Source organism: Oncorhynchus masou, chromosome 13 (assembly GCF_036934945.1).
Source record: "Oncorhynchus masou masou isolate Uvic2021 chromosome 13, UVic_Omas_1.1, whole genome shotgun sequence".
Taxonomy (NCBI): Eukaryota; Metazoa; Chordata; class Actinopteri; order Salmoniformes; family Salmonidae; genus Oncorhynchus; species Oncorhynchus masou.
This window is the reverse complement of record NC_088224.1, coordinates 18,190,084-18,478,441: the sequence shown is the minus strand read 5'-3', so window position 1 is coordinate 18,478,441 and position 288,358 is coordinate 18,190,084. Positions and strand designations below refer to the sequence as shown.

The 288,358-nt window shown below is 46.8% G+C and overlaps 4 protein-coding genes across 5 annotated transcripts in view; 2 read left to right on the top strand and 2 right to left on the bottom strand.

The window, feature by feature from the left end:
* The window catches only part of LOC135551852 (inactive phospholipase C-like protein 2), a 38,564-nt gene extending 23,423 nt beyond the window's left edge, over nt 1–15,141 (top strand). The window contains 3 exon segments of the mRNA XM_064983111.1: nt 3,461–3,536; nt 13,746–13,855; nt 13,972–15,141. Coding sequence (XP_064839183.1) covers nt 3,461–3,536; nt 13,746–13,855; nt 13,972–14,154 — 369 coding nt within the window. The 3' untranslated portion in view covers nt 14,155–15,141.
* Nucleotides 15,142–18,956: 3,815 nt separating this feature from the next.
* On the bottom strand, nt 18,957–47,003 carry LOC135551853 (TBC1 domain family member 5-like). Of its 2 annotated transcripts, none has more exons than XM_064983112.1 (22): nt 46,922–47,003; nt 36,849–36,907; nt 35,612–35,733; nt 34,858–34,921; nt 34,575–34,683; nt 33,824–33,913; nt 33,674–33,748; nt 32,862–32,929; nt 32,578–32,680; nt 32,159–32,247; nt 31,990–32,040; nt 31,786–31,855; nt 31,449–31,621; nt 31,226–31,368; nt 30,565–30,671; nt 29,938–30,023; nt 29,537–29,820; nt 27,469–27,680; nt 27,247–27,346; nt 23,693–23,772; nt 21,679–21,930; nt 18,957–21,437 (listed from the first exon to the last, which is right to left on the bottom strand). In XM_064983112.1, exons 3-22 carry the CDS (start codon nt 35,712–35,714, stop codon nt 21,156–21,158), a joined length of 2,541 nt encoding a protein of 846 aa, XP_064839184.1. In that variant the 5' UTR covers nt 35,715–35,733; nt 36,849–36,907; nt 46,922–47,003; the 3' UTR covers nt 18,957–21,155. The 2 variants fall into 2 exon arrangements, with proteins under 2 accessions (XP_064839184.1, XP_064839185.1); XM_064983113.1 differs by having other exon boundaries at nt 36,849–36,903; nt 46,922–46,993.
* Nucleotides 47,004–71,231: 24,228 nt separating this feature from the next.
* On the bottom strand, nt 71,232–93,107 carry LOC135551851 (DNA-binding protein SATB1-like). Its single transcript, XM_064983110.1, has 11 exons — nt 92,879–93,107; nt 90,570–90,755; nt 90,276–90,402; nt 89,420–89,543; nt 82,476–82,587; nt 81,775–82,319; nt 75,997–76,206; nt 75,837–75,908; nt 75,083–75,238; nt 72,321–72,518; nt 71,232–72,148 (listed from the first exon to the last, which is right to left on the bottom strand). The coding sequence occupies exons 1-11, from the start codon at nt 93,105–93,107 to the stop codon at nt 71,432–71,434; spliced, it is 2,676 nt and encodes an 891-aa protein (XP_064839182.1). The 3' UTR covers nt 71,232–71,431.
* A 29,656-nt stretch (nt 93,108–122,763) lies between these two features.
* LOC135553279 (potassium voltage-gated channel subfamily H member 8-like) lies at nt 122,764–230,105 on the top strand. Its single transcript, XM_064985449.1, has 16 exons — nt 122,764–122,839; nt 142,732–142,971; nt 149,074–149,205; nt 169,272–169,414; nt 170,879–171,113; nt 172,144–172,301; nt 192,817–193,021; nt 200,275–200,487; nt 201,435–201,634; nt 212,339–212,588; nt 213,994–214,208; nt 214,619–214,657; nt 219,070–219,371; nt 219,594–219,703; nt 221,233–221,312; nt 229,509–230,105. Exons 1-16 carry the CDS (start codon nt 122,764–122,766, stop codon nt 230,103–230,105), a joined length of 3,195 nt encoding a protein of 1,064 aa, XP_064841521.1.
* The last annotated feature ends 58,253 nt before the right edge of the window (nt 230,106–288,358 follow it).

The following is a 288,358-nucleotide window of genomic DNA, read 5'->3' as shown; positions in this document are numbered from 1 at the left end:
TTCACATTAGATTTTTTTCTAGGGCTTTGGGTGATTAATACAAATTAAATTATGTTGATTGTTTCTTTCTGATTCTTTGATGTTTTTAACTACTCTTTCTCTATGGCCCTCTCCTCTATCTCCCTTCCCCCTCTCTCACTCTCCCTTCCCCCTCTCTCGCTCTCGCTCTCCCTTCCCCCGCTCTCTCGCTCTCGCTCTCCCTTCCCCCGCTCTCTCGCTCTCCCATCCCCGCTCTCTCGCTCTCCCATCCCCGCTCTCTCGCTCTCCCTCACTCTCTCTTTCTTTCTCCATCGCTCTCTCTTCCCCTCTCTCTTTCCCTTCCCCCTCTCCCTCGCTCTCCCTTCCCTCGCTCCCCCTTCCCCCTCTCTCTCTCGCTCGCTCTCCCTTCCCCCACTCTCCCTTCCCCCTCCCTCCCTCTCTCACTCTCTATCTCCCTGCCTCCCTCTCTGTCTCTCTCTTTGCCAGCACCCCCCTTCTCTCTCTTTCTCCCATACCTCGAAGTAGTGTAATTGATAATGGATGCTTGGCCCGTCAGATAGCTTTTTAAAAAATTGAACCATCCACTGGGCAGATAGCTGTGCTTTTAATTGAACAATCCACTGGTCAGATTATGTCTGGGGTCATCTGTCTACAGATATAGGATCTTCATTTGAGCCAGTTTAATACAGCAGGAAAACAATCCTGCAGCAAAAGGAAATGTGAATTATTATGTGGATAAAATGAATGGACATTTTTGTAGCCATTTTTCATAAAGGAAAAATCATGTCAGAAATTTCAAAGGGAAAATTACACACTTCAGAAGCATTTAAAACCTCAAATACACTACAAGTTTTACATTTCCTGTATAGCGGGAATGTTCTCCTGCAACAGGGTGATCAAATTAAGATCCGACACCTGTAGGTCATAATGTAAGTAGTTTTGTTATGTAAGATGTCTGATATCTGATGACAATATGTCTCTGTTCTGTTCCCTCTGGTTTATAGAGGTATCTTTATAGCTTTCACCTTTAGCTGTGTCCCAGAGTAAAGCCAGAGAGATTTTAAATTGATTAATGATTGACTAAAAAGTGCTTACTTTCGCAAACTCCCCCGAACGAGTTGAAGTAGACTGTCGTGTGTGTGTGTGTGTGAGTGTGTGTGTGTGTGTAATTTCCCATGACACACAATCACTTACACTTTGCTTTAGTGGAACAGCCAGGAAAGGGTTCGCAGGAGATAACTTTGCCTCTTTTCATTTTGAATAATGATTAAATCTCAAAATGGAAAAATGTAACATTTTCATTTTGTGTAATTTTTCAATGTTAAACAACTGCAGAGCTTTCCAGGTGAGAAATGTGTGTTTGTGCGAGTGCGCGTCTGTGTGTGTGCGCGTCTGTGTGTGTGTGCGCGTCTGAGTGTGTGCGCGTCTGTGTGTGCGCGCGCGTCTGTGTGCGCGCGCGTCTGTGTGCGTGCGTGTCTGTGTGCGTGCGTGTCTGTGTGCGTGCGTGCGTGTCTGTGTGCGTGCGTGTCTGTGTGTGTGCGCGCATGCATTATTTACTATCCTTTTGCATTTAAAAGTCCTCACAAGGATAGTAAAACAAGGAACATTTCACAAGTGCAGTTTTAGGCTTAAGGGTTAAGTTTAGGATCAGGGTTCAAATTAGTGTTAGATTAGAATAAGGGTTAAGGTTAGGTTTAGGGTTTGGGGTTAAGGTCAGGGTTAGGTGGTTACTGGTCTAGGGTTAAAGGTTAGGGAAAGAGGAATTTGAATGGGAATAATTATTTTGGTCCCACATAGATAGTAAACCCAACGTGTGTGTGTGTGTGCATGTGTGTGTGTGCGTGTGTGTGTGCTTGTACGTGTGCGCGTGCGTGCGTGCTTTGAGTGAGAATGCATCCTCATCCCTGATGGATCAGAGTGAGAAACGCTCACCCTGGCCCTAAATATTATTAGCATAAATGTCAATCTCATTCCGCTAAGTGGCTCTCACGCATTGACTTGGATGCCTGCCTGGGGGAGAAATAAATGGGAGGAAGCAGTGCGTGTCTGTGTGATGGACAGACCCTTAGGAGCAGCAGTGTGTGTCTGTGTGGTGGACAGACCCTTAGGAGCAGCAGTGTGTGTCTGTGTGGTGGACAGACCCTTAGGAGCAGCAGTGTGTGTCTGTGTGGTGGACAGACCCTTAGGAGCAGCAGTGTGTGTCTGTGCGGTGGACAGACCCTTAGGAGCAGCAGTGTGTGTCTGTGTGGTGGACAGACCCTTAGGAGCAGCAGTGTGTGTCTGTGTGATGGACAGACCCTTAGGAGCAGCAGTGTGTGTCTGTGTGGTGGACAGACCCTTAGGAGCAGCAGTGTGTGTCTGTGCGGTGGACAGACCCTTAGGAGCAGCAGTGTGTGTCTGTGTGATGGACAGACCCTTAGGAGCAGCAGTGTGTGTCTGTGTGGTGGACAGACCCTTAGGAGCAGCAGTGTGTGTCTGTGTGATGGACAGACCCTTAGGAGCAGCAGTGTGTGTCTGTGTGGTGGACAGACCCTTAGGAGCAGCAGTGTGTGTCTGTGTGATGGACAGACCCTTAGGAGCAGCAGTGTGTGTCTGTGTGGTGGACAGACCCTTAGGAGCAGCAGTGTGTGTCTGTGTGATGGACAGACCCTTAGGAGCAGCAGTGTGTGTCTGTGTGGTGGACAGACCCTTAGGAGCAGCAGTGTGTGTCTGTGTGGTGGACAGACCCTTAGGAGCAGCAGTGTGTGTCTGTGTGATGGACAGACCCTTAGGAGCAGCAGTGTGTGTCTGTGCGGTGGACAGACCCTTAGGAGCAGCAGTGTGTGTCTGTGCGGTGGACAGACCCTTAGGAGCAGCAGTGTGTGTCTGTGTGATGGACAGACCCTTAGGAGCAGCAGTGTGTGTCTGTGTGGTGGACAGACCCTTAGGAGCAGCACTGTGTGTCTGTGTGGTGGACAGACCCTTAGGAGCAGCAGTGTGTGTCTGTGTGGTGGACAGACCCTTAGGAGCAGCAGTGTGTGTCTGTGTGATGGACAGACCCTTAGGAGCAGCAGTGTGTGTCTGTGTGGTGGACAGACCCTTAGGAGCAGCAGTGTGTGTCTGTGTGATGGACAGACCCTTAGGAGCAGCAGTGTGTGTCTGTGTGGTGGACAGACCCTTAGGAGCAGCAGTGTGTGTCTGTGTGGTGGACAGACCCTTAGGAGCAGCAGTGTGTGTCTGTGTGGTGGACAGACCCTTAGGAGCAGCAGTGTGTGTCTGTGTGGTGGACAGACCCTTAGGAGCAGCAGTGTTTATCTTCATTTGTCAAACACCAGACTCACAAAGTGGAGTCATGTCCCAGAAGGAATTGCACTAAGTGTTTAGTTAATCAGGCTTTTGGTCTTAATCTCTCTGGGGTTATTCATGAAATGTAACAATGAACTGATACATATGTTTTGTGTGTCTCTAAGTAATGAACTGATCTTGTGTACTCTGTCTACAGATGATCCAGGCGAGTAGAGCGGTGATCGAGCTGTCAGACGGAGTCTACGACAGGATCCTACAGATACAGACAACAGGTGAGAAAGAAGGAAAGGGAGGGGAGAGAGAATATACTGTACATAGAGAGAAAGAAGGAACGTTGTGTTGGCTAGTTCGGTGGTTCGAGAGCAGGCAGGATGTTCTTCTTCAGTCAACAGCCCAGTAGCTGTGAGAAAGCCTTGCCAACAGACTCTCCCGCTGAGACAACGTCAACAACACCCTGAAGCCTGTAGTCTCCTGAGACTTCCATGGTACCGTCCCAAATGGCACCCTATTCCCTATATAGTGCACTACTTTTGACCAGAACCCTATGGGCCATTTGGGACCCACATCATCTCGCTCCCTCACCAATCACAGGAGCTATTTTCATCCTGGCTCTGATGCAGATCTGTCAATATGTTACTATTAGATGAGTTTGTTTATTGACTGAGCTCTTGATTTGTGTGGGCGATCTGTAGTTTGTGTTGGCATAAGCTCTGGGTACAGGTCAAGATGGCCTTAGGCACACATCTAGCATCACTGTATCCTCCCCAAATCCTATCCTTAACCAATAGAGGTGGAAATGCAAAACATACCTTAGATCAGTCTCTAGGGGTAACTAGGCAGAGCAAGGTTTGTTTACCCCGCGGCGACTCTGGTTGCTGGGCATCATGGGTAGGCTGACAGAACTTGGCAAGACAGTCATCGCCATGGTGATAAACAGTGAGCATTCCGTGGTTGCCAGGAGAAGGTGATTGATTCGCAGATGAAAAGGTAGTCTGTGAGGAGAGGATGTTGGTTTGAGATGCGTTGGAAGTCTGGATAGAAAGGCTCAATAACTATATATAGTTATTTGGCCGGGATAAGCAGACTTTGGCCGGGATTCAATGCAAGACACGTTAAAACGCAGTGCACTATAACATACTTTTAAAGGTAATTTACGCTTGAACCAACATGTGCAGGATTTACCATGAATGTGATCTCCACAAATGTTGGGGAAAATAACTTTAAAAGGCTCATTGTTGGCTGTATAGGCCTAGCAGACCTCATAGAGCTCTGGTTAAAGATAGTATACTATATAGGAAACAGGCTCCCATTTGTAACACAGACTTTTTAATAAACCGTCATAAAGACAGTTATGATAATTGTGCTGCAGGGTTTTTGTGAGGCCCTAGGAGTCAGAGGAGAGCTGAGGAGAGGGGATGAGAGGTCAGCATATATATTGTGCTGCAGGGTTTTTGTGAGGCCCTAGGAGTCAGAGGAGAGCTGAGGAGAGGGGATGAGAGGTCAGCATATATATTGTGCTGCAGGGTTTTTGTGAGGCCCTAGGAGTCAGAGGAGAGCTGAGGAGAGGGGATGAGAGGTCAGCATATATATTGTGCTGCAGGGTTTTTGTGAGGCCTTAGGAGTCAGAGGAGAGCTGAGGAGAGGGGATGAGAGGTCAGCATATATATTGCGGTGCAGGGTTTTTGTGAGGCCCTAGGAGTCAGAGGAGAGCTGAGGAGAGGGGATGAGAGGTCAGCATATATATTGTGCTGCAGGGTTTTTGTGAGGCCTTAGGAGTCAGAGGAGAGCTGAGGAGAGGGGATGAGAGGTCAGCATATATATTGCGGTGCAGGGTTTTTGTGAGGCCCTAGGAGTCAGAGGAGAGCTGAGGAGAGGGGATGAGAGGTCAGCATATATATTGCGGTGCAGGGTTTTTGTGAGGCCCTAGGAGTCAGAGGAGAGCTGAGGAGAGGGGATGAGAGGTCAGCATATATATTGTGCTGCAGGGTTTTTGTGAGGCCCTAGGAGTCAGAGGAGAGCTGAGGAGAGGGGATGAGAGGTCAGCATATATATTGTGGTGCAGGGTTTTTGTGAGGCCCTAGGAGTCAGAGGAGAGCTGAGGAGAGGGGATGAGAGGTCAGCATATATATTGTGGTGCAGGGTTTTTGTGAGGCCCTAGGAGTCAGAGGAGAGCTGAGGAGAGGGGATGAGAGGTCAGCATATATATTGTGGTGCAGGGTTTTTGTGAGGCCCTAGGAGTCAGAGGAGAGCTGAGGAGAGGGGATGAGAGGTCAGCATATATATTGTGGTGCAGGGTTTTTGTGAGGCCCTAGGAGTCAGAGGAGAGCTGATGAGAGGTCAGCATATATATTGTGGTGCAGGGTTTTTGTGAGGCCCTAGGAGTCAGAGGAGAGCTGAGGAGAGGGGATGAGAGGTCAGCATATATATTGTGGTGCAGGGTTTTTGTGAGGCCCTAGGAGTCAGAGGAGAGCTGAGGAGAGGGGATGAGAGGTCAGCATATATATTGCGGTGCAGGGTTTTTGTGAGGCCCTAGGAGTCAGAGGAGAGCTGAGGAGAGGGGATGAGAGGTCAGCATATATATTGTGCTGCAGGGTTTTTGTGAGGCCCTAGGAGTCAGAGGAGAGCTGAGGAGAGGGGATGAGAGGTCAGCATATATATTGTGGTGCAGGGTTTTTGTGAGGCCCTAGGAGTCAGAGGAGAGCTGAGGAGAGGGGATGAGAGGTCAGCATATATATTGTGGTGCAGGGTTTTTGTGAGGCCCCAGGAGTCGGAGGGGAAGTAGAGTTCTGGCCCGTGCTGATCTCTCTCTGTTCTGTCGGTTCCGCTCGGCTACACAGGGAAATAGAACGTTTCTCACATGCACACACAACGGAATGCCCTGGCACTCAAGCCAAGCGTCGCCTAGCAACTGCACTGGCAGGCAGGCAGGCAACGTGATGCGTGTAAGTGTGTGTGTTTGTTTGTGTGTGAAGGGGAGGGTGGATTTAGTCAGTGTATACGATTTGATGTGTAATTGTGTATAAGTGAGTGTAGCAGTTAGTGGGTTGTTTTCAGGTGTATGTTAGACGGAGGGAGGGAAAGGCTGGGAGGGAGGGAGGGAGGGAGGGAGGGAGGGAGGGAGGGAAAGGCTGAGGGAGAGCATTAAACAGTAATATCTACTGAGTTGCATTCAGGTCTGCGTTGCGTTGTGTTGGTTGTGTGGTGTTGCTCAGGATGCTGTGTTTAAAAGTTCCCTCACATTATCGCTCCTAGCAGTGTGTGACCGGTGTTAACCCACTTCCTTGTCTCCATGGAGATGGTGATAAAGTGTGACAGTGTCCTGGGGCGGACAGAGAAAGCCAGGCAGAATTTACACACTGCACCACACGCTCAATCTGACCAGAGGGACGTGAGGATGAGGAGTTTGCCCTCTCTCTCTCTCTCTCTCTCTCTCTTTAATTCAGGCCAGGATTAAACCAAAGGCACATTGTCAACAAGCTCATTCCACTGTGGACAATGCACATTATGAAGAAAATATTTCCAACGTTTGCGGAGATTCACTGTAAACATTGAGGATGTTGGCTCAACCATAAATGACCTTTAAAAGTCGAAAGCAATGCGCAGTCCCCACTCCCGGTCTCAACCTCTTTATTCTTGTATTCAGATATCTCTTAACCTTTCTCTCAGGTGCGTGGGTAAAATCACTGGGAAAGCCAAGCCCCCCCCCAAACAACCTATGTGTTGTGATAATTGTGTTGTTTGCTCTATAACCTGTTAGTGCCTTGACACTGTGATATACAGGGTTAAGGCCAAGGCAATAAGAAGACACAGTGGCAGAATAAATTCAGCTACACCTTTGTTTCATCACAAAACCGGAGAGCAACATCTGTCCAGTGAAGTCCACAAAACATACAGTGCATTCGGAAACTATTCAGGCCCCTTTTCCACATTTTGTTACAATACAGCCTTATTCTAAAATGGATATAATTCCCCCCCTACCCCATCAATCTACACACAATGCCCCATAATGAGAAAGCGAAAACAGGTTTTTAGACATTTTTGCGAATGTATTAAAAGTAAAAGACTGAAAGAACTTATGTAAATAAGTAGTCAGACCTTTCGCTATGAGACTTGAAATTGAGCTCAGGTGCATCCTGTTTCCATTGATCACCATTGAGATGTTTATACATCTCGATTGGAGTCCACCTGTGGTAAATTCAATTGATTGGACATGATTTGGAAAGGCACACACCTGCCTATATAAGGTCCCACAGTGCACGTCAGAGCAAAAACCAAGCCATGAGGTCGAAGGAATTGTCTGTAGAGCTCCGAGACAGGATTGTGTCGAGGCACAGATCTGGGGAAAGGTACCAAAAAATGTCTGCAGCATTGAAGGTCCTTAAGAACACTGTGGCCTCCATCATTCTTAAATGGAAGAAGTTTAGAACCACCGAGACTCTTCCTAGAGCTGGCTGCCCGGCCAAACTGAGCGATAAGGAGAGAAGGGCCTTGGTCAGGGAGCTGACCAAGAACCTGATGGTCACTTTGACAGAGCTCCAGAGTTCCTCTGTGGAGATGGGAGAACCTTCCAGAAGGACAACCATCTCTGGAGCACTCCACCAATCAGGCCTTTATGGTAGCGTGGCCAGACGGAAGCCACTCCTCAGTAAAAGGCACATGACAGCCCGCTTGGAGTTTGCAAAAGGCACCTAAAGACTCCCAGACCATGAGAAACAAAATGTTCTGGTCTGATGAAACCAAGATTGAACTCTTTGGCCTGAATGCCAAGCTTCACGTCTGGAGGAAACCAGGAAACATGGTGGAGCATGGTGGAGGCAGAATCATGCTGTGGGGATGTTTTTCAGCGGCAGGGACTGGGAGACTAGTCAGGATCGAGGGAAAGATGAATGGAGCAAATTACAGAGACTTCCTTGACAAAAACCTGCTCCAGAGCACTCAGGACCTCAGACTAGGGCGAAGGTTCACCTTCCAATAGGACAATGACCCTAAGCACACAGCAAAGACAATGCAGGAGTGGCTTCGGGACAAGTCTCTTAATGTTTTTGAGCCCGGTCTTGAATCCGATTGAACATCTCTGGAGAGACCTGAAAATAGCCGTGCAGCGACACTCCCCATCCACCCTGACAGAGCTTGAGAGGGTCTGCTGAAAAGAATGGGAGAAGTTCCCCAAATAAATGTTATTTGTCACATGCGCCGAATACAACAGTTACAGTGAAATACTTACTTACAAACCCTTAACCAACAATGCATTTCAAGAAATACAGTTAAGAAAATATTTACTAAATAACAAAGTAAAAAAATAAAAAATAAAAAAGTAACACACTAAAATTACCTAACAATAACGAGGCTATGTATAGGGGGTACCGGTACCGAGTCAGTGTGCGGGGGTACAGGATAGTCGAGGTCATTTGTACATTTAGGTAGGGGTAAAGTGACTATGCATAGATAATAAACAGCGAGTAGCAGCTGTGTAAAAACAAAGGGGGGTGCCAATGTAAATAGTCCGGGTGGCCATTTGATTAATTGTTCAGCAGTCTTATAGCTTGGATGTAGAAGCCGTTAAAGAGCCTTTTGGACCTAGACTTGGCACTCCGGTACCGCTTGCCATGCGGTAGCAGAGAAAACAGTTTATGACTTGGGTAACTGGAGTCTGACCATTTTTTGGGCCTTCCTCTGACACCGCCTGGTATATAAACTCAGCAACAAAAAAAAAACGTCTCTTTTTCAGGACCCTGTCTTTCAAAGATAATTCGTAAAAATCCAAATAATTTCACAGATCTTCATTGTAAAGGGTTTAAACACGATTTCCCATGCTTGTTCAATGAACCATACAATTAATGAACATGCACCCGTGGAACGGTCGTCAAGACACTAACAGCTTACAGACAGTAGGCAATTAAGGTCACAGTTATGAAAACATAGGACACTAAAGAGGCTTTTCTACTGACTCTGAAAAACACCAAAAGATGCCCAGGGTTCCTGCTCATCTGCATGAGCGTGCCTTAGGCATGTTGCAAGGAGGCTTGAGGACTGCAGATGTGGCCAGGGCAATAAATTGCAATGTCTGTACTGTGAGACTCCAAAGACAGCGCTGCAGGGAGACAGGACGGACAACTGATCGTCCTCGCAGTGGCAGTGTAACAACACCTGCACAGGATCGGTACATCCGGACATCACACCTGCGGGACAGGTACAGGATGGCAACAACAACTGCCAGAGTTACACCAGGAACGCACAATCCTTCCATCAGTGCTCAGACTGTCCGCAATAGGCTGAGAGAGGCTGGACTGAGGGCTTGTAGGCCTGTTGTAAGGCAGGTCCTCACCGGCAACAACATCGCCTATGGGCACAAACCCACCGTCGCTGGACCAGACAGGACTGGCAAAAAGTGCTCTTCACTGACGAGTCGCTGTTGTCTCACCAAGGTGATGGTCGGATTCGCGTTTATCGTCGAAGGAATGAGCTTAACACCGAGGCCTGCACTCTGTAGTGGGGTCGATTTGGAGGTGGAGGGTCCGTCATGGTCTGGGGCGGTGTGTCACAGCATCATCGGACTGAGCTTGTTGTCATTGCAGGCAATCTCAGTGCTGTGTGTTACAGGGAAGATATCCTCCTCCCTCATGTGGTACCCTTCCTGCAGGCTCATCCTGACATAACCCTCCAGCATGACAATGACACCAGCCATACTGATTGTTCTGTGCTTGATTTCCTGCAAGGCAAGAATATCAGTGTTCTGCCATGGCCAGCAAAGAGCCCGGATCTCAATCCCATTGAGCACGTCTGGGACATGTTGGATCGGAGGGTGAGGGCTAGGGTCATTCTCCCCAGAAATTATAATGTGCCCCCCCCTTTGTTCAGGGACACATTATTCGACTTCTGTTAGTCATTTGTCTGTGGAACCTGTTCAGTTTATGTCTGTTGAATCTTGTTAGTTTGCCATGAGCGTCAGAGCCGGTGCAGTAGGATTCAATCTTCATCCTGTATTGACGCTTTCCCTGTTTGATGGTTCATTTTAGGGCGAAGCAGGATTTCTTATAAGCATCCTGATTAAGTTTCCCGCTCCTTGAAAGCGTCAGCTAGCTTTCTTCGTGCTAATGAAGGGGATTTTGGCCTGTTCTCCGGAAAGCACTATATCCTTTGCGTCAGACTCATTAAAGAAAAATCTTTCTCCAGTTCAAAGTGAGTAATCAATGTTCTGATGTCCAGAAACTCTTTTCGGTCATACGAGATGGTAGCAGCAACTTTATGTACAAAATAATTGAAAAAACTACCAAAATAGCACAATTGGTTAGGAGCCCGTAAAACGGCAGCCATCCCCTCTGGCGCCATCATTCATAAAATACAGGTGTGCCAAGCTTATAGCGTCATACCCAAGAAGACCCGAGGCTGTAATCGCTGCCAAAGGTGCTTCAACAATGTACTGAGTAAAGGGTCTGAATACTTATGTAAATGTATTTTTGCAAAGATGTCAAAAACTGTTTTTGCTTTGTCATTATAGAGTACTGGGTGTAGATTGATGAGGGGAAAAAACAATTGACATTTTTTTAGGACAAGGCTGTAACGTAACAAAATGTAGAAAAAGTCAAGTGGTCTGAATGTAACGTACTGCATGTAACAAACAGTTACATGACCAACAGCATGGCCAAGCAAGGTAAGGTTTCCAACTCTTCCGGACTAAACAACTATAAACACCGGAGAGTTACCGCAAGTCGCAAAGAAAACAGGAGCTGCCTCCACTAGTCTAGCACCATTTCAACTTCAACATCATCTAATCACCTATGCTTATTCTAATAAAATTACATTTTATTGGTCACATAAACCTGTTTTTAGCAGATGTTATTGCGGGTGTAGCAAAATGCTTGTGAGTTTAGCTCCAACAGTGCAATAATATCGAACATCCACAACATTACACACAAAAGTAAAATATTGGAATTAAGGAATATATAAATATTAGGAATATATAAATATTAGGATGAGCAATGTCAGAGTAGCCTTAAATAATAGTTATTAACACAGTGACAACTAAAAGATACCAAAAACAATTTTGTCCAATAAACGCCAGCTAAATACTCTATTATGTGGCTGTCCATGGTACTAATTTCTGTGTGTGCGTGTTGACTCATCCAATGCCATCCTCCTCTTTCATGTTGCCTAAATGGTCTATGATTTTGATTATTTTGTTGTGTTAGGCTACCTGGCTAAAATGCTTGCTCGCTAGCCTAACTTCCTTTCATGGGCAACGATGCGCCAGGCCAGCTTCTTGAACTTCCATCCTTTCAGGCAAGGGACACAATGTATGAATTTATGGTTACATCAGAATCACTGTTATCATCATTGGCCCATACGGAGAATTAAGTAAAACCACAAGTCCAAATCCCTATCTCCAGCCATGGCTAATTTTAGCTGGCTAGCTAGCCACCGGAAGACAATGACCCAACGAGATGCAAAAATGTATGTTTTGTTTTGTCAGTGACGTTTGGCTTCTGATGTGATTGGTCTGAAGCCAAATACAATCTGGTTTCCCTTAGCACTTTTTTTTGGTGCGCCAGAACCATTCACAGCTGAGCTCACTCAGTTTAGATCAACGCTGATTGTCTATTATTTAATATTTTTTGTCAAGGTAGGCCACATGCTCGCTGGCTTCCCTTGCATTCAATGCAAGCAGCAACAAGGTCATACTTTTTTTGACCAGACCGCATCCAATCGATTCACTACACGTACAGAGACAGAGGGGGCGCTGTTTCGCTCGCTTAGATGCATTCAATTTTATTAAACATAGAGGCAAAAGATATTCTGGCTTCCCTTGGCATCCATGAATACACACCACTGTTTCTCTCTGTGGTGTAATAAACTGGTCAAGACTTTTGATTGAATCCCAAATACCAGACACCACCAAACCACTGAACTGTGCCAGTCTTGGGCCTTGGTTAAGACACAGAGAGGTTGAGCCAGCCTTGGGCCTTGGTTAAGACACGGAGAGGTTGAGCCAGTCTTGGGCCTTGGTTAATACGTGAAGATGTTGAAGCAGCCTTGGGCCTTGGTTAATACGTGAAGATGTTGAAGCAGCCTTGGGCCTTGGTTAATACGTGAAGAGGTTGAGCCAGCCTTTGGGCCTTGGTTAATACGTGAAGAGGTTGAGCCAGCCTTTGGGCCTTGGTTAATACGTGAAGAGGTTGAGCCAGCCTTGGGCCTTGGTTAATACGTGAAGATGTTGAAGCAGTCTTGGGCCTTGGTTAATACGTGGGGAGGTTGAGGCAGTCTTGGGCCTTGGTTAATACGTGAAGAGGTTGAGCCAGCCTTGGGCCTTGGTTAATACGTGAAGATGTTGAAGCAGTCTTGGGCCTTGGTTAATACGTGGAGAGGTTGAGGCAGTCTTGGGCCTTGGTTAATACGTGGGGAGGTTGAGGCAGCCTTGGGCCTTGGTTAATACGTTGGGAGGTTGAGGCAGTCTTGGGCCTTGGTTAATGTTACGTTCCCCAGTTTATGTGTTGTAGTTTGTATGTTTGCATGTGTTTATTTCAGGAAATGGCTTCCTGAAATCCATCAAGCAGCTGATTGGTCGACTCCAGGGCTAATTGGAGAGCTGACCCCGCCCCCTCGTCAAGACGCAGCTGTCTCCAATTACCTATACCAGAAGCTATATAAAAGCCAGTGTTCTGTGCAGGAGGAGAAAATTTTGCTAGAGGTAGATTTGCTAGAGGAATTTTGCTGGAAGTAGATTTGCTAGAGGAATTTTGCTGGAAGTAGATTTGCTAGAGAGTTTTGCTGGGAGGTCATTGCAGATATTTTGCTAGAGATTTTGCTGGGAGTTCATTGCTGAGAGTTGGTATGTTTAGTGAGTTTGTTGCTCAGATAGAGCTCATTTGACATCCTTTGTTTCTTAGTTTGTTTGCGAAAATTGTTTAATATTCTGTTTCATTTGTTCCCAGGGGGAAGGGGAAGGCACCTAGGGAGTGCTTAGGCAAGAGGCCCGCGGGCATACATATACCCGTAGCATATTCGCTGTCTAGGCACACTAGGTAAGACCTGGGCGGACCACCCACTTGTATTTTGGTTAGGGCACCAGGTGGTGCTAAATTAGGTAAGTAGTGGGTAGGCAGGTAAGATAGGAGAGGGGGGGCTTTGAGATTTACTTTCTTTGCTTTGGTTCCGTCCAGCCCCTTTTCCCCATATTACCGTGTGAAGGAATAAAGTCCTGGTAAACGGTACCACATTCTGCCTGTTGTCATTCTTTCTTGCACTTACAGTCCATACCTTTTTCACTTCACGGAGAGTTTAGTTGTAGCAGGGTGTTGCGTTCCCTCTTCATAGAGGCGTGCGTAACAGTTAATACACAGAGAGGTTGAGCCAGTCTTGGGGCTTGGTTAATACACAGAGGTTGAGCCAGTCTTGGGGCTTGGTTAAGATCTGGTGAGGTTGACAAAGAGGAAAAGGTTCAAGATAGTAATATTGTGTGTGTATGTGTGTCTGTGGTCACCTAGCCATGGAGTTCCATGAGAAGTTAAAGCCCATGGCAGTGAAGGAGGGGCTTAAAGGTCGTAAGGTCACCAGAGCTGTGGAGAGTTTCAGCTGGAACATCACAATACTGAAGGTGAATATATACACACACACACACACACACCACAGAATATTGCCAGTCTGTTTCCACATTGGCCAACCCAGACCAACTCCTCTCTCTCTTCCTATCCTTCCCCTTCTCTCTCTCAGGGGCAGGCAGACCTGCTGAAACGGGCTAAGACGGAGGTACTGGAGAACATAAAGCAGGTCCACTACGCTGCCCTGACCTCTAACCTCAGTAAGGGCGGGACAGGAGAGACAACCCACACCCGGCGCAGCCTGAAAGCCCTTCCTTCAATGTCGGGTACAGCTCCGGCAAGAAGTTTCCCTTAGTCACAGACAGGTCTAGGAACTGTTTACCTGTCTAAAATTATATATTGAACCATAAGGGGAAAATGTAAAAACTGACCGTAGTTCCATTTCTAAGGGCACAATCGTCCTATTCTGAGGATTGTCAGGGTGATAAGAAGTTGCTACATACGTTCTATAGTGATAGGCTCCTTCTGCATCTCACCCGGGGGCTGCTGGAGATTAGTCTGCCATTTTCTCCAGACAACGATGAGGAAGAAGGAGGATGGACTCAGTTGAAGAGAGAAACTCCTGTTATAGCACTGCCAAGAGGGAGGAGTAATGTCGAAGACACTGGAGACAGGAATGTAGAGAGGAATGAAGGAATGAGGTCTGAGAGAAAGAGAGAGACAGACTGCCCTGTCCCCTACTTTGTATGCAGCTATAAATAAGAAATGTTTAATCCTGCTCTCTATGGGGCCGATTCAGACCCGGCTTATGCACTTGTAAATGGAACTTAATTCCCTTTTTATGCGCTTTTCTTTAAAACGTATTCTGACCTTGAATTTTAAAAACGTTTCAGCCAGCTATTCTTTCAGGGTGGAGATCAGAGAAATTAATAAATAAATAAAAAACTGAAATATCACATTTACATAAGTATTCAGACCCTTTACTCGGTACTTTTTGAAGCATCTTTGGCAGTGATTCCAGCTGCAAGTCTTCTTGGGTATGACGCGACAAGCTCAGCACACCTGTATTTGGGGAGTTTTTCCCATTCTTCTCTGCAGATCCTCACAAGCTCTGTCAGGTTGGATGGGGAGCGTCATTGCACAGCTATTTTTAGGTCTCTCCAGAGATGTTCAATTCGATTCAAGTCCGGGCTCTGGCTGGGCCACTCAAGGACATTGAGACTTGTCCTGAAGCCACTCCTGCATTGTCTTGGCTGTGTGCTTAGGGTCGTTGTCCTGTTGGAAGGGGAACCTTCACCCCAGTCTGAGGTCCTGAGCGCTCTGGAGCGGGTTTTCATCAAGGATCTCTGTGTGGCTCAGTCGGTAGAGCATGGCGCTTGCAACGCCAAGCGTCGTGGGTTCGATTCCCGCTGGGACCACCCATATGTAAAAGTAGTGGCCCCAGCCGACTTGTAAGTCGCTTTGGACAAAAGCGTCTGCTAAATGGGCTATATATAAGGATCTCTCCATTCATCTTTCCCTCGATCCTGACGAGTCTCCCAGTCCCTGCTGCTGATTAACATACCCACAGCATGATGCTGCCACCACCGTGCTTCACCGTAGGGATGGGGGCAGGTTTCCTCCAGACGTGAAGCTTGGCATTCAGGCCAAAGAGTTCAATCTTGGTTTCATCAGACCAGAGAATCGTTTTTCTCATGGTCTGAGAGCCTTTAGATGCCTTTTGGCAAACTCCAAGTGGGCTGTCATATGTCTTGCACTGAGGAGTGGGCACTCTACCATAAAGGCCTGATTGGTGGAGTGCTGCAGAGATGTTTGTCCTTCTGGAAGGTTCTCCCATCTCCTCAGAAGAAGTCTTGAGCTCTATCAGATTGACCATCAGGTTCTTGGTCACCTCCCTGACCAAGGCCCATCTCCCCCGATTGCTCAGTTTGGCCGGGCAGCCAGCTCTAGGAAGAGTCTCGGTGGTTCTAAACTTCTTCCATTTAAGAATGATGGAGGCCACAGTGTTCTTGGGGACCTTCAATGCTGCAGACATTTTTTGGTACCTTGCCTCGACACAATCCATTCTTGGAACTCTACGGGCAATTCCTTTGATCTCATGGCTTGGTTTTTGCTCTGACATGTGCTGTCAACTGTGGGACCTTATATATATATATACACACAGGTGTGTGCCTTTCCAAATCATGACCAATCAATTGAATTTACCACAAGTGGACTTCAATCAAGTTGTAGAAACATATAATGGATGATCAATGGAAACAGACTCCACCTGAGCTCAATTTCGAGTCTCATAGCAAAGGGTCTGAATACTTATGTAAATAAGGTTGTTTTTTTTATACATTTGCAAAAATGTCTAAAAACCTGTTCGCTTTATCATTGTGAGGTATTGTGTGTAGTTTGCTGAAGATCTTTATTTAATCCATTTTAGTATAAGGCTGTAATGTAACTAAATGTGGAAGAAGTCAAGGGGTCTGAATACTTTGCGAAGGCACTGTGTGCTGTATTCTTACCTTAATTCCACCACCGTTACGTGCGAGGAAAGGATGGGTAAGGTCGAGCAACCTGTCGGTTCCAGGTGGAACAACATCTACTTCATTCTTTCCTGATACAAATAACACCATTCTCCACACACTGTAATTTACACATTGATAAGAAATATTGATTTGGTCTGGGTAAATGAGTAAACCATTTGGATAAGGGGATCGTAAATATAAATTACAATTGTTTAGAACTATTTTACCTTGATGATCGTTCCAGATGAATGTGAAACCAGTCATATGTCAGTAAATTGAAGCATATCAACATGTCAACTTTTCCACTGTGAATTTGATGAAATGCTGGCCTTAACTTGCAGGGATGAAATGTGGAGACTCAAGCTGGAGGTTTCTGTAGCCATGCGTAAATAGTGTAGCGCCTAACCTACCGAGTTGATTTATAGAATGTTTTAATTATATGCCCCGACTTCTCACCGTATTGTTTTTTACAATTTGTATTCTGTTAAATATCAGCCACTATCGGGTAGCCACCGCCCATTTTACCCACATACATTTATAACCACTATTTTTGATTCACCAATATATTTTGTGCATAAAAACCATCCAAATGTACTTTTTTCATTTTTCAGAAAAACTTTCCTAACCCTAAAAAATATACAATGATTTGAGTATTTTTAAATCTACCAATTGGTGCTGAAAAGGAGACGTGTATTTACATGGCTTTCTTTCATTAATCCCTAATATTCTGAACAGTTCTTTCCATATATTGTCTGCCGAGAAAATTCTAATTAAAAGGTACGCAAAATTTTAAGGGGTGGCTTTAGATAAATGTACTGAAAACTCCACAAGAAAATCTTTTGGTCAGCCAGTGGGAAGATTTTCAGCTGTGTAATTACATTTTTCCGCTCGCACAAGGGAACCACACCTGCAAAGCCAATTACACACCTACATAAGGTGAGTCTGAATACCAACTACTGACAAGTGAGTAGGAAAGGGGTGTGTAGGAAAAGCGTATATTTCCTAAGTCAGAATCGGGCCCTATGTGCAATGTTTGTTACTCTTGGTTTGTGTTTATTTTGGGGGGAGTGAAGAGTGTTTTCAGGGTCATGAAACTATACAGTCCCTTCAGAAAGTACTCACACCCCTTGATTTTTTAAACATTGTTGCGTTACAGCCTCTACTTAAAATTGATTCAATTTAGGACACTACCCATCCTGATAACTTGGCCCTGAAGCTTTTGGAAGTTTAATTTCTGTACCTTTATTGTGAAATGTGTAGCTTCCAGAAGCTTTAAAATGAGGCCAGATTGTCAGGATGGGTAGTGTACTGTATGAGTACACATTAATTACAACTAAGCACCCTTCAAGATACACAGGATTTAGCTCGTTAAAATGAAGTGTAACAACTAGTAATTACATTGTACTTAGTTAAACATTACATGTACTGTGTTTTTCCACATCTGGGATGCCACCAGATGTCAAGTCATTGAGTTTGACCTACTGATCTGTTTTTACCTGATCAAGTTAACCCAGATGCTGCACTTTATTTTGGGGTCAAGTGCCAGCAACAACACTGAGCGGAGATATAGTTTGAACAGTGCACATTCAAGGCTAAGTAATTACAGCCTATTGAGCATAAGCTATAATCTCTCAGATACCCAGCACATCCGCGACTGATCACAACCTGTGAGACAGTTGTTACTGTATGCAGCTGAGAAGAGGCGAAACACTAAGCTGGTGAATTTAGTGGAAACCCGCCCATTTGTAACACCCTTGTATTTACACACTGTTGCTAGTTAACCACAGTACTTATTACAGTGTAACAAGGACCCCTTCAAACTAAGTGTTACTGGAAAAAGGGGCGTGAATATGTTTTGAAGGCCTGTAGCACAAAGTGAATCTGATTGACAGAAGTGTGTGTTTCAGGAGGCTGATACAGAATGTGTGAATGCTACTGATATCTAATAATGAAATGCCATTTAGCAGACACTTTTATCCAAAGCAACTTACAGCAGTACGTACACTTTCATATTGGGTTAGGGTCCGTTTCAGACTAGCTGGGCTGTCAATGGGATGCTGGTCAGAAAAGGCACTTAGCAATGTGACTGCTATGAGAATAAGCTATGGTCAGAAGGTCCACGAATGTTCTACTCATCCTAATTCTATGGATGTCTGTTGGTGGCATAGGGTTAATTTAACTCAACCAGACAGTGTTAATGATTCAACCTTCAGAAACAGTGTAATAGTATTTCAAGTTCTCCTTCCATGGCACTTAGACCACTGTTCTGTTATGGTGTTGTCACATTACGCTATTTTAATATCTGGTTTTATCCTCATTGAATAAAATATTACTGCATTTTTACAAAATGGTAATTTTCAATCATTGGCCTTTTGTCTTAAGTCAGTGTGACAAATCTGCCTGCACTGAGGGATGAGCGTTGCCTAGATGCCACCTGTCGGAAGACAATGGTTGGCATCTTGAAAACCTTTATTATTCACCTGATGTTATAAGACAAGTTGTCTCAATAAATTGACATCAATATCTCTTCCAAACCATATCCATTAGATGTATTACCACACCCAAACTAGGTCGCAGTTGTAAATGAGAACTTGTTCTCAACTGGCTTACCTGGATAAAAAAAACTATATGCAAATAAACCAGCTAATTTATAATCTGTCTGTGTCTTTATTACCATAAAACAGTGCTCTCAAAAATCACACAGCTTTGACCCTGGACTCTTGATAGCCACACATGCAATCAGAGAGACAACTAGGGCCTGACATCAAAGAGAAGCCACAAAGTATTGAACTGGCATTTTCAAATGTCACACACACACATCAGTCTGGTGATCACTGACCGACAACACTCAAACACACTAAGGGGTCAGGCTCTATTCAATTTGTACGGCTGAAGAGTTAAGTTGTACTCACAATTCAGCATGTTGCTACAGACTACAATGTCCTGTTGAAAAGCAGTACAAAGCCACAACGACACAGGCATACTTTAGCAAGAGCAATGCTTTTATTGGTCTAGTTAATCTGGGTTATAGGGACATCCCTTATGTGCAATGCTTTTATTGGTCTAGTTAATCTGGGTTATAGGGACATCCCTTATGTGCAATGCTTTTATTGGTCTAGTTAATCTGGGTTATAGGGACATCCCTTATGTGCAATGCTTTTATTGGTCTAGTTAATCTGGGTTATAGGGACATCCCTTATGTGCAATGCTTTACTTGGTCTAGTTAATCTGGGTTATAGGGACATCCCTTATGTGCAATGCTTTTATTGGTCTAGTTAATCTGGGTTATAGGGACATCCCTTATGTGCAATGCTTTTATTGGTCTAGTTAATCTGGGTTATAGGGACATCCCTTATGTGCAATGCTTTTATTGGTCTAGTTAATCTGGGTTATAGGGACATCCCTTATGTGCAATGCTTTTATTGGTCTAGTTAATCTGGGTTATAGGGACATCCCTTATGTGCAATGCTTTTATTGGTCTAGTTAATCTGGGTTATAGGGACATCCCTTATGTGCAATGCTTTTATTGGTCTAGTTAATCTGGGTTATAGGGACATCCCTTATGTGCAATGCTTTTATTGGTCTAGTTAATCTGGGTTATAGGGACATCTCTTATGTGCAATGCTTTTATTGGTCTAGTTAATCTGGGTTATAGGGTCATCCCTTATGTGCAATGCTTTTATTGGTCTAGTTAATCTGGGTTATAGGGACATCCCTTATGTGCAATGCTTTTATTGGTCTAGTTAATCTGGGTTATAGGGACATCCCTTATGTGCAATGCTTTTATTGGTCTAGTTAATCTGGGTTATAGGGACATCCCTTATGTGCAATGCTTTACTTGGCTACCACAGGAAGCAAGAGAACTAAATACAGGGACACCGGAAATAAATGAAACCTGTTATTATTCCATAGATAAATTTGAATTAATTTCTTAAAAAAACAAAAACTTTCACCTTGTAATGCAGTGCAGGTTAAAATAGCTTCTAACAACGTCAAGGAGAAAGAGGGAGTCAGGTAATCTGCCAATGATTTTACAGGCACTGGTTAGAAGTTGTCCCTAACAACCGATACAGAATCAGATATTTTAAAATCCCCCTAATGGTAGGTGAAGGACTAGCGATTGGGAGTCTGATCCTAGATCTGTTAGGAGCAACTTCTCTTGAACAGTTAAAGACCAATCAAAGAAGAGATGAACGGCGGTAAGACAAGTCATCTTTAGACACAGGCATTAGATGGACAGACAGCTCCCCTACCTGGAGAAACAGGGTACTACCCTACCCTTCAATTACTGCTACATACAGAGAGAAGGGAAAGGATTCCCCACACTGATAAATGCAGTATGAATTCCAGCTCCTGAGGGTAGCCTGTAGTGAACTGTCCTAGTGGTGCCATCTTGTGGCAAAATGGGTATTATTAAAGTCACTTGTCTTGAAGTCAGAGGTGGGGTTGGATAACTGCTAAGACCCAAGCATACAGGAGGGCAGGCAATAGGCATAGGAGAGATCTATAGTATTCAAGGAATACAGATCAGGTTAGAGAGGGTAATGTGTCAGACATGAGGACAGACAGAGGAAATTATAAAGTATTGGCGACTGCCTGACAGTAGGTTGGCTGTCATAGCCCAGTCCACATGTGCAAGTTTCATCCAGCAGTGGCACATTGGTTTGTCCCTATGAAACAGCATATCCTCCAGGTTGGGATGAAGTAACCCCCTAAAGACTGATCTACGGTCAGTTTTGCATTTCTCCCCCTAATGGTTAAGGTGGGGATAAGGGGATTGATAAACTGATCCTACATCTCTGGTTAGGGGTAACTCCCACCCAGATCAGTACAGTATAGTCCCTCACAGGTCCTGGGGGTTGACGATGGTGAAGTCATAGTCTTTGCTGTGAGTGCTGCCCTCGTCTGGGCTGGAGGAGCCAGACGCTGCACCCATTAGGGGGTCCTGGAACACCCCCACGCCCTCTGGCTCCACCCTGAGCGAGCCACGGAGCAGTCTGATTGGAGGGGTCCTCTCGGCCCCTCCCTCGGTGGGCTGCAGCTCTCCGTCCTGCGAGACCAGGATGTAGTCGTCCCAGTTCTTCCCCTCAGAACCCACAGACAGAGATGACTCTGGGGGAGACGCCTGCATGGGGAGACAAGGGGCTTGTTCAACACTGCTGCTGACACGCTGATCTACAAATCACCTTGTATCATAAATAAAGTCACCATTTACCCACAATGCATCAAAACATTTGATGTATAGGGGATGTAAACGAAGTGGTGAGATATCGGAACGGGTGTGAATGGTCTCTATTTGCAAGTACCAAAGTATGCAAGGGTACACTGCAAAGAGTATGTATGAATATAACCATGTGTGTGTTCACCTGTTGCTCTGACTCCGTGTGCTCATGCTCTTCCTCCTCTCTGTCCTTCTGTTCTCCATCACCGTCGCCACGCTGCGGTGTGGCCTGGAAGGGGTGTTTGTCATGGTGACGGTTGGCGAGCTGTTCTACGATGGCTGCAGCGGCATTGGAGGCGTGGTCATAGTGGTCGTCAGCGATGGTGATCTCCTCGTTCTCCTCAGCCTCCAGCAGGCTCTGGTTGAAACGCAGCGCTCCCTTCAGGATGTCCTTGATCTGAAGGATTCATTCACAAATACACAGAGCAAGTCATGATGAACACACAGAGAGAGTACAAAGAACACACGAACTGACAACACATATGGTTAAATGCCAATATTTACAAGCGCCGGAAGAAATGGCTGCCGTTTTACGGTCTCCTAACCAATTGTGCCATTGTGTGTTTTTTGCATTAATTGTAACTTATTTTGTACATAATGTTTCTGCCACCGTCTCTGATGACCAAAAAGAGCTTCTATACATCAGGACAGCAGTTACTCACCTCGTTCTGGAAGAATAAGCAGACCACCGTAGTCCCTGTGCCCAAGAACACCAAGGTAACATGCCTAAATGATTACCGACCCGTAGCACTCATGTCTGTAGCCATGAAGTGCTTTGAAAGGCTGGTCATGGCTCACAACACCATTATCCCAGAAACCCTAGACCCACTCCAATTTGTATACCGCCCCAACAGATCCACAGATGATGCAATCTCTACTGCCCTTTCCCACCTGGACAAAAGGAACACGTATGTGAGAATGCTATTCATTGACTACAGCTCAGCGTTCAACACCATAGTGCCAACAAAGCTCATCATTAAGCTAAGAATCCTGGGACTAAACACCTCCCTCTGCAACTGGATCCTGGACTTCCACAGGCCGCCCCCAGGTGGTAAGGGTAGGTAGCAACACATCTGCCACGCTGATCCTCAACACGGGGGCTCCTTGGGTGGCTGCTCAGTCCCCTACTGTACTCCCTGTTCACTCATGACTGCATGGTCAGGCATGACTCCAACACCATCATTAAGTTTGCCAACAACACAACAGGGGTGGGCCTGATCACCAACAACAAGACAGCCTATAGGGAGGTCAGAAACCTGGCCGTGTAGTGCCAGGACAACAACCTCTCCCTCAACGTGATCAAGACAAAGGAGATGATTGTGGACCACAGGAAAAGGAGAACCGAGCACGCCCCCATTCTCATTGATGGGGCTGCAGTGGAACAGGTAGAGAGCTTCAAGTTCATTGGCCTCCAAATCACCAACAAACTAACATGGTCAAACACACCAAGATAGTCGTGAAGATGCCACGACTAAACCTATTCCCCCTCAGGAGACTGAAAAGATTTGGCATGGGTCCTCAGATGTTCAAAAGGTTCTACAGCTGCACCATCGAGAGCATCCTGACTGGTTGCATCACTGCCTGGTATGACAACTGCTCAGCCTCTGACCACAAAGCACTAAAGAGGGTAGTGCGTACGGCCCAGTACATCACCGAGGCCAAGCTTCCTGCCATCCAGGACCTCTATACCAGGCGGTGTCAGAGGAAGGCCCTAAAAATTGTTTTGTCAGACTCCAGCCACCCTAGTCTTAGACTGTTCTCTCTGCTACTGCAGGGCAAGCTGTACCAGAGTGCCAAGTCTAGGTCCAAGAGGCTTCTAAACAGCTTCTAACCCCAAGCCATAAGACTCCTGAACATCTAGTCAAATAGCTACACAGACTATGTGCTTTGTCTCCTCCCCTATTTTACGCTGCTGCTACTCCCTGCGTATTATCTACGCAGTCACTAATGATACCTACATATTACCTCGACTAACCTGTGCCCCTGCACCGGTACCCCCTGTATATAGCCCCGCTACTGTTATTTTACTGCTGCGCTTTAATTATTTATTTGTATTTTTTAACTCACTCGTTTTTCTTAAAAATGCATTGTTGGTTAAGGGTTTGTAAGTAAGCATGACTGTAAAATGTGATTTGTCATGCACAAATGCATACACACACCTGTTTGAGTCCAGCCAGTGACACCAACACCTCGTCTTCTTTCTCCAGGTGCTCCTGTAGGATCACCTCCTGGATCTTACCTGAGACAGACATCAGATCACAGATATAGCAGTAACACACAGCCAACCAGTTAACCAAATAAAGCCCGTTTTAACCACACAACTGAGTACATGTGTATACTGATTTAAAATCACTAGATTGCTCAAAACATCACTGTGGTTATAGCTTAACTCAGCGATTCTCAACTGGTGGGTCATGACTGTCTGTTTTTAGTCAATGTTTCTCTGAAGAAGAAAAAAACTCCAGTCTTAACATAAATCAACTAAAACTATGTAGATATGGAATGCCGTTTGGGTCTTTGCGTGTCAAAAAATGTGAAATAAGCTTTTAATTTGACCCGTCAAATAACAACTATATTAGAGAATGATGTGCTCGCTGAATTTGCATGTGCAAGCCAAGCACCACCACTATGATCAGCAGCACTGTTAAAGCTGAAGAAACGAAGACCTCCATAAACAAGCACACACCGGCCACAATGTGTTTTCAATAGCACTTTGGTAATAATACCTTTTCCCATTCGGTCGAACAAATAAACGTCTGCAAACATTTGAAATAAGATGCAGATCAACAAGCAGGATAAAACAAACGTAAGCAAGGTAGTCCAACATTCTCCCAGACGTGCAACATTCTCCCAGACGTGCAACATTCTCCCAGACGTGCAACATTCTCCCAGACGTGCAACATTCTCCCAGACGTGCAACATTCTCCCAGACGTGCAACATTCTCCCAGACGTGCAACATTCTCCCAGACGTGCAACATTCTCCCAGACGTGCAACATTCTCCCAGACGTGCAACATTCTCCCAGACGTGCAACAATCCCAGAGGCTGGGGGGGACGGATGGGGATCCTGCTGCTTCGAGTCCCTACCACTTCTGCCTGCCAGCCACATCCCAAGCAATTGTACCTGATTCAACCAAGCTAGTCAAAATTAAATACAGAACAATAATGACGCATTTTGTTAACATTGATAACAGTTTGGAAATTGGAGCCAGGCTGTCACCCTACTATGTTGACTTTGGTTTACAGTATGATAAAGTCACTCATATATTTGATACAGATTTTATCAGCAACTTCTGGGATTGCTAGCTGGCTTTAGCTTGGACCAATGCAACCACCCTGAAAATGTTGACCAGAAACTGCAACCATTTTCAATATTCTTAGCAATGATTTAGGAATCCATGTGACTAAGCATTACCCAGGCAGCCACTTGTTCTCCTACTCTAAATCAAACTTCTGTTCATTAAAATAACTAGCTAGATAGATAAGGAAATAAACAAGCTAGCCAGCTACCTAGCCCCGTTACCCCCAAACTAATGTAATAAGACTGGACCCGACACTTATGTGAAGTAGAATTTGCAATCTAAATAAAAAGATCCCTCTTTGAAAGTAATGCAAATGGATACAAATCGTGGAATTATGCAATATTTGAACTAGATAATACTGAACAAGGTTGAAATGTTATGTAAATTCAACAAACGACAATTAGTTAATTTGACAAAACAAATATGTTGAAATCGCACTGTTGATGTATTAGACTTCTGTATGCATTGGGGCATACTTGTATTTCACTGTAAAGCCTTACCTATGGATTGTGGATCAATGAAATTGGCCATCAGTCTACTCAGTGACACCCACAGAACACAACTCTAAAGAGTCCACACATTTTTGCAGCGTAGCTCTTGCAGGACTGACTATGGGAAATCACCTCCCCAGTCTGCCTATTGTGGGTATTGACATTCCTATTGCACTGTACAGCCTTACCTAAGAATACAGTATGCCCCCAATGCAATTCTAAAGCCTTATATATCCAGAGTGATTTGAAATGATTTGTCAAATTAACTAAATTGGCTTTCGTTGCATTTATATAACATTCCAACCTTGTTAAGCGCCAACTATGGCATGATTCTCTATTTGCATCACTTTCAATGAGGGACTCTTATTTTGTTGGCAAACCACAAGCTTCACATAGGTGGGTCCGACCATCATCAACCAAATACTAAAACGGTCTTGTAAATTATGGGTATAAGTAAATAAAAGGATGTTACCCCATTTTCCCCAATTTTGTGATATCCAACTGCAATCTTGTCTTTTTATTTATTTTACCTTTATTTTACTAGGCAAGTCAGTTAAGAACAAATTCTTATTTTCAATGACAGCCTAGGAACAGTGGGTTAACTGCCTGTTCAGGGGCAGAACGACAGATTTGTACCTTGTCAGCTCGGGGATTTGAACTTGCAACCTTCCGGTTACTAGGCCAACGCTCTAACCACCAGGCTACCCTGCCGCCCCGTCTCATCGCTGCAACTCCCTAACGGGCTCGGGAGAGGCAAAGGTTGAGTCACGTGTCCGAAACATGACCCGCCAAACCACTCTTCTTAACACCCGCCCACTTAATCCGGAAGCCAGCCACACCAATGTGTCGGAGGAAACACGGTCTACCTGACGACCAAAGTCAGCCTGCAGGCTACCTGCCCGCCACAAGGAGTCGCTAGAGCGTGATGAGCCAAGTAAAGCAAACCTAGCCAAACCCTCCCTAACCCAGACGACGCTGGGCTAATTGTGCACCGCCCTATAGGACTCCCGGTCACGGCTGGTTGTGACACAGCCTGGGATCGAACCCGGGTCTGTAGTGATGCCTCAAGCACCACTCGGGAGGCCAAATTATGGGTATTTTACATTATGAAACCTAGGTAGATAGCTAACTATAGCTACTGAAACAGATTGTTGTTTTGCTATGTTTTTTGGGGAGAACATTGTTTGCATCCATCAGCAAGCTTTTTTTGTTTCTGACCAGCACTGTCCCCGAGCTTGGGGAGGTGTGTGTCTGCCTCATGCGGCAGCGTCAGGTGTGCGACACCAAACTTGACCAGCATCATAGCATAAGTATCGGTGAATGGCTATAAAATACGAGTGAGTGCTAAATTATTAAATTAAGTGTTAAATTATGTGACGTGCAGTCATATTCAGGTCCTGATTGGTCAACAATCTTATTTGTCGGGCTAAGTGTTGAGGTGTATGTGTGTAGAAATTATAATGGACCTAATATTTTTAAACAACTTAACCTCTGAACTATCTCAAAGTATTTACAATAGAGTTATTAGAAGCACTATTTGGCAGAGTTGGTTGATTGTGTGCAATGCTGTCAAGGCAAAGGGTGGCTACTTTGAAGAATTTCAAATAACCCTCTGAATCAGAGGTGTGGGTATCTGCCTTAAATCACCGTCCATGTCATCGGCGCCCGGGGAGCAGTTGCTGTTTTTTAAATTTAACCTTTGTTATTTAACTTGGCAAGCCAGTGGGTTAACTGCCTTGTTCAGAGCCGAACAACAGATTTTTATCTTGTCAGCTCAGGGATTTGATCCAACAACCTTTCGGTTACTGCCCCAACGGTCTAACCACTAGGCCACCTGCCGCCCCTGTTTGTTAGGGGTTAACTGCTAAAGGGCAGAACAGCAGATTTTTCCACTATTGTATTGGTAGTAGGTAGACTTACCAATATGTGTGTTCATCATCTTGGCACAGTACTTGCTCATAGCCTCCAGGTCGTTGATCTGACCCTGCAGGAAGGACACCTGGGCCTCCAACTCCTCCTCCTGACACAACACAGAGGGGACAGAGTTAGAGAGAGTGTGGATCCTTAGAGGGAGATCGAGGAGAGAAATAGGAGATAGGTGAGAGACTTGCAGAGACAGGGAGACAGAGCTCGTGAACTCACAGCCTCTTTCTTGCCCATCATGGTCTTGCTGTGGGAGCGAGAGCGAGTGATGTTGAAGAAGGAATCCTTCTTGGTGGCCGAGAGGGGCGGAGACGACGTGCTGGTGTCACTTTCCCTGGTGACAGGAAGGGGTGGGGATGCAGTGGTGTGACCCCGCCCTCCAGAGAGGCTCTCTATGCTGGGTGAGGAGCTAGCTGTCCTGGAGATTTGGCCTGAAAGAGAGAAAGACACGTGGGCTGTGAGTAGCAGAGAGAGAGAGGAGATGGACCAGTCCAGTTGTGGACAACCTTGGTCCTGGAGAGCCTGTACCAGGGAGAACTTCCAGGTAGATACAACATGCAGAGTGGGTGGCAAATGAATAAGTTCAATATTTCAACTAAAAACCTTGTGTTTGGGACAAATTATTCACTAAATCCTAAACCTCAACTAAATTATGTGGAAATTGACCAAGTAGAGGTGACTAAACTGCTTGGAGTAACCCTGGATTGTAAACTGTCATGGTCAAAACATGTTGATACAACAGTAGTTAAGATGGGTAGAAGTCTGTCCAAAATAAAGCGCTGCTCTACCTTCTTAACACCATCAACAAGGTTTATCACACCTGGAAAACTGTTCAGTCATGTGCCACAAAAAGGGACTTAAAGTAAAATTGCAATTGGGTCAGAACAGGGCAGCACAGCTGGCCCTTGGATGTACACAGAGAGCTAATATTAATAATATGCATGTCAATCTCTCCTGGCTCAAAGTGTAGGATAGATTGACTTCCTCACTAGTTGTATATATGAGAGGTATTGGCATGTTGAATGCACCGAGCTGTCCGTTTAAACAACTAGCACACAGCTCAGACACCGATGCCTACCCCACAAGACATGCCACCAGAGGTCTCTTCACAGTCCCCAAGTCCAGAACAGACTATGGAACTCTATTCCACAGTACTACATAGAGCCAGTACATGGAACTCTATTCCACAGTACTACATAGAGCCAGTACATGGAACTCTATTCCACAGTACTACATAGAGCCAGTACATGGAACTCTATTCCAGAGTACTACATAGAGCCAGTACATGGAACTCTATTCCAGAGTACTACATAGAGCCAGTACATGGAACTCTATTCCACAGTACTACATAGAGCCAGTACATGGAACTCTATTCCACAGTACTACATAGAGCCAGTACATGGAACTCTATTCCACAGTACTACATAGAGCCAGTACATGGAACTCTATTCCACAGTACTACATAGAGCCAGTACATGGAACTCATCAAGTAACTGATGCAAGCAGTAAAATAGATTTTAAAAAGATAAAAATACACCTTAAGGAACAGTGAGGATTGTGAAGCAACAAACACACACGATAACATATGCACTATACACACTTACACATGGATCTAGTACTGTAGATGTGTTGTAGTGGTGGAGTAGGGGAAATCTGTGAATTATTGTAATGTTATTTAAATTTGATACATTTCATTAAATTTGCTGGACCCCAGGACGAGTAGCTGCTGCCTTGGCAGGAACTAATGGGGATCCATAAATACAAAACTCTGGACTGCCACAGTACTGCTGGCTTGTAGCGTTCAGTGATTGATTAAGACAAGGGTGAATGGGTGTTTGAACAATACGGCTGATCAATAATGCTATTTATTGGTTGATTAAGTAACCAGGAGGAAAAGAGTACAGAAAGCCAGCAGTACTGTGACAGTCAGAGGTCAGGGTTGAAACTAACTGGTCAAAGGGAATGCAAAAACATGCCAGCACATCACACACACACACACACACACACACGTAGGTGCTGTGGTAGCAGTTCCCTTTTGAGTCAGAGAAAATGTGGGCTGGGACAGGAACCTGAGAGACTCCTCCTGAAAGTACATTGAACAGACAGGAGAGTAAGGCGATCGTGTCACTCCTGGACACACACACAGTCCAGTACTGCTATCATGTGCTTATTGAGGAAACCTTCTCATGACGTAACTAAGCACTTGTATGTATGGACATGCGAGCTTCAGTGTACCTGTTCAGCGTAAATGTGTGTGTGCGCACGTGCGTGTGTTTCCGACCCTCACCTTTGCTCAGGTGGACAGGCATACTCTCAGACTTGAGTAGGCGGTGGTGCTGGGAATGGGGGGGTGTCTGCGTCTGCAGGGGTGCATGGCCAGACAACAAGGGCTCGGCCTGGGGGTGAGCACCCACAGTGACGGGGGAGGGGGCAGACAGGACCTCGCTATTAATTGGAGAGATGCCGCTGGAGCCAGCCCCTGACAGAGCAGGGGCGATGAGCTTCCTACCGAAGCTGAGCAGACTGCTGGAGACCTTGTTGATGTTGAGAGGAGCCATCTTGCCACTGGCACTGAGAGAGGAGAAAAGAGAGAAAGGCTTAGTTTAGCAGAATATTGTGAAACAACAACGTGTGTGTATTTGTTACTATGACTGTTCCTCATGCTGTACTGTGTGTGTGTCTGCTTACCGGGTGTTGTTGACCAGGTCCGCTCCTCTGGTCTTGTAGTAGTCCAGATTCTGTTGAAACTGGTAGTTGGCTGGCCGAGGATTGTTCTGAAGGAAAAGGCATCAGTGAATACAGCTCATTAAATAGTGATCAAATCAATACAAAGTGATGAAATAGAGACGGTGTGAAAAATACTGTTGGGTGGGGGCTCCCCCACATAGCCTAGTCCAGATCTGTGCTTTAGCCAACTACTCTGACTATCATGGTCATGTCCCAACCGCCTTAAATTGATAAATATCATAAAACCACGTGATTCAGCCACTTTTCCATCTTTCCCTTCTCCTCTCCACCCCTCTTTTCCCTAACCCTCATTCCACCCTCATCTCTTCCACCTCAAATGTCACCCATCTGCATCAATCCATCCCATCTCCCCCTGTACCACCCCAGAGGGAGATGGGGACGCGTCTGGACAATGCAGTCCGACCCGGGGCGGTTGTGTCACACCGGATCAGACCTGCACGTCTGTCAGGAACACCACACCATGATGGGACCAAGCAGTCACAGTTTACACGGGTCAGTGGTCAAATGGAGGAGAGTGGACAGGACAGAATGTGTGCTGGAGCCAGGACAGCTTATGTGTGTTCTTACCTTGGGATCTCTGAGGAACAGAGCCTTGTGTAGTAGGGTGTGGATGTCTCCTATAGGTGGGTAGTGCATTAGAAGGCCAAGACAGGTCTGGAAGTTACTCGCTATCACTGGGACACAGGAAAAAACAAAGCGTCAGCAAGGCTCCGTGACAGACACTAGCTAGCAGACAGACGGCTAGGCTATCAGGCAGGCTGGCTGAATAGCTGGTTGACTATGGCTGACTGTCTGAATGGCTGACAGTCTACGGCTGACTATGTCAGACGACGGCTGGCTGAACGAACGGCAACGGCTGGCTGACCACCACCAACGGCTGGCAGACAGACAATGGCTGGCTGGCTGGCAGACGACGGCTGGCTGAACGAACGGCTGGCTGACCACCACCACCACCAGCGGCTGGCAGACAGACAACGGCTGGCTGGCAATGGGTGAATGGACAAATTAATGGCCGGCCGGCAGATAATGGCCGGCTGAAGAGCCGACTACGGTTGGCTGAAGAGCCGACTACGGTTGGCTGAAGAGCCGACTACGGTTGGCTGAAGAGCCGACTACGGTTGGCTGAAGAGCCGACTACGGTTGGCTGAATACGACTGGCTGACTATGACTGGCAACCAACCATCTATGTGACTGACATGTATTGATGGGCAGTGAGGGAGGTCCTTACAGGCATCTCTGATGTAGAGCAGCATGGCTACGAAGACATAGTCCACCAGGTCTAGAGTGATGCTGTCAGCAAACAGGGCATCCCACACCACCAACAGGTCCTGCAGGGGGAACTCACGGCCAAACAGCAGACGCACCCAGCGACTAGAGACGCAAACACACGTTTAAACAGATGCAGGCAGACACACTAGAGAGACAATACACAGACAGGTGGCAGTACCCACATGCCGTATATCTGCGGGGCGATCTCCAGGCGGTTGACGTGCATGTGCAGCTCCACGTCGTGCTTCTTCACCAGCTGGTCCTGGATGCGGTTCACTTTGGTCACTATGGCAACAGACGGCCCCGAGTCCTGCGGACGGGCGAACGGCATGCTGGTCAGCATCTCGTCCTTCCCCTGAGGAGAACGTTCAGACAACATCAACAGTGTTCAGATGATGTCAACAGTGGAATAACATGAACATAAAATACAACGCTGATATACGTTAGAATAGCAGAAGCAGCAGCTACAATGGAGCTTCAGTAGCCGGTGAGTGTTACAACTTTAACAAGAGCACTGACCCTTCTGACTTCTCTCTCGAAGCTGGAGAACCAGGGTTCTGCTGTCTCCATCAGCTGGGAGAACATGGCACTGCAGAACACAGACACAGAGGAGAACGGAGTGATATGGACTGGGTCTCAACAAGAACATGTTAGAAGTCTGACCTGTCCATATGATTTCCACGTTTAGAATGTAGAAGAATGTCAAATGCATATTTCACTCACTAGGCATCATGCTCATGGAACATAGGATTCAGTAGAGACAGCATCTCCTCACTGTGGACCAAAGACAACAGCATTAGATCAACACAAACCAATTTGGAGGAATGGACAGCATAGGGTGTAACTGAAGTGTAGGAGATAGATGTGAAGTAGGGGTGCCGGTGTGACTGACCTGGGGTACGCGGTCTCGCTGGCATGCTGAAAGGCCTGATGGTCACAGTGCAGGACAAACACGATAGGAGCCAACAACTCATGCATTCCCTGCAGACAGAGAGAGTCAGCGAGGTCACAGATCCCGAGAGAGACAGAAAGAGAACATGATTCAGCATGGCCTGTGTTTCTCTCAGCGTGATGCACGAGTTGGGTTATCAGTTTTGACAGAGCATCATTAAACTTAATTAACCAGTGGCCAGCCGTATGTCACTTCCTGTTAGAACATTGACTGGGCATCCATGCTCTCCCTGTGTAGCACAATGTGGACAGTATACGGTCTAGTCTAGGAGTTGCAACAGCATGCCTGGTGGCCCTGTCATGGTGTGCAAATTTAACATTTTGTGCCTGTTCAACTTGTAACTAATGGTGTAGTGGTACCTGTTTGTACAGTAGCAGTTCGTTCTCTCGGGCGTAACAGAACAAGATGTCTGTCAGCTTGGTCCTGACAGACTCGTCTTGGAAGTAACGCATCTCAGGAAAACTACAGACAGAAAAGAGGAACAAGAGAGGATAGAGGGAGAGAAGAGAAAACATTTAAAAAGAGGGGAGAGAGAAGTGTGGGGAAAGGTAAGATGGTGTTTATATGAGAGGCATACAGTAGACCGGAGAAGGACTTTAGTGACATCATTTGATAACCAGAGATGTAAGTGTAGCAGACTCACGTTCTCATCACGTCCTGTTTGATCATCCCTCTCAGCTCTTTGTCCTGGAAGAACTTGTTCCACAGGCTCTGGACAGGAGGGAGGAGAGCACAGGGACATATGAACCAGGAAATACACCATAAACCCAGTCACCATACTTATATGTTACAATACATTATAACACAATATAGGGACATACAGGAAACTGCCAAAATAATGGAAACACTTGAGTACATTTGAGGGAAACAAAAGTATATTGAAAGCAGGTGCTTCCACACAGGTTGGGTTCCAGATTTAATTAAGCAATTAACATCTCATCATGATTCGGATCATGAATAAAAATGCTGGGCAGGCCATTATTTTGGCTACCATGGCTATGCCCTCATAGAATGACAATGCCCCATCCACAGGGCACGAGTGTTTACTGAATGGTTTGATGAGCATGAAAATGATGTAAACCACATGCTATGGCCCACTCATTCACCAGATCTCAACCCATTAAACACCTATGGGAGATTCTGGAGACAGTGCCTAAGACAGTGTTTTCAACCACCAACAAAACACTAAATTGTGGAATTTCTTGTGGAAGGTGTCGAATCTATGCCAATGTGCGTTGAAGCTGTTCTGGCTCGTGGTGGCCCAACGCCCTATTAAGGCCCTATGTTGGTGTTTCCTTTATTTTGGCAGTTAGCTGTACATCACAATAAAGGTATGATATACATTTACAACAGGGATACCCCCTTAGTCCTGTGATAGAGGGATATTTAGGACGTCCATATACCCCATTATGGATAAGGAGTTGTATTCAGAGACTCAGGCTTCACTACACTTACCCCCTCGTCCTGCGAGAGTGGATTGTTGACCACCAGGTCCTGCTGGCCTGCAGCTTTACGGGGGTTGGTGATGTGCTGAGACGAGAGGGGAGAGAGTCAGTGACTGGCACACACATACACACAGAGACACACACACACACAATAACTCACAGTCTCTTTGATCTTCTCATACTGGGCTCGCAGCTCCTTGGTCTTGTTGAGCCATTGGCTCTTATCCTCAGGAAGGACCTCCAGGTACAACTAGAGGACAACAGACATGCTAGAACTTCCTTCAGATACCATCCACCGCACAGTAGCAAATAAAACATTAAATACTATAGATAAAACACCTTTCACACAACAGTCATATCAGTGTTAACTTTTAATCCATTGTTCATCCCGAGTGGCGCAGCGTGTTACTACAGATCCTGGTTCGATACCGGGCTATGTCGCAGCCTGCCGCGACCGGGAGACCAATGAGGCGACGCACAATTGGCCAAGCGTCATCCGGGTTAGAGGAGGTTTTGGCCGGCCAGGATGTCCTTGTCCCGTAACACTAGTGACATTCATGCTGACACTGTCACCAGCTGTACAGTGTTTTCTCCGACACATTGGTGCGGCTGGCTTCCATGTTAAGCGTGCATTGTGTCAAGAAGCAGTGCGGCTTGGCAGGGTTTTGTTTCGGAGGACGCACAGCTCTCGATCTTCGCCTCTCCTTTGTCAGTACGGGAGTAGCAACTATGATACAAGACTAACTACTAATTGGATATGACAAAAATCAGGGAGAAAAGGGGTTATACATTTTTTTGATTAAAACCATTCAATCCCATTACCGAGGTTTAGATAATCAAATGAGACACAGCCATACACAGAGTATTCTGAAGAGAGAGAAACCTGAGAGCCATCTTTGTGAGTGGTTTACCTTCCAGCACACACTGCGGAATCGGCTGCTCCGCAATCGGCCGCTGATGCCTGCCTGCCGAATCCTGGCCAGATAATTACTGTTCAGGAACAAGTCATCCCATTCTTTCCTTCGGAGGGAGGTGGGTAACGGGAGAGATGAGAAGTTTTGGTGAGTTTGTGCAATTTTATTTCATCTAATGTGCAATACAGAGAATTAGATCTGCATGTGACACGGACCAAAATATAAATCACACGCACACATTAAGCATGAACACACACAGCACAGCAACATGAGTTCTTACCTGTAGGAAAGGAAGGTGGACTCAGACTCTGAGTAAGACAACCTGCTACTATCCAGAGATCCTCCTGTAAAATAAACAAAGCAGTTCACACATGCAGCCACTAGAAGGCGGCATTGACACCAATTACATGATCAGTGAGGCTCATCTTCAAAATAATGGATGTTTAAAGGCATCCTTTTCTCTGACAGATTTCAATAGGCATGTTCAATAGCATGGTTTCTACCACATTACATTTACAAATGAAATCATGTCACGGAAACAAGGACAGCGGTATGTCTCAGGGTATTTCTCAAGCGTGAGTAAGACGCAGGGAAGTCACAAACCTAAAATCATCATCATAAATAATAACTCATTTGCCCTGCAGGTTAACACACACACACTCCTGGGAGCTGTCAATCAACATTAGTTACAGAAGTGTATCATGTGACGTTGCTCTGGGGACACGCACTATGAAAATTCATTAGCTAAACACGCTAACCCATCTTTCGCCCGCAGGCTTCATCAGCTGTGTTCATAACTCACCGTTAAACAATCCACTACACACTCCATACCTTTCTCCATCAATATTTCCTTTGTCACGGTCTTTCGTTATCCCCACATTCAACTACCCCCCCCCCCCCCAACTCTCCTTCGCTCGTCATTAAATGGTGTTTGGTTATGAATATGAAGTGTTAATAACTGCTTAATTAAGCCTCAAATGGTTGCCATAAAGGGTTAACATGTAAATATAGCTTTAATGAACATGTTGCCCCACCACGGCTGTGGTTCTTGTTGAAGTTGTGGAGAGGGTCAAAGCCAGGCTCCTGCTCTCCATCAGGCTGGAGAGGGTGGTGGGTCTCGAAGTTAGGGTGCTGCATGACCACCACACAACAGAACCTGGGATGAGAACAGAAGGGGTTAAAACTACCAGTGTACCACCACAGAACAAGAGTAGGATGACTGCAGCAGTAGACACCATAGAGTAAGAACAAAACAGAACACCACAGAGCAAGAGGACTCATCTGATAAAAGATTCCTTAATAGAAAATGACTCAAGTAAAAGTCACCCAGTAAAATTCTACTTAAGTATATTTTAAACCAAAAACTTTTACTCAAGTATCAAATGTAACTACTAAAATATACTTAAGTAGCGAAAGAAAGTATAAATAATTTAAAATTAATTATATTAAGCAGATACTCAGAGGCACACTCCAACATTCTGACATCATTTACAAACGAAGCATGCATGTTTAGTGAGTCCGCCAGATCAGAGGCCGTAGAGATGACCAGGGATGTTCTGTGGACGTGTGAGGTGGACCATTTTCCTGTCCTGCTAAACATTCCAAATGTAACGAGTACTTTTGGGTGTCAAGGAAAATGTTTGGAGTAAAAGTAAATACTTTTTTCTTAATGAAGTGAAATAAAAATGGTCAAACATAAATTGTAAAGTACAGATACCCCTAAAAAACTACTTAAGCAGTATTTTAAAGTACTTTAAGTATTTTACACCACTGGGACTAAGTTTAGTAGAGCAATTAAAAACAGAACAAATATACACGTTATGTACCCAGTAGGTCACTCAGGTCCTCTGGCACTGGCCTTTTAACTATCTCAAAGCCTTGGACCAAGAGGCATGGAGAGGCAGCCTTTTAACTATCCCAAAGCCTTGGACCAAGAGGCATGGAGAGGCAGCCTCTAGTTATTTTGCCCCAGCCTCTGGAATAGCCTGCCAGGGAACTTGAGGGGGGCCTAAACAGTGGACATTTTTTTAGCTTTGCTTTTCCTTAGTGTGCTTTTTAAGTTGTTCGTTTTTATTGTTATTTGTTTTTTTATCCTCTTAAGCGTTTTGTGCAGTTTTTATTTTCATTCGTTTTTTTCCCTGTGAAGCACATCGAGTTACATTCCCTGTCTGAAATGTGCTGCATAAATAAAGTTAGATTTACTAATAATATTATCCAGTTCAGTTCCAGGCCTATGCTTTTTGTCTGTCTTTGTTCCATGTCAGTACTTACAGTCACAACGTTGTGTTCCTCCTCAGCCGAGACTCAGGAAAGATGAGGGTTTAGGCTATCTGAGAGAAACACAAGAGACATTCAGGACAAAAAGAGAAACGATAAAGGCAAAGGCTTGGCATTTTTCCTCTGTCCCTGGGTATAAATAGGATCACTTGGGGGAATTCAGCACAAGACAACAAAAGGCTACGCAGTATAGGCTAGGCTTGTGCGGTATACCGTACACAACTACTCATACAAGTTAACTATCAAAGATATGCCAAATAAACTACTCCATCTCAGGTCTCCAACTATCCACATGGTTTGCTAACCAAATGGCTAGCTTGCCAGATCAAGCTTCTTGGTTACGACAGATACAATCAATTCCTTCCTGGATCAAGATCCCTGTTGCCCAAATGGGTTTTGTGCATCAAATGTATGTTTGAAAAGTAATAGTGCCCCTTGTGTGCATTGCCAGTAATACCGAATACCACCTTCTGGTAGAGAAACGGTATGAAAGCGTGGGTACCGGCCAACCCTAGTGTAGGCTACTCAAATGTCTGTTGAGTGGCTTTGGAACGTCACTGACATAGGATACACTGATTTAATAAGACAGAATGGACAAGATTTGATTTGAAAAATAACACGTCTCAATTTACAACGGAAAACATTCTTATCACATACAGACACAGTCAAGTGGCTTGTGCATAAAAACAACCACTTCCATGGAGGAAGAGCACAGAGCAGGGATAGCCCAGGGAATTCTCACCCCATATTCACTATGGCATTTCAGACTGACAGCTCTGTGGGAGATCTGTGACAAAAGAAAGACAAAACATTGACACTACATGCTCCTACCAAAAGAAAAGAAATGACCAATCAAGACATTTCACATAACAGTACAATGACACGGACATTGAGCAGGAACTTACAGAACTAGTCGACGACATGCCGTTCATCAAAAGACGCCAATGTCTTAAAATTGTCCTCAAACCATGTTGATTTAATTAAGGTTAAACCCGTGGGCCACCCGAGGAACATAGCGGTCTAACAACTGCATCACAGTGCTAGAGGCGTCACTACAGACCCGGGTTCAATCCCAGGCTGTGTTGTAGCCGGCCACGACCAGGAGAGGCATGAGGCCGTGTGTGTATGTATATATATATATGGCATGAGGCCGTGTGTGTGTGTGTGTGTGAGATATATATATATATATATATAAAACCCCGCCACCTCTCCATTATTTATCCTGGATGGGCATCTTCAATGGTTGTGTATGCGTGTGTGTACGTACTTGGGTTATCACAATACTACAATACCTGATTTTCCATGGCAAAAGGGAAAGCAAAGACAATTCCTTGCCATGATTCCTCGGAGTATTGCAATGCTGGTATCGTGACAACCCTAGTGCGTACACATTGGCTTAGCCTACATAACACACAATTCCTTCCACTGCAGCAGCGAGAGCATTATGCATTTTCCTTTATTAATTATGGAAATCACCCAACAAAAGCATCTCCTTAAACCCATTAACGAGGCGCATGGAACCCGGCTTTGATAAATCAACCGCGCACACTATCAAAATATAAATCATTTTATATGCGTACTCTATGTTCCTGTTTGGCTCTGCAACATCTGTTCCTCACATAGACTAATGCCTTCAAGTTATCTGAGTTTTTCCCCCTTTTAAAAGACAATATCCCATTAAATAATTAAAACTAATCTCCAACAATAGCTAGAGACATGCTGAGAATAGGTCAATAATAATGCACTGCATTTCATCATGATGAAGTTGAACAGATTCTTCTCAGAGTTAAGCATGTTTCAGAAGTGTCCGAAGGGCTCGAAACTCAGAACTATAGTTGAGGATCCTTATAGAGGAGTTCTTATTTACCATAGTTTAATAGTTTCATTCATTATGCCTTTACTCCCAGAATCCAGAGGCTATTCCAACATTCTGAATTCCAGGAAGAGGAAACCTAAGGAATAACTGATTAAATCACTCAATCTTGTAATTCTGAACAGGATGTTGAGATCCTCATATAAATCACTCACCCGTCAGACTATGTAAGGGAATGTAACAGACGGACTGTACTACTGAGACGTGTTGTGTTGCATGTTCACGGCCATGTCTGGTGGAAGGTTTCACTTTCATTCTAAAAGTTATCCTCCAGAGAGTAATCTTCTGCTCTGCAACAACGGCAAACTTCTCAGCGCAAATAACACATTAGGTAATGCATAATGTACTACATATCACCAGCACATACGTCAATAATTCACTGAATACATTTTTTATGATGTAATCAAATAAATACATAATGGAAGGCATTAATAAACCAATAGGTAAATTGCTTGCACTGCTATCTACAAACTTACATTGGGATGAGAAGAGATATATATATATATATATACACACATATACACACACAAAGGTATGTGGACATCCCTCCAAATGAGTGGATTTGGCCATTTCAGCCACACCCGTTGCTGACAGGTGTATAAAAATCGAGCACACAGTCATGCAATCTCCATAGACAAAGATTGTCCTTACGAAAGCGCTCAGTGACTTTTAAAAAGTGGCACTGTCACAGATTGCCCCCTTTCCAACAATTCCGTTTTTCTAGGAGCAACAAAGGCTCAGCCGCGAAGTGGTATGCCACAAGGTCACAGAACGGGACCGCAGTGCTGAAGCAGGAGCGGGTAAAAATCATCTTTCCTCGGTTGCAACACTCACTACAGAGTTTCAAACTGCCTCTGGAAGCAAAGTCAGCACAATAACTGCTTGTCCTGGGAACGAGCAGCTGCATACAAGCCTAAGATCACCATGTGCAATGCCAAGCGCCAGCTGGAGTGGTGTAAAGTTCGCTGCCATTTGACTCTGGAGCAGCGGAAAAGCGTTGGCGTGATGCTTCACCATCTGGCAATACAACAAACTAATCTCCACATACTTTTGGTCATGTAGTGTACTTGCCTGTGATTTAGCCTACTGTAACAAGGTCCACTGAATCCCACCTCTGTGTGGAAAAAAACGGGTCCACTGGGACCAAACGGAACAAAACAGGGAGGGACCTACCTTAACTTGTCCAATAAGAAAAGCTTGTTTTCATATTAATTTGTAAAACATTTTGCTACGTGTGCAATAATGAACACAACCCAGGCATTTGAAGAATGAAGATCGTCTGTAAGCCATTAATAGAAATCATCATGACACATTTGAGTCCTCCTGCCCTGACCTGTACATGACCTCAGCCAGTAGCCTAGAAACATTATCCTATTTGATTGAAGATGAGAACACATTAAAGAAACAGAAGGCTAAATTAGACAAACACCGTAGAAAATAAAATGAGAAATGCAAGTGAAATACATTTAGCTACACCTTCATACCATCAGGGATATTAATAGAGCACCATTATCATTCACTTCCTCTTTACTATAAACAGATTGAGAACATCACTTGCTGTGAAGAGGTGAAGTTAGTTTTTGTGTGTGAGAGAGAGCGAGACGTAGGACTCGGAAGGCCCAAAACGGGTTGAAAACCAATTGGGTATAAAATGAGCTCGACAGAGGCTACGTAGCCTCTGCCCAGAGCCATAAAGCTCTTCTGCTTTCTGTGAGGCTTTGATTGTGGTGTTTTAGAACAGCAGATCAGCTGAGAGGCCCTGGGCATTCTGAGTTCTGACAACACTGGAGACAACAGCAGTACAGCAGAATATACTGAGGGAAAACCAGAAACAGAGAAGGGTACTTCAGTGCCAGTAGAGAGGACGAGCCTGACGTCTTTCATGTGACTGAGGGTCCATTTTAGTGGATGTAGTACACTATACAGATTGCTATCAAGAGGACTCCGAAACAACGAAATGGAACTTTCCTGTGCATTAATAACAAACTTGTATTCCATACGTAAATACGAATAAAATTGTCAAATTACAAGCCCAGTTGGTTTAGCAAAGGGAAAAGACAGGAACATTCCAGCTAGCCATGATTGGCTGAGATTATGGATGGGCTGGACATGCTGGGAGATGAGTTTGGATTGGTCTGCCATGCTTCTGTCTATAACATGAGCTGTTCAGCATGTATTGGCAGCCCTTTTTACTGCACCGTTTTTGAAAGATATAATGTTAACTATCGAGAATAACAAAAGTTTTGCTACTTTTCTCAACAACAACACTTTCTGCACACGCCACAGTCAGTGTGAACCGGGGTGACTTAACGCTGGCCAAATAAGATGTACCTACAAACAAAAATAGTTAAATGGTTCCAGTCTGCCATGAAGCATTCATCCATGTATGCTGGTAAGAGTCTAGCTACATTTTCAAAGATATCACTTTTTAAACTAAATTTGAAACTTTCTTTCCAAGTTAAAGCGTACTGTTAGCTAGCTAGCGAACGTTGGCATGCTAGCTAAGGTTACTCGTATGATCTGTGTAATAATATTATTCAAATCAGAAATCACTTTGCATTACTAGTTAAAGCCTAATGTTAGCTAGCTAACATTGAACCTAGTTGGTTAGCTTTAGCTACCTGCAGATTCATACTACAGCTATGACAATGTTTGTATTGGTACAGTGCCTTCAGAAAGTATTCAGACCCCTTGACATTTTCCACATTTTGTTAGGTTACAGCCATATTCTAAAATGGACTAAATAGTTTCCCCCCCTCATCTATCTACACACTATTCACTACACAGGGAGTTGTTTCTCTGAGAATGTCACCTCCGCTTGCTCTATAGAGGTTAGGCTGAGGTTTCTGATAAGAAATTTGTGACAAATGTATTGGTAAAAAAGTTCTACACTAGCCAATATCAGTCATTGTTCGGTGACTGAACAGTGAGGGGTCAAAACAACATGACACACGTCACCCGTTTCAGGAAAATAGGCGTATGTCGCGGGTCACTGCATCACAGAAGAGCCGTTTGAACGTAAACTTTTTTAAATCAAAATGCGTGTATCGCGCAGTAAAACTGCATAAGAGTTGTTCTCCACTTTCTGGAGAACCAAGTTTTGAAATCAGTGGAATTTGAGTATAAATAGCTAAGGAGATGGAGAAAACACCGGTCTCTGGATTACATCTTCAAATTTATGGCAACCATGGCATCCGTGACAGGAGACACGTCCATCTATGATGTATCCCGGGTAAGATAGTCTAGCTAGCTACATTTTCAGATATTACACATTTCGAATTTGGACAGAAAGTAGTTTCATTTCAAGTTAAAGTGTACTGTTAGCTAGCTAACATTAGCTGGCTGGCTAGCTGACGTTACATGTATGATCTTATTATTTGAATCTCAGAGCCATTTGCTTGGCTAGTTAAAGCCTAATGTTAGCTAGCTAACATTTAACCTGGTTGGATAGCTACCTGCAGATTGATGCAGGGTAGTAACGTCATGAGTTGGGATTATGGCTCATTGTTTAGCTAGCTAGCTAAATGTCTTAACAAAAGACTCCCCTATTCAAATAACCATTTCTGGTGCGTTTGTAAATTCAGTCTGACCAGCTACTCTGATTTCAGAGCACTCGTCTGAGTGTGCCAGAGCGCAGAATAACTAATGAATTTACGAACTCTCAACACCCTAGGCAGAGTACAATGGTCAGAGTTTGGGTGGGGGCTAAAGCTTAAGAGGGTGTGAATGATGCTGAATGTGTGTAGACAAAGAAGAGCTCTACAGTAGGTACCAAAACATTCCAAGGCCATTTTCTCAAAAGTGAGGTTATAAGTTCAACTTTCAAAGCAGAATTACTTTTTCATTGTTCCTCAAATGCAGTGTATGATATACAGTAGCGTGCCGTGGTTCTGGGGCTGGGCCTTCAGTGAAGTCCTACACAGTCCCATCCGAATTAATCCACCTCTTATTACCATCATTATGATGCCATGGCTCTAGACACTATACATTTAGACAGAAACGCAGTATAACCAGGCGTTGCGTCACCTTGAAATTGACATTTTTATTCCGAGAATTGCAGGGGAAGAGTACAATAGAGTACAGTTCAACTAATAGGCAAGAACATAGTCAAGTGCAACAGAGTTATATTAATATTCTTCTTCTATCCATTTCTGGTCCACAAACTTTGAGCTTTATGCCCCCCCCCCCCAAAAAAATACAATGTGTTCACTAAACAGCACATTGTCACACCCAAAGCAGTTTCACCGTGATGATAAAGACAACTATTCACTGAAAATAAAAGAAAGAAAACAAATAATTTGCAACATAGGCTATTTGCCATTTTATTTTGTTAATATATAGGCTATTTAATATTAACGAAATAAAATGCGAAACATACATACACATTTAATAAAAAATAAAATGCATTGTATGCCTACTCACCAAAGACTGATTATTTGAACACAAAATCCTTCCTCCTTTCTTTCCTCAAGAAGACTTCAATGACTGTTGTACAGTCTGTGCGTTTTAGTTCCACCAATAAGTCATTTTCTATCGACATGGAGGCTAATGTTGAAAGCTGAGTCTGTCCAGTAGCATTTCTGGAATACATTTTGATTCGCTTTAAGGCCGAGAATGACCGCTCGACAGAAGCCGTGGACACAGGGATGGTCACTGTCACACATGCCAATGTGTAAAGTTGCCCCATGTCCTCATTCAGATTTTTCTGCTTAAGGAAATAAAGGAGATCAGAGGGACTTTTCCCTTCAAAATCAGTCATAGCATACATTACAGTCAGTTCTGTTTTTAGCTTGGATAGGTGGAATAGTGTTCCGTGACTCTGTTAAGCTGGAGAAGGCTGTTTGCGGGAATTTTTTCCGGTAGGTCTGAAAGTGCTGGGGGTCCAGGAGGGAGAGAAACATAAATGTGGTCTTGAAACCTGTTTCGTATCTGGCAAAGAATGTTGTCCAGAATATTGCTGTGGAGTTGTTGGTAGTATGTGCGAGGGTCTCCTTGTGCTGGGCCTCTGCGTGCGCTGGGTGAACTTGAGATGTGCGCTGTGTCATCGTAGATTTGACTGAACCTGCGCCTCTCTCGCTCAATTGGGTCACAAAACTCGTTCACCCTTGTCAGGCAGAATTGTACATCCAAAGTTTGTTTCTGTACAATTCCAAAAAGCACATCCGAATAATTAAAAATCCCATTGAATGTTTCAAGCAAAAACCAAAACTCAAAATCATCCAAACGTGCATTAAATCCATCAGCCATAAGCACAGTAGCCCCGTCATGGTCATCATGATGTTCCAGTAAGTGGTTAAACAGCTCCTTTAGGGCAACTCTCTTTTCAAAGACTGCATTGACCAATCTAGATGTATATTGCCACCTCGTTGGTGCAACCTTAGGAAGATGACGCTTGCAGATGTCATCCAGCAGTTGCGTGCGCTTAGGGGATCGTGAGAAAAATGCTGCAAGGCCATTGAGGTTGGCAAAGAAGACCTTGAATTATTTAAGCTTTGAGGCTCCTTGAGTCAGTACTAAATTTAGTCAATGTGCATAACAGTGAATGAATAAGGCCATCGGTGCTCTCTCCTTAACTTTAGCCTGCACCCCATTGAGTCCAGATGCCATGACTGCCGCGCCATCAAAACACTGTGCCACAACTTTATCCAGACTACATTCATTTTCCTCCAAGAAACGGAAAATAAGAGCGGCAATGTCATCCGCTCGCTTGCCGCTTGTCACATCTTCAAATCGGATAAATCGCTCCTTGACTCCTGTGTCAGTCACATAACGCAGGACGAGTGAGAGCTGTGCTGCATTTCCCACATCTGTTGTCTCGTCCACCATAACAGCAACAAAGGGAGCTTTTTTAATCTCCATTTTGAGCTCTTCTCCCATCACTTCAGCAATAGCATAAATTAGGTCATTTTGTATTTTGCCTGACGTCCCAATGAACACTTTGTTAGTGGACAGGTGGTATTGTAAATGTGTGTTGCTTTCAGAAAGAAAAGAAAGAAGCTCCACGTAGTTCCCTTTGTTTGTGGAGTCAGCACTTTCATCGTGTCCCCGAAATGAAAGTTCCTGTTTTCCCAAAAACATGACACAATCAATGAGTCTTTTCAATATTTCCCTATTTTTCTTCACCTTTTAATTTTGCAGCTCCGTTGCCCTGCGCGCTTGTTCGTTGAGCTGTAGATCCACTCGGGTGTCCCCAAAAGTTTTCAAAAGCACCCTTGCTTGTAAGTGCCTAGCCGTACTTTGGTGTCTCGTTGCTGCCTTGCTTAGACAACTCAAGTTTGCAAAGCCAGTGTGGCTCCAAACACCAAATCAATCACTTGCAAATAATACTCATTCCCAGCAGTACAGTTTGCAGTGCTTCTCAGAGCCTGTGAGCCATTGATAGCGCTCGTAGTTGGAACTTTGAAAGTGGCAAACGAACCCCTTTCCCACCTGTGACAGGCTTTGTAGCGTCGGCGTCGGGCGACCTCTCCTTACAATGTCTAACTTTTCTTGAAAAGTTCGTCTTGAGAATGCCGTTATAATTATATCCTCGACCAAATCGATATCTTCTCCTCCTTCCGCCATTGTGGGTTGAAAAAACAGCTTAGTAGTACGCAAATTAATTTGTTTATCAAATTCAGTTTCCTAGTTCTAAGGTTCTGCATATACCTGCCCATAGGACCTGCCTCTCAATATTGGTAATCCAATCAAAAGACGCGCACGCACTACACCTGCTAGCTGGCTCCTGTGTAACACTGGAGCCAGCCAGCAGACGTACAATAGCCAACTCTAAAGCTGATTGGTTGACACTAAAGTTTAATTTCCATTCACTTTAAGCTACAAGCACCCACACTGTTGATTCTGAAGGCCTGAGGGCAGATTTTAGACCCCTGGAAACATGATGGCTGAATATGATTGGATAAAAGATCTAACATAAAGACCAGCCCTCCAAATCTCAACCTGGGGCTGGAAGCAGTGCAACGCTATGAAATGAAGAGTATAACTCTTACTCTGGGGAATCATTTAATACATATTTGTGGGAAAATATATATATATTCTGATGATGTTTAGGCCAGCAGAGAAAGCCTTGCTGGCCCTGACGGCCCACCACTGATGATATACCATTTTGTAGCTCTGTGACTCTGCTTTTATCCAATGTAAAATAACTATTTCAAATGTTGCTACATAAGACCGAATCAAGGCGGTTGGTCTTATATTATTGCAGTTTCTCATAAGTGGTTTGCCTCACAATACACAGATCGTTTCGTTTGAGGAGGCTATGTGCTGGCTGGCTGCTCATTTCAGTGTCTGCAGTCAGTGCACCTCGCTCAGAGATCAAAGGTTCGATACTGACAGAACGTTTCTCTTATGGTAAAGACCTCTCCTGTCTGGGCGGCCTCTGGCCAAAACAACTCTTATACAACCTATCTTTGGTACCGTCACTGCACTATGCTGGGTCACGATAGTGTTGTTGGCACCTGTATCTTGGATATAATAAAAACAGGTAGACATTGGCAAGTACTAGCTAGCCTTTGTTTAAAATAAGAAGAAACACAGCTAGCAAACAGCTTTGGGACAACATCGGGAGTCTATTGTTTGGACTCCCTGATTTGTGAATCGTTCTGGTGGTTGGAGAAGGAAAATATCCCCAACCAAAAAATAGCCGGCTACACACAAAAAAAAGATCTGTCAACAAAGGCATATTTATAATCTCTAGGAACTATATTTAACAGGCGTAAAGTGAAATTTGATCCTCGCTATAAAATAAACGCCTGAATCAACCTGCACGGTTCTTTATAGAAAGAGTGATCAGAGCAAATTCCATCGCAATGACTGTCGATGTGCAATATACTGGCATGATATAGCTAGCAACTAGCTCTACTAGTTAGATGTCCAGCATGGTGGTAGAAAAACAAAACATGTCTTTAACTAGGTAGCAACGCCATGCATATTTACAATCGCTAGAAAATACTTACGTAGCTGACGTCGAGCTAGCTATATAATCTAGTCGTCAAACTGTTCTACAAGTATTTTTCGGGTTAGCGTTCAGGCTAGCTGCACGAGCTTTCACACAGGCCTAGCGCTACACTTCCAACATACAGCTCTGGGGTTAAAGACAAATCAATATAACAACTTCATACAAACGCACGGCTTATTTCCAGTTATTAAAAATGCCATTGCATATTCCGTCGTTTAATGTGAGTGTGCATTTTACCTGTTCTGCTCATGCGGGACTCCCCATTCTGTGCTGTCTTCTGATAGTAAACAGTCGCGAGTCAAGTGTGTTGAGGCACAGCTGATAGAACATGTGACTAGGGAGATTACGTGATTTCAGCGCGTGCGCGAGATGCATAATAATCCCGGAAATAATACATCATAAAAAAGACAGAACGGGCTTGCAAAATAGTAACTTTGTGATATGTTTCATTTATATAGTCTAACGTATCCTACATCAAAACATAGCATGCATGAAATGGGCTTCACTGTATTCCCTCTGTCATGTAATGAATAGGCCCATGATGATGAGTGTGTGGTGGTGAACTAATGAATGAATCAATCCAATGTATTTATAAAGCCCTTTTTACATCAGCAGATGTCATAAAGTACTATACAGAAAACCAGCCTAAAACCCCAAACAGCAAGCAATGCAGACTAGAAGCACAGTGGCGAGGAAAAACTCCTTAGAAAGGCAGGAACATAGGAAGAAACCTAGCAAGGAACCAGTCTCGGAGGGGTGGCCAGTTTTCTCTGGTTGTCCCGGGTGGAGATTATGAGAGTATATAGCCATTAATGTCAGATTGTTCTTCAAGATGTTCAAACGTTCATAGAAGACCAGCAGGTCAGTACCTCAGGAGTAAATGTCAGTTGGCTTTTCATAGCCGAGCATTCAGAGGTCAAGACAGCAGGTGTGGTAGAGAGAGAGAGAGAGAGAGAGAGAGAGAGTTGAAAACAGCAGGTCTGGGTCAAGGTAGCGTGCAGTTGAAACTGCCAACTAGGCAGGATAAAACTCCACCCACTTTGCCAAAGCACAGCCCCCACACCACTAGAGGGATATCAACAGACCACCAATTTACACCCCTGGGCCAGACAACACTCAATCCTAGGACCTACTGAAGAGATGATTCTTCAGTAAAGTCTTGTAGGTAGAGACCGTGTCTGCGTCTCTCACATGGATTAGCAGACCATTCCATAAAAATGGAGCTCTATAGGAGAAAGCCCTGCCTCCAGATGTTTGCTTAGAAATTCTAGGGACAATAAAGAGGCCTGTGCCTTGTGCAAATCGGAGAGATACTGTAGGTAGGAGCAAACCCATGTAATGCTTTGTATGTTATCAGTAAAACCTTGAAATCAGCCCTTGCCTTAACAGGAAACCTGTGTAGAGAGGCTAGCGATGGAGTAATATGATCATATTTTGGGGTTCTAGTTAAGATTCTAGCAGCCGTGTTTAGCACTAACTGAAGTTTATTTAGTGCTTTTACCAGGTAGCCGGAGAGTAGAGCATTGCAGTAGTTTAAACTAGAAGTGACAAAAGCATGGATTAGCATTAGCATTTCTGCATCATTTTTGGACAAAACTTTTCTGATTTTTGCAATGTTACAAAAAGAGAGATCAGGGTCCAGAGTAACACTGAGGTCCTTCACAGTTTATTTGAGATGACTGTACAACCATCAAGATTAATTGTCAGATCCAACAGCAGATCTCTTTGTTCTTGGGACCCAGAACTAGCACCTCTGTTTGATCCGAGTTTAAAAGTAAAAAATTGGCCGCGATCCACTTCCTTATGTCTGAAACACAAGCTTCCAGGCTAGGCAATTGTAGGGTTTCACCATGTTTCATCGAAATGTACAGCTGTGTGTCGTCCGCATAGCAGTGAAAGTTGATATTGTATGTCCGAATGACATCACTAAGAGGTAGAAGATATAGTGAAAACAATAGTGGTCCTAAAACGAAACCTTGAGGTACGCCGAAATGTACAATTGATTTGTCAGAGGACAAATCATCCACAGAGAAATTATATCTTTCCGAACAGATAAGATCTAAACCAGGCAAGAACTTGCCCGTGTAGACCAATTAGGGTTTCTAATCTCTCCAAAAGATTGTGGTGATCGATGGTGTCAAAAGCAGCACTAAGTTCTAGGAGCATGAGAACAGATGCAGAACCTTGGTCTGACGCCATTAAAATGTAATTTACCACCTTCACAAGTGCAGTCTAATTTCGTTTACATTTTTTGTCTTCAGGAAGGCAGTGAGTTGCTCCGCAACAGTTTTTCAAAAATATTTGAGAGGAATGGGAGATTCGATATAGGCTGATAGTTAAAAAATAAATAAAATCAGGTCAAGGTTTGGCTTTTCAAGAGAGGCTTTCTTACTCCCACCTTTGGTGAGTTTGGTTCACATCCGGTAGATAGGGAGTCATTTATTATGTTCAACACAGGGGGCCTACATGCAAAGCCAATGTCTGTTGAGGATAAGATATTATAAATGGTAAAATTTGAAACAGTAAAATAACTTGCTGTTGATTATTCCCAGACAGACTGAGGAACAATGCTCACATTGTTTTACAGTTAGGGTTTGCAGCATAATAAGAGACAGACCCTGAAGGGGGGGGGGGGGGTCATGATGTTGTCTCATCATGAGCTTTCTTTAAAATACTTGATTTCAAATGACAGTGTGAGTGGCAGTGGAGGCCTGTTGATAGGGTTAGGGTTAGTTTGTCAGCCTATGGTGCAAAACTCAGGGTGTTTATTTGCAGGAAGTGAAATCAACTCTGTGAGAACTGTGTACTATGTAGGCTACATACTGTATGTACAACAATTATAACAAACAGGAAGTAGACTCCTTACTATACACAAACTCAGATAAAATGAAACAAATAATCAGTAACACAGAATGCAGAGCTCTAATTAACACAGGCATCAATCATGACAGAAAACGCAACTGTCACACCCTGATCTGTTTCACCTGTCGTGTGCCACCCCACACCAGGTGGCTCCCATTTTCCCCATTATCCATTATTATATATTTATACCTGCGTTTTTTGTTTGTCTGTTGCCAGTTCGTCTTGTTTTGTCAGGTCTTATCAGTGTGCTTCCCATTTCTCCTGTTCTCAAGTTGTAACATTCTGACCTGAGTTCTTGTGTCATGTCTTTGTTTTAGTATGGTCAGAGCGTGAGTTGGGTGGGTTGTCTATGTCAGTTTTTCTATGATTTGCTATTTCTGTGTTTGGCCTGGTATGGTTCTCAATCAGAGGCAGCTGTCAATCGTTGTCCCTGATTGAGAACCATATTTAGGTAGCCTGCTTTCTATTGTGTTTCGTGGGTGATTATTTTCTGTTTAGTGTGTTCTGGTGGAGCTGTTTTGTTTGTTCTCGTTTGTTACTTTGTATTTAGTGTTCAGGTTATTAAATGGATGAACACTTACCACGCTGCACCTTGGTCCTCCTCTCTCTCCCAACGACGAGCGTTACACAAGTTTTTGTTTTCTAGTCTTCCCAGTTCGGACCTTTCTGCTTGTCCTGACCCTGCCTGCCATTTTGTCCCTGATTGACTCTGCCTCGGATTACGAACCTCTGCCCGCGCTCCACCTGCCGCTTTGTTATAATAAATATTCTGAGAACCAAACTATCTACCCCTTGTGTCTGCGTCTGGGTCATATCCTGAGTCATTATGGCAACCTTACCCCTGTCTGGCCGCGACAGGTATGACAGAGTTTATACCTTCCATCAAGGCCTCACCTTGGAAGATAGCATTATGCACCAGTCAACCATTAGGCTAGTATACAGTGCATTTGGAAAGTATTCAGACCACTTCACTTTTTCCACATTTCGTTACGTTCCAGCCTTATCCTGACTTGGATTTCAATTTTAAACATCCTCATCAATCTACACACAATACCCCATAATGACAAAGTGAAACATATTTTTAGAGATTTTTGCAAATGGATTAAAAATTTTAAAAAATACCTTATTTACATAAGTATTCAGACCCTTCGCTATGAGACTCGAAATTGAGCTCAGGTGCATCCTGTTTCCATTGATCAACCTTTAGATGTTTCTACAACTTGATTGGAGTCAACCTTTGGGGCGGCAGGTAGCCTAGTGGTTAGTGTTGGTCTAGCAAGATCGAATCCCATAGCTGACAACCGGCTCCAGAGTGCTCAGGACCTCAGACTGGGGCAAAGGTTCACCTTCCAACAGGACAACGACCCTAAGCACACAGCCAAGTCAATGCAAGAGTGGATTTGGGACAAGTCTCTGAATGTCCTCGAGTGGCCCGGTTTTGAACCCGATCAAACTTCTCTGGAGAGACCTGAAAATAGATGTGGAGCGACGTGATGCCTGACAGAGCTTGAGAAGATCTGCAGGGAAGAATGGGAGAAATTCTCCAAATTCAGGTGTACCCAAGAAGACTCCAGGCTGTAATCTCTGCCAAAGGTGCTTCAACAAAGCACGGAGTAAAGGGTCTGAATACAAATGTAAAAGTGATATTTCTGTGTTTTTTTGTTACATAAATTTGCTAAAATTTCTAAAAACCTGTTATTGCTTTGTCATTACTGAGTCTACACAACATTAAGAACACCTTTCTAAGATTTAGTTGAACACTCAGTGTAGAATCCTGCATTAAGCAGAAGTACTCCAGAGGTAGGGTATTCATTACTCTGCTCCTTGGGATTTGCAATATGGGCATTACCCAACACCACAGGATAATTGGTGCTCCTGAACACAGCTCCAAGAGGAACAAACATTTGACCTTTTCAATTACGAGGATATACAGGTAAGTCCTAAACATTTTGCAATATGGAAATAGCGATCTCATTAGGCTAACTACGTGCACATTGTAATGGTAACTTGAATTGTGGGAGTAGGCTTGGCCTTTTACCAGATTGATCTACTCAGTAGAAAGATCTTTAAATAATCGGAAACAGACACTTACAGTTATGCTTACAGGATGCGTGACAACTTGAGGCCTTCATTTTGGAAAAGCACCCAGGTATGGATATCAAATCAAGTCAAATTGTATTTGTCACATCCGCCGAATACAACAGGTGTAGTAGACCTTACCTTGAAATGTTTACTTAGAAGCCCTTGACGCGGCAGGGTAGTCTAGTTGTTAGTGTTGGACTAGTAACTGGAAGGTTGCAAGTTCAAACCCCCCGAGCTGACAAGGTACAAATCTGTCGTTCTGCCCCTGAACAGGCAGTTAACCCACTGTTCCTAGGCTGTCATTGAAAATAAGAATTTGTTCTTAACTGACTTGCCTGGTAAAAAAAAACAACAACAAAAAATATCATACCATTTTTATACATGTTTTCCATAAATAATGTTTTTTTTGTTAATCAGTAGATTTGAATTTAACCATAACATTTGTTGTAATATTTGTTCTATCTTTTCTGGAGGATAAAACTGAAATTGTAACCAGCTTTGTATGGCTTGCTTAAGAAAGGGAGATACTTTAAACAAAATGTATTTTTCAGTTAGTCGGAAATGAGAAGTTTTTGAACTAACGATGAGCCTTTCTTAATAATCTACTGGGGAACCAGTTTGGGTTTAAGTATAATTTATGTGTGAGTGAAGCTTTTAGTGAGAGGTTTTTAAGCTTTAATATTTAATAATTTTAGCCACCCAAACTCATATTCATTATATAAATAAGCACGTTTAATTTTGTCTGGCTTAGCATCCCAAATAAAATGAAATATTTTTTGCTTATATGATTTAAAAAACGAGTCATCTAGAGTAGGCAGTGCCATTAGTAAGTAACTAAATTGTGACAGGACCAAAGAGTTTATCAATGTGATTTTTCCATAAATAGTGTCACGGATCCCTCTGGAACTTTCATTGTGCACACCTGGCCCCTACTCCCACTGATTGTATATTTATATATGTGCCCTTTGTTCACCATGTTGCTGTCGATTATTGTTACAATGTCCGTTGGTGCGTGTGGGTACCTGTGCTGTGTGTTTTGGGATTTTGTGCCTTTGTGGATTGCGCAGATGATTACTGGTCTCGTCCCGTGGGAAAATCATTGTGCACTAGTGTTATTTATTAGAGGTACTCCTCGCTCTTCTGTTTGGGTTTGTTACGTGTTTGTTTGGTCTTCGTCCCCATGCCTTTACACAGCACACCGTAATTTGGGGCTTAATATAAAAAACTATTACGCATTCCTGCGTCTGTCTGCCGAATCATACAGTGAGGGAAAAAACGTATTTGATCCCCTGCTGATTTTGTACATTTGCCCACTGACAAAGAAATGATCCGTCTATAATTTTAATGGTAGGTTTATTTGAATAGTGAGAGACAGAATAACAACAACAAAAAATCCAGACAAACATGCATATTACCAGACATGTAAAAGACAAGACAGCAACGAATTCTGTCAAGGCATCCTGATCTCTGTCCCATGTTTACGTATTTTCTTCACACGAATGACGGTGATATGTGCCTGGTTCGGAGAAGCAGTATATTCCTTGCGTCGGACTCATTAAAGAAAAAACTTTGTCCAGTTCGAGGTGAGTAATTGTTGTTCTTATAACCAGAAGCTCTTTTTGGTCATAAGAGACGGAAATAGCTACATTATGTACAAAATAAGTTACAAACCATGTGAAAAAACACAATTTTATTACCTTTTAAGAGATTCACATAACCTTTGGATGAACAGGCCTACATTTCCTCACTTCTGTTGCCAACTCACTGATAGACATAGGCCTACTGGTATCAAGTATCTGAATAGTGTGTTTAAGCAACAAATCCTCGCTGCTGGTGCTCTGAGATTCACTGAATGTTCCTCTGTAGATTAGATCAGATGGATGTAGGCCTATTTCCCTCAAGGTCACTTCTACCTCTCTTCCTTCCCCTTAGCACATTTAGATTTCAGTCATTTCAGTCAACAGGGGTGGCAGGTAGCCTAGTGGTTAGTGCTTTGGACTAGTAACTGAAAGGTTGCAAGATCAAATCCCCAAGCTGATAAGGGCATTCAGCCTGTCGTTCTGCTCCTGAACAAGACAGTTATCCCACTGTTCCTAGGCCGTCAATAAAAATAAGATTTTGTTCTTAACTGATTTGCCTAGTTAAATAAAGGTAAAATATATATATATATTTTTTAGTGAGTGCATGTATATATATTTAGTGCATACAGTATATATATTTTTTTCTACTGTGTTATTGACTTGTTTATTGTTTACTCTATGTGTAACTCTGTTGTTGTCTGCTCACACTGCTATGCTTTATCTTGGCCAGGTCACAGTTGTAAATGAGAACTTGTTCTCAACTAGCCGACCTGGTTAAATAAAGGTGAAATAAAAAATAAAAATGAAATAAATATATATTTTCTTTCATACTGGTCCCCCAGGGGAATCAAGCCCACAACCTTGGCATTGCAAGCGTCATGCAATACCAACTGAACTACATGGGACTTTCTCTCATAATGAGGGAGGAGAAGGGAAGTAGTGGCAAAGAGAGAGAAGAAGTAGACGGATTAGAGCATGAGACATAGGTTTATTGAAGTAGAGAAAGAGGTAAGAGATAAAGAGAGGAGACAAGAGACTGAGGGAGGCTGAGGTTGAGAGAGATAGAGAGATACAGAGAACAGACAGACAAGTGGATTGAGAAAAACAATTAGTGTATTAGTTGTATGCACAGGATATACATGATATACAGCTCATTCAGGAAGTATTCAGACCCCTTGACTTTTTCCACATTTTGCTATGTTAGCTTTATTCCAAAATTGCTTTTTCCTCATCAATCTACACACAATACCCCATAATGACAAAGCAAGGTTTTGAGAAATGTTGGCAAATGTAAAAAAAAAAATGAAAAAAATGAAAAAAGGTATTCAGACCATTTACTCAGCACTTTGTTGAAGCACCTTTGGCAGAGATTACAGCCTCGAGTCTTCTTGGATATGACGCTACAAGCTTGGCACACCTGTATTTGGGAAGTTTCTCCCACTCTTCTCTGCAGATCCTTTCAAGCTCGGTCAGTTTAGATAGGGAGCGTCGATGCACAGCTATTTTCAGGTCTCTCCAGAGATGTTCGATCGGGTTCACGTCCGGGCTCTGGCTGGGCCACTCAAGTACATTCAGAGACTTTTCCTGAAGCCACTCCTGCGTTGTCTTGGCTGTGTGCTTAGGGTCACGGCCCTGTTGGAAGGTGAACCTTTGCCCCAGGTCCCGAGTGCTCTGGAGCAGATTTTCATCAAGGACCTCTCTGTACTTTGCTCCATTCATTTTCCCTCAATCCTGACTAGTCTCCCAGTCCCTGCCGCTGAAAAACATCCCCACAGCATGATGCTGCCACTGTTATCTAAAATCCTACCATGGGACACTCAAAGTCAATCTTAAATGAATCATTGTTTATTATTAGAGTGCTGGAGAGCTTCCACCCAACTCAATGCACCAAGTACACCTGTCGATTAGGAGCTCTACCGGGGCAGTCTTGTTAGTTCCCTTATACTGTATATCATCAAACAAAATGCCTACTTGCAGGTTCCTTCTCAACAATGCAACAACAATAAGAAATAGCACTAAAATAAGAATACGAATATAAAGTAAATGGCAATAGAATACAATAAAGATTTTAACATCAGTATAATACAGGAAGGCACAATTTATATTATTATTGGGTAATAACTGAGTTATGACCTATATATACTGTTGGTAGGTAAAGTATACATACAGCTACGTCGCTGAGAGCCTTGTAGGGTTCTGGTGAGCACCTGAAACACTGATAGAGAAGCAGACACTGATTATTAAGAGCAGCGAGGCGGTTCTCAGAACAATCAAACTCATTAGTGCTGATTAAGATAAAGTTAACAAGATAATTAGAGACAATTGATGATAATTGTTGGAGAAGTCACTAAGAAAATATACAGTGGGGAGAACAAGTATTTGATACACTGCCGATTTTGCAGGTTTTCCTACTTACAAAGCATGTAGAGGTCTGTAATTTTTTATCGTAGGTACACTTCAACTGTGAGAGACGGAATCTAAAACAAAAATCCAGAAAATCACATTGTATAATTTTTAAGTAATTAATTTGCATTTTATTGCATGACATAAGTATTTGATCACCTACCAACCAGTAAGAATTCCGGCTCTCACAGACCTGTTCGTTTTTCTATAAGAAGCCCTCCTGTTCTCCACTCATTACCTGTATTTTAACTGCACCTGTTTGAACTCCTGCTCAAGCCAGCGCATGTCCAGGTCTGTCTGAAGTTTGCCAATGACCATCTGGATGATCCAGAGGAGGAATGGGAGAAGGTCATGTGGTCTGACGAGACAAAAATAGAACTTTTTGGTCTAAACTCCACTCGCCGTGTTTGGAGGAAGAAGAAGGATGAGTACAACCCCAAGAACACCATCCCAACCGTGAAGCATGGAGGTGGAAACATCATTCTTTGGGGATGCTTTTCTGCAAAGGGGACAGGACGACTGCACCGTATTGAGGGGAGGATGGATGGGGCCATGTATCGCGAGATCTTGGCCAACAACCTCCTTCCCTTAGTAAGAGCATTGAAGATGGGTCGTGGCTGGGTCTTCCAGCATGACAACGACCCAAAACACACAGCCAGGGCAACTAAGGAGTGGCTCCATAAGAAGCATTTCAAGGTCCTGGAGTGGCCTAGCCAGTCTCCTGACCTGAACCCAATAGAAAATATTTGGAGGGAGCTGAAAGTCCGTTTTGTCCAGCGACAGCCCCGAAACCTGAAGGTTCTGGAGGAGTTGGCCAAAATCCCTGCTGCAGTGTGTGCAAACCTGGTCAAGAACTACAGGAAATGTATGATCTCTGTAATTGCAAACAAAGGTTTCTGTACCAAATATTAAGTTCTGCTTTTCTGATGTATCAAATACTTATGTCATGCAATAAAATGCAAATTAATTACTTAAAAATCATACAATGTGATTTTCTGGAATTTGTTTTAGATTCTGTCTCTCACAGTTGAAGTGTACCTATGATAACAATTACAGATCTCCACATGCTTTGTAAGTAGGAAAACCTGCAAAATCGGCAGTGTATCAAGTACTTGTTCTCCCCACTGTATATAAAGTACAAAGTACGACGGAAGTTTATATGAGAAAAGGTGTGTGAGTGTGAGTGTGAGTGTGAGTGTGCAAGAGAGAAACCATCTGTACTGGGGTCTCTTTTTAAGATTGCTTTTGACCAGTGTTGATGATACTTCAATGCTCATGGTGCCTCATACTTCTCAGAGTTGACTTCTTGGTCACACCCAGGAAGGTCATCACAGTAAAAGGCAACAAGTTTACAGCCCCTTTCAGAACCTCAGTAATGTCTGATGGGAGAGAGGGGGAAAGAAGGGAGGGGGAGAGAGTGGGGGTATAAGGGGTCATCAACCTGTCCTGCGTTAAAGGCCCAGTGCAGTCAAAACATGATTTTCCAACTGTTGTATATTCATTTCCAAACTATGAGGTTGAAACAATACTGTGAAATTGTGAAAATTATGATTATGCTCTTTCAGTGTAAGAGCTGTTTGAAAAGAATTCCTTAAATTTCAGCCTGTTTAAGTGGGATGGAGTTTTGGCCTTCCATGGTGACATCACCATGCAGTAAATTAGTTAACAGACCAATATTAAGAAAGAGAGTTCCAAACCTCTGTGTTAATAACATCAAATTTTCATTTACCCGCTCCCCAGTCAGACCACTCCCAGAAAGTCCTCGAAAAATGATTGCTTGAGAAAGTGCTCTTAGCTAAGAAGCTATTTTTGTTTCTTTTTGAGCATTTAAATTTAAAACAATCACAGTGAGGTACTTAGTCGTTAACCAGAAATGATGTGATATTGAGATAAAAACAGATGCATTGGACCTTTAAAGAGTAATGTGGAAGGATGTTGATATGGGCGGTGGGGAGGAGGGGCAGAGTAACGAAACAACAATAATGTCTAATCATCATCATTACCATCGTCATCATAATACTCAGATGTGCTGCATTTTCAGAAACACCATTATCATTATTATCGCTAATATTACCGATGACGAGGATTCCACGGCCCCTGACTGGCCCCGGCAGAGACGTTGTCATGCTAGTAGATGACAGAATGCCACAAATCTTTATTGAATTACGCTAAAAGCCATTCACAGCAAATGGGGCTTGAACTAGAGAGAGAGAGAGAGGCCATAGCCTATGTCTGACAAGACACAGATTCACTCGGACAGATCAACTTTTTTTTGTTGTTGCATTATTACACAATACACATTATAACTAGATAAAGCCGCTAAACTGTGCATGCCACCTCTCTTCAATAAAACACCTGTTTCTATCAATGCCCTGTGTCGGAGAGTTACAGGTTGGTTGAGCATTCATTGAAATAGTTACATGTGCATGATGGGAAAACGTGTTTATCTGTTGAAATCATCCATCAACTCAACACTTCTGATCTATCTGGTCTGATCTATCAAAGTAGTCAGGCACGGTGGGAAAGTACATTGTGGTAAATCACTCAGGAAGTTGTAGTGGCTGGTATCGTCACGCCTTCCCAGCTACACTATATATATAAAAGTATATGGACATCCCTTAAAATTAGTGGATTTGGCTATTTCAGCCAAACACGTTGCTGATCGGTGTATGAAACCGAGCATACAGCCATGCAATCTCCATAGACAAACATTGGCAGTAGAATGGCCTTACTGAAGAGCTCAGTGACTTTCAACTTGCCACCGTCAAAGGATGCCACCTTTCCAACAAGTCAGTTCATCAAATGTTTGCCCTGCAAGAGCTGCCAAGGTCAACTGTAAGTGCTGTTATTGTGAAGTGGAAACGTCTAAGAGCAAAAACGACTCAGCCGTGAAGTGGTAGGCCACACAAGCTCACAGAACCGAACAGCCGAATGCTGAAGCACATAGCTTGTAAAAATAGCCTGTCTTTCGGTTGCTACACTCACTACCGAGTTCCAAACGGCCTCTGGAAGCAACGTCAGCACAGTAACTGGGACCTTCATGAAATGGGTTTCCATGGCCAAGTAGCCACACACAAGCCTAAGATCCCCATGCACAGTCCCAAGCATCGGCTGGAGTGGTGTAAAGCTCGCCGCCATTGGACTCTGGAGCAGTGGATGCGTACGCGTTCTCTGGAGTGATGAATCATGCTTCACCGGCTGACAGCCCGACGGACTAATCTGGGTTTGACGAATGCCACGAGAATGCTACCTATAACAATGCATAGTGCCAACTGTAAAGTTTGGTGGAGGAGGAATAATGGTCTGGGGCTGTTTTTCAGGGTTTGGGTTAGGCCCCTTAGTTCCAGTGAAGAGAAATCTTAACTAAGAATGCACAGAGCACTTTACTTATTCGGCAACGTTGTCTTGCTATACATTTGTGCTGCTGCTAATGTTGATCACTAGTAGGCCTACTGTATATATTTGTATTGATGGCTGTCAGACCTATGACTTGATCAACTAGCTCATTGTATTCACTATAACTGTGTGTCATTGTGATCCATATACTGTGCCTTGCGAAAGTATTCGGCCCCCTTGAACTTTGCAACCTTTTGCCACATTTCAGGCTTCAAACATAAAGATATAAAACTGTATTTTTTTGTGAAGAATCAACAACAAGTGGGATACAATCATGAAGTGGAACAACATTTATTGGATATTTCAAACTTTTTTAACAAATCAAAAACTGAAAAATTGGGCGTGAGTGTGTGAGTGGAGAACAGGAGGGCTTCTTAAAAAAAAACTAACAGGTCTGTGAGAGCCGGAATTCTTACTGGTTGGTAGGTGATCAAATACTTATGTCATGCAATAAAATGCAAATTAATGACTTAAAAATCATACAATGTGATTTTCTGTATTTTTGTTTTAGATTCCGTCTCTCACAGTTGAAGTGTACATATGATAGAAATTACAGACCTCTACATGCTTTGTAAGTGGGAAAACCTGCAAAATCGGCAGTGTATCAAATACTTGTTCTCCCCACTGTATATATATATTAAGTCAACTGTATTCTAATGTGTGACTAATGAAAGCCTTTTGATCTATGAACTGTCATGTGCCCGTGTTCTACTTCTCTCTTCTACAGCAGAGTATAAATTAAGGAATTAGAGGCAGTTTGTCTCATAGTCTCTCTGCGCACAATGCATAAATCCTGTTCCCGCATTAATATGTGAGAAATGATCTTTGAAAACAATTATTTATTTTTTGTCTTGAGAGATTTTTTTTATTTTTATAAACTAAAAATAATCTAAAGAGAGAAAATGGGCAGTTGATTAAAAAGTCCTCGCCTTGAACAACAATAAAGAATAATTAAGATGATTTCACTTCGTATGCATAGCCTGTTACTGTGTGGAGGTGCTTTTAAAAATATAAAAATAGCTTCTCTGAAGGATTTCATCTCCTTTGAATGGTGTTTATGACTTGTGTTTATGACCTGCCTTCATCATTTACAACAGTTTATGGTTAGATTACTCCTGACACTAGAGCTAACATTAATATCAAATTATAACGTTTCTGGTCACCATCTACTAATGTGTCATGTCCGCAATAGTTATGTGAGGTGACGTGTATATTTTGGGATGTGAACACTCAGTTTGTTTGTTTGACCTGACGAAGATCTGTTTGGGATGGAAACGTCGATAAATCAGTGAATTGGGAGCTTTAACAGTGTGCGGGCCTTCTTGTTCTTTACATTATCTGCTCATCAAACCAACAAGTTATCTTGTACCCCAGAATATGTGTGTCTGTGAGGGGTGGATATACAGTAGGAGTTAAACACAGAACAACATTTGATGAGACCACAGGAGGTTGGTGGCACCTTAATTGGGGAGGACGGGCTCATGGTAATGGCTGGAGCGGAGTCGGTGGAATGGTATCAAATACATGGTTTCTTTATGTTTGACGCCATTCCATTTGTTCCGTTCCAGACATTATTATGAGCCGTCTTCCCCTCAGCAGCCTCCACTGGATGAAACTGAACCTGTGTGGCTGGACTTTTTCGTGACCAAAAAGAGGTAGAACATACAAACAAAGGACAAATCAGTAAGAGATATTACATACAGTACAACACATACGAATGACATGCATACAAAATAAGATTGAAATACAGACATTTTTATATAGGTGACATTATCGTGACCAAATGATCTTGCATCATAAGGGACTCACATATTGAAAAGCAGGAAGCCACTAAATGTACTTTTGCGTTGTGAATCGTCAAAAATGTGTGTGTTGGCCGCAAGACGCATGTACACCTGACCTTCCCTGTTCAGCTGAAAGGTAGCTCCATTCGCCACTGTGTCAGCAATGTCCGCTCTACTGGAATGATCCATAGCAGTGACCATTCTTTGTCCATTTTTTTAACAAGGCACACACTATTCTCCATTCACCCCTGCATGCCTGTAGAAAGTGAAGAAGTATTCTCCTCTCACTGGTGCTGTGAATAATCCTGAACCAAGAGAGAGGGTTTATTACAACCAGAGCACATACAGTAGATTATCGTACTTCAGATGCATCAACACACACACACACACACACACACACACACACACACACACACACACACACACACACACACACACACACACACACACACACACACACACCCACCAACGCATGCTCGCATGCTCACTACACATACACACAAAAACCATTACCTCATCCAATGGCATATATCAATTGTCAATTCTAGATACTCCCATCTCAAATACAACGCCAACGAGACAGTGAGCCTCTTAGGTCATATACTACGTCAACATCAGAGGGGACATACAATGGTTCCAGACACTGCTATACTCTTCCCCAAATGGGAAAAGTAGGGAGTGACAAGCACACAGACATTGTGGAGCCAAGAGATAATTGGTTCCCCCTCAATCATCCCTTCACATGGTTTAAAAGATACGTTCACATATGAAGACAAACCTGACATTTCCCCTCTATGGGGCCCGAGTAACTTTTCCCACATAAGTATACTTATGAAAATTGACAAAACATCTTATTTATCAATGTTACCTAATTAATCACTACTCACGGGACCCTTATGATCACTCGGCTAAGCATGCCTCTCCGTAATGTCAATATGCATTGTCTATTGCTGTTCTGGTTAGTGTTTATTGGCTTATTTCACTGTAGAGCCTCTAGCCCTGCTCATTATACCTTATCCAACCTCTCAGTTCCACCACCCACACATGCGATGACATCACCTGGTTTCAATGATGTTTCTAGAGACAATATCGCTCTCATCATCACTCAATGCCTAGGTTTACTTACACTGAATTCACATCCTACCATGCATTTGTCTGTACATTATACCTTGAAGCTATTTTATTGCCCCCAGAAACCTCCTTTTACTCTCTGTTCTGGACGCCCTAGACGACCAATTCTCATAGCTTTTAGCCATACCCTTATCCTACTCCTCCTCAGTTCCTCTGGTGATGTAGAGGTGAATCCAGGCCCTGCAGTGCCTAGCTCCACTCCTATTTCCCAGGCGCTCTCTTTTGATGACTTCTGTAACCGTAATAGCCTTGCTTTCATGCATGTTAACATTAGAAGCCTCCTCCCTAAGTTTGTTTTATTCACTGCTTTAGCACACTCTGCCAATCCGGATGTCCTAGCCGTGTCTGAATCCTGGCTTAGGAAGACCACCAAAAACTCTGAAATCTCCATCCCTAACTACAACATTTTCAGACAAGATAGAACGGCCAAAGTGTTGCAATCTACTGCAGAGATAGCCTGCAGAGTTCTGTCCTACTATCCAGGTCTGTACCCAAACAATTTGAACTTCTACTTTTACAAATACAACTCACTAAAAACAAGTCTCTCACCGGTCCCGCCTGCTATAGACCACCCTCTGCCCCCAGCTGTGCTCTGGACACCATATGTGAACTGATTGCCCCCCCATCTATCTTCAGAGCTCGTGCTGCTAGATGACCTAAACTGGAACATGCTTAACAGCCCAGCCATCCTACAATCTAAACTTGATGCCCTCAATCTCACACAAATTATCAATGAACCTACCAGGTACCACCCCAAAGCCGTTAACACGGGCACCCTCATAGATATCATCCTAACCAACTTGCCCTCTAAATACACCTCTGCTGTCTTCAACCAAGATCTCAGCGATCACTGCATCATTGCCTGCATCCGTAATGGGTCAGCGGTCAAACGACCTCCACTCATCACTGTCAAACGCTCCCTGAAACACTTCAGCGAGCAGGCCTTTCTAATCGACCTGGCCCGGGTATCCTGGAAGGATATTGACCTCATCCTGTCAGTAAGGGTGCCTGGTCATTCTTTAAAAGTGCCTTCCTCGCCATCTTAAAACTTCTTATGGGCAGGTGGGACGCTACCGACCAGTCATCCTCATCCTCATTTTTTTAAATGCCTTCCTCACCATCTTAAATGAGCATGCCCCATTAAAGAAATTTAGAACCAGGAACAAATATAGCCCTTGGTTGTCTCCAGACCTGACTGCCCTCAACCAACACAAAAACATCCTATTTTGTTCTACATTAGCATTGAACAGCCCCTGTGATATGCAACTTTTCAGGGAAGTTAGAAACTAATATACACAAGCAGTTAGAAAAGCCAATGCTAGCTTTTTCAAGCAGAAATTTGTTTCCTGCAACACATACTCAAAAAAGTTCTGGGACACTGTAAAGTCCATGGAGAATAAGAACACCTCCTCCCAGCTGCCCACTGCACTGAGGAAAGGAAACTGTCACCACCGATAAATCCACTATAATTGAGAATTTCAATAAGCCTTTTTCTACGCCTGGCCATGCTTTCCACCTGGCTACCCCTACCCCGGCCAAGCCTTCCCCATTTCTCCTTCTCCCAAATCCAGTCAGCTGATGTTCTGAAAGAGCTGCAAAATCTGGACCTCTACAAATCAGTTGGGCTAGACAATCTGGACCCTTTCTTTCTAAAATGATCTGCCGAAATTGTTGCAACCCCTATTACTAGCAAACAGATTACCGACAATTTCGAATCCCACCGCACCTTCTCCGCTATGCAATCTGGTTTCAGAGCTGGTCATGGGTGCACCTCAGCCATGCTCAAGGTCCTAAACGATATCTTAACCGCCATTGATAAGAAACAATACTGTGCAGCCGTATTCATTGACCTGGCCAAGGCTTTCGACTCTGTCAATCACCACATCCTCATCGGCAGACTCGATAGCCTTGGTTTCTCAAATGATTGCCTCGCCTGGTTCACCAACTACTTCTCTGATAGAGTCCAGTGTGTCAAATCGGAGGGCCTGTTGTCCGGGCCTCTGGCAGTCTCTATGGGGGTGCCACAGGGTTCAATTCTTGGGCCGACTCTCTTCTCTGCATACATCAATGATGTCGCTCTTGCTGCTGGTAAGTCTCTGATCCACCTCTACGCAGACGACACCATTCTGTATGCTTCTGGCCCTTCTTTGGACACTGTGTTAACAACCCTCCAGACGAGCTTCAGTGCCATACAACTTCCCTTCCGTGGCCTCCAACTGCTCTTAAATACAAGTAAAACTAAATGCATGCTCTTCAACCGATCACTGCCTGCACCTGCCCGCCCGTCCAGCATCACTACTCTGGACGGTTCTGACTTAGAATATGTGGACAACTACAAATACCTAGGTGTCTGGTTAGACTGTAAACTCTCCTTCCTGACTCACATCAAACATCTCCAATCCAAAGTTAAATCTAGAATTGGCTTCCTATTTCGCAACAAAGCATCCTTCACTCATGCTGCCAAACATACCCTCGTAAAACTGACCATCCTACCGATCCTCGACTTCGGCGATGTCATTTACAAAATAGCCTCCAATACCCTACTCAATAAATTGGATGCAATCTATCACAGTGCCATCCGTTTTGTCGCCAAAGCCCCATATACTACCCACCACTGTGACATGTACGCTCTCGTTGGCTGGCCCTCGCTTCTTACTCGTCACCAAACCCACTGGCTCCAGGTCATCTACAAGACCCTGCTAGGTAAAGTCCCCGCTTATCTCAGCTCGCTGGTCACCTGTAGCACGCGCTCCAGCAGGTATATCTCTCTAGTCACCCCAAAAACCAATTCTATCTCTGGCCGCCTCTCCTTCCAGTTCTCTGCTGCCAATGAGTGGAACGAACTACAAAACTCTCATACTGGAAACACTTATCTCCCTCACTAGCTTTAAGCACCAGCTGTCAGAGCAGCTCACAGATTACTGCACCTGTACATAGTCCATCTATAATTTAGCCCAAACAACTACCTCTTCCCCTACTGTATTTATTTATTTTGCTCATTTGCACCCCATTATTTTTATTTCTACTTTGCACATTCTTCCACTGCAAATCTACCATTCCAGTGTTTTACTTGCTATATTGTATTTACTTCACCAACATGGCATTTTTTTGCCTTTACCTCTCTTATCTCACCTCATTTGCTCACATCGTATATAGATTTATTTTTCTACTGTATTATTGACTGTATGTTTGTTTTACTCCATGTGTAACTCTGTGTTGTTATATGTGTCGAACTGCTTTGCTTTTTCTTGGCCAGGTCACAATTGTAAATGAGAACTTGTTCTCATCCTGCCTGCCTGGTTAAATAAAGGTGAAAAAAATAAAATAAAACAATTCTGTTTTTATTATATCAAGTTAAAATTACAGTAACGTTTTGTCATGCTGTGAGAAATCAAGCCTCATGAAAATCTCCTCTGTTACAAAAGAACAACTACAGTATAGAACATCACTGGTATGGTAAAATACTGTACCTCTTCTCTGTACACTCAGCCTCTGCAGCATGGCGCTCTGCTTCTCTAGTGTAGCTCTCAGCTCAGACACCAGGACTCTCTCCTCTTCTAAGAGACCCTCAGCAGCTGTCAGCCTGGCCTCCAGTGATGGGGAGTCAGACACCTCCTCTACCCCCTGCACCTCAGCCTGGATGGTATTCATCCTCATCCTCTGGCACCCACTCTCTCTCTCTCTCCCACCGTCTCTCTCTTACCCCACCCCCTCGCTTTCACTATCTCTCCTCTTCTCTGACCCTCACCCCACTCCCTCTCTCCCTCTATCTGTCCTTCTCCTGTGAGGACCTGTTTCTCCATGGTATCATTAGTGAGACCCTGTGCTCCAAGCAGGCACAGAAACACTAGAGTCAGAGTTAGAGTTGCTCACTCTATTATTATTCTGTGCTGGAAGTTAAGTATTGTTTTTCTTCTGTAGGCTACAGTTAAGTCAGTCTTCTTTTTCTACTCCTCAGACCCACTGCCTTTTATACACGTTGCACTAAACCACATGTTAAATACTAGTAGCAGGTACTGATTTGGTAATGTAAATGTTGTAAAACTGTTATTAAACTAAGGTCAAAGTGTATGTTTATGGGCATAGATCGGTCTTCATTTGTCGATAACATACACTTTGACCTTGGTTTTATAACAGTTTTATAACATTTACATTACCTGCTGCTAATATTTAACATGTGGTTTACTACAACATTTATAAATCTTAATTTGTTTTCAATAGTAAAACGTGTCTGATAAATAACTCTAACTGTGCATCGTACAGTAGGTCGTTCTAACAATTTGGTGCCTTTTAAGATGTGTATATTGGTGAAGAATATTTTTGATTTCACCTCTTTTTAACATTCTGTCATAAGAACACATGTTCAACTTAATAAATAAAAAATCCCATCTCAAGAGGTTAAATAAAAAAATTACTATAGTAAGTGCCAATAAAGTAACAGGGTTGACAATTTCATCTTACAGTGCATTCGGAAAGTATTCAGACTGATTGACTTTTTCCACATTTCGTTTCATTACAGCCTTATTCTAAAATGGATTAAAAAAATAAAAAATCCTCATCAATCAACACACAATAACCCATAATGACAAAGTGAAAACAGATTTTTAGAAATGTTTTCTAATTTATTAAACCTTCAAAACAGAAATACCGTATCTGCATAGTGTAAGTAGTCAGACCCTTTGCTATGAGACTTGAAATTGAGCTCAAGTGCATCCTGTTTCCATTGATCATCCTTGAGACGTTTCTACAACTTGACCCGTGGTAAATTTGATTGATTGGACATGATTTGGAAAGGCACACACCTGTCTATATAAGGTCCCACAGTTGACAGTGCATGTCAGAGCAAAAACCAAGCCAGGAGGTCGAAGGAATTGTCTGTAGAGCTCCGAGACAGGATTGTGTCGAGTCACAAATCTGTGGAAGGGTACCAAAACATTTCTGCAGCATTAAAGGTCCCCAAGAACACATTGGCCTCCATCATTCTAAAATGGAAGAAGTTTGGAACCACCAAGACTCTTCTTAGAGCTGGCCGCCCGGCCAAACTGAGCAATCGGGGCCTTGGTCAGGGAGGTGACCAAGAACCTGATGGTCACTCTGGCAGAGCTCCAGAGTTCCTCTGTGGAGATGGGAGAATCAGAACCAGGCCTTTATGGTAGAGTGGCCAGACGGAGCCCTGTCCTCAGTGCAAGATCTATGACAGCTCGCATGGAATTTGCCAAAAGGCACCTAAAGGACTCTCGGACCATGAGAATCAAGATTCTCTGGTCTGATGAAACCAAGATTGAACTCTTTTGCCAGAATGCCAAGTGTCACGTCTGGAGGAAACTTGGCACCATCCCTACGGTGAAGCATGGTGGTGGCAGCATCAAGCTGTGGGGATGTTTTTCAGCGGCAGGGACTGGGAGACTAATCAGGATTGAGGGAAAGATGAAGGGAGCAAAGTACAGAGAGATCCTTAATGAAAACATGCTCCAGAGCACTCAGGACCTCAGACTGGAGCGAAGGTGTACCTTCAAACATGACAAAAACCCTAAGTACGTACACAGCCAAGACAACACAGGAGTGGCTTCGGGACAAGTCTCTGAATGTCCTTGAGTGGCCCAGCCAGCCCCCGGACTTGAACCCGATCAAACATCTCTGGAGAGACCTGAAAATAGCTGTGCATCGAAGCTTCCCATCCAAGATAGGCTTGAGAGGATCTGCAGAAAAGAATGGGAGGAACTCCCCAAATACTGTCCCAAGCTTGTGGTCATACACAAGAAGACTCAAGGCTTGTAATCTCTGCAAACGGTGCTTCAGCAAAGTACTGATTAAAGGATCTGAATACTTATGTAAAAGTATATTTCTGTTTTTATTTTAAATACATTTGGAAACAATTCTAAAAACCTGTTTTTGTTTTGTCTTTATGGGTATTGTGTGTAGATTGATGAGAAAAAACAATCTAATCCATTTTAGAATAAGGCTGTAACATAAGAAAAGGCGGAATGCGCTGCATATCAGCCATAAATCCCCTTGTGACAGGTGAAATGGAAGCTGGGTGCAACAGGGAGGGACAATTGAATGCAAACTTCATCCCGAAAATGTTCAATTCAAACATTCCTAGCCTGTCCATCTGTGGGTAATAGGGTTGACGTGTTGTGCTCATCCCACTCAGTTTTCCATCACAAAAATATAAAAAAATAGTAGAACCACAATTATATTACTATTAGATGTTCTATGTTCTATACTTTCACCATATTAAAATGAGAGTTCAGTCCATGTACCAGGGTTGACCTTAAAATAAGAAACAGGTTGTTGTTTTTTTACCTTAAAATTAACCACTAAACTCATAAAATAAATGATATCTTCAGAAATGACTTTGCGAAAACTTCTGGGGTTAAGTGAGTTAAAATCTTCCTGGAAGTCACAGTGGGTACACGGAAGGACATGTCAAAATGCTGAATATTGGCACATTCGCAAGTCTTTATTCATATATAAAATCTGATTTATTTAATTCTCCATGTTGTCTATATTAACGGGCACTTCATTGAATATAAAAGGCTTCAATATTGGTGCCGTTTCTACTTAAAATATCAAAATGGACGGAAAAGGCACTCATTTCTTGGAATTACCCATCTATCAATAGATTTGCTGATGCGTTATAAAATAAGGTAAAAGTGTTTTCAATAGTAAAACGTGTTTTTGTAAATCATTCTGATTAACTGTGCATGTGACCGTGTGGGTGTGTGTTTATGCGGCAAGTGTTTGTGGAAGTGTGTGACTGTACTGTATGTGAGCAGACACACACACACACACACACACACACACACACACACACACACACACACACACACACACACACACACACACACACACACACACACACACACATACCTCCAAGCATGTCTGATAAGAAGTTTTATGATTCCCTGGTATTGGAAAACTTTTGCTTGTAATTACAGTAAGCTGCAGCTGCCATTCAAGCCATTAACAATGACCCCCCACGACCTTGGATCTTACAGGTCACTAATATGTGAGATGTTATTTACCATTTCCCCATGTTACATTCATTGCGAAATGACAAGACTGACTTCTAATCAAAACAACTTTTTACAGTAGTTCATTTGTTTTGAATGGAATAATAACTGAGCAGGTGAGAACATGCCTATATACCTAGCTTAGTCTGTCTGGTAAAAGTCAAGTTGACTGATCAGGAACTTTGTGGTTCAGCATGGAGACAGGAGATTTGTGCCATATTACAGAAACACTCATCAGTAGCAGCTCCATTTTATAAGTGTTTTATGTGTGATGAAACAAATAGTAAATCACAGCTTTAATGTCATTCTGCATCCAATGCAATTGCTGTTTAAAACGACCACTTCAAATATAACTCATGCATCAATGGAATGAACTCTTAAAACAAATAATACATTTTATTTTCAGCAAAAACCGATTCAAAGATAGTAGTTCATCAGAAGATGACAAAGCAGGAATAAATTAATGCACACACAAACACACACACACACACACACACACACACACACACACACACACACACACACACACACACACACACACACACACACACACACACACACACACACACACACACACACACACACACACACACACCCTTTGCATATTTAGCCTTTTCTTCTACAATTAGGCAATTGACCTACACTACATTTGCTAGAGTGAAATCATTTGCATACAACATTTGAGTGATGTCCCTCAACTATGTTGATCAGCAAAGACTTTAAGACACTTTTACATTTTACTGTCAGTCAAAGAGACAAGTACGTGGACATTATGACAGATCGATGTAAGAAAGCATAGTTGTCAGAGTTTTGTAAAAGAGAAAGAAACCAAAACACTATACTGTATCATGTGTCTATAATACAGCTGTTGCCAGTGGATCAATATCAATATTCACATTTCAATGTCTTTTAAATCCAGAGAGGATGATCTAGGCATAGAACAGATGGGTATAGTGCCACATACAACAAGGCATTTGTTGGCATAATGTCTTTCTAATTGGATCCTCAACAGTTAAAGGTCCAATGCAGCCATTTTTATCTCAATATCAAAGAATTTCTAGGTAACAATTAAGTACCTCACTGTGGTTGTTTTTAGTTCAAATGGTCAAAAAGAAACAAAAATAGCTTATTAGCAAATAGCAATTTCTCAAGCAAAAATTTTGCTTGGACTGTCTGGGAGTGGTCTGAGTGAGGACGGGAAAACTGAAAATTTGCTGTTAATTGGCAGAGAGGTTTGGAACTCTCTTTCTTATTGGTCTATTAAATAATTTAGCGTCTGGTGATGTCACCAGGCAGGCCAAAGCTCCACCCCACCAAAACAGGCCAAAATGTTCAAACAGCTCTTACACTGAAAGGGCATTATCATACTTTTCACAATTTCACTGTTTTATTCCAACCTCAATGAGGAAATATATCCAAAACACAGGAAAATCTAGTTTTTGACTCCAGCGGGCCTTTAAACTAACTCTGCATACATGTATAACTAAATAATTTCATTTATTTTCACACTTAGTCTTTAATTGAAATGTTTCATTACAAATAAGGGAAACACCTATAACACCACATCATTCATTACTAAAGTTCTTCAGAAAAGGCTAATATTATTTTCTGCAGAGCAAGATGAGTCTATCAAATTGATGCCTTCTCATTGGGTTAAAGGGGACAACTAGTGGATGGACTCATGTTATTCATCATGTGGTTGGGCAGTCTCAGATTGGTTAGAATCATGTTGCTCCTCCTCTAGGGTGGCGACGGCGTTAGTCTGACTGCTCACATCCAACTCTTTCAAAATGGCGTCCTCCTCCCCCTTCCCCTCTATTTCCTCTTCCCGCTCCATATCCCCCCCCCCATTTGTCCAGCGAGATCTACAGTCCACCCCTCCCCTGTAGTTCTCTTAGGCTGGGTTGGGCCTGCTCCATATCCTCCCCTGTAGTTCTCTTAGGCTGGGTTGGGCCTGCTCCATATCCTCCCCTGTAGTTCTCTTAGGCTGGGTTGGGCCTGCTCCATATCCTCCCCTGTAGTTCTCTTAGGCTGGGTTGGGCCTGCTCCATATCCTCCCCTGTAGTTCTCTTAGGCTGGGTTGGGCCTGCTCCATATCCCCCCCCCATTTGTCCAGCGAGATCTACAGCCCACTCCTCCCCTGTAGTTCTCTTAGGCTGGGTTGGGCCTGCTCCATATCCTCCCCTGTAGTTCTCTTAGGCTGGGTTGGGCCTGCTCCATATCCCCCCCCCCTTAGGCATTTGTCCAGCGAGACAGTCCACTCCTCCCCCCTGTAGTCTCTTACAGTCCACTCCTCCCCTGTAGTTCTCTTAGGCTGGGTTGGGCCTGCTCCATATCCTCCCCTGTAGTTCTCTTAGGCTGGGTTGGGCCTGCTCCATATCCTCCCCTGTAGTTCTCTTAGGCTGGGTTGGGCCTGCTCCATATCCTCCCCTGTAGTTCTCTTAGGCTGGGTTGGGCCTGCTCCATATCCCCCCCCCATTTGTCCAGCGAGATCTACTGTCCACTCCTCCCCTGTAGTTCTCTTAGGCTGGGTTGGGCCTGCTCCATATCCTCCCCTGTAGTTCTCTTAGGCTGGGTTGGGCCTGCTCCATTATAGAAGAGCTGGTCCTGGTCCGTGTGGTGTTGGTTGTGATTCTTTCTGTGGTTGTGGTCCTGGCTCGGATGTTGGTTGTGTTGGATCTCACTGTAATGCTGTCTATGGTTCTGGTGAGTGTAGCTGTGGTGCTGGCTGTGGAAGAAGCTGAGGATGGTGTGTTTGGGCAGGCCCAGCTGGGCTGACAGTGTGTGGACAGCCTCCTCGTCTGGGTTCAGACCAACGTCCTGGATGAAGCTCTGCAGGATCCCCTGTGCCTCTCGGGACACCCGAAACCCCTCGCCATCACTCCCACCATCGCCCTCGCCGTTAGTCTGTCTGCCCCCCGCCCACCGTCCCTCTCCCCCTTCCTTGTCATTGTTACACACACCCCTAACCCTGCCCTGGCCCCAACCCTTACAGCCCCTGCCAGTAATATCCTCTTCCCTCCCATCACCCTGACTACTTCCCCACCAGGTCCTCAGTTGCCCCCTACCCCCCTCAGTCTCGGCCGGTGATGCTGTGGATGGTTGTCGTGGCGGCAGGCGAGACTCCGCCTGGGGCTGCAAGGGCAGCTGGGACAGAGCGGTCAGTGTTCGTTGATGGTGTTGTTGTTGCAATGGGGAGTGGCGTTGGAGCTGGTGGAGACAGATGGATGTTAAGTTACAAACAAACCAATGGGAGCTGATGATATACACATTTGAGTGTGTATATATGCATGTACATTTACACTGTAGAATTGTGTTTGTGTTGTGTGCGTGTGCTTCTATGCGTGTATGTGTGTATGTAGGCTATCCAGAGTAGACTGACCAGTGTGTTGTTGTTGACTAGCTGTGTGAGTCTGTCTGTACAGTGTTGTTGCAGAGTGTTGCTCTCCTGTTCATAGATGGCGTCTCGTTCCATCTGGGCCAGACTCAGGAAGCGCCGGATCATACACAGGTTCTCCCACAGGGTTCGGTTCTCCGGGGACGGATCCTCCTTCCAGCGCAGCAGCTCACACAGCCAGCCCTGCAGAACACACACACCCACATCAGAACCCGGTCAGAGAACACATAGAATAGAAATACAAACCTTCTCAGAACCCATTCAAGTAAGACACTAAAATATACTATCTTTTGTAAAGATACTGAAATAACTACAGTTCAAACGACTAGTAAACAGAGGAGAGGAGGAGGCAGAGAGGGAGAGGAGGAGGCAGAGAGGGAGAGGAGGAGGCAGCGAGGGAGAGGAGGAGGCAGAGAGGGAGAGGAGGAGGCAGAGAGGGAGAGGAGGAGGCAGAGAGGGAGAGGAGGAGGCAGAGGAGGAGGCAGAGAGGGAGAGGAGGAGGCAGAGAGGGAGAGGAGGAGGGAGAGGAGGAGGCAGCGAGGGAGAGGAGGAGGCAGAGGGAGAGGAGGAGGCAGAGAGGGAAAGGAGGAGGCAGAGAGGGAGAGGAGGAGGCAGAGAGGGAGAGGAGGAGGCAGAGAGGGAGAGGAGGAGGCAGAGAGGGAGAGGAGGAGGCAGAGAGGGAGAGGAGGAGGCAGAGAGGGAGAGGAGGAGGCAGAGAGGGAGAGGAGGAGGCAGAGAGGGCGAGGAGGAGGCAGCAAGGGAAAGGAGGAGGCAGAGAGGGAGAGGAGGAGGCAGAGAGGGAGAGGAGGAGGCAGAGAGGGAGAGGAGGAGGCAGAGAGGGAGAGGAGGAGGCAGCGAGGGAGAGGAGGAGGCAGAGAGGGAGAGGAGGAGGCAGAGGAGGAGGCAGAGAGGGAGAGGAGGAGGCAGCGAGGGAGAGGAGGAGGCAGAGAAAGAAAGTAGCGACAGTGCCAAGCTCTTGTCCTCTACACAATTACTTTGGCACACAAACACCTGGCCGTAGCACAGCAATAGCACACAAAGCCATGCGGACGCAGTGAGAAGATACAACAAAGAGCTCTAACATGGTGCTGCCTGCCAAACAGCCCTACACTAATGTGAGCTCCATGGTGCTGCCTGCCAAACAGCCCTACACTAACGTGAGCTGCATGGTGCTGCCTGCCAAACAGCCCTACACTAACGTGAGCTCCATGGTGCTGCCTGCCAAACAGCCCTACACTAATGTGAGCTGCATGGTGCTGCCTGCCAAACAGCCCTACACTAACGTGAGCTGCATGGTGCCGCCTGCCAAACAGCCCTACACTAACGTGAGCTGCATGGTGCTGCCTGCCAAACAGCCCTACACTAATGTGAGCTCCATGGTGCTGCCTGCCAAACAGCCCTACACTAACGTGAGCTCCATGGTGCTGCCTGCCAAACAGCCCAACGTGAGCTCCATGGTGCTGCCTGCCAAACAGCCCTACACTAATGTGAGCTCCATGGTGCTGCCTGCCAAACAGCCATACACTAACGTGAGGTCCATGGTGCTGCCTGCCAAACAGCCCTACACTAACGTGAGCTGCATGGTGCTGCCTGCCAAACAGCCCTACACTAACGTGAGGTCCATGGTGCTGCCTGCCAAACAGCCCTACACTAACGTGAGCTCCATGGTGCTGCCTGCCAAACAGCCCTACACTAACGTGAGCTCCATGGTGCTGCCTGCCAAACAGCCATACACTAACGTGAGGTCCATGGTGCTGCCTGCCAAACAGCCCTACACTAACGTGAGCTCCATGGTGCTGCCTGCCAAACAGCCCTACACTAACGTGAGCTCCATGGTGCTGCCTGCCAAACAGCCCTACACTAACGTGAGCTCCATGGTGCTGCCTGCCAAACAGCCCTACACTAACGTGAGCTCCATGGTGCTGCCTGCCAAACAGCCCTACACTAACGTGAGGTCCATGGTGCTGCCTGCCAAACAGCCCTACACTAAGGTGAGCTCCATGGTGCTGCCTGCCAAACAGCCATACACTAACGTGAGCTCCATGGTGCTGCCTGCCAAACAGGCAAGATGGGAAGCTAGAAAGAGAGTGAAAGAAAGCAGAGAGAGAAAGACAGAAATCACTCCATTCTACAGAGGGAAATTATCCCAAAACAAAAGGCAATAACAAGATTATGGTTCTGCCTGGAAAACTAGCACAATGGAACCACCAGTGTGTGTGTGTGTGTTGGCACGCATTTGATGTGTGTTCAAGTGTGTGCGTGTGTTTGTGTGTAAGTGTGTGCGCATGTGTGCGACGTGTGCGTGTTTATGGGTGTGTGCATATTCATGCAAGCGGGTGTGTGCACACTGGTGATTTATAGAACAATAACTGTCTGATGTGGTGATCAGAGCTCTCCATAGACAGCAGCTGCTCCTTGATCATATCCTACACAACCGGTTACTGCCCAACTACTTGGCTCTGTGTAAAGATGTTTTCATAAATTCATACATCACATACGAAATCTAATATTATAGGAACTTGCGGAAATGTGTGTGTGTTACACACTTACTAATATCAGTCTGTAATAAACGTTTTCTTCTGTTTCAGTGCAAGATTAGCATTGTTTCCATAGGTATCCCTCAGTCAGTGAGTACCATACTCTCTTTTCTTTGTGCTTGTGTGTTTGTTTGTGTGAGTGTCTGTGTGTGTGTGTGTGTGTGTGTGTACATGTGCTTGTGTGTGTTGTGTGTGCGTGTCTGTGTATACCTGACTCTTGGACGCGGCCATCTTGGCAAACATGGCCTGAGATACCTTGGCTCTCTTCATCTCCTGTTGGATCTCCTCATAGATAGAACTGTTGATGTTTAGAACACATCCCTCGCTCTTCACCCCTCTGTCTAGAACACATCCCATGTTCTTCACCTCTCTGTCTAGAACACATCCTTCGCTCTTCACCCCTCTGTCTAGAACACATCCCTCGCTCTTCACCCCTCTGTCTAGAACACATCCCTCGCTCTTCACCCCTCTGTCTAGAACACATCCCTCGCTCTTCACCCCTCTGTCTAGAACACATCCCAGATTCTTCACCCCTCTGTCTAGAACACATCCCTCGCTCTTCACCCCTCTATTTACTACTGCTACTGGAGACAGCCTCACCTGCAGAGGGGAGAGAGGCGTTGATGTGGTTACTAAAACAGCTGTATCGTTTGATTAGTAAAGATATTTCTGTTTCAGTTTGATTAGAAGAGAAGTTTCCATTGTCACTTTGGAGAGAGAGAGAGAGAGAGAGAGAGAGAGAGAGAGAGAGAGAGAGAGAGAGAGAGAGAGAGAGAGAGAGAGAGAGAGAGAGAGAGAGAGAGAGAGAGAGAGAGAGAGAGAGAGAGAGAGAGAGAGAGAGAGAGAGAGAGAGAGAGAGAGAGAGAGAGAGAGAGAGAGAGAGAGAGAGAGAGAGAGAGAGAGAGAGAGAGAGAGAGAGAGAGAGAGAGAGAGAGAGAGAGAGAGAGAGAGAGAGAGAGATTACTTTAGGAAATACAATGGAAACCTGGGAGGGCCAATCTTCAGCCTGAACAAAGTTTCCCTCTTCCTTTCTGGTCTGAAACATCAGAGGAATACATCTTAGACTATCATGAACAACTCACACACACACATGCACACACTCCATCTTGCTCTGTCTGTCCGACCTGTGTGTGGCGTGGTGTGGTAGTGTTGTTGGGTGAATGGTTGATAATGGTCGACGTGGTCAGACTCCTCTCTCTCTCCTCCTGGTAGATACGGTCGCGGTCACCTTCCGGTATCTGTAGGAAACTCTGCATGGACCGCAGGTTGACCAGGAGAGACTGAGACGCACTCTTAGGATCCTCCTCCTTACGCAGGATCTCAGACAGCAGGCCCTGACACACAGGATAGAAAGACACATGAAGACAAGATACACACCATGGAAATAGAATCACTACGTTGTGAAAACAGCTGCTACACTGGACATGCAACTTTTGTCAGCATGAGCAGAGCAGGAATTTGCCTGACGACTCAAACTGAATTCTTCCGCAGCTCTGTTGTTCGCTACATACTTCAGGTTGAGATTGCCATCATTGAAGTAATTTGTTGTGATGAGGGGCACTGTACAAACCAAAGCCATCAGCGATTGGTCTAATCAGAGTATCAAAGCCAATAACAATTTTTCTCTTCTGGCTCTGGCCCAACCCATCAGTTTCTGGGACCAATCAGACGGTCTAGGATGGATTTCCATTCTAGAAATCGTTGGGAGGTACTCAGATCCAAACTCATTGTGGAGAATAAACTCATGTCCATGGGCGTGTTGTAGAGTTTGGCTGGAGCAAGGAGTTTGTGTAGCCAGGCAAAGCATGAATCACTTCATCAACCTGGGTGGGGGCTCCTGGGCCAGAGAAAGATGAAGACCCCTGATTTAAATGAATGAGAGTGTGTCACACTTGGCAAGTTAGACTTCCAGGGTTGCAGTCCTGTAATGTTGACCAGGCCAAGAGAAACTTCTAGACAATGATAAAGATAAATTATTAACACCATCAAACAAAACCCCAATGGAAAGTTTTGTGCAGGTTAGCATTTTGGTCATGAATGTTATTCTGCAGGAAGCTCTGTAGAGTGGTCAATAGCTGGCACAGCCACAATGTCATAAAGTCTGATTTTAAAACTAACCCTAACCGTAACTCTAACCGTAACCACACTGCTAACCCTAATGTCTAACTCTAACATTAAAAAAGCGAATAAACGTCAACCTGCAAGTGTCATACTAAAACTGTCTGAAGGCCATTAGTCTAGACTAGGATAACCTCTGAACATAGAGACTCACACCCACCCAGACAGCACACGTCCTCACAGGTAGTGTTTTTCCCTTTACAGTGCTGGAGTCAACATGGCAGATGACCAACTCCAGACACCTTCTACAGCACTGCTAATAAACGGATTAGTCCCTTATTAAGTTGTTGTCTGTCAGCTCTGCTCGTACAGTGTCACTCACTCTTCCATACAATGGGACTCTAATAGGGGGTTGCTCTGCCCTCCCTCCCACCCAAAATATATGGCATTTTGTTAGGACTATACACCTCTAATGTAGAACCCCTCACTCCTCACACACACACACACCCTAGCTATTAAGCCTTCACCCTTCAATAAGGTCTTTACACTCCAAGCCCCATCCACTCTACTCCTTGGCACCTTGCCCAGGTGAGACGTTCCTTCCTCTGCCCCACTCCCTTCTACCTGTTCACAGAGTCCAGTTGTCACAGCGACAGAGAAATGCGGGGCAGGTGGCTATAATTGCGGCCTTTGATCATTATAATGACACCCATGATGATGCTGGTGATAATGACGGTAATAGTAACAGTGGGCTAGGTCTCTCTTGAAGCCATTAATGTGAGTGCCTTCTAACTGCAGGAGCAGACAGGATAGACAGAGGGAGGGAGGGAGGGAGGGAGGGAGGGAGGGAGGGAGGGAGGGAGGGAGGGAGGGAGGGAGGGAGGGAGGGAGGGAGGGAGAAAGATATGAAATGGGGAAAGGAGAAAGATTTAAATGAAATGAGAAAAACAAGGGATAGACCTGTCAAATGGAGACGTCATGAAGTTGGATACAGATAAATGGTGGAAATACATATAGGAAATATAAAACGAAAGGAAGATAGTAAGTGATGGACAGAGAAAAGAAGATATAGAGAGAGGTAGATGTAGAGAGATGGACAGAGAGTGATAGAGAGATGAGAAAGCATAATGGAGGGATGGAGAGAAACAGAGGGAGAGGGAGAGACTGTGGAAGTGTGATTAGAGAGGTAGAAACTCTGGGGACGTGTGATTAGAGAGGGAGAGGTAGAGACTCTCTGGGGAAGTGTGGTTAGAGATGGAGAGGTAGAGAATCTTGGGAAGTTTGAATAGAGAGGTAAAGACTCTCTGGGGAGGTGTGATTAGAGAGGGAGAGGTAGAGACTCAGGATAATTGTGATTAGAATGATAGAGACTATGAGGAAGTGTGATTAGAGAGGTAGAGGTAGAGACTCTCTTGGGAAGTGATTAGAGAGGTAAAGACTCTGGGGAATCGTGATTAGAGAGGTAGAGGTAGAGACTCTGGGGAAGTGATTAGAGAGGGAGAGGTAGGGACTCTCTGTGGATGTGTGATTAGAGAGGGAGAGGTAGAGACTCTGGGGAAGTGTGATTAGAGAGGGAGAGGTAGAGACTCTTTGGAATTGTGATTAGAGAGATAGACTCTCTGGGAAAGTGTGATTAGAGATGGAGAGACTCTCTGGGGAAGTGTGATTAGAGAGGTAGGGGTAGAGACTCTCTGGGGAAGTGTGATTAGAGAGGTAGAGGTAGAGACTCTCTGGGAAAGTGTGATTAGAGATGGAGAGACTCTCTGGGGAAGTGTGATTAGAGAGGTAGGGGTAGAGACTCTCTGGGGAAGTGTGATTAGAGAGGTAGAGGTAGAGACTCTCTGGGGAAGTGTGATTAGAGAGGTAGAGGTAGAGACTCTCTGGAAAAGTGTGATTAGAGAGGGAGAGGTAGAGCCTCTCTGGGGAAGTGTGATTATAGAGGTAAAGACTCTGGGGAATCGTGATTAGAGAGGTAGAGGTAAAGGCTCTCTTGGGAAGTGTGATTAGAGAGGTAGGGGTAGAGACTCTCTGGGGAAGTGTGATTAGAGAGGTAGAGGTAGGGACTCTCTGTGGATGTGTGATTAGAGAGGGAGAGGTGGGGACTCTCTGGGGAAGCGTGATTAGAGAGGTAGAGGTAGAGACTCTCTGGGGAAGTGTGATTAGAGAGGGAGAGGTAGAGACTCAGAAATTGAGATTCGAGAGGTGGAGACTCTCTGTGGAAGTGTGATTAGAGAGGGAGGGTTAGGGGCCCTGGGGAAGTATATTAGAGAGGAAGAGGTAGAGACTCTGGGGAGGTGTGATTAGAGGGGTAGAGGTAGATACTCTCTGGGGAAGTGTGATTAGAGAGAGAGAGGTAGAGACTCTCTGGGGAAGTGTGATTAGAGAGGGAGAGGTAGGGACTCTCTGGGGAAGTGTGATTAGAGAGGGAGAGGTAGAGACTCTCTGAGGGAGAGTGACTAGATAGGGAGAGGTAGAGACTCTCTGAGGGAGAGTGACTAGATAGGGAGAGGTAGAGACTCTCTGAGGGAGAGTGACTAGATAGGGAGAGGTAGAGACTCTCTGAGGGAGAGTGACTAGATAGGGAGAGGTAGAGACTCTCTGAGGGAGAGTGACTAGATAGGGAGAGGTAGAGACTCTCTGAGGGAGAGTGACTAGATAGGGAGAGGTAGAGACTCTCTGAGGGAGAGTGACTAGATAGGGAGAGGTAGAGACTCTCTGAGGGAGAGTGATTAGAGAGGGAGAGGTAGAGACTCTCTGAGGGAGAGTGACTAGATAGGGAGAGGTAGAGACTCTCTGAGGGAGAGTGACTAGATAGGGAGAGGTAGAGACTCTCTGAGGGAGAGTGACTAGATAGGGAGAGGTAGAGACTCTCTGAGGGAGAGTGACTAGATAGGGAGAGGTAGAGACTCTCTGAGGGAGAGTGACTAGATAGGGAGAGGTAGAGACTCTCTGAGGGAGAGTGACTAGATAGGGAGAGGTAGAGACTCTCTGAGGGAGAGTGACTAGATAGGGAGAGGTAGAGACTCTCTGAGGGAGAGTGACTAGATAGGGAGAGGTAGAGACTCTGAGGGAGAGTGACTAGATAGGGAGAGGTAGAGACTCTCTGAGGGAGAGTGATTAGATAGGGAGAGGTAGAGACTCTCTGAGGGAGAGTGACTAGATAAGGAGAGGTAGAGACTCTCTGAGGGAGAGTGACTAGATAGGGAGAGGTAGAGACTCTCTGAGGGAGAGTGACTAGATAGGGAGAGGTAGAGACTCTCTGAGGGAGAGTGACTAGATAGGGAGAGGTAGAGACTCTCTGAGGGAGAGTGACTAGATAGGGAGAGGTAGAGACTCTCTGAGGGAGAGTGACTAGATAGGGAGAGGTAGAGACTCTCTGAGGGAGAGTGATTAGATAGGGAGAGGTAGAGACTCTCTGAGGGAGAGTGATTAGATAGGGAGAGGTAGAGACTCTCTGAGGGAGAGTGACTAGATAGGGAGAGGTAGAGACTCTCTGAGGGAGAGTGACTAGATAGGGAGAGGTAGAGACTCTCTGAGGGAGAGTGACTAGATAGGGAGAGGTAGAGACTCTCTGAGGGAGAGTGACTAGATAGGGAGAGGTAGAGACTCTCTGAGGGAGAGTGACTAGATAGGGAGAGGTAGAGACTCTCTGAGGGAGAGTGACTAGATAGGGAGAGGTAGAGACTCTCTGAGGGAGAGTGACTAGATAGGGAGAGGTAGAGACTCTCTGAGGGAGAGTGACTAGATAGGGAGAGGTAGAGACTCTCTGAGGGAGAGTGATTAGATAGGGAGAGGTAGAGACTCTCTGAGGGAGAGTGATTAGATAGGGAGAGGTAGAGACTCTCTGAGGGAGAGTGACTAGATAGGGAGAGGTAGAGACTCTCTGAGGGAGAGTGACTAGATAGGGAGAGGTAGAGACTCTCTGAGGGAGAGTGACTAGATAGGGAGAGGTAGAGACTCTCTGAGGGAGAGTGACTAGATAGGGAGAGGTAGAGACTCTCTGAGGGAGAGTGATTAGATAGGGAGAGGTAGAGACTCTCTGAGGGAGAGTGACTAGATAAGGAGAGGTAGAGACTCTCTGAGGGAGAGTGACTAGATAGGGAGAGGTAGAGACTCTCTGAGGGAGAGTGACTAGATAGGGAGAGGTAGAGACTCTCTGAGGGAGAGTGACTAGATAGGGAGAGGTAGAGACTCTCTGAGGGAGAGTGACTAGATAGGGAGAGGTAGAGACTCTCTGAGGGAGAGTGACTAGATAGGGAGAGGTAGAGACTCTCTGAGGGAGAGTGATTAGATAGGGAGAGGTAGAGACTCTCTGAGGGAGAGTGATTAGATAGGGAGAGGTAGAGACTCTCTGAGGGAGAGTGACTAGCCGACCCAGCAGCTGCTTCACCGCTGGCATGAGTTCCTACTGCAGAGAAGAGCTGGCACACACACGCACACACAGACAGACAGAGCATACACACACACACATATTCACCAGCACATGTATTCACACACACACACACACACAGACAGACAGAGCACACACACGCACACACAGACAGACAGAGCACACACACGCACACACAGACAGACAGAGCACACACACACACACACATATTCACCAGCACATGTATTCACACACACACAGACACACACACAGAACAGACAATGCGGCAAAGGCCATGCCAAGAGCTAATCACCATGCACATGCGCACACACTCAATCCGATAACACCAGCACACAGTTTACACACACCACAACACTCTGTCCTTCACTACCCCCACCCCTAATTAATCCCTAACCCTTAGTTTACAGCACAGTCCCATACATACAGTACCCCTATCTCCCTGTCTGTCTCCTACCTGGGTCCTGTTGAAGGCCACGCGGGCGAACACAGCCTGGGAGATGCCTGCTCTCTTCAGCTCCTCTCTCACCCACTGGTAGATCTCACATGAGATGTCTGATGGTCCACACACCTGGCTCTGGGACCCAGACCCGGGTCCTGGTGGTCCAGCCTGGGGCGGGGGGTCGAGGCCCTTGGCTAGGGCAAGGGAGGGGGGAGGCCTCCCCACAGGGGGGTGGTTGAGGAACTTCTGGGGGGAGGTGGAAACAGATACAGACAGGCTTTGCTGGGCTAGCATATGGCTGACTGCATACTGCTGGTTGAGGAACTGGGCCATGACTATCTGTTGGGGGCTGACTAGCTGGGAGCTGAGGGGGGCGGTCACCAGCCCCGGGGGGCAGAGACTTGGGGCCAGACAACTACGCCCAGAAGTGTGGGTGGCACCCCCGTGAGGAAAGAGGAGGGGTGAGGAGCAGACCAGCTCGGCCCTGCTGCCTGGGAATGATTGTTTGGTTGATGGGTGTGTGGAGCTCGTTTGGGATTGGTCAGAGAAGCTGTCAATCTCTGAAGTGAGGAAAAGAATAGTGGAGAGAGGGATGAAGGAAGAGAAACAGAAATGAGAGGGGGAGTAAATATCAATAGTCAAAGCTACTATTTGCTAACATTAGCATTGAGGATCACTATAAGTGAACTACCCCTTTAAGCCCCCTGTAGTCTTACCCATGATGCCTTTGGTATTCATGAAGTGCTTATACCAATGGCCAAACTCGTGGCACTTGGAGGCCGACACATTTGCATAGTAGGTGCTGTTAACAATGGAGGAGATCATACTCTGAGAGAGAGGGAGAAAAGACACAAAAAATAGAAGAAGATGGAGTCGTAACAGTGGCAGGGAAAAGCATTATGAATACTAAACCACAGCAGATCAATGCAACATATAGTACTATTAAATAGAATTTATGTTATATACTGTACATACACTAGCCTGAGGCCCAGTCTATTAAATAGAATGCATGTTATATACTGTACATACGCTAGCCTGAGGCCCAGTCTATTAAATAGAATGCATGTTATATACTGTACATACGCTAGCCTGAGGCCCAGTCTATTAAATAGAATGCATGTTATATACTGTACATACGCTAGCCTAAGGCCCAGTCTATTAAATAGAATGCATGTTATATACTGTACATACGCTAGCCTGAGGCCCAGTCTATTAAATAGAATGCATGTTATGTACTGTACATACGCTAGCCTAAGGCCCAGCCTATTAAATAGAATGCATGTTATATACTGTACATACGCTAGCCTGAGGCCCAGTCTATTAAATAGAATGCATGTTATATACTGTACATACGCTAGCCTGAGGCCCAGTCTATTAAATAGAATGCATGTTATATACTGTACATACGCTACCCTGAGGCCCAGTCTATTAAATAGAATGCATGTTATATACTGTACATACACTAGCCTGAGGCCCAGTCTAGTAAATAGAATGCATGTTATATACTGTACATACGCTAGCCTGAGGCCCAGTCTATTAAATAGAATGCATGTTATATACTGTACATACGCTAGCCTGAGGCCCAGTCTATTAAATAGAATGCATGTTATATACTGTACATACGCTAGCCTGAGGCCCAGTCTATTAAATAGAATGTATGTTATGTACTGTACATACGCTAGCCTGAGGCCCAGTCTATTAAATAGAATGCATGTTATATACTGTACATACGCTAGCCTGAGGCCCAGTCTATTAAATAGAATGCATGTTATATACTGTACATACGCTAGCCTGAGGCCCAGTCTATTAAATAGAATGTATGTTATGTACTGTACATACGCTAGCCTGAGGCCCAGTCTATTAAATAGAATGCATGTTATATACTGTACATACGCTAGCCTGAGGCCCAGTCTATTAAATAGAATGTATGTTATGTACTGTACATACGCTAGCCTGAGGCCCAGTCTATTAAATAGAATGCATGTTATATACTGTACATACGCTAGCCTGAGGCCCAGTCTATTAAATAGAATGCATGTTATATACTGTACATACGCTAGCCTGAGGCCCAGTCTATTAAATAGAATGCATGTTATATACTGTACATACGCTAGCCTGAGGCCCAGTCTATTAAATAGAATGCATGTTATATACTGTACATACGCTAGCCTGAGGCCCAGTCTATTAAATAGAATGCATGTTATATACTGTACATACGCTAGCCTGAGGCCCAGTCTATTAAATAGAATGCATGTTATATACTGTACATACGCTAGCCTGAGGCCCAGTCTATTAAATAGAATGCATGTTATATACTGTACATACGCTAGCCTGAGGCCCAGTCTATTAAATAGAATGCATGTTATATACTGTACATACGCTAGCCTGAGGCCCAGTCTATTAAATAGAATGCATGTTATATACTGTACATACGCTAGCCTGAGGCCCAGTCTATTAAATAGAATGTATGTTATGTACTGTACATACGCTAGCCTGAGGCCCAGTCTATTAAATAGAATGTATGTTATGTACTGTACATATGCTAGCCTGAGGCCCAGTCTATTAAATAGAATGTATGTTATATACTGTACATACGCTAGCCTGAGGCCCAGTCTATTAAATAGAATGCATGTTATATACTGTACATACGCTAGCCTGAGGCCCAGTCTATTAAATAGAATGCATGTTATATACTGTACATACGCTAGCCTGAGGCCCAGTCTATTAAATAGAATGCATGTTATATACTGTACATACGCTAGCCTGAGGCCCAGTCTATTAAATAGAATGCATGTTATATACTGTACATACGCTAGCCTGAGGCCCAGTCTATTAAATAGAATTCATGTTATATACTGTACATACGCTAGCCTGAGGCCCAGTCTATTAAATAGAATGCATGTTATATACTGTACATACGCTAGCCTGAGGCCCAGTCTATTAAATAGAATGCATGTTATATACTGTACATACGCTAGCCTGAGGCCCAGTCTATTTTCCTCTTGGCAACAGAGCTCAAGAACTGGGCAATAATTGCACTTGAAGTCAGAAATAACTTATTATACATATACACAAAAAAAGCGAGAAATAAGTAACAATTCACATTTTAAATGATCGCTCTGTCTCTCATTTTGTCTTAGTTTTAACAGACTCCATTTCTCTCCCTGGGTGTGTGTGTGTCTCAGCTGAACATAGAATGTTTGATGATAGCGGATTCAGACCGGGGTTATTAAAACACACCCGCAGGTAAACTCTTTAATAAAGACAGATGAGTGTGTGTGTATGCTACCTCATCTAGGTGTCATCAGTCATTTAAGAAATGGATGCTGAAATTAATCCCTCAAGACAATCCTGTGTCATTTTAACATCTGATTACACCTTTAATCACTTCATATTTATTCTAATCTGAGAGAGAGAGAGAGAGAGAGAGACTGACAGAGAGAGAGAGAGACTGACAGAGAAATAGAGGGAGAGAGAGAGAGAGAGAGAGAGAGAGAGAGAGAGAGAGAGAGAGAGAGAGAGAGAGAGAGAGAGAGAGAGAGAGAGAGAGAGAGAGAGAGTGAAACTTTTCTTTATTCCACTTCCTTTGGCTATGTAAACATATGTTTCCCATGCCAATAAAGCCCATTGAATTAAGAGAGGGGGGGCAGAGTCAGAGAGAGAGAAAGAGAGAGGGAGACAGTTGGAGGGAGAGAATGAGCTAGAAAGATGGGAGGGGGAGCAAACATAAAAATAAAGAGAGAGAGAATGTCTGTTTATTAGACTGAGGCTGTAGTTGTTGCTCTCAGGGTGAGTAACAGACAGACTATTTTGATTGTTATAAATATTCACAACACACATCCATCTGTTCTCCAACAGCAGGTGCCTCTACGCTGTGTTCCTTCACTGTAACAAGTGTGTGTGTACGTGTGTGTGTGTGTGCGTGTGCGTGTGTGTGTGTGTGTGTGTGTGTGTGTGTGTGTGTGTGTGTGTGTGTGTGTGTGTGTGTGTGTGTGTGTGTGTGTGTGTGTGTGAGTGAAATGCTGTGCATGTGTGGCCGACTGGGTTCAAAGTTGGGTCACCTGCCTGCCTGTTACAAGGCTGTTTTAGCCCGCTGAGCTAAAGGCTGGGCATGCAAGTAGGAGAAACACACACAGAAAGAAAGAGAAAGACAGAGATTGACTAGGAAGAGACAGACAGTAGCAGAAGGGTACAGTGGTATAGTATGTGCCAGCAGAGCCTAAAATGATATACCCAAATCTAACTGCCTGGTAGCTCAGGCCCTGAAGCAAGGATATGCATATTCTTGGTACCATTTGAAAGGAAACACTTTGAATTTGTGGAAATTTGAATTGAATGTAGGATAATATAACACAATAGATCTGGTAGAAGAACATACAAAGAAAAAATCGACCGTTTAAAAAAAAAAAATTCTACCACCATCTTTGAAATGGTGTCCAATAGGATATACTACACTCCTAATGATATAGGTACGTCTGGTTACATTCTAGGATCTCTGAGGAATAAATTCAAATGTAATTTGACTGGTTGAAACAACATTAGGGTTAGATTTTCAGATTCCTTTCTTTGCAAATTGAACGTGTGGAAATACAAAATTGTGCTATATGGACCTTTTAGGATATGAAAAAGGATTTTATCTAACAAAACGACACTTCATGTTATCTCTGGGACCCTTTGGATGATAAATCAGAGCAAGATTTCAGAATGTAAGTACACATTTCACCTTCAGAGGTGAATTTATCAAACCTGTCGCGGTGAAAAAAGTGTTTTGTTGTTAGGAGCTCTCCTCAAACAATAGCATGGCATTTTTTTGCAGTAATAGCTAGTGTAAATTGGACAGTGCAGTTATATTAACAAGAAATTAAGCTTTCAGCCGATATAAGACACTTATATGTACCGACATTTGTTGTTTCTCTGACATCTGCGATTGTGACACACGGCGCTGCATGATTTACAACTGCCCCGTTGACGGGCCGCCTATCCCTATTAAAACATAAACATCCCTTATATCTCTCTCTGCCCGCAAACCTTATTTGTCTCAGCAATCCATGCTCGTGTATAGGCCTGTTTGTGTGTGTGTGTGTGTGTGTTTGTGTGTGTGTGTGTGTGCGTGTTTGTGCGTGCGTGAGTGTGTGTGTACGTGTTTATGTCTATCTGTGTGTGTGTTTGTTTGTGTGTGTATGTATCTGTTTATGCCTGTGTGTGTGTGTGTGTGTGTGTGTGTACGTGTTTGTGCCTGTGTGAGTGTGTGTGTGAGTATGTACGTGGTTAGGCCTGTGTGTGTGTTTGTGTTTGTGTGTACGTGTTTGTGCCTATGTGAGTGTGTGTGCGTGTATGTACGTTTTAGGCCTGTGTGACTGTGTGTGTGTGTGTTGGACAAAATTAAGTATTTTTTTGTTTTGATTGGGGAAAGTAACATTAGTAATCTCTAAAAATATACTTTAAGGAAATGTTTGTTATATATACTGCTCAAAAAAGTCAATCCAAGTCAATCACACTGTGAAATCAAACTGTCCACTGAGGAAGCAACACTGATTGACAATAAATTTCACATGCTGTTGTGCAAATGGAATAGACAACAGGTGGAAATTATAGGCAATTAGCAAGACACCCCCAATAAAGGAGTGGTTCTGCAGGTGGTGACCACAGACCCTCAGTTCAGTTCCTATGCTTCCTGGCTGATGTTTTGGTCACTTTTGAATGCTGGCGGTGCTTTCACTCTAGTGGTAGCATGAGACGGAGTCTACAACCCACACAAGTGGCTCAGGTAGTGCAGCTCATCCAGGATGGCACATCAATGCGAGCTGTGGCAAGAAGGTTTGCTGTGTCTGTCAGCGTAGTGTCCAGAGCATGGAGGCGCTACCAGGAGACAGGCCAGTACATCAGGAGACGTGGAGGAGGCCGTAGGAGGGCAACAACCCAGCAGCAGGACCGCTACCTACGCCTTTGTGCAAGGAGGAGCACTGCCAGAGCCCTGCAAAATGACCTCCAGCAGGCCACAAATGTGCATGTGTCTGCTCAAACGGTCAGAAACAGACTCCATGAGGGTGGTATGAGGGCCCGACGTCCACAGGTGGGGGTTATGCTTACAGCCCAACACCGTGCAGGACGTTTGGCATTTGCCAGAGAAAACCAAGATTGGCAAATTCGCCACTGGCGCCCTGTGCTCTTCACAGATGAAAGCAGGTTCACACTGAGCACATGTGACAGACGTGACAGAGTCTGGAGACGCCGTGGAGAACGTTCTGCTGCCTGCAACATCCTCCAGCATGACCGGTTTGGTGGTGGGTCAGTCATAGTGTGGGGTGGCATTTCTTTGGGGGGGCCGCACAGCCCTCCATGTGCTCGCCAGAGGTAGCCTGACTGCCATTAGGTACCGAGATGAGATCCTCAGACCCCTTGTGAGACCATATGCTGGTGCGGTTGGCCCTGGGTTCCTCCTAATGCAAGACAATGCTAGACCTCATGTGGCTGGAGTGTGTCAGCAGTTCCTGCAAGAAGAAGGCATTGATGCTATGGACTGGCCCGCCCGTTCCCCAGACCTGAATCCAATTGAGCACATCTGGGAAATCATGTCTCGCTCCATCCACCAACGCCACGTTGCACCACAGAATGTCCAGGAGTTGGTGGATGCTTTAGTCCAGGTCTGGGAGGAGATCCCTCAGGAGACCAACCGCCACCTCATCAGGAGCATGCCCAGGCATTGTAGGGAGGTCATACAGGCACGTGGAGGCCACACAGTTCACGCCCTGGCCTTAGTATTCTGTGTTTTCTTTATTATTTTGGTTAGGCCAGGGTGTGACATGGGTGATTTATTGTGTTTCGTCTTGTCTAGGGGTTTATTAGATTTATGGGGTTGTGTTCAGTGTAGTTGTCTAGGTAAGTCTATGGTTGCCTAGAGAGGTTCTCAATCAGAGGCAGGTGTATATCGTTGTCTCTGATTGGGAACCATATTTAGGCAGCCATATTCTTTGGGTATCTTGTGGGTGGTTGTTTCCTGTCTCTGTGTTCTCTGCACCAGTTAGGACTGTTTCGGTTTTGCCACGTTTTCTTATTTTGTATTTGTATAGTGTTTACGTTTTCGTCTTTATTAAAGATGCTTAACAATAACCATGCTGCATTTTGGTCCTCCTCTCCTTCCCAGGAAGAAAACCTTTACAACACACACTACTGAGTCTCATTTTGACTTGTTTTAAGGACATTACATCAAAGTTGGATCAGCCTGTAGTGTGGTTTTCCACTTTAATTTTGAGTGTGACTCCAAATCCAGACCTCCATGAGTTGATAAATTTGATTTCCATTGATAATTTTTGTGTGATTTTGTTGTCAGCACATTCAACTATGTAAAGAAAAAAGTATTTAATAAGAATATTTCATTCATTCAGATCTAGGATGTGTTATTTTCGTGTTCCCTTAATTTTTTTGAGCAGTGTATTTTTCATTTCTTATTTTTATGTTTAGGTCACGTAATATAATGTAAAAGTATGCATGAAGGTGTCAGTAATATAATACATTTGTCAAAAATGAGTGTAGACATTAATAAATATATTTCTGTAGCTTCCAAAATATTCGGTGGGGGAGTGCCAAGATGGCTAAGCTGTGGCTTCAACACAGCGCCCCCTATCAGTCATCTAGTGTATATATAAATCATTGGTTGTACCTGGGACAGAGGGCACTCTTTGGCCAGTGAGCTCTGGTTCATGTCTCTCAATAGCTCCTTCAGGGCGTTTCTCACTGTGGAGTGACTCCACTGTTCTGGAGGGAGGTCCTCAAACATGGGACAACTAGAGAGGGGGGGTGGATGGAGAGGTAGAGGGGACAGATAGAAGAAGAGAGGGTAGAAAAGAAGTAGATTGACAAATGAATAAAAAAGCTGTCTGAAATTGTGGGGGCCCTCGCCTGTGGAGTGGCAGATTTAGACTTTGGCTGACTGCATGTTTCTGTGCGTGTGTGTGCGTGCGTGCGTGCATGTGTGCGTGCATGTGCCTGCCGGCCTGCCTCACCTGGTGGTAGTTATTAGTTAATTACTTCACATAACACATCTGCTGTGTTTTCAGAATGGTGAGTTATTATTATATCATGAACCACAAATGCAGCCAAGCAGATTTTCACGCCAACCATTTCCTGCCACTACACACCCCCACTGAAAGCAGGTTGATAGATGTAGCATCAGAAGCTTTGTCCTGGTCTACCTAATCGCAGCAGAAATTAAACTAAACTACTCGATTAGGTTCTGGGGGTGGAGGTATGACATACGTATCTATTGCAAGTGCCAGAACCTCTTTGGTAGCTCCACCCCCCCTCTCCTGGAAGTCTATGGGCCACATGTGCCCTCCTCTTCAGAAATTCAAATAATGCAGCGCCTTGTGAAATTGTGATTCATCCAAATAACCAGTGACACAAATCCAGCGCACCGGAACAATGTTCCTTGTTAGTTGTCCCATCCCATAGTCTGCAGACAGATGTTAAGATACCGTTTATGTTACGTATGTCTGTCCACAAGAGATTCTGGGTACCTGGTGAGCTGGATCTTGAGGGTGGTCACATGGTAGAGGTCCTGCAGCATGTCAGCCACTGTGGCATCAGGAGCATCAGTCACACAGGACAGAGGGACAGGGTTCCACCTACCCACCTGGATCGAACCTACACACACAGACACAGGCTTGCGCGTGCGCACACACACACACATACACACACACACACACGCAAACACTATGTTACAAACACTGTGGGTCATGTGTGTGTGTGTGACCATGATTTATGTCTGTGTGTGTGAGTGAGTGTGTGTGTTGGTGTGCATGTGTGTGTACCTTTGGCCTGTGCTGCTGAGCTGTGAGAGTAGCCCAGGGCCAGTAAAGCCATCTCTATCAGCTGGTTAAACAGCAGGTCTCTCCTGACCAGTACAAACTCTGCATGCTCCTCTCTCCTCTCAGCCTCCACTGCCAGGACCGGGCTCTCTCTGTGCTCCACCAAACACAGCACAGGCAGCAGGCTTCCTGGGATGACGGATACACAGCACAGCCAATCATTTCACAGCATCCAGATAGAAGCAGAGGGCATTGGAAATGAAAATCTAAAGCATCATGCAAATTCCCCAGAATTCTTGAAATTTTTCAAAATTCTAGAGGTTTACTGGTACATTTGGAATTTTACCTGGAAAATTCCTCTCGTTTTACAATCCTACTATTCACCCATTCCTCCCTCTATTCACCCATCTCACCCCTCTATTCACCCATTCCTCCCTCTATTCACCCATTCCTCCCTCTATTCACCCATTCCTCCCTCTATTCACCCATTCCTCCCTCTATTCACCCATTCCTCCCTCTATTCACCCATTCCTCCCTCTATTCACCCATTCCTCCCTCTATTCACCCATTCCTCCCTCTATTCACCCATTCCTCCTTCTATTCACCCATTCCTCCCTCTATTCACCCATTCCTCCCTCTATTCACCCATCTCACCGCTCTCTTCACCCATTCCTCCCTCTATTCATCCATTCCTCCTTCAATTCACCCATTCCTCCCTCTATTCACCCATCTCACCGCTCTATTCACCCATTCCTCCTTCTATTCACCCATTCCTCCCTCTATTCACCCATTCCTCCCTCTATTCACCCATTCCTCCTTCTATTCACCCATTCCTCCTTCTATTCACCCATTCCTCCCTCTATTCACCCATTCCTCCTTCTATTCACCCATTCCTCCTTCTATTAACCCATTCCCCCCTCTATTCACCCATTCCTCCCTCTATTCACCCATCTCACCGCTCTATTCACCCATTCCTCCTTCTATTCACCCATTCCTCCCTCTATTCACCCATTCCTCCCTCTATTCACCCATTCCTCCGTCTATTCACCCATTCCTCCTTCTATTAACTTCTTGAAACTCCCCATCCCGGATCCGGGATCGTGACTAAAGCCTCAGGCTCATTAGCATAACGCAACGTTAACGATTTCTGAAAATCGCAAATAAAATTAAAATAATGCGTCTGCTCTCAAGCTTAGCCTTTTCTTAACAACACTGTCATCTCAGATTTTCAAAATATGCTTTTGAACCATAGAAATTGACTAATTTGTGTAAGAGTATGCAAAGCTAGCATAGCATTTTGTGTAGCATGTAGCACGCAACATTTTCACAAAAACCAGATAACCAAATAAATAAAATCATTTACCTTTGAAGAGCTTCTGATGTTTTCAATGAGGAGACTCTCAGTTACATAGCAAATGTTCAGTTTTTCCTGAAAGCGTCTGTGTGTAGGAGAAATCGTTCCGTTTTCTACATTGCGTCTGGCTACCGAAACGAACCAAAAATGCAGTCACCTACAACGTAAAACTTTTTCCGGATTAACTACATAATATCGACTGAAACATGGCAAACGTTGTTTGGAATCAGTCCTCAAGGTGTTTTTTCACATATCTCTTCATTGACATGCAGTTCGTGGAAGCTTGCTTTACTCTATGTATCGTATGGAAAAATACTGGCAGGTGACTTTTGCGCAACAATTTCGGCGCAGGACACCGGGCGGACACGTGGTAAATGTGGTCTGTTATGGTCAATCTTCCAATGATCTGCCTACAAATACGTCACAATGCTGCAGACACCTTGGGGAAACGACAGAAAGGGCAGACTTACTCCTCTCGCGTTCACAGCCATATAAGGAGACCATGGAAAACAGAGCCTCAAAAATCCTTGTCATTTCCTGGATGCCATCTCATCTTGGTTTTGCCTGAAGCTCACGTTATAGGGCACGCACAGAGAAGATCTTTGTATTTCTGGACACGTCAGAGTGTTTTCTTTCGAACGGTAGCAAATATATGCATAGTCGAGCATCTTTTTGTGACAAAATATCTTGTTTAAAACGGGAACGTTTTTCATCCAAAAATGAAATAGCGCCCCCAGAGCATCAACAGGTTAACCCATTCCCCCCTCTTTTCACCCATTCCTCCTTCTATTAACCCATTCCCCCCTCTTTTCACCCATTTCTCCTTCTATTAACCCATTCCCCCCTCTATTCACCCATTCCTCCTTCTATTCACCCATTTCTCCTTCTATTAACCCATTCCCCCCTCTATTCACCCATTCCTCACTCTCGCCCTGCCACTCTTATTTTTCAGTCTTACCTCTTTTATGCCAGTTCTTGGGTTGTGGTGCGGGTGGGGTGAGTTTGGGGGCCGAAGTTCTGACCCCTGGGCTCCCCTGTCTCGTCCTGCCCTGGTGTGGACCTGAGGGGCCCCTGCCACCGTTCAACTCCAGGCAGACCAGTTTGGCAGGAGGGGGCCGGTGGTCCCTATTACCAGGAGTGTGACACCCCTCTGACACATGGCCTCCATCACACTGCTGGGGGTCCATCACATGTGGGACTGAGTGATCCCCACACTAATGATGCAGCTCACAAACACCAGAGAGAGAGAGAGAGAGAGACTATTCATTAGACTTTGTTGTGGAATTGTTAGATATTACCTGATAGATATTGCTGCACTGTCAGATCTAGAAGCATAAGCATTTAGCTAAACAGCAATAACATCTGCTAATCATGTGTATGTGACCAATAACATCTGCTAACCATGTGTATGTGACCAATAACATCTGCTAACCATGTGTATGTGACCAATAACAAATCAAATCAAATGTATTTATATAGCCCTTCGTACATCAGCTGATATCTCAAAGTGCTGTACAGAAACCCAGCCTAAAACACCAAACAGCAAGCAATGCAGGTGTAGAACATCTGCTAACCATGTGTATGTGACCAATAAAATTGGATTTGATTTTATTTGAAAGAGAGTATTTGAGTTCATTAGGGAACGTTTGCAGTTGGACCTTGGACAGTGTCTATATGAAGACGATTGATGCTGCGCGCCTTGACGCACTATTCATTCCACAAAAGACGCGCGGCAACAAATCGTCCCGTCACTGACTGGGGAAAGTTTTAGAGGCAAACGTTATGTCAGTTGTCATATTTGTACGTCGTCCATGATTGACGAATTGTGAATATCAACACAAATAAACTCCCCAATCTCCATCGTATTTATCTCAGGCAGCCTACTGGTATATCCATAAAAACATATACATTTTCAATCGAAGTAAGTCAGACAGACCTGACATCCGCTGGCTGCTGGTTCCTGTTGAGATTCCGATATGCCGTAGGTAGTACAAGAATAGAGTTCCTCGTCTTGATTTATGTCCACGCTGTCTCAGTGAGTCAGAAATCACCTCATCTCTCTCTTTTATACTAGTCGTCGGTCTATTGTGTCTATATCATATCAGCTACGTAGCAACATACCCCGGCGTTCCTTGCTGGCTGCACGCGTTCGGACCTTTTCAACCAGCAACGGAATAAAACGAGTCTATCGGTGGTCTAACCGGAATATCAGTCAAAGCAATCCACAGTGACAGAGACTGTTCACGGTATTAGGCTACAGACCAGCTGGTATGCTACAAGGATTCCGTTGAAAAACTGGTGAAGCGACCAATACACAGTGAGTTCAGTTGTATGCTAGTCAATGTAGTCATCAGCCAGTTTCAACCGTGTGAAGCAGCTCGCTCTTCTGCAGTAGGCCATTGGCAGACAAAACACATGTGCTCGCTCTCTCATCTCTCTCTAACACACTGCATGGATCCAACGGCCACATACCTACAGGGCACACACTGGCTGAATCAGCGTGGTTTCCACGTCATTTCAATTAAATTAAGTTGACCCAACATGGAATAGACGTCGAATTGACGTCTGTGCCCAGTGGGTAGTTTCTCTGGGCAACATTATGCTAATACTACACATCTATAATTTACTAATACTAATATGGGAACCAAATGTAGTCTAACTGTGTGAGCATGTGGAGTGTATCCATTATTATTATGAGAAGTAAATGTGAGAACCCGAATGAGACCTGAATGTGTCCGCTCTTACAGAGTTGGTTTAGTTTGTAGGCTACACAATAATGGAATGTTACCAGAGGCACACTGCATGATTTGATGGATATTTATCTGCCCCCCAATATAATTGTTTATTTCTTTTTAACCTTCTTCAATTTCAAATCGTGATGAAACACACGCGCGCGCGAGCAAGTAGCCCATAAACAGAGGCAGTTGTATTAACATACAGTTGGTGTAATAATGAATTCACCACTACGCCCCGGTAGGTATTTAATGTGACAATTGCGCATAAATGTATTTATTATTTTCTGCGGTGCCGCTGTTATATACATGGCTTGTTTTTGTCCTGGGGATTTAATAACTCTCCATGGAAACGCTCTGGATGTGATGGGCTGTTTATCAACTTTTCTTACATATGTTTGCTGTTCAAATTATTCTCGCCCCCATCTCCATAGGAAATTACCTTCAATGTTTCCCTATTGTAGGCATTTACTTTTTTTTATGGCGGCATGTGAAGCCGATGAATTAGGGGAAATCATTTTTGAGGATCTTGATTTAGAAAGTGATGTTGTTTATAATGAATAGCCTGGATAGGACGTGTAGCCTCTTCAAACAGTGTTTAAAGGGGAAAGTGAGAGATGGCCATTTCTTTCTCTACTGTCAATAGGAGCGTAGCCTACCTGCCAAAAACATTTACATAGTTGGAGAAGCTCCTCTGAAAATATAGTAGGTTGGTTTCGCAAGCTACCAATTACTTCACACTGGAAGAAGTTAAGCTACACTAATGCTACCCTTAAGAAAAGCCTATACTAAAGTTACTTTGAAAAAGTAGTTCATTTACATCCAACCCGCCTGGGCAAAAACTGGTTGTATCAACGTTGTTTCCACGTCATTTCAACATTTAAATAAAACATTCTGATGACGTTGAGTCAACAGTTGAAAATTGATTGGATTTGCAAAAAGTCGTCAACGTAAGGAAATTTCGTATTTTTTTCACCCAACTTTTAATCTATTTTTGTTTACGTTTAGTTCACATTAGCTGACATCAATCAAATGTAAACTAGACTATGCAATGAAAACTACTTAGTGTATGATCCTATCTAAATCTGAAATTATTACAAATTGCAAGAACAGATCGCAGTCAGATGTTAACAGAATGTGTAATTTAGCCTTTTAGACTCAAAAGCTAGGCTGTTTCAAGTGTAGTTCACTACATGTAGTTCACTGCTCCCCAACATCCCCAACACTGAACATTTATATGACACAGAGGGGAAAAAAATCGTGTTTCAGCCAGATAAAAGTTTCAAAAAGACAAACTATTTGCATAGCCTAAAGTAAAGAAGAAGTAAATTCTAAAAACTAAAGCTACTAAAACTAAAGGTTTAGCCTACTGGCATACGCAATGGGGGTATTTTACTTGAAGAAAAATAATAAGAAAAAATAGTATCAGAAAAAATTGCCAAAAATAGATAATTATAATTACCTTCAATAACAGCGGAATCCGTTGAATAGTTGGATATCCATTGAGATTAAACAACGTGTCTAAGGTCCCACAGAATGTATAATTTAGAATGCGCGATAAATTCAGGTACCTACATGTATTTCAGAAAGGTCACTGCTTCGGAGCTGCAGAACTGATGTCTGTCGTGTGTGACAGTCGGACGAGTGACAGAACCTGCCGGTCAGCTTCAAGTGTCTTTCAAAGTGGCTCGTGGCGCTTTCCTCAATTAGGCTAAAGCAAAATGGGTGGCGAGAGAGAGAGAGAGAGAGAGGGGAACTGAGTAAGAGAGGGGGGAGAGAGAGAAAGGAGAGGCAGAGTGCTGTCATCCGTACGCTCGAGCCTCTCCTGGTTTTTATCTTTCATGCGTCAGAAGGGGACGCTGCAGCCTGGAAGCAAGCGCTGCCAGGTATGCGTTTGTTATCCGTGCACTTTCCATTTTATATACTCATATTAACCTCTGAAAAGAGATGAGCAAAATGAGGCCAGAATTGAGCTCCCCACACTGGAATAGAATGTACACTCCCTTACTGTGAGACAGGGACAACACAACTCACTTGACAAGTAATAGATTCATCAATGTTTTATATTAACCTTACAGGCGTAGCAAGGCAGAACAATATATATTGAACATTTTAGAAATTGGGATAGAGGATCTACGAGAAAGAGAGAGGGTGGGAGAGAGATAGAGGGCGAGAGAGAGACAAGGAGAGAGCTCCATTACCCTCTTGGTTAATTAGAAAAACAGATTTATCTATCTCACTATAGCCAGAGCAAGTCATGCCTGGTTAGACTTCATTCATTGTGACTAACTAAGAGAAAGACATATCACTCTGATGTGTGCTTTTCTCTGCCTTTATTTATCTATTTCATATGCTTAAATTCCTCGTCAATGAAGCGGACAGTAAATAATGATTAAGACCATTAAATGGTCATAGCTGACATTGTAGTACAGCTCTCTCAATCTGCTGCTGATCCAAGGGGATTCCCTAACGTTCTCCCAGTACTGTCTCTACCCATATTAGGTTATCTTCTATTGCATCTAATATGCTACGGTTATAACGTGGTTATAAATGATGAGGCCGTCAGGCTCTAATAATGCCCTTACTACTGAATAGTGTATTTTCCAGGTGCGTCGAAGTCAAAATAAGAATACTGGAAGAGATGGAGACCCGCACACTATCGAAAAAAGGAATACATCCAAAACTAAGACTTGAATGCAAAATAAAGATGTTTATTATAACATCATGGCTCCCCAAAAAATCATAACAAAGTGCATAAATAAAATGTGAAAAAAAAAGTTTTTGATGGGCATCCTCAGTGTAAAGTTGTCGGCATGCACACCTGGCTTCTATTTCCAGGATAATTGCATATGTCACATCTATAAATCTATAAATCAGTACCTAGTATAATACCTAGTAGAATGCATGATCTAGATTATATACAAAATGTACAAATGCGAACAAAGAAATATAATCAATTATCAATTGATAATGATCACTTATTTACTTATACCATGTGAAATTGTCCTCAGAATAAATAACACAGAATCGTAGACATACCACTAGATGGGGGTGTCGTACACCAATAAGAGGCAATACACCATTTACAGAAAACATTTCAATAACAATTCTTCATTCATGCGTGTTGGGTGGAGAGTTCTTAAATAGAACATCCACCTGCATTTTGTCTGGAAAAGACTCAATTCAAGATTATCACCCCCTACGTTTATCACCCCCTACGTTTATCATCCCCTACGTTTATCATCCCCTACGTTTATCATCCCCTACGTTTATCATCCCCTACGTTTATCATCCCCTACGTTTATCATCCTCTACATTTATCATCCCCTACGTTTATCGTCCCCTACGTTTATCACCCTCTACATTTATCACCCCCTACGTTTATCATCCCCTACGTTTATCATCCCCTACATTTATCATCCCCTACATTTATCATCCCCTACGTTTATCGTCCCCTACGTTTATCACCCTCTACGTTTATCATCCCCTACGTTTATCATCCCCTACGTTTATCATCCCCTACGTGGAGGTTTTATTTGCTGTATAGCACAGAAGGACATGGAGGAGACGGGGTGACCGGCCTCAGAGAAATGACATGCAATAGGGTTATTACATGGTTATACTGTTTTTGGTTGGAACGCTCACACACACACACACACACACACACACACACACACACACACACACACGCACGCACGCACACACACACACACACACACACACACACACACACACACGCACACGCACACGCTCGCACACGCACACGCTCACACACGCTCGCACACGCACACGCACACGCACACACACACACACACACACACACACACACACACACACACACACACACACACACACACACACACACACACACACACACACACACACACACACACACACACACCACCCCACATCCCACACATTGTTCATATTTTTCTTGCCATGTCCCCAAACTAGAAAACATCTCAACCCAGAAACCTGGATGCAGGGAGTGATCTTGGGTGTCCATTCAATAACCTTATCACTTCTATCATGTGATTCTCTCTCCCTCCTTGTGTTAGCCCTGATACAGGGGTCCAGATGGGACTTCTGAGACTGATAATAACGCTCCTTACGTGAATCAGGTGTTAGCTGGGACAGCCATGGCCCTAGTGGAAGGTGTATTACTGTAGCTATTGAAGAACTCCTCAGTAGAAGACATTCATAAAGGCCTATAAGCCACTGACCTCTTCGATTCCAAGGTTCTACAGATTTCAGTTCAGATAGTGCTGATTGTTCAGTACTGTATGCCATCACTGTTGGTATTAGCTGGCATGAGGATTAGGCATGCGTGTGTCTCTGTATGTGCGCATTTGTTTCTGTGTGTGTGTGTGTGTGTGTGTGTGTGTGTGTGTGTGTCTGTGTGTGGTTTAGGGTTTTAGATCAAACAGCATGCAACGTGGCCTCCTCCGCCACACATCTTGGGGTCGGTTTTGATTCTGGTTTATTTGATTCTTGATGCTTGTCTCTCCTGACAGATGTCTGTGGGCAAGCTAGTTAATAAAAATGTTGATTACAGTCTCAGTTTGTGTGGCATGGTGTTGAAGAGAGCGAAGTTGTTTGCGTCTTCATTAGAGAGAGAAAGTGTATGTGTGTGTTTCTGTCTGATTGTGTATGTGTGTGTGTGTGTTTCTGAGTGTGTGTGTTTCCTAGCTTTTGGCAGGCTCTGCCAGCATGTGGGTAAAGTCCCCATCAGTGCATCTGGAGGGCCATGCCCGCTCACTGGATGGTACCAGAGCGAATAATGTAACCTCGTCGTTACCATGGCTATGCTGGAATACTGGCACACTTAGAACCTCACCATAACTGACATGCCAAAGAGGAGAGGAGAGAGTTTGGAGCCAAACACATGGCTGGGTGCGACAGAGACATGGCCTACATGCTGTGTATAGCAGAGGAGGCTGGTGGGAGGAACTATAGGAGGACAGTTTCATTGTAATAACTGGAATGGAATCAATGGAATTGTCACACCCTGACCTCAGTTATCTATGTTTTCTTTATTAGTTTGGTTAGGTCAGGGTGTGACCAGGGTAATATGTGTGTTTATGTAGGTTTTTTTGTATATCTATGGGGTTTTGGTATTGTCTAGGTAAATGTAGGTCTATGGTGGCCTGAATTGGTTCCCAAACAGCTGTTTATCGTTGTCTCTGATTGATCCTATTTAGGTTGCCATTTCCATTTTGGTTTTGTGGGTTACTGTCTATGTGTAGTTGCCTGTCAGCACTCGTGTTATATAGCTTCACGTTAATTTTGTTTCTTTGTTAGTTTGTTTAGTGTTTTTCCTTCATTAAAAGGTTATCACGCTGCGCCTTGGTCTCCTCGTTAAGACGAAGGTGACAGAATAACCCACCGTAACAGGACCAAGCAGCGTGAAAAGGAGGAGCAGACATTATGGACTTGGGAGGAGATTTTGGACAGAAAAAGATCCTGGACATGGGAGGAAATACTAGATGGAGCAGGATCCTGGACGCAGCCTGGGGAGTATCGCCGTTCCAAGGAGGAGAAATACTGGAGAATAGAGGAACGGCGACAATATGAGGGTACACGACTAGCACGGAAGCCCGAGAGGCAGCCCCAATAATCTTTTTTGGGGAAGGCACAGGAGGAGATTGGCTGAGTCAGGTAGGAGACCTGAGCCAACTCCTCGTGCTTACCGTGGGGAGTGCTATTCTAGCCCGGTGCGCTCTATTCCAGCTCCTCACATTTGCCGGACTAGAATGGGCATCCAGCAGGACTTATTGAGCCAGCTCTATGTTCTGGATCTCCAATGCGTCTCCACTGTCCAGTGTATCCTGTGCCTCCTCCCTGCACTCGCCCTGAGGTGCGTGTCACCAGCCCAGTACCACCAGTGCCAACACCACACACCAGGCTTCCTGTGCGCCTCCAGGGCCCAGTACGCCCTGTTCCTCCTCCCCGCACTCAAATCAAATCAAATTTTATTTGTCACATACATTTACATTACATTACATTTAAGTCATTTGGCAGACGCTCTTATCCAGAGCGACTTACAAATTGGTGAATTCACCTTATGACATCCAGTGGAACAGCCACTTTACAATAGTGCATCTAAATCATTTAAGGGGGGGGTGAGAAGGATTACTTTATCCTATCCTAGGTATTCCTTAAAGAGGTGGGGTTTCAGGTGTCTCCGGAAGGTGGTGATTGACTCCGCTGTCCTGGCGTCGTGAGGGAGTTTGTTCCACCATTGGGGGCCAGAGCAGCGAACAGTTTTGACTGGGCTGAGCGGGAACTGTACTTCCTCAGTGGTAGGGAGGCGAGCAGGCCAGAGGTGGATGAACGCAGTGCCCTTGTTTGGGTGTAGGGCCTGATCAGAGCCTGGAGGTACTGCGGTGCCGTTCCCCTCACAGCTCCGTAGGCAAGCACCATGGTCTTGTAGCGGATGCGAGCTTCAACTGGAAGCCAGTGGAGAGAGCGGAGGAGCGGGATGACGTGAGAGAACTTGGGAAGGTTGAACACCAGACGGGCTGCGGCATTCTGGATGAGTTGTAGGGGTTTAATGGCACAGGCAGGGAGCCCAGCCAACAGCGAGTTGCAGTAATCCAGACGGGAGATGACAAGTGCCTGGATTAGGACCTGCGCCGCTTCCTGTGTGAGGCAGGGTCGTACTCTGCGGATGTTGTAGAGCATGAACCTACAGGAACGGGCCACCGCCTTGATGTTAGTTGAGAACGACAGGGTGTTGTCCAGGATCACGCCAAGGTTCTTAGCGCTCTGGGAGGAGGACACAATGGAGTTGTCAACCGTGATGGCGAGATCATGGAACGGGCAGTCCTTCCCCGGGAGGAAGAGCAGCTCCGTCTTGCCGAGGTTCAGCTTGAGGTGGTGATCCGTCATCCACACTGATATGTCTGCCAGACATGCAGAGATGCGATTCGCCACCTGGTCATCAGAAGGGGGAAAGGAGAAGATTAATTGTGTGTCGTCTGCATAGCAATGATAGGAGAGACCATGTGAGGTTATGACAGAGCCAAGTGACTTGGTGTATAGCGAGAATAGGAGAGGGCCTAGAACAGAGCCCTGGGGGACACCAGTGGTGAGAGCGCGTGGCGAGGAGACAGATTCTCGCCATGCCACCTGGTAGGAGCGACCTGTCAGGTAGGACGCAATCCAAGCGTGGGCCGTGCCGGAGATGCCCAACTCGGAGAGGGTGGAGAGGAGGATCTGATGGTTCACAGTATCGAAGGCAGCCGATAGGTCTAGAAGGATGAGAGCAGAGGAGAGAGAGTTAGCTTTAGCAGTGCGGAGCGCCTCCGTGATACAGAGAAGAGCAGTCTCAGTTGAATGACTAGTCTTGAAACCTGACTGATTTGGATCAAGAAGGTCATTCTGAGAGAGATAGCGGGAGAGCTGGCCAAGGACGGCACGTTCAAGAGTTTTGGAGAGAAAAGAAAGAAGGGATACTGGTCTGTAGTTGTTGACATCGGAGGGATCGAGTGTAGGTTTTTTCAGAAGGGGTGCAACTCTCGCTCTCTTGAAGACGGAAGGGACGTAGCCAGAGGTCAGGGATGAGTTGATGAGCGAGGTGAGGTAAGGGAGAAGGTCTCCGGAAATGGTCTGGAGAAGAGAGGAGGGGATAGGGTCAAGCGGGCAGGTTGTTGGGCGGCCGGCCGTCACAAGAAGCGAGATTTCATCTGGAGAGAGAGGGGAGAAAGAGGTCAGAGCACAGGGTAGGGCAGTGTGAGCAGAACCAGCGGTGTCGTTTGACTTAGCAAACGAGGATCGGATGTCGTCGACCTTCTTTTCAAAATGGTTGACGAAGTCATCTGCAGAGAGGGAGGGGGGGGGGAGGATTCAGGAGGGAGGAGAAGGTGGCAAAGAGCTTCCTAGGGTTAGAGGCAGATGCTTGGAATTTAGAGTGGTAGAAAGTGGCTTTAGCAGCAGAGACAGAGGAGGAAAATGTAGAGAGGAGGGAGTGAAAGGATGCCAGGTCCGCAGGGAGGCGAGTTTTCCTCCATTTCCGCTCGGCTGCCCGGAGCCTTGTTCTGTGAGCTCGCAATGAGTCGTCGAGCCACGGAGCGGGAGGGGAGGACCGAGCCGGCCTGGAGGATAGGGGACATAGAGAGTCAAAGGATGCAGAAAGGGAAGAGAGGAGGGTTGAGGAGGCAGAATCAGGAGATAGGTTGGAGAAGGTATGAGCAGAGGGAAGAGATGATAGGATGGAAGAGGAGAGAGTAGCGGGGAGAGAGAGCGAAGGTTGGGACGGCGCGATACCATCCGAGTAGGGGCAGTGTGGGAAGTGTTGGATGAGAGCGAGAGGGAAAAGGATATAAGGTAGTGGTCGGAGACTTGGAGGGGAGTTGCAATGAGGTTAGTGGAAGAACAGCATCTAGTAAAGATGAGGTCGAGCGTATTGCCTGCCTTGTGAGTAGGGGGAAGGTGAGAGGGTGAGGTCAAAAGAGGAGAGGAGTGGAAAGAAGGAGGCAGAGAGGAATGAGTCAAAGGTAGACGTGGGGAGGTTAAAGTCGCCCAGGACTGTGAGAGGTGAGCCGTCCTCAGGAAAGGAGCTTATCAAGGCATCAAGCTCATTGATGAACTCTCCGAGGGAACCTGGAGGGCGATAAATGATAAGGATGTTAAGCTTGAAAGGGCTGGTAACTGTGACAGCATGGAATTCAAAGGAGGCGATAGACAGATGGGTAAGGGGAGAAAGAGAGAATGACCACTTGGGAGAGATGAGGATCCCGGTGCCACCACCCCGCTGACCAGAAGCTCTCGGGGTGTGCGAGAACACGTGGGCGGACGAAGAGTGAGCAGTAGGAGTAGCAGTGTTATCTGTGGTGATCCATGTTTCCGTCAGTGCCAAGAAGTCGAGGGACTGGAGGGAGGCATAGGCTGAGATGAACTCTGCCTTGTTGGCCGCAGATCGGCAGTTCCAGAGGCTACCGGAGACCTGGAACTCCACGTGGGTCGTGCGCGCTGGGACCACCAGATTAGGGTGGCCGCGGCCACGCGGTGTGGAGCGTTTGTATGGTCTGTGCAGAGAGGAGAGAACAGGGATAGATAGACACATAGTTGACAGGCTACAGAAGAGGCTACGCTAATGCAAAGGAGATTGGAATGACAAGTGGACTACACGTCTCGAATGTTCAGAAAGTTAAGCTTACGTAGCAAGAATCTTATTGACTAAAATGATTGAAATGATACAGTACTGCTGGAGTAGGCTAGCTGGCAGTGGCTGCGTTGTTGACTTTGTAGGCTAGCTGGCAGTGGCTGCGTTGTTGACACTACACTAATCAAGTCGTTCTGTCGAGTGTAATAGTTTCTACAGTGCTGCTATTCGGGGGCTAGCTGGCTAGCTAGCAGTGTTGGTTACGTTACGTTACGTTAAAAGAACGACAATAGCTGGCTAGCTAACCTAGAAAATCGCTCTAGACTACACAATTGTCTTAGATACAAAGACGGCTATGTAGCTAGCTAGCTACGATCAAACAAATCAAACCGTTGTACTGTAATGAAGTGAAATGAAAATGTGATACTACCTGTGGAGCGAAGCGGAATGTCGACCGGGTTGTTGAAGTTCTATTCGGTAGACGTTGGCTAGCTGTTGGCTAGCTAGCTAGCAGTATCTCCTACGTTAAGGACGACAAATAGCTGGCTAGCTAACCTCGGTAAATTAAGATAATCACTCTAAGTCTACACACTCTAAACTACACAATTATCTTGGATACGAAGACAGCAAAGACAACTATGTAGCTAGCTAACACTACACTAATGGTTAGCAGATGTTCATGCGAGTGTAGAGAAATGCTTGTGCTTCTAGTTCCGACAATGCAGTAATAACCACCAAGTAATATAACCAACAATTCCAAAACTACTGTCTTACACTTGTGTGTATAAGGGGATAAAGAATATGTACATAAAGATATATGAATGAGTGATGGTACAGAGCAGCATAGGCAAGATACAGTAGATGGTATCGAGTACAGTATATACATATGAGATGAGTATGTCAACAAAGTGGCATAGTTAAAGTGGCTAGTGATACATGTATTACATAAAGATGCAGTGGATGATATAGAGTACAGTATATACGTAGACATATGAGATGAATAATGTAGGGTATGTAAACATTATATTAGGTAGCATTGTTTAAAGTGGTTTGGATTGCGTCCTACCTGACAGGTCGCTCCTACCAGGTGGCGTGGCGAGAATCTGTCTCCTCACCACGCGCTCTCACCACTGGTGTCCCCCAGGGCTCTGTTCTAGGCCCTCTCCTATTCTCGCTATACACCAAGTCACTTGGCTCTGTCATAACCTCACATGGTCTCTCCTATCATTGCTATGCAGACGACACACAATTAATCTTCTCCTTTCCCCCTTCTGATGACCAGGTGGCGAATCGCATCTCTGCATGTCTGGCAGACATATCAGTGTGGATGACGGATCACCACCTCAAGCTGAACCTCGGCAAGACGGAGCTGCTCTTCCTCCCGGGGAAGGACTGCCCGTTCCATGATCTCGCCATCACGGTTGACAACTCCATTGTGTCCTCCTCCCAGAGCGCTAAGAACCTTGGCGTGATCCTGGACAACACCCTGTCGTTCTCAACCAACATCATGGCGGTGGCCCGTTCCTGTAGGTTCATGCTCTACAACATCCGCAGAGTACGACCCTGCCTCACACAGGAAGCAGCGCAGGTCCTAATCCAGGCACTTGTCATCTCCCGTCTGGATTACTGCAACTCGCTGTTGGCTGGGCTCCCTGCCTGTGCCATTAAACCCCTACAACTCATCCAGAACGCCGCAGCCCGTCTGGTGTTCAACCTTCCCAAGTTCTCTCACGTCATCCCGCTCCTCCGCTCTCTCCACTGGCTTCCAGTTGAAGCTCGCATCCGCTACAAGACCATGGTGCTTGCCTACGGAGCTGTGAGGGGAACGGCACCGCAGTACCTCCAGGCTCTGATCAGGCCCTACACCCAAACAAGGGCACTGCGTTCATCCACCTCTGGCCTGCTCGCCTCCCTACCACTGAGGAAGTACAGTTCCCGCTCAGCCCAGTCAAAACTGTTCGCTGCTCTGGCCCCCAATGGTGGAACAAACTCCCTCACGACGCCAGGACAGCAGAGTCAATCACCACCTTCCGGAGACACCTGAAACCCCACCTCTTCAAGGAATACCTAGGATAGGATAAGTAATCCTTCTCACCCCCCCCCTTAAATGATTTAGATGCACTATTGTAAAGTGGCTTTTCCACTGGATGTCAGAAGGTGAATTCACCAATTTGTAAGTCGCTCTGGATAAGCGCGTCTGCTAAATGACTTAAATGTAATGTTAAATGTTAGTGATATATTTTACATCATTTCCCATCAATTCCCATTATTAAAGTGGCTGGAGTTGAGTCAGTGTGTTGGCAGCAGCCACTCAATGTTAGTGGTTGCTGTTTAACAGTCTGATGGCCTTGAGATAGAAGCTGTTTTTCAGTCTCTCGGTCCCAGCTTTGATGCACCTGTACTGACCTCGCCTTCTGGATGGTAGCGGGGTGAACAGGCAGTGGCTTGGGTGGTTGTTGTCCTTGATCTTTATGGCCTTCCTGTAACATCGGGTGGTGTAGGTGTACTGGAGGGCAGGTAGTTTGCCCCCGGTGATGTGTTGTGCAGACCTCACTACCCTCTGGAGAGCCTTACGGTTGTGGGCGGAGCAGTTGCCGTACCAGGCGGTGATACAGCCCGCCAGGACTGCTTTCGATTGTGCATCTGTAGAAGTTTGTGAGTGTCTTTCGTGACAAGCCAAATTTCTTCAGCCTCCTGAGGTTGAAGAGGCGCTGCTGCGCCTTCTTCACGATGCTGTCTGTGTGGGTGGACCAATTCAGTTTGTCTGTGATGTGTATGCCGAGGAACTTAAAACTTACTACCCTCTCCACTACTGTTCCATCGATGTGGATAGGGGGGTGTTCCCTCTGCTGTTTCCTGAAGTCCACAATCATGTCCTTAGTTTTGTTGACGTTGAGTGTGAGGTCATTTTCCTGACACCACACTCCGAAGGCCCTCACCTCCTCCCTGTAGGCCGTCTCGTTGTTGTTGGTAATCAAGCCTCCCACTGTTGTGTGGTCCGCAAACTTGATGATTGAGTTGGAGGCGTGCGTGGCCACGCAGTCGTGGGTGAACAGGGAGTACAGGAGAGAGCTCAGAACGCACCCTTGTGGGGCCCCAGTGTTGAGGATCAGCGGGGTGGAGATGTTGTTGCCTACCCTCACCACCTGGGGGGGCGGCCCGTCAGAAAGTCCAGTACCCAGTTGCACAGGGCGGGGTCGAGACCCAGGGTCTCGAGCTTGATGACGAGCTTGGAGGGTACTATGCCGAGCTGTAGTCGATGAACAGCATTCTCATTGGAGTGGGTCTAGGGTGTCATGTAGGGTGGAGGTGATATGGTCCTTGACTAGTCTCTCAAAGCACTTCATGATGACGGAAGTGAGTGCTACGGGGCGGTAGTCGTTTAGCTCAGTTACCTTAGCTTTCTTGGGAACAGGAACAATGGTGGCCCTCTTGAAGCATGTGGGAACAGCAGACTGAGATAGGGATTGATTGAATATGTCCGTAAACACACCAGCCAGCTGGTCTGCGCATGCTTTGAGGGCGCGGCTAGGGATGCCGTCTGGGCCTGCAGCCTTGCGAGGGTTAACACGTTTAAATGTTTTACTCACCTCGGCTGCAGTGAAGGAGAGTCCACATGTTTTCATTGCAGGCCGTGTCAGTGGCACTGTATTGTCCTCAAAGCGGGCAAAAAAGTTATTTAGTCTGCTTGGGAGCAAGACATCCTGGTCCGTGACTGGCCTGGTTTTCTTTTTGTAATCCGTGATTGACTGTAGACCCTGCCACATACCTCTTGTGTCTGAGCCGTTGAATTGAGATTCTACTTTGTCTCTATACTGACGCTTAGCTTGTTTGATTGCCTTGCGGAGGGAATAGCTGCACTGTTTGTATTCGGTCATGTTTCCAGTCACCTTGCCCTGATTAAAAGCATTGGTTCGCGCTTTCAGTTTCACGCGAATGCTGCCATCAATTCACGGTTTCTGGTTTGGGAATGTTTTAATCGTTGCTATGGGAACGACATCTTCAACGCAGGTTCTAATGAGCTCGCACACCGAATCAGCGTATTCGTCATTGCTGTTGTCTGACGCAATACGAAATATATCCCAGTCCACGTGATGGAAGCAGTCTTGGAGTGTGGAATCAGATTGGTCGGACCAGCGTTGGACAGACCTCAGCGTGGGAGCTTCTTGTTTAATTTCTGTCTGTAGGCAGGGATCAACAAAATGGAGTCGTGGTCAGCTTTTCCGAAAGGAGGGCGGGGCAGGGCCTTATATGCGTCGCGGAAGTTAGAATAACAATGATCCAAGGTTTTGCCAGCCCTGGTTGCGCAATCGATATGCTGATACAATTTAGGGAGTCTTGTTTTCAGATTAGCCTTGTTAAAATCCCCAGCTACAATGAATGCAGCCTCAGGATGTACTCAGTCCAGAGCGTCCGGCGACAGTACCCAGTCCAGAGCGTCCGGCGACAGTACCCAGTCCAGAGCGTCCGGCGACAGTAACCAGTCCAGAGCGTCCAGCGACAGTTCACAGTCTGGAACCTCCAATGACTGGCCACAGTCTGGAACCTCCAGCAATGGTCCCCAGCCCGGGGTCCCCAGCCCGGGGTCTCCAGCGACGGTCCCCAGCCCGGGGTCTCCAGCGACGGTCCCCAGTCCGGAATCTCCAGCAACGGTCCCCAGTCCAGAACATCCGGCGATGATCCACGCAGCGAGGGTTTGCAGCCCGGTGCCTACGGCGAGGATCCGCAGTCCAGAGCCTTCGACGATGATCCACGGGTCTGTGCTACAAGAGCGGACTCAGAGTAAAGAAGGGGGGCGGAGTCCAGAAACAGAGCCGCCACCAAGGTTAGATGCCCACCCAGACCCACCCATATAGGTTTAGGTTTGCGGCCGGGAGTCTGCACATTTGGGGGGGATGGGTACTTTCACGCCCTGACCTCAGTTATCTTTGTTTTCTTTATTATTTTGGTTAGGTCAGGGTGTGACGGGTGGTATGTCTGTTTTCGTCTTCTCTAGGGTTTTTTGTACATCTATGGGGTTTTGGTATTTTCTAGGTAAATGTAGGTCTATGGTGGCCTGAATTGGTTCCCAATCAGAGACAGCTGTTTATCGTTATCTCTGATTGGGGATCCTATTTAGGTTGCCATTTCCATTTTGGTTTTGTGGGTTATTGTCTATGTGTAGTTGCCTGTCAGCACTCGTGTTATATAGCTTCACTTTCGTTTTTTTGTTTAGTTTGTAGTTTGAATTTCGCGCTCTGCAATTTCACCCTGGCCATTTTGACCAAGTGGGATGCTACCGCCCGTCCCACCTGCCCATAAGAAGTTTTAAGATGGCGAGGAAGCACTTTCAAAGAATGACCAGGCATCCTCTACTGATGGGGTGAGGTCAATATCCTTCCAGGATACCTGGCCCAGGTCGATTAGAAAGGCCTGCTCGCTGAAGTGTTTTAGGGAGCGTTTGACGGTGATGAGGGGTGGTCGTTTGACCGCAGACCCATTACGGATGCATGCAATGAGGCAGTGATCGCTGAGATCTTGGTTGAAAACAGCAGAGGTGTATTTGGAGGGCAGGTTGGTTAGAATGATATCTATGAGGGTGCCCGTGTTTACCGATTTGGGGTTGTACCTGGTGGGTTCATTGATAATTTGTGTGAGATTGAGGGCATCAAGCATAGATTGTAGGTTGGCCGAGGTGTTAAGCATATCCCAGTTTAGGTCACCTAGCAGCACGAGCTCTGAAGATAGATGGAGGCCAGTCAGTTCACATATGGTGTCCAGGGCACAGCTGGGGGCAGAGGGTGGTCTATAGCAAGTGGCAATGGTGAGAGACTTGTTTCTGGAAAGGTGGATTTTTAAAGGTAGAAGCTCGAATTGTTTGGGTACGGTGCAATGTAAGACAAAACTCTGCAGGCTATCTTTGCAGTAGATTGCAACACCGCCCACTTTGGCCGTTCTATCTTGTCTGAAAATGTTATAATTAGGGGATGGAAATTTCTGGGTTTTTGTTGGTCTTCCTGAGCCAGGATTCAGACATGGCTAGGATATCCGGGTTGGCAGAGTGTGCTAGGGCAGTGAATAAAACAAACTTAGGGAGGAGGCTTTTAACATGCATGAAACCAAGGCTTTTACGGTTACAGAAGTCAACAAATGATAGCGCCTGGGGAATGGGAGTGGAGCTAGGCACTGCAGGGCCTGGATTAACCTCCACATCACCAGAGGAATAGAGATCTGCTCGTCTAGTACGTTCAGAACAGAGAGTAAAAGGAGCATATTTTTGAGCACGGTTGAGTAGATTCAAGGCATAATGTACAGACAAAGGTATGGTAGGATGTGAATACAGGTAAACCTGTGCATAGAGTGACGATGAAAGAGATATTGTCTCTAGAATATCATTTTAACCAGGTGATGTCACCATATGTGTGGTAGGTGGAAATAAGGCGTATTGAGCAAGGCTAGAGGCTCTACAGTGAAATATGGCAATAATTACTAACCAAAACAGCAATGAACAAGGCATATTGATGTTAGCGAGAGGCATGCGTAGCCGAGTGATCATAGGTTTCCAGTGAGTGGCTTTAGGGACTAGCAGGCGAGCAGAAGGGCCTTGGAGGAACGTTGCGACGGAAGAAAGTCTGTTCTGGCACTCTCGTGATATTACGTCGGCAGACGGATCAGCAGGGCTCCATGTGTTCAACCAGGCCAATTGGAAAAATAGGTATAGTGGCCAAATAATTTGTCCAATGGGCCTTTTAACCTAAGAGTCCGATGTGCTCTGGACAACTATTGGGCCATGGCTAGCAGGCTAGCGGATGGGCATTCAGGGGACGACGCGATGACGGAGCCAGTTGAGAAAACCCCCTCGGGCGAATCACGACGGTGGTCCAGTCGTGATGGGTCCAGGCCAGTTGGCAAAATAGGTACTGTAACCCAAGGAGTGGCTGATGGACCTCTTTGGCTAGCCAGGAGATGGGCCTAGCAGATGGAGCTCCAGGCTAATTGGTTCTTGCTTTGGGACAGAGACGTTAGCCAGGAGTGGCCACTCGGATAGCAGCTAGCTAGCTGCAATGAGCCAGGTCGAAAAAAAAGGTTCAGAGCTTGTGGTACAAATCCGGAGATATGGAGAAAAATAAGTCAGATTTGCTCTGGTTTGAGTCGCACTGTGCAGACTGGCGAGAGTTGTCCGTGCTAGTGGTAGCTGATGACCACTAGCAGTGGCTACCTGACTACTAGCTAATAGCTAGTTAGCTGGCTAGCTTCTGTTGCGATTCCGGTTCAGAAGATGGATAAGCAGGGCTCCGTGTGGTTAACCAGGCCAATTGGCAAACTAGGTATAGTGGCCAAAGAATTTTAAGCTAACAGTCCGATGTGCTCTAGACAGCTAGCGGGCCGCAGCTAGCTAGTAGCCATTTAGCTGGCTAGCTATTTAAAAAATATATATAATATGTTTATTATTTTCCAATACAAAAATACATTTAAAAAGACAGCAATACAAACATTGACATTCATTGTACTATTGAACGGGATGGCCAATTTAGAGAACAACACAAAACTTAACTCAGACATACACAAAATAAAAAATAAATCCTATTAGGTGGTACATGTATAAGAAGACAGCATATAGTCATTACAAGCAGTGTAGTTAAGCCAAAAATAAATATTGAGTGGAGTACAGCACAGAGTAGCAGCACATCGTCAACCCAGTTATGATGCGGGACTAGACCATTTATCCAGTATCGGCTGCCATATTTTGTAAAACAAAAAAACTTTTCCATATGTATTACATTCCCTAAATCCCGTAACCACATTTCAAAGGTCGGTACAGTCTCCAATTTCCAAAATTGCAATATGAGGCTTTTGGCTAATAGACTACAAAGAGAGACAGCCCTCCCCTCCTGGTTATTCCCATCAACTGTACCAAACAGAGTGATCAATGGGTCTGGGGCTAGAACTCTATCGAAGGCTTTAGATAAGTCATCAAAAATGAGAGCCCAGTAAGCATGTAACTTAGAGCATGTCCAAAATAAGTGGGTCAACGTCCCCTCATCCTGCTTGCACCTCTCACACAGTGGTGAGGTGTCCGGGAATATTTTATTCAGTTCCACTTTTGAGTAAAGTGACCTGTGTATCACCTTAAACTGTATAAGGTTTTGTCTGGCATTCACTGAACTGTGGTTTATATTCCTGAGAGCTTCTACCCAGTCCTCATCTGAGATTTCTGACCCAAGTTCTTGTTCCCAAGCCCTTTTAATAGTGTCTGTGGATACCTCTATGTGGGCCTGTAGCACATCATACAGTCTAGAGACCGACCCTTTTGAATGGGTTTTGACAAGGATCAGGCTATCTAATAGGATTATTTGGCTTAATGTCATACTGTGGGACATGTGTCCTTAAGAAATTCCTGATGTGGAGGTATCTGAACAAATATGTTGTTGGCATGTTGAACTTTCCCTGTAATTGTTGAAATGAAGCTAACTGACCATCTATGTATAGATTACCAATTGTTGTGAGCCCCTTCTCCCTCCACTGTGAAAACACCACATCATCCAATGCGGGGTGGAAAGCATGATTCAGGCAAATCGGGCTGTCTATGTAAACAGTGGGTATGTTAAGAAAATATCTAATCTGTCTCCAGATCCTAAGAGTATGACAAATGACTGTGTTCGAGTCATAAGTGACTTTTTTTCACATATGATGGACTATTAACAAGTGCAGGGAGTGAGGAACGTTGACAGGAGGCTCAATCAAAAGCCATGCAGGCATATCATTCTGTCGCATGTCAGGTAAACTTTCCCTCCAGAAAGACACAATGTTCAGATTAGCAGCCCAATAATACAGTTTAAAGCGAGGAAGGCCGAAGCCCCCCTCTATCTTGTACTTGCATAAATGCTACTTTGAAATTCTGGCTGCCTTGTTATCCCATAAAAATTGAATTACTATTGAATCCAGTTTCTTAAAATAGCTTTGTGGTATGAAATTGGGTAGACATTGGAAGGGGTAAAGAAACCTGGGTAGGACAACCTTTTTAATAGCGTTTATACACAAAAATCTATATTTTGTTTAAGCTGATACATTTTCATGTCCCAATTCGCTTTCGATAGCTGATCAAGGTCTCTTGTCACTACAATGCCAATGCTTGTGAACTTGTCCATCACTGTTCTAAATGGGGGTAGATTGCAGAAATTGCATATCCACAGGCCATGATATTGGCATCAATTCGCTTTTTTTGCCAGTTTATCTTGTAGCCAGAGAAGGAGCCGAATGTATTTATCAAGTTAAGTAAGGGTGGAATAGAAGTTTTAGGCTGGACAAAAACACAAGAACATTGTCTCCATATAGGGACATTTTGTGCTGCGTGTCTTTTATTTTAACAGAAGCTTTATCGGCACATGCCCGAATGCGAGTAGCAAGGGGTTCCATGGCCATAGCGAAGAGAGCAGGCGAAATAGGGCACCCCTGTCGGCACCCCTTGAACAAGCGGAATGACTGTGACATTTCTTGATTGGTTACCACGGATGCCATTGGGTGTGCATAAATAATTCTTATCCAATTAATAAAATCCTTTCCAAACCAGAAATGCTCCAGAACCGACATCATATACCTCCACTCAATCTGATCAAATGCCTTCTCTGCATCAAGAGCTATTACCACTGCCTCAACTTTATGATCGTGATACATTACGTTGAAATGGCGTCTCAAATTGTAGTATATATGTCGGCCCGGGATAAAAACCTGTCTGGTCAGGGTGTATGATGTCAAAAATATATTTTTTCAGTCGGTTTGCCAATATCTTTGTCAACACCTTGTTTTCTATGGGGAGTAACGACACGGGGCGATAAGACGACATCTCCATGGAATCTCCATCTTTTTGTAAGATCAGTGCTATTGTTGCCTCATACAGTGTTTGTGGGAGTTTGGCATTTTCTTTGGATTGTTTAAACATTCGCAACATAAGTGGAGCTAGACTGGCGCAGTACTTATTCTTGAATTCTATTACATATCCATCAGGCCCAGGTGCCTGGCTGTTTGGAAATTGTGCTATAGCTGTGTTCATTTCCCCTAAAGTTATCCCAGCATCTGTCACGCCTTGGTCTTAGTATTTTGTGTTTTAGTTAATTAGTTGGTCAGGCCAGGGTGTGACATGGGTTTATTGTTTGTTGTATTCTTAGTGGGGTTTTTTAGTTATTGGGATTGTAGCTGATTAGGGGTGTGTGTTACATAGGTTTGGCTGCCTGAGGCGGTTCTCAATCAGAGTCAGGTGATTCTCGTTGTCTCTGATTGGGAACCGTATTTAGGTAGCCTGGGTTTCGCTTTGTATTTCGTGGGTGATTGTTCCTGTCTCTGTGTTAGTGTTCACCAGTCAGGCTGTAATAGGTTTCACGTTCTGTTTTGTTGTTTTGTATTTATTAGTTATTTCATGTATAGTTTCGTTATTTGTTTCACTAATAAACATGAGTAACCAACACGCTGCATTTCGGTCCGACTCTCTTTCAACAAACGAAGAACGTCGTTACAGCATCGAGTGCAGCAGCTGCCCCCCTGTCTAGTTTAGGAAGTTCACATTCAGCGAGAAAGCGTTCCATAGTTTGTGGATCAGTAGCATCGCATTTTGATTGGTATAGCTCTGAGTAAAACTGCGCAAAGCATTTATTAATATCCTGCGGATCTGTTACTATTTTACCCTTCTTGTCTTGTATTTTGTGAATAGCTCTAGATGCCTGTACACACCTTAGCTGTCTTGCTAATAATTTATGTGGTTTGTCACCCAGTTCAAAATAACTTTGTTGTGTTCTAGCAAGTAAAGAGCCCCCCCGTTTCGAAAGGATGGTATTGTATTCATATTAGAACTTTGTGATCTTCTCAAGGACTGTATTCGAGGAATTCATCCTAAAAACGTTCTCCTGTTCCCATAACTGTCTTTCAATATCTCTCAGCCTAGTATTGGCGCGTTTCCTCCTCTCTGATGTATAAGAAACCTCTAATCACAGCCTTTAGAGATTCCCAAAGGGTGAATCATCATCCCCGTGTTGTTAGCTCCGAGGAAAAAGGCAATCTGCTCCTTCAAATACTGGCAAAAAGCCTCATCTTTCAATAGGTATGCGTCTAAGCCCAAGGTCGCCAACCTGTCGACATATTGTCGAGATTCAGCACCATGGACTGAGGAGAGTGGTCCGTAATTAGAATAGGGTGATAGGTCACCGACCCAGCTGCTGAAATGAGTTGCGAGTCCAACAAAAAATAGTCAATTCTGGAACATGATTTATGAACTGATGAAAAGAAAGAATAATCCCTATCTGTTGGGTGCGTCAGCTGACTATCTACAGTTCCAGCTGACTATCTTTATTCCACCTGGTCTACTCTGTGCTCGGTCACTATGTGGCATTTCTTATTTTAGAGCAAATTGTTGCTGTCAGAAAAAGCCCAAAAGAAAATCGTCCTGCCATGCGGGAACTTGTCATGCAACCTGTATTAATAAATGTGAACATAAAACACAGACCCCATCTCCCCTCCCGTCCCTTTACTGAGTGACTTCCCCAAACGAAGCACTCCTTGTGTCACGTCCTGACCTTAGTTCCTTTTTTATGTCTCTATTTTGGTTTGGTCAGGGCGTGAGTTGGGGTGGGCATTCTATGTTTTGTTCTATATTTTGTATTTCTGTGTTTGGCCTGGCATGGTTCCCAATCAGAGGCAGCTGTCTATCGTTGTCTCTGATTGAGAACCATACTTAGGTAGCCTGTTCCCACCTGTGTTTGTGTGTAGTTGTTTTCTGTTTTGTGTATTGCACCTTGCAGAACTGTTCGTTTATTGTTCTTGTTCAAGTGTTTGTATTTATTAAACGCATTATGAATACTTACCACGCTGCACCTTGGTCCTCTTCTCCTTCTCCCGATGACAATCATTACACCTTGACTAACACACAAACCTTAGGGTGTCGAGACATACAGGTTGAACTAACTCGTCATTTATAGATGCTCCGCATATAAACTAATATTAAATAACACTTAACTCTGACCTTAGGGGGTGAGTGGTGCTAAAACATGATAGGCTAAATAATGCTATATAAGCCACAACATCTCACCCATCATATAAGTCCCAATTTCTGATCTTCTGATAGAAAAGATATAGGCAGGAAATTCAAACACATTCCTGGCCTGTATTTGGTCATTTGGCCGGTTGACACAGCCGTTCTGTATCCTCAGCCAGGGAACTTGCTTGACAAGAACAGATCGGCCTCTTTTGGGTTGTCAAACGTATGTGTTGGTCCCTCGACTGTCACCTTAAACCGGTCTGGGAAGAGGAATCCATATCGGATGTTGGCCGCCTTGCATTTGTTGCGTACCTCATCATACTCTTTCCCTTGATTCCTCACCTCCAAGGTAAGATCTGGGTAGAAAGACACCCTGGCGCCGTTGAAGTTAAGGGGGAACTTTTGACTAGCCAGCTTGAGGATGAGATCCCTGATCTGGGGATAGTGCAGCTGTGCAATGAATCAAATCAAATGTATTTATAAAGCCCTTCTTACATCAGCTGATATATCAAAGTGCTGTATAGAAACCCAGCCTAAAACCCCAAAAAGCAAGCAATGCAGAACACGGTGGCTAGGAAAAACTCCCTAGAAAGGCCAACACCTAGGAAGAAACCTAGTGAGAAACCAGGCTATGAGGGGTGGCCAGTCCTCTTCTGGCTGTGCTGGGTGGAGATTATAACAGAACATGGCCAATATGTTAAAATGTTCATAAATGACCACCATGGTCAAATAATAATAATCACAGTAGTTGTCGAGGGTGCAACAAGTCAGCACCTCAGGAGTAAATGTCAGTTGGCTTTTCATAGCCGATCATTGAGAGTATCTCTAACGCTCCTGCTGTCTCTAGAGAGTTGAAAACAGCAGGTCTGGGACAGATAGCACGTCCGGTGAACAGGTCAGGGTTCAATAGCCGCAAGCATAACAGTTGAAACTGGAGCAGCAGCACAGCCAGGTGGACTGGGGACTGCAAGGAGTCATCATGCCAGGTAGTTCTGAGGCATGGTCCTAGGGCTCAGGTCATCAGAGAGAGGGAGAGAAAGAGAGAAAGAGAATTAGAGAGAGCATACTTAAATTCACACAGGACATCGGATAAGAAAGGAGAAATACTCCAGATATAACAGACTGACCCTAGCCCCCCGACACATAAACTACTGCAGCATAAATACTGGGGGCTGAGACAGGAGGGGTCAGGAGACACTGTGGCCCCATCCGATGATACCCCTGGACAGGGCCAAACAGGAAGGATATAACCCCACCCACTTTGCCAAAGCACAGCCCCCACACCACTAGAGAGATATCTTCAACCACCAACTTACCATCCCGAGATAAGGCCGAGTATAGCCCACAAAGATCTCCACCACGGCACAACCCAAGGGGGGCTCCAACCCAACCGACTTCCCGAATGGCCTAGGTGGCGCGCCCTTGGCCGGCTTCGTTGCCTGTGATCGGTGTGCGTGGTCGATCATTAGGGCCGTTTTGAAGTGTTCACTCCCCAGCAATGCCGTATCAGCTCCAGGACGAATTCAGTAGGTTCCCTTTTTCAGTGTCCTCCTGGATCCCAAATATTCGGATGTTCTGGAATCTTGAATGCGACTCAAGCATTTCCAATCGGGCTTTCAGGGTGTTGTTGTAATTTTTTAACGTTGCGCACTGTTTCTCTATATCCTGTAGCCTGGCCTCGTGATCGACTGTCGTCTGCTCAACCTCATGCACTCTTTCCTTAGTTGCCTTCACAGTTTCAGTCAAAGTCCCAATACTCTTTGAGATATCAGCCAACCTTATGTCCACCTTCTTGTGAGTTTATGAGTTTATGGCAGCCAGTATGTCACATTGAGTAGGATCTGTGGGGAACTCTTTGGAGCTAGCATCTTCAGCTAACTCCTCGTGGGTCGGCGATGTTGAAATTGGTTCGTTGTCTCTCATTCAAATTATCTTGTTTAGCGCCCCCTTTTTTGTTGCCTTTTCCCTTTGTCATATTGCAAGACAATGTTTGAAGTTATAGGTTGTGAGAGGTTAAGATAAATATTAATTTGTTTCAAAATAGAGCGGAGCTCTAGCAAAGCACGTCTACTCCATAGCACGCTCTCTAGCGTCCCCATCCTGGCTAGCTTTTGATGGGGGTTCCAGGTTCTTAAGTATAAAAATAGCAGATCTGTACCACATTGGGTGAGGCGGGTTGCAGGAGAGTATATTCAGTCCATAGATGGAAAGTGATATTAAAATATATATGAAAAAAACAATGTTTACACAGGACAGGAAGGGACAAGACAAAAACACACGTCCGACTGCTACACCATCTTGGAATCAAGATCAAGATCCATCATTGATGGATATAATGGATACAGAATCTCCATTAAAGGCCCAGTGCAGTCAAAAACGTGATTTATATAAATTTTCACACTATGAGGTTGGATAAATACTGTAAAATTGTGGAAATTATGATAATGCCCTTTCAGTGTAAGAGCTGTTTGAAAAGATGTTTAGGCCTTCCATGGTGACATCCCCATGCAGTAAGTAGTGAGTTAACAAACCAACAAAAAAGTGAGTTCTAAACCTCTCTGCCAATTACAGCGAGTTTCCACTTTCCCCTCCCCACTCAGCCCACTCCCAGACAGATTTAGCTAAATTCTTGCTTGAGAAATTGCCCTTTGCTAAGAATATATTTTTGTTTCTTTTTGACTATTTTAACGGAAAACAGTAAAGTATTTAATTATTAACTGGAAATAATTTGATATTGAGAAAAAAACGGCTGCATTGGATCAGTGAGCTAGTTTAGTGTCTTTACTGAGAGTACTGTCATAACTGTCCTGTGATGATCTGAAGGATCAGGTTACAGAGGGTCTGCTCTACAGCGTGCTCTCTCTCGTAGAGGGGGAGAGCGGGAAGTCGGCTGTTTTATGGTGGTTGTAAAAATACGCTGTCTCTATGCTCTGTAGTGTTCGAGGTTGGAAGGTAAAACTGTGAAACACAGAGAGACACTTGGACATCAAAAGTTTGAATAATTTTTGAGAATGTGGGAGTGGTCCCTGGACACTTAAGGGACAGTCATGTCGAGTGTGTTTAATTTGGTGATCTCATGAAGGACAGGAAACACACATTACTGTGTCTCTGGCTGTGTCCACATCTCCATTATGGGGTTTACATCTAAATGTTGTGAAACGTATATGATTACATAAGAAACTATTTGTGAAAAGATTAAATGTGGTGTTAGTCTTCTAAATGAGAGTGTTGTGTCTTTGGCTATGCCGGATTAATTGCTATGACATGCTATTCTATAAAATACATTCTCCGTAATTAATATCACCTGATTGAGCTAATCAGGTAAATGTAATTAACTAGAGAGTCGGGCACCACGAAATAATATTTATAGAGCTGTTATCTTCCGAATAAACTCTTAAAGATTTAGCAATATTTTACATCAATAGCAGTCAATATTAATCGTCATCTTACTTCAGTCTCATATTCTGAAAGTTGGAAATTCTTGGTTATCTGCAAGAATCCTGGCTAACAAGTTGAATCAGCAATACAAAACTGGGTTTAATTATTTCTTTACTAAATACCTAACTATTCACACAGAATAACATATACAAAGAATTAATTATACCGGGATAATTCTTTACTTCATAGGAAACGTCCCTAGCGAGCAGAACAGATATGACAGCTTGTTACACAAAGGAAAAGGGGCTAGGTTTGAGTGAAAGAGCGGGAAGACTGAGGAACAATGGGAAGAAGCTGTGTTATCGTAAATACAGTATCTTATGCATTCTAAATTTCCGCCCATTTGGAAAAGTAAAATGCAATAAATATTTACCCTGAGCTGCGCTTCAGTAGGTTGGTGGTAGATGGAAGGCCGTGTAGCCAAACCGAGTCCTTTGAAGAATGTATCTGGTGGTCACTTGAATAAGTTGTAGTAACGTCGTTGTGTGGTAGAACGCCGTTGTGTGGTAGATGGGATACTCTGTCTGTTCCTTCCTAACCTGCGTTTGCAGCTGCGGTCGCTAACTCAAGGGCTAGGAGGTATCACTTCTGTTGTGAATAAGAGTTCAAAGTTCATACCATTCGCAACCAAAGCTCATGCTGATGTTGGCTTCGTTCTGTAGACTTATCTGAACCATTCTGACATAGGATCGTCATCCTACCTCATCGGAACAGAAAGTTATATGGTAGTCAAGAGCTTATATAGGAAGGAAGAGGAGGTTGTGTTTGAAAAGTTTATAGTCTTTGTCCCTTCACAGGGGAGCGCCAATGATTGAGCAGCCCTATCTTATGAAAATCCAAATCTCACATTTTAGAAGCTAAAACCACATTTCATCCCATCACAAATAATTTCATATTCAAACATTTAAATTGAACAACAATTCCATGTGAATCTGATAACTCTGATGTGTAGACTTTCCACTGTAGAGTTTATGTCATCTTATCATTGATGAGAATGTCTCAGATGACAACCGAACTGACATCATATTCATTAAGTACTACTGCATATGTTCAATTGTTCGGATTACCAGAATATAGTTAATTTCCCCCCACATACTGATGTTTCCAGAATCTCTATGTTAACCAAGTTTAAAAAAAATGTAACCTCAGTAGGTTAGAGAAAAGAAAAGGGGGGGAAGAGGTATTTATGACGGTCATAAACCTATCCCCCAGGCCAACATCATGACAAGAGTATGGATTTTCATATAAAGTTTAACTAGTCAGTGGCCACGCCCCTGAGTACAGACATTTATATTGGCTTCAAGGAACGCCGCTTCTTCCACAGAGTATAAATCCACCCTTGACAAAATGTACATTTTGTGCCAAAGAGACCCACAGTAAGCCGGGTGTCTCGAATGGTTAAGAAGATGAGAAAACATGAAGCGGTAGCTACATGTTGAAATGGTTGGAAACTCTACATGAGTCAAAAATGCAAGGACGAGGTCTCCACGTTGAAAGGGCTAAGAAATCTATGAACTAAACAACAATTATTCAGACTGCAGCTGTTTAAATACTTTAGTCTGGTAAACGCTTCCGATCTAAGAACATTTCCGAATGGTACTCTGAAGTACCCATTCTAACAACCTATGAGCGGTTGTTCATGATCAAAATATTAGCAATTTCTATGTATGTAGTGAATCCACTCTGAGTTTCCCACTCTTGAACTACCCCACCCATTTCCTTTGTCTATCAAGCCATCATATCTTTCCTATCAAGATAGTAACCAATGTATGACCTATGTGTGTGTGTATGTAATTCTGTGATTGATTAAGTTAGTAAATAAATAATTGAGACAATTTGTATATCGCTGATTCATGATTCTATGCTAGGATTTGTGCAGATATCCAAGGGTTTGTGACGTTCAGTAATGAGACTGATAATGTAAAATTAATTAATAAGCAACTGTTTTGATAAGATATGAAAATATCTGAAGAGTTATATTCTGAAATTGACACTCTATAAACAACCTTTTTCCCTGGTGCCCCGACTTCCTAGTTAATTAAAGTTACATGATTAGTTTAATTGCGTAATTAAATTACACATAGAGTATTGATTTCATAATATACAGTCGTCACATTTAATTATAGTCAACGACACGACAGTACACTATAGGGCACAGGGAGCCAGTCTCTCCACTACTACTACTACTACTACTACACACACACACACACACACACACACACACACACACACACACACACACACACACACACACACACACACACACACACACACAGGCTCAGGCACAGGCACACAGGAACACACACGCACAGCCATAGTCTAAATCTGCCACTCCACAGGCGAGGGCCCCCACGATTTCAGACAGCTTTTTATTAATTTGTCAATGTGTGTGTGTGTGTGTGTGTGTGTGTGTGTGTGTGTGTGTGTGTGTGTGTTGTTTGTGTCAAGCATGTGTTTCCATGAAAATTCATGGGTTACTAAATGCCCAACGTTGCCATTCTTCAACTGCTATGTATCCGTTGCACCATTAGGGGGTGGCAGAGTCTCGTTCTAGACGATGGTGGAGGGGGGAGACAGAGAGGCGAGAGAGAGTCGGATGACAGACACTAATAACAAAACAGTCTGGTACTCGACTATCTATTACATGTGTTTGCTCAATGTGTAGCTTACTGTTCTCCCTTTTCCTGACGCTCCTTTTTCTCAGTTAGGCCCTATGTCAGAGTCAGCTGATTGGAACAAAAGACTACACTGTTCTTGTACACCTGTGCATTTATGGTAAGTTTTGTGTTCCCCTAGTCTTGTCACTAAGGCGTGTGACCTCATAGGCCCACTCAACTTGCCCTAACCTGCAGGCTTAGGCTATTATTATACTTCTTATTTATCTCTTAAACGTATAGTCTATCATTCTAAGGAGTATAGATATTTCAATCGAGAACCGGCATTCTTAATGTATTTGGGATACATTTTATAGACCACTGTTATGTTCAAGCTGTAGGCTACTTTCTTTTATTCAAAGTTGAACGTTATTTATTACTTTTCTGACGAGAACGAACATACTGCATTGACGATCGATAAAGTAGCCCAGAGAAAAACAAGAGATAGAAATAGTACGTTTTCTAGTTGGCTGCAACATATTCACCCTTTCAGACAGTTTAAATAATTAGCTTGAACACATAGTGTTGTAGTCTGTTTGATTGATCGCCTCTGTCATTGCACAGTGAGAAATGATGATCATTGAAACCATTGACATAATAATGAAACTGCTGAAAGAAAGCTCGTTCCCGCGTCTGGCTTTCTCGCGGGCGTCGCGGAGTAGCTGTTACCTGAATTGCACCTGCAGGCGTCACATCCACTTGTCACACACATACCCACATTCACACACGGTTCCAGTGAGCGCTCATCTCTCTCACACACACTCTACACTCGATAGAAATCGGATTCCATGGATGTATCGCGGAAGACTCCGGCGGATCGTTGTTAACGTGCGCGCCTCACACATATTAGGTCGGCTCACACCTTCTCTTCCGTGACTTTGATGGGGACTTGGACAACAGGGAGGGAAAATGCCTGTGATGAAAGGATTACTTGCGCCACAGAACACGTTTCTGGACACCATAGCCACACGGTTTGACGGCACGCGTAAGTTTGTTCTCTTTCTCTTTGATGCTTAATGGGACCTTAACCTATATCCTGTTAGGCTATTCGTTCAGTCCCTCCCCGTTTGTTGCACTTTCCTTCTAAGATTTAGATTTATGGATATTGCTAAATCAATTGGTAGGAAAACGGCTTTTAGTCATAATTTGTATATTTCTTCCAAACCAGCCAGTGAAATCAAATCACAAAGTAACAGTAGAGCAAGTTCATTTAGGTAGGATATATTTTGAAAAGTTATTTTTCTCTTCAAATGGAATAGCCTATGTTTAGTTGCTCATGGTGCCAAGGGCTATATGCTATATCTGTGGTCTATGCTATAGCCTAGTTAAAAGACTTGTTCAATTTGTTGGCATTTGTTGGTATAGCGCTAACCTATTGGTCGACTCGCGCTGCAAATTTCAGCACCACGGACAGCGAATCACCCTCACTAGAATTTCCCCCTTTTTACATGTTGTATTTCACCGTTATTTAACCAGGTAAGCTAGTTGAGAACAAGTTCTCATTTACAACTGCGACCTGGCCAAGATAAAGCAAAGTATTGCGACACAAACAACAACACAGAGTTACGCATGGAATAAATAGTTTCTGACGCGCACCCACTCAAGTGCTCCTAAACAACAATAATTTAAGGTTACATTTCTAAACCTAGAGAATTGTTTACTTTGTAAGCAAGTTAACAAATATCCTTGTTCCAATATGACACATTTTACCAACAGTCATTAATCCTTACACAAAAACAGTTGTGATAGTGATATATTCAGACAAACACATGAAGTAAAATGAACATTTCTTATTTCCGCTCTCTGACTGCCAAGTCCCGCGGTGAAGCTCTGACAGTAGCAGTCGCATCTATCCAAATGAATTAATTGGTCGGCGGCACCTACAGCAGGTGGGTTCGCTTCCCCAGGCAGAGGCACACGCAGGGCTCTCTTTCTCTCGAAAAGCAACTCATTTGCAGTCACGGACCAGGGTGTTGATATAACCAACCTTTGTGCAGTTTAATGTTGCTTGTTCTACTGCATTAACTCTACAGTTAGGCTGGGCTCAAGTCGCCTGATCCCAGATATGTTTCTGCTCTCTTGCCATCTCCTTATGGAATTGTCATACCATGTCATATTCGGACAAGGAGATGGCGCTCACTTTGGGTAGCCTAGACTAACAGGGTTAGGCCTATACTGTTGGCGTATTTATGATTATTTAGTGTGTCTCAGCATTGCTCATTTCAAGTCACCCTAATAATAACACTCAATCTTAACTGATTTACAATCTTCTTCAGTGGTGGCTCCCACTTTGTCTTATTGTAATCGGTCAAAACCAGACAGGCTTATATAGGTAGCCTGCCACGGCATGTCTCCTTTTCCTGGAAGGAACAAGCTGTTTTTCATTGCTCTACTTCTGCTGTGTGAGTTGATAAATTACTCTAACTCATATGGCGTTGCCGCGGACTACAATCCTCCATACCGCTTTATTCCAGACTTCATAAACAACTGGCCGGACGATTGAGTGTCACACCTTGCTGCAGATATGGAGGGTAGGATAGATTTGAAGCTGTTTCGGAGGGACAGCAGGTAACTACGTCCATGTCCCAAACGTCACCCTGTTCCTTCATGATACTGCACTATAAAGGGAATAGAGTGCCATTTGGAATGCACACAATCCCACATCTTAATGGTCCCGCTATGGAATTGAGGCTTAATAACCAATACAGTACTGCAGTGAGCTTCACTACAGCACCCCAATGAATACACCAATGTCCTTGAGCGGCAGCATCCAGGAACCTGGCATTAACAGGGGTTCGAACTGGACGGGGGAAAATGGAAGTAGTGGAGCCTGACCAGACAAATTGGGTCTGGTGGCTGGTGCCCTGGTCTGACCAGAGATGTGGGCCCAGATGAACAGGAAGAGGAAAGAACTGTCAACTGGCTGACATTGTTTGGATTGGCCCGTACTGAGGTCTTCATTGAAAATAATGGACTCAACCTTGTAACGATATGCGACAGGACAGGTGTCCCCTACAGGTTCTACTAAGTGTCCTCAGACTGTATGTAAACTGGTTTACACCTGGGGCTGCAGAAGATAATTGGTAAACATTGTTGTTTTCATGTCAAGACTTCCAGTTGACTCTAATAGTTCAAACTTCAGTTTGTTGATTTTGAGACAAAACCTGCCAACTGAGGATCTGACTCAGGATCTGAAATGACCACACGTGCATGTGTGTGTGTGAGCACACAAAATTGGACCCGAGGGACATTGAAAAGGCCATCTCATGAATAGAGCCCTCTCCATGGGTGCTAGTGCACGTCTAGCTGGTACATCATAAGAAAATATCAACTATCAAATGACATCATGATCATCATCCAGTCAAGTTTTGGGATATGTTATGTTATTTCAGTACAAGTCATTTCTCACTTTTGCATTGTGGAATAAACTGACTCACATTCAGACCTAGCTTAAACATGGGAGACCCTGTACAATAGGCCTACACACTGTGTACAATAGGCCTACACGCTGTGTACAATAGGCCTACACACTGTGTACAATATGACTACACACTGTGTACAATAGACCAACACACGGTGTACAATAGTGTCACGCCCTGACCGTAGAGAGCTTTTTATGTCTCTATTTTGGTTTGGTCAGGGTGTGATTTGGGTGGGCATTTTATGTCCTTTTTCTATGTTTTGTATTTCTTTGTTTTGGCCGGGTATGGTTCTCAATCAGGTACAGCTGTCTATCGTTGTCTCTGATTGGGAACCATACTTAGTTAGCTTTTTACCACATGGGTTTTGTGGATAGTTATTTTCTGTTTAGTCTCTGTTACCTAACAGAACTGTTCGCTTTTCGTTTTGTTACTTTTGTTTGAGTGTTTCTTTGATGAATAAAATCATGAACACTTATCACGCTGCGCTTTGGTCCACTATTCCTTACGACGACGAGCATTACAGAACTACCCACCACAAGCGGACCAAGCAGCGTGGTAGGGAGGAGCAGAGACGTCAGGACTCCTGGACATGGGAGGACATACTGGACGGACAGGGACCCTGGAGACAGGCTGGGGAATATCACCGGCCACAAGAAGAACTGGAGGCAGCTAAAGCTGAGAGGTGGCGATATGAGGCAAGGCAGCGCAGCAGGCACGAGAGGCAGCCCCAAAAAGCTTTTTTGGCGGAGTCAGGTGAAAGACCTGAGCCAACTCCCCGTGCTTACTGGAAGCAGCGTGGTACTGGTCAGGCACCGTGTTATGCGGTGAAGCGCACGGTGTCTCCAGTGCGAGCTCATTCTTTGTTTTGGCCGGGTATGGTTCTCAATCATGGACAGCCGTCTATCGTTGCCTCTGATTGGGAACCATACTTAGGTAGCTTTTTCCCACATGGGTTTTGTGGGTAGTTATTTTCTGTTTAGTATCTGTTACCTGACAGAACTGTTCGCTTTTCGTTTTGTTACTTTTGTTTGAGTGTTTCTTTGATGAATAAAATCATGAACACTTATCACGCTGCGCTTTGGTCCACTATTCCTTACGATGACGAGCGTTACAAATAGGCTTACACGCTGTGTACAATATGACTACACACTGTGTACAATATGACTACACACGGTGTACAATAGGTCTACACACTGTGTACAATATGACTACACGCTGTGTACAATCTGTCTACATACTGTAACGGGTTTCGTCTGGTGAAGGAGAAGCGGACCAAAATGCAGAGTGGTATTTTTGAGACATGTTTAATGATGAATGAAAAAACGAACTATATAAAAACAACAAACGGAACGTGAAAACCTATACAGCCTATCTGGTGACAACAAACACAGAGACAGGAACAATCACCCACGAAACACTCAAAGAATATGGCTGCCTAAATATGGTTCCCAATCAGAGACAACGATAATCACCTGCCTATGATTGAGAACCGCCTTAGGCAGCCATAGACTATGCTAGACACCCCCAAGACAAAAACACACCAAAATAAACCCATGTCACACCCCGGCCTGACCAAATAAATACAAACAAACACAATATATTTCGACCAGGGCGTGACAGAACCCCCCCCTAAGGTGCGGACTCCCGGACGCACATCAATACAATAGGGGAGGGTCCGGGTGGGCGTCTGTCCATGGTGGCGGCTCCGGCGCGGGACGTGGACCCCACTCTATCAATGTCTTAGTCCCTCCTCCTCGCGTCCTTGGATAGTCCACCCTTTCCGCCGACCATGGCCTAGTAGTCCTCACCCAGAACCCCACTGGACTGAGGGGCAGCTCGTGACTGAGGGGCAGCTCGGGACTGAGGCAGCTCGGGACTGAGGGGAAGCTCGGGACTGAGGGGAAGCTCGGGACTGAGGGGAAGCTCAGCACTGATGGGAAGCTCAGCACTGATGGGAAGCTCAGCACTGAGAGGAAGCCCAGCACTGAGAGGAAGCTAAGCACTGAGAGGAAGCTCAGCACTGAGAGGAAGCTCAGGCAGGTAGTTGGATCCGGCAGATCCTGGCTGGCTGGTGGTTCTGGCAGATCCTGGCTGACTGGCGGATCTGGAAGAGTCAAGCTGACTGACGGATCTGGAAGAGTCAGGCTGACTGACGGATCTGGAAGAGTCTGGCTGACTGGCGGATCCTGGCAGACTGACGGCTCTGGCTGCTCCATGCTGACTGGCAGCTCTGGCAGCTCCATGCTGACTGGCAGCTCTGGCTGCTCCATGCTGACTGGCGGCTCTGGCTGCTCCATGCTGACTGGCGGCTCTGGCTGCTCCATGCAGACTGGCAGCTCTGGCGGCTTCTTGCAGACTGGCAGCTCTGGCAGCTCCTTGCAGACTGGCAGCTCCTTGCAGACTGGCAGCTCCTTGCAGACTGGCAGCTCTGGCTGCTCCATGCAGACTGACAGCTCTGGCTTCTCCATGCAGACTGGCAGCTCTGGCTGCTCCATGCAGACTGACAGCTCTGGCTGCTCCATGCAGACTGGCAGCTCTGGCTGCTCCATGCAGGCTGGCAGCTCTGGCTGCGCTAAACAGGCGGGAGACTCCGGCAGCGCAGGAGAGGAGGAAGGCTCCGGCAGCGCTTGAGAGGTGAGGCGCACTGTCGGCCTGATGCGTGGTGCTGGCACTGGTGGTACTGGGCCGAGGACACGCACAGGAAGCCTGGTGCGGGGAGCTGCCACCGGAGGGCTGGTGTGTGGAGGTGGCACAGGAAGGGCTAGACCGTGAAGGCGTACTGGAGATCTTGAGAGCAGTGCTGGCACAGGACGTGCAAGGCTAGGGAAGTGCACAGGAGGCCTGGTGCGTGAGGCTGGCACCATCTTCACCAGCCGACTAACACGCACCTCAGGACGAGTATGGAGCGCTGACCCAGGTGCCATCAAATCCCTGACACGCTCCGTCGGGCGAATTCCATACTTAAAGCACCAACACAGCAACTCCCTCATTTCTCTCTCCTCCAATCTCCCCATTAACTCCTTCACAGTCTCTGCTTCGCTCACCTCCAACACCAGCTCTGGTTCTGGTCTCCACCTTGGCTCCTCACGATAAACAGGGAGAGTTGGCTCAGGTCTGACTCCTGACTCTGCCACACTCTCCCTGAGCCCCCCCCAAAGAAAGTTTTGGGGCTGACTCTCGGGCTTCCAACCGCATCGCCGTGCTGCCTCCTCATACCGGCGCCTCTCCGCTTTTACCGCCTCCAGTTTGGGGCGGCGATATTCTCCAGGCTGAGCCCAGGGTCCTTCTCCGTCCAATTCGTCCTCCAATGTCCATTCCTCTCTTTGTTGCTCCTGCTGTTGCTGTTGCCTGTTACCACGCCGCTTGGTCCTGTTGTGGTGGGTGATTCTGTAACGGCTTTCGTCTGGTGAAGGAGAAGCGGACAAAAATGCAGCGTGGTATTTTTGAGACATGTTAAATGACGAATGAAAAAACGAACTATACAAAAACAACAAATGGAACGTGAAAACCTATACAGCCTATCTGGTGACAACAAACACAGAGACAGGAACAATCACCTACGAAACACTCAAAGAATATGGCTGCCTAAATATGGTTCCCAATCAGAGACAACGATAATCACCTGCCTCTGATTGAGAACCGCCTCAGGCAGCCATAGACTATGCTAGACACCCCCAAGAAAAAAATACCACACCACAATAAACCCATGTCACACCCCGGCCTGACCAAATAAATACAGACAAACACAATATATTTTGACCAGGGCGTGACACATACTGTGTACAATATGCCTACATACTGTGTACAATATGACTACACACGGTGTACAATATGCCTACACGCTGTGTACTACACACTGCGTACAATATACCTACACGCTGTGTACAATAGGCATACATACTGTGTACAATAGGCCTACACACTGTGTACAATAGGACTACACGCTGTGTACAATAGGCCTACATACTGTGTACAATATGCCTACATACTGTGTACAATAGGACTCCAACTTAACATGTAACTTCAGTGGTTAACATTGGAGATAGTTAATTGCCTAAATTGTTTACCCAAACTCCTAGTAGAATGCTGTGTAATATTTCCCATCGTGCTCTTCTGTCACGACCGTTTTGCAGATTTTCCGCCCTCAGCAACACCAGGCAGGTAATTACATCTAAGCACTGACACGCTTTCTCATATAGATGTGTGTGTGTGTCTGTACTTTTATGTGTGGGTGTGTGTGTCTATATGTGTGTGTGTGTTAATATGTGTGTGTGTGTGTGTGTGTGTGTGTGTGTGTGTGTGTGTGTGTGTGTGTGTGTGTGTGTGTGTGTCTATATGTGTGTGTGTCTATGTGTGTGTGTGTGTGTTTGTGTGTGTGTGTGTATATGTGTGTGTCTTTACGTGTGTGTGTTATGAGAAGAGAGCAGGCAAGTCCCATCCATTGATTAACTTTTCTTTAAAGAAACTCTCTAATTGAGCCGTTGGAAGATTCGCCGGAGGATTAGAGGAGGACAGTAAATGAGTGTTTAAAGCTGGCGCAGGTCTGGCACAGGTCTGGCACAGGTCTGGCGCAGGTCTGGCGCAGGTCTGGCTCAGGTCTGGCGGTCTGGCTCAGGTCTGGCGCAGGTCGAGCGCAGGTCTGGCGCAGGTCTGGCACAGGTCTGGCTCAGGTCTGGCACAGGTCTGGCACAGGTCTGGCACAGGTCTGGCACAGGTCTGGCACAGGTCTGGCTCAGGTCTGGCACAGGTCTGGTTCAGGTCTGGCTCAGGTCTGGCACAGGTCTGGCTCAGGTCTGGCACAGGTCTGGCTCAGTTCTGGCTCATGCTTTGCGAGAAGAACGATTCCCTAATAATCCTGTTTACATGGACACATCTGAAATCAAGCTTCCTGGTGGGACTTTTGATAAAGCCATAAAATCGTCAATCAAACTAAACGTTCTACCACAGTGACCGTGTTGTTTTTGCGAAGTCTATTTTGATTGTGTGTTCTGACAGTTTGTATAAGAAAACTATTTATAAACTGCATACTTTCAGTTTTTCCAAGCTCACTTCACTCATAAAAGGGAGGCTTGCGCTAACGGTGCTGGCACATGTGCAGATCAAAGACACCATTAGAACGCCGACTAAACTTTTTCAAATGAAATGTTGTAATAATTCGAAAGATTGATCAGAATACCAAGTGTTCTAATCGGCGTATTCTTACTTCGATTTTGACCTTGTTTTGACCTTGACCGTGTTTACATGACTAATGCCATACACATCCTGCTGCCATAATCAGTTTAATATCAAATGATTAGTGTGCATGTAAACATACTCATAGAGATCACAGTGGTTCACCTCTCTGTGAAGTGGAACAGTACTGTGTGATCTCATGACGGCATCCCAAATGAAACCCTATTCCCTTTATAGTGCTCTACTTTTGACCAGAGCTGTATGGTCCCTGGTCAAAAGTAGTGCATTATATAGGGAATACGGTACCATTTGAGACACAACCTATGTCTCTAAGTATTGACCTCTGACCTCATGATGACTTTCTGAGGTAAATATGAAGTTTGAAAACTTTAAAACAATCTTCTAAGTGGTATCCTTCCAGTGGTAGCTGGTGGGAGGAGGTATAGGAGGACGGGCTCATTGTAACGGCTGGAATGGAGTAAATGTAGCAGAGTCAAACATATGGTTTCCATGTTTGATGTGTTCAATACCGTTCCATATATTCCATTCCAGCCATTAAAATGAGCCCGGCCCCCCTATAGTGCCTCCTCTGCATTCTTCCCACTTTAATGTGATTAGTTTGACCCAAGTCACACCTTGAAAGACTATGAATGAACATTATGTTGTTATTACACATTTCTTACACTTGTATTGCTTTATGTATATGAAAGACACCTAGAATGGTGACGACACAAGTGACACAAGTCAGTGCAATGGCAGTAAGAAACGACATGGCTAAAAGAAGGCTGTCAAGGAGACACCCTCAGGAGACACTGTCAGCACTCAGCCATTGGCCTCATTCTAAGGTTACAATAGAGTATGGCAACTGAACATTTAAATGGGGAGTCTCTTCTGTTTGTTCTAGGAACTTCAGGAAGTTCCATAGAAATGTGGCTTCTTCCTAGAGCTCTGGAGTCCTGTTGGTCGCCGTGGACATTCCACTTCGGTAACGAGCCTAATTAGTGCAATTCGGAATCCTAATCATCACCTCTAATGGAGTGTTGAAAATGATCATCAAATGGGGTTTCACTAACGCAAGTCTGGGCCGAGACCCACTCAGCCATTTTTAGACTTTATTAATTGTTCACGAGGGGAATAGAGAGAAGGAGAGAGAGCTGGAGAAGGGGATAATGAGAAAGACAGATAAGGGGGGAAGGAGATCATTAGAAAGACAGATAAGGGGGGAAGACAGGGAAAGAAAATGGATTCAAAATAGGGGGAATGGATTCGATAGTTAGTGAGAGCGAGGAGAGAGGGAGGTTCTGATGAGACAGAGAGGAAGTCAGATTCCTTACAAATGACAGGAATTGATCAAATGTAATGTTTCTAGTGATATGAGCCAGTGGGATTTGGTGATAGAGAGGAAAGCTACAGTATGATTAAAGCTGAGGTGTTGTCTAATGATTTGCGCTCTTCAGTTACTCAGCATGAGAGGATTCGAGTTGAAAGAGCTGTGTGTGTATGTGTGCATATTTTTGATTGTGTTATCGTATCTCCCTCAAGATAGATTTTGTACTGTGATAATGGATTAGTGGAGAGAGGATTGTGTTATCGTATCTCCCTCAAGATAGATTTTGTACTGTGATAATGGATTAGTGGAGAGAGGATTGTGTTATCGCCTCTCCCTCAAGATAGATTTTGTACTGTGATAATGGATTAGTGGAGAGAGGATTGTGTTATCGTATCTCCCTCAAGATAGAATTTGTACTGTGATAATGGATTAGTGGAGAGGATTGTGTTATCGTATCTCCCTCAAGATAGAATTTGTACTGTGATAATGGATTAGTGGAGAGGATTGTGTTATCGTATCTCCCTCAAGATAGAATTTGTACTGTGATAATGGATTAGTGGAGAGGATTGTGTTATCGTATCTCCCTCAAGATAGAATTTGTACTGTGATAATGGATTAGTAAAGATGATTGTGTTATTGTATCTCCCTCAAGATAGATGTTGTACTGTGATAATGGATTAGTGAAGAGAGGATTGAAATCATCATGCATAGAGATGATCACCTGATCAGCTGGAAATGAGTAAGCTACCCTCCAGAATGTCTGTACTAACATTGATTACCCTGATTATCTTTGATTATCATTAATATTGATTACCCTGGTTCACTTTGTGTGACTGTAATAGAATCAACAGTTGTTTCTGTTTGACTGTAGCCTTGGTTACCTTGGTGTGACTGTGAGCTTGGTTACTTTGGTTTGACTGTAGCCTTGGTTAACTGCTGGGACTGTGAGCTTGGTTACTTTGGTTTGACTGTAGCCTTGGTTAACTGGTGTGACTGTGAGCTTGGTTACTTTGGTTTGACTGTAGCCTTGGTTAACTGGTGTGACTGTGAGCTTGGTTACTTTGGTTTGACTGTAGCCTTGGTTAACTGGTGTGACTGTGAGCTTGGTTACTTTGGTTTGACTGTAGCCTTGGTTAACTGCTGTGACTGTAACCGAGGTTACTTTGGTTTGACTGTAGCCTTGGTTAACTGCTGTGACTGAGCTTGGTTACTTTGGTTTGACTGTAGCCTTGGTTAACTGCTGTGACTGTGAGCTTGGTTACTTTGGTTTGACTGTAGCCTTGGTTAACTGCTGTGACTGTGAGCTTGGTTACTTTGGTTTGACTGTAGCCTTGGTTAACTGGTGTGACTGTGAGCTTGGTTACTTTGGTTTGACTGTAGCCTTGGTTAACTGCTTTGACTGTGAGCTTGGTTACTTTGGTTTGACTGTAGCCTTGGTTAACTGGTGTGACTGTGAGCTTGGTTACTTTGGTTTGACTGTAGCCTTGGTTAACTGGTGTGACTGTGAGCTTGGTTACTTTGGTTTGACTGTAGCCTTGGTTAACTGCTGGGACTGTTGGTTACTTTGGTTTGACTTGGTTAACTGGTTGACTGGTTTGACTGTAGCCTTGGTTAACTGGTGTGACTGTGAGCTTGGTTACTTTGGTTTGACTGTAGCCTTGGTTAACTGGTGTGACTGTGAGCTTGGTTACTTTGGTTTGACTGTAGCCTTGGTTAACTGGTGTGACTGTGAGCTTGGTTACTTTGGTTTGACTGTAGCCTTGGTTAACTGGTGTGACTGTGAGCTTGGTTACTTTGGTTTGACTGTAGCCTTGGTTAACTGGTGTGACTGTGAGCTTGGTTACTTTGGTTTGACTGTAGCCTTGGTTAACTGGTGTGACTGTGAGCTTGGTTACTTTGGTTTGACTGTAGCCTTGGTTAACTGGTGTGACTGTGAGCTTGGTCACTTTGGTTTGACTGTAGCCTTGGTTAACTGGTGTGACTGTGAGCTTGGTCACTTTGGTTTGACTGTAGCCTTGGTTAACTGGTGTGACTGTGAGCTTGGTTACTTTGGTTTGACTGTAGCCTTGGTTAACTGCTGTGACTGTGAGCTTGGTCACTTTGGTTTGACTGTAGCCTTGGTTAACTGCTGTGACTGTGAGCTTGGTCACTTTGGTTTGACTGTAGCCTTGATTAACTGGTGTGACTGTGAGCTTGGTTACTTTGGTTTGACTGTAGCCTTGGTTAACTGGTGTGACTGTGAGCTTGGTTACTTTGGTTTGACTGTAGCCTTGGTTAACTGCTTTGACTGTGAGCTTGGTTACTTTGGTTTGACTGTAGCCTTGGTTAACTGGTGTGACTGTGAGCTTGGTTACTTTGGTTTGACTGTAGCCTTGGTTAACTGCTGTGACTGTGAGCTTGGTTACTTTGGTTTGACTGTAGCCTTGGTTAACTGCTGTGACTGTAACCGAGGTTACTTTGTTTGACCTCGCCTAACACCGCTAGTGTGCTCTGTCTTTTGCTCAGATGGATGAATGTGATGGAAGCCTCAAGAACATCTTCTCCTCCTCTCCTCTATTTCCACTCCCTCTGTTTAGACCTCTCTCTCCTTTCCCTCCATCTCTCCTCTTGTCCATCCATTCATCTCTCCCTACAGCTCTCTTTGTCCTTCTGTCTCTCACTGTCACTCTCTCCTTCTCTCCATTTCGCTATCTATCCCTCTCTACCCCAGACTCGTTCACCTCACAAATCACAAGCATTCTGTAAATAGCTGAGGTATTTGGTGTTCAGGATGGGATAGGGGTGTCAAGGAGGGGTGTGTGTGTGTGTATGTATCTGAGTTTCTGTGTGTGTGTTATAAAACTAAAATCTGGGGCAGAGTGGAGTAGAATGTGGTTGAGAACCCCCCCATCTTGTTCAGAAGAGTATTGGGAGCGAGGTACTGTATACCTGATGCTGTGCTTTGTAACTCAGATTCCCCTGTCCTGACCCACCTAGCAGTGAGCTGAGGAATGACTTTGGACCTGGGATATGACATGTGTGTTTGTGACTGTGTGTGTGACTGTGTGTGTGTGTGACTGTGTGTGTGACTGTGTGTGTGTGTGTCTGTATGGGGGATCTCCTTTTAGAACAAGGCAGACTGCTTGTTTCTATTTTTCTCTCTAGGAGAACATGTCCCTGAGCTCGGGTGTAGGATCAATTTAACCTGACCTCTTTCCTACGTGTGTTTTCTTGACAAATTGGACAAAATCATTGCATATTGCCATGCAAAATGTCAGAATTGCTGTAGCAAAATCAACCATTTTTGCCTGCAAATATCACACCAAATGTCACGAACGGTGTTGTAAGAATTGGACCAAAATGCAGCGTGGTTTGGGTTCATCATCTGTATTACGTGAACCGGCAAAAAACAATAAAGAACAAAACGAGCGTGAGGCTGTGCAGTGCTCAAGGCAACTATATACAAACAAGATCCCACAACCAACAGGTGGGAAAGGCTGCCTAAGCATGATCCCCAATCAAAGACAATGATAGACAGCTGCCTCTGATTGGGAACCATACCAGGCCAACCTAGAAATAAAGAACCTAGAATACCCACCCTAGTCACACCCCGACCTAACCCAAAATAGAGAATACAGGATTTCTAAGGTCAGGGCGTGACACCAAATCGCTGGGAAATCCTGCAGGGATCAGAATAAGGTGCTGTTTGAGACGCAAAATGGGTGGAGGTGATGAGGGGGTGTGGCCGCAAGCATTCAGTTGGGGATTCCTCTGTCCTCTCTTCTCTCTTCTCCTTCTAATCTATCCATCTCCACTTGGACATCTTAGACTTTCCTCTCCTTTTCCACCCCTGTTTTCATCTTTTTCCATACCTCTTTTATTTCTCTGTCAGCGTTTTAGTTCTTCTTCCCCTTCATCCTTAATTAACTTTCTCATTCTATCTCATTCTCTATTCCTCTTTTAAATCTCTTCTCTCAACTTTCCATATCCCCTTCCTCCCTCTTTTGGTCCTTCTTCTACATACTGTATTTCCTCTCCTTACCTTATTCTCCATCTTTTTCCCTCAATTCTGTCTCTGTTCCTCCCTTCGTCTCGCACTCTCTCTCTCTCCCCCTCCCTCTTACCTTCCCTGTGGGGACTCTCACTCAGCTGTCAGATAGAGTGTGATGATCTATTGGCTGTTACACTTGAGCAATTAGGCAAAGAGATCCAGAACACAGAGAGAGAGAGAGAGAGGTTAAGAGAGAAAGAGAGAGTCAGATACAGAGAGGGAGCGGAGGAAGAGAGACCGAGAACGTGGAACGGAGGATGGGAAGAGAGAGAAAGGGGGAGAGAGAGAGTGAGAGAGAGAGGGAGAGGGAGAGGATGAGAAGGTGGGGGTGGACGAATTCTGGAATCGACAGAGAAGATAGGAAAGGTGGAAAGCAGGGAGAAGAAGATGGTGGAGAGGAGGGAGGAGAAGATGGTGAAGAGGAGGGAGGAGAAGATGAAGAGGAGGGAGGAGAAGATGGTGAAGGGGGGAAACATGGAGGGATGGGAAGAGGTGAAGAGGGAAAAGGGTGAAGAGGAGGGAGGAGAAGATGGTGAAGAGGGAGGAGAGAGGAGGAGAAGATGGTGAAGAGGAGGGAGGATAAGATGGTGAAGAGGAGGGAGGAGAAGATGGAGGAGGAGACAGAAGGAGGAGAGGGAGGAGAAGATGGTGAAGAGGAGGAGGAGAAGATGGAATCGACAGGTGGTGAAGGGGAGGAGAGAAGATAGGAAAGGAGAACATGGAGGAGTGGAGGGAGAAGATGCTGAAGAGGAGGGAGATGATGGAGAAGATGGTGAAGAGGAGGAGGGAGGTGAAGAGGAGGGATGGTGAAGAGGAGGGAGGAGAAGATGGTGAAGAGGGGGAAAACATGGAGAAGAGGGAGGGAGGAGAAGATGGTGAAGAGGAGGGGGGAACACATGGTGAAGTGGAGGGAGGAGAACATGGAGAGGAGGGAGGGTGAAGAGGAGGGAGGAGAAGATGGTGAAGGGGGAGGAGGGAGAAGAGGGAGGAGAACATGGTGAAGGGGGGAGGAGGAAACATGGAGAGGAGGGAGGAGAACATGGTGAAGAGGAGGGAGGAGATGGTGAAGAGGGGGAGCAGAACATGGTGAAGAGAAGGAGGATGGTGAAGGAGGAGAGATGGTGAAGAGATGGTGAAGAGGAGGGAGGGAGGTGAAGTGGAGGGAGGATATGGTGAAGTGGAGGGAGGAGAAGATGGTGAATTGAGAAGAGGATGGTGAAGAGGAGGAGAGGAAAAGGATGGTGAAGAGGAGGGAGGAGAAGATGGTGAAGAGGAGGGAGCAGAACATGGTGAAGAGGAGGGAGGAGAACATGGAAAAGGATTCTGGGGGTTGTGAGGAGAAGATGGTGAAGAGGAGGGAGGAGAGAGATGAAGAGCAAAATGAGGAGGGAGGAAAACATGGTGAAGAGGAGGAGAGGATAATAAGAGGGAGGGATAGAAAGGTGTAAAATAGATGGTGAAGAGGAGGGAGGAAAATACAGGTGGAGAGGAGGGAGGAGAATATGGTGAATTGAGAAGGGGATGGAAGAATCCAAAGACAGGTGGAGATAGTAGACTTGAGAGGCATGAAGGATATACAGGGCTTGAGGTAAGGTAAGGGTGGAGAGAGTATAGAGAGAAAGTAGGGCCAAATGATGGAGAGATGGATGAAAGGGCAAGTGTATGACAGAAGTGGAGGGAGAGGGAAGGGGAAGTGGAGGGAATAAGAGGGATGGAGAGAGAGAAACCTATGAAGAGGGAGAGATGGAGGGATTCTGGGGGTTGTGATAGGAGGAAGAGTAATTAGACAGTGAGATCCAGAACAGTAGGAGGGAGGAAAGGAGAATACAGAACAGCTGGGAGAAGAGATGAAGAGCAAAACAGAACAGAGGCTGGAGGGAGGGAGAGGAGCGATGGAGGGGAGGAGGCTGTTAGAGGGAGGGAGAGGGAAGGGAAGTGAAAGGGGGAACCAATACACACAGAGCCTAAAGGAGGGGGGGAGAGGGGGAGAGATACAGGGGTTAGATGGAGAGAGGGAGGGATAGAAAGGGGGAACCTATGTAAAACAGAGGCTGTTAGAGATGGAGGGAGAGGGAAGGGAAGTGTGGATACAGAACAGGAGATGGAGGGGAGGGAAGGGAAGTGAAAGGGGGAACCTATGAATACAGAACAGAGGCTGTTAGAGATGGAGGGAGAGGGAAGGGAAGTGAAAGGGGGAACCTATGAATACAGAACAGAGGCTGTTAGAGATGGAGGGAGAGGGAAGGGGAGTGAAAGAACCTATGATACAGAACAGAGGCTGTTAGAGATGGAGGGAGAGGGAAGGGAAGTGAAAGGGGGAACCTATGAATACAGAACAGAGGCTGTTAGAGATGGAGGGAGAGGGAAGGGAAGTGAAAGGGGGAACCTATGGATACAGAACAGAGGCTGTTAGAGATGGAGGGAGAGGGAAGGGAAGTGAAAGGGGGAACCTATGATACAGAACAGGGCTGTTAGAGATGGAGGGAGAGGGAAGGGAAGTGAAAGGGGAACCTATGAATACAGAACAGGGCTGTTAAGATGGAGGGAGAGGGAAGGGAAGTGAAAGGGGGAACCTATGGATACAGAACAGAGGCTGTTAGAGATGGAGGGAGAGGAAAGGGGAACCTATGAATACAGAACAGAAGAGATGGAGGGAGAGGGAAGGGAAGTGAAAGGGGGAACCTATGAATACAGAACAGAGGCTGTTAGAGATGGAGGGAACCTATGGATACAGAACAGAGGCTGTTAGAGATGGAGGGAGAGGGAAGGGAAGTGAAAGGGGGAACCTATGGATACAGAACAGAGGCTGTTAGAGATGGAGGGAGAGGGAAGGGAAGTGATAGGGGGAACCTATGGATACAGAACAGAGGCTGTTAGAGATGGAGGGAGAGGGAAGGGGCTGTTAAGTGAGGGAAGGGGGAACCTATGGATACAGAACAGAGGCTGTTAGAGATGGAGGGAGAGGGAAGGGAAGAGATGGAGGGAGAGGGAAGGGAAGTACAGAAAGGGGGAACCTATGAATACAAAACAGAGGCTGAAGATGGAAAAAGATTAAAAGAGAATGAAGGAGAGGAGAGATGGATTGCTAGGAGAGAGATGGAGGGAGGGGAGTGTTGACAGGGGAGAGATGAGGTTATGGAGAACAGAGAGAGATGGAGGGAGAGGGAAGGGAAGTGAAAGGGGGAACAGTGAACAGAACAGGCTGTTAGAGATTGAATGGGTGAAAGTGTAAAGTTGGTTTGAGTGAGATTACAAGTTGCTTCTGATTATTCAAAAATGTCTGCAACCCCCACTGCCCCAAATCAGTCCCGAGCCTGGATTCAATCTGGGCCATTAGAGAGCAAGACACATCCAGGTGGGGACACCTGTGTGTCTGTGTGTGGCACGAACACATACACATACGCACACATGCACGCACACACACACACGCACGCACGCATGCACGCACACACACACACTTAAACGTCTCTTAAGGTTAAGCATCAACCTCTCCTCCTCTCAGAGGGGGACTATTGGACAGGCAGGACGGGTGGGGGGGGGGGAGTTAGGAATGTGGGGTCTGTCTCTGGTTCCTTACTCAGTGTCTGGAGGGTGTGTTTGTGGGCATGTGCATGTGTTTGTGTTTGCGCGTGCATTAGTGTGTGTGTGTGTGTGTGTCTGTTTGTGTGTGAGTGTGTGTGTTCAGTACATCCTCCTTACAGCAGTCCCAAGGTGCACTGCTCCCTGGCCTGTAACGCCCGGCACATTCTGCTGATGTGTGTGAGTGTGTGTTCAGTACATCCTCCTTACAGCAGTCCCAAGATGCACTGCTCCCTGGCCTGTAACGCCCGGCACATTCTGCTGATGTGTGTGAGTGTGTGTTCAGTACATCCTCCTTACAGCAGTCCCAAGATGCACTGCTCCCTGGCCTGTAACGCCCGGCGCATTCTGCTGATGTGTGTGAGTGTGTGTTCAGTACATCCTCCTGACAGCAGTCCCAAGATGCACTGCTCCCTGGCCTGTAATGCCCGGCGCATTCTGCTGATGACAGTAAAAACATAATAAAAGGTTCTCCTCAGACTCAAGATTCCCTTCAGTAAGTCAGAGAGGGTGGAAACAGATACAGCTCTGTGTGATTAATAGAATTATTACAATGGAACCTCTCCTCATTGAGGGACGTGAACAAACATTCTGGTTCTGAAGAGTCATATTTCAACACACAATTCCTGTTGTTTCCTTTGACAAAGGTTGACACGAGACATGAAACCATTACATTTCAAATCAATGGTGGGAAAAGAGATGGTTGAGGTAGCACATTTATTTTGGATGAAACAACATGAAAACTATGTCAGTTGTAATGACTAGCTATAGTAACCCTACTGAGGCTTAGATCAATGCCTTGGGGATCATGATTCATGTAACAGATTCACATAACACTTTAGGTCATGAGGGCACAATAGCTTAATTAATAGACCTGAAGATGAATGTTATTTTTTCTCATCCTCCTCACTCTTACCTCACCCACACACCCACCCACACACCCAACCACCCAACTTCGGTCCTCAACGTCTGTCTGCTAGTGTCTGTTCTAACTCTCAGACCAGCGTCTGTCTGCTAGTGTCTGTTCTAACTCTCTGACCAGCGTCTGTCTGCTAGTGTCTGTTCTAACTCTCAGACCAGCGTCTGTCTGCTAGTGTCTGTTCTAACTCTCAGACCAGCGTCTGTCTGTTAGTGTCTGTTCTAACTCTCAGACCAACGTCTGTCTGCTAGTGTCTGTTCTAACTCTCAGAGCAGCGTCTGTCTGCTAGTGTCTGTTCTAACTCTCAGAGCAGCGTCTGTCTGCTAGTGTCTAGTGTCTGTTCTGTTCTAACTCTCAGAGCAGCGTCTGTCTGCTAGTGTCTGTTCTAACTCTCAGACCAGCATCTGTCTGCTAGTGTCTGTTCTAACTCTCAGACCAGCATCTGTCTGCTAGTGTCTGTTCTAACTCTCAGACCAGCATCTGTCTGCTAGTGTCTGTTCTAACTCTCAGACCAGCATCTGTCTGCTAGTGTCTGTTCTAACTCTCAGAGCAGCGTCTGTCTGCTAGTGTCTGTTCTAACTCTCAGACCAGCATCTGTCTGCTAGTGTCTGTTCTAACTCTCAGACCAGCGTCTGTCTGCTAGTGTCTGTTCTAACTCTCAGACCAGCATCTGTCTGCTAGTGTCTGTTCTAACTCTCAGACCAGCGTCTGTCTGCTAGTGTCTGTTCTAACTCTCAGACCAGCGTCTGTCTGCTAGTGTCTGTTCTAACTCTCAGACCAGCGTCTGTCTGCTAGTGTCTGTTCTAACTCTCAGACCAGCGTCTGTCTGTTAGTGTCTGTTCTAACTCTCAGACCAGCATCTGTCTGCTAGTGTCTGTTCTAACTCTCAGACCAGCGTCTGTCTGCTATAGTGTCTGTTCTAACTCTCAGACCAGCGTCTGTCTGCTAGTGTCTGTTCTAACTCTCAGACCAGCGTCTGTCTGCTATAGTGTCTGTTCTAACTCTCAGACCAGCGTCTGTCTGCTAGTGTCTGTTCTAACTCTCAGAGTGTCTGTTCTAACAGCCAGCGTCTGTCTGCTAGTGTCTGTTCTAACTCTCAGACCAGCGTCTGTCTGCTAGTGTCTGTTCTAACTCTCAGACCAGCATCTGTCTGTTCTAACTCTCAGACCAGTGTCTGTTGTCTAACTCTCAGACCAGCGTCTGTCTGCTAGTGTCTGTTCTAACTCTCAGACCAGCGTCTGTCTGCTAGTGTCTGTTCTAACTCTCAGACCAGCGTCTGTCTGCTAGTGTCTGTTCTAACTCTCAGACCAGCGTCTGTCTGCTAGTGTCTGTTCTAACTCTCAGACCAGCGTCTGTCTGCTTGTCTGTTCTAACTCTCAGACCAGCGTCTGTCTGCTAGTGTCTGTTCTAACTCTCAGACCAGCGTCTGTCTGCTAGTGTCTGTTCTAACTCTCAGACCAGCGTCTGTCTGCTAGTGTCTGTTCTAACTCTCAGACCAGCGTCTGTCTGCTATAGTGTCTGTTCTAACTCTCAGACCAGCGTCTGTCTGCTATAGTGTCTGTTCTAACTCTCAGACCAGCGTCTGTCTGCTAGTGTCTGTTCTAACTCTCAGACCAGCGTCTGTCTGCTAGTGTCTGTTCTAACTCTCAGACCAGCGTCTGTCTGCTAGTGTCTGTTCTAACTCTCAGAACAGCGTCTGTCTGCTAGTGTCTGTTCTAACTCTCAGAGCAGCGTCTGTCTGCTAGTGTCTGTTCTAACTCTCAGACCAGCATCTGTCTGCTAGTGTCTGTTCTAACTCTCAGACCAGCGTCTGTCTGTTAGTGTCTGCTTTAGATTGGGGAAACAGGTGTGTCACTCTGTGAGCAATTTGTCACGTTAATGGCTCAATTAAGCTCCAAGCAACAAGAGAAAGCTACTTGGTATAGTGCACTGCTACTTTGACTAGAGTCCTATGGGTGAATAGGGTGCCATTTGGGATATAGCTGAAATCAGCACACACCCAGGCATCTGAGGACGAGAGTTGCACAACCCTAAACAACCATATCTGCTGTGTTAGTTTCTACTCTCATACACTATCCACAGTGACCTAGACCTCCATTCTCACCCTCCTAAATATTAATTACCTTGATTCCTTGTCTTGTTTTGACAAGACAACAACTTTTCCCTGCTATCGGAGTAGCCCAAATTCACATAGTTATCGGTAAAAGTGTATTTGAAATATTCCTTGTCTTACTCTTACCAGACAACAACTTTATCCTGGCCTAACTTACATCATCACTGTCTAAACCAGGGTTGTATTCACTAGAAACCAAAATGAAAGAAAACTTACCTAAATGAGGAGGGACTACCTGAACGTGCCAAAAAGTTTTGCTACGGTTTGCACTAATGAATGCAACCCTGTATTCTTTATCTTTGATTCCACCAGACAGCAACTTCATCCTGGCTAATGCCCAGGTGTCCAAGGCCCAAGGCTTCCCCATTGTCTACTGTTCAGATGGCTTCTGTGAGCTCACAGGTTTCTCCCGCACTGAAGTCATGCAGAAGAGCTGTGCCTGTAAGTTCCTGTACGGCCCAGAGAGCAGCGAGACCATCATCCTCAGCATCGACCAAGCCCTGGACGAACGCAAGGAGTTCAAGGGAGAGATCATGTTCTACAAGAAGACAGGTAAGGAAAGGTGTGTGTGTTGAAGTCTGCTACAGTTGGACTCCACTACTCATCTCCTTCTGCACTGATCTGAAGACTCAGGACAGGTAAAAACAAGAATATGCTCTCACTTGTTCAGTCCTTTCACATCAATATTTTAGAATCACTTACATACCACCATCAAGATTAGTTGCTCGGATACTTTTCAGGCAAAGGTTACTTGGACACTTATTGGACATGTGCATTAATGGTCTAATAACATTTGGAAATCTTACAGAATGGACCTTTAAGTGATGGGCAATGGGCTATTTCTGCAGTGTTCCTATTTAGACCAGTATAGATGGATGGAGGGAGGAAGGGCCCTGTGGTCATTACTTAACACACACATGAAACTTTAATAACACTCAGATCAGGTTGCAGCTCTATCTCTCTCTTTCTCTCTTTGTCTATCTATCTCTCTGTCTATCTGTCTCCCTCCCTCTCTCTCTCTTTCTCTCTCTGTCTATCTGTCTCCCTCTCTCTCTCTCTCTCTCTCTGTCTATCTGTCTCCCTCCCTCTCTCTCTCTATCTCTCTCTCTATCTGTCTCCCTCCCTCTCTCTCTCTTTGTCTCCCTCTCTCTCTGTCTCCCTCCCTATCTGTCTCCTATCTCCCTCCCTCTCTCTCTTTATCTCTCTCTTTCTCTCTCTGTCTATCTGTCTCCCTCCCTCTCTATCTGACTCCCTCCCTCTCTCTCTCTCTATCTGTCTCTCTCTCTTTCTCTCTCTGTCTATCTGTCTCCCTCCCTCTCTCCCTCTATCTGTCTCCCTCTCTCTCTCTCTCTCTCTGTCTATCTGTCTCCCTCCCTCTCTCTCTCTCTGTCTATCTGTCTCCCTCCCTCTCTCACTCTCTTTATTTCTCTCTCTCCCCTCATTACCTTCTCAGATTCTCCCCATTCTCTCGCTTACTTTCCCTCTCATTCCCTCTCTCATTCTATCTCTCATTCCCTCTAAACTGAATCATGACAGGTGGAATAGTAAATGTAGGTTTCCCTCTGTCTTTGCCTGTGAGAGGGAGTGCTGCAACTGTTCATACACAACCAGAGGCAGGGTTTTCTGTGTGTTTCATGGTGAAGATCTTTCTCTTAGGGAGAAACAGAGACAATTGTGATTGAGACATTACCAGCTGGGAGATTTAAAGGAGAGGGAGAGAGGGAGAGAGGGAGAGAGAGAGAGAGAGAGAGAGAGAGAGAGCAATCGAGCTCAGCTGGAATCTCATTTTACATACTACATACATTACATGCTATTTATATTTCATACAGGTCATTACATACTATTCATACTACATACAGTACATTACATACTATTCATATTACATACAGTACCTTGTGGGCGCTGCAGGATTTCAGTCCTTCACGGCGTAGTGCATTACATTACCAATTGTTTTCTTGGTGACTCAGGTCCCAGCTGCCTTGAGGTCATTGACAAGATCCTCCCGTGTAGTTCTGGGCTGATTCCTCACTGTTCTCATGATCATTGCAACTCCACGAGGTGAGATCTTGGATGGAGCCCCAGGCCGAGGGAGATTGACAGTTGTTTTGTGTTTCTTCTATTTGCGAATAATCACACCAACTGTTGTCACCTTCTCTACCAAGCTGCTTGGCGATGGTCTTGTAGCCCATTCCAGCCTTGTGTAGGTCTACAATCTTGTCCATGACATTAGAGAGCTCTTTGGTCTTGGCCATGGTGGAGAGTTTGGAATCTGATTGATTGATTGCTTCTGTGGACAGGTGTCTTTTATACAGGTGACAAACTGAGATTAGGAGAACTCCCTTTAAGAGTGTGCTCCTAATCTCAGCTCGTTACCTGTATAAAAGACACCTGGGAGCCAGAACTTTCTGATTGAGAGGGGGTCAAATACTTATTTCCCTCATTAAAATGCACATCAATTTATAACATTTTTGACATGCGTTTTTCTGGATTTTTGTTGTTGTTATTCTGTCTCTCACTGTTCAAATAAACCTACCATTAAAATTATAAAATGATAATTTCTTTGTCAATGGGAAAATGTACAAAATCAGCAGGGGATCAAATACTTTTTTCCCTCACTGTAAGTCTATGCTAGGTAAAGCTCCGACTTATCACAGCTCACTGGTCACGATAACAACACCCACCCGTGGCACGCGCTCCAGCAGGTATATCTCACAGGTCATCCTCAAAACCAACACCTCCTTTGGCCACCTTTCCTTCCAGTTCTCTGCTGCCAATGACTGGAACGAATTGCAAAAATTGCTGAAGCTGAAGACTTATATTTCCCTCACTAACTTTAAACATCAGCTATCTGAGCAGTTAACCTCTAGCGTCGAGCAATCCGGTATCCGGGAGCATAATCATAGCCTCAAGCTCATTAGCATAACGCAACGTTAACTATTCATGAAAATCGCAAATGAAATGAAAGAAATATATTCACTCACAAGCTTAGCCTTTTGTTAACAACACTGTCATCTCAGATTTTCAAAATATGCTTTTCAACCATCACTACACAAGCATTTGTGTAAGAGGTATTGATAGCTAGCATAGCATTAGCCTAGCATTCAGCAGGCAACATTTTCACAAAAACAAGAAAAGCATTCAAATAAAATAATTTACCTTTGAAGAACTTCGGATGTTTTCAATGAGGAGACTCTCAGTTAGATAGCAAATGTTCAGTTTTTCCAAAAAGATTATTTGTGTAGGAGAAATCGCTCCGTTTTGTTCATCACGTTTAGCTAAGAAAAACCCCCGAAAATTCAGTCATTACAACGCCAAACTTTTTTCCAAATTATCTCCATAATATCGACAGAAACATGTCAAACGTTGTTTAGAATCAATCCTCAAGGTGTTTTTCACATATCTATTCGATGATAAATCATTCATGGCAGTTGCCTTTCTCCTCTGAACCAAATGGAAAAGTGCACGCAGCTGGAGATTGCGGAATAATTTCGACGGAGGACACCAAGCGGACACCTGGTAAATGTAGTCTCTTATGGTCAATCTTCCAATGATATGCCTACAAATACGTCACAATGCTGCAGACACCTTGGGGAAACGACAGAAAGTGTAGGCTCATTCCTGGCGCATTCACAGCCATATAAGGAGGCATTGGAACACAGCGCATTCAAAATCTGGGGCACTTCCTGTATGAAATTTCATCTTGGTTTCGCCTGTAGCATTAGTTCTGTGGCACTCACAGACAATATCTTTGCAGTTTTGGAAACGTCAGAGTGTTTTCTTTCCAAAGCTGTCAATTATATGCATAGCCGAGCATCTTTTCGTGACAAAATATCTTGTTTAAACGGGAACGTTTTTTTATCCAAAAATTAAAAGAGCGCCCCCTATATCGAAGAAGTTAACCGATCACTGCAGCTGTACATAGCCCATCTGTAAATAGCCCACCCAATCTACCTACCTCATCCCCATATTGTTTTTATTTACTTTTCTGCTCTTTTGCACACCAGTATTTCTACTTGCACATTTTCATCTGTTCATCTATCACTCCAGTGTTATTTGTTAAATTGTAATTACTTCTCTACTATGGCCTATTTATTGCCTTACCTCCTCACGCCATTTGCACACACACATTGTATATAGACTTTATTTTTTTTCTATTGTGTTATTGACTGTACGCTTGTTTATTCCATGTTTAACTCTGTGTTGTTGTTTGTGTCGCACTGCTTTGCTTTATCTTGGCCAGGTCACAGTTGTAAATGAGAACTTGTTCTCAACTAGCCTACCTGGTTAAATAAAGGTGATTTTTTTAAATAAATAAGGTACATTACATACTATCCATACTACATACAGTACATTACATACTAATCATATTACATACTGTACATTACATACTATTCATACTACATACATACTATTCATACTACATACAGTACATTACATACTATTCATATTACATACTGTACATTACATACTATTCATACTACATACAGTACATTACATACTGTACATTACATACTATTCATACTACATACAGTACATTACATACTATTCATACTACATACAGTACATTACATACTGTACATTACATACTATTCATACTACATACAGTACATTACATACTATTCATATTACATACAGTACATTACATACTGTACATTACATACTATTCATACTACATACAGTACATTACATACTATTCATACTACATACAGTACATTACATACTATTCATATTACATACAGTACATTACATACTGTACATTACATACTATTCATACTACATACAGTACATTACATACTATTCATACTACATACAGTACATTACATACTGTACATTACATACTATTCATACTACATACATACAGTACATTACATACTGTACATTACATACTATTCATACTACATACAGTACATTACATACTATTCATACTACATACAGTACATTACATACTATTCATACTACATACAGTACATTACATACTATTCATACTACATACAGTACATTACATACTATTCATACTACGTACAGTACATTACATACTATTCATACTACATACAGTACATTACATACTATTCATATTACATACTGTACATTACATACTATTCATACTACATACATACTATTCATATTACATACAGTACATTACATACTATTCTTGACAGAGAGCACGTTCATAAAGTCTAAAGCACACAGACTAACATATTTTATACACTTCACACACACATATGCCCACACTTACACACTAGACTACACACATATACAATATTCACCTCAATTCTCAGATTTACCATTATTTACCAAGATTGCATCATTCTTACAGAGATCCCCTGACTTAGATATTGGAGGATGGTTGAGCTAACGTAGGCTAATACGATTAGCATGAGGTTGTAAGTAACAAGAACATTTCCCAAGACATAGACATATCTAATATTGGCAGAAATCTTAAAATCTTGTTAATCTAACTGCACTGTCCAATTTAGAGTAGCTCTTACAGTGAAATAATACCATGCTATTGTTTGAGGAGAGTGCACAGTTTTGAACATGAAAGGTTATTAATAAACAAATTTGGCACATTTGTACAGTCTTGAAACAAAATGTTGAACCGAAATACAATGGTTCATTGGATCAGGATTTGGGTATGTCATTTTAGGTGAAAATGGAAAAAAAGAGGCCAATCTTAAACGGTCCCTGGGGCATAGAGTGCCTGGGGAATAGTCTGCAAGAACACACAGATTCACCTACAGAACTCCTGCTAGGGTTTTAGGGAATGTGTGTCTGACTGCTTTCATGCAACTTTATTATGCTGTACATATCTGCATGCTTCAAAGAATAATCTGTTGTCTGTATTACATAACTTGATTTGTAATATGATTAACATGTGTTTTGATGTGTAATGTGATTATAATGTGTTTTGATGTGTAATATGATTATAATGTGTTTTAATGTGTAATGTGATTATAATGTGTTTTGATGTGTAATGTGATTATAATGTGTTTTGATTTGTAATGTGATTAAAATGTGTTTTGATGTGTAATGTGATTATAATGTGCCTTGATTTGTAATGTGATTCTAATGTGCCTTGATTTGTAATGTGATTCTAATGTGCCTTGATTTGTAATGTGATTCTAATGTGCCTTGATTTGTAATGTGATTCTAATGTGCCTTGATTTGTAATGTGATTCTAATGTGTTGTGCAGCGTATGATACAACGTTTTGAAGCTCTGAATCGGTATTTACATAAAAAGTCTTTAAAAAACTGCCAAAAACATTAGATCAACTAATCCGATGTTGAGCCTTATTTCAGATGATTGGTCACATGTACAGTAGCATGTCCATACTGTAGTGTGACTCTGGGGTGAAGTTTCCCTTAGGTACAGATCTAGGATCAGCTTCCCCCAAGCCTAACCTTTACCATTATGGGGAAAATGCTAAACTGACTCAAGATCAGCATCTAGGGGCAACTTCACCCTACTCCACTGTATGTGTATCATGTGTATAACGTGTGTGTGTGTGTGTGTGTGTGTGTGTGTGTGTGTGTGTGTGTGTGTGTGTGTGTGTGTGTGTGTGTGTGTGTGTGTGTGTGTGTGTGTGTGTGTGTGTGTGTGTGTGTGTGTGTGTGTGTGTGTGTGTCTGTGTGTGTGTGTGTGTGTACTGCAGCATCGTTGTTCTGGTGCCTGCTGGAAATTGTCCCCATTAAGAATGAGAAGGGAGACGTGGTGCTCTTCCTGGCTTCATATAAAGACATCACAGACACCAAGGCCAAGGCCATGCCAGAGGACAGGCGAGAAGGTCAGTGTGTGTGGGTGGGTGGGTGTGTGCGCACATGCATGCGTGGTGCTTGCGCTTGTGTGTGTGTGTATATCTGCAGTCAATAATGTTTTTGCTCATTCCTCATCTCCTCCCCTCACGGCTCGGTGTCTAATTACTTTCAGAACTGTACATTCCAACAAAACAACAAACAAAAACATGGTTTATTTTTATTCACATACTTTTTACACAAAGAAAGCGCCTGATGCTGCACATGTTTTAGGAGAGATAAAAGCGGGGAGTAATGGCTGGATTGTACATGTTATTCTATATTGCATCTGCATGTTCATTGTTCAACAATTAGCATTGTAAATATTGTAGGCATCAGTACTGAGATAACAGAAAACACAGCTCTGAAGAAGTGTGTGTTTTTGTCAGTATTGCAAAAGCAATACACAGATCATCTGAACACACACATTCGCACGCACACATGCAAGCGTACACACCCACTCACACACACACACACACACACACACCTTCAGGCAGATTGGATTTTGTGTGCCGAACAGGGGACCCCAATCTCTGTGTCGTCAACAACCCCACCCTCTCTTGCTCCCTTGTTCCCATCTTCGCTCCATTTGCATTCGCTCCATTTCCATTTGCACCTACCTACCTACCTACCTACCTACCTACCTACCTACCTACCTACCTACCTACCTACCTCTCTGTCCCTCTCCCCCTCCCCATATCTCTCTACCAACCTCTTTGTCCCTCCCTCCCTCCCCTCCCTCCCTCCCTCCCTCCCTCCCTCCCTCCCTCCCTCCCTCCCTCCCTCCCTCCCTCCCTCCCTCCTCCCTCCCTCCCTCCCTCCCTCCCTCCCTCCCTCCCTCCCTACCTACCTCTCTATCCCTACCTCCCCATCTCTGCCTACCTACCTCTCTGTCCCTCCCTTCCTATGTTCTCTCCCTGTTTCCCCCCTTTATCTCTCACTTTCTCTCTCTCTTTCCATCTCTACTCTTCATACTACCTCCTCTAGCATCCCTCTCACTTTCCATCTCTCCTGTCCATACCTCCTCCTCTCTCCCCATCTCTCATACCATCTCTCCTGTCCATACCTCCTCCTCTCTTCCCCTCTCTCATACCATCTATCCTGTCAGTGCCTCCTCCCCTCTCCCCCTCTCTCATACCATCTTCCCTGTCCATACCTCCTCCTCTATCCCCCTCTCTCATACCATCTCTCCTGTCCATACCTCCTCCTCTCTCGCCCTCTCTCCTGTCCATACCTCCTCCTCTCTCCCCCTCCTGTCCATACCTCCTCCTCTCTCCCTCTCTCTCATACCATCTCTCCTGTCCATACCTCCTCCTCTCTCCCCCTCTCTCATACCATCTCTCCTGTCCATACCTGCTCCTCTCTCCCCCTCTCTCATACCATCTCTCCTGTCCATACCTCCTCCTCTCTCCCCCTCTCTCATACCATCTCTTCTGTCCGTACCTCCTCCTCTCTCCCCTCTCTCATACCATCTCTCCTGTCCATACCTGCTTCTCTCTCCCCCTCTCTCATACCATCTCTCCTGTCCGTACCTCCTCCTCTCTCCCCCTCTCTCATACCATCTCTCCTGTCCATACCTCCTCCTCTCTCCCCCTCTCTCATACCATCTCTCCTGTCCATACCTCCTCCTCTCTCCCCCTCTCTCATACCATCTCTCCTGTCCATACCTCCTCCTCTCTCCCCCTCTCTCATACCATCTCTCCTGTCCATACCTGCTTCTCTCTCTACCTCTCTCATACCATCTCTCCTGTCCATACCTTCTTCTCTTTCCCCCTCTCTCATACCATCTCTTCTGTCCGTACCTGCTTCTCTCTCCCCCTCTCTCATACCATCTCTCCTGTCCATACCTCCTCCTCTGTCCCCCTCTCTCATACCATCTCTCCTGTCCATACCTCCTACTCTCTCCCCCTCTCTCATACCATCTCTCTTGTCAGTGCCTCTTCCTCTCTCCCCCTCTCTCAAACCATCTCCCCTGTCCATACCTGCTTCTCTCTCCCCCTCTCTCATACCATCTCTTCTGTCCGTACCTGCTTCTCTCTCCCCCTCTCTCATACCATCTCTCCTGTCCATACCTCTTCCTCTCTCCCCCTCTCTCATACCATCTCTCCTGTCCATACCTCCTCCTTTCTCCCCTCTCTCATACCATCTCTCCTGTCCATACCTCCTCCTCTCTCCCCCTCTCATACCATCTCTCCTGTCCATACTTGCTCCTCTCTCCCCCTCTCTCATACCATCTATTCTGTCCAAACCTCCTCCTCTCTCATACCTCTCTCCTGTCCATACCTCCTCCTCTCTCCCCTCTCTCATACCATCTCTTCTGTCCGTACCTCCTCCTCTCTCCCCCTCTCTCATACCATCTCTCCTGTCCATTCCTGCTTCTCTCTCTACCTCTCTCATACCATCTCTCCTGTCCATACCTTCTTCTCTTTCCCCCTCTCTCATACCATCTCTTCTGTCCGTACCTGCTTCTCTCTCCCCTCTCATACCATCTCTCCTGTCCATACCTCCTCCTCTGTCCCCCTCTCTCATACCATCTCTCCTGTCCATACCTCCTACTCTCTCCCCCTCTCTCATACCATCTCTCTTGTCAGTGCCTCTTCCTCTCTCCCCTCTCTCATACCATCTCCCCTGTCCATACCTCCTCCTCTATCCCCCTCTCTCGTACCATCTCTCCTTCCCATACCTACTACTCTCTCCTCCTCTCTCATACCATCTCTCCTGTCAGTGCCTCTTCCTCTCTCCCCCTCTCTCATACCATCTCTCCTTCCCATACCTCCTCCTCTCTCCCCCTCTCTCATACCATCTCTCCTGTCCATACCTCCTCCTCTCTCCCTCTCTTTCATACCATCTCTCCTGTCCATACCTCCTCCTCTCTCCCCTCTCTCATACCATCTCTTCTGTCCGTACCTCCTCCTCTCTCCCCTCTCTCATACCATCTCTCCTGTCCATACCTCCTCCTCTCTCCCCCTCTCTCATACCATCTCTCCTGTCCATACCTCCTCCTCTCTCCCCTCTCATACCATCTCTCCTTCCCATACCTCCTCCTCTCTCCCCTCTCTCATACCATCTCTCCTGTCCATTCCTGCTTCTCTCTACCTCTCTCATACCATCTCTCCTGTCCATACCTTCTTCTCTTTCCCTCTCTCATACCATCTCTTCTGTCCGTACCTGCTTCTCTCTCCCCCTCTCTCATACCATCTCTCCTGTCCATACCTCCTCCTCTGTCCCCCTCTCTCATACCATCTCTCCTGTCCATACCTCCTACTCTCTCCCCCTCTCATACCATCTCTCTTGTCAGTGCCTCTTCCTCTCTCCCCTCTCTCATACCATCTCCCTGTCCATACCTCCTCCTCTATCCCCCCTCTCTCATACCATCTCTCCTTCCCATACCTACTACTCTCTCCTCCTCTCTCATACCATCTCTCCTGTCAGTGCCTCTTCCTCTCTCCCCCTCTCTCATACCATCTCTCCTTCCCATACCTCCTCCTCTCTCCCCCTCTCTCATACCATCTCTCCTGTCCATACCTCCTCCTCTCTCCCTCTCTTTCATACCATCTCTCCTGTCCATACCTCCTCCTCCTCTCCCCCTCTCTCATACCATCTCTTCTGTCCGTACCTCCTCCTCTCCCCCTCTCATACCATCTCTCCTGTCCATACCTCCTCCTCTCTCCCCCTCTCTCATACCATCTCTCCTGTCCATACCTCCTCCTCTCTCCCCTCTCTCATACCATCTCTCCTTCCCATACCTCCTCCTCTCTCCCCCCTCTCTCATACCATCTCTCCTGTCCATACCTCCTCCTCTCTCCCCCTCTCTCATACCATCTCTCCTGTCCGTACCTTCTCCTCTCCCCCTCTCTCATACCATCTCTCCTGTCCATACCTCCTCCTCTCTCCCCTCTCTCATACCATCTCTTCTGTCCATACCTCCTCCTCTCTCCCCTCTCTCATACCATCTCTCCTGTCCATACCTCCTCCTCTCTCCCCCTCTCTCATACCATCTCTCCTTCCCATACCTCCTCCTCTCTCCCCCTCTCTCATACCATCTCTCCTGTCCATACCTCCTCCTCTCTCCCCTCTCTCATACCATCTCTCCTGTCCGTACCTCCTCCTCTCTCCCCCTCTCTCATACCATCTCTCCTGTCCATACCTCCTCCTCTCTCCCCCTCTCTCATACCATCTCTCCTGTCCATACCTCCTCCTCTCTCCCCCTCTCTCATACCATCTCTCCTGTCCATTCCTGCTTCTCTCTCTACCTCTCTCATACCATCTCTCCTGTCCATACCTTCTTCTCTTTCTCCCTCTCTCATACCATCTCTTCTGTCCGTACCTGCTTCTCTCTCCCCCTCTCATACCATCTCTCCTGTCCATACCTCCTCCTCTGTCCCCCTCTCTCATACCATCTCTCCTGTCCATACCTCCTACTCTCTCCCCCTCTCTCATACCATCTCTCTTGTCAGTGCCTCTTCCTCTCTCCCCTCTCTCATACCATCTCCCTGTCCATACCTCCTCCTCTATCCCCCTCTCTCGTACCATCTCTCCTTCCCATACCTACTACTCTCTCCTCCTCTCTCATACCATCTCTCCTGTCAGTGCCTCTTCCTCTCTCCCCTCTCTCATACCATCTCTCCTTCCCATACCTCCTCCTCTCTCCCCCTCTCTCATACCATCTCTCCTGTCCATACCTCCTCCTCTCTCCCTCTCTTTCATACCATCTCTCCTGTCCATACCTCCTCCTCTCTCCCCCTCTCTCATACCATCTCTTCTGTCCGTACCTCCTCCTCTCTCCCCCTCTCTCATACCATCTCTCCTGTCCATACCTCCTCCTCTCTCCCCCTCTCTCCTACCATCTCTCCTGTCCATACCTCCTCCTCTCCCCCCTCTCTCATACCATCTCTCCTTCCCATACCTCCTCCTCTCCCCCCTCTCTCATACCATCTCTCCTGTCCATTCCTGCTTCTCTCTCTACCTCTCTCATACCATCTCTCCTGTCCATACCTTCTTCTCTTTCCCCCTCATACCATCTCTTCTGTCCGTACCTGCTTCTCTCTCCCCCCTCTCATACCATCTCTCCTGTCCATACCTCCTCCTCTGTCCCCCTCTCTCATACCATCTCTCCTGTCCATACCTCCTACTCTCTCCCCCTCTCTCATACCATCTCTCTTGTCAGTGCCTCTTCCTCTCTCCCCCTCTCTCATACCATCTCCCCTGTCCATACCTCCTCCTCTATCCCCCTCTCTCGTACCATCTCTCCTTCCCATACCTACTACTCTCTCCTCCTCTCTCATACCATCTCTCCTGTCAGTGCCTCTTCCTCTCCCCCTCTCTCATACCATCTCTCCTTCCCATACCTCCTCCTCTCTCCCCCTCTCTCATACCATCTCTCCTGTCCATACCTCCTCCTCTCTCCCTCTCTTTCATACCATCTCTCCTGTCCATACCTCCTCCTCTCTCCCCCTCTCTCATACCATCTCTTCTGTCCGTACCTCCTCCTCTCTCCCCCTCTCTCATACCATCTCTCCTGTCCATACCTCCTCCTCTCTCCCCCTCTCTCATACCATCTCTCCTGTCCATACCTCCTCCTCTCTCCCCCTCTCTCATACCATCTCTCCTTCCCATACCTCCTCCTCTCTCCCCCTCTCTCATACCATCTCTCCTGTCCATTCCTGCTTCTCTCTCTACCTCTCTCATACCATCTCTCCTGTCCATACCTTCTTCTCTTTCCCCTCTCTCATACCATCTCTTCTGTCCGTACCTGCTTCTCTCTCCCCCTCTCTCATACCATCTCTCCTGTCCATACCTCCTCCTCTGTCCCCCTCTCTCATACCATCTCTCCTGTCCATACCTCCTACTCTCTCCCCCTCTCTCATACCATCTCTCTTGTCAGTGCCTCTTCCTCTCTCCCCCTCTCTCATACCATCTCCCCTGTCCATACCTCCTCCTCTATCCCCCTCTCTCGTACCATCTCTCCTTCCCATACCTACTACTCTCTCCTCCTCTCTCATACCATCTCTCCTGTCAGTGCCTCTTCCTCTCTCCCCTCTCTCATACCATCTCTCCTTCCCATACCTCCTCCTCTCTCCCCCTCTCTCATACCATCTCTCCTGTCCATACCTCCTCCTCTCTCCCTCTCTTTCATACCATCTCTCCTGTCCATACCTCCTCCTCTCTCCCCCTCTCTCATACCATCTCTCCTGTCCATACCTCCTCCTCTCTCCCCTCTCTCATACCATCTCTCCTGTCCATACCTCCTCCTCTCTCCCCCTCTCTCATACCATCTCTCCTTCCATACCTCCTCCTCTCCCCCCTCCTCTCTCCATACCATCCTCTCTCCCCCCTCTCTCTCCTCTCTCATACCATCTCTCCTCCATACCTCCTCCTCTCCCCCTCTCTCATACCATCTCTCCTGTCCATACCTCCTCCTCTGTCCCCCTCTCTCATACCATCTCTCCTGTCCATACCTCCTACTCTCTCCCCCTCTCTCATACCATCTCTCTTGTCCAGTGCATACCATCTCCCCTGTCCATACCATCTCTCCCTATCCCCCTCTCTCGTACCATCTCTCCTTCCCATACCTACTACTCTGTCCTCTCTCATACCATCTCTCCTGTCAGTGCCTCTTCCTCCCCCCTCTCTCATACCATCTCTCCTTCCCATACCTCCTCCTCTCTCCCCTCTCTCATACCATCTCTCCTGTCCATACCTCCTCCTCTCTCCCTCTCTTTCATACCATCTCTCCTGTCCATACCTCCTCCTCTCTCCCCCTCTCTCATACCATCTCTTCTGTCCGTACCATCCTCCTCTCTCTCATACCATCTCCCTGTCCATACCTCCTCCTCTCTCCCCTCTCTCATACCATCTCTCCTGTCCATACCTCCTCCTCTCTCCCCCTCTCTCATACCATCTCTCCTTCCCATACCTCCTCCTCTCTCCCCCCTCTCTCATACCATCTCTCCTGTCCATTCCTGCTTCTCTCTCTACCTCTCTCATACCATCTCTCCTGTCCATACCTTCTTCTCTTTCCCCCTCTCTCATACCATCTCTTCTGTCCGTACCTGCTTCTCTCTCCCCCTCTCTCATACCATCTCTCCTGTCCATACCTCCTCCTCTGTCCCCCTCTCTCATACCATCTCTCCTGTCCATACCTCCTACTCTCTCCCCCTCTCTCATACCATCTCTCTTGTCAGTGCCTCTTCCTCTCTCCCCCTCTCTCATACCATCTCCCCTGTCCATACCTCCTCCTCTATCCCCCTCTCTCGTACCATCTCTCCTTCCCATACCTACTACTCTCTCCTCCTCTCTCATACCATCTCTCCTGTCAGTGCCTCTTCCTCTCTCCCCTCTCTCATACCATCTCTCCTTCCCATACCTCCTCCTCTCTCCCCCTCTCTCATACCATCTCTCCTGTCCATACCTCCTCCTCTCTCCCTCTCTTTCATACCATCTCTCCTGTCCATACCTCCTCCTCTCTCCCCCTCTCTCATACCATCTCTTCTGTCCGTACCTCCTCCTCTCTCCCCCTCTCTCATACCATCTCTCCTGTCCATACCTCCTCCTCTCTCCCCCTCTCTCATACCATCTCTCCTGTCCATACCTCCTCCTCTCTCCCCCTCTCTCATACCATCTCTCCTTCCCATACCTCCTCCTCTCTCCCCCTCTCTCATACCATCTCTCCTGTCCATTCCTGCTTCTCTCTACCTCTCTCATACCATCTCTCCTGTCCATACCTTCTTCTCTTTCCCCCTCTCTCATACCATCTCTTCTGTCCGTACCTGCTTCTCTCTCCCCCTCTCTCATACCATCTCTCCTGTCCATACCTCCTCCTCTGTCCCCCTCTCTCATACCATCTCTCCTGTCCATACCTCCTACTCTCTCCCCTCTCTCATACCATCTCTCTTGTCAGTGCCTCTTCCTCTCTCCCCCTCTCTCATACCATCTCCCCTGTCCATACCTCCTCCTCTATCCCCCTCTCTCGTACCATCTCTCCTTCCCATACCTACTACTCTCTCCTCCTCTCTCATACCATCTCTCCTGTCAGTGCCTCTTCCTCTCCCCTCTCTCATACCATCTCTCCTTCCCATACCTCCTCCTCTCTCCCCCTCTCTCATACCATCTCTCCTGTCCATACCTCCTCCTCTCTCCCTCTCTTTCATACCATCTCTCCTGTCCATACCTCCTCCTCTCCCCCTCTCTCATACCATCTCTTCTGTCCGTACCTCCTCCTCTCTCCCCTCTCTCATACCATCTCTCCTGTCCATACCTCCTCCTCTCTCCCCCTCTCTCATACCATCTCTCCTGTCCATACCTCCTCCTCTCTCCCCCTCTCTCATACCATCTCTCCTTCCCATACCTCCTCCTCTCCCCCCCCTCTCTCATACCATCTCTCCTGTCCATACCTCCTCCTCTCTCCCCTCTCTCATACCATCTCTCCTGTCCGTCTCCTCTCTCCCCTCTCTCATACCATCTCTCCTGTCCATACCTCCTCCTCTCTCCCCCTCTCTCATACCATCTCTTCTGTCCATACCTCCTCCTCCTCTCCCCTCTCTCATACCATCTCTCCTGTCCATACCTCCTCCTCTCTCCCCCTCTCTCATACCATCTCTCCTTCCCATACCATACCATCTCTCCTGTCCATACCTCCTCCCTCCCCTCTCTACCATCTCTCCTGTCCGTACCTCCTCCCTCTCCCCCTCTCTCATACCATCTCTCCTGTCCATACCTCCTCCTCTCTCCCCCTCTCTCATACCATCTCTCCTGTCCATACCTCCTCCTCTCTCCCCTCTCTCATACCATCTCTCCTGTCCATTCCTGCTTCTCTCTCTACCTCTCTCATACCATCTCTCCTGTCCATACCTTCTTCTCTTTCCCCCTCTCTCATACCATCTCTTCTGTCCGTACCTGCTTCTCTCTCCCCTCTCTCATACCATCTCTCCTGTCCATACCTCCTCCTCTCTCCCCCTCTCTCATACCATCTCTCCTGTCAGTGCCTCTTCCTCTCTCCCCTCTCTCATACCATCTCTCCTTCCCATACCTCCTCCTCTCTCCCCCTCTCTCATACCATCTCTCCTGTCCATACCTCCTCCTCTCTCCCTCTCTTTCATACCATCTCTCCTGTCCATACCTCCTCCTCTCTCCCCCCTCTCTCATACCATCTCTTCTGTCCGTACCTCCTCCTCTCTCCCCTCTCTCATACCATCTCTCCTGTCCATACCTCCTCCTCTCTCCCCCTCTCTCATACCATCTCTCCTGTCCATACCTCCTCCTCTCTCCCCCTCTCTCATACCATCTCTCCTTCCCATACCTCCTCCTCTCTCCCCCTCTCTCATACCATCTCTCCTGTCCATTCCTGCTTCTCTCTACCTCTCTCATACCATCTCTCCTGTCCATACCTTCTTCTCTTTCCCCTCTCTCATACCATCTCTTCTGTCCGTACCTGCTTCTCTCTCCCCCTCTCTCATACCATCTCTCCTGTCCATACCTCCTCCTCTGTCCCCCTCTCTCATACCATCTCTCCTGTCCATACCTCCTACTCTCTCCCCCTCTCTCATACCATCTCTCTTGTCAGTGCCTCTTCCTCTCTCCCCTCTCTCATACCATCTCCCCTGTCCATACCTCCTCCTCTATCCCCTCTCTCGTACCATCTCTCCTTCCCATACCTACTACTCTCCCTCCTCTCTCATACCATCTCTCCTGTCAGTGCCTCTTCCTCTCTCCCCTCTCTCATACCATCTCTCCTTCCCATACCTCCTCCTCTCTCCCCCTCTCTCATACCATCTCTCCTGTCCATACCTCCTCCTCTCTCCCTCTCTTCATACCATCTCTCCTGTCCATACCTCCTCCTCTCTCCCCCTCTCTCATACCATCTCTTCTGTCCGTACCTCCTCCTCTCTCCCCTCTCTCATACCATCTCTCCTGTCCATACCTCCTCCTCTCTCCCCTCTCTCATACCATCTCTCCTGTCCATACCTCCTCCTCTCTCCCCCTCTCTCATACCATCTCTCCTTCCCATACCTCCTCCTCTCTCCCCCTCTCTCATACCATCTCTCCTGTCCATTCCTGCTTCTCTCTCTACCTCTCTCATACCATCTCTCCTGTCCATACCTTCTTCTCTTTCCCCCTCTCTCATACCATCTCTTCTGTCCGTACCTGCTTCTCTCTCCCCCTCTCATACCATCTCTCCTGTCCATACCTCCTCCTCTGTCCCCCTCTCTCATACCATCTCTCCTGTCCATACCTCCTACTCTCTCCCCTCTCTCATACCATCTCTCTTGTCAGTGCCTCTTCCTCTCTCCCCTCTCTCATACCATCTCCCCTGTCCATACCTCCTCCTCTATCCCCCTCTCTCGTACCATCTCTCCTTCCCATACCTACTACTCTCTCCTCCTCTCTCATACCATCTCTCCTGTCAGTGCCTCTTCCTCTCTCCCCCTCTCTCATACCATCTCTCCTTCCCATACCTCCTCCTCTCTCCCCCTCTCATACCATCTCTCCTGTCCATACCTCCTCCTCTCTCCCTCTCTTTCATACCATCTCTCCTGTCCATACCTCCTCCTCTCTCCCCCTCTCTCATACCATCTCTTCTGTCCGTACCTCCTCCTCTCTCTCCCCTCTCTCATACCATCTCTCCTGTCCATACCTCCTCCTCTCTCCCCTCTCTCATACCATCTCTCCTGTCCATACCTCCTCCTCTCTCCCCCTCTCTCATACCATCTCTCCTTCCCATACCTCCTCCTCTCTCCCCCTCTCTCATACCATCTCTCCTGTCCATACCTCCTCCTCTCTCCCCTCTCTCTCATACCATCTCTCCTGTCCGTACCTTCTCCTCTCTCCTCTCTCATACCATCTCTCCTGTCCATACCTCCTCCTCTCTCCCCCTCTCTCATACCATCTCTTCTGTCCATACCTCCTCCTCTCTCCCCCTCTCTCATACCATCTCTCCTGTCCATACCTCCTCCTCTCTCCCCCTCTCTCATACCATCTCTCCTTCCCATACCTCCTCTCTCCCCCTCTCTCATACCATCTCTCCTGTCCATACCTCCTCCTCTCTCCCTCTCTCATACCATCTCTCCTGTCCATACCTCCTCCTCTCTCCCCCTCTCTCATACCATCTCTCCTGTCCATACCTCCTCCTCTCTCCCCCTCTCTCATACCATCTCTCCTGTCCATACCTCCTCCTCTCTCCCCCTCTCTCATACCATCTCTCCTGTCCATTCCTGCTTCTCTCTCTACCTCTCTCATACCATCTCTCCTGTCCATACCTTCTTCTCTTTCCCCCTCTCTCATACCATCTCTTCTGTCCGTACCTGCTTCTCTCTCCCCTCTCTCATACCATCTCTCCTGTCCATACCTCCTCCTCTGTCCCCCTCTCTCATACCATCTCTCCTGTCCATACCTCCTACTCTCTCCCCCTCTCTCATACCATCTCTCTTGTCAGTGCCTGTTCCTCTCTCCCCCTCTCTCATACCATCTCCCCCTGTCCATACCTCCTCCTCTATCCCCCTCTCTCGTACCATCTCTCCTTCCCATACCTACTACTCTCTCCTCCTCTCTCATACCATCTCTCCTGTCAGTGCCTCTTCCTCTCCCCCTCTCTCATACCATCTCTCCTTCCCATACCTCCTCCTCTCTCCCCCTCTCTCTCATACCATCTCTCCTCCATACCATCCTCTCTCCCTCTCTTTCATACCATCTCTCCTGTCCATACCTCCTCCTCTCTCCCCCTCTCTCATACCATCTCTTCTGTCCGTACCTCCTCCTCTCTCCCCTCTCTCATACCATCTCTCCTGTCCATACCTCCTCCTCTCTCCCCCTCTCTCATACCATCTCTCCTGTCCATACCTCCTCCTCTCTCCCCCTCTCTCATACCATCTCTCCTTCCCATACCTCCTCCTCTCTCCCCTCTCTCATACCATCTCTCCTGTCCATTCCTGCTTCTCTCTCTACCTCTCTCATACCATCTCTCCTGTCCATACCTTCTTCTCTTTCCCCCTCTCTCATACCATCTCTTCTGTCCGTACCTGCTTCTCTCTCCCCCTCTCATACCATCTCTCCTGTCCATACCTCCTCCTCTGTCCCCTCTCTCATACCATCTCTCCTGTCCATACCTCCTACTCTCTCCCCCTCTCTCATACCATCTCTCTTGTCAGTGCCTCTTCCTCTCTCCCCCTCTCTCATACCATCTCCCCTGTCCATACCTCCTCCTCTATCCCCCTCTCTCGTACCATCTCTCCTTCCCATACCTACTACTCTCTCCTCCTCTCTCATACCATCTCTCCTGTCAGTGCCTCTTCCTCTCTCCCCTCTCTCATACCATCTCTCCTTCCCATACCTCCTCCTCTCTCCCCTCTCTCATACCATCTCTCCTGTCCATACCTCCTCCCTCTCCCTCTCTTTCATACCATCTCTCCTGTCCATACCTCCCTCTCTCCCCCCTCTCATACCATCTCTTCTGTCCGTACCTCCTCCTCTCTCCCCTCTCTCATACCATCTCTCCTGTCCATACCTCCTCCTCTCTCCCCCTCTCTCATACCATCTCTCCTGTCCATACCTCCTCCTCTCTCCCCCCTCTCATACCATCTCTCCTTCCCATACCTCCTCCTCTCTCCCCCTCTCTCATACCATCTCTCCTGTCCATACCTCCTCCTCTCTCCCCCTCTCTCATACCATCTCTCCTGTCCGTACCTTCTCCTCTCTCCCCTCTCTCATACCATCTCTCCTGTCCATACCTCCTACTCTCTCCCCCTCTCTCATACCATCTCTTCTGTCCATACCTCCTCCTCTCTCCCCCTCTCTCATACCATCTCTCCTGTCCATACCTCCTCCTCTCTCCCCCTCTCTCATACCATCTCTCCTTCCCATACCTCCTCCTCTCTCCCCCTCTCTCATACCATCTCTCCTGTCCATACCTCCTCCTCTCTCCCCCCTCTCATACCATCTCTCCTGTCCGTACCTCCTCCTCTCTCCCCCTCTCTCATACCATCTCTCCTGTCCATACCTCCTCCTCTCTCCCCCTCTCTCATACCATCTCTCCTGTCCATACCTCCTCCTCTCTCCCCCTCTCTCATACCATCTCTCCTGTCCATACCTAAAACTCTCTCCCCTCTCTCATACCATCTCTCCTGTCCATACCTGCTTCTCTCTCTACCTCTCTCATACCATCTCTCCTGTCCATACCTTCTTCTCTTTCCCCCTCTCTCATACCATCTCTTCTGTCCGTACCTGCTTCTCTCTCCCCCTCTCTCATACCATCTCTCCTGTCCATACCTCCTCCTCTGTCCCCCTCTCTCATACCATCTCTCCTGTCCATACCTCCTACTCTCTCCCCCTCTCTCATACCATCTCTCTTGTCAGTGCCTCTTCCTCTCTCCCCTCTCTCAAACCATCTCCCTGTCCATACCTGCTTCTCTCTCCCCTCTCTCATACCATCTCTTCTGTCCGTACCTGCTTCTCTCTCCCCCTCTCTCATACCATCTCTCCTGTCCATACCTCTTCCTCTCTCCCCCTCTCTCATACCATCTCTCCTGTCCATACCTCCTCCTTTCTCCCCTCTCTCATACCATCTCTCCTGTCCATACCTCCTCCTCTCTCCCCCTCTCATACCATCTCTCCTGTCCATACTTGCTCCTCTCTCCCCCTCTCTCATACCATCTATTCTGTCCAAACCTCCTCCTCTCTCATACCTCTCTCCTGTCCATACCTCCTCCTCTCTCCCCTCTCTCATACCATCTCTTCTGTCCGTACCTCCTCCTCTGTCCCCTCTCTCATACCATCTCTCCTGTCCATTCCTGCTTCTCTCTCTACCTCTCTCATACCATCTCTCCTGTCCATACCTTCTTCTCTTTCCCCCTCTCTCATACCATCTCTTCTGTCCGTACCTGCTTCTCTCTCCCCCTCTCTCATACCATCTCTCCTGTCCATACCTCCTCCTCTGTCCCCCTCTCTCATACCATCTCTCCTGTCCATACCTCCTACTCTCTCCCCTCTCTCATACCATCTCTCTTGTCAGTGCATCTTCCTCTCTCCCCTCTCTCATACCATCTCCCCTGTCCATACCTCCTCCTCTATCCCCCTCTCTCGTACCATCTCTCCTTCCCATACCTACTACTCTCTCCTCCTCTCTCATACCATCTCTCCTGTCAGTGCCTCTTCCTCTCTCCCTCTCTCATACCATCTCTCCTTCCCATACCTCTCTCCTTCCCATCTCTCCTCCTCTCTCCCCCTCTCTCATACCATCTCTCCTGTCCATACCTCCTCCTCTCTCCCTCTCTCTTCATACCATCTCTCCTGTCCATACCTCCTCCTCTCTCCCCTCTCTCATACCATCTCTTCTGTCCGTCTCCCCCTCTCTCATACCATCTCTCCTGTCCATACCTCTTCCTCTCTCCCCCTCTCTCATACCATCTCTCCTGTCCATACCTCCTCCTTTCTCCCCTCTCTCATACCATCTCTCCTGTCCATACCTCCTCCTCTCTCCCCCTCTCATACCATCTCTCCTGTCCATACTTGCTCCTCTCTCCCCCTCTCTCATACCATCTATTCTGTCCAAACCTCCTCCTCTCTCATACCTCTCTCCTGTCCATACCTCCTCCTCTCTCCCCCTCTCTCATACCATCTCTTCTGTCCGTACCTCCTCCTCTCTCCCCTCTCTCATACCATCTCTCCTGTCCATTCCTGCTTCTCTCTCTACCTCTCTCATACCATCTCTCCTGTCCATACCTTCTTCTCTTTCCCCCTCTCTCATACCATCTCTTCTGTCCGTACCTGCTTCTCTCTCCCCCTCTCTCATACCATCTCTCCTGTCCATACCTCCTCCTCTGTCCCCCTCTCTCATACCATCTCTCCTGTCCATACCTCCTACTCTCTCCCCCTCTCTCATACCATCTCTCTTGTCAGTGCCTCTTCCTCTCTCCCCCTCTCTCATACCATCTCCCCTGTCCATACCTCCTCCTCTATCCCCCTCTCTCGTACCATCTCTCCTTCCCATACCTACTACTCTCTCCTCCTCTCTCATACCATCTCTCCTGTCAGTGCCTCTTCCTCTCTCCCCCTCTCTCATACCATCTCTCCTTCCCAAACCTCCTCCTCTCTCCCCCCTCTCATACCATCTCTCCTGTCCATACCTCCTCCTCTCTCCCTCTCTTTCATACCATCTCTCCTGTCCATACCTCCTCCTCTCTCCCCCTCTCTCATACCATCTCTTCTGTCCGTACCTCCTCCTCTCTCCCCTCTCTCATACCATCTCTCCTGTCCATACCTCCTCCTCTCTCCCCCTCTCTCATACCATCTCTCCTGTCCATACCTCCTCCTCTCTCCCCCTCTCTCATACCATCTCTCCTTCCCATACCTCCTCCTCTCTCCCCCTCTCTCATACCATCTCTCCTGTCCATACCTCCTCCTCTCTCCCCCTCTCTCATACCATCTCTCCTGTCCGTACCTTCTCCTCTCTCCCCTCTCTCATACCATCTCTCCTGTCCGTACCTCCTCCTCTCCCACCTCTCTCATACCATCTCTTCTGTCCATACCTCCTCCTCTCTCCCCCTCTCTCATACCATCTCTCCTGTCCATACCTCCTCCTCTCTCCCCCTCTCTCATACCATCTCTCCTTCCCATACCTCCTCCTCTCTCCCCCTCTCTCATACCATCTCTCCTGTCCATACCTCCTCCTCTCTCCCCCTCTCTCATACCATCTCTCCTGTCCATACCTCCTCCTCTCTCCCCCTCTCTCATACCATCTCTCCTTCCCATACCTCCTCCTCTCTCCCCCTCTCTCATACCATCTCTCCTGTCCATACCTCCTCCTCTCTCCCCCTCTCTCATACCATCTCTTCTGTCCACACCTCCTCCTCTCTCCCCCTCTCTCCTGTCCATACCTCCTCTTCTCTCCCCCTCTCTCATACCATCTCTTCTGTCCGTACCTCCTCCTCTCTCCCCTCTCTCATACCATCTCTCCTGTCCACACCTGCTTCTCTCTCCCCCTCTCTCATACCATCTCTCCTGTCCATACCTCCTCCTCTCTCCCCCTCTTTCATACCATCTCTTCTGTCCGTACCTCTCTCTCCCTCTCTCATCCCATCTCTCCTGTCCATACCTCCTCCTCTCTCCCTCTCTCTCATACCATCTCTCCTGTCCATACCTCCTCCTCTCTCCCCCTCTCTCATACCATCTCTCCTGTCAGTGCCTCCTCCTCTCTCCCCCTCTCTCATACCATCTCACCTGTCCATACCTCCTCCTCTCTCCCCCACTTTCATACAATCTCTTCTGTCCGTACCTCTCTCTCTTCTGTCCCTACCTCTCTCTCTCTCTCATCCCATCTCTCCTGTCCAACACCGCCCTGTGCAACTGGGTCCTAGACTTCTTGATGGGCTGACCCCATATAATGGGCTGACCCCATATAATGGGCTGACCCCATATGCTTTCAGGCCCAGACACAAAATTGAGTTCAGGTGCATCCTGTTTCCATTGATCATCTAACACTTCTTTGGAGTCCACCTGTGATAAATTCAATTGATTGGACATGATTTGGAAAGTCACACACCTGTCTATATTTATTTTTTATTTTTTTATTTCACCTTTATTTAACCAGGTAGGCAAGTTGAGAACAAGTTCTCATTTACAATTGCGACCTGGCCAAGATAAAGCAAAGCAGTTTGACACATACAACGACACAGAGTTACACATGGAGTAAAACAAACAAACAGTCAATAATACAGTATAAACAAGTCTATATACGATGTGAGCAAATGAGGTGAGATAAGGGAGATAAAGGCAAAAAAAGGCCATGGTGGCAAAGTAAATACAATATAGCAATAAAACACTGGAATGGTAGATTTGCAATGGAAGAATGTGCGAAGAAGAGATAAAAATAATGGGGTGCAAAGGAGCAGAATAAAAAATTAAATTAAATACAGTAGGGAAAGAGGTAGTTGTTTGGGCTAAATTATAGGTGGGCTATGTACAGGTGCAGTAATCTGTGAGCTGCTCTGACAGTTGGTGCTTAAAGCTAGTGAGGGAGATACGTGTTTCCAGTTTCAGAGATTTTTGTAGTTCGTTCCAATCATTGGCAGCAGAGAACTGGAAGGAGAGGCGGCCAAAGAAAGAATTGGTTTTGAGGGTGACTAGAGAGATATACGGCCCCACAGTTGATAGTGCATGTCAGAGCAAAGCTCTGAGACAGAATTGTGTAGTGGCACAGATCTGTGGAAGGGTACCAACAAATATCTGCAACATTGAAGGTCCCCAAGAACACAGTGGCCGTCATCGTTCTTAAATGGAAGAAGTTTAGAACCACCAAGACTCTTCCTAGAGCTGGCCGACCGGCCAAACTGAGCAATTCGGGGGAGAAGCGCCTTGGTGAGGAAGGTGACCAAGAACCCAATGGTCACTCTGACAGAGCTCCAGAGTTCCTCTGTGGAGATGGGAGAACCTTCCATAAGGACAACCATCTTTGCAGCACTCCACCAATAAGACCTTTATGGTAGAGTAGCCTGATGAAAGCCACTCCTCAGTAAAAGGCACATGACAGCCCTCTTGGAGTTTTCTAAAAGGCACCTAAAGGACTCTCAGAGCATGAGAAACAAGATTCTCTGGTCTGATGAAACCAAGTATGAACTCTTTGGCCTGAATGCCATGCATCACATCCGGAGGAAACCTGGCACCATCCTTATGGTGAAACATGGTGGTGGCAGCATCATGCTGTGGGGATGTTTTTCTGCCGCAGGGACTGGGAGACTAGTCAGGATCTAGGGAAAGATAAGCGGAGCAAAGTACAGAGAGATCCTTGATGAAAACCTGCTCCTGAGGGCTCACGACCTCAGACTGGGGTGAAGGTTCACCTTCCAACAGGACAATGACCCTAAGCAGACATCCAAGACAACGCAGGAGTAGCTTCGGAACAAGTCTCTGAATGTCCTTGAGTTGCCCAGCCAGAGCCCAGACTTGAACCTGGTCAAACATCTCTGGAGAGACCTGAAAATAGCTGTGCAGCGACGCTCCCCATCCAACCTGACAGAGCTTGAGAGGATCTGCAAAGAAGAGTGGGAGAAACAGGCGTGCCAAGCTTGTAGCATCACACCCAATAAGACTTGATGCTGTCATCGCTGCCAAAGGTGCTTCAACAAAGTACTGAGTGAAGGGTCTGAATACTTATGTAAATGTAACATTTCAGTTTTATTTTTAATTTGCTAAAATTTCAAAACAACAGATTTTACTTTGTCGTTATGGGGTATTGTGTTTAGATTGATGAGGGATAAAAATAATTTAATCCATTTTAGAATAAGGCTGTAACGTAACAAAATGTGGAAAAAGTGAAGGGGTCTGAATACTTTCCAAATGTGCTGTATGCATATACTGTATTCTAGTCATGGCTCATCCTATATAACTACTGCTGTACATACCTTTTCTATTGGTATACTGTATTCTAGTCATGGCTCATCCTATATAACTACTGCTGTACATACCTTTTCTATTCATATACTGTATTCTAGTCATGGCTCATCCTATATAACTACTGCTGTACATATCTTTTCTATTGGTATACTGTATTCTAGTCATGGCTCATCCTATATAACTACTGCTGTACATACCTTTTCTATTCATATACTGTATTCTAGTCATGGCTCATCCTATATAACTACTGATGTACATACCTTTTCTATTCATATACTGTATTCTAGTCATGGCTCATCCTATATAACTACTGCTGTACATACCTTTTCTATTTGTATACTGTATTCTAGTCATGGCTCATCCTATATAACTACTGCTGTACATACCTTTTCTATTTGTATACTGTATTGTAGTCAAGGCTCATCCTATATAACTACTGCTGTACATACCTTTTCTATTTGTATACTGTATTGTAGTCATGGCTCATCCTATATAACTACTGCTGTACATACCTTTTCTATTTGTATACTGTATTGTAGTCAAGGCTCATCCTATATAACTACTGCTGTACATACCTTTTCTATTTGTATACTGTATTGTAGTCATGGCTCATCCTATACAACTACTGCTGTACATACCTTTTCTATTGGTATACTGTATTGTTGTCCTGGCTCATCCTATATAACTACTGCTGTACATACCTTTTCTATTTGTATACTGTATTGTAGTCATGGCTCATCCTATATAACTACTGCTGTACATACCTTTTCTATTTGTATACTGTATTGTAGTCATGGCTCATCCTATATAACTACTGCTGTACATACCTTTTCTATTCATATACTGTATTCTAGTCATGGCTCATCCTATATAACTACTGCTTTACATACCTTTTCTATTTGTATACTGTATTCTAGTCATGGCTCATCCTATACAACTACTTCTGTACATACCTTTTCTATTTGTATAATGTATTGTAGTCATGGCTCATCCTATATAACTACTGCTGTACATACCTTTTCTATTTGTATACTGTCCATTTTGTCACTACAGACTGTCACATACGGTGTGTAGAGACACACGTGTGTATTGTTATTATGTTACTAGATATTAATGTATGGATTATGTGTGTATTGTTATTGTGTTACTAGATATTAATGTATGGATTATGTGTGTATTGTTATTGTGTTACTAGATATTACTGTATGGATGATGTGTGTATTGTTATTATGTTACTAGATATTACTGTATGGATTATGTGTGTATTGTTATTATATTACTAGATATTAATGTATGGATTATGTGCGTATTGTTATTATATTACTAGATAGTGCTGCATAGTTGGATCTAGAAACATAAACATTTCACTGCTCTTACGATAACATCTGCAAATCTGTGTACAAACTGTGATTTGATTTGATACGTATTCATTGTAACCAGTGTTGGATATTCAACATTTCATCCAAACATAATGATTTCCTCTCCTCCTATTTCTTTCCTCGGTTTTCTATGAGATTTCCTAGGGGGCCATGTGGTTGTACAATAATACTGTGTGTGTGTGTGTGTGTGTGTGTGTGTGTGTGTGTGTGTGTGTGTGTGTGTGTGTGTGTGTGTGTGTGTGTGTGTGTGTGTGTGTGTGTGTGTGTGTGTGTGTGTGTGTGTGTGTGTGTGTGTGTAGATTGCCGACGAGGACGGGTGAAGACTGGTTCTTCATTCAGCTCTACTCGTCTGCGGAGAAGCACTGTACTCTACCACATCTCTGGTCAACCCCACAGCAAAGACAACAAGAAGAAGAAGAAGAGCAAGATCAAACTCAACAAGGTAAAACACACCTTAAATTACTCACCCTAACAACAAACACTACACACCCTAATAACAAACACTTCACACCCTAACAACCAACACTACACACCCTAACAACCAACACTACAAACCCTAACAACAAACATTACACATCCTAACAACCAACAGTACACACCCTAACAACCAACACTACACACCCTAACAACCAACACTACACACCCTAACAACAAACATTACACACCCTAACAACCAACACTACACACCATAACAACCAAAACTACAAACCCTAACAACAAACATTACACATCCTAACAACAAACACTACACACCATAACAACCAACAGTACACACCCTTACAACCAACACTACACACCCTAACAACCAACACTACACACCCTAACAACCAACACTACACACCCTAACAACCAACACTACACACCCTAACAAACATTACACACCCTAACAATCAACACTACACACCCTAACAACAAACATTACTCACCCTAACAACCAACACTACACACCCTAACAACCAACACTACACACCCTAACAAACATTACACACCCTAACAATCAACACTACACACCCTAACAACAAACATTACTCACCCTAACAACCAACATTACACACCCTAACAACAAACATTACTCACCCTAACAACCAACACTAAACACCCTAACAACCAACACTACACACCATAACAGCCAACACTACACAACCTAACAACAAACATTACTCACCCTAACAACCAACACTACACACCCTAACAACCAACACTACACACCCTAACAACAAACATTACTCACCCTAACAACCAACACTACACACCCTAAAAACAAACATTACTCAACCTAACAACCAACACTACACACCCTAACAACAAACAAATAACAGCGATCAGAGCACCTGCCACTACTTTACTTAAATCATAGCAACAATGTTTTAGGGGATGGTCCTATCCTTTTTTTCTACCAGAGAGTTTTAGTGTGACCTGTGTGGTCCAGTGGTTATAGCTGCTGACCCCGGCACACATGTATGCCAGAGTTGACATGGGTTTGAAACCTGCCCACTCCCCCTCCCCGTCTTTTAACAGTGTACTATCTCTTCAGTAAAGCTAAAAAAATAAGTGGGGGACTGACCCAACTGAAATAAATATATACATCTTGGATACGTTTCTAATCTGTTTTCTTGATACCAACTCCTCCACCCCCTTCACACAGAAGCATATCAGTGTTCTTCTACTTTGACTACTTCAACAAAATTATTATTGAACCCTCATCCCCCATCCCCTGTCCTTTCATCCAGTCAGAATGTGTTCCCCTTTCATCCAATCAGAATGTATTCCCCTCTCCTTTCACCCTGTCAGAATGTTCCCCGCTCTTTTCATCCATTCAGAATGTTCCCCTGTTCTTTCACCCAATCAGAATGTGTTCCCCTCTCCTTTAATCCAACCAGAATGTGTTCTCCTTTCATCCCATCAGAATGTGTTTGGGGACCCCCCTGCTCTGCCGGAGTACAAGGTTGCGGACGCCAAGAAGTCCAAGTTCATCCTGCTTCACTTCAGCACCTTCAAGGCAGGCTGGGATTGGCTGATCCTGCTGGCCACCTTCTACGTTGCCGTGACAGTGCCCTACAATGTCTGCTTCATCGGTGACGATGACCTCACCAGGAGCACTTCAGTCAGCGACGTTGCCGTGGAGATACTCTTTATTATAGGTATAGGGGAGGGTCATATGTGTGTGGGAGAGGGGTTTGGGGTTGGGTGGAGTGGGGTGGGGTCAGAGTTTGGGTTTGGGGTTAGGGTTAGGCTTTGGTTAGGGTTTTGCCTAGTGACTCATCCTGGATTTAATTCCTCTGCTCTATTGATCGCTTCATACATCAGTCTGAATATAACATCCTAGAAGTTGTTTGTGCTGACATCAAAATTACGTGATTCAAGATTTGTGTAGTTCGGCTCTGGTCCAACCCATCGGTTTCTGCGACCAATCAGAACAATTTGAATGTATTTGCATATGAGAAGTCATCGGGGAAAGATCACATCCAGACTCGTGGAGAAGAAATGTTAGTGGGCGTGGCGTTTGGCCGGAACGATGTGGATAGGTAGCCAGGCCAGTTAGGGTTAGGGACAGTGTTAGGGTTAGGGACAGTGTTAGGGACAGTGTTAGGGTCAGTGTTAGGGACAGTGTTAGGGTTAGGGACAATGTTAGGGACAGTGTTAGGGTTATGGACAGTGTTAGGGTTATGGACAGTGTTAGGATCAGTGTTAGGGTTAGGGACAGTGTTAGGGACAGTGTTAGGGTCAGGGTTAGGCTTAGGGACAGGGTGATTAGTTTATGGTCCAGCAGCTCAGTAACCTATGACACTTGTAGTGGGTGTACTTATTACATAATCTGACAGTAAGTCATGGATCTATAACCTTACACCCACCTCTCTCTCCCTCTCTCTTCCTCTCTCTCCCTCTCTCTTCCTCTCTATCTCTCTCTATATCTCTCTCCCTCTCGCTCTCCCCCTCTCTCTTCCTCTCTATCTCTCTATCTCTCTATATCTCTCTCCCTCTCACTCTCTCCCTCTCAATCTCTCCCTCTCTCATCTCTCTATCTCTCTCCCTCTCGCTCTCTCCCTCTCGCTCTCTCCCTCTCGCTTCCTCTCTATCTCTCCCTGTCCCTCCCACTCTCTTCCTCTCTTTCTCTCTCTCCCTTCCCCTTTCTCCTTCTCACTTTCCTCTCTCTCCCTTTCTCCTTCCCAGACATTGTGTTCAGCTTCCGTACCACGTACGTGAGTAAGTCTGGTCAGGTGATCTTCAACGCGCGGTTGATCTGCATCCACTACATGACTACATGGTTCATCATCGACCTGGTCGCCGCGCTGCCCTTTGACCTCCTCTACGCCTTTAAAGTCAGCGTGGTGAGTTAATTGGTTACCCCATAGCGGTCCTCTAGCCAATGAAATCACTGTGATGCTGTGATGTGTTTTTTGTCATTACCTTAAAAAGCTAATGAAATGCTTTAGAGAGCATGCGTGATGTTTTGTGCCTAATCACTGAAGAAGATATATTGTAACCCTTGAATTAGCAAGGACGAGGTTTTCAAAATACAATATGTAGACATGAAATCTGCCAAGCACACTCCATCACACATGTGTTATGTCATAGTGATGTAATTGTACTGTAAATGAGTTTCATGATTGATTGGTTTCCCAATATGTCCAATACCTAAAGAAGTCAACATGATATTAATTTTATTCATAAATAACTTTTCAAACATTTAGCTCAAAGCGACAAAACATAGTACCGTACAAACACTTAATCACAATATTGTGTTTGTAATGTAACGTCATATAATTAAGCAATAAGGCACGAAGGGGTGTGATATATGGCCAATATACCACGGCGGTTCTTATGCACGACGCAATACGGAGTGCCTGGATACAGCCCTTAGCCGTGGTATATTGGCCATATACCACAAACCCAGAGGTGCCTTATTGCTATTAGAAACAGGCTACCAACATAATTACAACAGTAAAAAAAAAAAAAATCATACCCGTGGTATACAGTATGATATACCATGTCTGTCAGCCAATCAGTGTTCAGGGCTTGAACCACCCAGTTTATAATTACTGTTTTACAACTGTTTCTTGATTGATTGGTAATTCGATACATCCAATATCTAATACAGTGGTATTGTATTTACAGTACCCGGGCTAAGATACAAATGGCATTTGAAAAGAATGGATAGCATTGATTACTTTATACATAGAGGAACTGGCGGTTCTCCTGCATGTGTTTCTGTGTATTGATTTCATATACAGCACAAGGAACACAGTTCTATCACATTGTGCCATCAGAGCCTTTACTATTCTAGTATAATAAAATATATATGGTTCCATTGAGAATAGTGGCATGGCAGAACTAGAGAAATTAGAACAGTTTCAGCGGTTGAATTATATTACCCAAGGGAAACGCTGCTCTATGTGGCTGGGGAGCTTTGATTGGTTGTGTGGTTTAGTTTCATTATAGGAATCAGGAAGTATCAGTCTCTGGTCTGTAATTGAGAGAACGACTGTCAGATAAGGTCCCCCTCTGCCTCTCTGTTTGCTTTGGGGTGACTGAATCAAATTGGTCCAATATACTGGGGACACGCACGTACGAATGCAGGCACACACACACACACACACACACACACACACACACACACACACACACACACACACACACACACACACACACACACACACACACACACACACACACACACACACACACAGGGAGGATAGAGACATAAACCATGTGTGTGTTTCCTTTCTCCATGATAGGACAGCAGGAAATCACCCCTGGAATCCCACTGGGACTAATTGAGACTGGGTCAGGATGGAGAGACAGAGAGAAAAAGAGAGGGAAAAGATACATAATGACAGAGAAAAGAAAGAACACGAGAAAAAGAGACAGAGAGACAGAGAGAAGGTGAGAAGATACAGTTATCCCTCCTAGCCCATCAATGATGACCAAATAGCATTCCTTGGTGTATAGTATTTATATGTTGTGTCTATATGACCAAATAACCAAATTGACCTGCCATTTTAGTTTCATTTATGCCAAACTTGCCAAATGCTATAGTGACACAATGGAATTAAGTATTTTATGTTTATCCTTGATAATTCTTAATCAAATAAATAATTATGTATCTGTAAATTATCAAATACACTAACCTAAACAATGACGGAGAAGAAGTGAACAAGACACAAGAGTGAAAGGGAGAAGATATATATATATAGAGAGAGAGAGAGAGAGAGAGAGAGAGACAGAGAGAGAGAGACAGAGAGAGAGACAGAGACAGAGACAGAGAGAGAGATAATGACAGGGTGCTCCAGTGCTCTAGGCAAAAGCCCTGCTTGGTTCCAGACTCTATTAGTGGAAATACCATGGTGTCCCAGAGGAGGTTGGTTTGAGCATGTGGGCACCGGGGGCCGGTGGGGGCGACGCCAGGGGAGTCCAGGCATGCAGGGTAATTGTTGAGCTTTTGGAGTGATGTCCCTGCTAAGGCTGTAGGCCATATTTCACCAGAATGAGACAAGGAGTCCCTGTACCATCTCACTCATTCTCTCTCTCAATTCAATTCAATTCAGGGGGCTTTATTGGCACGGGAAACATTTGTTAACATTGCCAAAGCACGTGAAGTAGATAATATACAACATTGAAATGAACTCTCTCTCTCTCTCTGTCTGTCTGTCTGTCTGTCTGTCTGTCTGTCTGTCTGTCTGTCTGTCTGTCTGTCTGTCTGTCTGTCTGTCTGTCTCTCTCTCTTTATCTCTCTCTCTCTCAATTCAAGGGCTTTATTTGCATGGGAAACATGTGTTAACATTGCCAAAGCAAGTGAGGTAGATAATATATAAAGTGAATATATAAAGTGAAATAAACAATAAAAATTAACAGTAAACATTACACATACAGAAGTTTCAAAACAATAAAGACATTACAAATGTCATATTATATATATACAGTGTTTTAACTATGTACAAATGGTAAAGGACATAAGATAAAATAAATAAGCATAAATATGGATTGTATTTACAATGGTGTGTGTTCACTGGTTGCCCTTTTCTCGTAGCAACAGGTCACAAATATTGCTGCTGTGATGGCACACTGTGGAATTTCACCCAGTAGATATGGGAGTTTATCAAAATTGGATTTGTTTTCGAATTCTTTGTGGATCTGTGTAATCTGAGGGAAATATGTCTCTCTAATATGGTCATACATTGGGCAGGAGGTTAGGAAGTGCAGCTCAGTTTCCACCTCATTTTTTGGGCAGTGAGCACATAGCCTGTCTTCTCTTGAGAGCCATGTCTGCCTATGGCAGCCTTTCTCAATAGCAAGGCTATGCTCACTGAGTCTGTACATAGTTAAAGCATTCCTTAATTTTGGGTCAGTCACAGTGGTCAGGTATTCTGCCTCTGTGTACTCTCTGTGTAGGGCCAAATAGCATTCTAGTTTGCTCTGTTTTTTTGTTAATTCTTTCCAATGTGTCAAGTAATTATCTTTTTGTTTTCTCATGATTTGGTTGGGTCTAATCTGCTGTCCTGGGGCTCTGTAGGGTGTGTTTGGGTTTGTGAACAGAGCCCCAGGACCAGCTTGCTTAGCGGACTCTTCTCCAGGTTCATCTCTCTGTAGGTGATGGCTTTGTTGTGGAAGGTTTGGGAATCGCTTCCTTTTAAGTGGTTATAGAATTTAACGGCTCTTTTCTGGATTTTGATAATTAGTGGGTATCGGCCTAATTCTGCTCTGCATGCATTATTTGGTGTTCTACGTTGTACACAAAGGATATTTTTGCAGAATTCTGCGTGCAGAGTCTCAATTTGGTGTTTGTCCCATTTTGTGAAGTCTTGGTTGGTGAGCGGACCCCAGACCTCACAACCATAAAGGGCAATGGGCTCTATGACTGATTCAAGTATTTTTAGCCAAATCCTAATTGGTATGTCGAAATTTATGTTCCTTTTGATGGCATAGAATGCCCTTCTTGCCTTGTCTCTCAGATCGTTCACAGCTTTGTGGAAGTTACCTGTGGCGCTGATGTTTAGGCCAAGGCATGTATAGTTTTTTGTGTGTTCTAGGGCAACATTGTCTAGATGGAATTTGTATTTGTGGTCCTGGTGACTGGACCTTTTTTGGAACACCATTATTTTGGTCTTACTGAGATTTACTGTCAGGGCCCAGGTCTGACAGAATCTGTGCATAAGATCTAGGTGCTGCTGTAAGCCCTCCTTGGTTGGTGACAGAAGCACCAGATCATCAGCAAACAGCAGACATTTGACTTCGGCTTCTAGTAGGGTGAGGCCGGGTGCTGCAGACTTTTTTAGTGCCCACGCCAATTCGTTGATAAATATGTTGAAGAGGGTGGGGCTTAAGCTGCATCCCTGTCTCACCCCACGACCCTGTGTGAAGAAATGTGTGTGTTTTTTGCCAATTTTAACCGCACACTTGTTGTTTGTGTACATGGATTTTACAATGTCGTATGTTTTACCCCCAACACCACTTTCCATCAGTTTGTATAGCAGACCCTCATGCCAAATTGAGTCGAAGGCTTTTTTGAAATCAACAAAGCATGAGAAGACTTTGCCTTTGTTTTGGTTTGTTTGGTTGTCAATTAGGGTGTGCAGGGTGAATACATGGTCTGTTGTACGGTAATTTGGTAAAAAGACAATTTGACATTTGCTCAGTACATTGTTTTCATTGAGGAAATGTACGAGTCTGCTGTTAATGATGATGCAGAGGATTTTCCCAAGTTTACTGTTGACGCATATTCCACGGTAGTTATTGGGGTCAAATTTGTCTCCACTTTTGTGGATTGGGGAGATCAGTCCCTGGTTCCAAATATTGGGGAAGATGCCAGAGCTAAGGATGATGTTAAAGAGTTTTAGTATAGCCAATTGGAATTTGTTGTCTGTATATTTGATCATTTCATTGAGGATACCATCAACACCACAGGCCTTTTTGGGTTGGAGGGTTTTTATTTTGTCCTGTAACTCATTCAATGTAATTGGAGAATCCAGTGGGTTCTGGTAGTCTTTAATAGTTGATTCTAAGATCTGTATTTGATCATGTATATGTTTTTGCTCTTTATTCTTTGTTATAGAGCCAAAATGATTGGAGAAGTGGTTTACCCATACATCTCCATTTTGGATAGATAATTCTTTGTGTTGTTGTTTGTTTAGTGTTTTCCAATTTTCCCAGAATTGGTTAGAGTCTATGGATTCTTCAATTACATTGAGCTGATTTCTGACATGCTGTTCCTTCTATTTCCGTAGTGTTTTTGTGTATTGTTTTAGTGATTCACCATAGTGAAGGCGTAGACTCAGGTTTTCCAGGTCTCTATGTTTTTGGTTGAACAGGTTTCTCAATTTCTTACTTAGATTTTTGCATTCTTCATCAAACCATTTGTCATTGTTGTTAATTTTCTTCGGTTTTCTATTTGAGATTTTTAGGTTTGATAGGGAAGCTGAGAAGTCAAATAGACTGTTAAGATTTTCTACTGCGAAGTTTACACCTTCACTATTACAGTGGAACGTTTTACCCAGGAAATTGTCTAAAAGGGATTGAAATTGTTGTTGTCTAATTGTTTTTGGGTAGTTTTCCAAACTGCATTCCTTCCATCTATAGCATTTCTTAATGTTACTCAGTTCCTTTGGCTTTGATGCCTCATGATTGAGTATTGCTCTGTTTAAGTAGACTGTGATTTTGCTGTGGTGTGATAGGGGTGTCAGTGGACTGACTGTGAACGCTCTGAGAGACTCTGGGTTGAGGTCAGTGATAAAGTAGTCTACAGTACTACTGCCAAGAGATGAGCTATAGGTGTACTTACCATAGGAGTCCCCTCGAAGCCTACCATTGACTATGTACATACCCAGCGTGCGACAGAGCTGCAAGAGTTGTGACCCGTTTTTGTTGGTTATGCTGTCATAGTTGTGCCTAGGGGGGCATATGTGGGAGGGAATGCTGTCACCTCCAGACAGGTGTTTGTCCCCCTGTGTGCTGAGGGTGTCAGGTTCTTGTCCGGTTCTGGCATTTAGGTCGCCACAGACTAGTGCATGTCCCTGGGCCTGGAAATGAAGGATTTCCTCCTCCAGGATGGAGAAGCTGTCTTCATTAAAATATGGGGATTCTAGTGGGGGGATATAGGTAGCACACAGGAGGACATTTTTCTCTGTTAGGATAATTTCCTTTTGAATTTCTAGCCAAATGTAGAATGTTCCTGTTTTGATTAATTTAATGAAGTGAGTTAGGTCTGCTCTATACCAAATTAGCATACCCCCTGAGTCCCTTCCCTGTTTCACACCTGGTAGTTTGGTGGATGGGACTACCAGCTCTCTGTAACCTAGAGGGCAACCAGTGGGTCTGTCTCCTCTATACCAGGTTTCTTGGAGGATGACAATGTCTGTATTACCGATTTCTTTGGTGAAGTCTGGGTTTCTGCTCTTTAGGCCAAAGGCAGATGACCTCAGGCCTTGGATATTCCAGGATGATATAGTGAAGGCTTTTTGTTCCAGAGTGTCCAATGTTGTTGGTCGTGGTTTGGCCTCAGGCCAGTAAGTGTGAGCAGAGCCTGCTGAGCATCTGGTACATGCCATTGGCTTGGGCGAGTGTGAGAGTGGGGGCTGGGACTGTTTGCCTGCTCACTACCTGGGCGTATGTGTGGCTTCCATGTTGAGGCCCTCTTTGCGGGGGTGGAGTGCATGGGGTGGGCAGGAGTGGCATAGGTCTGATCTGAGGGGGCCTAAATGGGGTGTGGGCATGGTTGACGTGGGGGGGGTGTTGATTGGTTGGGGTGGGGGTGTGGATGTGTCTGGGTGTGCTGTGGTCTGGATGTAATTCCTCTTGGCATGGGTCCTCTATGTGTAGGTCCAGGGGGGGTCCTGCAGGTCTGGGAGGGTGTCTCGCTGGTCTGGGTGGGGTGTCTATTGATCTGTTGCTCCTGTGTGAAGTGTTGGGGATACGTATGTCCTTTAGAGTTCGGGCAAAGGTGGGCACTGCTGCCTTGTAGAGGTGGACCTGGTCATAGAGGCTGTTCAAGTCCAGGGTGGAGTGGTGGGCCAGGAAAACATTTGGTTTTGAGGCACAGTCACGGGAAATACTTGCGTTTACCCGCTGTATTGTGGCAGGGTGGAAGTCTTTTCGTGGTAGCAGGGTGGAGATAACCACTTGTGCGTTGGGGAAAGTAGAAGAAGCCTTTTCAATCACTCCCTTCAGTGCTGTGGCCACCCTTTCCTGCTGTGCTCTCAGGTCGTTTGTGCCTGTGTGTATTATTATGTGGCTGGGTGAGCCTAGTTGGTCCTCAGACAGAAGGTTGAGGGTGCGCTGGGTGTTTGGACACCAGAGTTTAGACACACTGTGTTTGGGAAAAAGGTTTTTTTCTTCTATGTATTTCCCATTTGAGTCCATAAGTAGTACAATCTGTGTCTTGTGTTTGTCCTCAGTGGGTGTGGGGGGGTTGTCAGAAGGGCTATCAGGGTGGCTGACAGGGGGGGTGCTCAGAGGGGGTGAGAGCCGCTGGGCTTGGGGTTCTTCATGTGTCTATTCTGCTGTGATGTCGACTCTATGGTCAGGGTCTGGTGTGGACTGTTCTGCTGTGGTGTCGAGACTTTTGTCGGGTGCTGAGGTGGGCTGTTCTGCTGGCTTCTCTGTGGGGGTGGCTACCTCTCTAGTGGGTTGTTCTCTGTCACACACCGTCCCCCTCAACCTCTCCTCCGTCCCCCTCAACCTCTCCTCCATCCCCCTCAACCTCTCCTCCAACAGCCGTCTGATCCTCTCCTCGAGAGCTCTGTTCTTTTCCTGATCCTGCTCTTTCTCCTGTTGAAGTTGTCTCACAACTGTCCAGAGTGCAGATATGTCTCTCTCCAGCATTCCGGGTCTGGTTAAGGGGGTGTTGTTGTGCTGGACTGTTGTCTGGGTCTGTGCTGACTGAAGTGTAATCACCTGCTGTTCCAGCTCCACCTGCCTTACCTCCAGCTGGGTGAATTTGTCCTTCATTTCAATGAGGGAGTGGTAATCTGTGCTGGGAGGTTTACTCTCCGCTGGGGGTTGCTCGTCTGTGGGGTTACATAATGAAGAAGTCTGGTTTGACCCGCTCGGGGTGGGGGTATCTTTATCAAGGGAGAGCTTCTCCTGCTAGAATAATTTTGATTAGGTGAAAGTCCAGCTGAAACTGTTTGGGGTTACCCTGTACCATTACTGTTCCGGACTTATAGATATTTATATTACCTGACTCAGAGTCCTCGTTATCAAGTATTCTGAGTTTCCACCCCTCGTTAACCCCCCCTCTCTTAACAAAGGGGTAGTGTGCTAATATAGCACTGTGCCATGCCAGGGGATGGTTTGTGTGGAAGATAAGGTTGCTGATGTTCCCATTTTTGTAATAGTCAGCAAAAAGTGTCTCTTGATTTTCTATAAGGAGCTTCATTTTGTAGTCTTTTCTTGCTTTATCATTCTTGCAATGCACAGGGTTCTGTATTTTAATTACCTCTGAACAGCGGGAGGGAGCTTCTAAGGCCTCTCCATTTGGTTGGGGTAGACTGTGTGACTCTCCTGCCATTGTTGGGCTAATGGGCTTTGACACCTCTCACTTAACACGTCAGTGCTAGTTGAAGCTGTATCAAGCTTGGCAGAATTATGTTAGAATTCAGTCCTTATAAAGTAATGTTGTGTATTTTTCTTCTTGGCTTTTGGAGATAAAATATAGTTTCAGACTAAACATTACTCACTCAGTTCCAGGTTGGATGGTGTTTACAGGTTTCTGTTGTTTTTCAGAGAATTTGCTGTGTAGAGTAATAAATCTTGGTAGTTGTGAACCTTCCAGGTGATTCCGTAATTCCGTCCAAAATCAGGTTGTAGGTTTTAAGTTTTGATTTGAAGTGGGGGTTATGTTGTAGAGGGTATAATCCAGTATGTGTTCCTGACAAAAAAAAATCCAAGTTTATCTAACTCCTAATCTATCTTTTTTAAAGAAAATGCTGAAAAATGCAGGATCTCTCTCTCTCTCTCTCTCTCTCTCTCTCTCTCTCTCTCTCTCTCTCTCTCTCTGGCTCTCTCTCCTCTCTCTCTGTCTCTCTCTCTCTCTCTCTCTCTGGCTCTCTCTCCCTCTCTCTCTGTCTGTCTCTCTCTCTGTCTCTCTGTCTCTCTCTGTCTCTCTCTGTCTCTCTCTGTCTCTCTCTGTCTCTCTCTCTCTCTCTCTCTGTCTGTTGCTTTCCTTCCTGTCTCTTTCCTCTGTCTTTCTCCATCTTTGTTGTCCCATCCATGTTTACATTGTCGTACTGAAGCAGGGGTGGGAGTCAGATTCATCCCTCCAAGATGCTACCTTATTGACTCTTCTAATACTTTCTGTTCATCATATATGCACAGTCACTTTAACGATGCCTACATGTACATACTACCTCAATAAGCCTGACTAACAGGTGTCTGTATATAGCCTTGCTACTCTTTTTTCAAATGTCTTTTCACTGTTGTTTTATTTATTTACATACTTACCTACCTACCTACCTACCTACCCACACACACACACACACACACACACACACATACCTTTTTTTTCCTCACCATTGGTTAGAGCCTGTAAGTCAGCATTTCACTGTAATACCTATTGTATTCGGACGCACGTGACAAATAGACTTTGATTTAATTTGATTCCCACCACATCTACTGTATAAAACAATGACTTCTATCCAGCACTGTGATGCTTCTCCAGAGCGACTTACAATTAGTGTATTCATCTTAATATAGCTGGGTGAGACAACCACATATCACAGTCGTAGCAAATACATATTCCCCCCAATAAAGTAGTTATCAGCAAAGTCAGTGTGATTAATTGAAGATACTCTTTGAAGAGGAAGGGTTTCAGGTGTTTTCGGAAGATGGGCAGGGACTCTGCTGTCCTAGCTTCAAGGGGAAGCTGGTTCCAATATTGGGGTGTCAGGACAGAGAAAAGCTTTTGGGTGGGAAGGCCAAGAGACCAAAGATGGCAGAACCGAGTGCTTGGCTTGGGGTGTAGGGTTTGAGCAGAGCCTGAAGGTAGGGAGGGGCAGTTCCTCTTTATGCTCCGTAGGTAAGCACCATGGTCTTGTAGTGGATGTGAGCTTTGAATGGAAGTCAGTGGAGTGTGAGGGAGGAGCAGGGTGACATGGGAGAACTTGGGAAGGTTGAACACCAGGCGGGCTGCAGCATTCTGGATAAGTTGCAGGGGTTTGATGGCACAAGCAGGGAGCCCAGCCAACAGAGAATGACAAAGCCTGGATTAGGACCTGAGCCGCTCCTGTGTGAGGAAAGGTCATAATCTACAGATATTGTAGAGGATGAACCTGCAGGAGTGGGTCACTGCTTTGATATTTTCCGAGAATGACAGAGATAAATAAAAGCCAAATATGGTGCGGAATCAGAGGGGAAGATGGCCTTCTCTGATTGGGTTGTAGAGCTAGGGGCAGAGAGAAGGATTGTTACAGCACTACCTTGGAAACAACTGTGGGCAAAGACATAGTAATTTTACACCTGATGAGGAAAGATGAGGAAAAGCAACTGAAAACTAAATGGAAAATCAGAATAAATAATAAGTTGGACAAAGGAAATATTAAGACACACACACACACACACACACACACACACACACACACACACACACACACACACACACACACACACACACACACACACACACACACACACACACACACACACACACACACACACACACACACACACACACACACACACACACACACACACACACACACACACACACACACACACACACACACACACACACACACACACACACACACACACACACACACACACACACACACACACACACACACACACACACACACACACACACACACACACACACACACACACACACACACACACACACACACACACACACACACACACACACACACACACACACACACACACACACACACACACACACACACACACACACACACACACACACACACACACACACACACACACACACACACACACACACACACACACACACACACACACACACACACACACACACACACACACACACACACACACACACACACACACACACACACACACACACACACACACACACACACACACACACACACACACACACACACACACACACACACACACACACACACACACACACACACACACACACACACACACACACACACACACACACACACACACACACACACACACACACACACACACACACACACACACACACACACACACACACACACACGAGAATCAAAATTGTCAATGGGACAACAGTAACAACAATAACCAAGGGTCAAAATAACCATACAATGAACAATAAGCATACAGTAGAGGACATGTGCAGTGTCACAAACCGGCTCAAAGCCCGTAACAACGGGAGACAACGTGGAGATAAGGAGTAACAAAATATATATTAACTAAAACAACTAAGGAAAATATACAATGGTGTGTGTAATCACTAGTGTAAGTGAGTGTTTTGCATTCCTGAATGTGATAATGCAGGGTGTTGAAAGGTGCCAATGCAAACAAACAAAAGGCCACCAAGAACCACAACACAATCTACAATGGTGTCTGCATGGAGAGAGTCTCCTCCATGAATGTGGAAGAGGTCTATTTATCCTGGGACACACCTGGCCCAGGTGTTTCCCATGTAGCTGACGACCCTCCCCAACTCTGCCCACTGGCATCCTAATAAGGAAACAAGAACAAAGACAGAATACGGCAGACAGAGTGGGAGGGTCGTAACATTCCCCCCCATAAAACCGGGGACCAACAAGGACCCCGGAACATACAAGCCCCTGCGTCCCAAATTGCACCAACCAACCTCCTCCTCCCCAGACCTCAGCAACCTTTGCGCATAGGAAGCAATATTTAAGAGGAAAGAAAACAAGACCAGGAGGGAACAGACAGGAAAGATAGAAGATGACAACCCCAACCAATGGTCAGTCACATAAACATTCAGTAACATGGCACAAAAGACCACAACAGCTACAAACTCCAACGAAAGAACATCAGGGTCCTTAATTTTTACAACTCCCAACGATTCATAGTCACTTCCAACAATTCAGTCACCTCCAACGATTCAGTCACCTCCAACGATTCAGTCACCTCCAACGATTCAGTCACCTCCAACGATTCAGTCACCTCCAACGATTCAGTCACCTCCAACGATTCAGTCACCTCCAACGATTCAGTCACCTCCAACGATTCAGTCACCTCCAACGATTCAGTCACCTCCAACGATTCAGTCACCTCCAACGATTCAGTCAGCTCCAACGATTCATAGTCACCTCCAACGATTCATAGTCACCTCCAACGATTCATAGTCACCTCCAACGATTCATAGTCACTTCCAACGATTCATAGTCACTTCCAACGAAACAGAATTTCACTAATTTCAATCATTTAACCTTGTAGTGTTCAGCCATCAACTGCTGTTCTTTAGTACATAATTCTAACAGGTCCTCTGATGGAAAGCGAATGAACTTGTGTACATGAGACACCATAGTCATAAGTAAAGTAAATAATCTTGCTCAACCCCTCTGCTGAGCACATCAGACCACAACCAGAGAAATGACAATCACCCTGAGCACCACAGAAGAGAGATGAGATATGGAGCTTCCCCAAACCTACAATAACTCAACCCTAGTCTTCGTGCAGATTTGCGGTGGGAATTTACGCACTGTAGCCCGTTGGCAAGGAAAAACTCCCCAGCATGCTGGCAAATTCCACCAAGCCACGGATGTGCCCCCGAGACAACTGCTCAGTCCACAGACACCACACAAAAATAACAAACATTTAACCATGCCAAACATGTCCAAAAATGAAACACGTCGCTAAGCCTATCAGGGGTAAAAGGCTATAGCTCCAGGTAGCAAGTTCCACTACCCTACACAAATCTCCTACCGAGGTACACAGCCGATTTACTCACCTCCTCAGACTGACTTCCCAACAGAAAGCAGAACAAGAGTTCAGGCTAGGCAGGGCCTGGAAACTAACCATTATCTCTCTCCAACGCAGCACACAAACCAAGCAACAAAAGCAACCAATACTGGGCCTATCAAACTCAAACACGATATGCAACCCAAACACGTACCTCCACGGTCTCCCAAACCAATAGTTCAAAAGATCCCGGACGAGCCCCCACTTGTCACGAACCGGCTCAAAGCCCGTAACAAAGGGAGACAACGTGGAGATAAGGAGTAACAAAATATATATTAACTAAAACAACTAAGGAAAATATACAATGGTGTGTGTAATCAGTAGTGTAAGTGAGTGTTTTGCATGCCTGAATGTGATAATGCAGGGTGTTGAAAGGTGCCAATGCAAACAAACAAAAGGCCACCAAGAACCACAACACAATCTACAATGGTGTCTGCATGGAGAGAGTCTCCTCCATGAATGTGGAAGAGGTCTATTTATCCTGGGACACACCTGGCCCAGGTGTTTCCCATGTAGCTGACGACCCTCCCCAACTCCGCCCACCGGCATCCTAATAAGGAAACAAGAACAAAGACAGAATATGGCAGACAGAGTGGGAGGGTCGTCACAGCAGGTTGATTGGTCTGTCAGACACTGTCCCTCATCTTATGGCTGGCAGCAATGTAGTGTGCTGCCAACCCACAGTTCTCTGCGTCCTCCCCCCAACAGGACAGGTAGCCTACTCTCATCAGAGAGGTCTTTGAAACCTTGAATAAGGGTTTCAAATTTGGGGAAATGACACTCTAATTGTTTTATATTTTTGACATTTTGTCAGGAAATGCAGCTCCGTCTCAGGTTCTGCTGTTGTGCAGTGGTTGTACAGCCTTTCCTCTACAGGGAGCCAGGTTTTCCTGTGTCTACCCTTCTCAATGGCAAGGCTGTGCTCACTGAACCTGTACTTTGTCAAGGTTTTTCTAAGGTTTTGATCAGTAACCATGGTCAAATAGTTTGCCACTGTGTACTGTCGATTTAGGGCCAGATAGCACTGCATTTTGCTTTGCTTTGCTTTGCTTGTGTTTCCCAATAAGTAATATAGTTTTGTTTTGACTGTTGTAATTTGTTTTATTCTGATTGATTGGATGTTCTGGCCCTGAGGCTTCAGTGTGCTAGTAGAACAGGTTTGTGAACTCAGCCTCTCTCTCTCTCCCTCTCTCTTTCTCTCTCTCTCTCTCTCTCTCTCTCTCTCTCTCTCTCTCTCTCTCTCTCTCTCTCTCTCTCTCTCTCTTGTTCTCTCTCTCTCTCTTGTTCTCTCTCTCTCTCTGTAGGGGAGTAATACATGAGGTAGAGATCCACTGATATAACCCAGGGTAGCTGTTTTTATTAACACCCCCCCCTCTTCCCTTTATCACTATTTCCACCCTAATCCTTCTCCAATTGTTGCAACTACATACTCTCTGTTTTGTTACCTTTCTAAGCAATTACTGACCCACTATCTTGGTGTGTGTGTGTGTGTGTGTGTGTGTGTGTGTGTGTGTGTGTGTGTGTGTGTGTGTGTGTGTGTGTGTGTGTGTGTGTGTGTGTGTGTGTGTGTGTGTGTGTGTGTGTGTGTGTGTGTGTGTGTTGGCCTGGGGAGCAGATGCTGCTGGGTGACATTCAGGAGTCTGTCTGGGAAGCTGCTATACTGTGTTTATTGGTGTGTGCGTGTATTAGTGTGTGCATGTATTAGTGTGTGCGTGTGTGGGAGAGGGAAAGGTTGAAAGAAAAGAGGGAGAAAAAGGTGTAAGCATATGTAAGTAGATAAAGATTTTCTACACACACAAATGTACACGCGCACACACACACAAAAAATACTTTCATCACACACCGACAGCCCACCTGTGGTGAAGTGTATGATTAGGGCTGTTACAGCTTATTACCTCCACACAGTCATGACTGCAGTAAAATTCCACGTGACCGTTAAGTCACAGAAATCTCCTTTTATGCGCTCTGGACATACTTTGTTAGTACCCAACTCACTAACTACCATCAGGTCCTAATGGCCTGGTACTCAGGGCTCTATTGTCCCTCCATCAGGTCCTAATGGTCTAGTACTCAGGACTCTATTGTCCCTCCATCATGTCCTAATGGCCTGGTACTCAGGGCTCTATTGTCCCTCCATCAGGTCCTAATGGCCTGGTACTCAGGGATCTATTGTCCCTCCATCAGGTCCTAATGGTCTAGTACTCAGGACTCTATTGTCCCTCCACTAGGTCCTAATGGCCTGGTACCTCTAATCAGGTCCTGACCTGGTACTCAGGACTCTATTGTCACTCCATCATGTCCTAATGGCCTGGTACTCAGGGCTCTATTGTCCCTCCATCAGGTCCTAATGGTCTGGTACTCAGGACTCTATTGTCCCTCCATCATGTCCTAATGGCCTGGTACTCAGGACTCTATTGTCCCTCCATCAGATCCTAATGGTCTGGTACTCAGGGCTCTATTGTCCCTTAACCACTCTGACATCAATGCAAATGCAATTGCATCAAATTACATCAAACACTTATCATCAGAACAGTAGGCCTATCACCTCACTGTGATGATCAATATAAAGAAAGAAGTTCAACAGCAGATTGAAACAGTGTAAAACTTGGTTGTTGTGGATGTTGTTTCAAAGCCTAACACAATGAAATGGACAGTGCTTTCTAAGGTGATGATTAATTAAAACTCCCATATGCATATTCAAGCTTATGCATATGCATAGAAAAAAAACAATTTGTGCCGCATATAGCCAACCACATATCACACACAACAAAACTGATTTGACCTCTACGGGATCGGTATGTGTGTGTCGGTTGGGCTAACGTGCGCTAATGTGATTAGCAAGACGTTGTAAGTAAGAAGTATATTTCCCAGGGCATAGACATGTCTTATATGGGCTGAAAGCTTAAATTCTTGTTAATCTAACTGCGCTGTCCAATTTACAGTAGCTATTACAGTGAATAAATACCATACTATTGTTTGAGGAGAGTGCACAGCAACAAAACACTTTTATCACAGAAACTGGTTTGATACATTCACCTCTGAAGGTAAATAATGTACTTACATTCAGTAATCTTGCTCTCATTTGTCATCCTGAGGGTCCCAGAGATAAAATGTAACATAGTTTTGTTTGATAACATAAATGTTTATATTCAAATGTAGGAACTGTTTTCTACAGTTTGAACCCCTGTCTCACCCCTCCCCCCATCTAAATGTGTGAAGGTTAGTGTGTTTTCTGTAGGGAAGCTAATTATCCATCATTTATGACATTCCTGGGAGTGTGTAAACTTAATTTTTTTTATTACCATATAATTTTTTGTATGTTCTCTATAGTTATGTACTTGAAAATGTATCAATTGACCAATTCGGCACATGTGGGCAGATTTGATACAACATTTTGAACATTAATTCAATGGTTCATTGATTCAGTCTAAAACTTTTCACATACACTGCTGCCGTCTAGTGGCCAAAATCGAAATTGCGCCTAGACTCCTAAGCGATATAATGTCCTTTCACTTGCATTTTAAAGAGGATACAAATAAATAAAAAAGAAAGTGCATGAATGCATGAATATGTCTTTGGTACATAATTGGTCAAGCCTATACTCTAAAATGAACATGTCTTTGGTACATTATTGGTCAAGCCTATACTCCAAAATGAATATGTCTTTGGTACATAATTGGTCAAGCCTATACTCTAAAATAAATATGTCTTTGGTACATAGTTGGTCAAGCCTATACTCCAAAATGAATATGTCTTTGGTACATAATTGGTCAAGCCTATACTCTAAAATAAATATGTCTTTGGTACATAGTTGGTCAAGCCTATACTCCAAAATGAATATGTCTTTGGTACATAATTGGTCAAGCCTAAACTCTAAAATTAAACAAATTTCAATAATCGCCTTTGAGTGTGGACTGTATTATTACTCATACTGGATGGACTGGTTACCTTATGCTATGCTCCAAAATGTCTATCCATGAGTCTGGGAGAGAACATTTAGCCAGCCCTAAGCGATGATGTTGGTTCATTGATTGTGCCAGGAAGCTTATAGTTAGCCTACAATTCGTGAATTTGTATTTGATTTTGAAATGCGTAGTAATAGTGATTTTATTTTATTGTGTCACAATTTACCTTTAGCTATGCAGAATATCTCACCACCATGCGTTTCCATCTGCCCCTCTGTCCTATATTCCTTTCTTGAGAGCGAAACAGTTTAGTGAAATATGTTTAATATATGTTACTATCGATGTTCCCGAACAGATTCCACCTGGTTTCCCAAATTAAGCACTGGGTAGCTGATGATGATGATAATGATAAAGGTGATGACGATGATGATAATGATGGTGGTGATGGTGCAGGAACAGGTTTGGAGAGCCCATGGCTTACAGAGCTTGGGCAAAATATCACCTGTAGTTCAGCGAGAGCATGCTCTTCCAACAGAGGTTGATTCATGTAGTGAAATAAGTGTTGTTATATTTATTTCTCAGCTGCTCATATTAAGCACATGCTCCGCTATAAACCTGAAGTAGCCTACAAAATGGGCCGATTCGAAAGCGAGCAGCATCCATTCGTTATTCAAGTGCATACAGATGAAATGTATTTTCCCCCTGCTCCTGTTCCTGCCCATTTGATAATGTGTCATTCTATATCTAAACTAATCTTACATATTAGTAAAGACAAGATTCAATTGAAAATAGTCTGATGGGTAAAAATAAGATGTGCAGCCTGAGGCAAGGAACAGAGAGCAAACTTTTTTTGCTACTTTCTCAAATCATCAATAGCCTATACTCGCATCATGCAGCCAAAATATGTTTGATTTCTAAGACATTCTAAAGGTTTGTATCATTCATAGCTAAAGTTGCCAAATAACTCTACATCTAGCATATAGGACCTGTTTCTAATGTTTACTTTTACTCAACATAGCCACTTTGTCACGGCCGTTAAAGGAATAGGACCAAGGTGCAGCGTGGAGCGCGTACAGTTCTCTTTTTATTTGGAAAAAAGACACAGAACAAAACAATAAACACCACAAAACCAAACCATGAAGCTAAATGCTATGTGCCCTATACAAAGTCAACTTCCCACCAAGACAGGTGGAAAAAAAGGGCTACCTAAGTATGGTTCTCAATCAGAGACAACGATAGACAGCTGTCCTTGATTGAGAACCCTACCCGGCCAAACAGATAGAAATACAAATAATAGAATATAGAATACCCACCCCAACTCACACCCTGACCAAACCAAAATAGAGACATAAACAGGATCTCTAAGGTCAGGGCGTGACACACTTCGTATGCGCACTTGCTTCGTTATGGGAAAATATTATTTATATTTTATATGGCTAAGCTCAATTATATTCTTCTTACTATAAAATCATAAAAAATAAAATAATGTAATTGGACTTATCTTGTCAGCTAAATGAACAAGCCTACAGCCTATGGCATGGAGCGCAGCCAGAAAACACAGGACTGCAGTATGCCAACTCATATTATGGTGTTCTGAAATTCATGTTCTTCTAATCAGAATGTTTCTTTAAACCTGACTAAAATAAATCATGGATTCATTGTGATGGTGTATATTAAATTGATTTATTCCACTTTTTTAAATGTAGATGTTCCCAAGGCGCGGAACAGCAGCGTGTATGTGTGGAGGCCTGGAGACGCTATATGTGTTTATAATGGTCAATTACCGTGAGACCTCAGACAGGTGTGTGTACTTTCTGTGGCTCAGGACTTCTTTATTGCCATAGGTTTAGTGTGTGTGTGTGTGTGTTCGTGTGTTCGTGTGTGTCAGCATGTGTGGTTCTGAGTTTATAGCATTGCTGCAGTGAGCTAGAGCTTTACTGTCTGCCTGGGCGACAAAGGAAGATTGCTGCTCAAATGAATTTCCTTGCAGGACGTTTTTTTCTTGAGCGGATGGTCATGGGACTGGAAAATAATTCAAATTGACCACAAGAAGAACAGATATAATATTTGACTAAAACATAATCATTTCAAACCTTGCTTACATTTGTATAGATCACATATATCAGGGCAGATAACCCACTGTTCCGAGGCCGTCATTGAAAATAAGAATTTGTTCTTAATTGACTTGCCTAGTTAAATAAAGGTTAAATAAAATATAAAATAATACATATATATCTCTTTATTATGTGAGGGAATACTTCATGATAAAGTTCTAAAATTAAAATCACTTGGAGCTGATTTGCTGGTGTTTCTTTATTTTTTGCTCAGAAAACCTTGGAGGCTCCTATAAAATCACCCATGGGCCAAATTCGGCCTGCGGTCCGCCAGTTGGGGAACCCTGACGCATGTGTCCCAAATGGCACCCTATTTCCGATATTGTGCACTACATTTGACCAGGGCCTGTAGGATCTATAGGCAATACTGTGCCCTTTAGATCGCATCCACGGTGTTCATGCATTCCTGTTGACAGGAAATCACTCTCTGAGCTCATTCTCTCTCACATTGCCTTTCAGCACCAAGCACTCAAATATCAAGGAAATGAAAGAAGTGTGAGAATATGCAGCACTGTATTTAATCAAAACATGGAAGTGAACTATATTCCTGTTGAAGATTATTAGAGTGATGATGACCATGAGCTTTAATGATGCAGTTGGTCTCATTCTAAATAATTTAATATTGCTGATCTATTCTAAAATATAGTGATGATGATGGTGATGATAATGAGGGTGGTGATGGTAATGATGGTGATGAAAATTATGGTGGTGATGCTGATGATAATGATGGTGGTGATGATAAAATAATGATGGTGGTGATGATGATGATAATGATGGCGATGATGATAATGATGGTGGTGATGATGATAATGATGGTGGTGATGATGAGGATAATGAGGGTGGTGATGCGGATGATAATAATGTTGGTGATGCTGATAATGATGTGGTGATGGGGGTGATGATGATAATGAGGGTGGTGATGATGATAATAATTATGTGGTGATGATAATGATGTGGTGATGATGATAATAATGATGGTGAGGATTATGAGGATAATGATGGTGGTGATGCTGATGATAATGATGCTGGTGATGCTGATGATAATGGTGGTGATGATGATGGTGGTGATGATGTTGGTGATCATAATTATGGTGGCGATGATGATAATGATGATGGTGATGCTGAGATAATGATGGCGGTGATGCTGATGATAGTGATGATGATAATGATGGTGAAGGTGATGGTGACGATGATAATGATGGGGGTGATAAAAATGATAAAGGTGATGCTGGTGATGATAGTGATAAAGGTGATGGTGATGATGATAATGATGGTGGTGATGGTGATGATAATGATAAAGGTGATAATGGTGAAGATAGGCATAAAGGTGATGGTGATGATGATAATGATGGTGGTGATGGTGATGATAACGATAAAGGTGATGATAATGATGGTGGTGTTGATAATGATAAAGGTGATGATGGTGATTACAGCGATAAAGGTGATTTACATTTACATTTAAGTCATTTAGCAGACGCTCTTATCCAGAGCGACTTACAAATTGGTGAATTCACCTTCTGACAACCAGTGGAACAGCCACTTTACAATAGTGCATCTAAATCATTTAAGGGGGGGGGGGTGAGAAGGATTACTTTATCCTATCCTAGGTATTCCTTGAAGAGGTGGGGTTTCAGGTGTCTCCGGAAGGTGGTGATTGACTCCGCTGATGATGATAATGATGGTGGTGATGGTGATGATAACGATAAAAGTGATGATGGTGATGATAGTGATAAAGGTGATGATGGTGATGATGTGTTTAGCTATGTTTGGTCATGATGAGGAGGAGGAGTAGGATGATCAAGAAGGTGTGTTGTTTGGTTGAATAGGAGGAAGATGAAGACACTTGCCACTAGCTCCCCTCTGTACCTCCTCTGCTGTTACTGTAATAGAACCACACCTGTCATTCATTCCCCACCCAGGTATCAGTAGTCCACCTGTTGAAGACAGTGCGTCTGCTCCGGCTGCTGCGTCTCCTCCAGAAGATGGACCGGTACTCCCAGCACAGCACTGTGGTGCTCACCCTGCTCATGTCCATGTTCGCCCTGCTGGCCCACTGGATGGCCTGCATCTGGTACGTCATCGGCAAGAAGGAGATGGAGGCCAACGCCTACTCCTGGGACATCGGTGAGTGGTGGGAGCGACTAGTTTTGTCTGAGAGGGGATCAGGGATTTGGTTGGGTATTGAGTCTTACGGGGGGTGAGGGGGGGGCATCAGAGATGGGGAAAGTAGGGGTCAGGAAGAGAGGTGGAAGACTGAGGGTGAGCATGTCTGAGAATCGCCTTAGGGGTGGGCATCGCCGGGTAAGCGGCTAGTTCTGTCTGGAGGGGTTCAGGGACAGCATCATTTACCTGGCTAGAGACCCTGAACATCAATGGATGAGACGGACATTGGTGAGCAGCTTGTTCTGTCTGGAGGGGTTCCGGGATGGTGCTGACATTTGGTGCGTGGGCGTTTTTGGTTAGTAGTGTCAGCAGGTCATGGCAGCATATCATGGCTTATGTGTGGTTGTTTTTGGCTAGCATCTAAACTCAGCAAAAAAAGAAACGTCCTCTCACTGTCAACTGCGTTTATTTTCAGCAAACTTAACATGTCTAAATATTTGTATGAACATAAGATTCAACAACTGAGACATAAACTGAACAAGTTCCACAGCCATGTGACTAACTAGCATAATGTGTCCCTGAACAAAGGGAGGGGTCAAAATCAAAAGTAACAGTCAGTATCTGGTGTGGCCACCAGTTGCATTAAGTACTGCAGTGCATCTCCTCCTCATGGACTGCATCAGATTTGCCAGTTCTTGCTGTGAAATGTTACCCCACACTTCCACCAAGACACCTGCAAGTTCCCTGACATTTCTGGGGGGAATGGCCCTAGCCCTCACCCTCCAATCCAACAAGTCCCAGACGTGCTCAATGGGATTGAGATCCGGGCTCTTCATTGGCCATGGCAGAACACTGACATTCCTGTCTTGCAGGAAATCACACACAGAACGAGCAGTATGGCTGGTGGCATTGTCATGCTGGAGGGTCATGTCAGGATGAGCCTGCAGGAAGGGTAACACATGAGGGAGGATGTCTTCCCTGTAATGCAGTGTTGAGATTGCCTGCAATGACAAAAAGCTCAGTCCGATGATGCTGTGACACACCGTCCCAGACCATGACGGACCCTCCACCTCCAAATCGATCCCGCTCCAGAGTACAGGCCTCGGTGTAACGCGAATCCGACAATCACCCCTGGTGAGACAATACCGCGACTCGTCAGTGAAGAGCACTTTTTGCCAGTCCTGTCTGGTCCAGCGGCGGTGGGTTTATGCCCGTAGGCAACGTTGTTGCCTTTGATGTCTGGTGAGGACCTGCCTTACAACAGGCCTACAAGCCCTCAGTCCAGCCTCTCTCAGCCTATTGCGGAGAGTCTGAGCAGTGATAGAGGGATTGTGCATTCCTGGTGTAACCTGGGCTGTTGTTGTCGCCATCCTGTACCTGTCCCGCAGGTGTGATGTTTCAGATGTACCGATCCTGTGCAGGTGTTGTTACACATGGTATGCCACTGCGAGGATGATCAGCTGTCCGTCCCACCTCCCTGTAGCGCTGTCTTAGGCGTCTCACAGCCCGGACATTGCAATTTATTGCCTTGGCCACATCTGCAGTCCTCATGCCTCCTTGCAGCATGCCTAAGGCACATTCACGCAGATGAGCATGGACCCTGGGCACTTTTCTTTTGGTGTTTTTCAGAGTCAGTAGAAAGGCCTCTTTAGTGTCCTAAGTTTTCATAACTGTGACCTTATTTGCCTACCGTCTGTAAGCTGTTAGTGTCTTAACGACCGTTCCACAGGTGCATGTTCAGTGTTTAAACCCATTTTTACGAATTTGTCTTTGAAAGACAGGGTCCTGAAAAAGGGACGTTTCTTTTTTTGCTTAGTTTATTAGCTTCCCAACCAGCATCTCGCTATGCAGTTTTAATGGCTGTGTTGATTATTTTATTGATTTAACTGATTTCTAATGAGACACTCGTTACACTATAAAATATTCATGCACGGGGAAGGAATTGAATGTGACTGGGGAAAAACATGTCCTGTTTTTATTTGTTTCTGGGGTTTTGATTGACAGAGTAGCGTAGTCCCACAGTAATGACTAGTCACCGGGCCCCAGGCTTCCCCTGAACACATAATGTCCAACACATAATGAGGCCTCTAGGGCTGATCCCCAGTCAGTATCGATGAGCCAGGCTCTATTCTCAATTACCTCTCCCTGACGTCTCCAAACTGATTCTGGGTCAGTATCGATGGGGCCATGAGAAGCTGATGCTGTTTTTCCAATTCACTGAGCCTCAGTGTCATGCAGGATTAATGCACTGTATCTCAATTATGGAATTCTAATGCTGATCCCACGTCAGTGAGAGCGGTATATCCAATTACCATTCTTAAGTGTCTGGTGGAGGTCTCAGGGACCTGCTGATTGTTTCAACACTCACGTTATAGATAGGAGCTGACCTAGGAAAAGTTTTGGTTCTCAGGTACCTGGTATCAGGGATGGATTGCGACCAGAAGTCATCCCGGATGTTTTTAACACACAGGCCCATTACTTTAGCCTCCTTCCACCATCATGCAGTGGAAAGAATGGTGGATTAGGCTACCATTATTTAAAATAAGGATCATTCTGCGCAAAACCCCCAATTTAAACCGACCCACTAGGCTTCAGATGGACTAGCACATCTGGCATTTGTTCAAGCTGCCCTATCTGTTTGTTCTTGCTAATGCTCAGTTTGTATGTTAGGCATTCACAGTTCTGGATACAGTGGAAAGAGTTCAGAGAAACTATATTGTTGACTCCAATTATGGGCTCCAATTATGCTATATACACTGAGTGTACAAAACATTAAGAACCTGACATTGCCTGACCAGGTGAATCCAGGTGAAAGCTATGCTCCCTTATCATTTATTAAATTCACTTCAATCAGTGTAGATGAAGGGGTGGAGACAAGTTAGAAAATGACAACACAGACACACGTCTACAACACGTGTGTCTGTGCCTGTGTGTGTGTCTCTTTACAATCCCTGCTGTTCCATAAGGCATATTTGTATACGTTTTTTTCCCAATCAGATTTTACTTGCATGAGCAGTAAGACTGGACCAGTAGTCCAGGTGCGATAAAATTAGGTTCTGCCTTGTTGATAGTGCTATTAAGATAGTGCTGTTAACAATATTTAGTTGAGGTTCAGCATTTAGTGAATGATTTGTCCAAAATACAATCATTTTAGTTTTGAAATATTTAGGACTCATTTATTGTTTGCCACCCATCCTGAAACTGACTGCAGCTCTTTGATAAGTGTTGCGCTTGCTGTGGTAGCTGACGTGTATAGTGTTGAGTCATCAGCATACATAGAAACACAGGCTTTACTCAGAGTCAGTAGCAGGTCATAAGTAAAAAATGTAAAAAAAAAAAAATTAAGGGGCCTAGATAGCTGCCCTGGGGAATGCCTGACTATACCTGGATTATGTTAAAGAACACCTTCTGTGTTCTGTTTGACAGGTAACTCTCAATCCACATTATAGCAGAGGATGTAAAACCATAACACATACGTTATTGCAGCAGCAGATTATGATCGATAAAAGCTGCACTGGAGTCTAACAAAACAGCTCCCACAATCGTTTTATCAATTTCCTGTGCATGTTGAATGTCCTTTCCTATAAGCATGCTAAAAATCTGTTAAGTTGTTTACTGTGAAATAGCATTGTATCTGGTCAAACAATATTTTTCTCCAAAAGTTTACTAAATGTTGGAAACAGGCTGATTGGTCAGCTGTTTGAGCCAGTATAGGGTGCATTGCTATTCTTGGGTAGCGTAATGATTTTTGCTTCCCTCCATGCCTGAAGGCACATACTTTCATGTAGGCTTAGATTGAAGAGATGGTAAAAGATATTGGCAATATTGTCCGCTATGATCCTTAGTAATTTTCCATCCAAGTTGTCAGACCCAGGTGGCTTGTAATTGTTGATAGACAACAATACTTTTTTATTCTCTTCCACACTCACTTTACAGAAATAAAAATGACCATGCTTGTCTTTCATAATTTGGTCAGTTATTCATGGATGTATAGGTCCAGAATTTGTTGTTGTCATGCCTAAGTTTGCTATTCTTGCCAATGAAAAAAACATTAAAGTCATTGGCACTATCAGTGCGTTTTGTGATGAATGAGCCATCTGATTCAATGAATGATGGGGCCAAGTTTGCATTTTTTCCCAAAATGTCATTTAAGGTGCTCCAAAGCCTTATACTATCATTCTTTATATACAGTGCATTCGGAAAGTATTTAGAGCGCTTTACTTTTTCCACATTCTGTTACATTACAGCCTAAAATGTGTTAATATAAATGTCAATCTACACACAATACCCCATAATGACAATGGGGAAACAGGTTTTTAGAAATGTTTGCACATTTATTACAAATAAAGAACAGAAATACCTTATTTACATACGTATTCAGACCCTTTGCTATGAGACTCAAAATTGAGCTCAGCTGCATCCTGTTTCCATTGAACATCCTTGAGATGTTTCTACAACTTGATTGGAGTCCACCTGTGGTAAATTCAATTTATTGGACATGATTTGGAAAGGCACACACCTGTCTATATAAGGTCCCACAGTTGACAGTGCATGTCAGAGTACAAATCTGTCGTTCTGCCCCTGAACAGGCAGTTAACCCACTGTTCCTAGGCCGTCATTGAAAATAAGAATTTGTTCTTAACTGACTTGCCTAGTAAAAAAAATATAAATAAAAATTGTAAAAACCTGGTTTTGCTTTGTGGTTATGGGGTATTGTGTTTTGACTGGAGGGGGAAAAATATAATTGTAATTAATTTTAGAATAAGTCTGTAATATAACTAAATGTGAATACTTTCGAATGCACTGTAATTTATCTTAGTTTCTTAGTACAGTTTCTTCTTATTTTTTCAGTTTAGTCACATGATTTCTAAATGTACAGTACGTTTGCCAATCGTCTGTGCAGCCAGACTTATTTGTCATTCCTTTTGCCTCATCCCTCTCAACCATACAATTTTATAATTTTGAACAGTTTTTACAGTCACCTTAATGGGTGCATACTTATTATTAACTAGAATAAGCAATTTCATAAATGTGTCAAGTGCAGCGTCTGACTGCTCCTCATTACACACCACAGACCAGCAAATATTACTTACAGGAATATGCCTCTGAACATACACTGCAACACCTCCACAATAGGCAACCCGGTCTCTTCTGAAGATGTTGAAACCATGTATTGCATACCACTGTATCATCAAAGGTATTATCTAAGTGAGTTTCAGAGGTAGTCAGTATATGAATGTTATGTTACTAGAAAGTTATCAATTTCATGAACCGTGTTTCTTAGGCTATGTATGTTAATGTGGGCAATTTGTAGCACTTTTCTGGGATTCTTGATAGTCTTTATTGCTTTATTGGGAGGCTTATCAGAGGTAGACATGACAATGGTATTTATGTTTGAGCTGATAGTGCAGGGTGAGCTGCACACAGTGAATTTCCTGCTAGGGCACACCGCCCAGTGCTAACAATATAACCCATGTTCATAGGCGCATAATTACGGCATACAAAAGCTGTAGGATTGACAGTAGCATTCAAAGGAGTTAGAGGTACATAAATGAGGTTACTTACATTATGACTGCCAACGCCCCTGGGACAATGTACATTTTCAGCAGCACTACGACAACTCAGCGACATAATGGTAAGGATTGTCTGAGCAGGGCTTGGGTCAATGATAGTCATTGTCTCAACGCAGCCTTGAAATGCACGGACAGGGTCCAGGAGCCAAGATGATTTGGATGGACCAAAAGGTGTCAAAGTTATCTATAAGAGTTATGCCAACAGAACTACAGTTGTCTTTTAGCCAAGTGTTTAATGCTAGTAGCCTGCTGAATCTTTCACAGCCGCGGCCCAGCGATGGTACCAGGGCTGAAATAATTGCCCACGTTTTGGAATCTTTCAGAGCAAGAATCAGTTCTTTAAAATGCATTTTCAGCAGTTCCGAGATAGCCCTCCTAATGTCATTTGACCCTACATGGACTGCAACAGGCGCATCGGTTTGTGCCAAGAACTGCAACGCTGCAGAGTTTTTCACGCTCAACAGTTTCCTGTGTATATCAAAAATGGTCCACCACCCAAAGGACATCCAGCCATGGGGGTGCAACTCAATATTAGGAAGGTGTTCTTAATGTCTGGTATACTCAGGGTACACTGTATATACAGTGGGGTCTGAAAGGATTGACACCCTTGATGAAGATGAGCAAAAATGACTGTATAAAATAAATGTATATAATTATAATCTCCAACCTTTTTTTAGCATGAGAGCTACTTTTAAATGATTAAATATGTTGTGAGCTTCTGATTTAAAAAAAATCCTAGCTTTCAAATAGGCTCTCTCTTTGTATTTTCCCGAATTCAGATTTTCTTGGTAAATTTGTGTTCTGTTTTCTCTCTACAAATTACAATTATTAATGTAGAAACAATGACATTGGATGATCTGAGTCCATGTCAATTCTTAAAATAACATCCAAAGACAAAATTTGAGGGCTGGGAAAAAACAAACAAATGTTGATCTTTGAGTGACCCCTTTAAATGCTTCTTTGGCGAGAGAAGAATGTGCTGGACTAGCTATGTTTTTGCTGCTGCATATGTCATGACAGAGTTTGCAAAAAACAAAAGCCCACCGGAATGATACAAATAATCATGAATGTTTTGGGGAAAGATTTTATAGTGTTTATTTCTTTTTGTCTTTCTGTTTAACCAGAAGATAGTTACTGTATCATTTAACACTAAATGGCGACACAAAGTGAATAGAAGACACGTGCACCACACAGATGTAAAGGGGCATTATTGCTGGAAATGAATGGGCAGGTATTGTTACCTTTTAACTGTGGCTAACCAGGGGCGGGATAATGTCAATGTGGATTTGATTGATAGTAGGCAGGGGCTTGAGGTGTCTGATACATGTGAGATTTGTTTATGATAGTTTGTGGTGGAACACGTGAAAAATACATTGCAGAATTGTTTGGAGAGTTACTCATCGGTAGGCTGCGAGCTATTGGTAGCTCACAATCGACCTCTTGGAGACCCCTGCCCTATATAGTGCAATGCTCTGGTGAAAAGTTATGCACTATCTAGAGCAAATGAAGACATTTTGGACAAAGCCTATGACTGTTCTGATTCTCCACCCCTCACAATCATGACTGGAGGAAGTTTCCACCATTCCTTACACTCCTTCTAACTCATGACGGAGTGTACGAGTGTACACTTTGAGCTTTGAGGAGAGAAGGGTAGAGAATTGGAACAAAGCCCATCTTTCCCTCCCTCCTCTCTGTCTCCAGGCTGGCTCCATGAGTTGGGGAAGCGTCTGGAGTCTCCCTACGACCCCCTGGGGGAAGTGAACGGGACGGGGCTGAGCGGACCCTCTCTGAGGAGTGTCTACATCGCTTCTCTCTACTTCACCCTGTCCAGTCTGACCAGCGTGGGCTTCGGCAACGTGTCGGCCAACACCGACGCGGAGAAGATCTTCTCCATCTGCACCATGCTCATCGGAGGTAGGGGAGATACACACACACACGGGCCCACACACACACGGGCCCACACACACATGGGCCCACACACACACAGGCCCACACACGGGCTCACACACACACGGGCCCACACACACACGGGCCCACACACACACGGGCCCACACACACACGGGCCCACACACACACGGGCCCACACACACACGGGCCCACACACACACGGGCCCACACACACACGGGCCCACACACACACGGGCCCACACACGCACGGGCCCACACACGCACAGGCCCACACACGCACATCACAATTAATGCATGTAAGAATTGAATCTGTGAACACCAGGCAATGTTCATACTGTTAGCTTCGTCTGGTTTTATCTAGTTTTACTGTGATAATGACTGCTGGTCTTGTGGCTGATCCGCTGGTTTGGACTGCTTCTATTTGGTTTTAGCTGGTCCAAACCAGAGACGTGAACTGGTTTTGGGGCTGTGGGTTTAAATGAGGTCACAGTAGCAAGTGTTCTCCCTTTGAATGCTCATGAGCCTGGCTGTGTTAAATGTCCCCGACTGCCTGGGGGCAATCACACACACACACACACACACACACACACACACACACACACACACACACACACACACACACACACACACACACACACACACACAACCTCTAGTAAATCTTTCTCAGAATTTTTTCCTCTTCTCTTAATCTTGAGCCCCACCTCTAAATCTCATGCCCCACCTCTAAATATCTTGCCCATCCATCCCCAAACTAAATTTTACTCCCACACTCCGAACTCCAAACCCACCTCCCAATATCATGCCACTCTAACTCATCCCCACCAAAACCCTGTTTTCCAACCCTCCCTCCCTCCTGTCTGTCTGTCCTCGGCCTGCCTGCCTGCCCACCAATCCCTCCGCCCTTCTGTCCCTCCCTTCCCCCCTCCCTTTCCCCCCCATCCCTCCCCTCCAGCGTTGATGCACGCCCTGGTGTTTGGTAATGTGACAGCCATTATTCAGAGGATGTACTCTCGCTGGTCCCAGTACCACACCCGCACCAAGGACCTGAAGGACTTCATCCGAGTCCACCACCTGCCCCAGGGCCTCAAACAGCGCATGCTGGAGTACTTCCAGACCACATGGTCCGTCAACAACGGCATTGACTCCAACGAGGTGAGCAATCTGAACACCCTTTGTGGAGAGTGTTATTATAGGTTATTGATTCAGCCCGACACTATCACTCCTGATTCAACTATCAAGGGCTTGATGATGAGAGTGTAAACCATAAAGAAGCTTGGCTGAAAAAGTATTTAAAAAATAGAGAGGGGGGGTGAAAGAGAGACAGAAAGAGAGAGAGAGAGAGAGAGAGAGAGAGAATGATAGAGAAAGAGCATGAGAGATGGATAGACTGAGATAGAGAGCAGGACAAAAAGAGAGACAGTGGCCCATCATGCCTCAGGAGCAGTTTGCTTTTGAGACAGACAGCAAAGACATAACATTCAGATAGGGCAGAGAGATGAATCACAGATGTATGAATTATAGATAGGCCTGTTGATTAAAGTGGGCCTCTGTTGTCATGATGACTCACTGATATTTTCTGTTCAGCACGTTTCTGCTACTGGCTAAAACAGAGACTGACAGATGTTGTGTGTCAGGGATGATTAGATGATGATTAGGATAATTAATGGCTTAGTAATGTAGCTGGTGTTTTGTGGTGGGAACCAGGGGCGCCGCCAGGGATATTGGGCCCCTTAAAAAGATATCACATTGGGCCCCACCACCACCACAGGCCACACCAACCCTGCGCAGTTTCTGCAACCACACACCTCCAGAACCCAATCGACCCATTCAAAGCTTTAAATAACTCTACCTTTGCAGGCTTGCAACTCTCTTGTAGTCCAATACTTACTGTATGATATTTCCTGACAGTGAGCTGTGATAATATAACACTGTGCAGACATGCATGCAACATTCTGCATACAGTGGAATTCACTATTTGACGTAAGACTGATACCCTCTATAAGAAATGTGCTAAAGGTCATCTTTTACAGTCTAAATGTAATTTTAATGGTAACATTCTTGAATGGAAAATTCTCTTAACATTAATGTATAACTTAAAATAAATATAACTTAAATATATATTAACCTTTTCAATTACAATGAATATAACTTAAATATACATTAACCTATTCAATTACAATACATTTTTTCCATTTTTTTATTTCAACTTTATTTAACCAGGTAGGTTCTCCTTTACAACTGCGACCTGGCCAAGATAAAGCAAAGCAGTTCGACACATACAACAACACAGAGTTACACATGGAGTAAAACAAACATACAGTCAATAATACAGTAGAAAAATAAATCTATATACAATAAATATTATCATATATAGAATTATATAACAAACAAAATAATAAAATCAGCAGCAGACTTCAGAACTAAGTTTTACATACCAACTAGAAAATAAGCAGCTGTGAAGTGGAAATGGTAACAAAATGGAAATGAAAAGGCCTGGTGGTGGCGCTAGAGGAAAGGTCAAGAGGTCACCAAATCAATAGGTTTCTTCCACTTGGGGACTTGATTGTGCACAACTAATTGTATGTCAATCCAGCCATTACTTTGAGATATATCTTGTTCTCAGTCTGTTCTCACTCTGTTCTCAGCCTGTGGGCATCATGTGTGTAGTGATCCAGTATCCACAGCCATACCATTTAGCAGTTATCACTGGCCCTCGCTCAGTCTCACTCACCAAGAGCCCAGCGCTGAGCCTTCTTGTTAGTAAAGTCACTGATCAAGTCTTTGAAGCTAACTGACTTTCAATGGGACAGCATGGCAGGACTGCAAAGCCTGTCCTGGGACATAGTGGACCTCAAATAGTTTATCAGGTTTAGCTTACTGAAAGCTCTCTCGCCACCAGCAACGGTCACAGGCAGTGTGCAAAATATATGTAAAGCACTGCACACTTCTCCAAAAATGCTCTGCAGCTGCATCTTACAAATTCCATTCAGGAGACCAAGAGGGGACAGGCTAGGGGGGAAAGTGGCAGCATATACAGTGTTCAGGTGTCTTACTTCATGTTGAAACTCAGGTGTCAGATCTCTGGAATACTTCATGATCAGTGGTTGGAACACAGAAGAGACTTTATCCTCACTAATCTGACCAACTTTCACAACAGCACAACATTATTCTACCATTTTTGCAGTGGTGTTGAACCAAGTGTCCAAGTCACTTATGATGTTGTCCATAGCAGTAAAAACACTGTGTTCTGAAACACCGTTGCTGCACTGTCCTGAACCGTCTCTTCTTGAGAGTCATGGAATCTCTTCCTTTTCCTCTGGCGGCTGTGTTCTGAAACACCGTTGCTGCACTGTCCTGAACCGTCTCTTCTTGAGAGTCATGGAATCTCTTCCTTCTCCTCTGGCGGCTGTGTTCTGAAACACCGCGGTCTGTGTTCTTCTTGAAACACTGAAACACCGTTGCTGCACTGTCCTGAACTGTCTCTTCTTGAGAGTCATGGAATCTCTTCCGTCTCTCTGGCTCTGAAACACCGCTGGTCCTGTGTTCTTCTTGAGAGTCATGGAATCTCTTCCTTCTCCTCTGGCGGCTGTGTTCCTTGCTAAATTGAGGTGCAACATCCATTTGCGTAGAAATCAGTGTTGCCTCAGACAGGAGAGGCTCCTATCCATCTCTAAGAGCCTTCATTTCTTCCTTTAAGGCTCTGATATTGGCTGCCTCAAGTGACATTTTTCCTGACTGGAGAATCACATTCATGTCCTCAATGCATTGCAGTACCTGCAATTATGACAACTGACATGTCATTCAACACAATGCTGCTCACCTCCTCCTTCAGTTGTGAGTAGGTGGAGAGATGGGGAGACAGGGCTGGTTCAGAGGGGTGGGGATGGGGAGACAGGGCTGGTTCAGAGGGTTCAGGTGTATGGGGATGGGATGGGGAGACATGGGCTGGTTCAGGGGATGGGGAGACAGGGCTGGTTCAGATGGGATGGGGAGACAGGGCTGGTTCAGAAGGGTGGGGATGGGGAGACAGGGCTGGTTCAGAGGGGTGGAGATGGGGAGACAGGGCTGGTTCAGAGGGGGTTCAGGGGATGGGGATGACAGGGCTGGTTCAGGGGATGGGAGTAGGGCTGGAGATGGGGATGGGACAGGGAGATGGGGAGACTGGTTCAGGTTTATGGGGATGGGGAGACAGGGCTGGTTCAGGTGGGGATGGGAGTAGGGCTGGTTCAGGGGTATGGGGATGGGAGTAGGGCTGGTTCAGGGGTATGGAGATGGGGAGACAGGGCTGGTTCAGGGGTATGGAGATGGGGAGACAGGGCTGGTTCAGGTGTATGGGGATGGGAGTAGGGCTGGTTCAGGGGTTTATGGGGATGGGGATGGTTCAGGGGTATGGGAGACAGGGCTGGTTCAGAAGGGTGGGGATGGGGAGACAGGGCTGGTTCAGGGGTATGGAGATGGGGAGACAGGGCTGGTTCAGGGGTATGGAGATGGGGAGACAGGGCTGGTTCAGGTGTATGGGGATGGGAGTAGGGCTGGTTCAGGGGTATGGGGATGGGAGTAGGGCTGGTTCAGGGGTATGGGGATGGGAGTAGGGCTGGTTCAGGGGTATGAGGATGGGGAGACAGGGCTGGTTCAGGGGTATGGAGGGGGAGACAGGGCTGGTTCAGAAGGGTGGGGATGGGGAGACAGGGCTGGTTCAGGGGGTGGGGATGGGGATGGGGAGACAGGGCTGGTTCAGGTTTGGGATGGGGTTCAGGGGTATGGGGATGGGAGTAGGGCTGGTTCAGGATGGAGATGGGGAGACAGGGCTGGTTCAGGTGTTGGGGATAGGAGTAGGGCTGGTTCAGGGGTATGGAGATGGGGATGGTTCAGGATGGGGAGACAGGGCTGGTTCAGGGGCTGGTTAGGGGTATGGGGAGACAGGGCTGGGGATGGGGAAACAGGGCTGGTTCAGGGGTATGGGGATGGGGAGACAGGGCTGGTTCAGGGGTATTGGGAGTAGGGGGTTCATGGGGATGACAGGGCTGGTTCAGGTTTATGGGGATGGGGATGGGGAGACAGGGCTGGTTCAGGGGTGGGGATGAGACAGGGCTGGTTCTGGAGATGGGGAGACAGGGCTGGTTCAGGGGGTGGGGATGGGGAGACAGGGCTTTCAGGGGTATGGGGATGGGAGTAGGGCTGGTTCAGGTGTATGGGGATGGGAGTAGGGCTGGTTCAGGTTTATGGGGATGGGGAGACAGGGCTGGTTCAGGGGTATGGGGATGGGGAGACAGGGCTGGTTCAGGGGTATGGGGATGGGGAGACAGGGCTGGTTCAGGGGTATGGGGATGGGGAGACAGGGCTGGTTCAGGGGTATGGGGATGGGAGTATGGGGATGGGAGACAGGGCTGGTTCAGGGGTATGGAGATGGGGAGACAGGGCTGGTTCAGGGGTATGGAGATGGGAGTAGGGCTGGTTCAGGTGTATGGGGATGGGGAGACAGGGCTGGTTCAGGGGTATGGGATGGGAGTAGGGCTGGTTCAGGGGTATGGGGATGGGGATGGGGTGTAGATGGGAGACAGGGCTGGTTCAGGTGTATGGGGATGGGGAGACAGGGCTGGTTCAGGGGAGGATGGGGAGACAGGGCTGGTTCAGGGGTGGGGGTGTATGGGGACAGGGCTGGTTCAGGTTTATGGGGATGGGGAGACAGGGCTGGTTCAGGTTTATGGGGATGGGGAGACAGGGCTGGTTCAGGTTTATGGGGATGGGGAGACAGGGCTGGTTCAGGTGTATGGGGATGGGAGACAGGGCTGGTTCAGGTGTATGGGGATGGGAGTAGGGCTGGTTCAGGTTTATGGGGATGGGGAGACAGGGCTGGTTCAGGTGTATGGGGATGGGGAGACAGGGCTGGTTCAGGTGTATGAGGATGGGGAGACAGGGCTGGTTCAGGTGTATGGGGATGGGGAGTAGGGCTGGTTCAGGGTATGGGGATGGGGAGACAGGGCTGGTTCAGGTGGTATGGAGATGGGGAGACAGGGCTGGTTCAGGGGTATGGGAGACAGGGCTGGGGAGACAGGGCTGGTTCAGGTGTATGGGGATGGGGAGACAGGGCTGGTTCAGAGGTATGAGGTGGGGGATGGGGAGACAGGGCTGGTTCAGATGTATGGGGATGGGGAGACAGGGCTGGTTCAGAGGTATGAGGATGGGGAGACAGGGCTGGTTCAGGTTTATGGGGATGGGGAGACAGGGCTGGTTCAGGATGGGGGTATGGGGATGGGAGAGGGGTATGGAGATGTGGAGACTGGTTCAGGTGTATGGGGATGGGGAGGGAGACAGGGCTGGTTCAGGTTTATGTGGGGAGACAGGGCTGGTTCAGGGGTATGATGGGGAGACAGGGCTGGTTCAGAAGGGTGGGGATGGGGAGACAGGGCTGGTTCAGAGGGGTGGAGATGGGGAGACAGGGCTGGTTCAGAGGGGTGGGGATGGGGAGACAGGGCTGGTTCAGGGGTATGGGGATGGGGAGACAGGGCTGGTTCAGGGGTATGGAGATGGGGAGACAGGGCTGGTTCAGGTGTATGGGGATGGGAGTAGGGCTGGTTCAGGGGTATGGGGATGGGAGTAGGGCTGGTTCAGGGGTATGGGGATGGGAGACAGGGCTGGTTCAGGGGTATGAGGATGGGGAGACAGGGCTGGTTCAGGGGTATGGAGATGGGGAGACAGGGCTGGTTCAGAAGGGTGGGGATGGGGAGACAGGGCTGGTTCAGAGGGGTGGAGATGGGGAGACAGGGCTGGTTCAGAGGCGTGGGGATGGGGAGACAGGGCTGGTTCAGGGGTATGGAGATGGGGAGACAGGGCTGGTTCAGGTGTATGGGGATGGGAGTAGGGCTGGATGGGGATGGGAGTAGGGCTGGTTCAGGGGTATGGAGATGGGGAGACAGGGCTGGTTCAGGTGTATGGAGATGGGGAGACAGGGCTGGTTCAGGTGTATGGGGATGGGGAGACAGGGCTGGTTCAGAAGGGTGGGGATGGGGAGACAGGGCTGGTTCAGAGGGGTGGAGATGGGGAGACAGGGCTGGTTCAGAGGGGTGGGGATGGGGAGACAGGGCTGGTTCAGGGGTATGGAGATGGGGAGACAGGGCTGGTTCAGGGGTATGGGGATGGGAGTAGGGCTGGTTCAGGGGTATGGGGATGGGAGTAGGGCTGGTTCAGGGGTATGGAGATGGGGAGACAGGGCTGGTTCAGGGGTATGAGGATGGGAGACAGGGCTGGTTCAGGGGTATGAGGATGGGAGTAGGGCTGGTTCAGGTGTATGGGGATGGGAGTAGGGCTGGTTCAGGTGTATGGGGATGGGAGTAGGGCTGGTTCAGGGGTATGGAGATGGGGAGACAGGGCTGGTTCAGGGGTATGAGGATGGGGAGACAGGGCTGGTTCAGGTGTATGGGGATGGGAGTCAGGGCTGGTTCAGGTTTATGGGGATGGGGAGACAGGGCTGGTTCAGGGGTATGGAGATGGGGAGACAGGGCTGGTTCAGAAGGGTGGGGATGGGGAGACAGGGCTGGTTCAGAGGGGTGGAGATGGGGAGACAGGGCTGGTTCAGAGGGGTGGGGATGGGGAGACAGGGCTGGTTCAGGGGTATGGGGATGGGAGTAGGGCTGGTTCAGGGGTATGGGGATGGGAGTAGGGCTGGTTCAGGGGTATGGGGATGGGAGTAGGGCTGGTTCAGGGGTATGAGGATGGGGAGACAGGGCTGGTTCAGGGGTATGGGGATGGGAGTAGGGCTGGTTCAGGGGTATGGGGATGGGGAGACAGGGCTGGTTCAGGGGTATGGAGATGTGGAGACAGGGCTGGTTCAGAAGGGTGGGGATGGGGAGACAGGGCTGGTTCAGAGGGGTGGAGATGGGGAGACAGGGCTGGTTCAGAGGGGTGGGGATGGGGAGACAGGGCTGGTTCAGGGGTATGGAGATGGGGAGACAGGGCTGGTTCAGGGGTATGAGGATGGGGAGACAGGGCTGGTTCAGGTGTATGGGGATGGGAGTAGGGCTGGTTCAGGGGTATGAGGATGGGGAGACAGGGCTGGTTCAGGGGTATGGGGATGGGAGTAGGGCTGGTTCAGGTGTATGGGGATGGGAGACAGGGCTGGTTCAGGTTTATGGGGATGGGGAGACAGGGCTGGTTCAGGTTTATGGGGATGGGGAGACAGGGCTGGTTCAGGGGTATGGGATGGGAGTAGGGCTGGTTCAGGGGTATGGGGATGGGGAGACAGGGCTGGTTCAGGGGTATGAGGATGGGGAGACAGGGCTGGTTCAGGGGTATGGGGATGGGGAGACAGGGCTGGTTCAGGGGTATGGAGATGGGAGTAGGGCTGGTTCAGGTGTATGGGGATGGGGAGACAGGGCTGGTTCAGGTTTATGGGGATGGGGAGACAGGGCTGGTTCAGGTTTATGGGGATGGGAGACAGGGCTGGTTCAGGTTTATGAGGATGGGGAGACAGGGCTGGTTCAGAGGTATGGGGATGGGAGTAGGGCTGGTTCAGGTGTATGGGGATGGGGAGACAGGGCTGGTTCAGGTTTATGGGGATGGGGAGACAGGGCTGGTTCAGGTTTATGGGGATGGGGAGACAGGGCTGGTTCAGGGGTATGGGGATGGGAGACAGGGCTGGTTCAGGTGTATGAGGATGGGGAGACAGGGCTGGTTCAGGTGTATGAGGATGGGGAGACAGGGCTGGTTCAGGGGTATGGGGATGGGAGTAGGGCTGGTTCAGGTGTATGGGGATGGGGAGACAGGGCTGGTTCAGGTTTATGGGGATGGGGAGACAGGGCTGGTTCAGGTTTATGGGGATGGGAGACAGGGCTGGTTCAGGTTTATGAGGATGGGGAGACAGGGCTGGTTCAGAGGTATGGGGATGGGAGTAGGGCTGGTTCAGGTGTATGGGGATGGGGAGACAGGGCTGGTTCAGGTTTATGGGGATGGGGAGACAGGGCTGGTTCAGGGGTATAGGGATGGGGAGTCAGGGCTGGTTCAGGTTTATGGGGATGGGGAGACAGGGCTGGTTCAGGTTTATGGGGATGGGGAGACAGGGCTGGTTCAGGTTTATGGGGATGGGAGACAGGGCTGGTTCAGGTTTATGAGGATGGGGAGACAGGGCTGGTTCAGGGGTATGAGGATAGGGAGACAGGGCTGGTTCAGGTGTATGGGGAGACAGGGCTGGTTCAGAGGTATGGGGATAGGGAGACAGGGCTGGTTCAGGTGTATGGGGATGGGGAGACAGGGCTGGTTCAGGGGTATGGGGATGGGGAGACAGGGCTGGTTCAGATGTATGGGGATGGGGAGACAGGGCTGGTTCAGGGGTATGGGGATGGGGAGACAGGGCTGGTTCAGGTGTATGGGGATGGGGAGACAGGGCTGGTTCAGGGGGTATGGAGATGGGGAGACAGGACTGGTTCAGGGGTATGGAGATGGGGAGACAGGGCTGGTTCAGGTGTATAGGGATGGGGAGACAGGGCTGGTTCAGGTGTATGGGGATGGGGAGACAGGGCTGGTTCAGGGGTATGGAGATGGGGAGACAGGACTGGTTCAGGGGTATGGAGATGGGGAGACAGGGCTGGTTCAGGTGTATAGGGATGGGGAGACAGGGCTGGTTCAGGTGTATAGGGATGGGGAGACAGGGCTGGTTCAGGGGTATGAGGATGGGGAGACAGGGCTGGTTCAGGTGTATGGGGATGGGAGTAGGGCTGGTTCAGGGGTATGGGGATGGGGAGACAGGGCTGGTTCAGGTGTATGGGGATGGGGAGACAGGGCTGGTTCAGGTGTATGGGGATGGGAGTAGGGCTGGTTCAGGTGTATGGGGATGGGGAGACAGGGCTGGTTCAGGGGTATGAGGATAGGGAGACAGGGCTGGTTCAGGTGTATGGGGATGGGGAGACAGGGCTGGTTCAGAGGTATGAGGATGGGAGACAGGGCTGGTTCAGGGGTATGAGGATGGGGAGACAGGGCTGGTTCAGAGGTATGAGGATGGGAGTAGGGCTGGTTCAGGTGTATGGGGATGGGGAGACAGGGCTGGTTCAGGGGTATGAGGATAGGGAGACAGGGCTGGTTCAGGTGTATGGGGATGGGAGTAGGGCTGGTTCAGGGGTATGAGGATGGGGAGACAGGGCTGGTTCAGGTGTATGGGGATGGGAGTAGGGCTGGTTCAGGGGTATGGGGATGGGGAGACAGGGCTGGTTCAGGGGTATGGGGATGGGGAGACAGGGCTGGTTCAGGGGTATGAGGATGGGGAGACAGGGCTGGTTCAGAGGTATGAGGATGGGGTAGGGCTTGTTCAGGTGTATGGGGATGGAAGTAGGGCTGGTTCAGGGGTATGGGGATGGGGAGACAGGGCTGGTTCAGGGGTATGGGGATGGGGAGACAGGGCTGGTTCAGGGGTATGAGGATGGGGAGACAGGGCTGGTTCAGGGGTATGAGGATGGGGAGACAGGGCTGGTTCAGGGGTATGAGGATGGGGACAGGGCTGGTTCAGGGGTATGGGGATGGGGAGACAGGGCTGGTTCAGGGGTATGAGGATGGGGAGACAGGGCTGGTTCAGAGGTATGAGGATGGGAGTAGGGCTGGTTCAGGGGTATGGGGATGGGGAGTCAGGGCTGGTTCAGGGGTATGAGGATGGGGAGTAGGGCTGGTTCAGAGGTATGAAGATGGGGAGACAGGGCTGCTGAGCCTGAAGCTGCATCTGTTGGGCCTGGCACCAGGCAGCGGCAGGGACAACTGATTTCGTGTGAATAGATGGCTAAAAGTTTGCCTGCATTGATTAAATGTTGGCTAATAGAGAGCGAAAGGTAAACACTCAGAATTTTCTGTGAAGATATTAAGTAACTAATGTTAGGGGAGCAAAAATAGCCTATTTCACTATGGTCTAAGCTACCAGGTTAATTCACACCACTCAGTGACCTCATCCAGCTTGGATACTGACATACTGTCGCCCTTTCTCTTCTCTCTCTTGTCTTTCTTTTCTTTCTTTTCATTTTTGGAAGCCAGATTTCTCTTTAGGAAGCTGAGACATGACAGTTTGGGGGCAGGACCGAACCATTTCATGTAAATAGGGGAGGGGGGGGGGGGGTTGGCCAATACAGAGGCACTCTGGATATTTACTTTTTGCCAAAATCAAGAAAAGAAAAATAAACTGTTAGTTTTATTAGTACATTGTAAATAAAATATTATTTTAATGATGATAGGTTAATAATTTAATCTTGACAAAAATGTGCCTAATGTTCTAATATGGCGCCCATATGGCGCCACTGGTGGGAACAATAGTGTGTTGGCAGAGGTCTCAATATAGGGTCAAAGTAGGAGGGCTGATCTAGATTCAGGTTCACCCTGTCCATTCAATATAATATGTAAGGAAAAACTGATCCTAGATGAGTATATACTTTGAGATGCTTTATGAACACAGGTGCGGTGCTGTTGTATCATTATGCCTTCTTTCAATAATGTTTGATACCCCCAGTTGTGCTGGGTCAAAAGTTCAACTCACTCCATGCAGCACCAGCTAAAGTCAGCACAACTTATTGCAAACACTTGCAATATTTTCACCAAAGTGCCTTTATTCAAAGTGGCCTTAGACATGCAGATTTTTGGTGACATCATCACTTTTAAAATTGTATTTATTTAGCTGACCTTTTTCTAACCTTTTTTAATCAGGAAGTCCCTTGAGATGAATAATCTCTTTCTCGAGAGGGTCCTGACCAAGATAGCAGTTTACGGTCAACTGCAATCGTGCCATGGCTAACTGTCTCTGTCTCTGTCTCTCTCTTTCTCTCTCTCTCTCTCTCTCTCTCTCTCTCTCTCTCTCTCTTTCTCTCTCTCTCCCACCATCCCCCCGTATAGCTGCTGAAGGACTTCCCAGATGAGCTGCGCTCCGACATCACCATGCACTTGAACAAGGAGATCCTGGAGCTGTCACTGTTTGCCTCGGCCAGCAGAGGGTGCCTGCGCTCCCTGTCCCTGCACATCAAGACCACGTTCTGCGCCCCTGGGGAGTACCTGCTGCGCCAGGGGGATGCCCTGCAGGCCATCTTCTTCGTCTGCTCTGGGTCCATGGAGGTGCTGAAGGACGGCATGGTGCTGGCTATACTGGGTGAGACATGGTGCTGGCTATACTGGGTGAGACATGGTGCTGGCTATACTGGGTGAGACATGGTGCTGGCTATACTGGGTGAGACATGGTGCTGGCTATACTGGGTGAGACATGTTGCTGGCTATAGAGGAAGGGAGGGAGGTAGGGAGAGAGGGAGGGTTGGATAGGTAAGCAGGTAGGCCGGGGACAGAAAGGCAGACAGGTTGACAGGCAGACAGACAGACAGACAGATAGACAGACAGGCAGACAGACAGATAGGGAGGCAGACAGACAGACAGGCAGGCAGATGGAGTCCATTGTTGGAACACTTTGTAATACTACTTGGCTGATTCCATCCCAACAGGCCACCTGTGGATCACAGTTTCCGTTGTAGGGCTGAATCTACAGGCCTCTGTCACCTGCCACTCCCTCTCTCTGTGTGAGTGTGAGTCCCTGTGTACAGTATCTGTGACTGAGCCTTTGTATGCTTGTTTGTTTGCTTATTAGTGTGTGTGTGTGGGGGGTACCCCACTACCACTTATCTGCAACACAAAATCCATGTATACATATGTGTATAGTGTGTATGTTATCATGTGTCTGTGTGTGAAGTCAACATCTCCTCTACTCCTCTACTTTGAGCCAGAAGAGATTGACATGCATATTATTAAGGTTACGGGCCAGCCGTACTGCCCTGTTCTGGGCCAGAGTGACTATGTAATGTGTGTATACAGTATTTAACAGGGACAACACTCTCTTTCAGAGCTCTCCTGCTGACTGTGCAGAAGGTCAGGCTGACATTGACAATCTGGGAAGAGTGAAGCTCTCTAAAGCATTACGCCAACTCCTTACAAACCTTCTCACAGCCAAAACCGCTCAGCCAAGCTCCGAGCAAGAGTGTGCCACACAAAAGAAGAGGGGGGGGGGGTTGAGCGGTAGAGAGAGGGGAGGAACAGATAGAGGAGAGGAAAGGAGACGAATGGAGAAAGGGAGTGTAGGGGTGAATAGAGAAAAGAGCAGAGCGAGGGGATGAGAGCAGTCACGACAGCACTGCTTACTATCAGCACCCCCCAGCACCCAATGCAGATAAGCAGTGTTCACAGTTCAGTATGACAATGATAAATACTTTAGCACAGCTCAAGAGCTATTCCAGCTTCCTCATGACATCATGCACACCTAGCCAATACACGGGGCCGACATCCAACACAGGAAAATGAGGGCACCCTAAATAAAAAACTGAAACATAGTGTCACTTTATGACATACAATATATTCTATGCTATGTTCTAACTATGACTGATCAGATTATGTTATTAATAACAGTCCATGACACAAAAAATACAGCCCTAGAAATTGTGGCTTTGTCTATTCTAGTAATTCTAATTCTATGTTTACAGCTGAAACGCCCATCCCTCCCTCTCCCTCCCCAGGTAAGGGTGACCTGATCGGGGCCAACATGTCTATAGATGACCGGGTGATAAAGACCAACGCAGATGTGAAGGCCCTAACCTACTGTGACCTGCAGTGTATCAACCTGAGTGGTCTGTACGAGGTACTGGACCTCTACCCAGAGTACACCAGCCGCTTTGTCCAGGACATCCAGCTGGATCTCACATACAACCTGAGGGAGGGACACGAGTGCCATGTGAGTCACATGCACATACATAGGGAGGGAGGGAGGGAGGGAGGGAGGGAGGGAGGGAGGGAGGGAGGAGGGAGGGAGGGAGGGAGGGAGGGAGGGAGGGAAGGAGGGAGGGAGGGAGATGATGGAGTGCAGCAATAGCCTGGGTTCCTAAATGAGGAATGCTGCTGTAATTACAGTCAGGTGTGTCTGGTCCTGCTGCCCAAATAACACTGGCCCAATTTACACACACGCACGCACGCACGCACACACACTGCCACAGCACAAAGTGTAAAACTATGCTATTGAGAGGGGCAGCTCATGAGAGATTTCCTGTAACAACATTATGTCATGAAGAGTTTCTGAGAGGGAGGATAACATCTGGGTTGGGCAAATATAGACATGTTAAATTCACTGACTTTTCTTTCTGACAGGTTATGTCCAGATTGTCCACCAAACCTTTGGACACACAGGTACGGTTAAAAAGACACTAACGAAGATATCTGATAACAGTTCTATCAATGTTGGCTATTTTCTATGCAAAACAAAGCCAAGGGGTTTGTACTGAGAATGTATAGTCAACATATCTCCTTTAAGGGCTTTTGGATGTTTTAATAATGGTGCAGAGCCCCTTCAGAAAGTGACCCACAAATAACCATGAATAAACTTCTTCCAAAATCATTTAATGTTTCTTATGACACAGTAGTAAAAACTCTTCCAGTCTCCATCTCTTGTAATTGACCCAAATCGCTCTTTGGCATAATGATTTTTATTAATGGTAGAGGGGGTTCAGAGGGAGGAGGAGAAGGAGGGAATGATGGAGAGGGTGGGGTGGGGGGGCATATTCATTGGTGAGAGAAGTTTGAGTTTTTATGGTGATGGAGGGGGTTGGGGATATGGGGATGGAGGGATGAGAGGTTGGGGATGAGGGGGTGGGAGTTGGGGGTGGGGATGGAAGGATGATGGCATGGGGGTTGGGTGTGGAGGGGGGTTTGGGGATGGAGGGATGAGGGGATGGAGGGATGAGGGGATGGGGGTTGGGGATGGGGAGGGATATTCAGTTTGAGTGGAAGTTTGAGTGGAAGAGCTGATTTGATTGACAGACTGCTGGGGGAAACTTTGGCGACTAAATTACAGAGCAGAGTGGGGCGTCATTTAATATTTACAAGAGGAAGTAAGGGAATTTTAGGTAGAAATCTGAGAACAGTATTAGACCAGGTGATTAATCAGAGAAGGATAGGGGGTGTGTGTGTATGGTGTGTATGGTGTCTGTGTGTGCGTGCGTGCATGGAGCCATGAACATTCAGTGGATGGTTTCAGAAACCACAAGGCAGATTTTTACTAAATAAGAACGAGAACATTGGTCACCTATCAATAGACATATCATGTTATTTTCTGCTTCTAAAATTCAGCATTTTACTCACAGCATCTCATATCGCAGGTAATAAGCAATCTAAATAGTAATTTAGCAGAGGCTCCTATCCAGAGCGATTTATTAGTGCATTAATCTTAAAATAGTTAGGTGAGACAACAATCGTATCGTGCACATTTTCCCTCAACAAAGTATTTATCAGAAAGGTCAGTGCTTTCTTATTGTTTTGGGGAGTGAGGGCCGTCGGGGATCCGTCGGGGGCCCTGTTGGGGGCGCCTTGAGAGTTATTTAAGATACTCTTCAAAGAGGGTTTCAGACTTTTTCAAAAGATCTGGCTCATTAGGGGTTGAAAGGTCATCAAAATCATTGAGGTCAGGAGTCACGCTGTTCATTACATCCAAGGTCAAAGTGCGACATGTACCTGTGCTGCCTTCATTATTCCCCAGGTCATAGTTAACTAATGTGCTTCACTGGGCTCTTGCTTCCACCTTGTTACACACAAAGGCTTAGTGTGCCAGGTGCTCCCAGAGCCTACAAGCCAATACTGGATTTTAACACTGAATAGAGATCTCTTTCTCTTTCTCCATCTCACCCTCCCCCTCACTCTCTCTCAATTCAGTTTCAATTTAAGGGGCTTTATTGGCATGGGAAACATGTTTATATTGCCAAAGCAAGTGAAATATGAACAGCACTACATTCACAAAAGTTCCAGAGGATTACAGACATTTCAAATGTCATATTATGTCTATATACAGTGTTGTAATGATGTGCAAATAGTTAAAGTACAAAAGAGAAATGGTGTTTATTCTTCACTGATTGCCCTTTTCTTGTGGCATCAGGCCACAAAACTTGCTGCTGTGGTGGCATACTGTGGTATTTCACCCAATAGATATGTGAGTTTATCAAAATTGGATTTGTTTTTCGAATTCTTTGTGGATCTGTGTAATCTGAGGGAAATATGTCTCTCTAATATGGTCATACATTTGGCAGGAGGTTAGGAAGTGCAGCTCAGTTTCCACCTCATTTTGGAGGGCAGTGTGCACATAGCCGGTCTTCTCAATAGCAAGGCTATGCTCACTGAGTCTGTACATAGTCAAAGATTTCCTTAATTTTGGGTCAGTCACAGTGGTCAGGTATTCTGCCACTGTGTACTCTCTGTTTAGAGCCAAATAGAATTCTCGTTTGCTCAGTTTTTTTGTTAATTCTTTCCAATGTGTCAAGTAATTATATTTTTATTTTCTCATGATTTGGTCCATCTAATTGTGTTGCTGTCCTGGGGGTCTGTGGGATCTGTTTGTGTTTGTGAACAGAGCCCCAGAAGCAGCTTGCTTGGGGGAATCTCCTCCAGGTTCACCTCTCTGTAGGTGATGGCTTTGTTATGGAAGGTTTGGGAATCGCTTCCTTTTAGGTGGTTGTAATTTAATGTCTCTTTTCTGGATTTTGATAATTAGCCGGTATCTGCCTACTAATTCTGCTCTGCATGCATTATTTCGTGTTTTACATTGTTTTACATTGTACACAGAGGATATTTTTGCAGACAACAGTCTCAATTTGATGTTTGTCCCATTTTGTGAATTCTTGGTTGGTGAGCGGACCCCAGACTTCACAACCATAAAGGGCAATGGGTTCTCTAACTGATTCAAGTATTTTTAGCCAGATCCTAATTGGTATGTCAAATGTTATGTTCCTTTTGATGGCATAGAAGGCCCTTCTTGCCTTGTCTCTCAGATCATTCACAGCTTTGTGGAAGTTACCTGTGGCGCTGATGTTTAGGCTGAGATATGTGTAGTTTTTTGTGTGCTCTAGGGCAACGGTGTCTAGATGTATTTTTACAAATTTGTGGTCCTGATCTCTCTTTCTCTCTCCGAGTGTCTGTGTATAAAAAGGTTGTGGAACCTTATTCAATTATATCTAAATATATAGTGCTCAGAATTTTTCCCAGAGTATGTAACATTAAGTACAGGCTTGAGTTCTGTCAGCCGTGGCAGCACAGAACCCTGAGAGAACCTTGAGTTCTGTCAACCGTGGCAGCACAGAACCCTGAGAGAACCTTGAGTTCTGTCAACCGTGGCAGCACAGAACCCTGAGAGAACCTAGAGTTCTGTCAGCCGTGGCAGCACAGAACACTGAGAAAACCTTGAGTTCTGTCAGCCGTGGCAGCACAGAACACTGAGAGAACCTAGAGTTCTGTCAGCCGTGGCAGCACAGAACACTGAGAGAACCTAGAGTTCTGTCAGCCGTGGCAGCACAGAACACTGAGAGAACCTTGAGTTCTGTCAGCCGTGGCAGCACAGAACACTGAGAGAACCTTGTGTTCTGTCAGCCGTGGCAGCACAGAACCCTGAGAGAACCTTGAGTTCTGTCAACTGTGGCAGCACAGAACCCTGAGAGAACCTAGAGTTCTGTCAGCCGTGGCAGCACAGAACCCTGAGAGAACCTTGAGTTCTGTCAACCGTGGCAGCACAGAACCCTGAGAGAACCTAGAGTTCTGTCAGCCGTGGCAGCACAGAACACTGAGAGAACCTAGAGTTCTGTCAGCCGTGGCAGCACAGAACACTGAGAGAACCTTGAGTTCTGTCAGCCGTGGCAGCACAGAACACTGAGAGAACCTTGTGTTCTGTCAGCCGTGGCAGCACAGAACCCTGAGAGAACCTTGAGTTCTGTCAACTGTGGCAGCACAGAACCCTGAGAGAACCTAGAGTTCTGTCAGCCGTGGCAGCACAGAACCCTGAGAGAACCTAGAGTTCTGTCAACCGTGGCAGCACAGAACCCTGAGAGAACCTAGAGTTCTGTCAGCCGTGGCAGCACAGAACACTGAGAGAACCTAGAGTTCTGTCAGCCGTGGCAGCACAGAACACTGAGAGAACCTTGAGTTCTGTCAACTGTGGCAGCACAGAACCCTGAGAGAACCTAGAGTTCTGTCAGCCGTGGCAGCACAGAACCCTGAGAGAACCTTGAGTTCTGTCAACCGTGGCAGCACAGAACCCTGAGAGAACCTAGAGTTCTGTCAGCCGTGGCAGCACAGAACACTGAGAGAACCTTGAGTTCTGTCAGCCGTGGCAGCACAGAACACTGAGAGAACTTTAGCTATTGTAAAAATAGAACCTTCTTCACTGAGGTGGCTGTTTGGCTAACACACATTACAATGGAATCCTGCCCAAATGGCACCCTATTCCCTATGGGCCCTGGTAAAAAGTAATGAACTATGTAGGGAAAAGGGTGCAATTTGGGATGAAGCTCTGGTCTCATTGGTGCTGTCTGTTCCAGACAGTCCTTTAGTTACAGCAATACTCTGTTCTCTCAATTCCATAGCATCCAGATTCATCAGTAGAACAAGGTGTCCCCAAAATGTATTTGATTGTGTGACTCCAAGCACAAGTGATGTTGCTTGTCCGTCTGTAAAATAACATGAATGCACAGTGAATGTTGTTTGAATCTCCAATGAGTGTTCTCTGTCTTATATGCTCTTTCTTTATCCTCTCTCTCTTTCGCTCTCTCTCTCTCTCTCTCTAGTCAGAGGGGAGAGGCAACGGACGAGTGATCCAGTGCTATCCATCCATCATCGAGAACCAGGTGCAGAAGGAAGAGGATGAGGAAGATGAGCTGGTGTCTGTGTCTCCGGAATCGGAGCGGAACATCGTTCTGTACCCCAGAGTGGTGTCATCTGGGAAGTCTCCACTAGGTAGAGCCGGGATGGAGAGAGAGTTGCACAGCGGCAGAGAAGTAACACACCAGAACACTAGGAAACTGAGGAAGAAGATCCAGATCCACCAGACAACTCTCACCACGCTAGACCCCTCCAACCTCAGCCCTAGGTAACAGCTAATACTCTCCTGCATTTTATTGACTCATCTATCACTTTTTGACATCAGTTGATCTGTCTATCAGTCCGCCTGTCTAATGTGTCCCTTTCCTCCCCCTCTCTTGCTCTCCCTCCCTCCCTCCCTCCCTCTCTCTCTGTCCCTCACTCCCTTCTTCCCTCTGGCACTTACTCCCTCTGCTTCTCTCTCTCTCGCTCTCTCTGCCTCTCTTTCCAGGGTTGTGGACGGTACAGAAGACAGTGAAGGTACAGAGACGTCTCCACTGTTCTCCTTCTCTCGAGCCTGTCCAGTCAGCGGTTCAGCGAGCGCACCAGCCACATCTACAGGTCTCCACAACCATAACCACAACCACAATCACATCTACAGGTCTCCACAACCATAACCACAATCACATCTACAGGTCTCCACAACCATAACCACAACCACAATCACATCTACAGGTCTCCACAACCATAACCACAATCACATCTACAGGTCTCCACAACCATAACCTCAACCACAATCACATCTACAGGTCTCCACAACCATAACCACAACCACAATCACATCTACAGGTCTCCACAACCATAACCTCAACCACAATCACATCTACAGGTCTCCACAACCATAACCTCAACCACAATCACATCTACAGGTCTCCACAACCATAACCACAACCACAATCACATCTACAGGTCTCCACAACCATAACCACAACCACAATCACATCTACAGGTCTCCACAACCTTAACCACAATCACATCTACAGGTCTCCACAACCATAACCACAATCACATCTACAGGTCTCCACAACCTTAACCACAATCACATCTACAGGTCTCCACAACCACAACCACAATCACATCTACAGGTCTCCACAACCATAACCACAATCACATCTACAGGTCTCCACAACCATAACCACAACCACAATCACATCTACAGGTCTCCACAACCATAACCACAATCACATCTACAGGTATCCACAACCATAACCACAATCACATCTACAGGTCTCCACAACCACAACCACAATCACATCTACAGGTCTCCACAACCACAACCACAATCACATCTACAGGTCTCCATAACCATAACCACAATCACATCTACAGGTCTCCATAACCATAACCACAATCACATCTACAGGTCTCCATAACCATAACCACAACCACATCTACAGGTCTCCACAACCATAACCACAACCACAATCACATCTACAGGTCTCCACAACCTTAACCACAATCACATCTACAGGTCTCCATAGCCACAACCACATCTACAGGTCTCCATAGCCACAACCACAATCACATCTACAGGTCTCCACAACCATAACCACAACCACAATCACATCTACAGGTCTCCACAACCACAACCACAATCACATCTACAGGTCTCCATAACCACAACCACATCTACAGGTCTCCACAACCATAACCACAACCACAATCACATCTACAGGTCTCCACAACCATAACCTCAACCACAATCACATCTACAGGTCTCCACAACCACAATCACATCTACAGGTCTCCATAACCATAACCACAACCACATCTACAGGTCTCCACAACCATAAACACAACCACATCTACAGGTCTCCACAACCATAACCACAACCACAATCACATCTACAGGTCTCCACAACCTTAACCACAATCACATCTACAGGTCTCCATAGCCACAACCACATCTACAGGTCTCCATAGCCACAACCACATCTACAGGTCTCCATAGCCACAACCACAATCACATCTACAGGTCTCCACAACCACAGCTCCAATCACAATCACGAGTTGTAATTAACAGTAACAGCTTGACCAATTCACTGTTTGTTTGTGTCAATATTTATGACTCTTTCTAAACGGTGTTGCAGATATTCTCCAGATCAGCACAGCAGAGTCAGCAGCTAAAGCTGAGGAGACCTGGGGACAACTACGACACCTAGACCAGGAGGTACAGTACGCTGTGTGTGTGTGTGTGTGTGTGTGTGTGTGTGTGTGTGTGTGTGTGTGTGTGTGTGTGTGTGTGTGTGTGTGTGTGTGTGTGTGTGTGTGTGTGTGTGTGTGTGTGTGTGTGTGTGTGTGTGTGTGTGTGTGTGTGTGTGTGTGTGCGCGCAGGTGCTTGCGTCTATGTGTGTGTGTGAGGTTTTTGGCTAAAAGCAGCAGCATTAGTCAGGTGAGCTTCTGGCACTCAGGCACACATCAGCCATATGGCCTTCTCAGGTGGTAGATGGATGGAGGGAGAGAACGAGGGAAGGAGAAAACGAAGGAGGTTGAGAGGTAGAACCGGAGGACAGGAAGAGAGTGCTCTTCAAACTCTTCTAGAGGACACAGATTGGAGCGGAACTGGGATTCGCCAAATGGTATCAAGGCGAACGTGTTGAACCTTTAGTGGAATCAGGAACCAACATGTTATGGTTCCCCTCTATGGAGGACCGCTTACATTGTAACACTTGAGAAAGGACTGAACTGAAGTCAGCTAACCAGGAACAGGTGCTATTCCACAGGCTGTAGAATTAGCAGGCTCTAGCAACACTAAATAGAATGAGCTTTAGAGGGTTTCATAATTGTGTAATGTTCCATAATAGAACAAAATGTACACAGAGTCTCTGTGGTAGCTTATCCCATGGTTTTGATTGGCAGGTGGCTAAATTGGCATGAGATTTCTGGCAGGTGAAGCGGAGTGTGGGTCTCGCCCAGTGGTACATCGCTCCATCACCCTGGCCTGTGCTGATAGGGAGAGGAGAGGAGGGAGGGTGAGAGGCGGAGAGACCCGCCACCCTCCCATCTCTCTGTCTTGCTCTCTCTCCCCTTCCTTCCCCTCTCTCTCTCTCTTTCTCTCTCTCTCTCTCTCTCTCCCTCTCTCTCTCTCTCTCTCTCTCTCTCTCTCTCTCTGTCTCTCTCTGGGAGGACAGTGTTTGACAGGTTGTCTCTCAGTGTGGTTCCCGGTGGTAACTGTAATCCTTACCTGAGCCAGTCCACGATGTTCGCCACGGGATTAACCCATAACCCTCGTCTCACATTAAAATAACGCATGTTGATCCAAACATGTTTCATCACTTAGAGCCCAACACTGAAGATGACTTGTAGAAGGAGCCAACGGTGATATCACCAGATATTACCTTATTCCTTGTTTAGTTTATGCTTTTTTTCATCCAGTTCCTGTGCCATGTTTGAACAAATGTAAATGTTATTTTTTCTTGTTGTCAATTTTCAGGAAGTGAAATGGAAATTGTCAGTTGGTACTGTACTCTGGCTTACATGGTAAAATCTGACTGATAAAACATTCAGCGTTTAAACAATGATACAAAATTATACCATTTTAAATACAACTATGGCCCGTCACAACACCAGATAACCCTTACTGAGAATAGAGATGCGGAGTGAAAGGGTACATTGATTCATCAACCTGATGAACGTTGAATGATGAACTCATATTCAAACCCAATATTGTATATCATGTTGATCTCTATCTCAACCCTTACAAGCTCCTTATTGAATCTGCTGTGTTACAACTGCCCTCAATTATCTCCAAATACAACGGTGGTAATATTAGCTACAGTACCTGCCCTTTGACCTGTGAAAATTCACCTCTGACTTTCAAACGACCCTTAAGACTTGAGCTCCAGAGGGATGTGGATGACGCATTAGTTTTGATGAACGAGGCCAAAATGTGTCCCCTGGTTCCTTAGACAATAATCAACACCTACCCAGGAGATCTGGAACAATGACAGTTCCCGGAAACGTCCAAACACCCCGCAATGAAAGGCAGAACTATAGGAACAATGACTGAAAATCACTGACATACAGCACATAGACCTGAATGTACAGGCACACCACACACACCACACACACCACACACACCAAACACACCAAACACACCACACACACACCACACACACCAAGCACACCACACACACACCACACACACCAAGCACACACCACACACACCACGCACACCACACACACCAAGCACACACCACACACACCACACACACACCACACACACCAAGCACACACCACACACACCACACACACCACACACACCACACACACCACACACACCACACACACCACGCACACACCACACACACCACACACACACCACGCACACCACGCACACACCAAGCACACCACACACACCACACACACCACGCACACCAAGCACACCACGCACACCAAGCACACCACACACACCACGCACACCACACACACCACTCACACCACACACACCACGCACACCAAGCACACCACACACACCACACACACCAAGCACACCACACACACCACGCACACCACACACACCACACACACCACACACACCACACACACCACACACACCACGCACACTGTTTGACTCGTCCCTCCAGCAATGTAAAATGAAACAGAAATATCCTGGCAGCAGAAGTGGACTCCTGAGGATTTCTTTGTGTTGTTCTAATGGGAACCTACCTACGGCAGCTGTTAACTCATATTAGTAGCCTTTTGAGTGTTGATTGTAACCCACTGAGAGTTGTGGTGATGTTAGTAGTACTGACAATAAAGACAGAGAACTTACTAAATTTACCATGGCACATTGCAGAGTCTGAGTATCTAACACAAGGTCAGATGTTCTATCAGCCCCATTATGGTTAAGGTACTGTAAGGTTTGAAGGTAAGGTTGTCTGACCCCAGATTTGTGTTTAAAGATCTCTCTCTCTCTCTCTCTCTCTCTCTCTCTGAGGTGACAGGGCTGAAATTGTGTTGACAATGTAGCGGATTGGACTGTCTTGCTTCACTCAGCCCTTTAAAAAAAAATTGTTTCCACAGAAAACTTATATCACAGAGAGAGGGAGATGGCTCGAGAAAGACGGTGAGAGAGGGAGAGAGAGAGACGGGAGAGAGAGAGAGAGAGAGAAAGAGAGACAGAGGGGGGAAAGAGACAGACAGAGAGAGGGGCGAGATAGAGAAAGAGTGAGAGAGGGGGAGAGAGAGAGAGAGAGAGGGCGAGAAAGAGAGAGAGGGAGAGAGAAAGGAGTGGGTGATTAGATTAGGTAACTGGTGATGTACAAGAGTTGACATGACTATATGGCTAAGTGTTGACATGACCTTATGGCTAAGTGTTGACATGACTATATGGCTAAGTGTTGACATGACTATATGGCTAAGAGTTGACATGACCCTATGGCTAAGAGTTGACATGACCCTATGGCTAAGAGTTGACATGACCTTATGGCTAAGTGTTGACATGACCCTATGGCTAAGAGTTGACATGACCTTATGGCTAAGTGTTGAGATGACCTTATGGTTAAGAGTTGACATGACTATATGGCTAAGTGTTGACATGACCTTATGGCTAAGTGTTGACATGACCCTATGGCTAAGTGTTGACATGACCTTATGGCTAAGTGTTGACATGACCTTATGGCTAAGAGTTGACATGACTATATGGCTAAGTGTTGACATGACCTTATGGCCAAGAGTTGGCATGACTATATGGCTAAGTGTTGACATGACCCTATGGCTAAGTGTTGACATAACCTTATGGCTAAGAGTTGACATGACTATATGGCTAAGTGTTGACATGACCCTGTGGCTAAGTGTTGGCATGACTATATGGCTAAGTGTTGACATGACCTTATGGCTAAGAGTTGACATGACCCTATGGCTAAGTGTTGACATGACTATATGGCTAAGTTTTGACATGACCTTATGGCTAAGTGTTGACATGACTATATGGCTAAGTGTTGACTTGACTATATGGCTAAGAGTTGACATGACCCTATGGCTAAGAGTTGACATGACTATATGGCTAAGAGTTGACGTGACTATATGGCTAAGAGTTGACATGACTATATGGCTAAGAGTTGACATGACCTTATTGCTAAGTGTTGACGTGACTATATGCTAAGTGTCGACATGACTATATGGCTAAGTGTTGACATGACCTTATGGCTAAGAATTGACATGACCCTATGGCTAAGTGTTGACATGACCCTATGGCTAAGTGTTGACATGACTATATGGCTAAGTGTTGACATGACCTTATGGCTAAGTGTTGACTTGACTATATGGCTAAGAAGTTGACATGACCCTATGGCTAAGTGTTGATATGACTATATGGCTAAGGGTTGACACGACTATATGGCTAAGTGTTGACATGACTATATGGCTAAGTGTTGACATGACTATATGGCTAAGTGTTGACATGACCTTATGGCTAAGAGTTGACATTTATATGGCTAAGAGTTGACATGACTATATGGCTAAGAGTTGACATGACTATATGGCTAAGAGTTGACATGACCTTATTGCTAAGTGTTGACGTGACTATATGCTAAGAGTCGACATGACTATATGGCTAAGTGTTGACATGACCTTATGGCTAAGAGTTGACATGACTATATGGCTAAGAGTTGACATGACTATATGGCTAAGTGTTGACATGACCTTATGGCTAAGAGTTGACATGACTATATGGCTAAGTGTTGACATGACTATATGGCTAAGTGTTGACTTGACTATATGGCTAAGAGTTGACATGACCCTATGGCTAAGTGTTGACATGACTATATGGCTAAGTGTTGACTTGACTATATGGCTAAGAGTTGACATGACCCTATGGCTAAGAGTTGACATGACTATATGGCTAAGAGTTGACATGACTATATGGCTAAGTGTTGACATGACTATATGGCTAAGAGTTGACATGACTATATGGCTAAGAGTTGACATGACTATACGGCTAAGAATTGACATGACCTTATGGCTAAGTGTTGACATGACCTTATGGCTAAGAGTTGACATGACTATATGGCTAAGTGTTGACATGACTATATGGCTAAGTGTTGACATGACTATATGGCTAAGTGTTGACTTGACTATATGGCTAAGTGTTGACATGACCCTATGGCTAAGAGTTGACATGACCTTATGGCTAAGTGTTGAGATGACCTTATGGTTAAGAGTTGACATGACTATATGGCTAAGTGTTGACATGACCTTATGGCTAAGTGTTGACATGACCCTATGGCTAAGTGTTGACATGACCTTATGGCTAAGTGTTGACATGACCTTATGGCTAAGAGTTGACATGACTATATGGCTAAGTGTTGACATGACCTTATGGCCAAGAGTTGTCATGACTATATGGCTAAGTGTTGACATGACCTTATGGCTAAGTGTTGACATGACCCTATGGCTAAGTGTTGACATGACCTTATGGCTAAGTGTTGACATAACCTTATGGCTAAGAGTTGACATGACTATATGGCTAAGTGTTGACATGACCCTATGGCTAAGTGTTGGCATGACTATATGGCTAAGTGTTGACATGACCTTATGGCTAAGAGTTGACATGACCCTATGGCTAAGTGTTGACATGACTATATGGCTAAGTTTTGACATGACCTTATGGCTAAGTGTTGACATGACTATATGGCTAAGTGTTGACTTGACTATATGGCTAAGAGTTGACATGACCCTATGGCTAAGAGTTGACATGACTATATGGCTAAGAGTTGACGTGACTATATGGCTAAGAGTTGACATGACCTTATTGCTAAGTGTTGACGTGACTATATGCTAAGTGTCGACATGACTATATGGCTAAGTGTTGACATGACCTTATGGCTAAGAATTGACATGACCCTATGGCTAAGTGTTGACATGACCCTATGGCTAAGTGTTGACATGACTATATGGCTAAGTGTTGACATGACCTTATGGCTAAGTGTTGACATGACTATATGGCTAAGTGTTGACTTGACTATATGGCTAAGTGTTGACATGACCTTATGGCTAAGTGTTGACTTGACTATATGGCTAAGAAGTTGACATGACCCTATGGCTAAGTGTTGATATGACTATATGGCTAAGTGTTGACTTGACTTTGGCTAAGAGTTGACATGACCCTATGGCTAAGTGTTGACTTGACTATATGGCTAAGAGTTGACATGACCCTATGGCTAAGAGTTGACATGACTATATGGCTAAGGGTTGACACGACTATATGGCTAAGTGTTGACATGACTATATGGCTAAGTGTTGACATGACTATATGGCTAAGTGTTGACATGACCTTATGGCTAAGAGTTGACATGACTATATGGCTAAGAGTTGACATGACTATATGGCTAAGTGTTGACATGACCTTATTGCTAAGTGTTGACGTGACTATATGCTAAGAGTCGACATGACTATATGGCTAAGTGTTGACATGACCTTATGGCTAAGAGTTGACATGACTATATGGCTAAGTGTTGACATGACTATATGGCTAAGAGTTGACATGACCCTATGGCTAAGTGTTGACATGACTATATGGCTAAGTGTTGACTTGACTATATGGCTAAGAGTTGACATGACTATATGGCTAAGTGTTGACATGACTATATGGCTAAGAGTTGACATGACTATATGGCTAAGAGTTGGCATGACTATATGGCTAAGTGTTGGCATGACTATATGGCTAAGTGTTGACATGACTATATGGCTAAGTGTTGACTTGACCATATGGCTAAGAGTTGACATGACTATATGGCTAAGAGTTGACATGACCCTATGGCTAAGAGTTGACATGACTATATGGCTAAGTTTTGACATGACCTTATGGCTAAGTGTTGACATGACCTTATGGCTAAGTGTTGACATGACCTTATGGCTAAGAGTTGACATGACTATACGGCTAAGAATTGACATGACCTTATGGCTAAGTGTTGACATGACCTTATGGCTAAGAGTTGACATGACTATATGGCTAAGTGTTGACATGACTATATGGCTAAGTGTTGACATGACTATATGGCTAAGTGTTGACATGACTATATGGCTAAGTGTTGACTTGACTATATGGCTAAGAGTTGACATGACCCTATGGCTAAGTGTTGACATGACTATATGGCTAAGTGTTGACATGACCTTATGGCTAAGAGTTGACATGACTATATGGCTAAGAGTTGACATGACTATATGGCTAAGTGTTGACATGACTATATGGCTAAGAGTTGACATGACTATATGGCTAAGAGTTGGCATGACTATATGGCTAAGTGTTGGCATGACTATATGGCTAAGTGTTGGCATGACTATATGGCTAAGTGTTGACATGACTATATGGCTAAGTGTTGACTTGACCATATGGCTAAGAGTTGACATGACTATATGGCTAAGAGTTGACATGACTATATGGCTAAGTGTTGACATGACTATATGGCTAAGAGTTGGCATGACTATATGGCTAAGTGTTGGCATGACTATATGGCTAAGTGTTGGCATGACTATATGGCTAAGCGTTGGCATGACTATATGGCTAAGAGTTGGCATGACTATATGGCTAAGTGTTGGCATGACTATATGGCTAAGTGTTGACATGACTATATGGCTAAGTGTTGACTTGACCATATGGCTAAGTTAGTTTGTGTCGTCTAGTGTCAGTACGTCACGGTCATCAGTCAGTTCTCGATGTTTGCATTGGCTTAGCCTGTGTAGATGTATTTACATTCAGTATCTGGTCCTGATGGGTCAAGTTTCATATGGGCAAAGTTCCAACGCTTGTCTCTTATTTTATCTGTGCGTAGCATATCTGTGCGTAGCATATCTGTGCGTAGCATGATCCCCTGTTGAACATGTGGTGACTGCATGCGTGTTGATCTGTGTCTGGTTTTGTTAGTGGGGTGTCTAGCAGGATGAATACCTATGTATGCTTTGAGTGACAGAGCCAGCTGGCCTGCTGGCATGGTGCCCTTGCTGTGCCCTCTCTCTATAGGACCACTACTGGCTGGATAGGACTAATCACCTCCAAGCCATCATTTTAATGACCAATTAGACCAGCATCATCATGCTAGGCCAGAATAGCATCCCAAAATTGCTGGCTGGAAATGACCAAATTAATATTGATGACCCGGAATGGTTGAATGGCAGTTTCACTGAGGGTGGCAGATTAAGGCTACATGCAGATTTTCCACCCTTCTCCCAAAGTGTGCACTTTAACACTCCCTGTCATGGTTTAAGCATTGGCTGGAAGGAGTTTCCACCCTTGTTAAATCCATTAGAAGGAATGTGCTCAGTGGTAGAGTTAAATGTCTGACCCAAAATGCATCATTTGATTTTACTGAGCCCAAATGAATATGGATGACTGAGAGATGTACTGTATGCTCTTGTTTGTTCCCAGGTGAGTTCTCTGGGGAAGGAGGTGACAGAGCTGGGCCGAGTAATGAGGAGTATGGCTCAACTGATGGAGTCCTTCTTCTCCGGACCCCAACCCCTCTATCCTGCACACTGCGTACCTGGACACCATGCATACCTGTCCCGCACTGCGCCCCCACCCCACACCACCCCCCCACAGTCCTACCCCTCTCAGACTGAACCTCTCTGGGCAGACACCCCCCTCAAGACCCTCTCTTCCTGCATCTCTCCGTCCTTTGGCCTGGCCCAGCGGCATCCTGGGATGTTCCATGTGGATCCCGCCCTCACCGCCATTCCACACAGTCCCCAAGATCTCCACCCGGCCCCCTCACGCCTCTCGCCTCCCTACCCCTCCTCCTTCTCTCTCACGGACACCTCCACAGAGCCCCTGTTGCCCTCTTCTCCTGGGACACCCCACTGTGAACGGGGAGGGGGCGCTGCGTCCTCCAGGTCACGGGCACACAGTTTGGAGACCCCACAGCCACCGTGTGACAGGAGAGGAGGAGGGGTCGTTGCAGTCACCCCTCAGAGCTCCAGAAGCCTGCCCCGCCCTGGAGGGAGCTACCAGCACATGGATTTATAGCAGACTGAACTGGACTAAAGAGATACTGTATTGTCTAAAGAGATACTGGACTAAAGAGATACTGGACTAAAGATATACTGGACTAAAGAGATACTGTATTGACTAAAAAGATACTAGACTAAAGATATACTGTATTGACTAAAGATATACTGTATTGACTAAAAAGATACTAGACTAAAGAGATACTGTATTGACTAAAGAGATACTGGACTAAAGAGATGCTGAACTGAAGAGATACTGTACTAAAGAGATACTGGACTAAAATAGTGTATGGGACTAACAACCAGGTCCCTATATCAGGGGAGTATACACTCTTACAGGGGACACAATCAGATCTCTGATGATAATGATAACCTTTCATTTTCTATCTCTGTTTCCAAGGCACGTTTTCTTTTCAAATAGCATGACAAAAGCAGAGGGGCAGTAGGTAGCTTATAGGTAACTTTACCTTGTATAAACATTAGCAGATGTTCCAGTAGTGTTCAAGAGGGGTATAGAATCTTGAAGGTCACTGTGACTTTGTGTGTTATCCTCCGGAGAAGGCTCTGGGGTCTGGAGGAGTGGAGAGGAGGAACAGCAGGACTGCACAATGACAGAGGACGAGGAGGAAGAGACTGGGTCGCATCAGCAATGGAGGGAATAGTGGAGATGCCTGGGTGGATAGGGAGGAAGGGAGGGGGGAGAGGGAGAGAGGGAGGTAGAGAGAAGAGGAGTTGGATGGGGGTTCTTGCTTGCTCTGTCACTCCTTGCTGGTGGGGTTTCAGGTTGGTTGGATTGGAGGAGAGATGAGAGAGTGGTGGAGGTGGGGGATGAGGAAGAGAGAGTGGTGGAGGTGGGGGATGAGGAAGAGAGAGTGGTGGAGGTGGGGGATGAGGAAGAGAGAGTGGTGGAGGTGTGGGATGAGAAAGAGAGAGTGGTGGAGGTGGGGGGATGAGGAAGAGAGAGTGGTGGAGGTGGGGGATGAGGAAGAGAGAGTGGTGGAGGTGGGGGATGAGGAAGAGAGAGTGGTGGAGGTGTGGGATGAGAAAGAGAGAGTGGTGGAGGTGGGGGGATGAGGAAGAGAGAGTGGTGGAGGTGGAGGGATAAGGAAGAGAGTGGTGGAGGTGGGGGGATGAGGAAGAGAGAGTGGTGGAGGTGGGGGGATGAGGAAGACAGAGTGGTGGAGGTGGGGGATGAGGAAGAGGGAGTGGTGGAGGTGGGGAATGAGGAAGAGAGTGTGGTGGAGGGATGAGGAAGAGAGAGAGGTGGAGGTGGGGGGATGAGGAAGACAGAGTGGTGGAGGTGGGGGATGAGGAAGAGAGAGTGGTGGAGGTGGGGGGATGAGGAAGAGAGAGTGGTGGAGGTGGGGGGATGAGGAAGAGGGAGTGGTGGAGGTGGGGGATGAGGAAGAGAGAGTGGTGGAGGTGGGGGGATGAGGAAGACAGAGTGGTGGAGGTGGGGATGAGGAAGAGAGAGTGGTGGAGGTGGGGGATGAGGAAGAGGGAGTGGTGGAGGTGGGGGATGAGGAAGAGAGAGTGGGGGAGGTGGGGGATGAGGAAGAGAGAGTGGTGGAGGTGGGGGGATGAGGAAGAGAGAGTGGTGGAGGTGGGGGGATGAGGAAGAGGGAGTGGTGGAGGTGGGGGATGAGGAAGAGAGAGTGGTGGAGGTGGGGGGATGAGGAAGAGAGAGTGGTGGAGGTGGGGGATGAGGAAGAGGGAGTGGTGGAGGTGGGGAATGAGGAAGAGAGTGGGGAGGGATGAGGAAGAGAGAGAGGTGGAGGTGGGGGGATGAGGAAGAGAGAGTGGTGGAGGTGGGGGATGAGGAAGAGGGAGTGGTGGAGGTGGGGGGATGAGGAAGAGGACGAGGGAGTGGTGGAGGTGGGGGATGAGGAAGAGAGAGTGGTGGAGGTGGGGGGATGAGGAAGACAGAGTGGTGGAGGTGGGGATGAGGAAGAGAGAGTGGTGGAGGTGGGGGATGAGGAAGAGGGAGTGGTGGAGGTGGGGGATGAGGAAGAGAGTGTGGTGGAGGTGGGGGATGAGGAAGAGAGAGTGGTGGAGGTGGGGGGATGAGGAAGAGAGAGTGGTGGAGGTGGGGGGATGAGGAAGAGGGAGTGGTGGAGGTGGGGGATGAGGAAGAGAGAGTGGTGGAGGTGGGGGGATGAGGAAGACAGAGTGGTGGAGGTGGGGGATGAGGAAGAGGGAGTGGTGGAGGTGGGGGGATGAGGAAGAGAGAGTGGTGGAGGTGGGGGGATGAGGAAGAGACAGTGGTGGAGGAAGGGGAATAAGGAAGAGAGAGTGGAGGAGGTGGGGGATGAGGAAGAGAGAGTGGTGGAGGTGGGGGGATGAGGAAGAGAGAGTGGTGGAGGTGGGGGGATGAGGAAGAGGGAGTGGTGGAGGTGGGGGGATGAGGAAGAGGGAGTGGTGGAGGTGGGGGATGAGGAAGAGAGAGTAGTGGAGGTGGGGGATGAGGAAGAGAGAGTGTTGGAGGTGGGGGATGAGGAAGAGAGTGTGGTGGAGGAGGGGGATGAGGAAGAGAGAATGGTGGAGGTGGGGGGATGAGGAAGAGAGAGTGGTGAAGGTGGGGGGATGAGGAAGACAGAGTGGTGGAGGTGGGGGATGAGGAAGAGAGAGTGGTGGAGGTGGGGGATGAGGAAGAGAGAGTGGTGGAGGTGGGGGATGAGGAATAGAGAGAGGTGGGGGGATAAGGAAGAGAGAGTGGTGGAGGTGGGGGGATAAGGAAGAGAGAGTGGTGGAGGTGGGGGATGAGGAAGAAAGAGTGGTGGAGGTGGGGGATGAGGAAGAGAGAGTGGTGGAGGTGGGGATGAGCAAAACAGAGTGGTGGAGGTGGGGGATGAGGAAGAGAGAGTGGTGGAGGTGGGGGGATGAGGAAGACAGAGTGGTGGAGGTGGGGGATGAGGAAGAGGGAGTGGTGGAGGTGGGGAATGAGGAAGAGAGTGTGGTGGAGGGATGAGGAAGAGAGAGGTGGAGGTGGGGGGATGAGGAAGACAGAGTGGTGGAGGTGGGGGATGAGGAAGAGAGAGTGGTGGAGGTGGGGGATGAGGAAGAGAGAGTGGTGGAGGTGGGGGGATGAGGAAGAGAGAGAGGTGGGGGATGAGGAAGAGGGAGTGGTGGAGGTGGGGGATGAGGAAGAGGGAGTGGTGGAGGTGGGGGATGAGGAAGAGAGAGTGGTGGAGGTGGGGGGACGAGGAAGACAGAGTGGTGGAGGTGGGGATGAGGAAGAGAGAGTGGTGGAGGTGGGGGATGAGGAAGAGGGAGTGGTGGAGGTGGGGGATGAGGAAGAGAGAGTGGGGGAGGTGGGGGATGAGGAAGAGAGAGTGGTGGAGGTGGGGGGATGAGGAAGAGAGAGTGGTGGAGGTGGGGGGATGAGGAAGAGGGAGTGGTGGAGGTGGGGGATGAGGAAGAGAGAGTGGTGGAGGTGGGGGGATGAGGAAGACAGAGTGGTGGAGGTGGGGGATGAGGAAGAGGGAGTGGTGGAGGTGGGGGATGAGGAAGAGAGAGTGGTGGAGGTGGGGGATGAGGAAGAGACAGTGGTGGAGGAAGGGGAATAAGGAAGAGAGAGTGGAGGAGGTGGGGGATGAGGAAGAGGGAGTGGTGGAGGTGGGGGATGAGGAAGAGAGAGTGGTGGAGGTGGGGGGATGAGGAAGAGGGAGTGGTGGAGGTGGGGGGATGAGGAAGAGGGAGTGGTGGAGGTGGGGGGGATGAGGAAGACAGAGTAGTGGAGGTGGGGGATGAGGAAGAGAGAGTGGTGGAGGTGGGGGATGAGGAAGAGAGTGTGGTGGAGGTGGGGGGATGAGGAAGAGAGAATGGTGGAGGTGGGGGGATGAGGAAGAGAGAGTGGTGAAGGTGGGGGGATGAGGAAGACAGAGTGGTGGAGGTGGGGGATGAGGAAGAGAGAGTGGTGGAGGTGGGGGATGAGGAAGAGAGAGTGGTGGAGGTGGGGGATGAGGAATAGAGAGTGGTGGAGGTGGGGGGATAAGGAAGAGAGAGTGGTGGAGGTGGGGGGATAAGGAAGAGAGAGTGGTGGAGGTGGGGGATGAGGAAGAAAGAGTGGTGGAGGTGGGGGATGAGGAAGAGAGAGTGGTGGAGGTGGGGATGAGCAAAACAGAGTGGTGGAGGTGGGGGATGAGGAAGAGAGAGTGGTGGAGGTGGGGGATGAGGAAGACAGAGTGGTGGAGGTGGGGGATGAGGAAGAGGGAGTGGTGGAGGTGGGGAATGAGGAAGAGAGTGTGGTGGAGGGATGAGGAAGAGAGAGAGGTGGAGGTGGGGGGATGAGGAAGACAGAGTGGTGGAGGTGGGGGATGAGGAAGAGAGAGTGGTGGAGGTGGGGGGATGAGGAAGAGAGAGTGGTGGAGGTGGGGGGATGAGGAAGAGAGTGTGGTGGAGGGATGAGGAAGAGAGAGAGGTGGAGGTGGGGGGGATGAGGAAGACAGAGTGGTGGAGGTGGGGGATGAGGAAGAGAGTGGTGGAGGTGGGGGATGAGGAAGAGAGAGTGGTGGAGGTGGGGGGATGAGGAAGAGGGAGTGGTGGAGGTGGGGGATGAGGAAGAGAGAGTGGTGGAGGTGGGGGGGGATGAGGAAGAGAGATTGGTGGAGGTGGGGGGATGAGGAAGAGAGAGTGGTGGAGGTGGGGGGATGAGGAAGAGGGAGTGGTGGAGGTGGGGGATGAGGAAGAGAGAGTGGTGGAGGTGGGGGATGAGGAAGACAGAGTGGTGGAGGTGGGGGATGAGGAAGAGGGAGTGGTGGAGGTGGGGGGATGAGGAAGAGAGTGGGGGAGGGATGAGGAAGAGAGAGAGTGGAGGTGGGGGGATGAGGAAGACAGAGTGGTGGAGGTGGGGGATGAGGAAGAGAGAGTGGTGGAGGTGGGGGGATGAGGAAGAGAGAGTGGTGGAGGTGGGGGGATGAGGAAGAGGGAGTGGTGGAGGTGGGGGATGAGGAAGAGAGAGTGGTGGAGGTGGGGGGATGAGGAAGAGAGAGTGGTGGAGGTGGGGGGATGAGGAAGAGAGAGTGGTGGAGGTGGGGGGATGAGGAAGAGGGAGTGGTGGAGGTGGGGGATGAGGAAGAGAGAGTGGTGGAGGTGGGGGGATGAGGAAGACAGAGTGGTGGAGGTGGGGGATGAGGAAGAGAGAGTGGTGGAGGTGGGTGGATGAGGAAGAGGGAGTGGTGGAGGTGGGGGATGAGGAAGAGGGAGTGGTGGAGGTGGGGGATGAGGAAGAGGGAGTGCTGGAGGTGGGGAATGAGGAAGAGAGAGTGGTGGAGGTGGGGGATGAGGAATAGAGAGTGGTGGAGGTGGGGGGATAAGGAAGAGAGAGTGGTGGAGGTGGGGGGATAAGGAAGAGAGAGTGGTGGAGGTGGGGGATAAGGAAGAGAGAGTGGTGGAGGTGGGGGGATAAGGAAGAGAGAGTGGTGGAGGTGGGGGGATGAGGAAGAGAGAGTGGTGGAGGTAGGGGGATAGGGAAGACAGAGTGGTGGAGGTGGGGGATGAGGAAGAGAGAGTGGTGGAGGTGGGGGATGAGGAAGACAGAGTGGTGGAGGTGGGGGATGAGGAAGAGAGAGTGGTGGAGGTGGGGGGATGAGGAAGAGAGAGTGGTGGAGGTGGGGATGAGGAAAACAGAGTGGTGGAGGTGGGGGATGAGGAAGAGAGAGTGGTGGAGGTGGGGGGATGAGGAAGACAGAGCGGTGGAGGTGGGGGATGAGGAAGAGGGAGTGGTGGAGGTGGGGGGATGAGGAAGAGAGAGTGGTGGAGGTGGGGGATGTGGAAGAGAGTGTGGTGGAGGTGGGGGGATGAGGAAGAGAGAATGGTGGAGGTGGGGGGATGAGGAAGAGAGAGTGGTGAAGGTGGGGGGATGAGGAAGACAGAGTGGTGGAGGTGGGGGATGAGGAAGAGAGAGTGGTGGAGGTGGGGGATGAGGAAGAGGGAGTGGTGGAGGTGGGGGATGAGGAAGAGAGAATGGTGGAGGTGGGGGGATGAGGAAGAGAGAGTGGTGAAGGTGGGGGGATGAGGAAGACAGAGCGGTGGAGGTGGGGGATGAGGAAGAGGGAGTGGTGGAGGTGGGTGGATGAGGAAGAGAGAGTGGTGGAGGTGGGGGATGTGGAAGAGAGTGTGGTGGAGGTGGGGGGATGAGGAAGAGAGAATGGTGGAGGTGGGGGGATGAGGAAGAGAGAGTGGTGAAGGTGGGGTGATGAGGAAGAGAGAGTGGTGAAGGTGGGGGGATGAGGAAGACAGAGCGGTGGAGGTGGGGGATGAGGAAGAGGGAGTGGTGGAGGTGGGGGATGAGGAAGAGAGAGTGGTGGAGATGGGGGGGTGAGGAAGACAGAGTGGTGGAGGTGGGGGATGAGGAAGAGAGAGTGGTGGAGGTGGGGGGATGAGGAAGAGACAGTGGTGGAGGTAGGGGAATAAGGAAGAGAGAGTGGAGGAGGTGGGGGATGAGGAAGAGGGAGTGGTGGAGGTGGGGGATGAGGAAGAGAGAGTGGTGGAGGTGGGGGATGTGGAAGAGAGTGTGGTGGAGGTGGGGGGATGAGGAAGAGAGAATGGTGGAGGTGGGGGGATGAGGAAGAGAGAGTGGTGAAGGTGGGGGGATGAGGAAGACAGAGCGGTGGAGGTGGGGGATGAGGAAGAGGGAGTGGTGGAGGTGGGTGGATGAGGAAGAGAGAGTGGTGGAGGTGGGGGATGTGGAAGAGAGTGTGGTGGAGGTGGGGGGATGAGGAAGAGAGAATGGTGGAGGTGGGGGGATGAGGAAGAGAGAGTGGTGGAGGTGGGGGGATGAGGAAGACAGAGCGGTGGAGGTGGGGGATGAGGAAGAGGGAGTGGTGGAGGTAGGGGGATGAGGAAGAGAGAGTGGTGGAGGTGGGGGATGTGGAAGAGAGTGTGGTGGAGGTGGGGGGATGAGGAAGAGAGAATGGTGGAGGTGGGGGGATGAGGAAGAGAGAGTGGTGAAGGTGGGGGGATGAGGAAGAGAGAGTGGTGAAGGTGGGGGGATGAGGAAGACAGAGTGGTGGAGGTGGGGGGATGAGGGAGTGGTGGAGGTGGGGGATGAGGAAGAGAGAGTGGTGGAGGTGGGGGGGATGAGGAAGACAGAGTAGTGGAGGTGGGGGATGAGGAAGAGAGAGTGGTGGAGGTGGGGGGATGAGGAAGAGACAGTGGTGGAGGTAGGGGAATAAGGAAGAGAGAGGGAGGAGGTGGGGGATGAGGAAGAGGGAGTGGTGGAGGTGGGGGATGAGGAAGAGAGAGTGGTGGAGGTGGGGGGATGAGGAAGACAGAGTGGTGGAGGTGGGGGATGAGGAAGAGAGAGTGGTGGAGGTGGGGGGATGAGGAAGAGACAGGAGGTGGGGGGTGAGGAAGACAGAGTGGTGGAGGTGGGGGATGAGGAAGAGAGAGTGGTGGAGGTGGGGGGATGAGGAAGAGACAGTGGTGGAGGTAGGGGAATAAGGAAGACAGAGTGGTGGAGGTGGGGGATGAGGAAGAGAGAGTGGTGGAGGTGGGGGATGAGGAAGAGAGAGTGGTGGAGGTGGGGGATGAGGAAGACAGAGTGGTGGAGGTGGGGGATGAGGAAGAGAGAGTGGTGGAGGTGGGGGATGAGGAAGAGGGAGTGGTGGAGGTGGGGGATGAGGAAGAGGGAGTGCTGGAGGTGGGGAATGAGGAAGAGAGAGTGGTGGAGGTGGGGGATGAGGAATAGAGAGTGGTGGAGGTGGGGGGATAAGGAAGAGAGAGTGGTGGAGGTGGGGGGATAAGGAAGAGAGAGTGGTGGAGGTGGGGGATGAGGAAGAAAGAGTGGTGGAGGTGGGGGGATAAGGAAGAGAGAGTGGTGGAGGTGGGGGGATGAGGAAGACAGAGTGGTGGAGGTGGGGGATGAGGAAGAGGGAGTGGTGGAGGTGGGGGGATGAGGAAGAGAGAGTGGTGGAGGTGGGGGATGAGGAAGAGAGAGTGGTGAAGGTGGGGGGATGAGGAAGAGAGAGTGGTGAAGGTGGGGGGATGAGGAAGACAGAGTGGTGGAGGTGGGGGATGAGGAAGAGAGAGTGGTGGAGGTGGGGGATGAGGAAGAGGGAGTGGTGGAGGTGGGTGATGAGGAAGAGGGAGTGCTGGAGGTGGGGAATGAGGAAGAGAGAGTGGTGGAGGTGGGGGATGAGGAATAGAGAGTGGTGGAGGTGGGGGGATAAGGAAGAGAGAGTGGTGGAGGTGGGGGGATAAGGAAGAGAGAGTGGTGGAGGTGGGGGATGAGGAAGAAAGAGTGGTGGAGGTGGGGGGATAAGGAAGAGAGAGTGGTGGAGGTGGGGGGATGAGGAAGACAGAGTGGTGGAGGTGGGGGATGAGGAAGAGGGAGTGGTGGAGGTGGGGGGATGAGGAAGAGAGAGTGGTGGAGGTAGGGGGATAAGGAAGAGAGATTGGAGGAGGTGGGGGATGAGGAAGAGGGAGTGGTGGAGGTGGGGGATGAGGAAGAGAGAGTGATGGAGGTGGGGGGATGAGGAAGACAGAGTGGTGGAGGTGGGGGATGAGGAAGAGAGAGTGGTGGAGGTGGGGGATGAGGAAGAGGGAGTGGTGGAGATGGGGATGAGGAAGAGGGAGTGCTGGAGGTGGGGAATGAGGAAGAGAGAGTGGTGGAGGTGGGGGATGAGGTATAGAGAGTGGTGGAGGTGGGGGGATAAGGAAGAGAGAGTGGTGGAGGTGGGGGGATAAGGAAGAGAGAGTGGTCGAGGTGGGGGATAAAGAAGAGAGAGTGGTGGAGGTGGGGGATGAGGAAGAGGGAGTGCTGGAGGTGGGGAATGAGGAAGAGAGAGTGGTGGAGGTGGGGGATGAGGAATAGAGAGTGGTGGAGGTGGGGGGATAAAGAAGAGAGAGTGGTGGAGGTGGGGGGATAAGGAAGAGAGAGTGGTGGAGGTGGGGGATGAGGAAGAGGGAGTGGTGGAGGTGGGGGTATGAGGAAGAGAGAGTGGTGGAGGTGGGGGATGAGGAAGAGAGAGTGGTGGAGGTGGGGGGATGAGGAAGAGAGAGTGGTGGAGGTAGGGGGATAAGGAAGACAGAGTGGTGGAGGTGGGGGATGAGGAAGACAGAGTGGTGGAGGTGGGGGATGAGGAAGACAGAGTGGTGGAGGTGGGGGATGAGGAAGAGAGAGTGGTGGAGGTGGGGGGATGAGGAAGAGAGAGTGGTGGAGGTAGGGGGATAAGGAAGAGAGTGTGGTGGAGGTGGGGGATGAGGAAGAGAGAGTGGTGGAGGTGGGGGGATGAGGAAGAGAGAGTGGTGGAGGTGGGGATGAGGAAAACAGAGTGGTGGAGGTGGGGGATGAGGAAGAGAGAGTGGTGGAGGTGGGGGGATGAGGAAGACAGAGCGGTGGAGGTGGGGGATGAGGAAGAGGGAGTGGTGGAGGTGGGGGGATGAGGAAGAGAGAGTGGTGGAGGTGGGGGATGTGGAAGAGAGTGTGGTGGAGGTGGGGGGATGAGGAAGAGAGAATGGTGGAGGTGGGGGGATGAGGAAGAGAGAGTGGTGAAGGTTGGGGGATGAGGAAGACAGAGTGGTGGAGGTGGGGGATGAGGAAGAGAGAGTGGTGGAGGTGGGGGATGAGGAAGAGGGAGTGGTGGAGGTGGGGGATGAGGAAGAGAGAGTGGTGGAGATGGGGGGTGAGGAAGACAGAGTGGTGGAGGTGGGGGATGAGGAAGAGAGTGTGGTGGAGGTGGGGGGATGAGGAAGAGAGAATGGTGGAGGTGGGGGGATGAGGAAGAGGGAGTGGTGAAGGTGGGGGGATGAGGAAGACAGAGCGGTGGAGGTGGGGGATGAGGAAGAGGGAGTGGTGGAGGTGGGTGGATGAGGAAGAGAGAGTGGTGGAGGTGGGGGATGTGGAAGAGAGTGTGGTGGAGGTGGGGGGATGAGGAAGAGAGAATGGTGGAGGTGGGGGGATGAGGAAGAGAGAGTGGTGGAGGTGGGGGGATGAGGAAGACAGAGCGGTGGAGGTGGGGGATGAGGAAGAGGGAGTGGTGGAGGTAGGGGGATGAGGAAGAGAGAGTGGTGGAGGTGGGGGATGTGGAAGAGAGTGTGGTGGAGGTGGGGGGATGAGGAAGAGAGAATGGTGGAGGTGGGGGGATGAGGAAGAGAGAGTGGTGAAGGTGGGGGGATGAGGAAGAGAGAGTGGTGAAGGTGGGGGGATGAGGAAGACAGAGTGGTGGAGGTGGGGGATGAGGAAGAGAGAGTGGTGGAGGTGGGGGATGAGGAAGAGAGAGTGGTGGAGGTGGGGGATGAGGAAGACAGAGTGGTGGAGGTGGGGGATGAGGAAGAGAGAGTGGTGGAGGTGGGGGGATGAGGAAGAGACAGTGGTGGAGGTAGGGGAATAAGGAAGAGAGAGTGGAGGAGGTGGGGGATGAGGAAGAGGGAGTGGTGGAGGTGGGGGATGAGGAAGAGAGAGTGGTGGAGGTGGGGGGATGAGGAAGACAGAGTGGTGGAGGTGGGGGATGAGGAAGAGAGAGTGGTGGAGGTGGGGGGATGAGGAAGAGACAGGAGGTGGGGGGTGAGGAAGACAGAGTGGTGGAGGTGGGGGATGAGGAAGAGAGAGTGGTGGAGGTGGGGGGATGAGGAAGAGACAGTGGTGGAGGTAGGGGAATAAGGAAGAGAGAGTGGAGGAGGTGGGGGATGAGGAAGAGGGAGTGGTGGAGGTGGGGGATGAGGAAGAGAGAGTGGTGGAGGTGGGGGGATGAGGAAGACAGAGTGGTGGAGGTGGGGGATGAGGAAGAGAGAGTGGTGGAGGTGGGGGATGAGGAAGAGGGAGTGGTGGAGGTGGGTGATGAGGAAGAGGGAGTGCTGGAGGTGGGGAATGAGGAAGAGAGAGTGGTGGAGGTGGGGGATGAGGAATAGAGAGTGGTGGAGGTGGGGGGATAAGGAAGAGAGAGTGGTGGAGGTGGGGGGATAAGGGGAAGAGAGAGTGGTGGAGGTGGGGGATGAGGAAGAAAGAGTGGTGGAGGTGGGGGGATAAGGAAGAGAGAGTGGTGGAGGTGGGGGGATGAGGAAGACAGAGTGGTGGAGGTGGGGGATGAGGAAGAGGGAGTGGTGGAGGTGGGGGGATGAGGAAGAGAGAGTGGTGGAGGTGGGGGGATGAGGAAGAGAGAGTGGTGAAGGTGGGGGGATGAGGAAGAGAGAGTGGTGAAGGTGGGGGGATGAGGAAGACAGAGTGGTGGAGGTGGGGGATGAGGAAGAGAGAGTGGTGGAGGTGGGGGATGAGGAAGAGGGAGTGGTGGAGGTGGGTGATGAGGAAGAGGGAGTGCTGGAGGTGGGGAATGAGGAAGAGAGAGTGGTGGAGGTGGGGGATGAGGAATAGAGAGTGGTGGAGGTGGGGGGATAAGGAAGAGAGAGTGGTGGAGGTGGGGGGATAAGGAAGAGAGAGTGGTGGAGGTGGGGGATGAGGAAGAAAGAGTGGTGGAGGTGGGGGGATAAGGAAGAGAGAGTGGTGGAGGTGGGGGGATGAGGAAGACAGAGTGGTGGAGGTGGGGGATGAGGAAGAGGGAGTGGTGGAGGTGGGGGGATGAGGAAGAGAGAGTGGTGGAGGTAGGGGGATAAGGAAGAGAGATTGGAGGAGGTGGGGGATGAGGAAGAGGGAGTGGTGGAGGTGGGGGATGAGGAAGAGAGAGTGATGGAGGTGGGGGGATGAGGAAGACAGAGTGGTGGAGGTGGAGGATGAGGAAGAGAGAGTGGTGGAGGTGGGGGATGAGGAAGAGGGAGTGGTGGAGATGGGGATGAGGAAGAGGGAGTGCTGGAGGTGGGGAATGAGGAAGAGAGAGTGGTGGAGGTGGGGGATGAGGTATAGAGAGTGGTGGAGGTGGGGGGATAAGGAAGAGAGAGTGGTGGAGGTGGGGGGATAAGGAAGAGAGAGTGGTCGAGGTGGGGGATAAAGAAGAGAGAGTGGTGGAGGTGGGGGATGAGGAAGAGGGAGTGCTGGAGGTGGGGAATGAGGAAGAGAGAGTGGTGGAGGTGGGGGATGAGGAATAGAGAGTGGTGGAGGTGGGGGATAAAGAAGAGAGAGTGGTGGAGGTGGGGGGATAAGGAAGAGAGAGTGGTGGAGGTGGGGGATGAGGAAGAGGGAGTGGTGGAGGTGGGGGTATGAGGAAGAGAGAGTGGTGGAGGTGGGGGATGAGGAAGAGAGAGTGGTGGAGGTGGGGGATGAGGAAGAGAGAGTGGTGGAGGTAGGGGGATAAGGAAGACAGAGTGGTGGAGGTGGGGGATGAGGAAGAGGGAGTGGTGGAGGTGGGGGATGAGGAAGAGAGAGTGGTGGAGGTGGGGGGATAAGGAAGAGAGAGTGGTGGAGGTGGGGGATGAGGAAGACAGAGTGGTGGAGGTGGGGGATGAGGAAGAGAGAGTGGTGGAGGTGGGGTATGAGGAAGAGAGAGTGGTGGAGGTAGGGGGATAAGGAAGAGAGTGTGGTGGAGGTGGGGGGATGAGGAAGACAGAGTGGTGGAGGTGGGGGGATGAGGAAGAGAGAGTGGTGGAGGTGGGGATGAGGAAAACAGAGTGGTGGAGGTGGGGGATGAGGAAGAGAGAGTGGGGGAGGTGGGGGGATGAGGAAGACAGAGCGGTGGAGGTGGGGGATGAGGAAGAGGGAGTGGTGGAGGTGGGGGGATGAGGAAGAGAGAGTGGTGGAGGTGGGGGATGTGGAAGAGAGTGTGGTGGAGGTGGGGGGATGAGGAAGAGAGAATGGTGGAGGTGGGGGGATGAGGAAGAGAGAGTGGTGAAGGTGGGGGGATGAGGAAGACAGAGTGGTGGAGGTGGGGGATGAGGAAGAGAGAGTGGTGGAGGTGGGGGATGAGGAAGAGGGAGTGGTGGAGGTGGGGGATGAGGAAGAGAGAGTGGTGGAGGTGGGGGGGTGAGGAAGACAGAGTGGTGGAGGTGGGGGATGAGGAAGAGAGAGTGGTGGAGGTGGGGGGATGAGGAAGAGACAGTGGTGGAGGTAGGGGAATAAGGAAGAGAGAGTGGAGGAGGTGGGGGATGAGGAAGAGGGAGTGGTGGAGGTGGGGGATGAGGAAGAGAGAGTGGTGGAGGTGGGGGATGTGGAAGAGAGTGTGGTGGAGGTGGGGGGATGAGGAAGAGAGAATGGTGGAGGTGGGGGGATGAGGAAGAGAGAGTGGTGAAGGTGGGGGGATGAGGAAGACAGAGCGGTGGAGGTGGGGGATGAGGAAGAGGGAGTGGTGGAGGTGGGTGGATGAGGAAGAGAGAGTGGTGGAGGTGGGGGATGTGGAAGAGAGTGTGGTGGAGGTGGGGGGATGAGGAAGAGAGAATGGTGGAGGTGGGGGGATGAGGAAGAGAGAGTGGTGGAGGTGGGGGGATGAGGAAGACAGAGCGGTGGAGGTGGGGGATGAGGAAGAGGGAGTGGTGGAGGTAGGGGGATGAGGAAGAGAGAGTGGTGGAGGTGGGGGATGTGGAAGAGAGTGTGGTGGAGGTGGGGGGATGAGGAAGAGAGAATGGTGGAGGTGGGGGGATGAGGAAGAGAGAGTGGTGAAGGTGGGGGATGAGGAAGAGAGAGTGGTGAAGGTGGGGGATGAGGAAGACAGAGTGGTGGAGGTGGGGGATGAGGAAGAGAGAGTGGTGGAGGTGGGGGATGAGGAAGAGAGAGTGGTGGAGGTGGGGGATTAGGAAGACAGAGTGGTGGAGGTGGGGGATGAGGAAGAGAGGGTGGTGGAGGTGGGGGGATGAGGAAGAGACAGTGGTGGAGGTAGGGGAATAAGGAAGAGAGAGTGGAGGAGGTGGGGGATGAGGAAGAGGGAGTGGTGGAGGTGGGGGATGAGGAAGAGAGAGTGGTGGAGGTGGGGGGATGAGGAAGACAGAGTGGTGGAGGTGGGGGATGAGGAAGAGAGAGTGGTGGAGGTGGGGGGATGAGGAAGAGACAGGAGGTGGGGGGGTGAGGAAGACAGAGTGGTGGAGGTGGGGGATGAGGAAGAGAGAGTGGTGGAGGTGGGGGGATGAGGAAGAGACAGTGGTGGAGGTAGGGGAATAAGGAAGAGAGAGGGAGGAGGTGGGGGATGAGGAAGAGGGAGTGGTGGAGGTGGGGGATGAGGAAGAGAGAGTGGTGGAGGTGGGGGGATGAGGAAGACAGAGTGGTGGAGGTGGGGGATGAGGAAGAGAGAGTGGTGGAGGTGGGGGATGAGGAAGAGGGAGTGGTGGAGGTGGGTGATGAGGAAGAGGGAGTGCTGGAGGTGGGGAATGAGGAAGAGAGAGTGGTGGAGGTGGGGGATGAGGAATAGAGAGTGGTGGAGGTGGGGGGATAAGGAAGAGAGAGTGGTGGAGGTGGGGGGATAAGGAAGAGAGAGTGGTGGAGGTGGGGGATGAGGAAGAAAGAGTGGTGGAGGTGGGGGGATAAGGAAGAGAGAGTGGTGGAGGTGGGGGGATGAGGAAGACAGAGTGGTGGAGGTGGGGGATGAGGAAGAGGGAGTGGTGGAGGTGGGGGGATGAGGAAGAGAGAGTGGTGGAGGTAGGGGGATAAGGAAGAGAGATTGGAGGAGGTGGGGGATGAGGAAGAGGGAGTGGTGGAGGTGGGGGATGAGGAAGAGAGAGTGATGGAGGTGGGGGGATGAGGAAGACAGAGTGGTGGAGGTGGGGGATGAGGAAGAGAGAGTGGTGGAGGTGGGGGATGAGGAAGAGGGAGTGGTGGTGATGGGGATGAGGAAGAGGGAGTGCTGGAGGTGGGGAATGAGGAAGAGAGAGTGGTGGAGGTGGGGGATGAGGTATAGAGAGTGGTGGAGGTGGGGGGATAAGGAAGAGAGAGTGGTGGAGGTGGGGGGATAAGGAAGAGAGAGTGGTGGAGGTGGGGGGGATAAAGAAGAGAGAGTGGTGGAGGTGGGGGATGAGGAAGAGGGAGTGCTGGAGGTGGGGAATGAGGAAGAGAGAGTGGTGGAGGTGGGGGATGAGGAATAGAGAGTGGTGGAGGTGGGGGGATAAAGAAGAGAGAGTGGTGGAGGTGGGGAATGAGGAAGAGAGAGTGGTGGAGGTAGGGGAATAAGGAAGAGAGAGTGGAGGAGGTGGGGGATGAGGAAGAGGGAGTGGTGGAGGTGGGGGATGAGGAAGAGAGAGTGGTGGAGGTGGGGGGATGAGGAAGACAGAGTGGTGGAGGTGGGGGATGAGGAAGAGAGTGGTGGAGGTGGGGGATGAGGAAGAGGGAGTGGTGGAGGTGGGTGATGAGGAAGAGGGAGTGCTGGAGGTGGGGAATGAGGAAGAGAGAGTGGTGGAGGTGGGGGATGAGGAATAGAGAGTGGTGGAGGTGGGGGGATAAGGAAGAGAGAGTGGTGGAGGTGGGGGGATAAGGAAGAGAGAGTGGTGGAGGTGGGGGATGAGGAAGAAAGAGTGGTGGAGGTGGGGGGATAAGGAAGAGAGAGTGGTGGAGGTGGGGGGATGAGGAAGACAGAGTGGTGGAGGTGGGGGATGAGGAAGAGGGAGTGGTGGAGGTGGGGGGATGAGGAAGAGAGAGTGGTGGAGGTGGGGGGATGAGGAAGAGAGAGTGGTGAAGGTGGGGGGATGAGGAAGAGAGAGTGGTGAAGGTGGGGGGATGAGGAAGACAGAGTGGTGGAGGTGGGGGATGAGGAAGAGAGAGTGGTGGAGGTGGGGGATGAGGAAGAGGGAGTGGTGGAGGTGGGTGATGAGGAAGAGGGAGTGCTGGAGGTGGGGAATGAGGAAGAGAGAGTGGTGGAGGTGGGGGATGAGGAATAGAGAGTGGTGGAGGTGGGGGGATAAGGAAGAGAGAGTGGTGGAGGTGGGGGGATAAGGAAGAGAGAGTGGTGGAGGTGGGGGATGAGGAAGAAAGAGTGGTGGAGGTGGGGGGATAAGGAAGAGAGAGTGGTGGAGGTGGGGGGATGAGGAAGACAGAGTGGTGGAGGTGGGGGATGAGGAAGAGGGAGTGGTGGAGGTGGGGGGATGAGAAGAAGAGAGAGTGGTGGAGGTAGGGGGATAAGGAAGAGAGAGTGGTGAAGGTGGGGGGATGAGGAAGAGAGAGTGGTGAAGGTGGGGGGATGAGGAAGACAGAGTGGTGGAGGTGGGGGATGAGGAAGAGAGAGTGGTGGAGGTGGGGGATGAGGAAGAGGGAGTGGTGGAGGTGGGTGATGAGGAAGAGGGAGTGCTGGAGGTGGGGAATGAGGAAGAGAGAGTGGTGGAGGTGGGGGATGAGGAATAGAGAGTGGTGGAGGTGGGGGGATAAGGAAGAGAGAGTGGTGGAGGTGGGGGGATAAGGAAGAGAGAGTGGTGGAGGTGGGGGATGAGGAAGAAAGAGTGGTGGAGGTGGGGGGATAAGGAAGAGAGAGTGGTGGAGGTGGGGGGATGAGGAAGACAGAGTGGTGGAGGTGGGGGATGAGGAAGAGGGAGTGGTGGAGGTGGGGGGATGAGGAAGAGAGAGTGGTGGAGGTAGGGGGATAAGGAAGAGAGATTGGAGGAGGTGGGGGATGAGGAAGAGGGAGTGGTGGAGGTGGGGGATGAGGAAGAGAGAGTGATGGAGGTGGGGGAATGAGGAAGACAGAGTGGTGGAGGTGGGGGATGAGGAAGAGAGAGTGGTGGAGGTGGGGGATGAGGAAGAGGGAGTGGTGGAGATGGGGATGAGGAAGAGGGAGTGCTGGAGGTGGGGAATGAGGAAGAGAGAGTGGTGGAGGTGGGGGATGAGGTATAGAGAGTGGTGGAGGTGGGGGGATAAGGAAGAGAGAGTGGTGGAGGTGGGGGGATAAGGAAGAGAGAGTGGTGGAGGTGGGGGGATAAAGAAGAGAGAGTGGTGGAGGTGGGGGATGAGGAAGAGGGAGTGCTGGAGGTGGGGAATGAGGAAGAGAGAGTGGTGGAGGTGGGGGATGAGGAATAGAGAGTGGTGGAGGTGGGGGGATAAAGAAGAGAGAGTGGTGGAGGTGGGGGGATAAGGAAGAGAGAGTGGTGGAGGTGGGGGATGAGGAAGAGGGAGTGGTGGAGGTGGGGGTATGAGGAAGAGAGAGTGGTGGAGGTGGGGGATGAGGAAGAGAGAGTGGTGGAGGTGGGGGGATGAGGAAGAGAGAGTGGTGGAGGTAGGGGGATAAGGAAGACAGAGTGGTGGAGGTGGGGGATGAGGAAGACAGAGTGGTGGAGGTGGGGGATGAGGAAGACAGAGTGGTGGAGATGGGGGATGAGGAAGAGAGAGTGGTGGAGGTGGGGGGATGAGGAAGAGAGAGTGGTGGAGGTAGGGGGATAAGGAAGAGAGTGTGGTGGAGGTGGGGGATGAGGAAGAGAGAGTGGTGGAGGTGGGGGGATGAGGAAGAGAGAGTGGTGGAGGTGGGGATGAGGAAAACAGAGTGGTGGAGGTGGGGGATGAGGAAGAGAGAGTGGTGGAGGTGGGGGATGAGGAAGACAGAGCGGTGGAGGTGGGGGATGAGGAAGAGGGAGTGGTGGAGGTGGGGGGATGAGGAAGAGAGAGTGGTGGAGGTGGGGGATGTGGAAGAGAGTGTGGTGGAGGTGGGGGGATGAGGAAGAGAGAATGGTGGAGGTGGGGGGATGAGGAAGAGAGAGTGGTGAAGGTGGGGGGATGAGGAAGACAGAGTGGTGGAGGTGGGGGATGAGGAAGAGAGAGTGGTGGAGGTGGGGGATGAGGAAGAGGGAGTGGTGGAGGTGGGGGATAAAGAAGAGAGAGTGGTGGAGGTGGGGGATGAGGAAGAGAGTGTGGTGGAGGTGGGGGGATGAGGAAGAGAGAATGGTGGAGGTGGGGGGATGAGGAAGAGAGAGTGGTGAAGGTGGGGGGATGAGGAAGACAGAGCGGTGGAGGTGGGGGATGAGGAAGAGGGAGTGGTGGAGGTGGGTGGATGAGGAAGAGAGAGTGGTGGAGGTGGGGGATGTGGAAGAGAGTGTGGTGGAGGTGGGGGGATGAGGAAGAGAGAATGGTGGAGGTGGGGGGATGAGGAAGAGAGAGTGGTGGAGGTGGGGGGATGAGGAAGACAGAGCGGTGGAGGTGGGGGATGAGGAAGAGGGAGTGGTGGAGGTAGGGGGATGAGGAAGAGAGAGTGGTGGAGGTGGGGGATGTGGAAGAGAGTGTGGTGGAGGTGGGGGGATAAGGAAGAGAGAGTGGTGGAGGTGGGGGGATAAAGAAGAGAGAGTGGTGGAGGTGGGGGATGAGGAAGAGGGAGTGCTGGAGGTGGGGAATGAGGAAGAGAGAGTGGTGGAGGTGGGGGATGAGGAATAGAGAGTGGTGGAGGTGGGGGGATAAAGAAGAGAGAGTGGTGGAGGTGGGGGGATAAGGAAGAGAGAGTGGTGGAGGTGGGGGATGAGGAAGAGGGAGTGGTGGAGGTGGGGGTATGAGGAAGAGAGAGTGGTGGAGGTGGGGGATGAGGAAGAGAGAGTGGTGGAGGTGGGGGGATGAGGAAGAGAGAGTGGTGGAGGTAGGGGGATAAGGAAGACAGAGTGGTGGAGGTGGGGGATGAGGAAGACAGAGTGGTGGAGGTGGGGGATGAGGAAGACAGAGTGGTGGAGATGGGGGATGAGGAAGAGAGAGTGGTGGAGGTGGGGGGATGAGGAAGAGAGAGTGGTGGAGGTAGGGGGATAAGGAAGAGAGTGTGGTGGAGGTGGGGGATGAGGAAGAGAGTGGTGGAGGTGGGGGGATGAGGAAGAGAGAGTGGTGGAGGTGGGGATGAGGAAAACAGAGTGGTGGAGGTGGGGGATGAGGAAGAGAGAGTGGTGGAGGTGGGGGGATGAGGAAGACAGAGCGGTGGAGGTGGGGGATGAGGAAGAGGGAGTGGTGGAGGTGGGGGGATGAGGAAGAGAGAGTGGTGGAGGTGGGGGATGTGGAAGAGAGTGTGGTGGAGGTGGGGGGATGAGGAAGAGAGAATGGTGGAGGTGGGGGGATGAGGAAGAGAGAGTGGTGAAGGTGGGGGGATGAGGAAGACAGAGTGGTGGAGGTGGGGGATGAGGAAGAGAGAGTGGTGGAGGTGGGGGGATGAGGAAGAGGGAGTGCTGGAGGTGGGGAATGAGGAAGAGAGAGTGGTGGAGGTGGGGGATGAGGAATAGAGAGTGGTGGAGGTGGGGGGATAAAGAAGAGAGAGTGGTGGAGGTGGGGGGATAAGGAAGAGAGAGTGGTGGAGGTGGGGGATGAGGAAGAGGGAGTGGTGGAGGTGGGGGTATGAGGAAGAGAGAGTGGTGGAGGTTGGGGGATGAGGAAGAGAGAGTGGTGGAGGTGGGGGGATGAGGAAGAGAGAGTGGTGGAGGTAGGGGGATAAGGAAGACAGAGTGGTGGAGGTGGGGGATGAGGAAGACAGAGTGGTGGAGGTGGGGGATGAGGAAGACAGAGTGGTGGAGATGGGGGATGAGGAAGAGAGAGTGGTGGAGGTGGGGGGATGAGGAAGAGAGAGTGGTGGAGGTAGGGGGATAAGGAAGAGAGTGTGGTGGAGGTGGGGGATGAGGAAGAGAGAGTGGTGGAGGTGGGGGGATGAGGAAGAGAGAGAGTGGTGGAGGTGGGGATGAGGAAAACAGAGTGGTGGAGGTGGGGGATGAGGAAGAGAGAGTGGTGGAGGTGGGGGGATGAGGAAGACAGAGCGGTGGAGGTGGGGGATGAGGAAGAGGGAGTGGTGGAGGTGGGGGATGAGGAAGAGAGAGTGGTGGAGGTGGGGGATGTGGAAGAGAGTGTGGTGGAGGTGGGGGGATGAGGAAGAGAGAATGGTGGAGGTGGGGGGATGAGGAAGAGAGAGTGGTGAAGGTGGGGGGATGAGGAAGACAGAGTGGTGGAGGTGGGGGATGAGGAAGAGAGAGTGGTGGAGGTGGGGGATGAGGAAGAGGGAGTGGTGGAGGTGGGGGATGAGGAAGAGAGAGTGGTGGAGATGGGGGGGTGAGGAAGACAGAGTGGTGGAGGTGGGGGATGAGGAAGAGAGAGTGGTGGAGGTGGGGGGATGAGGAAGAGACAGTGGTGGAGGTAGGGGAATAAGGAAGAGAGAGTGGAGGAGGGGGGGATGAGGAAGAGGGAGTGGTGGAGGTGGGGGATGAGGAAGAGAGAGTGGTGGAGGTGGGGGATGTGGAAGAGAGTGTGGTGGAGGTGGGGGGATGAGGAAGAGAGAATGGTGGAGGTGGGGGGATGAGGAAGAGAGAGTGGTGAAGGTGGGGGGATGAGGAAGACAGAGCGGTGGAGGTGGGGGATGAGGAAGAGGGAGTGGTGGAGGTGGGTGGATGAGGAAGAGAGAGTGGTGGAGGTGGGGGATGTGGAAGAGAGTGTGGTGGAGGTGGGGGGATGAGGAAGAGAGAATGGTGGAGGTGGGGGGATGAGGAAGAGAGAGTGGTGGAGGTGGGGGGATGAGGAAGACAGAGCGGTGGAGGTGGGGGATGAGGAAGAGGGAGTGGTGGAGGTAGGGGGATGAGGAAGAGAGAGTGGTGGAGGTGGGGGATGTGGAAGAGAGTGTGGTGGAGGTGGGGGGGGATGAGGAAGAGAGAATGGTGGAGGTGGGGGGATGAGGAAGAGAGAGTGGTGAAGGTGGGGGGATGAGGAAGAGAGAGTGGTGAAGGTGGGGGGATGAGGAAGACAGAGTGGTGGAGGTGGGGGATGAGGAAGAGAGAGTGGTGGAGGTGGGGGATGAGGAAGAGAGAGTGGTGGAGGTGGGGGGGTGAGGAAGACAGAGTGGTGGAGGTGGGGGATGAGGAAGAGAGAGTGGTGGAGGTGGGGGGATGAGGAAGAGACAGTGGTGGAGGTAGGGGAATAAGGAAGAGAGAGTGGAGGAGGTGGGGGATGAGGAAGAGGGAGTGGTGGAGGTGGGGGATGAGGAAGAGAGAGTGGTGGAGGTGGGGGGATGAGGAAGACAGAGTGGTGGAGGTGGGGGATGAGGAAGAGAGAGTGGTGGAGGTGGGGGATGAGGAAGAGACAGGAGGTGGGGGGTGAGGAAGACAGAGTGGTGGAGGTGGGGGATGAGGAAGAGAGAGTGGTGGCGGTGGGGGGATGAGGAAGAGACAGTGGTGGAGGTAGGGGAATAAGGAAGAGAGAGTGGAGGAGGTGGGGGATGAGGAAGAGGGAGTGGTGGAGGTGGGGGATGAGGAAGAGAGAGTGGTGGAGGTGGGGGGATGAGGAAGACAGAGTGGTGGAGGTGGGGGATGAGGAAGAGAGAGTGGTGGAGGTGGGGGATGAGGAAGAGGGAGTGGTGGAGGTGGGGGATGAGGAAGAGGGAGTGCTGGAGGTGGGGAATGAGGAAGAGAGAGTGGTGGAGGTGGGGGATGAGGAATAGAGAGTGGTGGAGGTGGGGGGATAAGGAAGAGAGAGTGGTGGAGGTGGGGGGATAAGGAAGAGAGAGTGGTGGAGGTGGGGGATGAGGAAGAAAGAGTGGTGGAGGTGGGGGGATAAGGAAGAGAGAGTGGTGGAGGTGGGGGGATGAGGAAGACAGAGTGGTGGAGGTGGGGGATGAGGAAGAGGGAGTGGTGGAGGTGGGGGGATGAGGAAGAGAGAGTGGTGGAGGTGGGGGGATGAGGAAGAGAGAGTGGTGAAGGTGGGGGGATGAGGAAGAGAGAGTGGTGAAGGTGGGGGGATGAGGAAGACAGAGTGGTGGAGGTGGGGGATGAGGAAGAGAGAGTGGTGGAGGTGGGGGATGAGGAAGAGGGAGTGGTGGAGGTGGGGGATGAGGAAGAGGGAGTGCTGGAGGTGGGGAATGAGGAAGAGAGAGTGGTGGAGGTGGGGGATGAGGAATAGAGAGTGGTGGAGGTGGGGGATAAGGAAGAGAGAGTGGTGGAGGTGGGGGGATAAGGAAGAGAGAGTGGTGGAGGTGGGGGATGAGGAAGAAAGAGGGGTGGAGGTGGGGGGATAAGGAAGAGAGAGTGGTGGAGGTGGGGGGATGAGGAAGACAGAGTGGTGGAGGTGGGGGATGAGGAAGAGGGAGTGGTGGAGGTGGGGGGATGAGGAAGAGAGAGTGGTGGAGGTAGGGGGATAAGGAAGAGAGATTGGAGGAGGTGGGGGATGAGGAAGAGGGAGTGGTGGAGGTGGGGGATGAGGAAGAGAGAGTGATGGAGGTGGGGGGATGAGGAAGACAGAGTGGTGGAGGTGGGGGATGAGGAAGAGAGAGTGGTGGAGGTGGGGGATGAGGAAGAGGGAGTGGTGGTGATGGGGATGAGGAAGAGGGAGTGCTGGAGGTGGGGAATGAGGAAGAGAGAGTTGTGGAGGTGGGGGATGAGGTATAGAGAGTGGTGGAGGTGGGGGGATAAGGAAGAGAGAGTGGTGGAGGTGGGGGGATAAGGAAGAGAGAGGGTGGAGGTGGGGGGATAAAGAAGAGAGAGTGGTGGAGGTGGGGGATGAGGAAGAGGGAGTGCTGGAGGTGGGGAATGAGGAAGAGAGAGTGGTGGAGGTGGGGGATGAGGAATAGAGAGTGGTGGAGGTGGGGGGATAAAGAAGAGAGAGTGGTGGAGGTGGGGAATGAGGAAGAGAGAGTGGTGGAGGTAGGGGAATAAGGAAGAGAGAGTGGAGGAGGTGGGGGATGAGGAAGAGGGAGTGGGGGATGAGGAAGAGAGAGTGGTGGAGGTGGGGGGATGAGGAAGACAGAGTGGTGGAGGTGGGGGATGAGGAAGAGAGAGTGGTGGAGGTGGGGGATGAGGAAGAGGGAGTGGTGGAGGTGGGTGATGAGGAAGAGGGAGTGCTGGAGGTGGGGAATGAGGAAGAGAGAGTGGTGGAGGTGGGGGATGAGGAATAGAGAGTGGTGGAGGTGGGGGGATAAGGAAGAGAGAGTGGTGGAGGTGGGGGGATAAGGAAGAGAGAGTGGTGGAGGTGGGGGATGAGGAAGAAAGAGTGGTGGAGGTGGGGGGATAAGGAAGAGAGAGTGGTGGAGGTGGGGGGATGAGGAAGACAGAGTGGTGGAGGTGGGGGATGAGGAAGAGGGAGTGGTGGAGGTGGGGGGATGAGGAAGAGAGAGTGGTGGAGGTGGGGGGATGAGGAAGAGAGAGTGGTGAAGGTGGGGGGATGAGGAAGAGAGAGTGGTGAAGGTGGGGGGATGAGGAAGACAGAGTGGTGGAGGTGGGGGATGAGGAAGAGAGAGTGGTGGAGGTGGGGGATGAGGAAGAGGGAGTGGTGGAGGTGGGTGATGAGGAAGAGGGAGTGCTGGAGGTGGGGAATGAGGAAGAGAGAGTGGTGGAGGTGGGGGATGAGGAATAGAGAGTGGTGGAGGTGGGGGGATAAGGAAGAGAGAGTGGTGGAGGTGGGGGGATAAGGAAGAGAGAGTGGTGGAGGTGGGGGATGAGGAAGAAAGAGTGGTGGAGGTGGGGGGATAAGGAAGAGAGAGTGGTGGAGGTGGGGGGATGAGGAAGACAGAGTGGTGGAGGTGGGGGATGAGGAAGAGGGAGTGGTGGAGGTGGGGGGATGAGGAAGAGAGAGTGGTGGAGGTAGGGGGATAAGGAAGAGAGATTGGAGGAGGTGGGGGATGAGGAAGAGGGAGTGGTGGAGGTGGGGGATGAGGAAGAGAGAGTGATGGAGGTGGGGGGATGAGGAAGACAGATTGGTGGAGGTGGGGGATGAGGAAGAGAGAGTGGTGGAGGTGGGGGATGAGGAAGAGGAAGTGGTGGAGATGGGGATGAGGAAGAGGGAGTGCTGGAGGTGGGGAATGAGGAAGAGAGAGTGGTGGAGGTGGGGGATGAGGTATAGAGAGTGGTGGAGGTGGGGGGATAAGGAAGAGAGAGTGGTGGAGGTGGGGGGATAAGGAAGAGAGAGTGGTGGAGGTGGGGGGATAAAGAAGAGAGAGTGGTGGAGGTGGGGGATGAGGAAGAGGGAGTGCTGGAGGTGGGGAATGAGGAAGAGAGAGTGGTGGAGGTGGGGGATGAGGAATAGAGAGTGGTGGAGGTGGGGGGATAAAGAAGAGAGAGTGGTGGAGGTGGGGGGATAAGGAAGAGAGAGTGGTGGAGGTGGGGGATGAGGAAGAGGGAGTGGTGGAGGTGGGGGTATGAGGAAGAGAGAGTGGTGGAGGTGGGGGATGAGGAAGAGAGAGTGGTGGAGGTGGGGGGATGAGGAAGAGAGAGTGGTGGAGGTGGGGGGATGAGGAAGAGAGAGTGGTGGAGGTAGGGGGATAAGGAAGAGAGAGTGGAGGAGGTGGGGGATGAGGAAGAGGGAGTGGTGGAGGTGGGGGATGAGGAAGAGAGAGTGATGGAGGTGGGGGGATGAGGAAGACAGAGTGGTGGAGGTGGGGGATGAGGAAGAGAGAGTGGTGGAGGTGGGGGATGAGGAAGAGGGAGTGGTGGTGATGGGGATGAGGAAGAGGGAGTGCTGGAGGTGGGGAATGAGGAAGAGAGAGTGGTGGAGGTGGGGGATGAGGTATAGAGAGTGGTGGAGGTGGGGGGATAAGGAAGAGAGAGTGGTGGAGGTGGGGGGATAAGGAAGAGAGAGTGGTGGAGGTGGGGGGATAAAGAAGAGAGAGTGGTGGAGGTGGGGGATGAGGAAGAGGGAGTGCTGGAGGTGGGGAATGAGGAAGAGAGAGTGGTGGAGGTGGGGGATGAGGAATAGAGAGTGGTGGAGGTGGGGGGATAAAGAAGAGAGAGTGGTGGAGGTGGGGAATGAGGAAGAGAGAGTGGTGGAGGTAGGGGAATAAGGAAGAGAGAGTGGAGGAGGTGGGGGATGAGGAAAACAGAGTGGTGGAGGTGGGGGATGAGGAAGAGAGAGTGGTGGAGGTGGGGGATGAGGAAGACAGAGCGGTGGAGGTGGGGGATGAGGAAGAGGGAGTGGTGGAGGTGGGGGGATGAGGAAGAGAGAGTGGTGGAGGTGGGGGATGTGGAAGAGAGTGTGGTGGAGGTGGGGGGATGAGGAAGAGAGAATGGTGGAGGTGGGGGGATGAGGAAGAGAGAGTGGTGAAGGTGGGGGGATGAGGAAGACAGAGTGGTGGAGGTGGGGGGATAAGGAAGAGAGAGTGGTGGAGGTGGGGGATGAGGAAGAAAGAGTGGTGGAGGTGGGGGGATAAGGAAGAGAGAGTGGTGGAGGTGGGGGGATGAGGAAGACAGAGTGGTGGAGGTGGGGGATGAGGAAGAGAGAGTGGTGGAGGTGGGGGGATGAGGAAGAGAGAGTGGTGGAGGTGGGGGGATGAGGAAGAGAGAGTGGTGAAGGTGGGGGGATGAGGAAGAGAGAGTGGTGAAGGTGGGGGGATGAGGAAGACAGAGTGGTGGAGGTGGGGGATGAGGAAGAGAGAGTGGTGGAGGTGGGGGATGAGGAAGAGGGAGTGGTGGAGGTGGGGGATGAGGAAGAGGGAGTGCTGGAGGTGGGGAATGAGGAAGAGAGAGTGGTGGAGGTGGGGGATGAGGAATAGAGAGTGGTGGAGGTGGGGGGATAAGGAAGAGAGAGTGGTGGAGGTGGGGGGATAAGGAAGAGAGAGTGGTGGAGGTGGGGGATGAGGAAGAAAGAGTGGTGGAGGTGGGGGATGAGGAAGAGAGAGTGGTGGAGGTGGGGGATGAGGAAGACAGAGTGGTGGAGGTGGGGGATGAGGAAGAGAGAGTGGTGGAGGTGGGGGGATGAGGAAGAGAGAGTGGTGGAGGTAGGGGGATAAGGAAGAGAGATTGGAGGAGGTGGGGGATGAGGAAGAGGGAGTGGTGGATGAGGAAGAGAGAGTGATGGAGGTGGGGGGATGAGGAAGACAGAGTGGTGGAGGTGGGGGATGAGGAAGAGAGAGTGGTGGAGGTGGGGGATGAGGAAGAGGGAGTGGTGGAGATGGGGATGAGGAAGAGGGAGTGCTGGAGGTGGGGAATGAGGAAGAGAGAGTGGTGGAGGTGGGGGATGAGGTATAGAGAGTGGTGGAGGTGGGGGGATAAGGAAGAGAGAGTGGTGGAGGTGGGGGGATAAGGAAGAGAGAGTGGTGGAGGTGGGGGGATAAAGAAGAGAGAGTGGTGGAGGTGGGGGATGAGGAAGAGGGAGTGCTGGAGGTGGGGAATGAGGAAGAGAGAGTGGTGGAGGTGGGGGATGAGGAATAGAGAGTGGTGGAGGTGGGGGGATAAAGAAGAGAGAGTGGTGGAGGTGGGGGGATAAGGAAGAGAGAGTGGTGGAGGTGGGGGATGAGGAAGAGGGAGTGGTGGAGGTGGGGGTATGAGGAAGAGAGAGTGGTGGAGGTGGGGGATGAGGAAGAGAGAGTGGTGGAGGTGGGGGGATGAGGAAGAGATAGTGGTGGAGGTAGGGGGATAAGGAAGACAGAGTGGTGGAGGTGGGGGGATGAGGAAGAGAGAGTGGTGGAGGTGGGGATGAGGAAAACAGAGTGGTGGAGGTGGGGGATGAGGAAGAGAGAGTGGTGGAGGTGGGGGGATGAGGAAGAGGGAGTGCTGGAGGTGGGGAATGAGGAAGAGAGAGTGGTGGAGGTGGGGGATGAGGAATAGAGAGTGGTGGAGGTGGGGGGATAAAGAAGAGAGAGTGGTGGAGGTGGGGGGATAAGGAAGAGAGAGTGGTGGAGGTGGGGGATGAGGAAGAGGGAGTGGTGGAGGTGGGGGTATGAGGAAGAGAGAGTGGTGGAGGTGGGGGATGAGGAAGAGAGAGTGGTGGAGGTGGGGGGATGAGGAAGAGAGAGTGGTGGAGGTAGGGGGATAAGGAAGACAGAGTGGTGGAGGTGGGGGATGAGGAAGAGAGAGTGGTGGAGGTGGGGGATGAGGAAGACAGAGTGGTGGAGGTGGGGGATGAGGAAGAGAGAGTGGTGGAGGTGGGGGGATGAGGAAGAGAGAGTGGTGGAGGTAGGGGGATAAGGAAGAGAGTGTGGTGGAGGTGGGGGATGAGGAAGAGAGAGTGGTGGAGGTGGGGGGATGAGGAAGAGAGAGTGGTGGAGGTGGGGATGAGGAAAACAGAGTGGTGGAGGTGGGGGATGAGGAAGAGAGAGTGGTGGAGGTGGGGGGATGAGGAAGACAGAGCGGTGGAGGTGGGGGATGAGGAAGAGGGAGTGGTGGAGGTGGGGGGATGAGGAAGAGAGAGTGGTGGAGGTGGGGGGATGAGGAAGAGAGAATGGTGGAGGTGGGGGGATGAGGAAGAGAGAGTGGTGAAGGTGGGGGGATGAGGAAGACAGAGTGGTGGAGGTGGGGGATGAGGAAGAGAGAGTGGTGGAGGTGGGGGATGAGGAAGAGGGAGTGGTGGAGGTGGGGGATGAGGAAGAGAGAGTGGTGGAGATGGGGGTGAGGAAGACAGAGTGGTGGAGGTGGGGGATGAGGAAGAGAGAGTGGTGGAGGTGGGGGGATGAGGAAGAGACAGTGGTGGAGGTAGGGGAATAAGGAAGAGAGAGGGAGGAGGTGGGGGATGAGGAAGAGGGAGTGGTGGAGGTGGGGGATGAGGAAGAGAGAGTGGTGGAGGTGGGGGATGTGGAAGAGAGTGTGGTGGAGGTGGGGGGATGAGGAAGAGAGAATGGTGGAGGTGGGGGGATGAGGAAGAGAGAGTGGTGAAGGTGGGGGGATGAGGAAGACAGAGCGGTGGAGGTGGGGGATGAGGAAGAGGGAGTGGTGGAGGTGGGTGGATGAGGAAGAGAGAGTGGTGGAGGTGGGGGATGTGGAAGAGAGTGTGGTGGAGGTGGGCGGATGAGGAAGAGAGAATGGTGGAGGTGGGGGGATGAGGAAGAGAGAGTGGTGGAGGTGGGGGGATGAGGAAGACAGAGCGGTGGAGGTGGGGGATGAGGAAGAGGGAGTGGTGGAGGTAGGGGGATGAGGAAGAGAGAGTGGTGGAGGTGGGGGATGTGGAAGAGAGTGTGGTGGAGGTGGGGGGATGAGGAAGAGAGAATGGTGGAGGTGGGGGGATGAGGAAGAGAGAGTGGTGAAGGTGGGGGGATGAGGAAGAGAGAGTGGTGAAGGTGGGGGGATGAGGAAGACAGAGTGGTGGAGGTGGGGGATGAGGAAGAGAGAGTGGTGGAGGTGGGGGATGAGGAAGAGAGAGTGGTGGAGGTGGGGGGGTGAGGAAGACAGAGTGGTGGAGGTGGGGGATGAGGAAGAGAGAGTGGTGGAGGTGGGGGGATGAGGAAGAGACAGTGGTGGAGGTAGGGGAATAAGGAAGAGAGAGTGGAGGAGGTGGGGGATGAGGAAGAGGGAGTGGTGGAGGTGGGGGATGAGGAAGAGAGAGTGGTGGAGGTGGGGGGATGAGGAAGACAGAGTGGTGGAGGTGGGGGATGAGGAAGAGAGAGTGGTGGAGGTGGGGGGATGAGGAAGAGACAGGAGGTGGGGGGTGAGGAAGACAGAGTGGTGGAGGTGGGGGATGAGGAAGAGAGAGTGGTGGAGGTGGGGGGATGAGGAAGAGACAGTGGTGGAGGTAGGGGAATAAGGAAGAGAGAGTGGAGGAGGTGGGGGATGAGGAAGAGGGAGTGGTGGAGGTGGGGGATGAGGAAGAGAGAGTGGTGGAGGTGGGGGGATGAGGAAGACAGAGTGGTGGAGGTGGGGGATGAGGAAGAGAGAGTGGTGGAGGTGGGGGATGAGGAAGAGGGAGTGGTGGAGGTGGGGGATGAGGAAGAGGGAGTGCTGGAGGTGGGGAATGAGGAAGAGAGAGTGGTGGAGGTGGGGGATGAGGAATAGAGAGTGGTGGAGGTGGGGGGATAAGGAAGAGAGAGTGGTGGAGGTGGGGGGATAAGGAAGAGAGAGTGGTGGAGGTGGGGGATGAGGAAGAAAGAGTGGTGGAGGTGGGGGGATAAGGAAGAGAGAGTGGTGGAGGTGGGGGGATGAGGAAGACAGAGTGGTGGAGGTGGGGGATGAGGAAGAGGGAGTGGTGGAGGTGGGGGGATGAGGAAGAGAGAGTGGTGGAGGTGGGGGGATGAGGAAGAGAGAGTGGTGAAGGTGGGGGGATGAGGAAGAGAGAGTGGTGAAGGTGGGGGGATGAGGAAGACAGAGTGGTGGAGGTGGGGGATGAGGAAGAGAGAGTGGTGGAGGTGGGGGATGAGGAAGAGGGAGTGGTGGAGGTGGGTGATGAGGAAGAGGGAGTGCTGGAGGTGGGGAATGAGGAAGAGAGAGTGGTGGAGGTGGGGGATGAGGAATAGAGAGTGGTGGAGGTGGGGGGATAAGGAAGAGAGAGTGGTGGAGGTGGGGGGATAAGGAAGAGAGAGTGGTGGAGGTGGGGGATGAGGAAGAAAGAGTGGTGGAGGTGGGGGGATAAGGAAGAGAGAGTGGTGGAGGTGGGGGGATGAGGAAGACAGAGTGGTGGAGGTGGGGGATGAGGAAGAGGGAGTGGTGGAGGTGGGGGGATGAGGAAGAGAGAGTGGTGGAGGTAGGGGGATAAGGAAGAGAGAGTGGAGGAGGTGGGGGATGAGGAAGAGGGAGTGGTGGAGGTGGGGGATGAGGAAGAGAGAGAGTGATGGAGGTGGGGGGATGAGGAAGACAGAGTGGTGGAGGTGGGGGATGAGGAAGAGAGAGTGGTGGAGGTGGGGGATGAGGAAGAGGGAGTGGTGGAGGTGGGGGGATGAGGAAGAGGTAGTGGTGGAGGAGGGGGATGAGGAAGAGAGAATGGTGGAGGTACTGGTATGAGGATGTGAGAGTGGTGGAGGTGGGGGATGAGGAAGAGAGAGTTGGTGGAGGTGGGGGATGAGGAAGAGAGAGTGGAGGAGGTGTGGGATGAGGAAGAGGGAGTCGTGGAGGGATAAGGAAGAGAGAGTGGTGGAGGTGGGGGGATGAGGAAGAGGTAGTGGTGGAGGAGGGGGATGAGGAAGAGAGAATGGTGGAGGTGGGGCAATGAGGAAGAGAGAGTGGTGGAGGTGGGAGGAAGAGAGAGTGGTGGAGGTGGGGGATGAGGAAGAGAGAGTGGTGGAGGTGGGGGGATGAGGAAGAGAGAGTGGTGGAGGTTGGGGGAAGAGGAAGAGGGAGTGGTGGAGGTATAAGGAAGAGAGAGTGGTGGAGGTGGGTAGATGAGGAACAGGTAGTGGTGGAGGAGGGGGATGAGGAAGAGAGAGTGGTGGAGGTGGGGGGATGAGGAAGAGAGAGTGGTGGAGGTGGGGTATGAGGAAGAGAGAGTGGTGGAGGTGTGGGATGAGGAAGAGAGAGTGGTGGAGGTGGGGGGAAGTGGAAGAGAGAGTGGTGGAGTTGGGGGGATAAGGGAGAGAGAGTGGTGGAGGTGGGGGGATGAGGAAGAGAGAGTGGTGGAGGTGGGGGATGAGGAAGAGAGAGTGGCAGATGTGGGGGGATGAGGAAGAGAGAGTGGTGGAGTTGGGGGGATGAGGAAGAGAGAGTGGTGGAGGTGGGGGGATAAGAAGAGAGAGTGTTGGAGGTGGGTGGGATGAGGAAGAGAGAGTGTTGGAGGTGGGTGGGATGAGGAAGAGGCTGGTTGGTGGGTTGGTAGGGCCTGGTTGGTAGGGGATGGTTTGTGGGTTGATAGGGCCTGGTTGGTAAAGGCTGGTTGACGGGTTGGTAGGTCCTAGTTGGTAGGGGCTGGTTGTTAGGGGTTGGTAGGGGCTGGTTGGGGGGGTTGGTCGGGGCTGGGTGGTGGGTTGCTAGGTGCTGGTGTTTAGGGGCTCTTAGGTAGGTGCTGGTTTGATGGACTGAGGCTATGCTGCGAGAGAGAAAGGGTGGATTGCTGGAGTCTGGTCTTTCGTGGCGGTCCCTCGGGGGGGGGGGGGGGCATAGTGTGCCTGGAGCGACACAGCCCCTGCTGTTGTCTGTCATACTGTGCACAGCGAGGCGACTCTCGGTCTTTCTTTCTCAACGCAAATCGCTCCCTTTCTTTCTCTGTCATTTTCTTTCTCTCTCTCTGTCTCTCTGTCTGTCTGTCTGTCTGTCTGTCTGTCTGTTTGCCTGTCTATCTGTCTCTCTCTCTACCTGTGTGCATGCCTCTCTAAGCCCTTTAAGTTGTGCCTGTAGAGACATTAACATGCTGCATGTCACTCTATGGAAATCCAGCTTGCCATTTATCTATTTAAAGGAAACAGTTCATTCTTTAATTAGTGAACTTGGCATTTATCAACACATATTTATAGGGACGGGGTCTTTTGATATAAAAACATTGGCAAGTTTTAGACACAAGTAGCAAGAGACACCCCTGTAGTTAAACGCCAGCAGCACAATCCCAATAGCTTATTGGTTAATGACTCATTAGACCTATTAGGCATATTTTCCCAATACGTCTCACATTGGTAAGAGATCAGTGGAGGCTGCTGAGGGGAGGACGGCTCATAATAATGGCTGTAACGGAGTGAATGGAATGGCATGAAATACATGGAAACCACGCGTTTGGTGTATTTGATACCATTCCACCTATTCCAGTCCGACCATTAACACGAGCCCGTCCTCCCAATTAAAGTGCCACCATCCTCCTGTGTAACAGAATGCCTCGGAGTTCCATGTCCAAGACCAATCAGAATAAAAGGAAATATTTACACGTTTCAATAGACCAAGAGAAGAAGAAAAATGATATGAATGTATCGATACTAAAGATGTATTTTTGTACCTCGTGGACTGCAGGGGTAAGGGTTGCTCTTTGTTTGAGGGGAGCTTTGTAGTGTGGTGGTGAATGTGGCTGTGTTGGTGAGTAGGCTACCCTGCAAACAAGAATGAGTCGTTAGCACGTCCCCGGGATGCCTAAAGTCATCAGGACGTCATCAGGTTTTGTCTAGTACCCGGTTGGTCCCGGGGACATCCCAAAGGAAGTTTTTAAGACGTTCTTGGGATGTTGTGTCATGGTCCCCTGGAGGTTTTGTCTAGTTCCCGGTTGACCTTGAGGACGTTTTTAAGACATTCTTGGGATTTTGTTTCAGAAAGATCAGCATACGCCAAATCCAGAGGTTCTGAGTTCAAATCCCAGGTGGGGTCATATTGGAAAGTCAGTACTAAGTGATCATGTTAAATCTAATAATATTGTAATTGATTAAAGATTTGTACATAATTTTTGCTGAACAGCGTTACCACTTACCTTTAATTATAATGGTTTGGGACACATGGGACCATCACGTGACAAAAACCTCTAAGGGACCATGACACAACGTCCCAGGAATATTCAGGGGACCTTCAGGGTACCATGACACAACGTCCCAGAAATGTTCTTGGGGATGTCCCCAGGAAAAACTGGGAACTAGACAAGATCTCCAGGGGACCATGACACAACATCCCAGGAACTTGCTAAAAACGTCCACGGGACAAACCTGGGAACGACAAAAAGGTCCCCCAGAGAACTTTCCCTTGGGACCATCATGCAACATCCTAAGGACTAGTAAACTGAAATTCCTGAGAACATCCTAAAAAGGTCCTGACATGGTCCTCAGTGATGTCCTGGGAACCTACAGATAACCAGAAAAAGGTCCCCCAGAAAACTTTCCCTTGGGAACATTACACGACGTCCGAAGGACGAGTCAAATGAAAGTCCTGAGAACGTCCTAAAAAGGTCCTAACATGGTCCTGACATGGTCTTCAGTGATGTTCTGGTAATTTACAGAGAACTACCCTTTGGACTATCACACAACATTCTTAGAACATTCTCAGAACGTCAGTGGGATAACATTGCGCCGAAACCCTTAAGGGAACTAATGGGAACGTTGTCGAATGTCCTCAGGATGACCCCTGTTTGCTGGGTATGCTGGGAGAACAAGAAGTAGTGAATCTAACCTGTCTTCATATGTCTACTTCCAGAGCCATTCATTTCAATGGAACACATTTCTAAAGCACTTTGAGATGAATAAGCATGGTGAAGTGACACACTGCTTTAAAAACCATGAGCAAAATATCTGTATATCTACCCTCCTCAAAATTATTGATTGTTTTCGTGCATTATGTATAGTCAAAACACAAGCTCCATTGAAATGAATGGACCTCTGACTCCAGAATGGAACCAGAAGTAGTGGAGGAAACGCATCACTCGCTCCTATAAGTGTAATACTGTACCAGACAAGGCCATTCCTGTCCCAATGGCTTTTCTATTCTCTTTGTTCCTAGATTTACGTGCCTCTTGGCTTCTCTGCAAATGGAATGTACTGTAATCAAATGAACTTTCATTGATTTTGATTTTGATATTTATTATTATTAGATAAAAACCTGTTATGCTAATAAATAACAAATATGACTTATGTCCATCATCTTGTTTATTGTGAAGTAAATGATGATTATATACACTACCTTTCAAAAGTTTGGGGTCTATTAGAAATGTCCTTGTTTTTGAAAGAAAAGCTATTTTTTTGTCCATTAAAATAACATCAAATTGATCAGAAATACAGTGTAGACATTGTTAATGTTGTAAATGACAATTGTAACTGGAAACGGCTCTGATTAAAGAAGCAACAAAACTGGCCTTCTTTAGACTCCAGCATCCTGGAGTCGCCTCTTCACTATTGATGTTGAGACTGGTGTTTTGCGGGTACTATTTAATGAGCTGCCAGTTGAGGACTTGTGAGGCATCTGTTTCTCAAACTAGACACTCTAATGTACTTGTCCTCTTGCTCAAATGTGCACCGGGGCCTCCCACTCCGCTTTCTATTCTGGTTGGAGCCAGTTTGCACTGTTCTGTGAAGGGAGCAGAACACAGCACTGTACGATATCTTCAGTTTCTTGGCAATTGCCTTCATTTCTCAGAATAAGAATAGACTGACGAGTTTCAGAAGAAAGTGCTTTGTTTCTGGCCATTTTGAGCCTGTAATCGAACACACAAATGCTGATGCTCCAGATACTCAACTAGTCTAAAGAAGGCCAGTTTTATTGCTTCTTTAATCAGAACAACAGTTTTCAGCTATGCTAACATAATTGCAAAAGGGGTTTCTGATGATCAATTAGCCTTTTAAAATTATAAACATGGATTATCTAACACAACGTGCCATTGGAACACAGGAGTGATGGTTGCTGATAATGTATAATGTAAATATTCCATAACAAATCTGCCGTTTCCAGCTCCAATAGTCATTTACAACATTAACAATGTATTTCTGATCAATTTGATGTTATTTTAATGGACTATTTTTTTATTTAAAAAACAAGGACATTTCTAAGTGACCCCAAACTTTTGAACGGTAGTTTATACATACATACGCACACACACACACACACACACAACACACACACACACACACACACACAATGTTTGTCCCTCCTTTGTTTATTCATATTGTGTGTGAGTATGTGTGTGTCTGTCCCTTATTGCCTTCTGCTATGAGCGGGACGGAGCTAAGATGGTGTGTGTGTGTGTGTGTGTGTGTGTGTGTGTGTGTGTGTGTGTGTGTGTGTGTGTGTGTGTGTGTGTGTGTGTGTGTGTGTGTGTGTGTGTGTGTGTGTGTGTGTGTGTGTGAGACACATCTGTTGTGGGCTCAACTTTCAGCAGCCTGGCTGCTGTTCTCGTAGATAGGGGAAGTATAGTGGTGCTTGGATGACAGTGAAATAAAATTATGACGTGTGTAATTAATGGGTGGTGGGAGATGAGAGGGTGAGGTGTGTAATTAATGGGTGGTGGGAGATGAGAGGGTGAGGTGTGTAATTAATGGGTGGTGGGAGATGAGAGGGTGAGGTGTGTAATTAATGGAGGTGGGAGATGAGAGGGTGAGGTGTGTATTTAATGGAGGTGGGAGATGAGAGGGTGAGGTGTGTATTTAATGGAGGTGGGAGATATTTAATGGAGGTGGGAGATGAGAGGGTGAGGTGTGTAATTAATGGAGGTGGGAGATGAGAGGGTGAGGTGTGTATTTAATGGAGGTGGGAGATGAGAGGGTGAGGTGTGTAATTAATGGAGGTGGGAGATGAGAGGGTGAGGTGTGTAATTAATGGGGGTGGGAGATGAGAGGGTGAGGTGTGTAATTAATGGGGGTGGGAGATGAGAGGGTGAAGTGTGTAATTAATGGGGGTGGGAGATGAGAGGGTGAGGTGTGTAATTAATGGGTAGTGGGAGATGAGAGGGTGAGGTGTGTAATTAATGGGGGTGGGAGATGAGAGGGTGAAGTGTGTATTTAATGGAGGCAGGAGATGAGAGGGTGAGGTGTGTAATTAATGGGGGTGGGAGATGAGAGGGTGAGGTGTGTAATTAATGGGGGTGGGAGATGAGAGGGTGAGGTGTGTAATTAATGGAGGTGGGAGATGAGAGGGTGAGGTGTGTATTTAATGGGTGTGGGAGATGAGAGGGTGAGGTGTGTATTTAATGGGGGTGGGAGATGAGAGGGTGAGGTGTGTATTTAATGGGGGTGGGAACAAGGACGTGTGTGTGTGTGAGTGTGTGTGTGCGTATGTATAAACTACCATTCAAAAGTTTGGGGTCACTTAGAAATGCCTTACAACAGGCCTACAAGCCCTCAGTCCAGCCTCTCTCAGCCTATTTCGGACAGTCTGAGCACTGATGGAGGGATTGTGCATTCCTGGTGTAACTTGGGCAGTTGTTGTTGCCATCCTGTACCTGTTCCGCATGTGTGATGTTCGGATGTACCGATCCTGTGCAGGTGTTGTTATACGTGGTCTGGCCCTGCGAGGATGATCAGCTGTCCGTCCTGTCTCCCTGTAGCGCTGTCTTAGGCGTTTCACAGTATGGACATTGCAATTTAATGCTCTGGCCACATCTGCAGTCACATGCCTCCTTGCAGCATGACTAAGGCACGTTCACACAGATGAACAGGGACCCTGGGCATCTTTCTTTTGGTGTTTTTCAGAGTCAGTAGAAAGGCCACTTTAGTGTACTAAGTTTCCATAACTGTGGCCTTAATTGCCTACCGTCTGTAAGCTGTTAGTGTCTTAACGACCGTTCCACAGGTACATGTTCATTAATAGTTTATGGTTCATTGAACAAGCATGGAAACAGTGTTTAAACCCTTTACAATGAAGATCTGGGAAGTTATTTGGATTATTACGAATTTGTCTTTGAAAGACAGGGTCCTGAAAAAGTGGCATTTCATTTTTTGCTGAGTTTATTTTTGTGTATGGGGGTGTAATAGTGCAAAAAACTATGTTGATGGTGTGTGTGCTTTGCCAGGACGGAGAAGTAGATGACGGGCGGTGTGTTTTGATGATGATGTGTGTTTAGCGATGGCTCTCTATGGAACTTGTTATTTGGCTTTGCTTGCTGAAGCCCATCCATATTTAATGGTGAACAGACAATCCCATCCTGTCTGTCACTATTTTGTCCACCTGCTAACTGACTCATATTTTATTCACTGCTTTCCACCTCCTTTTATTTATCATTAGGAAATAGAGGCCCACAAATTATTGTCTATGAGAGAGAGAGAGAGAGAGAGAGAGAGAGAAGAGAGAGAGACAGAGAGAGAGAGAGAGAGAGAGAGAGAGAGAGAGAGAGAGAGAGAGAGAGAGAGAGAGAGAGAGAGAGACAGAGAGAGAGAGAGAGAGAGAAAGAGACAGAGAGAGAGAGAGAGACAGAGAGAGAGAGAGAAGAGACAGAGAGACAGAGAGAGGAGGTACTAAAGACATTCAAGTTATTCATACCCTTTCCAAAAATGCTTCGGTTGATTTCGCTTTATTTATTTACCATCCAATGACATATTTATTATTGCTTTATTAACGGCACCTGTGTGTTTGTATGGGCTTGTGTACATGGGTGAGATAGTTTAGTTGTTTAGTACAATAGTCATCTTTACTGCCCGTGTGTGTGTGTGTCTGCTTGTCTCTGAGAGCTTTCTTCGGAAGTTCGAAATCCTTAATGACGGCCTTAACCCAAATATAGCAGCAATTAACTTGTCTTCTTCTTGTGTACACAGCCGAATACTGTAAACACACACACACACACACACACACACACACACACACACACACACACACACACACACACACACACACAACCCACTCAATCAATCAATCACATACACTCATTCTTCCATTTAAATTAGCACTTTGTCCCAGTGAAAATAGTTCCTCCTCCACTTGTCTCTTGCCCCAGATTTCAGCACAAAATAGCATCTCCGTCTGTGTAGCCAAGAGGGGGAAAAGGCATTTCGTTCTCTCACTAAGGTAAGAAAAGGCATTTCGTTCTCTCACTAAGGTAAGAAAGGGCATTTCGTTCTCTCACTAAGGTAAGAAAAGGCATGTCTTTCTCTCACTAAGGTAAGAAAAGGCATGTCTTTCTCTCACTAAGGTAAGAAAAGGCATGTCTTTCTCTCACTAAGGTAAGAAAGGGCATTTCTTTCTCTCACTAAGGTAAGAAAAGGCATGTCTTTCTCTCACTAAGGTAAGAAAAGGCATGTCTTTCTCTCACTAAGGTAAAGAAAAGGCATGTCTTTCTCTCACTAAGGTAAGAAAAGGCATGTCTTTCTCTCACTAAGGTAAGAAAAGGCATGTCTTTCTCTCACTAAGGTAAGAAAAGGCATGTCTTTCTCTCACTAAGGTAAGAAAAGGCATGTCTTTCTCTCACTAAGGTAAAGAAAAGGCATGTCTTTCTCTTACTAAGGTAAGAAAAGGCATGTCTTTCTCTCACTAAGGTAAGAAAAGGCATTTCTTTATCTCACTAAGGTAAGAAAAGGCATGTCTTTCTCTCACTAAGGTAAGAAAAGGCATGTCTTTCTCTCACTAAGGTAAGAAAAGGCATGTCTTTCTCTCACTAAGGTAAGAAAAGGCATGTCTTTCTCTCACTAAGGTAACTAAATGATTCCTTTCTATTCAGTATTCATTTATCTCCACAGATACAGCAGTTGTGTTGTATAAGGAAATTTCACATTTTGTTCTTGTCGACAACTTAAGCCTAGGGTCTATTATTCTGTCCCAATGAGAGAAGACATATTGTAGACATGCCTGGTCCTGTAGATGAACCCCGTGTGTGTGTGTGTGTGTGTGTGTGTGTGTGTGTGTGTGTGTGTGTGTGTGTGTGTGTGTGTGTGTGTGTGTGTGTGTGTGTGTGTGTGTGTGTGTGTGTGTGTGTGTGTGTGTAAGAGAGAGAGAGAGAGGAGAGAGAGACTATGTGTCTGTAGTTTTATATCCAGAGGTATTTCTTCCACTACAATGGGTATGTGTCTGTAGTTTTATATCCAGAGGTATTTCTTCCACTACAATGGGTTTGGCTGTTGCACATGAGAGGTCTTCGGCCGGATGGTCCTATTTGCATGATCCTGTCAAGGCCCAGCACATTACCATATACTTGCGGGACAACTAGGTGTTTGATAAATGAGTCTGTGAGTGCAGCTCCCTTGGGTATCGTTCTACACGCAGCGCGAAAGAGGAGAACAATGCGCACATTAGAGCAGAAGATTAATGTGGGGCTCCACTGTAGATGACATAGAACCAGCTACGCTCTCCGCCCGACGGTGCCATGGCACCTTCTAAATGGCTTCTATTGTTGCTCACCTGTCAGAGGTTGGCCAAGCCGTTTCAACAGATAGCGTGATGTTGTGACCATGTAGCCTCTAGACCGGGGGGGGGGGGGTGAGCAAAGTACGGCCCGCGAGACATTTTTAAATGTATTAAATATTATTTTATTTGAGTTATGATTTGTGGCCTTTATTTACTCATTCCATGATATACAAACAACCTCCAATAGATGGCGATGTAGCCTGGCAGCGCACTCTATATTTGGCCCTACAGTTAGATTCAGAATGAGCTCAGTCATCATAGCCACTTCATTGCTTGATGATTTTTTACGTGAAAAATGAGAAAAGTGGACTCTGAATGCCGTGTGTTTTTTACTAGTATTGGACAAAAGACAGAATGTCTGATATCTTAAGAAAGTGTTGCCGTTTTTAAGGAAAATGATCTCAATCGTAATTTTTCAAGCAAGCATGCTAGCTACGCTAGCAATCTGTCTCAGGAAAAGGCAAGTGTCACGTTCGTTGTAATAATGGTCGGAGCAAACTGCAGCGCGATATGGTTTCCACATAAAAATGCTACTTAAGTATGATCTCCAATTAGAGACAATGATAGCCTGCTGCCTCTAATTGGGAATCATACTAAAACACCAACATAGAAAAAACAAACTAGAACCCCACATAGAAAATATAAACTAGACTAAACCCCTAGTCACGCCCTGACCTACTCTACCATAGAAAATAAAGGCTTTCTATGGTCAGGACGTGACAGCAAGGAAGCCTTGAAACTTGCCACAAACTTAAAAGGCCAACAAAATATGTTTACTAAACGTATTTTGTTGTTACTAAACGGTGCTCTACTCAAGACTCTGTAACTAAGGCAAGCTAAGTAGTGGCACATAAAATACAAGAGCATAGCAAGTCTTTTGCTGACAGGGAGGTGGGGAAAGAGTAGTGGAGACTGCTGGTGTCCTTTGTCCTGAGAGTAAAAGCCTATTTGAGATCATTTGCTTATCACACAGAACCGTCACCAGGCGCGTGGAAGTGATGAATGAGGAGCATTTTTCTTCGCAGAGTTGAAGAAAAAAGCAGATGGCTTCGATCTTTTTTTTGGGATGAGAGCAGTGACATCAGAGACCACGCTCAGTTGTTCATTTTTGTCAGAGGAATACATGGGAACTTTGAAATAACGAAGGAACTTCTTGCGATGCAATCAATGATGGGAACAACTAGGGGCTCTAACTTATACGACAGGTTGTCTGTCTGCTTGGTAAAAATGAATCTACCGTGGAGCAAACTGACAAACGTCACAACAGATGGATCACCAAATATAACCGGTAAAAACATTGGCCTACTAAAAAGATTACAAGACAAAGTAAAAGAAGAAAGACCTAATTCACTGTATTATTCATCATGAAGCCCTGTGTAAAAGTGTGTTAAAGCTGGAAAATGTTGTCAAATCGGTTGTAAATCTTGTCAACTTTATAGGGGCAAGGGGGCTTAACCAGCACCGGGACTTGTTGTACCATTCAAATGAGCGCTAGCTAAGCCTGGGGAAAGTATTTTGCCGTGTGTGAGAACTGAGAGGGGAAAGAGGTATGTTCCTTGATGTGGTTGGTAAAGCTGACGACTTCTCCAAGTTCAAAGACAGACTGGTGGTGTGGACATATTGGGGCATCTGAACGATCTAAACGTGAAACTGCAGGGAAATTGTGTTTTTGTGCATGAACTGTATTCCAATGTGAAAGTCTTCAAGACCAAACTTATGTTGTTCTTCAGACAAATGAGCAGCCGGTCTCTCGCTCATTTCCTGAAACTGGCCACACTGGCCACTCCCACATCACAGGGCCTCACTGAGACAGACAGTAGCACTTTGATCCACCTGCATGCTGAGTTTTCCTGCCGCTTCACCAAGACTGAGACTGAGCTGGAGCTTGTTTCATGCCCCCTGTCTTTCGACAGTGAGAAAGCACCACCAGACACACAATTGGAGCTCATTGACATCCAATGTGAAAGTGCTTTGGAGAAGAAGTACAAAACGGCAACAATAGACCAGTTCTATGGCTCATTGAATGAAACTAAGTTTCCAAACATTAAAAAGCCCAAAGGATGCTTGTTTTATTCGGGTCCACAAATATGTGTGAACAAACGTTCTCAGTAATGAATTACAACAAATCCCGTCACAGATCAAATTGAACAAATGACCACTTGTTAGCTGTTCTGAGAATCTCTAAATCAACGATGACAACAGACATTGATGCCCTTGCCAAGAGAGGTGACCAGACCCATTGTTCACATTAAGACTGGCATAACTGTGACTGGGGTAGGCAAGGATTATGCTTTTTCATGGTGATGGTTATGCAGTGAGAATGATCCAGCAATGCACTTATTACAGGTAATAACTAATCAGTCAGATTTGGGCTGAGGTGATTGGAGAACTGTAAATATGGCTCACAATGGAGATTAAAATGTTTTTTTAATATGCTTTCAAAAACAGACCATTCCAAATTAAACAGATGCTCTTACCATATGTTTCACTCAATTTTAGAATCATTTTTTTACACATCTGCTGTTACATTTTGCATGTCTCCAGTCATATATTCACCTGGAATTGTTGTGCAATTTAAATGTTTAAATATTAAACAATTTGTGAAAATATTAAATGTAAGTTTAGTTTTTAAAATGGGAGAATTGTTTTCAAAAGTAAAATATGCCCAATCAGTGGCCACGCCTACGTGAATAGGCATTTGTTGGAAATTATGAACCAACCCATTTTCTACATTTCCATAAGAGCCCCCGTGACACAATTCACGGCGAACTAAGCCGACCTCAGCGTGAGCTCTGGTTGCGAATGGTTGAACGACTACAACCTAACAAAATTAACATTGTGTTCCTGATGACGTGAGGACTGATGTCCATACGTTTAGAAGGGCAAATTTCAACATGGAGGTGACGATCGCCACGCTGGAAGGATGACTTTGACTCTACCAGCCAGAATATAACATGAGCTTAGTACGGCAACTTGGTATGAACTTTGAACTTATTCACTAAAGAAGTGATACATCCTAGACGTCGAGTCATCAGCAGCAGCTGTAAACGTGCGTGGCCTAGGAGAGGACGGACAATCTCTTCAGAATGACAGGGTACTTACTACATTGTATCCATTCTACCACAAGACGACATGGTACTACAACGTGTCCGTTCTACCACACAACGACAGACTACAACGTATCCGCCCAGAAATATTCTTAAAAGGACAAGGGAGATCTCTGCTGGGCAACCTAGCCTTCCATCTTCGAACAATCTATCGAAGAGCAGCTCAGAGTAAATATATTTCTTGCATTTTCCTTTTCCGAATGGGCGGTTATTTAGAATGCATAAGATTATGTATTTATGATAGCATAGCTTCATAAGGTCCGATAGAGACCAAATCCTTTTGTTCCTCAGTCTTCCCGCACTTTCATTCAAACCCAACCCTCTTTCTTTGAGCCATCATATCGGTTTAATCTGCTAGTGAGTGACGTTTTCTTTTATGACATAATTAGTAATCAATGTATGATCCATCCTGTACATATGTAATTCTGTGTGATTATCTAGGTATTTAGTAAATAAATAATTATACCACATTTTGTATTACTTATTCAACTTGTTAGCCAGGGTTCGTGAAGATAACCAAGAATTTTACAACGTTCAGATGAGACTGAATAAGTTGACGATTAATAATTGAAATAAAAGATTACCAGGTCTTTAAGAGTTTATTCGGAAGACAACACCTCTATAAACATTATTCCGCGGTGCCCGACTTCCTAGTTAATTACATTTACATGATTAGTTTAATCAGGTAATATTAATTACAGAGAATTGATTTGATAAAATAGCATGTCATATATCATTTAATCCATAGTAAAGACACGACAACTGTAAGTTTGGTTGTACTTTACAAGGGTAGAGATGCAGGATCTGTGTGTGTGTTTGACTGTGTCTGTCATGTTGTAAATTATATACATTTTGTTAAGATGTGGGGGAAAATGTGTTCACAAAAAACAAGGGTAGAATTGTTCTGAAAGCATATGTACACCTACAGTACACTAGTAGTTGTGTGTCAACGTGAGAATGAATAAAGCATATGTACACCTACAGTACACTAGTAGTTGTGTGTCAACGTGAGAATGAATAAAGCATATGTACACCTACAGTACACTAGTAGTTGTGTGTCAACGTGAGAATGAATAAAGCATATGTACACCTACAGTACACTAGTAGTTGTGTGTCAATGTGAGAATGAATAAAGCATATGTACACCTACAGTACACTAGTAGTTGTGTGTCAATGTGAGAATGAATAAAGCATATGTACACCTACAGTACACTAGTAGTTGTGTGTCAACGTGAGAATGAATAAAGGCTTCACACGTTTTGTCACGCATATATTATGTGGCCCTTCACTTGGTTTCAAAAACTCATTGTGGCCCTTGAGCCAAAATGTTTGCCCATCCATGCTCTAGACCATGCTACCTGTTCTCTCTCATCATTCAAAACTCCTATTTCACACCCTAACATGTAAACACTGTCTGCAATATGTGCCAAGTGTGCAGCACTTTTAGGCATATGTCATAAGTATCATCTTAGAAATAGGTTAGTATTGATTTCATCAGGATGCAGGTGTATGAAAAAGTGAGAGCCTTCACCCTCGTGTCCCTCGCCAGTTTCCTGCATTACATAACAGCACACTGTGAGGCGCAGATATGTAAAATCTCCCAATTCTGAAATTGCTCTGTGCACTTCTTGCAGGCTTGTTAAAATGCGCCGCTGCTTGGATAGTCAATCACACCACGGTGGTAGCAACGTGTGAGCTAAATTGGCTCGGGAGCAGCACGGGGGAAATCTGCCCGTGGTGCAGAACACAAGGTCGTGCGTATTCTGTCAAAGCCTACCTCTCTCTGCTCTCTCTTCCTTTCATGTGCTGCAGACCAAAAGCAAAAATCCCACTGTACAATAATGCCAAAAAAACATTTTTAAAGGCCCACTGCAGGTTAGAGGTTCGAATAACACCGTGAAATTGTGAAAATTATGATAATGCCCTTTTAGTGTAAGAGCTGTTTTTTTTTTAAACTGCCTGAATCTTCAGCCTGTTTTGGTGGGTTTGGGCGTACCTGGTGACATCACAACCTCTCTGCCAATAACAGTTTGTTTTCAGCTTTCTCCTCCCCACTCAGACCACTCACAAAAAATCCTAGCAAAATTGTTTGCTAAGAAGCTTATCTTTTGGACCATTTTAATTGAAAATAATCACAGCAAGGTATTTAATTGCTACCCAGAAATGATTTGACATTGAGATGAAAACAGCTGCATTGGGCTTTTAAAGACATTCTGCACAGGAAACCTTTCATGCTGTTCAGTTAAGATTTCTGGGCTAAAAACTTTCCACCAAAAACCTTTCGCAGAAGAAGAAATTAAGAAGAGAAGCTTCAACGTTGTGTAAAAAAAGTCTCCTGAATAAGTTCTGACACAACAACAGCAGCACGTGAGGGAAACCGATATCAGAGGCAACTGGACCCAACCACAGTCAGCAAAGTAGGGAAAACCTTAGATATACCTCAAAGCTATCTCAAAGTTTTTACCATTTGCTCGAATCATAAACCTAAAATAATGAAAATGGGTTTGTGGGAGGGTGGGGCCTCTCTGGTAAAATGTTGACTGTACAGGCCTTGTTTCTTTCAACTGAAGCATTTAGCATGAGACATTTAGAGAGTGTTTTGTCCCTGACATTAATTGCAGCAGTGAGTGAACATTTTGTGTCACATTTTAATGCACTTTACCTTCACTAACTGCAAGCCCAACTCCTGAGGCCCTACGATGTGTAGCCTAATTGCACCACAACTACATTAAGCATTGTGAAGATACAAGTGTCATGAAATACTCTACGGTGCCCAACAATCAATTCCAGTTTTGATTGGGTAAACTAGACCTATGCTTCATCATAAAAAGGACAAAGACCTTGACAACACAAAGCAATGTCACCAGCTCCTAGAAAGGCAGACATAAATTAAAGGGGTGATATGATAGAAAGAGAGAGGTCACCAAAGTTCCTGGAAAGATAAACAGAAAATGGTGTATATGGTATGGAGAGAGAGAAGGCAGAGACACAGAAAGAGAGGTGGTGAGAGAGAACACAGAGACACGGAGAGAGAGAAGGCAGAGACACAGAAATAGAGGGGGAGAGAGACTGCAGAGACACAGAAAGAGAGGTGGTGAGAGAGAACACAGAGACACACAGAGAGAGGAGGAGAGAGAAGGCAGAGACACAGAAAGAGAGGGGGAGAGAGAGAGAACACAGAGACACAGAAAGAGAGGGGGAGAGAGAAGGCAGAGACACAGAAAGAGAGGGGGAGAGAGAAGGCAGAGACACAGAAAGAGATGGAGAGAGAGAAGGCAGAGACACAGAAAGAGGGGGGAGAGAGAGAACACAGAGAAACAGAGAGAGAGGAGGAGAGAGAAGGCAGAGACACAGAGAGAGAGAACACAGAGACAGAGAGAGAGGAGGAGAGAGAGAGGTGGTGAGAGAGAACACAGAGACACAGGAAGAGAGGGTAAGAGAGAGTATGTAGAGACACAGAAAGAGGAGGAGAGAGAGAACACAGACACAGAGAGAAGAGGAGAGAGAGAACACAGAGACACAGGAAGAGAGGGTAAGAGAGAGTATGTAGAGACACAGAGAGAAGAGGAGAGAGAGAAGGTAGAGACACAGAGAGGGGGGATAAAGAGAAGGTAGAGGAAGAAAGAGAGGGGGATAGAGAGAAGGTAGAGGCAGAAAGAGAGAGGGAGAGAGAGAACATAGAGACAGAAATAGCGGTGAGAGTGACACAACATAGCGAGAGGAGGGAGAGGGCGGGAGAGAGAGAAGGCAGAGACAGAAAGACAGGGGGATAGAGAGAACACAGACACAGAAAGAGGGGGGAGAGAGAGAACACAGAGACACAGAGAGAGGGGGAGAAAGAGAAGGCAGAGACATAGAAAGAGAGGGGGATAGAGAGAAGGTAGAGGAAGAAAGAGAGGGGGATAGAGAGAAGGTAGAGGAAGAAAGAGAGGGGGATAGAGAGAACATAGAGACACAGAAATAGCGGTGAGAGAGACACAACATAGCAAGAGAGAGCATGGAGAGAGGCGTAATTGTAGCTGTATCTGACATGTTTACATGCACCAGACATGCATCAGCAGCCTCTGATGGGGTCGGAAACCCTGCCTGATGGCCCGTCAATATACATCAGGCTCAACAAAAGCACGGAGAGTAGGAACAAGGGAAGAGGGGAGGAGAGAATGTGAAAGAGGGAGGAGAAAAGATGAATGGAAGGAGTACAAGTCACATAATGATACTGTACATACAGACAGATGGGAGGAGAAAGGAGCTTTCTACATCTTTTTGTGAATCCATGTACAGTACATACACTTAAATGTGAATTGAACAATGTCAAAGACACCCATATAATGTTTGCCAGCAGTGGTCTGATTTAAAAACTCTGTATACAGGGCCACCAGAGACTCTGGGTTCGCGCCCAGGCTCTGTTGTAACCGACAGTGACCGGGAGGTCTGTGGGGCAAGCACAATTGGCCTACTGTCGTCCGGGTTAGGGAGGGTTTGGCCGGTAGGGAAATCACTGACTCATCGCACACCAGAGACTTGTGTTGTGGGCCGGGCGCAGTGCGCGTTAACCAAGGTTGGCTTCCGGGTTGGATGCGCGTTGTGTTAAGAAGCAGTGCGGCTTGCGTCCTTGTATATCGGAGGACGCATGACCTTCAACCTTCATCTCTCCCGAGCCCTCACGAGAGTTGTAGCGATGAGACAAGATAGTAGCTACTAACAAATGGATACCACGAAATTGGGGTAAAATTTTAAATAAAAATAAATAAAAAAACTCTGTCTACTCATAAAACCACACAACTCTCCTAAACAATGGTTTGGGAACCAAAGTGTGCCCTGAACATGTGCCAGGTGGGTCGTGAGTTATGAGTAAACTTTTTTTCTTTCTATCTCTTCTTAATTTGGGTCGTTCGAGGACAGTACATTTCTCATTTGGGTCTCGAGCTGAAACAGCTGAAGAACATCTGCATTACGAGGTTCTAATATGAATATGATGATGTGGTTCTAAAGAGTAGCTTTCACACTTAGCAGGACCCCTGTGTCTGCCTGCTATCATTTCTAGTTTCTTGAAACAGTATTTTCTCTGTTCCAGTTACATACAGGGTTTCCTGTGAATGTTCTCAGGATGACATATCATACAGTGTAAACACACAGGTCTCCTATTATCCCAGAAATCCGAGACCCACTTCAATTTGCATACCGCCCAAACAGATCCACACTACACACTGCCCTTTCCCACCTGGACAAAAGAAACACTTACGTGAGAATGCTGTTCATTGACTACAGCTCAGCGTTCACCAACATAGTATCCTCAAAGCTCATCACTAAGCTAAGGATCCTGGGACTAAACACCTCCCTTTGCAACTGGATCCTGGACTTCCTAACGGGCCGCCCCCATGTGGTGAGGGTAGGTAAGAACACATCTGCCACACTGATCCTCAACACTGGAGTTCCCCAGGGGTGCGTGCTCAGTCCCCTCCTGTACACCCTGTTCACCCATGACTGCATGGACAGGCACGACTCCAACACCATCATTCAATTTGCAGACGACACAACAGTGGTAGGCCTGATCACAGACAACAACGAGACAGCCTATAGGGAGGAGGTCAGAGACCTGGCCAGGTGGTGCCAGAATAACAACATATCCCTCAATGTAACCAAGACTAAAGAGATGATTGTGGACTACACAAAAAGGAGGACCGAGCACGCCATATTCTCATCAACGGTGCTGTAGTGGAGCAGGTTGAGAGCTTCAAGTTCCTTGGTGTCCACATCAACAACAAACTAGAATGGTCCAAACACACCAAGACAGTCAACAAAGCCTGCCCCCCCCCTAAGGAAACTGAAAAGATTTGGCATTCTCAAAAGGTTCTACAGCTGGAACATCGAGAGCATCCTGACTGGTTGCATCACTTCCTGGTACGGCAACTGCTCGGCCTCTGACAGCAAGGCACTACAGAGGGAAGTGCGTACGGCCCAGTACGCAGGCTAAGCTGCCTGCCATCCAGGACCTCTACACCAGGCGGTGTGAGAGGAAGGTCCTAAAAGGTCCTCTTTTACACTACTGCTACTCTCTGTTCATCATACAGTGCCTTGCGAAAGTATTCGGCCCCCATGAACTTTGCGACCTTTTGCCACATTTCAGGCTTCAAACATAAAGATATAAAACTGTATTTTTTGTGAAGAATCAACAACAAGTGGGACACAATCATGAAGTGGAACGACATTTATTGGATATTTCAAACTTTTTTAACCTCTTGAAACTCCCCATCCCTGATCCGGGATTGTGACTAAAGCCTCAGGCTCATTAGCATAACGCAACGTTAACGATTTCTGAAAATCGCAAATAAAATTAAAATAATGCGTTTGCTCTCAAGCTTAGCCTTTTCTTAACAACACTGTCATCTCAGATTTTCAAAATATGCTTTTGAACCATAGAAATTGACTAATTTGTGTAAGAGTATGCAAAGCTAGCATAGCATTTTGTGTAGCATGTAGCACGCAACATTTTCACAAAAGCCAGATAACCAAATAAATAAAATCATTTACCTTTGAAGAGCTTCTGATGTTTTCAATGAGGAGACTCCCAGCCACATACCAAATGCGCAGTGTTTCCTGAAAGCGTCTGTGTGTAGGAGAAATCGTTCCGTTTTCTACATTGCGCCTGGCTACCGAAACGAACCGAAAATGCAGTCACCTACAACGTGAAACTTTTTCCGGATTTGTTTGTTTGGAATCAATCCTCAAGGTGTTTTTTCACATATCTCTTCATTGACATGCAGTTCATGGAAGCTTGCTTCTCTCTCTGTGCCCCATGGAAAAATACTGGCAGGTGACTTTTGCGCACCAATTTCGGCGCAGGACACCGGGCGGACACGTGGTAAATGTGGTCTCTTATGGTCAATCTTCCAACGATCTGCCTACAAATACGTCACAATGCTGCAGACACCTTGGGGAAACGACAGAAAGGGCAGACTCATTCCTCTTGCGTTCACAGCCATATAAGGAGATCATGAAAGACAGAGCCTCAAAAATCCTTGTCATTTCCTGGATGCCAAGTCATCTTGGTTTTGCCTGAAGCTCACGTTAAAGGGCACGCACAGAGAAGATATTTGTATTTCTGGACACGTCAGAGTGTTTTCTTTCGAACAGTAGCAATTATATGCATAGTCGAGCATCTTTTTGTGACAAAATATCTTGTTTAAAACGGGAACGTTTTTCTTCCAAAAATGAAATAGCGCCACCATAAGTGTAAGAGGTTAACAAATCAAAAACTGAAAAATTGGGCGTGCTAAATTATTCAGCCCCCTTAAGTTAATACTTTGTAGCGCCACCTTTTGCTGCGATTACAGCTGTAAGTCGCTTGGGGTATGTCTCTATCAGTTTTGCACATCGAGAGACTGAATTTTTTCCCATTCCTCCTTGCAAAACAGCTCGAGCTCAGTGAGGTTGGATGGAGAGCATTTGTGAACAGCAGTTTTCAGTTCTTTCCACAGATTCTCGATTGGATTCAGGTCTGGACTTTGACTTGGCCATTCTAACACCTGGATATGTTTACTTTTGAACCATTCCATTGTAGATTTTGCTTTATGTTTTGGATCATTGTCTTGTTGGAAGACAAATCTCCGTCCCAGTCCCAGGTCTTTTGCAGACTCCATCAGGTTTTCTTCCAGAATGGTCCTGTATTTGGCTCCATCCATCTTCCCATCAATTTTAACCATCTTCCCTGTCCCTGCTGAAGAAAAGCAGGCCCAAACCATGATGCTACCACCGCCATGCTTGACAGTGGGGATGGTGTGGTCAGGGTGATGAGTTGTGTTGCTTTTACGCCAAACATAACGTTTTCCATTGTTGCCAAAAAGTTCCATTTTGGTTTCATCTGACAAGAGCACCTTCTTCCACATGTTTGGTGTGTCTCCCAGGTGGCTTGTGGCAAACTTTAAACAACACTTTTTATGGATATCTTTAAGAAATGGCTTTCTTCTTGCCACTCTTCCATAAAGGCCAGATTTGTGCAATATACGACTGATTGTTGTCCTATGGACAGAGTCTCCCACCTCAGCTGTAGATCTCTGCAGTTCATCCAGAGTGATCATGGGCCTCTTGGCTGCATCTCTGGTCAGTCTTCTCCTTGTATGAGCTGAAAGTTTAGAGGGACGGCCAGGTCTTGGTAGATTTGCAGTGGTCTGATACTCCTTCCATTTCAATATTATCGCTTGCACAGTGCTCCTTGGGATGTTTAAAGCTTGGGAAATCTTTTTGTATCCAAATCTAGCTTTAAACTTCTTCACAACAGTATCTCGGACCTGCCTGGTGTGTTTCTTGTTCTTCATGATGCTCTCTGCGCTTTTAACGGATCTCTGAGACTATCACAGTGCAGGTGCATTTATACGGAGATTACATACATACTTGATTACATACAGGTGGATTGTATTTATCATCATTAGTCATTTAGGTCAACATTGGATCATTCAGAGATCCTCACTGAACTTCTGGAGAGAGTTTGCTGCACTGAAAGTAAAGGGGCTGAATAATTTTGCATGCCCAATTTTTCAGTTTTTGATTTGTTAAAAAAGTTTGAAATATCCAATAAATGTCGTTCCACTTCATGATTGTGTCCAACTTGTTGTTGATTCTTCACAAAAAAATACAGTTTTATATCTTTATGTTTGAAGCCTGAAATGTGGCAAAAGGTCGCAAAGTTCAAGGGGGCCGAATACTTTCGCAAGGCACTGTATATGCATAGTCACTTTAACCATATCTACATGTACATACTACCTCAATCAGCCTGACTAACCGGTGTCTGTATGTAGCCTCACTACTTTTATAGCCTCGCTACTGTCTATAGCCTGTCTTTTTACTGTTGTTTTATTTCTTTACTTACCTATTGTTCACCTAATACCTTTTTTGCACTATTGGTTAGAGCCTGTAAGTAAGCAACTATACCTGTTGTATTCGGCGCACGTGACAGATAAACTTTGATTTGATTTGATTATACATACATGAAGCGATCATCGCTCACCAGTAAACCGCAACAACATTTACATCATTTACATTTAAGTCATTTAGCAGACGCTCTTATCCAGAGCGACTTACAAATTGGTGAATTCACCTTCTGACATCCAGTGGAACAGCCACTTTACAATAGTGCATCTAAATCATCATCATCACAACCAAGGCACTAAGGGTGAAGCTGTCTGCATGAACAGGTAATGAGAGACCTGCATGATTAGTGCATTGCATTGTATTCCCATTGGGAAGATTTGTCTATGATCTTTCCAAACAAGCAAAGCATTAAACAAACACAGCCAGGTAATTCCATACAGGACAGTGCATTAGACAACATGTTGCTAAATGTTTCCATAGCTTCTATGTGGTAAATGGCATGTGTGTATATAGATTGTGTATAGGGATCCCGAGTGGTGCAGCGGTTTTAGGCGTTGCATCTCAGTGCAAGAGGCATCCCTACAGTCTCTGGTTTGAATCCAGGCTGTATCACATCCTGCTGTGATTGGGAGTCCCATAGGGTGGCACACAACTGGTCCAGGTTTGGCCGGGGTAGGCAGTTATTGTAAATAAGAATTTGTTCTTAATTGACATGCCTAGTTAAATAAAGATCAAATAAAATAGGCCCGTCTCCGATGTATAAATTCTGTTTTTTTTCTGTATTTATTCACACTACCATTTAAAAGTCCTTGTTTTTGAAAGAAAAACACATGTTTTGCACATTAAAATAACATCATATTGATCAGAAATTCAGTGGAGACATTGTTAATGCTGTAAATGACCATTGGAGCTGCAACCGGCTGATTTTTAATGGAATATCTACATAGTCCCATTATCAGCAACCATCACTCCTGTGTTCCAACGGCACGTTGTGTTAGCTAAACCAAGTTTAGCAATTTAAAAGGATAATTGACCATTATAAAATCTTTTTGCAATTATGTTAGCACAGCTGAAAACTGTTGGTCAGATTAAAGAAGCAATAAAACTGGCCTTCTTTAGACTAGTTGAGTATCTGGAGCATCAGCATTTGTGGGTTCAATGGCCAGAAACAAAGGACTTTCTTCTCAAACTCGTCAGTCCATTCCTATTCTGAGAAATGAAGGCTATTCCATGCAATAAATTTACAAGAAACTGAAGATCTTGTTGTTTGGATAACCTTATATACTATAATATATTGATTTTTACCTTACTTTTTTTCACTCTTCATGCGATGTGGAATGCAGATCACACCAGAAGGAGAATTATCATTTAATTACCATAGTGAATTATTGTAATGTGTGTTTATGTTAATCTCATTTATGATGGGTTGCCAATTGGCAATTTGACATAGATTATGCTAGACACCCCCAAGACAAAAACACACCACAATAAACCCATGTCACACCCCGGCCTGACCAAATAAATGCATATAAACACAATATATTTCGACCAGGGCGTGACAGAACCCCCCCCCCCTAAGGTGCGGACTCCCAGACGCACATCAAAACAATAGGGGAGGGTCCGGGTGGCTCCGGCGCGGGACGTGGACCCCACTCTATCAATGTCTTAGTCCCTCCTCCTCGCGTCCTAGGATAGTCCACGCTCACCGCCGGCCATGGCCTAGTAGTCCTCACCCAGAACCCCACTGGACTGAGGGGCAGCTCGGGACTGAGGGGCAACTCGGGACTGAGGGGCAACTCGGGACTGAGGGGAAGCTCGGGACTGAGGGGAAGCTCGGGACTGAGGGGAAGCTCGGGACTGAGAGGAAGCTCGGGACTGAGAGGAAGCCCAGCACTGAGAGGAAGCCCAGCACTGAGAGGAAGCTCAGCACTGAGATGAAGCTCAGGCGGGTAGTTGGACCCGGCAGATCCTGGCTGGCTGGCGGTTCTGGAAGAGTCTGGCTGACTGGCGGATCTGGAAGCGTCTGGCTGACTGGCAGATCTGGAAGAGTCTGGATGACTGGCAGATCTGGAAGAGTCTGGATGACTGGCAGATCTGGAAGAGTCTGGATGACTGGCGGATCTGGAAGAGTCTGGCTGACTGGCGGATCTGGAAGAGTCTGGCTGACTGGCGGATCTGGAAGAGTCTGGCTGACTGGCGGATCTGGAAGAGTCTGGCTGACTGGCGGATCTGGAAGAGTCTGGCTGACTGGCGGATCTGGAAGAGTCTGGCTGACTGGCGGATCTGGAAGAGTCTGGCTGACTGGCGGATCCTGGCAGACTGACGGATCTGGCTGCTCCATGCTGACTGGCGGATCTGGCTGCTCCATGCTGACTGGCGGATCTGGCTGCTCCATGCAGACTGACGGCTCTGGCGGCTTCTTGCAGACTGGCAGCCCTGGCGGCTCCTTGCAGACTGGCAGCGCCTTGCAGACTGGCAGCTCTGGCTGCTCCATGCAGACTGGCAGCTCTGGCTGCTCCATGCAGACTGGCAGCTCTGGCTGCTCCATGCAGACTGACAGCTCTGGCTGCTTCATGCAGGCTGGCAGCTCTGGCTGCTTCATGCAGGCTGGCAGCTCTGGCTGAGCTGAATAGGCAGGAGACTCCAGCAGCGCTGTAGAGGAGGAAGGCTCTGGCTGCGCTGAACAGGCGGGAGACTCCGGCAGCGCAGGAGAGGAGGAAGGCTCCGGCAGCGCTGGAGAGGCGAGGCGCACTGTAGGCCTGATGCGTGGTGCTGACACTGGTGGTACTGGGCCGAGGACACGCACAGGAAGCCTGGTGTGGGGAGCTGCCACCGGAGTGCTGGTGTGTGGAGGTGGCACAGGATGGGATAGACCGTGAAGGCGTACTGGAGATCTTGAGAGCAGTGCTGGCACAGGACGTGCAAGGTTAGGGAGGTGCACAGGAGGCCTGGTGCGTGAGGCTGGCACCATCTTCACCAGCCGACTAACACGCACCTCAGGATGAGTATGGAGCGCTGACCCAGGTGCCATCAAATCCCCGACACGCTCCGTCGGGCGAATGCCATGCTGCCTCTGCTCTCCTAAGTGCCTCCACCTGTTCCCATGGGAGGCGATCTCTTCCAGCCAGTATCTCCTCCCAAGTGTATCAACCCTTGCCATCCAAAACGTCTTCCCATGTCCATTCCTCCTTTCGCTGCTCCTGCTGCCGCTGCCTGTCACCACGCCGCTTGGTCCTGTTGTGGTGGGTGATTCTGTAACGGTTCTCGTCTGTCGAAGGAGAAGCGGACCAAAATGCAGCGTGGTATTTTTGAGACGTTTAATGACGAAAAAAACGAACAATACAGAAACAACAAACGGAACGTGAAAACCTATACGGCCTATCTGGTGACAATAAACACAGAGACAGGAACAATTACCCACGAAACACTCAAAGAATATGGCTGCCTAAATATGGTTCCCAATCAGAGACAACAATAATCACCTGCCTCTGATTGAGAACCGCCTCAGGCAGCCATAGACTATGCTAGACACCCCCAAGACAAAAACACACCACAATAAACCCATGTCACACCCCGGCCTGACCAAATAAACGCATACAAACACAATATATTTCGACTAGGGCGTGACATGTCTGCTGTCAAATCAAATTTGATTTGTCACATACACATGGTTGGCAGATGTTAATGCGAGTGTAGCGAAATGCTTGTGCTTCTAGTTCCGACAATCCAGTAATAACCAACGATTCTATCAACCTATCAATTTCACAACAACTAACTTATACACATAAGTGAAAAGGGATAAAGAAGATGTACATAAAAATATATGAATGAGGGATGGTACAGAACGGCATAGGCAAGATACAGTTGATGGTATCGAGTACATTATATACATATGAGATGAGTAATGTAGGGTATGTGAACATATAAAAGTGGCATTAAGGTGGCTAGTGATACATTTTTCCATAATTTTTTCCATTGTTAAAGTCACTACCCTCTGGAGAGCCTTACCGTTGTGGGCGGAGCAGTTGCCGTACCAGGCGGTGATACAGCCCGACAGGATGCTCTCGATTGTGCATCTGTAAAAGTTTGTGAGTGCTTTTGGTGACAAGCCAAAGTTCTTCAGTCTCCTGAGGTTGAAGAGGCACTGCTGTGTCTTCTTCACCATGCTGTCTGTGTGGGTGGACCAATTCAGTTTGTCCGTGATGTGTATGCCGAGGAACTTAAAACTTACTATCCTCTCCACTACTGTCCCGTCGATTTGGATAGGGGGGTGCTCACTTTGCTGTTTCCTGAAGTCCATGATCATCTCCTTTGTTTTGTTGACGTTGAGTGTGAGGTTATTTTCCTGACACCACACTCCGAGGGCCCTCACCTCCTCCCTGTAGGCCATCTCGTCGTTGTTGGTAATCAAGCCTATCACTGTAGTGTCGTCTGCAAACTTGATGATTGAGTTGGAGGCGTGCATGGCCACACAGTCATGGGTGAACAGGGAGTACATGAAAGGGCTCAGAATGCACCCTTGTGGGGCCCCAGTGTTGAGGATTAGCGGAGTGGAGATTTTGTTACCTAACCCCACCACCTGGGGGCGGCCCGTCAGGAAGTCCAGTACCCAGTTGCACAGGGCGGGGTGGAGACCCAGGGTCTCGAGCTTGATGACGAGTTTGGAGGGTACTATGGTGTTAAATGCTGATCTGTAGTCGATGAACCACATTCCCACATAGGTATTCCTCTTGTCCAGATGGTTTAGGGCAGTGTGCAGTGTGGTTGCGATTGCATCGTCGGTGGACCTATTGGGGCGGTAAGCAAATTGGAGTGTGTCTAGGGTGTCAGGTAGGGTGGAGGGGATATGGTCCTTGACTAGTCTCTCAAAGCACTTCATGATGACGGAAGTGAGTGCTACGGGGCAGTAGTCGTTTAGCTCAGTTACCTACATCCTGGTCCGTGACGGGGCTGGTTTTCTTTTTGTAATCCGTGATTGACTGTAGACCCTGCCACATACCTCGTGTCTGAGCCGTTGAATTGCGACTCTACTCTGTCCCCACTTGCGTCAAGATGTCCACCATCGTTCCTGTACCCAAGAAAGCAAAGGTAAATGAACTAAATGACTATCAGTACAGGTGCATCAAAGCTGGGACCAAGAGACTGAAAAACAGCTTCTATCTCAAGGCCATCAGACGGTTAAATAGCCATCCGTAGCTGGCTTCCACCCGGTTACTCAACCCTGCACCTTAGAGGCTGCTGCCCTATGTACATAGACATGGAATCACTAGTCACTTTAATCATGTGTACATACTGCTTTACTTATTTCATATGTATATACTGGATTCTATTCTACTGTATTTTAGTCAATGCCACTCCGACAGTGCTTAAATATTTATATATTTCTTAATTAAATTCCTTTACTTTTAGATGTGTGTATTGTTGTGAATTGTTAGAAACTACTGCACAGTTGAAGCTAGGAACACAAGCAATTCACTACACCCACAATAACATCTGCTAAATATGTATATGTGACCAATAACATTTGATTTGATTTACAGAAAAGAGGGGTCTACTGTAAGCAACGTAGTGCCGTTAAAGAAGAGAGGAGTCTACAGTAAACAACGTACTACTGTTAAAGATGAGGAGTCTACAGTAAACAACGTAGTATCGTTAAAGAAGAGGAGTTTACAGTAAACAACGTAGTACCGTTAAAGAAGAGGAGTCTACAGTAAACAACGTAGTACCGTTAAAGAAGAGGAGTCTACAGTAAACAACGTAGTACCGTTAAAGAAGAGGAGTCTACAGTAAACAGTCTACAGTGAGAGACGGAATCGAAAACAAAAATCCAGAAAATCACATTGTATGATTTTTAAGTAATTAATTTGCATTTTATTGCATGACATAAGTATTTGATGCATCAGAAAAGCAGAACTTAATATTTGGTACAGAAACCTTTGTTTGCAATTATAGAGATCATATGTTTCCTGTAGTTCTTGACCAGGTTTGCACACACTGCAGCAGGGATTTTGGCCCACTCCTCCATACAGACCTTCTCCAGATCCTTCAGGTTTCGGGGCTGTCGCTGGGCAATATGGACTTTCAGCTCCTTCCAAAGATTTTCTATTGGGTTCAGGTCTGGAGACTGGCTAGGCCACTCCAGGACCTTGAGCTGCTTCTTACGGAGACACTCTTTAGTTGCCCTGGCTGTGTGTTTCGGGTCGTTGTCATGCTGGAAGACCCAGTCACGACCCATCTTCAATGCTCTTACTGAGGGAAGGAGGTTGTTAGCCAAGATCTCGCGATACATGGCCCCATCCATCCTCCCCTCAATACGGTGCAGTCGTCCTGTCCCCTTTGCAGAAAAGCATCCCGAACTAATGATGTTTCCACCTCCATGCTTCACGGTTGGGATGGTATTCTTGGGGTTGTACTCATCCTTCTTCTTCCTCCAAACACGGCGGGTGGAATTTAGACCAAAAAGCTAAATTTTTGTCTCATCAGACCACATGACCTTCTCCCATTTTTCCTTTGGATCATCCAGATGGTCATTGGCAAACTTCAGATGGGCCGGGACATGCGCTGGCTTGAGCAGGGGGACCTTGCGTGCGCTGCATGATTTTAATCCATGATGGCATAGTGTGTTACTAATGGTTTTCTTTGAGACTGTGGTCCCAGCTCTCTTCAGGTCATGTATTTACCTTTATTTAACTAGGCAAGTCAGTTAAGAACAAATTCTTATTTTCAATGAGGAACAGTGGGTTAACTGCCTGTTCAGGGGCAGAACGACAGATTTGCACCTTGTCAGCTCGGGGGTTTGAACTTGCAACCTTCCGGTTGCTAGTCCAACACTAACCACTAGGCTACCCTGCCGCCCCAATTGACCAGGTCCTGCCTTGTAGTTCTGGGCTAATCCCTCACCTTCCTCATGATCATTGATGCCCCACGAGGTGAGATCTTGCTTGGAGCCCCAGACCGAGGGTGATTGACTGGCATCTTGAACTTCTTCCATTTTCTAATAAGTGCGCTAATAGTTGTTGCCTTCTCACCAAGCTGCTTGCCTATTGTCCTGTAGCCCATCCCAGCCTTGTGCAGGTCTACAATTTTATCCCTGATGTACTTACACAGCTGTCTGGTCTTGGCCACTGTGGAGAGGTTGGAGTCTGTTTGATTGAGTGTGTGGACAGGTGTCTTTTATACAGGTAACGAGTTCAAACAGGTGCAGTTAATATAGGTAATGAGTGGAGAACAGGAGGGATTCTTAAAGAAAAACTAACAGGTCTGTGAGAGCCGGAATTCTTACTGGTTGGTAGGTGATCAAATACTTATGTCATGCAATAAAATGCAAATTAATTACTTAATCATATAATGTGATTTTCTGGATTCTTGTTTTAGATTCCGTCTCTCACAGTTGAAGTGTACCTATGATAAAATTACAGACCTCTACATGCTTTATAAGTAGGGAAAACTTGCAAAATCGGCAGTGTATCAAATACTTGTTCTCCTCACTGTATATGAGATAGAGGATCAATGATAGCTGTCAGTCTTATTCAGATAAAGGATGATCAATGATAGTTGTCAGTCTTATTAAGATAGAGGATTCATGATAGCTGTCATATTCAGATAAAAAATCAATGATAGCTGTCAGTCTTATTCAGATAGAGGATGATCAATGATAGCTCTCAGTCTTATTCAGATAGAGGATGATCAATGATAGCTCTCAGTCCTATTCAGATAGAGCTATCATTGATCATCCTCTATCTGAATAAGACTGAGAGTTATCATTGATCATCCTCTATCTGAATAAGACTGAGAGCTATCATTGATCATCCTCTCAGTCTTATTCAGATAGAGGATGATCAATGATAGCTCTCAGTCTTATTCAGATAGAGGATGATCAATGATAGCTCTCAGTCTTATTCAGATAGAGGATGATCAATGATAGCTCTCAGTCTTAGCTCTCTCTCTCTCTCTCTTTAGCTCTCTCTCTCTCTTTTAGCTCTCTCTCTCTCTCTCTTTTAGCTCTCTCTCTCGCTCTCTCTTTAGCTCTCTCTCTCTAGCTCTCTCTATAGCTCGAGCTCTCTCTTTAGCGCTCTCTCTCTCTTTAGCGCTCTCTCTCTCTTTAGCGCTCTCTCTCTCTTTAGCGCTCTCTCTCTCTTTAGCGCTCTCTCTCTTTAGCGCTCTCTCTCTCTTTAGCTCTCTCTCTCTCTCTTTAGCGCTCTCTCTCTCTTTTAGCGCTCTCTCTCTC

Coding starts and splice junctions, on each gene's coding strand:
- LOC135551853 (XM_064983112.1), bottom strand. CDS start 35,714: ATGCAGCACCCTAACTTCGAGACCCACCACCCTCTCCAGCCTGATGGA. Junction 30,672..31,225: donor GCTCTACATCAGAGATGCCT/GTAAGGACCTCC, acceptor CCTGTGTCCCAG/TGATAGCGAGTAACTTCCAG. Junction 27,681..29,536: donor GCCTGTCCACCTGAGCAAAG/GTGAGGGTCGGA, acceptor TCTCTCTTTCAG/GCCAAATCTCCAGGACAGCT.
- LOC135551851 (XM_064983110.1), bottom strand. CDS start 93,107: ATGGACCCCCAGCAGTGTGATGGAGGCCATGTGTCAGAGGGGTGTCAC. Junction 82,588..89,419: donor AAGAGTGCCCTCTGTCCCAG/GTACAACCAATG, acceptor CCTCTCTCTCAG/AGTATGATCTCCTCCATTGT. Junction 72,519..75,082: donor TGGCCGCGTCCAAGAGTCAG/GTATACACAGAC, acceptor TGTGTTCTGCAG/GGCTGGCTGTGTGAGCTGCT.
- LOC135553279 (XM_064985449.1), top strand. CDS start 122,764: ATGCCTGTGATGAAAGGATTACTTGCGCCACAGAACACGTTTCTGGAC. Junction 122,840..142,731: donor CACACGGTTTGACGGCACGC/GTAAGTTTGTTC, acceptor TGATTCCACCAG/ACAGCAACTTCATCCTGGCT. Junction 219,704..221,232: donor CGCACCAGCCACATCTACAG/GTCTCCACAACC, acceptor ACGGTGTTGCAG/ATATTCTCCAGATCAGCACA.